The sequence below is a fragment of the Ranitomeya imitator genome, chromosome 1, assembly GCF_032444005.1.
Source record: "Ranitomeya imitator isolate aRanImi1 chromosome 1, aRanImi1.pri, whole genome shotgun sequence".
Classification (NCBI taxonomy): domain Eukaryota; kingdom Metazoa; phylum Chordata; class Amphibia; order Anura; family Dendrobatidae; genus Ranitomeya; species Ranitomeya imitator.
The window spans coordinates 711,152,264-711,396,056 of NC_091282.1; the positions used below are offsets into that span (position 1 = coordinate 711,152,264).

The 243,793-nt window shown below is 46.2% G+C and overlaps 1 protein-coding gene across 1 annotated transcript; it reads right to left on the reverse strand.

Annotated features, from left to right (window-relative positions):
- Positions 1-99,482: 99,482 nt before the first annotated feature.
- On the reverse strand, positions 99,483-243,301 carry BAZ1A (bromodomain adjacent to zinc finger domain 1A). The gene is made up of 27 exons (XM_069732125.1): positions 243,178-243,301; positions 239,576-239,854; positions 232,467-232,601; positions 221,089-221,190; positions 218,921-219,008; positions 218,416-218,541; positions 218,196-218,274; positions 197,497-197,654; positions 191,488-191,583; positions 190,156-190,294; positions 189,919-190,065; positions 189,619-189,714; positions 188,701-188,925; positions 188,447-188,612; positions 156,401-156,508; positions 153,850-153,965; positions 150,494-151,021; positions 141,784-141,944; positions 139,437-139,576; positions 138,965-139,113; positions 129,962-130,054; positions 129,624-129,871; positions 126,187-126,368; positions 125,180-125,676; positions 101,036-101,181; positions 100,853-100,940; positions 99,483-100,341 (listed from the first exon to the last, which is right to left on the reverse strand). Exons 1-27 carry the CDS (start codon positions 243,288-243,290, stop codon positions 100,151-100,153), a joined length of 4,596 nt encoding a protein of 1,531 aa, XP_069588226.1. The 5' UTR covers positions 243,291-243,301; the 3' UTR covers positions 99,483-100,150.
- Between the last annotated feature and the right edge of the window lie 492 nt (positions 243,302-243,793).

Consider the following 243,793-nt stretch of genomic DNA (forward strand, 5'->3'; position numbering starts at 1 on the left):
GAAAGCATACACCCAAAAACAGCAAACAACAATCTCCAGCAGCAACTATGAACTCCAACTTCAGCACACCAACTCCAGCAAGCCAACTTTCACAGGCAGGTATGATAATGTCTGGCCAGGTTTTATAGAGAGAGAAAATGAGCAGGTCAGGAGCATCTGTGAGAGGGAGGTGCATGTCTCCAACCACCATGCAAAGACTTGGTAACCTCTTTAGCGCCAATGGAAACGAAGTCCATTTAATATGAGGAACAAAACACACAGGCTAAATGGAAGACCTGTGGTTCAAAACACAAAGATTGCCTAACCCCAATTCTGCTGGTGTCTGATGGTCCCGACACTCATCCTGGTCTCAGATTTCACCAGAACCCATGCCACAGATGTGACTCAGGCCTCAGATAACAGAACAAAGCAGACGCCTATGCCGAATCTGAACAGAGAGTTTGTGCTTTAGAAATGACAAACCGCCCTCATACAGAAGTGTAAGCTACACCAGGTACAACGGGAGGCCGCCCAGTAGCTGAGCCATGTCCATCAGACAGCGAGCACAGTACGCAGCCCAAAGCTTACTCCGTAGTTATATACACACATAGGTGTATACATGCTAACAGGTATAAACTAACAGACATGCAGCTCTATACTGACTTATGTTACTGACTTTATAGCAGTTTCACCCTGCAGACACTAGATGGCGCTGTGGTTCCCGATGACGTCACGGCTCCTGCAGCCTCTAGTCAGTAATAGCAGCAATAGACATTGCCGGGTGCGGTGGCGTGCGCTTGTAATCCCAACTACCAGGGAGGCTGAGGCTGGTGGATCGCTTGAGTCCAGGAGTTCTGGGCTGCCCTGTGCTATGTCGATCGGGTGTCCGCACTAAGTTCGGCATCAATATGGTGACTCTGGGGGAGCTCGGAGCTACCAGGTTGTCCTAATGAGGGGTGAACCGGCCCAGGTCGGAAATGGAGCAGGTCAAAACCCCCGTGCCGATCAGTAGTGGGACCGCGCCTGTGAATAGCCAGTGTAGAGCAGCCTGGACAACACAGCGTGACACAGACTTTTATACACACAGAAAATATTCAATTTATAGCACAAAATCATCATTATATCATTACCCTCAGTCACATCTGAAACAATTATTATTGATTGGAAGCTCGAGATAATAAACTGTACAAAACTTTTACATTTTTCATAAAATACGTATCTATCCATGTATTTGTACTTTCTCACTATTTCTCCATATTCTGCTTTTCTGCCTCCTGATCTCTATGTGATGCCGTTAACCTGAGTGCTACTGACACCTACTGGTAGAACTTAGAAAATGCTTCTATCTGTGTGCAGTACTGGTTATTACCAGTAGAGACCACTCCGGTCCAAACCTTCAGGACAGAACAGTAATCACTGACACTGAGCAATGCCCATTATAATAAGGTTGCAGTGCGGCCATCATCAAGGAATAATGTATTGTCTAAATCAGGTGTTTTTGGTCAATCTTTTTCCCCATATAACAATCTGTGTTAAAAATAAAAAGTAGTAATATAATATTATTATAATTATCATTTATGCTTAGAGCACCATTGAGTCCATGTAAGGGGTTACATACAGTGTACAAATAAAAAAAAAACACGGTGAACAAACTAATAATGACAGACTGGTACAGAGAAGAGAGGGCCCTACCCTTGCAGGCCTACAGTCTCGAGGATAATGGGATGGAGACAGTAGGGTAGGGGGTCACGGCAGCTTAGGTGGTGGTGAGGTGGTAGTAGGGTCGTGTCAGGCTGTAGGCCTTCATGGAGAGGTAGGTTTTCAAGTTCCATCTGAAGGTTCCGACTGTGGCAGATAATCAAACGTGTCGAGGCACAGAGTTCCAGAGGATGGGGGACACTTATGAGTAGTCTTGGAGGCAATTGGGGGTGAAATTTATGAGTGTGCAGAATAGAAGGAGGTCTTGGGAAGACCGGAGGTTGCGTATTGGAAGATATCAGGAGATTAGTTCGGAGATATATGGAGGAGACAGATTATGGATGGCTTTGTGGGTCAGTGTTAGCAGATTTAACTATATTCGCTGGTGAATTGTCATGCTGTGGTGGTCCCATTTGTCATCCCTGGAAATGGGACCCTAACTGTCATGTCGGACGCTGTTCACACTAGGGCGTCCGACAGACAGCGATAATTCCACATTTGTCCACTATACGCTCAGTGGCGCCGGCTAGATTTTATCCAGGTTATCCAGGGTTAATCTGGCTGGTAATCTGGTTGGAGGCTGGGTCACGCCCGTGGCCTTTAAATAGTCATTCTGGACTTTGGGCGTCGCCGATTTTAGCTTGTGTCTTGTGCCTGGTGATCTCGGTCTGGAGTGGTGGTCTAGGAGTTGAAGTATCGTATCTGGTGGTGTATTATCCTTTGTCATATTTCTCCTTCCTATATTTGTGTTTATTTTTGCCCTGTGCACATTATAGTGTTTTCCTGTGTGTCTGCGGCGTGGTGCGTTTTTAGTTTTCCCTGTCTGTACTTTCTGTGTAGGTTGGTGTGTGGTCTTATCACTGGGTGGCGGGTGGAGGTTTCAGCATAGGGCTGAAACAGGAGTCAGGGTCAGGCCTGGCGGCCCAGACAAGCACACCATCAGTGTAAATTCTGGGAGAGGGACAGACAGGGTTTTCCCTAGTCTGAGGGATATCGCAGGGGCCCGGGAAATCAGCTGTAGTCTACCCAGTACCCCCGTGACACTAACTATCCCTGTCCTGGGCATACTCTAAAAGGCAGAAAAGCCCAAGTCTCTGACCTTACTATGCTCCTGTTAGTGGCCTAATCTGTCCCCTCCCCAGGAGGCCTGGGACAGATATGTTAGTCTATAAAGTTGTAAGACAAACAGGAATAACAAAAAGCAACTTACATACAAAAACTGTCACCATGGGTAGAGAGGAATAAAGGAAAGGATAGGAATGTACAAACCAAATGGGAATTGGATAAAGGAGAAAGCATACACCCAAAAACAGCAAACAACAATCTCCAGCAGCAACTACGAACTCCAACTTCAGCACACCAACTCCAGCAAGCCAACTGTCACAGGCAGGTATGATAATGTCTGGCCAGGTTTTATAGAGAGAGAAAATGAGCAGGTCAGGAGCATCTGTGAGAGGGAGGTGCATGTCTCCAACCACCATGCAAAGACTTGGTAACCTCTTCAGCGCCAATGGAAACGAAGTCCATTTAATATGAGGAACAAAACACACAGGCTAAATGGAAGACCTGTTGTTCAAAACACAAAGATTGCCTAACCCCAATTCTGCTGGTGTTTGATGGTCCCGACACTCATCCTGGTCTCAGATTTCACCAGAACCCATGCCACAGATGTGACTCAGGCCTCAGATAACAGAACAAAGCAGACGCCTATGCCGAGTCTGAACAGAGAGTTTGTTCTTTAGAAATGACAAACCGCCCTCATACAGAAGTGTAAGCTACACCAGGTACAACGGGAGGCCGCCCAGTAGCTGAGCCATGTCCATCAGACAGCGAGCACAGTACGCAGCCCAAAGCTTACTCCGTAGTTATATACACGCATAGGTGTATACATGCTAACAGGTATAAACTAACATACATGCAGCTCTATACTGACTTATGTTACTGACTTTATAGCAGTTTCACCCTGCAGACACTAGATGGCGCTGTGGTTCCCGATGACGTCACGGCTCCTGCAGCCTCTAGTCAGTAATAGCAGCAATAGACATTGCCGGGTGCGGTGGCGTGCGCCTGTAATCCCAACTACCAGGGAGGCTGCGGCTGGTGGATCGCTTGAGTCCAGGAGTTCTGGGCTTCCCTGTGCTATGTCGATCGGGTGTCCGCACTAAGTTCGGCATCAATATGGTGACTCTGGGGGAGCTCGGAGCTACCAGGTTGTCCTAATGAGGGGTGAACCGGCCCAGGTCGGAAACGGAGCAGGTCAAAACCCCCGTGCCGATCAGTAGTGGGACCGCGCCTGTGAATAGCCAGTGTAGAGCAGCCTGGACAACACAGCGTGACACAGACTTTTATACACACAGAAAATATTCAATTTATAGCACAAAATCATCATTATATCATTACCCTCAGTCACATCTGAAACAATTATTATTGACTAGATGGCAGCCCGATTCTAAAGAATCGGGAGTCTAGAATCCATATATACTTTATTTATTCAAATGTAAGAATAATACAATTAATAAATAATAGTAAGAAAGAACAAAAAATGGCTGCACTCACCAGCTCTTGACAATTCTTGTTATTTAAGGTACAGTTACACAGGATCCATGAACATGCTTATGAGGGGAGGGATGAAAGACATCAGACGACAACTTTGCGTGTTGTGGCAAATGCCACAACAACGGTTCTTTGCTTAAGAACAATAATGTAAATAATAAATAATATGTATCAATAACTATGTATATTGGTATGTTCTATGACATTTTAAAATATTTCATTATTATGTGGAAAGGCTCTTAGTACCCATACTGGCGCATACTTGTGTGCCCATCAGGTATTAAATAGGCAGTTTATATTGCAGAGAAATTGCTGGGCAATAATGAACAATGTCCTTATGTGGCAAATAATAGAGCAATATACCCAATGTGGCAAAGAAGAGGTTAATAAACGGCAGTCTCTCAGTATAACAGTCAGTGAATAATAGGCAGTATATGGAGAAAACACCAAACAAAAGTTCAAAATTGGTGTGAAAATGTCACTGAACCACTTCACAACTAAATATATATAGTTTTGGTAAATGGTATTATCATTTTTTTGACGAAATTCGGCAGGAGCTTGAAGAGCAACGTCACTGGGCCCGCCTCCACGCAGTAGAAACTTGCTGTGAGGTAAAAATTCAAAAATCACACCAAAATGGCGGGCGGAGTGTGTCACAGTACGGCACGTTTCTGATTGGTCGCTCGCAGCAGGCGGCAACCAATCAGACACTGGACACTGTTGACGTCACTTATCTCCGGACATTAGCTCCGGACATTAGCTCCGGACAGGAAGTAGTATTCTAGGCAATTATATATTAGATTGGAAGCTCGAGATAATAAACTGTACAAAACTTTTACATTTTTCATAAAATACGTATCTATCCATGTATTTACTTACCATGTATGTACTTTCTCACTATTTCTCCATATTCTGCTTTTCTGCCTCCTGATCTCTATGTGATGCCGTTACCCTGAGTGCTACTGACACCTACTGGTAGAACTTAGAAAATGCTTCTATCTGTGTGCAGTACTGGTTATTACCAGTAGAGACCACTCCGGTCCAAACCTTCAGGACAGAACAGTAATCACTGATACTGAGCAATTCCCATTATAATAAGGTTGCAGTGCGGCCATCATCAAGGAATAATGTATTGTCTAAATCAGGTGTTTTTGGTCAATCTTTTTCCCCATATAACAATCTGTGTTAAAAATAAAAAGTAGTAATATAATATTATTATAATTATCATTTATGCTTAGAGCACCATTGAGTCCATGTAAGGGGTTACATACAGTGTACAAATTAAAAAAAACACGGTGAACAAACTAATAATGACAGACTGGTACAGAAAAGAGAGGGCCCTACCCTTGCAGGCCTACAGTCTCGAGAATAATGGGATGGAGACAGTAGGGTAGGGGGTCACGGCAGCTTAGGTGGTGGTGAGGTGGTAGTAGGGTCGTGTCAGGCTGTAGGCCTTCATGGAGAGGTAGGTTTTCAAGTTCCATCTGAAGGTTCCGACTGTGGCAGATAATCAAACGTGTCGAGGCACAGAGTTCCAGAGGATGGGGGACACTTATGAGTAGTCTTGGAGGCAATTGGGGGTGAAATTTATGAGTGTGCAGAATAGAAGGAGGTCTTGGGAAGATCAGAGGTTGCGTATTGGAAGATATCAGGAGATTAGTTCGGAGATATATGGAGGAGACAGATTATGGATGGCTTTGTGGGTCAGTGTTAGCAGATTTAACTATATTCGCTGGTGAATTGTCATGCTGTGGTGGTCTTCGGTAAGGAAGGGGGGCCTCACACTATCCCTGGAAATGGGACCCTGTCATGTCGGACGTTGTTCACACTAGGACGTCCGACAGACAGCGATAATTCCACATTTGTCCACTATACGCTCAGTGGCGCCGGCTAGATTTTATCCAGGTTATCCAGGGTTAATCTGGCTGGTAATCTGGTTGGAGGCTGGGTCACGCCCGTGGCCTTTAAATAGTCATTCTGGACTTTGGGCGTCGACGATTATAGCTTGTGTCTTGTGCCTGGTGATCTCGGTCTGGAGTGGTGGTCTAGGAGTTGAAGTATCGTATCTGGTGGTGTATTATCCTTTGTCATATTTCTCCTTCCTATATTTGTGTTTATTTTTGCCCTGTGCACATTATAGTGTTTTCCTGTGTGTCTGCGGCGTGGTGCGTTTTTAGTTTTCCCTGTCTGTACTTTCTGTGTAGGTTGGTGTGTGGTCTTATCACTGGGTGGCGGGTGGAGGTTTCAGCATAGGGCTGAAACAGGGGTCAGGCCTGGCGGCCCAGACAAGCACACCATCAGTGTAAATTCTGGGAGAGGGACAGACAGGGTTTTCCCTAGTCTGAGGGATATCGCAGGGGCCCGGGTAATCAGCTGTAGTCTACCCAGTACCCCCGTGACACTAACTATCCCTGTCCTGGGCATACTCTAAAAGGCAGAAAAGCCCAAGTCTCTGACCTTACTATGCTCCTGTTAGTGGCCTAATCTGTCCCCTCCCCAGGAGGCCTGGGACAGATATGTTAGTCTATAAACTTGTAAGACAAACAGGAATAACAAAAAGCAACTTACATACAAAAACTGTCACCATGGGTAGAGAGGAATAAAGGAAAGGATAGGAATGTACAAACCAAATGGGAATTGGATAAAGGAGAAAGCATACACCCAAAAACAGCAAACAACAATCTCCAGCAGCAACTATGAACTCCAACTTCAGCACACCAACTCCAGCAAGCCAACTTTCACAGGCAGGTATGATAATGTCTGGCCAGGTTTTATAGAGAGAGAAAATGAGCAGGTCAGGAGCATCTGTGAGAGGGAGGTGCATGTCTCCAACCACCATGCAAAGACTTGGTAACCTCTTTAGCGCCAATGGAAACGAAGTCCATTTAATATGAGGAACAAAACACACAGGCTAAATGGAAGACCTGTGGTTCAAAACACAAAGATTGCCTAACCCCAATTCTGCTGGTGTCTGATGGTCCCGACACTCATCCTGGTCTCAGATTTCACCAGAACCCATGCCACAGATGTGACTCAGGCCTCAGATAACAGAACAAAGCAGACGCCTATGCCGAATCTGAACAGAGAGTTTGTGCTTTAGAAATGACAAACCGCCCTCATACAGAAGTGTAAGCTACACCAGGTACAACGGGAGGCCGCCCAGTAGCTGAGCCATGTCCATCAGACAGCGAGCACAGTACGCAGCCCAAAGCTTACTCCGTAGTTATATACACACATAGGTGTATACATGCTAACAGGTATAAACTAACAGACATGCAGCTCTATACTGACTTATGTTACTGACTTTATAGCAGTTTCACCCTGCAGACACTAGATGGCGCTGTGGTTCCCGATGACGTCACGGCTCCTGCAGCCTCTAGTCAGTAATAGCAGCAATAGACATTGCCGGGTGCGGTGGCGTGCGCTTGTAATCCCAACTACCAGGGAGGCTGAGGCTGGTGGATCGCTTGAGTCCAGGAGTTCTGGGCTGCCCTGTGCTATGTCGATCGGGTGTCCGCACTAAGTTCGGCATCAATATGGTGACTCTGGGGGAGCTCGGAGCTACCAGGTTGTCCTAATGAGGGGTGAACCGGCCCAGGTCGGAAATGGAGCAGGTCAAAACCCCCGTGCCGATCAGTAGTGGGACCGCGCCTGTGAATAGCCAGTGTAGAGCAGCCTGGACAACACAGCGTGACACAGACTTTTATACACACAGAAAATATTCAATTTATAGCACAAAATCATCATTATATCATTACCCTCAGTCACATCTGAAACAATTATTATTGATTGGAAGCTCGAGATAATAAACTGTACAAAACTTTTACATTTTTCATAAAATACGTATCTATCCATGTATTTGTACTTTCTCACTATTTCTCCATATTCTGCTTTTCTGCCTCCTGATCTCTATGTGATGCCGTTAACCTGAGTGCTACTGACACCTACTGGTAGAACTTAGAAAATGCTTCTATCTGTGTGCAGTACTGGTTATTACCAGTAGAGACCACTCCGGTCCAAACCTTCAGGACAGAACAGTAATCACTGACACTGAGCAATGCCCATTATAATAAGGTTGCAGTGCGGCCATCATCAAGGAATAATGTATTGTCTAAATCAGGTGTTTTTGGTCAATCTTTTTCCCCATATAACAATCTGTGTTAAAAATAAAAAGTAGTAATATAATATTATTATAATTATCATTTATGCTTAGAGCACCATTGAGTCCATGTAAGGGGTTACATACAGTGTACAAATAAAAAAAAAACACGGTGAACAAACTAATAATGACAGACTGGTACAGAGAAGAGAGGGCCCTACCCTTGCAGGCCTACAGTCTCGAGGATAATGGGATGGAGACAGTAGGGTAGGGGGTCACGGCAGCTTAGGTGGTGGTGAGGTGGTAGTAGGGTCGTGTCAGGCTGTAGGCCTTCATGGAGAGGTAGGTTTTCAAGTTCCATCTGAAGGTTCCGACTGTGGCAGATAATCAAACGTGTCGAGGCACAGAGTTCCAGAGGATGGGGGACACTTATGAGTAGTCTTGGAGGCAATTGGGGGTGAAATTTATGAGTGTGCAGAATAGAAGGAGGTCTTGGGAAGACCGGAGGTTGCGTATTGGAAGATATCAGGAGATTAGTTCGGAGATATATGGAGGAGACAGATTATGGATGGCTTTGTGGGTCAGTGTTAGCAGATTTAACTATATTCGCTGGTGAATTGTCATGCTGTGGTGGTCCCATTTGTCATCCCTGGAAATGGGACCCTAACTGTCATGTCGGACGCTGTTCACACTAGGGCGTCCGACAGACAGCGATAATTCCACATTTGTCCACTATACGCTCAGTGGCGCCGGCTAGATTTTATCCAGGTTATCCAGGGTTAATCTGGCTGGTAATCTGGTTGGAGGCTGGGTCACGCCCGTGGCCTTTAAATAGTCATTCTGGACTTTGGGCGTCGCCGATTTTAGCTTGTGTCTTGTGCCTGGTGATCTCGGTCTGGAGTGGTGGTCTAGGAGTTGAAGTATCGTATCTGGTGGTGTATTATCCTTTGTCATATTTCTCCTTCCTATATTTGTGTTTATTTTTGCCCTGTGCACATTATAGTGTTTTCCTGTGTGTCTGCGGCGTGGTGCGTTTTTAGTTTTCCCTGTCTGTACTTTCTGTGTAGGTTGGTGTGTGGTCTTATCACTGGGTGGCGGGTGGAGGTTTCAGCATAGGGCTGAAACAGGAGTCAGGGTCAGGCCTGGCGGCCCAGACAAGCACACCATCAGTGTAAATTCTGGGAGAGGGACAGACAGGGTTTTCCCTAGTCTGAGGGATATCGCAGGGGCCCGGGAAATCAGCTGTAGTCTACCCAGTACCCCCGTGACACTAACTATCCCTGTCCTGGGCATACTCTAAAAGGCAGAAAAGCCCAAGTCTCTGACCTTACTATGCTCCTGTTAGTGGCCTAATCTGTCCCCTCCCCAGGAGGCCTGGGACAGATATGTTAGTCTATAAAGTTGTAAGACAAACAGGAATAACAAAAAGCAACTTACATACAAAAACTGTCACCATGGGTAGAGAGGAATAAAGGAAAGGATAGGAATGTACAAACCAAATGGGAATTGGATAAAGGAGAAAGCATACACCCAAAAACAGCAAACAACAATCTCCAGCAGCAACTACGAACTCCAACTTCAGCACACCAACTCCAGCAAGCCAACTGTCACAGGCAGGTATGATAATGTCTGGCCAGGTTTTATAGAGAGAGAAAATGAGCAGGTCAGGAGCATCTGTGAGAGGGAGGTGCATGTCTCCAACCACCATGCAAAGACTTGGTAACCTCTTCAGCGCCAATGGAAACGAAGTCCATTTAATATGAGGAACAAAACACACAGGCTAAATGGAAGACCTGTTGTTCAAAACACAAAGATTGCCTAACCCCAATTCTGCTGGTGTTTGATGGTCCCGACACTCATCCTGGTCTCAGATTTCACCAGAACCCATGCCACAGATGTGACTCAGGCCTCAGATAACAGAACAAAGCAGACGCCTATGCCGAGTCTGAACAGAGAGTTTGTTCTTTAGAAATGACAAACCGCCCTCATACAGAAGTGTAAGCTACACCAGGTACAACGGGAGGCCGCCCAGTAGCTGAGCCATGTCCATCAGACAGCGAGCACAGTACGCAGCCCAAAGCTTACTCCGTAGTTATATACACGCATAGGTGTATACATGCTAACAGGTATAAACTAACATACATGCAGCTCTATACTGACTTATGTTACTGACTTTATAGCAGTTTCACCCTGCAGACACTAGATGGCGCTGTGGTTCCCGATGACGTCACGGCTCCTGCAGCCTCTAGTCAGTAATAGCAGCAATAGACATTGCCGGGTGCGGTGGCGTGCGCCTGTAATCCCAACTACCAGGGAGGCTGCGGCTGGTGGATCGCTTGAGTCCAGGAGTTCTGGGCTTCCCTGTGCTATGTCGATCGGGTGTCCGCACTAAGTTCGGCATCAATATGGTGACTCTGGGGGAGCTCGGAGCTACCAGGTTGTCCTAATGAGGGGTGAACCGGCCCAGGTCGGAAACGGAGCAGGTCAAAACCCCCGTGCCGATCAGTAGTGGGACCGCGCCTGTGAATAGCCAGTGTAGAGCAGCCTGGACAACACAGCGTGACACAGACTTTTATACACACAGAAAATATTCAATTTATAGCACAAAATCATCATTATATCATTACCCTCAGTCACATCTGAAACAATTATTATTGACTAGATGGCAGCCCGATTCTAAAGAATCGGGAGTCTAGAATCCATATATACTTTATTTATTCAAATGTAAGAATAATACAATTAATAAATAATAGTAAGAAAGAACAAAAAATGGCTGCACTCACCAGCTCTTGACAATTCTTGTTATTTAAGGTACAGTTACACAGGATCCATGAACATGCTTATGAGGGGAGGGATGAAAGACATCAGACGACAACTTTGCGTGTTGTGGCAAATGCCACAACAACGGTTCTTTGCTTAAGAACAATAATGTAAATAATAAATAATATGTATCAATAACTATGTATATTGGTATGTTCTATGACATTTTAAAATATTTCATTATTATGTGGAAAGGCTCTTAGTACCCATACTGGCGCATACTTGTGTGCCCATCAGGTATTAAATAGGCAGTTTATATTGCAGAGAAATTGCTGGGCAATAATGAACAATGTCCTTATGTGGCAAATAATAGAGCAATATACCCAATGTGGCAAAGAAGAGGTTAATAAACGGCAGTCTCTCAGTATAACAGTCAGTGAATAATAGGCAGTATATGGAGAAAACACCAAACAAAAGTTCAAAATTGGTGTGAAAATGTCACTGAACCACTTCACAACTAAATATATATAGTTTTGGTAAATGGTATTATCATTTTTTTGACGAAATTCGGCAGGAGCTTGAAGAGCAACGTCACTGGGCCCGCCTCCACGCAGTAGAAACTTGCTGTGAGGTAAAAATTCAAAAATCACACCAAAATGGCGGGCGGAGTGTGTCACAGTACGGCACGTTTCTGATTGGTCGCTCGCAGCAGGCGGCAACCAATCAGACACTGGACACTGTTGACGTCACTTATCTCCGGACATTAGCTCCGGACATTAGCTCCGGACAGGAAGTAGTATTCTAGGCAATTATATATTAGATTGGAAGCTCGAGATAATAAACTGTACAAAACTTTTACATTTTTCATAAAATACGTATCTATCCATGTATTTACTTACCATGTATGTACTTTCTCACTATTTCTCCATATTCTGCTTTTCTGCCTCCTGATCTCTATGTGATGCCGTTACCCTGAGTGCTACTGACACCTACTGGTAGAACTTAGAAAATGCTTCTATCTGTGTGCAGTACTGGTTATTACCAGTAGAGACCACTCCGGTCCAAACCTTCAGGACAGAACAGTAATCACTGATACTGAGCAATTCCCATTATAATAAGGTTGCAGTGCGGCCATCATCAAGGAATAATGTATTGTCTAAATCAGGTGTTTTTGGTCAATCTTTTTCCCCATATAACAATCTGTGTTAAAAATAAAAAGTAGTAATATAATATTATTATAATTATCATTTATGCTTAGAGCACCATTGAGTCCATGTAAGGGGTTACATACAGTGTACAAATTAAAAAAAACACGGTGAACAAACTAATAATGACAGACTGGTACAGAAAAGAGAGGGCCCTACCCTTGCAGGCCTACAGTCTCGAGAATAATGGGATGGAGACAGTAGGGTAGGGGGTCACGGCAGCTTAGGTGGTGGTGAGGTGGTAGTAGGGTCGTGTCAGGCTGTAGGCCTTCATGGAGAGGTAGGTTTTCAAGTTCCATCTGAAGGTTCCGACTGTGGCAGATAATCAAACGTGTCGAGGCACAGAGTTCCAGAGGATGGGGGACACTTATGAGTAGTCTTGGAGGCAATTGGGGGTGAAATTTATGAGTGTGCAGAATAGAAGGAGGTCTTGGGAAGATCAGAGGTTGCGTATTGGAAGATATCAGGAGATTAGTTCGGAGATATATGGAGGAGACAGATTATGGATGGCTTTGTGGGTCAGTGTTAGCAGATTTAACTATATTCGCTGGTGAATTGTCATGCTGTGGTGGTCTTCGGTAAGGAAGGGGGGCCTCACACTATCCCTGGAAATGGGACCCTGTCATGTCGGACGTTGTTCACACTAGGACGTCCGACAGACAGCGATAATTCCACATTTGTCCACTATACGCTCAGTGGCGCCGGCTAGATTTTATCCAGGTTATCCAGGGTTAATCTGGCTGGTAATCTGGTTGGAGGCTGGGTCACGCCCGTGGCCTTTAAATAGTCATTCTGGACTTTGGGCGTCGACGATTATAGCTTGTGTCTTGTGCCTGGTGATCTCGGTCTGGAGTGGTGGTCTAGGAGTTGAAGTATCGTATCTGGTGGTGTATTATCCTTTGTCATATTTCTCCTTCCTATATTTGTGTTTATTTTTGCCCTGTGCACATTATAGTGTTTTCCTGTGTGTCTGCGGCGTGGTGCGTTTTTAGTTTTCCCTGTCTGTACTTTCTGTGTAGGTTGGTGTGTGGTCTTATCACTGGGTGGCGGGTGGAGGTTTCAGCATAGGGCTGAAACAGGGGTCAGGCCTGGCGGCCCAGACAAGCACACCATCAGTGTAAATTCTGGGAGAGGGACAGACAGGGTTTTCCCTAGTCTGAGGGATATCGCAGGGGCCCGGGTAATCAGCTGTAGTCTACCCAGTACCCCCGTGACACTAACTATCCCTGTCCTGGGCATACTCTAAAAGGCAGAAAAGCCCAAGTCTCTGACCTTACTATGCTCCTGTTAGTGGCCTAATCTGTCCCCTCCCCAGGAGGCCTGGGACAGATATGTTAGTCTATAAACTTGTAAGACAAACAGGAATAACAAAAAGCAACTTACATACAAAAACTGTCACCATGGGTAGAGAGGAATAAAGGAAAGGATAGGAATGTACAAACCAAATGGGAATTGGATAAAGGAGAAAGCATACACCCAAAAACAGCAAACAACAATCTCCAGCAGCAACTACGAACTCCAACTTCAGCACACCAACTCCAGCAAGCCAACTTTCACAGGCAGGTATGATAATGTCTGGCCAGGTTTTATAGAGAGAGAAAATGAGCAGGTCAGGAGCATCTGTGAGAGGGAGGTGCATGTCTCCAACCACCATGCAAAGACTTGGTAACCTCTTTAGCGCCAATGGAAACGAAGTCCATTTAATATGAGGAACAAAACACACAGGCTAAATGGAAGACCTGTTGTTCAAAACACAAAGATTGCCTAACCCCAATTCTGCTGGTGTCTGATGGTCCCGACACTCATCCTGGTCTCAGATTTCACCAGAACCCATGCCACAGATGTGAGTCAGGCCTCAGATAACAGAACAAAGCAGACGCCTATGCCGAGTCTGAACAGAGAGTTTGTGCTTTAGAAATGACAAACCGCCCTCATACAGAAGTGTAAGCTACACCAGGTACAACGGGAGGCCGCCCAGTAGCTGAGCCATGTCCATCAGACAGCGAGCACAGTACGCAGCCCAAAGCTTACTCCGTAGTTATATACACACATAGGTGTATACATGCTAACAGGTATAAACTAACAGACATGCAGCTCTATACTGACTTATGTTACTGACTTTATAGCAGTTTCACCCTGCAGACACTAGATGGCGCTGTGGTTCCCGATGATGTCACGGCTCCTGCAGCCTCTAGTCAGTAATAGCAGCAATAGACATTGCCGGGTGCGGTGGTGTGCGCCTGTAATCCCAGCTACCAGGGAGGCTGCGGCTGGTGGATCGCTTGAGTACAGGAGTTCTGGGCTGCCCTGTGCTATGTCGATCGGGTGTCCGCACTAAGTTTGGCATCAATATGGTGACTCTGGGGGAGCTCGGCGCTACCAGGTTGTCCTAATGAGGGGTGAACCGGCCCAGGTCGGAAACGGAGCAGGTCAAAACCCCCGTGCCGATCAGTAGTGGGACCGCGCCTGTGAATAGCCAGTGTAGAGCAGCCTGGACAACACAGCGTGACACAGACTTTTATACACACAGAAAATATTTATTTTAGATCAGGAGATCATTATTAATGTAGAAAAATTTCTTAAAATTGTGATGTTTATTAGAAAATTCAATGCAAACATCCAAGACTGTCTATGTAAATACTATGCATTGAACTTTGTACTTAGTTTTCTAATAAACATCCCATAGACTGTAAGTCCGCAAGGGCAGGGTCCTCTCCCCTCTGTACCAGTCTGTCACTGTAAACTTGTTTACTGTTAACGATATCTATAACCCTGTATGTAACCCCTTTCTCATGTACAGCACCATGGAATTAACCCCTTAGTGACAGAGCCAATTTGGTACTTAATGACCAGGCCAATTTTTACAATTCTGACCACTGTCACTTTATGAGGTTATAACTCTGGAACGCTTCAACGGATCCCGCTGATTCTGAGATTGTTTTTTCGTGACATATTGTACTTCAATGTTAGTGGTAACATTTATTTGATATTACTTGCTTTTATTTATTAAAAAAACGGAAATATGGCGAAAATTTTGAAAATTTCGCAATTTTCAAAATTTGAATTTTTATTCCCTTACATCAAAGAGATATGTCACACAAAATGGTCAATAAATAACATTTCCCATATGTCTACTTTACATCAGCACAATTTTTGAAAAAAAAAAAATTATTATGGAGTTATAAGGGTTAAAATTTGACCAGCAATTTCTTATTTTTACAGCAAAATTTACAAAACCATTTTTTTTAGGGACCACCTCACATTTGAAGTCAGTTTGAGGGGTCTATGTAGCAGAAAATGCCCAAAATTGACACCATTCTAAAAACTGCACCCCTCAAGGTGCGCAAAACCACATTCAAGAAGTTTATTAACCCTTCAGTTGCTGCACAGGAACTGAAGCAATGTGGAAGGAAAAAATGAACATTTTACTTTTTTTCACAAATATTTTACTTCAGAACCAATTTTTTTTATTTTCACATGTGTAAAAAAAGAAAATGAACCACATAATTTGTTGTGCAATTTGTCCAGAGAATGCCGATACCTCATATGTGGGGAGGGACCACTGTTTGGGTGCACAGTAGAGCTCAGGAGGGAAGGAGCGCCATTTGGCTTTTTCAACATAGAATTCCCTGGAATTGAGATCGGACACCATGTCGCGTTTGGAGAGCCGCTGATGTGCCTAAACAGTGGAAACCCCCCACAAGTGACACCATTTTGGAAACTAGACCCCCTAAGGAACTTATATAGGTGTGTGGTCAACACTTTGAACCCCCAAGTGCTTCACACAAGTTTATAACGTAGAGCCGAAAAAATTAAAAATCATTTTTTTTTTCGCAAAAATGATCTTTTCACCCCCAATTTTTTATTTTCCCAAGGGTAGCAAGACAAAATGGACCCCAAAAGTTGTTGTGCAATTTGTCCTGAGTATGTCGATACCCCGTATGTGGGGGTAAACCTCTGTTTGGGTGCACAGTAGAGCTCAGAAGGGAAGGAGCGCCGTTTGACTTTTTCAACATAGAATTCTCTGGAATTGAGATCGGACACCATGTCGCGTTTGGAGAGCCCCTGATGTGCCTAAACAGTGGAAACCCCCCACAAGTGACACCATTTTGGAAACTAGACCCCCTAAGGAACTTATCTAGGTGTGTGGTCAACACTTTGAACCCCCAAGTGCTTCACACAAGTTTATAACGTAGAGCCGAAAAAATTAAAAATCATTTTTTTTTCACAAAAATGATCTTTTCACCCCCAATTTTTTTATTTTCCCAAGGGTAGCAAGACAAAATGGACCCCAAAAGTTGTTGTGCAATTTGTCCTGAGTATGTCGATACCCCGTATGTGGGGGTAAACCTCTGTTTGAGCGCACTGCGGAGCTTGGAAGGGAAGGCGCGCCGTTTGACTTTTTAATCTCTTAATTGTGAGAGCGGACGCCATTTTGGGTTTGTAGATGTGCCTAACAGCAGAAACCCCCCACAACTGACCCCGTTTTGGAAACTACACCCCTCAAAGATTTTAATCAGGTGTATATTGAGCAATTTGAACCCACATGTATGACACAGAGTTTGATAACATTAGGTCGTCATATTGAAAAAATTCATTTTTTTCCACGAGAATCTTGTTTTAGACCTGAATGTCTCACTTTTTCAGAAATAACATCAAAAAGTGGACCCCACAATTCGTTACCCACTTTATAATGAGTGCAGCGATATCCCATATGTAGTAAAAAAGTTCTGTTTGGACAAATGGCAGGGCTTGGACAGAAAGGGGCACAATGTGACAAATTTGGCTTTATTTGAAATTGAAGATCCAGGACCCATTCAAAGCTTCTAGAGACATTGAGCAAAAAAGAAAATCCTTCCAGGAATTATTACTCACAGAGGGAGGCATGCTCCTAAAACACAATGGCTGACTATAAAATTGGTCTTGCTAACAAAACAGTTGTCCCGCATTTGCGTATATTGTAGCAGGAAGAATAAACTGTACTGGAATGAAGGGCAAAATGTGTAGGAAAATGCAGCCAACTATGTGGCAAAGCGGAGTTTGTTCCAAAGATGAAAGAACACCATCAGGGCTAGAATGGCAGACACTTTCAGAGACTGGTCGTACAACATCCTTTTAGCTCCATCAATCCCTATATGAGAGACGAATGTGCCAATAGACGTGGTACACCATAGCAAGCTCCCACCCGCCAAGGTCAGAACCGCTATATGCACAAAACAACCAGTTCTCTATAGAAAGTATTGTCTGGTACCAGAGGTTCGGCAAGAACCATAAAGTAAAGCCCATAGTGTATAAGTACGGAACTTCCTCATTTTTTAGAAATCCTACAATAAAATGATCATGCCCGTATCATCAACATAAATATAAGTAATATAAATGGAAGCCAAAGTTTTGTGTAGCAAGACAGTTATAAAAACAGTCAAAGTTAGATAAATGGTCAAAAATGTTTGTGAGTAATCAAGTCCTAGAATTCATTTTCAGATAATCTCACTTTTCATGATCATTTCTGGGGTCCACATTCTAACGCTTATTGACATAGGTACGTGGACGAGAATTTGTTGGAATAGTAGTTTGGTATGGGATTGATCGAGTCGTAGAATTTTCAGATGACCTGACTTTGCAAGAACATTTGTGGGGTCCACACTCTAGAGCGTACAGACGTGGGTACGTGGATGAGAATTTGTTGGGATAGTAGTTTGGTATGGGATTGATCGAGTCGTAGAATTTTCAGATGACCTGACTTTGCAAGAACATTTGTGGGGTCCACACTCTAGAGCGTACAGACGTGGGTACGTGGATGAGAATTTGTTGGGATAGTAGTTTGGTATGGGATTGATCGAGTCGTAGAATTTTCAGATGACCTGACTTTGCAAGAACATTTGTGGGGTCCACACTCTAGAGCGTACAGACGTGGGTACGTGGACGAGAATTTGTTGGGATAGTAGTTTGGTATGGGATTGATCAAGTTCTGGAATTAATTGTGAAATGGGGTAAAATGGGATCTACTAATTAAAATATTATTTATCAATTGTTCCAAATTGTACTACTGGGGCCACTAAGCAGAAAATAAAAATTATTGAAAAAAAGCAAACTAATAATTGTAGGTGGTGTGGTAGGTCTCAAAACAGGGGGAGATACAAAGGCCTGGTTGGGATGGGCATGTGGGGCAATAGAATCGGGAATCACTCCGCCTGCCATGCTTTCTGCAAACTCGGCACCTTTTTTGAGGATACCTTTGGGTGGGAGTGACAGGGACAGGGTGAGGAAAATGGCGTTCTGACAGTCTCCGGGAATCCTCAGAGTCGAAGGCTTCCCCCGGTGCCATGGACTCAAATATGAGGCTCTCTACTACTTTCTCCTGAAAGTGCAGGAAAGTTAGCGGTCCTTGAGATTTTTTATATAGGACAAAGCTGTTGTAGGTGGCAGTCTGAATTAGATAGATTCCCACCTTTTTAAACCACGCCCTGGTCTTCCTCTTGACCAGGTATGGTTGCAGAACCTGGTCTGACAGGTCTACGCCACCCATATGGTTGTTATAGTCTGTGACGCAGACAGGTTTTTCTTTGTCCCTGGTGGCACCCCTCTCTCTGACCGTCACAGTGGTGTCCGTATGCAGTGTGGAAAGCATATAGACGTCCTTCCTGTCTTTCCACTTCACTGCAAGTAGTTGGTCGCTTGCAAGTGAAAATGACGCCCCCCTCTCCAAACGTCTGGACACCAACTGTGACGGAAACCCCACTCTGTTTTTCCTCACTGTCCCACAGGCCCCTGTATTTGCAGCATGGAGGGATTTGTATAGGGGGATGCTAGTGTAATAGTTATCTGTGTACACGTGGTACCCTTGATTGAGAAAGGGCGTCATTAGCTCCCAGACAATTTTGCCTGGGATACCAATTGTCTGGGGGCAGTTTGGGGGGGTTTATTTGGCGGTCCCTACCTTCATAAATTAGGAAGGTGGACGTGTACCCTGATGAGCTCTCGCAAGCTTTATATAATTTTACGCCATATTTGGCTCTCTTGGAGGGAATAAATTGGCGGAATGACAGACGGCCCTTGTAGCTCATCAAGGACTCGTCGACTGCCACATTTTGCTCTGGGGTATAGGAATTTAGAAAGGAAGTTTTTAGGAGGGAAATTAGGGGTCTTAATTTATTTAGCCGATCGTAGTTGGGGTCAGTTCTTGGGAGAGCTTGGGAATTGTTACTGAAGTGGAGGAATCTCATCAGGGCTTCGGAACGGGCTCGGGACATGATGGCTGCAAATACAGGGGTGCAGTGGACAGCTTTTGTTGCCCAGTAAGAGCGGAGAGTGGGTTTTTTTACTATACCCATATTCAGGGTGAGGCCTAAGAATTTTTTAATTTCGGGGACATTTGTGGGGATCCAGGAACGGGAATGAAAGGCAGTGGGTTTTTGGGAAATATATTGCCGGGCATATAGGTTAGTTTGGTGGACGATTAATTGCAGGACTTCGGGGCTAATGAAAATTTCAAAAAAATCAATGGGGGTAAAATTGGCGACATCTACTTTTATTCCAGGGACTGCAGAAAAAGGGGGAATTTGAGGGGAAAATGAGGTGTCATTATACCACAGCGGTGGGGGGACTGCGGTACTTGGTCCTGCCTCTGAAGCTTCAGCAGTGACGACCGACTCCGCTACCACCGGGCTGGGGGATCTCGTGGAGGAAGAGTCGTCATCACTGTCTGAAAGCTGCTCAGCTTCAGGGGCAGAATCTGTTTCGCTGCCGGAGCTGCCGGAGCAAAGCAGGCTGTAAGCTTGCTCCGCGCTAAAAGTTCTGCGAGCCATTTTATCTAATTCCTCCCCTAACCCTAACCCTAAAAAATTAAAAAAAAAAATATATATAAATTTTTTTTTCTTTTTTTTATAATCCTCTGCTGATGATGCAGGGATTACGGAGAACGGGGGTGGGTAAATGGGATGCTAGCGGAGGCAGATATGTTTTGTGAATAACTGACAGGGCAGCACTTGAACTGTAGTCTCTCTCTCTTCTCTCCTAGAACAACTACAAGGAGAGAAGAGAGAGGTACAGCCCAAGTGCTGCCATATTTATTAAATATTAGGGGTTTTGATCACTGTAATTGGACATGTTACAGTAATCAAAACCCAGCAGCCAATGAGAAAATTCTCATAGGTTGCTGGGTCTCTGCTGGCAGATCATGGCAGGCGCACTGCGCATGCGCCCGCCATTTTCTTCCAGCAGAGAAGGAGGGGGGCCAGGAGCAGTGGGCTGGGGACCGGGGACCAAGGGCTGTGGACCGGGGACAGGGGGACATCAGGAGGAGGTATGGTGGGGGGCTCGGGGGCTCTATTTCTCTCCCCTCTGATGTGCGATCACATCAGAGGGGAGAGAAATGCAAAGCATTTTTTTTTTTTTTTTTTACAAACTATTTGCAGCGATCGCAATCCCGGGGGTCTGTAAAGACCCCCGGGATTGCGATCGCTCCAGGGGGTCTGTAAAAACAGACCCCAATACACCGGGGGAAGCTAGGCTTTGGCGGGCGCATCTGCACATGCGCCCGCCATTTTGGAGCCCGGACAGGAAGGAGGAGGGTCGGGGACCGGGGGGGGCACCTTCTCCGGTACATAAGGTACCGTGGGGGGCTCGGGGGACCCTATTTCTCTCCCCTCTAATGTCCGATCACATTAGAGGGGAGAGAAACACAATACTAATGCGTTTTTTTTTTTTTTTTTTGCGATCGCCGGTAAACGGTTAATTACCGGCGATCGCAAAAGCGGGGTCGGTGAAAACCGACCCGAATCATGTTCTCTGGGGTCTCGGCTACCCCCGGCAGCCGAGACCCCGGAGAAAATCGGCCTCTGGGGGGCGCTATGTACTTTTTCCACAGCGCCGTTAATTAACGGCGCTGTGGCTTAAGTACCCTTAGCGGCCGCCGTTAAAAGGCGCATCGGCGGTCGCTAAGGGGTTAATGGTGCTATATAAATAAATAATAATAATAAAAATAAACATCGCAATTTTAAGATGCTGAATTTTTTCTACATTTGATCCCTTGGTTTCCGTGCTACAATGCACCTAGAGTCGCCAAGCTGTTTTTTCTTTTTTCACCAGATCATTATTAACCCTCAGTCTGCAATAATTATTATTCGATTGTTGCCTTGAAGGTAAAAATAATGAACTACGCAAAATATGAAAATGTAAATATCTACTATATAATTGTCTAAGGGTCACTTCCGTCTGTCCTTCTTTCTGTCACGGATATTCATTGGTCGCGGCCTCTCTCTGTCATGGAAATCCAAGTCACTGATTGGTCGCCGCAAAACAGCCACGACCAATCAGCGATGGGCACAGTCCGGAAGAAACTTACTCCCCACAGTCAGTGCCCGCTCCATACTCCCCTCCAGTCACCGCTCACACAGGGTTAATGCAGGCGGTAACGGACCGCGTTATGCCACGGGTAACGCACTCCGTAACCGCTGCTATTAACCCTGTGTGTCCCCAACCTTTTACTATTGATGCTGCCTATGTGGCATCAATAGTAAAAAAATTTAATGTTAAAAATAATAATAAAAAAAACCTGCTATTCTCACCCTCCGTAGTCGCGAGACCGCTAAGTCATCTGGGTAATTTCGCAATGCATCCTGGGAACGGAAGATGGCGGCAGCCACGCACGTATCGCCGGAGCTTCGGTGGATCCTAGGGGTGAGTATATATCTATTTTTTATTTTAATTATTTTTTTAACAGGGATATGGTGCCCACACTGCTGTATACTATGTGGGCTGTGTTAGATACCGTGTGGCTCTGTGCTGTATACTACTTAGGCAGTGTTATATACTGCGTGGGCTGTGTGATATACTCCGTGGGCTGTGCTATATACTGCATGGGCTGGGCTATATATTATGTGGCCACTGTTATATACTGCGTGGGCAGTGTTATATACTACGTGGCTGCTATATACTGCGTGGGCAGTGTTATATACTATGTGGCTGCTATATACTGCGTGTGCTGTGCTATATATTACGTGGCCAGTGTTATATACTGCGTGGCCTGTGTTATATACTGCGTCGCTGCTATATACTGCGTGGGCTGTGTTATATAGTACGTGGCTGTGTTATATACTGCGTGGCCACTGTTATATATTGCTTGGCCTGTATTAACGCATCAGGTATTCTACAATATGTAGTATTTGTCTGCTATATACTACATGACTCCTATATACTACGTGGCCTGTGCTATATACTTTGTGGCTGCTACATTAATACATAAATACATATTCTAGAATACCCGATGCGTTAGAATCAGGCCACCATCTAGTATATATATATATATATATTCCTCCTGTATTTGTATTTCTCACTATCTCCCCAGATTCTGATATTATGTCTCCTTATCTCTCTGTGATGCCATTACACTGAGCGCTACTGACACCTACTGGCAAAACCAATAAAATGCTTTCATCTGTTGTGCAGTACTAGGTGTTACCAGCAGAGGCCACTCCAGCTCTAAACCTTCAGGACGGAACATGAATCACCTGCGCAATTCACATTATAATGAGGTTATTACGCTGAAGGCCTCATGAGAAAATTACCTATTCTTTAAATCAGGTTTTATTGTTGAATGTATTTTTTTTCCATATAACAATCTGTATTAAAAATAAAGTAGTAATATAATATATACCAAAAATTATTAACACAAATAAATATATTCAAAAAATTACTAATAATAAATATAAAATAAACAGACTCCACAAGACAAAACAAATCAACCCCCTAAAAACACAAGAAGATCCTAAGACAAATACACTGATGAGTAAAAGAATAACAATGTTTTGACCTTTTGACTTTCAGGCTCCATATATCACCATCCACTACTGCTTCCAACGAGAGACTGCCATCATTTTATAGACATCTTGGCTGTCTTATACACAAATTTCAATGGCAACAATTTATAAAGGTAACTGGATTTGAAGTGTTTCTGCGCTCTCTGGAATCATGACACGAGTATATAAAGCCGAATATGTCATTGTTAGTTTGTTTATTGTATGTGATATTTGTAACTTGTATGTAACCCCTTCTCATGTACAGCACCATGGAATCAATGGTGCTATATAAATAAATAATAATAATAATAATAATATGTGTGTGTATGTATGTGTGGGATTGGCATCTGCACCGTCGCAGCTACAGCCACAAAATTTTGCACAGTCACACGTCTGGACCCCGAGAGCATCATAGGCTATGTTGTGAGGCGAAATTTTAACCCCGCGCGTTCCAATTCACCAAACAATTTTGCCCCTATCTACATAATGGGGAAAAAGTGAAAGGAAAAGTGTTGAAGGCAAATTGACAGCTGCCAGATGTGAACAAGGGGGACTTAAAGAGTGAGAGCGATGGCGCCAAAGAGTATATACTGTACAGTTGCTAAGGTGGGGCCCCGACATGGGATACTCACCACACATGGGGATATGAACACACACACAAAATGCGCCACACACTACCACGTGCTTGAACACATCCTCACTACACTTACACCAACCTCGCCACATAAAAGTCAAAACACAAAAGTCGCCGCTCAAAACTCGCCACGCGCAAAACTCACCACATGCAAAAACTCGCCACACGTGCAAAACTCACCCCATGGAAATCTCGCCACACGCAAAACTTGCACACGCGGAAAAATTGCCACATGCACAAAACTTGCAACACATGCAAAAGTTGCCTCACACAAAACTTGCACATACTCAAAACGCACCACACATATAACTCGTCACGCGCAAAACTCGCCATGCGCAAAACTTGCTGCACACAACTTGCTACACTAACCTGTCACATGCAACTCGACACACTAAAAGTTGCTACACGCATGTCGCCACACAAAACTCAACTCACAAAAGTCGCTACATGCATGTAGCCACATGCAACTCAACACACACAACATGAAACTCGCACTAAAACACACACAAGTCTGGTATTATCCTTCAAAAATAAAAATCTGATTAATAAGCAGACAAACTACAAAAGCAACAAATGTACCATATAGGAAATCCGGCAGCTGTCAGTCACATGACCTGTCTATTATGTGTATGTGTGAGCTAATATATACTGCCAGGGGGGAGGGCTTCCTGTTGGCTGGAGATTTATCAGGCTGCCAATTTAGCTTACAAATACTGAGGTAAAAATACTGACCAAATAACGTGTGAACGCGGTCTAATACAGGAGGAGATGACATACAGATATATATTACATACAGGGGAGATGACACACAGATATATACTATATACAGGAGAGATGATACACAGGTATATACTATATACAGGGGTAGATGACACACACATATATACTATATACAGGAGGAAATGACACACTGGTATATACTATATACAGGGGAGGTGACATACAGGTACATACTATATACAGGGGAGATGACACACAGGTATATACTATATAGAGGGGAGATGACACACAGGTATATACTATATACAGGGGAGATGACACACATGTATATACTATATACAGGAGGAGATGACACACAGGTATATATTATACACAGGAGGAGATGACACACAGGTATATTCTATATACAGGGGAGATGACACACACATATATACTATATACAGGGGAGATGACACACAGGTATATACTATATACAGGGGAGATGACACACACATATATACTATATACAGGGGATATGACACAGGTATATACTATATACAGGAGGAGATGACATACAGGTCTATACTATATGAGGAAAGAATGGTTGTAGATGACGAGGAAAAAGCTAACATATTAAACACCTTCTTCTCCACGGTATTCACGGTGGAAAATGAAATGCTAGGTGAAATCCCAAGAATCAATGAAAACCCTATATTAAGGGTCACCAATCTAACCCAAGAAGAGGTGCGAAACCGGCTAAATAAGATTAAAATAGATAAATCTCCGGGTCCGGATGGCATACACCCACGAGTACTAAGAGAACTAAGTAATGTAATAGATAAACCATTATTTCTTATTTTTAGTGACTCTATAGCGACAGGGTCTGTTCCGCAGGACTGGCGCATAGCAAATGTGGTGCCAATATTCAAAAAGGGCTCTAAAAGTGAACCTGGAAATTATAGGCCAGTAAGTCTAACCTCTATTGTTGGTAAAATATTTGAAGGGTTTCTGAGGGATGTTATTCTGGATTATCTCAATGAGAACTGTTTAACTCCATATCAGCATGGGTTTATGAGAAATCGCTCCTGTCAAACCAATCTAATCAGTTTTTATGAAGAGGTAAGCTATAGACTGGACCACGGTGAGTCATTGGACGTGGTATATCTCGATTTTTCCAAAGCGTTTGATACCGTGCCGCACAAGAGGTTGGTACAGAAAATGAGAATGCTTGGTCTGGGGGAAAATGTGTGTAAATGGGTTAGTAACTGGCTTAGTGATAGAAAGCAGAGGGTGGTTATAAATGGTATAGTCTCTAACTGGGTCGCTGTGACCAGTGGGGTACCGCAGGGGTCAGTATTGGGACCTGTTCTCTTCAACATATTCATTAATGATCTGGTAGAAGGTTTACACAATAAAATATCGATATTTGCAGATGATACAAAACTATGTAAAGCAGTTAATACAAGAGAAGATAGTATTCTGCTACAGATGGATCTGGATAAGTTGGAAACTTGGGCTGAAAGGTGGCAGATGAGGTTTAACAATGATAAATGTAAGGTTATACACATGGGAAGAGGGAATCAATATCACCATTACACACTGAACGGGAAACCACTGGGTAAATCTGACAGGGAGAAGGACTTGGGGATCCTAGTTAATGATAAACTTACCTGGAGCAGCCAGTGCCAGGCAGCAGCTGCCAAGGCAAACAGGATCATGGGGTGCATTAAAAGAGGTCTGGATACACATGATGAGAGCATTATACTGCCTCTGTACAAATCCCTAGTTAGACCGCACATGGAGTACTGTGTCCAGTTTTGGGCACCGGTGCTCAGGAAGGATATAATGGAACTAGAGAGAGTACAAAGGAGGGCAACAAAATTAATAAAGGGGATGGGAGAACTACAATACCCAGATAGATTAGCAAAATTAGGATTATTTAGTCTAGAAAAAAGTCGACTGAGGGGCGATCTAATAACCATGTATAAGTATATAAGGGGACAATACAAATATCTCGCTGAGGATCTGTTTATACCAAGGAAGGTGACGGGCACAAGGGGGCATTCTTTGCGTCTGGAGGAGAGAAGGTTTTTCCACCAACATAGAAGAGGATTCTTTACTGTTAGGGCAGTGAGAATCTGGAATTGCTTGCCTGAGGAGGTGGTGATGGCGAACTCAGTCGAGGGGTTCAAGAGAGGCCTGGATGTCTTCCTGGAGCAGAACAATATTGTATCATACAATTATTAGGTTCTGTAGAAGGACGTAGATCTGGGGATTTATTATGATGGAATATAGGCTGAACTGGATGGACAAATGTCTTTTTTCGGCCTTACTAACTATGTTACTATGTTACTATGTTACTATATACAGGAGGAGATGACACATACACACATATATACTATATACAGGGGAGATGACACACGAGTATATACTATATACAGTAGGAGATGACATACAGGTACATACTATATACAGGAGGAGATGACACACAGATATATACTATATACAGGAGGAGATCACACACAGGTATAAACTATATACAGGAGGAGATGACACACAGGTATATACTATATACAGGAGGAGATGACACACAGGTATATACTATATACAGGAAGAGATGACACACAGGTATATACTATATACAGGGGAGATGACACACAGGTATATACTATATACAGTAGGAGATGACATACAGGTACATACTATATACAGGAGGAGATGACACACAGATATATACTATATACAGGAGGAGATGACACACAGGTATAAACTATATACAGGAGGAGATGACACACAGATATATACTATATACAGGAGGAGATGACACACAGGTATAAACTATATACAGGAGGAGATGACACACAGATCATACACAGGTATATAGTATATACAGAAGAGATGACATACAGCAGGTATATACTAATTTCCGGGGAGATGACATACAGGTATATACTATATACAGGAGATTACATACAGGTGTATACTATATATAAGGGAGATGACAAACATGTATAAACTATATAGAGGAGGAGATGACACACAGGTATATACTATATACAGGGGAGATGACACACAGATATATACTATATACAGGAGCAGATGACACACAGGTATATACTATATACAGGAGGAGATGACACATAGGTATATACTATATACAGGAGGAGATGATATACAGGTACATACTATATACAGGAGGAGATGACACACAGGTATATACTATATACAGGAGCAGATGACACACCTGTATATACTATATACAGGAGGAGATGACTTACAGGTATATACTATATACAAGAGGAGATGACACAAGTATATACTATATACAGGAGGATATGACATACAGGTATATACTAAATAAAAGAGGAGATGACACATGGGTATATAGAGGAGGAGATTACATTCAGCAGGTATATACTATATACAGGGGAGATGACATACAGGTATATACTATATACAGGTGATGACATACAGGTATATACTATATATAGGAGGAGATGACATACAGGTATATAGTATATACAGAAGAGATGACATACAGCAGGTATATACTATTTTCCTGGGAGATGACATACAGGTATATACTATATACAGGAGATGACATACAGGTGTATACTATATATAAGGGATATGACAAACATGTATATACTGAGGGGAAAATGAGAGGTGTGAGGTGAACATGAGGGGTGTGAGGTGAAAATGAGGGGTGTGAGATGAAAATGAAAAGGTGTGAGTGCAAAATGAGAGGAGTGAGGGAAAATAGTGGAGTGATCGGAAAATGACAGATGTGAGGTCGAAATGACAAGTGTTAGGGGGGAATGAGAGGAGTGAGGGGGGAAATAAGAGGAGTGAGGGGAAAATGAGAGGTGTAAGAGAGAAAATGAGAGATGTGAGGGGGAAAATGAGAGGCATAATGGGAAAATAAGAGAAGTGAAGTGCTATAACTAACCACAGATATTTACTATGTCCAGGCAACGCTGGGCTCTTCAGCTAGTAGTAGATAAAATTGCAGGTTTATTGTTGACTAGCTGAAGAGCCCGGCGGTGCATGGGCATAGTAAATATCTGTGGTTAGATATAGCACCTCATTTCTCTTATTTTCCCATCACGCCTCTCATTTTCCCAATCACATCTTTCATTTTCCCCTCACATCTCTCATTTTCTCCCTCACACCTCTCATTTTCTCCCTCACTCCTCTCATTCCCCCCTAACACTTGTCATTTTGACCTCACATCTGTCATTTTCCGATCACTGCACTATTTTCCCTCACTCCTCTAATTTTGCACTTACACCTTTTCATTTTCACCTCACATCCCTCATTTTCACCTCACACCCCAAATGCCAAGTTTTGCGTGTGGCGAGTTTTATGTGTGGTGCCTTTTGAGTATGTGCAAGTTTTGTGTGAGGCAACTTTTGCATGTGTTGCAACTTTAGTGCATGTGGCAATTTTTCCACGTGTGCAAGTTTTGCGTGTGGCGAGTTTTCCATGAGGTGAGTTTTGCACTTGTGCCGAGTTTTGCGTGAGCCTAGTTTTTGCATGTGGCGAGTTTTGCGCGTGACGAGTTTTGAGCGGCGACATTTCTGTTTCGACTTTTATGTAGCGAGGTTGGTGTATGTGTGGTGAAATGTGTGCTGAGGGTAATATGTGTTTAAGCACGTGGTAGTGTGTGGCGCATTTTGTGTGTGTGTTCATATCCCCGTGTGTGGTGAGTATCCCATGTCGGGGCCCCACCTTAGCAACTGTACGGTATATACTCTTTGGCGCCATCGCTCTCATTCTTTAAGTCCCCCTTGTTCACATCTGGCAGCTGTCAATTTGCCTCCAACACTTTTCCTTTCACTTTTCCCCATTATGTAGATAGGGGCAAAATTGTTTGGTGAATTGGAACGCGCGGGGTTAAAATTTCACCTCACAACATAGCCTATGACGCTCTCGGGGTCCAGACGTGTGACTGTGCAAAATTTTGTGGCTGTAGCTGCGACGCCTCCAACACTTTTCATTCACTTTTTTCCCAATTATGTAGATAGGGGCAAAATTGTTTGGTGAATTGGAAAGCGCAGAGTTAAAATTTCACCTCACAACATAGCCTATGACGCTCTCGGGGTCCAGACGTGTGACTGTGCAAAATTTTGTGGCTGTAGCTGCGACGGTGCAGATGCCAATCCCAGACATACACACACACATACACACACACACATTCAGCTTTATATATTAGATGTGTTTCAGATTCCACCAACTCCTTCCTCAGGACAACCATACAAAAATCAATCAATTGTCCTGCATACATTACACAAGTCTGATAGCTTCAAATAAGGTGAGAGACTTCAACTTCAATATTGTCATAAGAAGCGTTGGCTTGAGTTTGCAAAAACATACAGTACAGACCAAAAGTTTGGACACACCTTCTCATTTAAAGATTTTTCTGTATTTTCATGACTATGAAAATTGTAAATTCACACTGAAGGCATCAAAACTCTGAATTAACACATGTGGAAATATATACTTATATGGCTCCTATATACATATATGGCTCCTGGATACAGATGGAACATTTTGTGACCTATGGGTAATTAACCCTTTATTTATCTACTGCTTTTCACAAGGTGCGATCCATTTATGTTTGATGTGTGGCGGTTGTATGGGCAATGTGAGTGCTATTGTGCACATGTAACGCCCACTCTATTTGCTATGCCTTTGGGCTATTAGCACCTATGTGTAAATAAGAACTGTGAATGCATTGTGATTATCTACCTTTTTCTGTGTCCCTATCTGGTGCACCTGGACTACTGTATCCACGGATGCAGTCACATTTTTCTACTTGTTGTTTTCTACTTTATATGATATGTATGATTTTCAGTGAAAATCTAATAAATATGTTTTGCTAGTAGTATTTTGGCAATTATTTGACTCGTGTATCTCCGGTGTAGTATTGTTATTGTTGAGTCGCCTGATATATATTACCAACTGACGTCTATGTTTATATATCTTTGGAAACGTGTAGAAGAGGCCTTGGATCAGATTTCGGTCAAGACATGCTTGAATGTGATCGAGAATATGCCCAGAAGGATTCACGCAGAGTTGAAATTCAAAGGTGGATTTACCAAAAAATATAAATTTAGATTTTTAGAAGCAAATTTTAGAGGTTTTTTTTTTTGTCTTGTGGGGTCTGTTTTGTCTATTTATTAATGGTAATTACTTGTATATATTTATTTGTTAGAACTGATTCACACGTCCATTTTTTGTCACTTATGAAAAACATGGACCGAATTTCATCAGCAATTTTCATCAAAGTTTCGTTAGAGTCTGGTCCGACTTACTTTTTCTAGCAGTCCGTGAAAATTGAACATCACTCAAATGACATCCGAGTTCTGTTCGATTTTTACATAGACCCATATATTTGCAGTGACAATTTTGATCTGACGTTTGGATCAATATTGAACATATCTCCATGATTTTGTATGGGCTACAAACAATCCCGGACATGTGAGCTGCCCCATTCACTATTTTAGGTACGAGTGTTATCTGTGAAAAACACGGATAGCACATTCTCCCCTATTTCCTTATAGATTGCAGCTTGCGAGTATGGCACCCCAGGGTCCTGGTCGTCACAGTGGCATTGCTTTCCTCACGGGGAGAGCGATGTCATGTTCGGGAGCGATGAAGGATATCTCTCTATCAGGTAATCACCATACACACAACATGTTCACACTCCAGGCCACAAGGGGAGCTTTTGATCCTTTTCCTAGGATATATATATATATATATATATATATATATATATATATATATATATATATATATATACAGTGCCTATAAGTAGTATTCAACCCCCTGCAGATTTAGCAGGTTTAATAAGATGCAAATAAGTTAGGGCCTTCAAACTTCAAACAAGAGCTGGATTTATTAACAGATGCATAAATCTTACAAACCAAAAAGTTTTGTTGCTCAGTTAAATTTTTATAAATTTTAAACATGAAAGTGTGGGTCAATTATTATTCAACCCCTAGGTTTAATATTTTGTGGAATAACCTTTGTTTGCAATTACAGCTAATAATCGTCTTTTATAAGACCTGATCAGGCCGGCACAGGTCTCTGGAGTTATCTTGGCCCACTCCTCCATGCAGATCTTCTCCAAGTTATCTAGGTTCTTTGGGTGTCTCATGTGGACTTTAATCTTGAGCTCCTTCCACAAGTTTTCAATTGGGTTAAGGTCAGGAGACTGACTAGGCCACTGCAACACCTTGGTTTTCTTGGCTGTGTGCTTTGGGTCGTTGTCTTGTTGGAAGATGAAATGACGACCCATCTTAAGATCCTTGATGGAGGAGCGGAGGTTCTTGGCCAAAATCTCCAGGTAGGCCGTGCTATCCATCTTCCCATGGATACGGACCAGATGGCCAGGCCCCTTGGCTGAGAAACAGCCCCACAGCATGATGCTGCCACCACCATGCTTGACTGTAGGGATGGTATTCTTGGGGTCGTATGCAGTGCCATCCAGTCCCCAAACGTCACGTGTGTGGTTGGCACCAAAGATCTTGATCTTGGTCTCATCAGACCAGAGAACCTTGAACCAGTCAGTCTCAGAGTCCTCCAAGTGATCATGAGCAAACTGTAGACGAGCCTTGACATGACGCTTTGAAAGTAAAGGTCCCTTACGGGCTCGTCTGGAACGGAGACCATTGCGGTGGAGTACGTTACTTATGGTATTGACTGAAACCAATGTCCCCACTGCCATGAGATCTTCCCGGAGCTCCTTCCTTGTTGTCCTTGGGTTAGCCTTGACTCTTCGGACAAGCCTGGCCTCAGCACGGGAGGAAACTTTCAAAGGCTGTCCAGGCCGTGGAAGGCTAACAGTAGTTCCATAAGCCTTCCACTTCCGGATGATGCTCCCAACAGTGGAGACAGGTAGGCCCAACTCCTTGGAAAGGGTTTTGTACCCTTTGCCAGCCTTGTGACCCTCCATGATCTTGTCTCTGATGGCCTTGGAATGCTCTTTTGTCTTTCCCATGTTGACCATGTATGAGTGCTGTTCACAAGTTTGGGGAGGGTCTTAAATAGTCAGAAAAGGCTGGAAAAAGAGATAATTAATCCAAACATGTGAAGCTCATTGTTCTTTGTGCCTGAACTACTTCTTAATACTTTAGGGGAACCAAACAGAATTCTGGTGGGTTGAGGGGTTGAATAATAAATGACCCTCTGAAAAGACTTTTCACAATTAAAAAAAAAAAATAAACAAAGAAATAACATTCTTTTTTGCTGCAGTGCATTTCACACTTCCAGGCTGATCTACAGTCCAAATGTCACAATGCCAAGTTAATTCCAAATGTGTAAACCTGCTAAATCTGCAGGGGTTTGAATACTACTTGTAGGCACTGTATATATATATATATATATATATATATATATATATATATATATATATATATATATATATATATATATATATATATAGTGGTTTGGAGGGAAAGTTAGATAGAAAGTGCCAGGAAGCAGATTGGAGCAGTCTGAGGCAGGAAGAAAGTATGAGGAGCCGTGCAGCCAAGAGAAAGTGCTGCAACTCCTGGACAGAGATACAGAAGGAAAGAACATCATTCAGTGAGCGTGAAGGAGAGGGAAGCACAGGAGAGTGATATCAGGGGAGACCAGCTGCGAACGAGCTGCCTCTCTCTGAAGCGCAGATAACCGGTAGCCGTAACACCGAGGTTGTAAGGGACTCTACAACTTACAGCAGAGACCGGCAGGACAGCTGAACTGCAAGTTACCTGTCCGCCACACACAGCTGAAGACACAGTAACACATAGAGCCCGAGGCATGATAGAGTTCCTGTAAAAAGGCTTGAGTTACCTGTCATACAGGTATTGTTCTCTCCTATATGGGGGACAGAGAAGACCTTTGAGGACCTTATCTGAAGCCATAGGCAGTAAGGGACTACAACACCACCGCACTAGAGGAAGGATTTAATCTCCACCTGGTAAAGGGGAACTCTGGAATCACTTCCAAGCCGGCCGGACCCTGCCTGTACCTGTGATCTGGTACCCTGAACTGTGGCTGCCTGAAGTCTTCAGTAAACCAGGTAAAGAGACTGCAAACCTGTGTCCTCGTTCTTTACTGCACCGTTCACCATCTTCCATCTACACACCGGGAGCCCTGGGGATATACTTCACCTGTGGGAAGTTGTACCATCTAGCTGCCATAACATCACCCCAGAGGACCCCTTAAAGCAGCTTCGGTCCTCACTGACCGAATACCACAGGTGGCGACGCGTCACGAATAGAGTTGAGCGACCTTGACCTTTTTAGAGTCGAGCCGGGTTTCGCGAAACCCGACTATCTCAAAAGTCGGGTCGAGTGAAATCGGCCGATTATGACGTAAAGTCGGGATCGACCGAAACACGAAACCCAATGCAAGTCAATGGGGCAGCATAGTCGGCAGTGAGTGGGGGCCAGGAAAACACCTAGAGTGCCCATTTTAATGTCAAAACCATCCATTCTTCTTAATGAAGCTTGTCAAGCGTAATTTACCTTATAATAATTGGAAGGCATTTGAAATTGGGGGTCATTTGGCTAAAGTTGTGGTGGGTAGGGCTGGTTCAAGTAATTAGTGGGCCCAGGAAATCTGGACCACGTCACGGCAGTGGAGCAGGGAGAGGTAAGTATTTCAACTTTGCAAGTGCTGTGAACCTGAGCAAGCAGGGGGGGCCCACTCGTTGGCATTGGCACTGGCACAGGGCCCCTCAAAGTACAGCGGTGTGTTTGCACGGCGGGGGCGCCTCCCACCGGCAGCAACACTTTTGCGTACCATGAGAGGCCCTGTGCCAGTGACGTCGCCAACTAGTATTCCTCCCCCCACCTGATGAAGGAACCTGCACTTTCATCTGCACCTTCCTGTTTGTCCCCGTGTAAGGTGGTATGGTATGCGGGAAGGGGGACCTGACTTTCAGCAGGGTCACAATCTTGCAGTGTAGCGTGCACGGGAAATGTTGCGTTATGGGTCAATGTACCAGCAGACTCATCTATCACTGGCTGGGCAATGGGCAGGATGAGGAGGAAACACAGATATAGGCCCAAAGAATAAAGTGGGCTAAATGCAGTTCAAAATTGGTAACACAGGACTAATCAGGGGGCATTGCAGTGGAGGACAACTGGAATGAGAGGCTGACACAGAGAGTAGGCCCAAATCAGTAAGTAGTCGAAATGCAGTTCAAAATTGGCAACAGTAGTAAACAGGCGGCACAGCTTTGTTCAGTGGAGGAGAACAGCAAGGAGTGGCAGACACCGATAGTAGGCCCCAACCCAACTAGTAGGCCAAATGCAGTGTAACATTAACAACTACTTAACGAGCGCCTGAAAACGGAATTTCAGGACAGGAAACCAGGAGAACAGCAAGGAGCGGCAGACACCGATAGTAGGCCCCAAACCAACTAGTACGCCAAATGCAGTTGTTCCGTTTAACCACAATTTAATGAGAGCCTGAAGATAGAAGTTCAGGAAAGGCAACCTGGAGAACACCTTGGAGTGGAACACACCATCTCTCTACACCCCATACCCAATTTGTAGGTCTAATGCAGCGTAGTTTCCAACAACTACTAAACGAGAGCATGATGATCGAAGCATTGGCGAGGAAACCTGGGGAACACCTTGGAGTGGAACACACCATCTCTCTACAGTGGAACACACCATCTCTCTACACCCCATACCCAATTTGTAGGCCTAATGCAGCGTAGTTTCCAACAACTACTAAACGAGAGCCGGAAGATCGAAGCAATGGAGAGGAAACCTGGGGAACACCTTGGAGTGTAACACACCATCTCTCTACACCCCATACCCAATTTGTAGGCCTAATGCAGCGTAGTTTCCAACAACTACTAAACGAGAGCCGGAAGATCGAAGCAATGGAGAGGAAACCTGGGGAACACCTTGGAGTGTAACACACCATCTCTCTACACCCCATACCCAATTTGTAGGCCTAATGCAGCGTAGTTTCCAACAACTACTAAACGAGAGCCGGAAGATCGAAGCAATGGAGAGGAAACCTGGGAAACACCTTGGAGTGTAACACACCATCTCTCTACACCCCATACCCAATTTGTAGGCCTAATGCAGCGTAGTTTCCAACAACTACTAAACGAGAGCCGGAAGATCGAAGCTCAGGAAAGGCAACCTGGAGAACACCTTGGAGTGGAACACACCATCTCTCTACACCCCATACCCAATTTGTAGGCCTAATGCAGCGTAGTTTCCAACAACTACTAAACGAGAGCCGGAAGATCGAAGCTCAGGAAAGGCAACCTGGAGAACACCTTGGAGTGGAACACACCATCTCTCTACACCCCATACCCAATTTGTAGGCCTAATGCAGCGTAGTTTCCAACAACTACTAAACGAGAGCCGGAAGATCGAAGCAATGGAGAGGAAACCTGGGGAACACCTTGGAGTGTAACACACCATCTCTCTACACCCCATACCCAATTTGTAGGCCTAATGCAGCGTAGTTTCCAACAACTACTAAACGAGAGCCGGAAGATCGAAGCTCAGGAAAGGCAACCTGGGGAACACCTTGGAGTGTAACAAACCCTCTCTCTACACCACGGAAGGGCTGATTCTTAGGAAGGAAGGCTGTCGGAAAGAAGCAGGGCGCGTCCGAGGGTGATTATATTCTTATTAGGTATATACTCACCCTCGGACGCGCCCTGCTTCTTTATTTGTAATGAATGTTTATTTGCAATGTGGTTTTGACTTACTCTATTTTTTTGGTAAATAATGATTTTATTATTTTCATTGTTTTGCATCTTCTTGGCAATAATATAAAGAAGACGCGACAGGACAACACTCGGTGGATGCCATATCTGTGTTTAAAATTGAAAAAACCTTTCAGTTAACTACTTGCAGGAGAAAGTTATTGTAGCTGGTGGCCATTTTTAGTACTGTACCAGATTTTTGTTGTATGTGTTTCTTTTTAATGTTAAAATGTCTGCATTTGATATCTCTCCAGTATTTTCTTTTTTATAAGCAAAATACTTATTTTTATATTTTCTGATGTTGGTTCCAGGGGTACACGGGCAGCAGTGGTGTGGTCAGTGGAGGCCTAGTGGAAGGAGTGACCGCAGACAGGCATCGAAGGCCTAAAATAATAACACATGGCTGTAGGCAATTTTAAATTGGTTCCAGGGGTACACGGGCAGCAGTGGTGTGGTCAGTGGAGGCCTAGTGGAAGGAGTGACCGCAGACAGGCATCGAAGGCCTAAAATAATAACACATGGCTGTAGGCAATTTTAAATTGGTTCCAGGGGTACACGGGCAGCAGTGGTGTGGTCAGTGGAGGCCTAGTGGAAGGAGTCACCGCAGACAGGCATCGAAGGCCTAAAATAATAACACATGGCTGTAGGCAATTTTAAATTGGTTACAGGGGTACACGGGCAGCAGTGGTGTGGTCAGTGGAGGCCTAGTGGAAGGAGTGACCGCAGACAGGCATCGAAGGCCTAAAATAATAACACATGGCTGTAGGCAATTTTAAATTGGTTCCAGGGGTACACGGGCAGCAGTGGTGTGGTCAGTGGAGGCCTAGTGGAAGGAGTGACCGCAGACAGGCATCGAAGGCCTAAAATAATAACACATGGCTGTAGGCAATTTTAAATTGGTTCCAGGGGTACACGGGCAGCAGTGGTGTGGTCAGTGGAGGCCTAGTGGAAGGAGTCACCGCAGACAGGCATCGAAGGCCTAAAATAATAACATATGGCTGTAGGCAATTTTAAATTGGTTACAGGGGTACACGGGCAGCAGTGGTGTGGTCAGTGGAGGCCTAGTGGAAGGAGTGACCGCAGACAGGCATCGAAGTCCTAAAATAATAACACATGGCTGTAGGCAATTTTAAATTGGTTCCAGGGGTACACGGGCAGCAGTGGTGTGGTCAGTGGAGGCCTAGTAGAAGGAGTGACCGCAGACAGGCATCGAAGGCCTAAAATAATAACATATGGCTGTAGGCAATTTTAAATTGGTTCCAGGGGTACACGGGCAGCAGTGGTGTGGTCAGTGGAGGCCTAGTGGAAGGAGTCACCGCAGACAGGCATCGAAGGCCTAAAATAATAACACATGGCTGTAGGCAATTTTAAATTGGTTACAGGGGTACACGGGCAGCAGTGGTGTGGTCAGTGGAGGCCTAGTGGAAGGAGTGACCGCAGACAGGCATCGAAGGCCTAAAATAATAACACATGGCTGTAGGCAATTTTAAATTGGTTCCAGGGGTACACGGGCAGCAGTGGTGTGGTCAGTGGAGGCCTAGTGGAAGGAGTGACCGCAGACAGGCATCGAAGGCCTAAAATAATAACACATGGCTGTAGGCAATTTTAAATTGGTTCCAGGGGTACACGGGCAGCAGTGGTGTGGTCAGTGGAGGCCTAGTGGAAGGAGTGACCGCAGACAGGCATCGAAGGCCTAAAATAATAACACATGGCTGTAGGCAATTTTAAATTGGTTCCAGGGGTACACGGGCAGCAGTGGTGTGGTCAGTGGAGGCCTAGTGGAAGGAGTGACCGCAGACAGGCATCGAAGGCCTAAAATAATAACACATGGCTGTAGGCAATTTTAAATTGGTTCCAGGGGTACACGGGCAGCAGTGGTGTGGTCAGTGGAGGCCTAGTGGAAGGAGTGACCGCAGACAGGCATCAAAGGCCTAAAATAATAACACATGGCTGTAGGCAATTTTAAATTGGTTACAGGGGTACACGGGCAGCAGTGGTGTGGTCAGTGGAGGCCTAGTGGAAGGAGTGACCGCAGACAGGCATCGAAGGCCTAAAATAATAACACATGGCTGTAGGCAATTTTAAATTGGTTACAGGGGTACACGGGCAGCAGTGGTGTGGTCAGTGGAGGCCTAGTGGAAGGAGTGACCACAGACAGGCATCGAAGGCCTAACATAACAAAAATGTCAATACAATGGTATTGTCAGTGGCAGGCATTGAAGGATGTCAGCGCATAGACTAAACATTGGTGGAGCTGTGAGATAATTTTGCAAGTGGTAGAGCACTGTTTGAGCTGGGGTGGGGGGAAACTGTCTTGTGGCCGGCGGTACAGGCCCAGGGCCCCTCATATTACAACGGTGTGTCTGACGTTGGGTGCGCACCACCACCGCCAGAGACACTTTATTGTACTAGGAGGGACCCAGTGGCAGTGCCGTCGACCAAAAGCGGGCTCACCCACCTCTTCAGACAAACTGCACTCTCACGGGTGCTGTCGCCAAGTGTCGATACCACGGCCCCGTGTGGGGAGTTTGGCCATTTAGTGAGGTGTAAACATGTCGTATGCTGGACAATCAGGTGCAGAAAATTACGAGATTGGAAAAGGCATTCAGAATAGTCCACAGGCAAGACCTTTTCATAGGAAAGCTAGGTGTCAGCCGGGCAAGGTGGGGCAAAAGATTTCGAAATCCAGTTGTGGTTCATTTTAATGAAGGTTAGATCATCTACATTTTGGGTAGCCAGACGAGTCCTTTTTTCTGTTAGTATTGAACCTGCAGCACTGAATACTCTTTCTGATAGGACACTAGCTGCCGGGCAAGCAAGCTCCTGCAATGCATATTCTGCCAATTCTGGCCAGGTGTCTAATTTTGATGCCCAGTAATCAAATGGGAATGACGGTTGAGGGAGAACATCGATAAGGGATGAAAAATAGTTTGTAACCATACTGGACAAATGTTGTCTCCTGTCACTTTGAATTGATGCTGCAGTACCTGTCCTGTCTGCGGTCATAGCAAAATCACTCCACAACCTGGTCAGAAAACCCCTCTGGCCAACGCCACTTCTGATTTCTGCCCCTCTAACTCCTCTGGTCTGCTGGCCCCTGCAGCTCATGTGAGAACGATCACGGGCGCTGTGTGCAGGGAATGCCAGAATCAAACGGTCAACAAGAGTTGATTGTTTGGTTGCTAATATTAGTTCCAAGTTCTCATGTGGCATTATATTTTGCAATTTGCCTTTATAGCGAGGATCAAGGAGGCAGGCCAACCAGTAATCGTCATCATTCATCATTTTAGTTATGCGTGTGTCCCTTTTGAGGATACGTAAGGCATAATCCGCCATGTGGGCCAAAGTTCCAGTTCTCAAATCTGCGGTTGTGCTTGGTTGAGGGGCAGTTTCAGGCAAATCCACGTCACTTGTGTCCCTCAAAAAACCAGAACCCGGCCTTGCTGCGCCACCAATTTCCAGTGGCCCCGGAAAAGCTTCCTCATTAAAAATATAATCATCCCCATCATCCTCCTCGTCCTCCTCCTCCTCTTCGCCTGCTACCTCGTCCTGTACACTGCCCTGGCCAGACAATGGCTGACTGTCATCAAGGCTTACCTCTTCCTCAGCTGCAGATGCCTGATCCTTTATGTGCGTCAAACTTTGCATCAGCAGACGCATTAGGGGGATGCTCATGCTTATTATGGCGTTGTCTGCACTAACCAGCCGTGTGCATTCCTCAAAACACTGAAGGACTTGCCACATGTCTTGAATCTTCGACCACTGCACACCTGACAACTCCATGTCTGCCATCCTACTGCCTGCCCGTGTATGTGTATCCTCCCACAAAAACATAACAGCCCGCCTCTGTTCACACAGTCTCTGAAGCATGTGCAGTGTTGAGTTCCACCTTGTTGCAACGTCTATGATTAGGCGATGCTGGGGAAGGTTCAAAGAACGCTGATAGGTCTGCATACGGCTGGAGTGTACGGGCGAACGGCGGATATGTGAGCAAAGTCCACGCACTTTGAGGAGCAGGTCGGATAACCCCGGATAACTTTTCAGGAAGCACTGCACCACCAGGTTTAAGGTGTGAGCCAGGCAAGGAATGTGTTTCAGTTGGGAAAGGGAGATGGCAGCCATGAAATTCCTTCCGTTATCACTCACTACCTTGCCTGCCTCAAGATCTACAGTGCCCAGCCACGACTGCGTTTCTTTCTGCAAGAACTCGGACAGAACTTCCGCGGTGTGTCTGTTGTCGCCCAAACACTTCATAGCCAATACAGCCTGCTGACGTTTGCCAGTAGCTGCCCCATAATGGGAGACCTGGTGTGCAACAGTGGCAGCTGCGGATGGAGTGGTTGTGCGACTGCGGTCTGTGGACGAGCTCTCGCTTCTGCAGGAGGACGAAGAGGTGGAGGAGGGGGTGCGAACGGCTACAGCCAATTGTTTCCTAGACCGTGGGCTAGGCAGAACTGTCCCAAACTTGCTGTCCCCTGTGGACCCTGCATCCACCACATTTACCCAGTGTGCCGTGATGGACACGTAACGTCCCTGGCCATGCCTACTGGTCCATGCATCTGTTGTCAGGTGCACCTTTGTGCTCACAGATTGCCTGAGTGCATGGACGATGCGCTCTTTAACATGCTGGTGGAGGGCTGGGATGGCTTTTCTGGAAAAAAAGTGTCGACTGGGTAGCTCGTAGCGTGGTACAGCGTAGTCCATCAGGGCTTTGAAAGCTTCGCTTTCAACTAACCGGTAGGGCATCATCTCTAACGAGATTAGTCTAGCTATGTGTGCGTTCAAACCCTGTGTACGCGGATGCGAGGCTAAGTACTTCCTTTTTCTAACCATAGTCTCATGTAGGGTGAGCTGGACTGGAGAGCTGGAGATCGTGGAACTAGCGGGGGTGCCGGTGGACATGGCAGACTGAGAGACGGTGGGAGATGGTATTGTTGCCACCGGTGCCCTAGATGCAGTGTTTCCTACTACGAAACTGGTGATTCCCTGACCCTGACTGCTTTGGCCTGGCAAAGAAACCTGCACAGATACTGCAGGTGGTGCGGAAAATGGTGGCCCTACACTGCCGGAAGGGATGTTGCGTTGCTGACTAGCTTCATTGGCCGAGGGTGCTACAACCTTAAGGGACGTTTGGTAGTTAGTCCAGGCTTGCAAATGCATGGTGGTTAAATGTCTATGCATGCAACTTGTATTGAGACTTTTCAGATTCTGTCCTCTGCTTAAGGTAGTTGAACATTTTTGACAGATGACTTTGCGCTGATCAATTGGATGTTGTTTAAAAAAATGCCAGACTGCACTCTTTCTAGCATCGGATACCTTTTCAGGCATTGCAGACTGAGCTTTAACCGGATGGCCACGCTGTCCCCCAACAGGTTTTGGCTTTGCCACGCGTTTTGGGCAAGATACGGGCCCGGCAGATGGAACCTGTTGCGATGTTGATGCCTGCTGCGGCCCCTCCTCCTCCGCTTCAGAACTGCTGCCGCCTGCACCCTGTTCCCCCAATGGCTGCCAATCGGGGTCAAGAACTGGGTCATCTATTACCTCTTCTTGTAGCTCGTGTGCAACTTCGTCTGTGTCACCGTGTCGGTCGGTGGTATAGCGTTCGTGATGGGGCAACATAGTCTCATCAGGGTCTGATTCTTGATCAGCACCCTGCGAGGGCAATGTTGTGGTCTGAGTCAAAGGACCAGCATAGTAGTCTGGCTGTGGCTGTGCATCAGTGCACTCCATGTCAGATTCAACTTGTAATGGGCATGGACTGTTAACTGCTTCACTTTCTAAGCCAGGGACGGTATGTGTAAAGAGCTCCATGGAGTAACCCGTTGTGTCGCCTGCTGCATTCTTCTCTGTTGTTGTTTTTGCTGAAGAGGACAAGGAAGCGACTTGTCCCTGACCGTGAACATCCACTAACGACGCGCTGCTTTGACATTTACCAGTTTCACGAGAGGAGGCAAAAGAGCTAGAGGCTGAGTCAGCAAGATAAGCCAAAACTTGCTCTTGCTGCTCCGGCTTTAAAAGCGGTTTTCCTACTCCCAGAAAAGGGAGCGTTCGAGGCCTTGTGTAGCCAGACGACGAACCTGGCTCCACAGCTCCAGACTTAGGTGCAATATTTTTTTTCCCACGACCAGCTGATGCTCCACCACTACCACTACCCTCATTATCAGCTGACAATGAACGCCCCCGGCCACGACCTCTTCCACCATACTTCCTCATTGTTTTAAAAACGTAAACAAACTAACGGTATTTGTTGCTGTCACACAAATTACACGGTGAGCTATAACTTCAGTATGATTTAGCTACCCCTTTACAGGTGAGTGAGACCACAACGAAAATCAGGCACAATGTTACACACTCTGTTGTTGGTGGCAACAAATGAGAGAGATGCCACACACGCAGGACTGTCACTGAAGCACAAATGTAAATATTAATCTCCCACTGATTTGATTTTTTTTTTTTTTTTAAGGGAGACTTTAGGAAAAAACAATAATAGAATAAAATGATTTTTTCAGGAAGAATTTAGAAACCAAATAAAATAAAATGATTTTTTCAGGGAGAATTTAGAAAACAAATAAAACAAAAAAAGGCTTTCTATGGCCCACTGAGTGAGAGATGACGCACACAGGAGTCAGGAGTGGCACACAAGCCCAGAGGCCAATATTTATCTCCCACTGATTGATGTAGTGATTTTTTCAGGTAGATTTTGGAACCCAAATCAAGCTAAAAAAAATAATAGGCTTTCTATGGCCCACAATTGGAGAGAGAGAGAGAGATGGCACACCCAGGAGTCAAGACTGGCACACAAGCAGAAAGGGCAATATTAATCTCCCACTGATTTGTTTTTTTCTTTTTTTTTTCAGGGAGACTTTAGGAAAAAAAAAATAGAATAAAATGATTTTTTCAGGAAGAATTTAGAAACCAAAGAAAATAAAATGATTTTTTCAGGGAGAATTTAGAAAACAAATAAAACAAAAAAAGGCTTTCTATGGCCCACTGAGTGAGAGATGATGCACACAGGAGTCAGGAGTGGCACACAAGCCCAGAGGCCAATATTTATCTCCCACTGATTGATGTAGTGATTTTTTCAGGTAGATTTTGGAACCCAAATCAAGCTAAAAAAATAATAGGCTTTCTATGGCCCACAATTGGAGAGAGAGAGATGGCACACCCAGGAGTCAAGACTGGCACGCAAGCAGAAAGGGCAATATTAATCTCCCACTGATTTGTTTTTTGTTTTTTGTTTTTTCAGGGAGACTTTAGGAAAAAAAAAATAGAATAAAATGATTTTTTCAGGAAGAATTTAGAAACCAAATAAAATAAAATGATTTTTTCAGGGAGAATTTAGAAAACAAATAAAACAAAAAAAGGCTTTCTATGGCCCACTGAGTGAGAGATGACGTACACAGGAGTCAGGAGTGGCACACAAGCCCAGAGGCCAATATTTATCTCCCACTGATTGATGTAGTGATTTTTTCAGGTAGATTTTGGAACCCAAATCAAGCTAAAAAAATAATAGGCTTTCTATGGCCCACAATTGGAGAGAGAGAGAGAGATGGCACACCCAGGAGTCAAGACTGGCACACAAGCAGAAAGGGCAATATTAATCTCCCACTGATTTGTTTTTTTTTTTTTTTTTTCAGGGAGACTTTAGGAAAAAAAAAATAGAATAAAATGATTTTTTCAGGAAGAATTTAGAAACCAAAGAAAATAAAATGATTTTTTCAGGGAGAATTTAGAAAACAAATAAAACAAAAAAAGGCTTTCTATGGCCCACTGAGTGAGAGATGACGCACACAGGAGTCAGGAGTGGCACACAAGCCCAGAGGCCAATATTTATCTCCCACTGATTGATGTAGTGATTTTTTCAGGTAGATTTTGGAACCCAAATCAAGCTAAAAAAATAATAGGCTTTCTATGGCCCACAATTGGAGAGAGAGAGAGAGATGGCACACCCAGGAGTCAAGACTGGCACACAAGCAGAAAGGGCAATATTAATTTCCCACTGATTTTTTTTTTTTGTTTTTTTTTCAGGGAGACTTTAGGAAAAAAAAAATAGAATAAAATGATTTTTTCAGGAAGAATTTAGAAACCAAATAAAATAAAATGATTTTTTCAGGGAGAATTTAGAAAACAAATAAAACAAAAAAAGGCTTTCTATGGCCCACTGAGTGAGAGATGACGCACACAGGAGTCAGGAGTGGCACACAAGCCCAGAGGCCAATATTTATCTCCCACTGATTGATGTAGTGATTTTTTCAGGTAGATTTTGGAACCCAAATCAAGCTAAAAAAATAATAGGCTTTCTATGGCCCACAATTGGAGAGAGAGAGAGAGATGGCACACCCAGGAGTCAAGACTGGCACACAAGCAGAAAGGGCAATATTAATCTCCCACTGATTTGTTTTTGTTTTTGTTTTTTTCAAGGAGACTTTAGGAAAAAAAAAAAAAGAATAAAATGATTTTTTCAGGAAGAATTTAGAAACCAAAGAAAATAAAATGATTTTTTCAGAGAGAATTTAGAAAAGAAATAAAACAAAAAAAGGCTTTCTATGGCCCACTGAGTGAGAGATGACGCACACAGGAGTCAGGAGTGGCACACAAGCCCAGAGGCCAATATTTATCTCCCACTGATTGATGTAGTGATTTTTTCAGGTAGATTTTGGAACCCAAATCAAGCTAAAAAAATAATAGGCTTTCTATGGCCCACAATTGGAGAGAGAGAGAGAGAGAGATGGCACACCCAGGAGTCAAGACTGGCACACAAGCAGAAAGGGCAATATTAATCTCCCACTGATTTGTTTTTTTTTTTGTTTTTTTTTTCAGGGAGACTTTAGGAAAAAAGAAAAATAGAATAAAATGATTTTTTCAGGAAGAATTTAGAAACCAAAGAAAATAAAATGATTTTTTCAGGGAGAATTTAGAAAACAAATAAAACAAAAAAAGGCTTTCTATGGCCCACTGAGTGAGAGATGACGCACACAGGAGTCAGGAGTGGCACACAAGCCCAGAGGCCAATATTTATCTCCCACTTTTTTTTTTTGTTCCAGGGAAAATTTATAAACCCAATAAAAAAAATAATAAATAGGCTTTCTATGGCCCACTATCTGAGAGACAGAGAGAGATGGCACGCTTAGGACTGGCACACAAGCCCAAAGGCCAATATTAATCTCCCTTTTTTTTTAAGGGAGAATTTATAAAACCAAAAAAAAAAAAAAATAGGCTTTCTATGGCCCACTATTTGTGAGAGAGATGGCACGCTCAGGACTGGCACACAAGCCCAGAGGCCAATATTAATCTCCTACTTTTTTTTTTTTTTCCAGGGAAAATTTATAAACCCATTAAAAAAAAATAAAAATAAATAGGCTTTCTATGGCCCACTATCTGAGAGAGAGAGATGGCACGCTTAGGACTGGCACACAAGCCCAAAGGCCAATATTAATCTCCCTTTTTTTTAAGGGAGAATTTATAAAACCCCAAAAAAATAAATAAATAGGCTTTCTATGGCCCACTATTTGTGAGAGAGATGGCACGCTCAGGACTGGCACACAAGCCCAGAGGCCAATATTAATCTCCCACTTTTTTTTTTTTTTTCCAGGGAAAATTTATAAACCCATTAAAAAAAAATAAAAATAAATAGGCTTTCTATGGCCCACTATCTGAGAGAGAGAGATGGCACGCTTAGGACTGGCACACAAGCCCAAAGGCCAATATTAATCTCCCACTGATTGATTTATTGATTTTTTCAGGTAGAATTTAGAACCCAAATAAAGCAAAAAAAAAAAAAAAAAGGGCTTTCTATGGCCCACTGAGTGAGTGATGATGCACACAGGAGTCAGGAGTGGCACACAAGCCCTGAGGCCAATATTTTTCTCCCACTGATTGATGTAGTGATTTTTTCAGGTAGATTTTAGAACCAAAATCAAGCAAAAAAAAATAAATAGGCTTTCTATGGCCCACTGAGTGAGAGATGGCACACACAGGAGTCAAGAGTGGCACACAAGCCCTGAGGCCAATATTTTTCTCCCACTGATTGATGTAGTGATTTTTTCAGGTAGATTTTATAACCCAAATCAAGCAAAAAAATAAATAGGCTTTCTATGGCCCACTGAGTGAGAGATGACACAGACAGGGATGGCACTCTAGCAGAAATGTCAATCTTAATCTCCCACAAAAAAAAAAAAAAAAAAACAGGGAGTGTCCTTCAATTACTTTCTCCCTGCAGTAATCTCAGCCAGGTATGGCAGGCAGCAATAAGGAGTGGACTGATGCACAAATTAAATAAAAAGTGTGTACAAACCAAAAAGATAGCTGTGCAGAAAGGAAGGAACAAGAGGATTTGTGCTTTGAAAAAAGCAGTTGGTTTGCACAGCGGCGTACACACAGCAATGCAGCTATCAGGGAGCCTTCTAGGGCAGCCCAATGAGCTACAGCGCTGAGGGGAAAAAAAAAAAAATGTAGCTTCCACTGTCCCTGCACACCGAAGGTGGTGTTGGGCAGTGGAAATCGCTACAGCACAAGCGGTTTGGTGGTTAATGGACCCTGCCTAACGCTATCCCTGCTTCTGACGAAGCGGCAGCAACCTCTCCCTAAGCTCAGATCAGCAGCAGTAACATGGCGGTCGGCGGGAACGCCCCTTTATAGCCCCTGTGACGCCGCAGACAGCAAGCCAATCACTGCAATGCCCTTCTCTAAGATGGTGGGGACCAGGACCTATGTCATCACGCTGCCCACACTCTGCGTTTACCTTCATTGGCTGAGAAATGGCGCTTTTCGCGTCATTGAAACGCGACTTTGGCGCGAAAGTCGCGTACTGCATGGCCGACCCCGCACAGGGGTCGGATCGGGTTTCATGAAACCCGACTTTGCCAAAAGTCGGCGTCTTTTGAAAATGAACGACCCGTTTCGCTCAACCCTAGTCACGAACATAAACTTTATTCAAAACCCCCTTTTACATGGGCACCCAGGGCCATGGAGCGGGTCGCCACTGTGACATTTCCCTGTGAACACCAGACCCGGTACCGAGTACCCCACGGTCCTGGCGGGCAACTCACGAGCAGGACCCTCACTCCTCCTGTAACTGCTCAACTGTGTTACTTTGTGATATATTTATTGTCTGTACATGTCCCTGCTTAATTGTAAAGTATTCGGAATATGTTAGCGCTATAAAAATAAAATTATCATCATCACTAGTACGAGAAAATATAACGTGTGAATGAGCCATTAATAATAATCGATTCTATCAATTGATTTAGTTCCAAGTTTATTAAAGGGAGCCTGTCACCCCCAAAATCGAAGGTGAGCTAAGCCCACCGGCATCAGGGGCTTATCTACAGCATTCTGTAATGCTGTAGATGAGCCCCTGATGTATTCTGAAAGATGAGAAAAAGAGGTTAGATTATACTCACCTGGGAGGGCGGTCCGATCCGATGGGCGTCGCGGCCCCGGACTGGACCGCTACACCCATCGGACCGGACAGCAGCGAGAACGCCCCTGGGTGAGTATAATTTCACCTCTTTTTCTCATCTTTCAGGAAACATCGGGGGCTTATCTACAGCATTACAGAATGCTGTAGATAAGCCCCTGATGCCGGTGGGCTTAAGGAAGCACCCCAAATGTATCACATAGGGAAGCAATGTGACGGGTTTGGCAGAGGTTTTAGGGCAGTAATATTATATCTGTCCAGTGTTCCAGCAGTTTACTGTGTGCTCGTCATGTAACGCTGTGTATGGAGCGGTAATGAGCACATGGCGGACACCAAGGGTGGGCTGGGTCGGCTGGCAAAGAGGAAAATGCCCCCCGGGCGGCTCTCCCAGTAGCTGTTCAGGGCCAGCCACATGATGGCTACAGCCGCACAGCAAATTGTGTGCGGCCGTGTCCGCTGTACTGTGATGCGGCCGGCAGCAGACACAGCCGCATCACAGTCAGCGCACACGTCTGCGCAAAGAGCTAGGCACCGCCAAAATGTATACTAAGCTGCTCCACCAATCGTCAAGGTATACCCATATAGAGCAGTCCTACCTAATGTATATAATCCCTATCTGATGTATTTAAAAACCTGATCATCTGTATAGTACCTGTATAAGCAGGGTTCAGAGACGGAAAATCCATGTGGACATGCTAGATGGAACAGCTTTGATGCAAATGACCCATAAGGAGTGGTGGACTCCCTAGTCTTGTAGAAACAAGGAGCAGCTTAGTATACATTTTTTTGCAAAAAAACGTATTAACTAAATACCCTGTTTTTTCCATCTTTTGACTAGCACTTGCTTATTAATGTGATTTTTTTTTTTTACAACAGAGTATTTTGGACCTCACTGTGCTCTTTTGTGTCTTCAAGTTTCTTGGTGGTGTGTGAACAGGTTCCTACAGACTTGTTCAATGTGCAAGTAGCCCATGTGTTTTTGGTTCTATAATTGTTCTCTTATTTCTACAAGACTAGGGAGTCCACCACTCCTTATGGGTCATTTGCATCAAAGCTGTTCTATCTAGCATGTCCACATGGATAGTCTGTCTCTGAACCCTGCTTATACAGGTACTATACAGATGAACAGGTTTTTAAATACATCAGATAGGGATTATATACATTAGGTAGGACTGCTCTATATGGGTATACCTTGACGATTGGTGGAGCAGCTTAGTATACATTTTTTTGCAAAAAAGTATCAACTAAATACCCTGTTTTTTCCATCTTTTGATTAGCACTTGCTTATTACCATGATTTTTTTTTTACAACAGAGTATTTTTGACCTCACTTTGCTCTTTTGTGTCTTCAAGTTTCTTGGTGGTGTGTGAACAGGTTCCTACAGACTTGTTCAATGTGCAAGTAGCCCATGTGTTTCTGGTTCTAGGTTCACTAAATGCTAAAACTGACCTGCCATTATGATTCTGCAGGCCATTACGAGTTTATAGACAGCCAATATGTTTAGGTTATTTTTTATCTAATTGGTACAAAAAAATTCCAAACTTTGCTAATTTTTTTTTTTTTTAAATTGCCAAAATTTTCCTAGACCCTTAGCGTCTCCATTTTTTGTGATCTTGGGTTGGGTGAGGGCTTATTTTTTGCGCACCGAGCTGATGTTTTTAATGATACCATGTCCGTGCAGATACATTCTTTTGAACGCCCGTTATTGCATTTTAATGCAATTTCGCCGTGACTATATAAAGTAATTCTGGCGTTTTTAATTTTTTTCTCACTACGCCGTTTAGCAATCAGGTTAATCCTTTTTTTATTGATAGATCGGACGATTCAGAACTCGGCGATACCAAATATGTGTAGGTTTCATTTTTTTTATTGTTTTATTTTGAATGGATCGAAAGGGGGGTAATTTGAACTTTTATATTTTTTTCATATTTTTAAAAACATATTTTTTTTACTTTTGCAATGATTCAATAGCCTCTAAGGGAAGCTAGAAGCTTGCATAGCCTTATCGGCTCTGCTACATAGGGGCGATGCTCAGATTGCCCCTATGTAGCTGAATTACAGCATTGCTATCAGCACCGACCACAAGGTGGTGCTCACAGCAATCTGGCATCAACAACCGTAGAGATCTCCATGAGAACTCTGGTTGTCATGCCGATGCACTGCTGACCCCCAATGACGTGACAGGGGTCAGTGGTGCGCGCATTTCCAGCCGGATGGCCGGAAGGACTTGTTAAATGCCGCTGTCAGAGTTTGACAGCGGCATTTAACTAGTTAATAGGCATGGGCGGATCACGATTCCACCCTTGCCTATTGTGGGCACATGTCAGCTGTTCAAAATAGCTGACATGTCCTGGCTTTGATGCGGGCTCACCACCGGAGCCCGCATCAAAGCAGTGGTTCTGCCATCTGACGTACTATTCTGTCCGATGGCAGAAAGGGAGACTGCACATGATGAAGTGAGGGGAGTGGGGCTGTGCATGATGGAGTGGGGCTTCACATGATGAAGGGGGAGTGGGGCTGCACATGATGGAGTTTGGGGATTAAAGGAGACTGCACATGATGGAATGAGGGGAGTGGGGCCGCATATCATGACGTGGGGGATAAGGGGGATTGCACATGATGGAGTGGGGGGGTAAGTGGGGCTGCACATGATGAAGGGGCAGTGGGGCTGCACATGATGGCATTTGGGGGTTAAAGGAGACTGCACATGATGAAGTGGAGGGAGTGGGGCTGTACATGATGGAGTGGGGCTGCACATGATGACGTGGGGGTAAGAGGGATTGCACATAATGAAGGGGGAGTGGGGCTGCACATGAAGTGCGGGTTAAGGGGGATTGCACATGATGAAGTGGGGGAGTAAGGGGGACTGCACATGATGAAGGGGGAGTGGGGCTGCACATGATGAAGTGGGGGGAGTGGGGCTGCACATGATGAAGTGGGGGGTAAGGGGAACTGCACATGATGAAGTGGGGGGTAAGGTGGACTGCAGATGAAGTGGAGTGTAAGGGGACTGCACATGATGAAGTGGGAGGTAAGGGGGACTGCACATGATGAATTTGTGGGTATGGGGGACTGCACATGATGAATTGGGGGTTAAGGGGGACTGCACATGATGAAGTGGGGGTAAGGGTGACTGCACATGAAGTGGGGGTAAGGGTGACTGCACATGATGAAGTGGAGGGTAAGGATGACTGCACATGATGAAGTGGGGGTAAGAGGTACTGCACATGATGAAGTGGGTAAGGGGAACTGCACATGATAAAGTGGTGGGTAAGGGGGACTGCACATGATGAAGTGGGGGGAAGGGGACTTCACATGATGAAATGTGTCTGAGGTGGGACTGCACATGAAGAGGAACACTGCAGATAAAGTGAGGGGGTGATAGGGGACTGCAATGGATGAAGTAAGGAGACTTCAAATTAGAGTTGGGGACTGATGATTCAGTGTGAGGGACAAGAGACAGCAATTTAACTGAAGGTGGGGTATGGGGAGAGCAAATGATCAATTGAAGAGGGGGTGGGGAGAGCAAATGATGATCTAGGGGAGAGCAAATAATTAATTTTGAGGGTGGGGGAGTAAATGATGTATTGAATGTTGGGTAGAGCAGTTGATAATGAATAGAGGGTGGGAGAGAAAGACATGACAATGAATTGGGGTGGGAGGGGCATGTAAATATAATGAATCGGGGTTAGAGCGGGAGGTACATAGTGGGGGCGTTGAGGATGAAGTGACTGGTAATGAATTGGGTGAAAGAGTACAGGTGCTAATTAATTTATATATCAAATGGGGAAAGTGGCTATTTGCAGTTAGAGGGTGCACAGTGGTGGTTAATAATTTATATTTGGAATGGTGGGTTAGTAGTAATAATAATAACAATAATAATTTTATTTATATGGCACCAACATATTCCACAAAACTTTACATTTTAGGGGGGACTTGTAGAGACAATGGACATTAAGCATAACAATAATCACATAGATCAACAAATACCAAAAGAAATGAGGTCCCTGCTCGCAAGCTTACAATCTGTGAGGTTGCATAATAACCAATTATATATTGATTGTGGGTGTACCTCTGTATTCAGATGTGTAGTGTAGAAGAAAGGGAAAAGTGGGGAATGTGCTCTGGAAGCCGTGCTCTAGGTAACTGTGTTATTTTATGCAGAGACGAGTCCTGGCTGGAAGAAGTGACAGCGGTCTGTGCTCGATGAAAAAGAAAAGCAAAGATGAAGGACTTCAGCTAGAGACGTCACTGGTAAGTCAGTGTTACCTGTACACTGACACTATACACTGTATACTATATACAGAGCTCCTATGTATAATGTCACTGGTAGTGGTGATCACTGTGTTACCTGTACACTGACACTTTATACAGAGCTCCTATGTATAATGTCACCAGTGATCACTGTATTACCTGTACACTGACAGTAAACACAGAGTTCCTGTATACAATGGCACTTAGTAATGTGTTTTTTTTTAAATTAATGATCGGTATTGTAGTATTCAGTCACTATGTGATGGTAATATGGGGTCTGGTCATGGTATGGTGGTATTTGTTCCTTGTATGTGGTACTATTCGGTCACTATGTGGTGGTAATATGTGGCTTGGTCATGGTGTGATGATATTTGTCCCTTTTATGTGGTATTAACGGTTGTTTAAAAAAAAATGTAAATGTATGTCACTCATTCCCTTAAAGAAAAATACATAAAAATTTATTTATTTTTACTAGCTTAGAGTTGAGTAGGGCCCGGCTGAAAGAGTCTACCGTGTTGTGGTGTCAGCTCAAAAATTATTTTGGCCAGAAGAAAAGCTGCTGGTTATGAATGTGATCTGGTGTTTGATGGGAACTGTTAATATTTAATCGGTGAGGATGTAGTGGAGAAGATGATGGTGGAGGCGGAAGTGTTGTGGAGCCTGGGTGGAGTCTCAAGGGATCCCGAAAATTTTGCCAGTATAAGGCCCAGAAAGTCCTAGTGGAAGCCCTGGTCTGTCTCATAAGCTGCAGACAGCAGCTTCCTGAGACTTCAGTATGTTCACACAGGCGGCGCGATTACATTATTGCCTCATACCACTTTACGGACTGGAAGAGAGAATGGAGGCTGCAGTGCCGGGAATCAGGATGAGGTGAGTATAAACTTCATTATTTTCATTATTTTTTAATATGGAGAACCTAGGCCATCATTATATATATATACAGTATATATATATATATATATATATACCGTATATACTCGAGTATAAGCCGAGATTTTCAGCCCAAATTTTTGGGCTGAAAGTGCCCCCCTCGGCTTATACTCGAGTCACGGTAGCGGTGGGGTCGGCAGGTGAGGGGCTGAGGGCGCTGGGGTATACTTACCTAGTCCCAGCGATCCTCGCGCTGTCCCTGCCGTCCCACGGTCTTCGGCGCTGCAGTTTCTTCCTCTCTTCAGCGGTCACGTGGGACTGCTCATTACAGAAATGAATAAGCGGCTCCACCTCCCATAGGGGTGGAGCCGCTTATTCATTTCTCTAATCGGCGGTGCCGGTGACCGCTGATAGAGAAAGAAGCTGCGGCACCGAAGACAGGAGGGGACAGCGCGAGGATCGCCAGGACTAGGTGAGTATGTTATATTCACCTGTCCTCGTTCCAGCCGCCGGGCGCCGATCCATCTTCCCGGCCGGCGCCTCCATCTTCCCGGCGTCTCTGCTCTCTGACTGTTCAGGCAGAGGGCGCGATGACGCATACAGTGTGCGCGGCGCCCTCTGCCTGATCAGTCAGAGCAGAGACGCCGGGAAGATGGAGGCGCCGGAACGAGACGCCGGGAGCTGCAATCAAGGGAGGTGAGTATGTGTTTTTTTTTCTTTATTGCGGCAGCGGCGGCACAAATTTATGTGGAACATCTATGGGGCACAGTGAACGGTGCAGAGCACCGTATATGGCACAGCACAGCTATGGGGCACAGTGAACGGTGCAGAGCACCGTATATGGCACAGCACAGCTATGGGGCACAGTGAACGGTGCAGAGCACCGTATATGGCACAGCACAGCTATGTATGGGGCACAGTGAACGGTGCAGAGCACCGTATATGGCACAGCACAGCTATAGGGCACAGTGAACGGTGCAGAGCACCGTATATGGCACAGCACAGCTATGTATGGGGCACAGTGAACGGTGCAGAGCACCGTATATGGCACAGCACAGCTATGGGGCACAGTGAACGGTGCAGAGCACCGTATATGGCACAGCACAGCTATGTATGGGGCACAGTGAACGGTGCAGAGCACCGTATATGGCACAGCACAGCTATGTATGGGGCACAGTGAACGGTGCAGAGCACCGTATATGGCACAGCACAGCTATGTATGGGGCACAGTGAACGGTGCAGAGCACCGTATATGGCACAGCACAGCTATGTATGGGGCACAGTGAACGGTGCAGAGCACCGTATATGGCACAGCACAGCTATGTATGGGGCACAGTGAACGGTGCAGAGCACCGTATATGGCACAGCACAGCTATGGGGCACAGTGAACGGTGCAGAGCACCGTATATGGCACAGCTATGGGGCACAGTGAACGGTGCAGAGCACCGTATATGGCACATCTATGGGGCACAATGAACGGTGCAGAGCACCGTATATGGCACAGCTAGGGGGCACAATGAACGGTGCAGAGCACTATATGGTTCACACCTATGGGGAAATATGAACGGTGCAGAGCACTATATGGCACAGCTATGGGGAAATAATGATCTATTTTTATTTTTGAAATTCACCGGTAAATGCTGCATTTCCACCCTAGGCTTATACTCGAGTCAATAAGTTTTCCCAGTTTTTTGTGGCAAAATTAGGGGGGTCGGCTTATACTCGGGTCGGCTTATACTCGAGTATATACGGTATATATATATATATATATATATATATATATATATATATATACTGCTCAAAAAAATAAAGAGAACACTAAAATCCCACATCCTAGATATTAGATATCTCTGAATGAAATATTCCAGTTGCGAATTTTTACTAATTGCATAGTGGAATGTGTTCAGAACAATAAAACACAACAATTGTCAATGTAAATCAAAATGAATATCCCATGAAGGTCTGGATTTGGAATGATACGCAAAATCAAAGTGGGAAATCAAATTACAGGCTGATCCAACTTCAATGGAAATGCCTCATGACAAGGAAAAGATGCTCAGTATTGTGTGTGGCCTCCACGTGCCTATATGACCTCCCTACTGTACAACGCCTGGATATGCTCCTGATGATGTGGAAGATGGTCTCCTGAGGGATCTCCTCCCAGACCTGGACTAAAGCATCCGCCTACTGCTCCTAATAGCCAGTTTCCTACTCCACACTGATGAGGGGCAAATACCCCAAAACAGCTGTCTGTGGATGGATACCATGTTTTGACATAGGTGGTTTTCCTTTTTGGATGCTGCCCTTCCCGTGGTTGTTCCTTCCCGGTGAAAGACCTGACTATTTATTGCTTGCGTTGAGAAACACGTGATGGTGTCTCCACGGCTTTCTACATGCATTTGCATATTTCCCATAAGGGATGGGGGCAGTGTTCTGGATCACTGCTTTGAGAAACACATGATGGTGTCTCCGCGGTGTTGGATGTTTTGATCTCCCCGAGGTCATTCATCCTTATGTTTATAGTCCTTTTACTAGGCACTGCTCCTAATAGCCAGTTTCATACTCCACACTGATGAGGGGCAAATACCCCAAAACAGCTGTCTGTGGATGGATACCATGTTTTGGCATAGGTGGTTTTCCTTTTTGGATGCTGCCCTTCCCGTGGTTGTTCTTTCCCGGTGAAAAACCTGGCTATTTATTGCTTGCGTTGAGAAACACGTGATGGTGTCTCCGCGGCTTTCTACATGCATTTGCAAATTTCCCTTAAGGGATGGGGGCAGTGTTCTGGATCACTGCGTTGAGAAACACGTGATGGTGTCTCCGCGGTGTTGGATGTTTTGATCTCCCCGAGGTCATTCATCCTTATGTTTATAGTCCTTTTACTAGGCACTGCTCCTAATAGCCAGTTTCCTACTCCACACTGATGAGGGGCAAATACCCCGAAAAAGCTGTCTGTGGATGGATACCATGTTTTGACATAGGTGGTTTTCCTTTTTGGACGCTGCTCTTCCCGTGGTTGTTCCTTCCCGGTGAAAAACCTGGCTATTTATTGCTTGCATTGAGAAACACGTGATGGTGTCTCCGCGGCTTTCTACATGCATTTGCATATTTCCCATAAGGGATGGGGGCAGTGTTCTGGATCACTGCGTTGAGAAACACGTGATGGTGTCTCCGCGGTTTTGGATGTTTTGATCTCCCCGAGGTCATTCATCCTTATGTTTATAGTCCTTTTACTAGGCACTGCTCCTAATAGCCAGTTTCCTACTCCACACTGATGAGGGGCAAATACCCCCAAAAAGCTGTCTGTAGATGGATACCATGTTTTGGCATAGGTGGTTTTCCTTTTTGGATGCTGCCCTTCCCGTGGTTGTTCCTTCCCGGTGAAAGACCTGGCTATTTATTGCTTGCGTTGAGAAACACGTGATGGTGTCTCCGCGGCTTTCTACACGCATTTGCATATTTCCCAAAGAAACTGGCTCACATGAAGACTGCCCCAGGAAAGGAAGACCAAGAGTCACTTCTGCTTCTGAGGATAAGTTTATCCGAGTCACCAGCCTCAGAAATTGCAGGTTAACAGCTGCTCAGATTAGATACCAGGTCAATGCCACACAGAGTTCTAGCAGCAGACACATCTCTACAACAACTGTTAAGAGGAGACTTTGTGCAACAGGCCTTCATGGTAAAATAGCTGCTAGGAAACCACTGCTAAGGACAGGCAACAAGCAGAAGAGACTTGTTTGGGCTAAAGAACACAAGGAATGGACATTAGACCAGTGGAAATCTGTGCTTTGGTCTGATGAGTCCAAATTTCAGATCTTTGGTTCCAACTACCATGTCTTTGTGCGACGCAGAAAAGGTGAACGGATGGACTCTACATGCCTGGTTCCCACCGTGAAGCATGGAGGAGGAGGTGTGATGGTGCTCTGCTGGTGACACTGTTGGGGATTTATTCAAAATTGAAGGCATACTGAACCAGCATGGCTACCACAGCATCTTGCAGCGGCATGCTATTCCATCCGGATTGCGTTTTGATGGACCATCATTTATTTTTCAACAGGACAATGACCCCAAACACACCTCCAGGCTGTGTAAGGGCTATTTCTTTTTATTTTAAATAGGTTTTTATTAAAGTTGAATATGAACAATACAATTTATGCATTTTTCCATTATTTTACAAAATTTTTAAATTTTCCAAATCCCCAACAATCCCAACAAAACCCAAACCTCCCCCTCCCCTGACAGCTCATACCCATTTATACTTTTGTTACCAGTATTGATGGTTCTTTGAGCCATTTGACTCACTTATGTCCGCTTGTTCCTTTAGCACTCTCTTCCTTTCAGAGGCCCTCATCCTCCCATTTCCCATAACTACTCATCCTAGCTCGAGCCACGGAGACCACATTTTGTCAAACGTTTCTATTTTCCCACGTCTTTTGTAGACCCCCTTTTCCAAATTGAGACCATGTTTAACATATTTCAGAAATTCACCCCTTGTAGGCGGTTCCTCCTTGATCCAGTTCCTTGCTATTACCTTCCTTGCCATATATAATAGCCTAGCTATTGCTATCTTCCAGGTGTTATCCACTCTAATTTCCTCTACATGTCCCAGTATACACACTATCGGATCTCTCGGCACTCTGCATTTATACGCCCCTTCCACACGGCTCATTACCACCAACCAGAAAGCAACCAGTCTTGGACATGTCCACATCATGTGATATATTCCTGCATTCTCAGTCCTACATCTCGGGCATTCAGAGTCAGCACGCAACCCCGCTCTGCACAACACTTCCGGTGATTTATAGACTCTGTGCAAGATGTATAGCTGCGATAGTCTATACGGCTCGCTCAGTGACACTCGTGGAACCCACTCCAACACCGACTCCCAGGTTTCATCCTCCATTGGGCCTAAATCTCTTTCCCATTTCGCTCTCGCTTTTAGGGGGAAGTCTAGCAAATATGCATGTAAAAGGTCCTTATAAAGGGTGGTAATGACTCCCCTTGTGGATCCTTCCCCACATACGTATTCCAGAACTATGTCCTCCTGGATCTCAATACCACCGCCCTTGTTTTGAGCTTTAAAAGCATGTTTCATCTGAGCATATTGATACTCCCCAGTCGGTCTCAATCCAAACTCCCCTTGCAGCTGCGAAAAGGACTTTAATCCTCGTTGTTGAACTATCTGAGCCACCAAGTGGATTCCTTTGGCCTGCCACTCCGCCAGCACTCCAAGGGCCGCAAACTCAACCAAATTATTATTAAGCCATATCGGTGTAAATTTAGTCAGCCCCGTAACCCCCCCGAATCTGTCGCAGTCTGGTCCATAATTTATGTATCAAAAACATAGTTGGGTATAATTTCCCCAATACTTTCAAGGAGCCATCCTCCAGACACTGCGCCACCGGTCGTCGGTCCGTCACCCTCTCCATCAAGTACTGTACCGCACTGGCAGACGCCCAACCCTTCAAATTCTGTCTCTGGGCTGCAAGAAAATACAACTCAGGATTGGGTAAAGCCAATCCTCCATCTTCCTTGGGTCTCTGAAGCGTCTCCAGGCGAATACGTGGGTACCGCCTCCCCCATATCAGACTTCTAAAAAGAGCACTAATCTGCCGGAATTTCCCACGTGGAATCCAAACTGGCGCATTATGTAGGACGTAAAGTAATTTGGGCATCAGAACCATTTTAATGAGATTAACCCTACCCACCACCGATAGGTGCAATTTATTCCACGCATCCACTTTTGCTTTAAGGGCGCCCATGAGAGGTGTCAAATTCCTATACAAAAACTCTGTAACTGGCATCGAGATCCATATTCCCAGGTATTTGAAAAGAGATGCCACCTTAAGCCGCCCCTCTCCCAATGGCTCACTTCTGCTCTCCTCCACCCCATCCACCTCAAAGAGGACCGATTTATCCCAATTTATCCTCAATCCCGACAAGTCTCCAAATTTCCCAATGATCTCGATAGCCCCATTCAGGGCTTCATCCGGGTCCGCCAGGAACAGTAAGATGTCATCTGCATATAGCGCGATCTTCTCCTCAATACTCCCATATCTGAACCCAGGGACCTCATCCGATTGTCGTATCTTGGCGGCCAGTGGCTCCACAGCTAAGGCAAACAGAAGGGGCGACAGTGGGCAACCCTGCCTCGTACCTCTGGCCAACTTTATAGGCTGAGAGAGTTCTCCATTCACTCTAATTCTAGCTGTTGGTAGTGAATATAACAGTTGAGTCCACGCCACAAATTGCGGACCAATACCCATACACTTCAACACCCGCCAGAGATATCCCCACTCCACACTGTCAAACGCCTTATGGGCATCCAAGGACGCAATAACCCTTCGGCCACAGTTGTCAGACTTCAGCTGCAGGTTCATATGCAGCCTCCGCAGATTAACCGCTGTAGATCTGTCAGGCATAAAACCAGACTGATCCGGGTGTACAAGGTTAGCAATGACGCTGGACAAACGGGTAGCTAACACCTTGGCCAAGAGCTTGACATCGATGGTTAACAGAGAGATTGGCCGATATGACTCAGGCTTCCCCAGATCCTTATCCTCCTTCGGAATAACCACTATAGTGGCCTCCCTCATAGATGCTGGGAGATACCCTTGGCGTCCAGCCTCCTCCAGTACTAACTTTAATCTAGGAATCAGCACTTCCTCCAAACTTTTATAGATTTCAGCTGGTAACCCATCAACCCCAGGTGCCTTCCCATTGGCCATAGACTTCAGCGCCCGACTCAGTTCCTCCTCGGTGATAGGGGCATCTAGGCTCACCCTATCCTCCTCACTCAATTTCGGAAGACCCAGACTCTCAAGGAAAGTCTCCGTATCTCCGGCTGACTCATTGACCCTGGAGGAATATAAGTCCGCGTAGAAGTCCGCAAAGACCTTTATAATTTCAGGTGTTTCAGATACCCTGCTCCCCCCATCTGAAACCAACGAGTGCACATACGAGGTACTACGCTGAGCCGCGACTACCACCGATAGCATGTGACCCACTGTTTCTCCCTCCTGAAAATACGTCACCCTCTGAAAATCCCGCTTCCTTTCAGCTTTTCCCAGCAGAATCTTTTCCACACAATTTTGCGCTGTTCTCAACCTTTTCTCTGCTTCGGAAGTCCCCAGCACTACCATCTCATCCTCTGCGGCTTTCAGCTCCTCCATCGCCACCCTCTCCGCCTCCCTTGTCCTCCTCTTACACCTACTAATGTCTCTAAATAGTAACCCTCTCAGGTACGCTTTCATTGCATCCCAAACAGTTAAAGCATCTGCACTCCCATCATTTAAAGCAAAGAATTCCGTCACCTCCTTCCCTATACCGTCCAAGTCAATACTCAGTAACCAGTTAGGATGGATCTTCCATTCTCTCCCACTTGCGGTCCGTGTCCCCAACAACCTAACCTCCACCTCAATTGGACTGTGATCCGAAAGGGCCCTCGACAGATAACGCACCTCTCCCACCATTGTATCCAACAGGCGGTTACCCAGCGCCATATCAATTCTGGATAGCGTAGCATGAGCCGGCGAATAGCACGAGTACCTTCTCTCCCCAACATGTCTAACTCTCCATAAATCAATCATGCCTATTTCACGCACATAGGTACCAAATGTTGTAGTGTGCCCCTCCGACCTGTTCTGGGTGTTCTTATTTTTATCCCAAAAGTCGTCACAGATATTGTTCAAATCCCCAATAATTAAGAGTGGTAGTGGTTCCCATCGTTCCACCTTCTCCAACACCTCCCTGATCTTCTTACTTATGGAGGTGGAATATACATTGCCGCAACACACAATCTCACTCCATACAATATACATTGTATCACCACATACTGACCCTCAGCATCCACGCATACTTTCACCTCTTCATACTGCACTCCCATCGGCACCAACACTGACACCCCTCTTGAGTACGTCGAAAAGGTAGAGTGATACCCCTTCTGTATCCATCGTCTATTCAGTACATCCACTTTCTCCTGTATCAAGTGCGTCTCTAACAAGCATATCATAGAAGCCCGCTGATCCTTCGCATACTGCAAGCTCGCAGCTCTTCTTGACTTATCCGCCAGACCTCTCACATTCCAACTCAATATCTTAAAGCGGTCCCCTATTATATGACTCATCATCTTTAATTATGTCATTACTCCCGGTTCTGAGCTGTCTAACTTCCCTCCCCACCCTTCCCCCACCCCCCCCCTCCCCCACCCCCCCCAATACTATACATTCTGCCTCTTTTCAAGAGTGGGGCACCATCACCCATTGCGAACACTCTTGTTAACATAACCTTCTCCTTCCGCCTCCCGCTACCATTTATAACAGAATTCGGCGCAAGTCTTAGAAGAACAATATAATTCAACCTGTATTACATTACAACTACAAGAAACTAAATAAACTTTTAGTATGTTGCACACCCTTCCTCCCTCGTACTTCTCCGCCGTATCAGCACTCCCAGTGCATTCCCTGAATAATACCCAGCTCCACCCTCCAACCTGCACATTTCAATTATCAATGGACTGTCAGTCAAACTCTTTTTCTCCTTTTTGAAAGAATTAAAATACCTCCCGACCATCCCACCCCACATTTTCAATCTCCTTTTCCTTTAAGCTTTTTAGCGTTAAGATCTATCCACTGGGTAGCGTCCTCCGGCGTCTGGAAAAAATGAATCTTATCCAATGCTACCACTCTCAGTCGTGCCGGAAACATCATGGAGTATTGCACTCCCAGTTCCCTCAGCCGTCTCTTGATACCCGTGAACATCATCCGTTGTTTCTGTACCAGGGCGGAATAGTCAGGGTAGATAGCGATTCTTTGACCTCCAACTGTCAGATCCGTCATGTCTCTAGCCTTCCTCAGGATAGTGTCTCTATCTCTGTAGTTTAGGATTTTGGCAAGCATGGTACGGGGACTTGCTCCAGGGACAGGTGGTTTCGGTGGGACCCTGTGGGCTCTTTCTACCGCAAATACTTTTGTCAGTGCTGCATCACCAAAAGTCTCAAGGAGCCAGCTTTCAATATACTCCGTGGGATTCCTCCCCTCAGCTTTTTCAGGGACACCCACTATACGAATGTTATTTCTTCTGGACCTATTCTCCAGATCCTCATTTTTTGCAGCCAGCTCCGATATTGCCTGAGTAAACTTCCTCTCCGCTTTCTGCAGCTGCACTATATGGTCTTCTGCAGTGCTCACTCTTTCCTGCACAGCCCCCACACGTTTGTCAATCTTCTGCAGGGCTGCATTTATCTGGGCTGTATCCCCCTTGACCTCCTGTATCTGCTGGGTCAGGGATTGTTTGCATGATGATACCAGTGCAAAGACATCTCTAAGGGTGGGCTCTGCTCCTGACTCCTTATCTTCAGATCCCCCTACTACCACCGCCATGTCACCATCCCTGCTCCCCTGTTGTACCTCCTGCTCCTCTGTTGGGCTTTCCTCCTCTCCTTCTGTGTCTGCTCCGGCGTCCTCCTCTGCTTTTCCTGAGTTCCCTGCGGCCTCCACTCTAGCAAACTGCTGGAGCTTTGCCGCCGCCGCCATTCTCTTCTGGCATGCCGCGTTGTCCTTCTCCGCCTTCTCTCTGGCATCGGCGCCATCTTGGTTGATCCCAGCCTCACCGGCTCCTGCATCTCTTTGCCTCCTCCTGGTCATACTCATTGACCTCGGGGCCGCCTCTATACACCGCCGCACTCCCGGGACTCTCCTGCAGCCGGTAAGCGCCTTGAATCGCCGCTCAGCTGCGGCTTATAAGGATAATGTCAGCGTTAGCAGCGGGAGCGCTCTATCACCCGTCCGCTCACATGGACGTTCAGGCCACGCCCCCGTGTAAGGGCTATTTCACCAAGAAGGAGAGTGATGGGGTGCTGCGTCAGATGACCTGGCCTCCACAGTCACCAGACCTGAACCCAATCGAGATGGTTTGGGATGAGCTGGACCGCAGAGTGAAGGCAAAAGGGCCAACAAGTGCTAAGCATCTCTGGGAACTCCTTCAAGATTGTTGGAAGACCATTCCCGGTGAACCTAGAATATAAGACATATTTTCAGTTGCTTCACACTTTTTTGTTAAGTATATAATTCCACATGTGTTAATTCATAGCTTTGATGTCTTCAGTGTGAATTTACAATTTTCATAGTCATGAAAATACAGAAAAGTCTTTAAATGAGGTGTGTCCAAACTTTTGGTCTGTACTGTATGTATGTGTATATATATATATATATATATATATATATATATATATATATATATATATATATACAGTATATATATATATATATTTACTATATAATTGTCTAAGGGTCACTTCCTTCTTCCTGTCTGTCTGTCCTTCTGTCTGTCACGGATATTCATTGGTCTCGGCCTCTGTCTGTCATGGAATCCAAGTCGCTGATTGGTCTCGCCAGCTGCCTGTCATGGCTGCCGCAACCAATCAGCGACGGCCACAGTCCGATTAGTCCCTCCCTACTCCCCTGCAGTCGGCGCCGGCTCCATACTACCCGCAGTCACCGCTCACACAGGGTTAATGCCAGTGGTAACGGACCACGTTATGCCGCGGGTAAGTCACTCTGTTACCGCCGCTATTAACCCTGTGTGACCAAGTTTTTACAATTGATGCTGCCTGTGCAGCGTCAATAGTAAAAACATCTAATGTTAAAAATAATAAAAAAAATAAAAAATCATTATATACTCACCTTCCGCCGCCTTTCCCCCTCCTCGCTACGCTCCGGTAACCGCTCCATGCAAGCGGCAAGTTCCGGCGGCAACGATAGTATGGGAGAAGGACCTGCCATGACGTCACGGTCATGTGACCGCGACGACATCACAGGCCCTGTGCGCCTGCGCGAGAAGGACCTGCCATGACGTCACGGTCATGTGACCGCAACATCATCACACCCTGGGACCGGAAGCTGTCGACGGATCTACAAGGGGCCCTCGGATTGGAAGGTGAGTATGTGGCTGGGCAATATACTACGTAGCTGGGCAATATACTACGTCGCTGTGCAATATACTACGTAACTGGGCAATATACTACGTGGCTGGGCAGTATGCTCTGTGCTGTATACTACATCGCTGGGCAATATACTACATGGCCCTGTGCTGTATACTACATCACTGGGCAATATACTACGTAACTGGGCAATATACTACGTGACTGGGCAATATGCTCTGTGCTGTATACTACGTCGCTGGGCAATATACTACGTGGGCTGGGCAATATACTACGTGACTGGGCAATATACTATGTGGGCTGTGCAATATACTACGTGACTGGGCAATATACTACGTGGCTCTGTGCTGTATACTTTGTTGCTGGGCAATATACTACGTGGCTCTGTGCTGTATACTACGTCACTGGGCAATATACTACGTAACTGGGCAATATACTACGTGGCTGGGCAGTATGCTCTGTGCTGTATACTACGTCGCTGGGCAATATACTACGTGGCCCTGTGCTGTATACTACATCACTGGGCAATATACTATGTGGCTGGGCAATATGCTCTGTGCTGTATACTACGTCGCTGGGCAATATACTACGTGGGCTGGGCAATATACTACGTGACTGGGCAATATACTATGTGGGCTGTGCAATATACTACGTGACTAGGCAATATACTACGTGGCTCTGTGCTGTATACTACGTTGCTGGGCAATATACTACGTGGCTCTGTGCTGTATACTACGTAACTGGGCAATATACTACGTGGCTGGGCAATATGCTCTGTGCTGTATACTACTTCGCTGGGCAATATACTACGTGGACATGCATATTCTAGAATACCCGATGCGTTAGAATCAGGCCACCATCTAGAAAAAGAACTTTAACCCCCAAAACACATTTCAACATCATTGCAGTCCTGCCTTAAAAGGAGCAGCTAACATCGTTTTAGTGATTGATCCATTAACACAGGTGTGGGTGTTGATGAGGACAGGGCTGGCGATCAATCGGTCATGATTAAGTAAGAATGACATGACTGGACACTTTAAAAGGAGGCTGGTGCTTGGTATCATTGTTTCTCTTCAGTTAACCATGGTTATCTCTAAAGAAACACGTGCAGCCATCATTGCACTGCACAAAAATGGCCTAACAGGGAAGAGTATCGCAGCTACAAAGATTGCACCTCAGTCACCAATCTATCGCATCATCAAGAACTTCAAGGAGAGAGCTTCCATTGTTGTAAAAAAGGCTCCAGGGCGCCCAAGAAAGACCAGCAAGCGCCAGGACCGTATCTTAAAACTGTTTCAGCTGTGGGATCGGACTACCAGCAGTGCCGAGCTTGCTCAGGAATGGCAGCAGGCTGGTATGAGTGCTTCTGCACGCACTGTGAGGCGGAGACTCTTTGAGCAAGGCCTGGTTTCAAGGAGGGCAGCAAAGAAGCCACTTCTCTCCAGAAAAAACATCAGGGACCGACTGATATTCTGCAAAAGGTACAGGGAGTGGACTGCTGAGGACTGGGGCAAAGTCATTTTCTCTGATGAATCCCCTTTTCGATTGTTTGGGACATCTGGAAAACAGCTTATTCGGAGAAGAAGAGGTGAGCGCTACCACCAGTCTTGTCTCATGCCAACTGTAAAGCATCGTGAAACCATTCATGTGTGGGGTTGCTTCTCAGCCAAGGGAATCGGCTCACTTACAGTCTTGCCTAAAAACACAGCCATGAATAAAGAATGGTACCAGAATGCCCTCCAAGAGCAACTTCTCCCAACCGTCCAAGAGCAGTTTGGCACCCGACAATGCCTTTTCCAGCATGATGGAGCACTTTGCCCTAAAGCAAAGGTGATAACTAAATGGCTCATGGAACAAAACATAGAGATTTTGGGTCCATGGCCTGGAAACTCCCCAGATCTTAATCCCATTGAGAACTTGTGGTCAATCATCAAGAGACGGGTGGACAAACAAAAACCAACAAATTCTGGCAAAATGCAAGCATTGATTATGCAAGAATGGACTGCTATCAGTCAGGATTTGGTCCAGAAGTTGATTGAGAGCATGCCAGGGAGAATTGCAGAGGTCTTGAAGAAGAAGGGTCAACACTGCAAATATTGACTTGCTGCATTAACTCATTCTAACTGTCAATATAACCTATTGGTACTCATAATATGATTGCAATTATATTTCTGTATGTGATATAAACATCAGACAAACACTAATAAAAACCAGAGGGCAGCAGGTCATGTGAAAATATAATTTTGGTGTCATTCTCAAAACTTTTGGCCATGACTGTACTACGTGACTGGGCAATATACTACGTGGCTGGGCAATATACTACGTGTCTCTGTGCTGTATACTACGTCACTGGGCAATATACTACGTGGCTGGGCAATATACTACGTGGCTCTGTGCTGTATACTACTTCACTGGGCAATATACTACGTCACTGGACAATATACTACGTGGCTGGGAAATATACTATGTGGCTCTGTGCTGTATATTACGTCACTGTGCAATATACTACGTAGCTGGGCAATATACTACGTCACTGGGCAATATACTACATCGCTGTGCAATATACGTCACTGGGCAATATATTACGTGGCTGGGCAATATACTACGTGGCTCTGTGTTGTATACTACGTCGCTGTGCAATATACTACGTCACTGGGCAATATACTACGTAGCTGGGCAATATACTATGTGGCTGGGCAATATACTACGCGGACATGCATATTCTAGAATACCCGATGCGTTAGAATCGGGCCACCATCTAGTATATATACAGTTAGGGCCAGAAATATTTGGACAGTGACACAAGTTTTGTTATTTTAGCTGTTTACAAAAACATGTTCAGAAATACAATTATATATATAATATGGGCTGAAAGTGCACACTCCCAGCTGCAATATGATAGTTTCCACATCCAAATCGGAGAAAGGGTTTAGGAATCATAGCTCTGTAATGCATAGCGTCCTCTTTTTCAAGGGACCAAAAGTAATTGGACAATGGACTCTAAGGGCTGCAATTAACTCTGAAGGCGTCTCCCTCGTTAACCTGTAATCAATGAAGTAGTTAAAAGGTCAGGGGTGGATTCCAGGTGTGTGGTTTTGCATTTGGAAGCTGTTGCTGTGAGCAGACAACATGCGGTCAAAGGAACTCTCAATTGAGGTGAAGCAGAACATCCTGAGGCTGAAAAAAAAAGAAAAAATCCATCAGAGAGATAGCAGACATGCTTGGAGTAGCTAAATCAACAGTTGGGTACATTCTGAGAAAAAAGGAATTGACTGGTGAGCTTGGGAACTCAAAAAGGCCTGGGCGTCCACGGATGACAACAGTGGTGGATGATCGCCGCATACTTAATTTGGTGAAGAAGAACCCGTTCACAACATCAACTGAAGTCCAGAACACTCTCAGTGAAGTAGGTGTATCTGTCTCTAAGTCAACAGTAAAGAGAAGACTCCATGACAGTAAATACAAAGGGTTCACATCTAGATGCAAACCATTCATCAATACCAAAAATAGACAGGCCAGAGTTAAATTTGCAGAAAAACACCTCAAGAAGCCAGCTCAGTTCTGGAAAAGTATTCTATGGACAGATGAGACAAAGATCAACCTGTACCAGAATGATGGGAAGAAAAAAGTTTGGAGAAGAAAGGGAACGGCACATGATCCAAGGCACACCACATCCTCTGTAAAACATGGTGGAGGCAATGTGATGGCATGGGCATGCATGGCTTTCAATGGCACTGGGTCACTTGTGTTTATTGATGACATAAGAGCAGACAAGAGTAGCCGGATGAATTCTGAAGTGTACCGGGATATACTTTCAGCCCAGATTCAGCCAAATGCTGCAAAGTTGATTGGACGGCGCTTCATAGTACAGATGGACAATGACCCCAAGCATACAGCCAAAGCTACCCAGGAGTTCATGAGTGCCAAAAAGTGGAACATTCTGCAATGGCCAAGTCAATCTCCAGATCTAAACCCAATTGAGCATGCATTTCACTTGCTGAAATCCAGACTTAAGACGGAAAGACCCACAAACAAGCAAGACCTGAAGGCTGCGGCTGTAAAGGCCTGGCAAAGCATTAAGAAGGAGGAAACCCAGCGTTTGGTGATGTCCATGGGTTCCAGACTTAAGGCAGTGATTGCCTCCAAAGGATTTGCAACAAAATATTGAAAATAAAAATATTTTGTTTGGGTTATGTTTATTTGTCCAATTACTTTTGACCTCCTAAAATGTGGAGTGTTTGTAAAGAAATGTGTACAATTCCTACATTTTCTATCAGATATTTTTGTTCAACCCTTCAAATTAAACGTTACAATCTGCACTTGAATTCTGTTGTAGAGGTTTCATTTCAAATCCAATGTGGTGGCATGCAGAGCCCAACTCGCGAAAATTGTGTCACTGTCCAAATATTTCTGGCCCTAACTGTATATATACATATGTCATACAGAGTTAGATAGCAAATAAGCCAGTAATTCAATTGTCGGCTTTTTCTAAATCATTACCGAACCCGACAGGATATGAGATATGGTTTACATACAGTAAACTATTGCATATCTGTTATCATTTTATATATCCCTCACTAATAATGTTAGTAGTGTGTGTGTGAAAAATTTGTGAGCTATAGGTGTTAAATTAAAAGGTAGGTGTAGGCTCCCGTGCAATTTTCTCCGCCAGAGAGGGAAAGCCAGTGACTGAGGGCAAATATTAATAGCCTAGAGAGGGACCATGGTTATTGCCCCCACCGGCTAAAAACATCTGCCCCCATATAAATATACATATGTGTCTCACTGATTTTTTCTAGAAAACATCTTGCATTGAATACGGATGACATACGGATGAACATTTCTGCGTATCTCGGCCGTAAAAAATGGACCGTATTTTTATACCTTAGGTGTGACGCTGGCCTAAGGCCAAATCACACAAGTGTATTGTAGAGGGTCAAATGACTCAAACGTAGAGCTTCATACAGGCTTGGACTGGCCCACAGGAGAGCAGGAGAATACTGTGGTGGGCCACTGTGCAAGAGTTTGCCACCACCTTCTTATATGAGCAGTACTTGGCACAATGCACTTGAATCTCTGTGTATTTAACAATCTACCCAGGTCATTGTTATAAATAAATTTGTGACTGAGGATAATGTCCCATTTGCAAGTAGCTGAGAAGTGGGGAGCTGGAGTTAGTTACTGGTGGGTCCTTGGCACCCCAGTTTGAAATATTTGTGTCTATAAGGCTGTAACTTCAGGTCAGCAGATCTATGGTTAGTCTGATCATTGCGGTCCTTACATGTGTGGCACCCCAGGAGTCCGGATGCCACAATGGTATTGTCTTCCTCACGGGGGAGGTGATGTCATGCCTGGAAACAAGGAGGGATCCCTTAATCAGGTAAGACTGGCATGCAACACCGTCCTGACTCCAGACCAGAAGGGGGCGCTCTAAACCCTGTTTCAGGGGAACTTCCCTATAAATTCTGGCCTTGGGGAGGGGTCAGTCAGTCTGTTAGGGACAGTGAGAGGAGAAGAGGCAAAGGAGATGAGCCTGGGGTCTGGATCTGTGAGAGGGCTCACTCAAGAGGAAAGCTGTTATGACCTGGTGGTTAGGAGCACCCGGAATGACCTGATAATTAAACCTCATACAGGACGAGCTCTGGGATGTGGGAGCTCTGCTGACCGCAAGCCCTAATCCTATCACACACACTAGAAATAGCCGTGGAGCGCTCCTGACCAGACCTAGGCGCCTCGTCACAGCTTAAGAACTATCTAGCCCTAGAGATAGAAAATAAAGCCTACCTTGCCTCAGAGAAATTCCCCAAAGGTAAAGGAAGCCCCCCACATATATTGACTGTGAGTAAGATGAAAGTCACAAACGCAGAAATGAAACAGGTTTCAGCAAAGGGAGGCCAGATTTACTAAATAGACAGAGGATAGGAAAGGTAACTTTGCGATCAGCACAAAAACCTACAAAGACCACGCAGAGTGTGCAAAAAAAGACCTCCGCACCGACTCACGGTGCGGAGGGGCCACTCTGCATCCCAGAGCTTCCAGCTAGCAAGACAAAATCATGAAAACCAGCTGGACAAGAAAATAAAGAATAAAATAAGACTATAAGGAACTTAGCTTCTGCAGGAGAAGGCAGGTCACGAGAGAGATCCAGGAGCGAACTGAACGAATGCAAAAACATTGACAGCTGGCATGGAGTAACGATCTGAGAGGAGTTAAATAGAGCAGCCCACCAAAGGATAAACCACGCCACCTGTGTAAGGAACCTCAGAAGCAGCAGGTTCACTCAAAGCCACCAGAGGGAGCCCATAGACAGAACTCGCCGAAGTACCATTCCCGACCACAGGAGGGAGTTCGACAACAGAATTCACAACAGAAAGCGCCAAGAGACCGGACGCCGGGTCCGTGGTGGTGTGGGTATTGCAGACCCAGCCACTGAACTCGGAGGGCAGGAGATTGCAAGTCTCCTGTCCCATCTAACACCTGCAAGTACCACAGCAAGTAAGGAGCCTGGGGCTGCCAGAGAGAGGACATGAAAGCATCAGGCTGTCAGCCATACTGGTTGAGAATACAGACACTGAGAGGACTCGTGCAGAGCTTCAGGCAGCAAGGGTCAGATATACAGCGCAGAAGGCCTCCGAACACACCTGGCTAAGTGGATCCCAAGCTGTTTCTAGGCTGTCCTGACCCCACCATCACCTGTTATCTGTACCCTGGATTGTACCTAAATTCTACCAGTAAAAGGTAAAGGAAACTGCTATCCCTGTGTCCTGCAATTATTTCCTGCACCCTCAGTCCCGCACCCCACCGTCAAACATCCCTCTAACCAACTACATCGGGAGCCCTCGGGACCAAGCTCTACCTGTGGGGAGCTATACTATCTAATCTGCAAAACCATCCGCCTGAGAGGACCCCTATAAGCAGCATCGGCCACCCCTGGCCGAATACCACAGGTGGCGTCATGAACCTTACTATATTAGACTTTATTTCCATTTTCATTAACCCCCTTTTACTGGACGTCCAGGGCTACGGACTGGGTCATTGCAACCGTGGCCACCCCTTTAAGAACAGAACCGGCCCGGTACCGAGTACCCCACAGTCCTAGCAGGCGCTACACTTGTATTTATCATATGCATTAATTTTTGCACTTTTTATCATATCATTTTTTGATTATTTGCAGGATGTGGCTAGGCCTCTTCTTGTTGGCTTGGTCTATTGGGGTGTCTGTCCCTGTGTGTTGCATATTATAGTGCTGGGCAGTCGGCCTGTTAGTACAAGAGCGTCATTAATAGGCTGCAAACCAGACACTTTGCATCACACTTACCTGTGTGACTGACGTCCTATACAAGCCATATCATTGTGCATTTTTTCTACTAGGCAAGCCAACCCCTCCAATGTCTGGTTAGTGTGGGGGTGGCTGTTTTATCAGTAGTTTGCACCTGTTCTGCCCCTTGCCTTTATTAGTGGAGGCCTGCTGCATCCTGCTAGATGTGCATTTGTCATCGGACAGGGTTTTGGGAAAGCCGTATCTTATGGTATGTGTTTTTTTTTTCACATTAATGACAGGCCAATTTTTACAATTCTGACCAGTATCACTTTGTGAGGTAATAACCACATTCAAGAAGTTTTTTTTTAACCCTTAAGGTGCTTCACAGGAATTTTTGGAATGTGTAAAAAAGAAATGAACATAACTTTTTCACAAAAATTTTATTTTAGACCCCAATTTTTTTTTATTCACAAGGGTAACATGAAAAAATAGGCCACAAAATTTGTTCTGCAATTTCTTCTGAGCATGCCAATACCCCATATGTGGGGCAAAACCACTGTTTGGGCGAATAACATAGCTCGGAAGGGAACGTGCGCCATTTGACTTTTTAAATGCAAAATTTTCTGGAATATATTTAGATGTGTGGTGAGCACCTTCTACCAAGTGCTTCACAAAAGTTTATAATGTTGAGCCGTGAAAGTAATAAAAAAAAATCACATTTTCAACAAAAAAAAATTATTTAGCCCCAAATTTTGCATTTTCTTAAGGGTAACAGGAGAAATTGCACTGTACAATTTGTTGTGCAATTTCTGTTGAGTTCGCCAATACCCCATATGTGGGAGAAAACTACTGTTTGGTCGCACGGCAGGGCTCGGAAAAGAAGGAGCATCATTTGACTTTTTGAATGTAAAATTTGCTGGAATCATTAGCGGAAGCCATGGCTCGTTTGGAGAGCCCCTGATGTACCTAAACAGTGGAAACCACCCACAATTGACCCCATTTTGGAAACTAGACCCCTCAAGGAATGTATTTAGATGTGTGGTGAGCATCTTGAAGCCCCTGGTGCTTCACAGAAGATTAGAATATTGAAGCGTGAAAATAAAAAAAATTACATTTTCCCCACAAAAATGTTATTTTAGCCCCAATTTTTTTTGTTTCACAAGGGTAACAGTAGAAATTGCACCATACAATTTGTTGTGCAAGTCTTCCTGAGTATGCGGATACCCCATATGTGGGAAAACTACTTTTGAGGCACAGTGCAAAGCTCATAAGGCAAGAAGCGCCATACTGGAGTACAGATTTTGCTGTATTGGTTCGAGAGTGCCATGTCACATTGGCAGAGCCCCTGAGGTAGCAGACCTCCCTATAAGAGACCCCATTTTAGAAATTACACTCCCCAATGAATTCATATAGGGGTGCAGTGATCATATTGATACCACATGTGCCTTACAGAATTTTATACCATCCAGCAGTGAAGAAAGACTTACCGTACATGTTTACCACTAAATTGTTGCTTTAGCCTTAAGTTTTTATTTTTTCTAAGGGCTAATAGGAGAAATTTACACGAAGTGGGTAAAAATGGCACCATAAATAGTCCCACAATTTCTACTGTACATGGAAATACCCCATATGTGGTTGTTCAGTACTGCTTAGCCATACGTAGACACTCGGGAAGGACGGAGCACTATTTGCCTCCTGGAGCGCAGATTTTCCTAGAATAGTTTGCAGACTCCATATACAGAGCCTCTGAGTGCTATAACAGCAGAATCCCTCAAGTGACCCCATTTTGGAAATCATACCCTTTTGGGAATTTATCTACAGATGTAATGACGATTTTGACTCCGTGGGTGTTTTCCAAAAGCAAACAGCAGTTGATGTTGCCGAGTGAAAATTGCAAACTGCCGTTGTAGTGACCAGTACGTTATGCCCAGCCCGTGCTACTACAGAAATGCACCTGTAAGTTAGGCGGTCTCTAATCACTTCAGAAATGCCAAACATGTGGATGCTATATGTGGATTAGGCACACTGTGGATCTCAGAAGGGAAGGTTAATTTGGATTTGGGAGCACAGAATTTGCTGAATTTCTTTTGGCGAGAAGCCAATTTGCTTTTCCAGAGCCTTTGTACTACCAGTAACGCGGAAGCCCCTACATTTCCGTTAGCAGATGATGGACCTTAGCACTTCCACATACCTCCCAACCGTCCCGGATCCAGCGGGACTGTCCTGATTTTGACAGTCAGCCCCGCGATCCCGGGCGGCACATTAGTTTTCCTGCACTGGTTGGGAGGTGTGTAATATCACCCGGTCAGCTCCCTGAGTTCCTGCACCCACAGAGCAGCACACCACATATTGGCTGCTCTGTGCGCACAGGACCTGTGATGAAGTCACAGGATGGGAGGAGTCAGGGGGTCACATGATCGGGAGGACCTCCGTGTACAGGACTCTGCTGGTTGTCATGGCGCCGGACGAGGGTAAGCGTATGTGTTAGGTCAGGAGGTGTTTACAGTGTGGATGTAGCAGAGCTGTGTGTGTACGAGGTGTATGGATCGGAGCAGCGTGTGAAAGGTGTATGGAGCGGAGTCGTGTGTGTAAGAGGTGGATGGAGCCATGTGTACGAGGTGTACGGAGCACAGCCACATGTGTACGAGGTGTACGGAGCGGAGCAGCGTGTGAAAGGTGTATGGAGCAGAGTCTTGTGTGTAAGAGGTGTACGGAACCTTACGAGGTGTACGGAGCACAGCCGCGTGTGTACGAGGTGTACGGAGGGGAGCAGCGTGTGAAAGGTGTATGGAGCAGAGTCGTGTGTGTACGAGGTGTACGGAGCGGAGCCACGTGTGTACGAGGTGTACAGAGCAGAGCCACGTGTGTAAGAGGTGTGTGGAGCAGAGCTGTGTGTGTACAAGGTATACGGAGCGGAGCAGCGTGTGCAATGTGTACGGAGCGGAGCCACGTGTGTATGAGGTGTACGGAGTGGTGCCGTGTGTGTACGAGATGTATGGAGCCGTGTGTGTATGAGGTGTACGGAGCGGAGCCGTATGTGTGTGCAATGTGTATGGAGCGGAGACGTGTGTGTACGAGGTGTACGGAGTGGAGGCGTGTGTGTACGAGGTGTACAGAGTGGAGCCATGTGTGTACGAGGCGTACGGAGTGGAGCCTTGTGTGTATGAGGTGTACGGAGTGGAGCCGTGTGTGTACGAGGTGTACAAAGCAGAGCCGCATGTGCAAGGTGTACAGAGCGCAGTTGTGTGTGTACGGGGTGTACGGAGTGGAGCCGTGTGTGTACGAGATGTATGGAGTGGAGCCGTGTGTGTAGGAGGTGTACGGAGCGGAGCCGTGTGTGTACGAGGTGTATGGAGCGGAGCCATGTGTGTACGAGGTGTACGGAGTGGAGGCGTGTGTGTACGAGGTGTACGGAGCTGTGTGCATGAGGTGTACGGAGCGCAGCTGCGTGTGTACGAGGTCTACGGATTGGAGCAGCGTGTGAAAGGTGTACGGAGTGGAGTCGTGTGTATAAGAGGTGTACAGAGCCGTGTGCATGAGGTGTACGGAGTGCAGCCGCGTGTGTACGAGGTCTACGGATTGGAGCAGCGTGTGAAAGGTGTACGGAGCGGAGTTGTGTGTGTAAGAGGTGTACAGAGCCGTGTGTTCGAGGTGTACGGAGCGGAGCAGCGTGTAAAAGGTGTATGGAGCAAAGTCGTGTGTGTAAGACGTGTACAGAGCGGAGCCATATGTGTAAGAGGTGTGCGGACCGGGCCAGAGTGTGAAAGGTGTATGGAGCAGAGTCGTGTGTGTACGAGGTGTACGGAGCGGAGCCACGTGTGTACGAGGTGTACAGAGCAGAGCTGTGTGTGTACAAGGTATACGGAGCAGTGTGTGCAATGTGTATGGAGCGGAGCCACGTGTTTACGGAATGGTGCAATGTGTTTACGAGATGTATGGAGAGGAGCCGTGTGTGTATGAGGTGTGCGGAGCGGAGCCGTATGTGTGTGCAAGGTATACGGAGCGGAGCAGCGTGTGCAATGTGTATGGAGCGGAGCCGTGTGTGTACGAGGTGTACGGAGTAGAGCCGTGTGTGTACGAGGTGTACGGAGTAGAGCCGTGTGTGTACGAGGTGTACGGAGTGGAGCCGTGTGTGTATGAGGTGTGCGGAGCAGTGTGTGTACGAGGTGTACGGAGCAGAGCCGCATGTGCAAGGTGTATGGAGCTCAGTCATGTGTGTATGAGGTGTATGGAGCAGAGCCGTGTGTGTACGAGGTGTACGGAGTGGAGCCGTGTGTGTACGAGATGTATGGAGTAGAGCCCTGTGTGTACGAGGTGTATGGAGCAGAGCCGTGTGTGTAGGAGGTGTACGGAGCGGAGCAGTGTGTGTACGAGGTGTACGGAGCGGAGCCGTGTATGTACGAGGTGTACGGAGCGGAGGCGTGTGTGTACGAGGTGTATGGAGTGGAGCCGTGTGTGTACGAGGTGTATGGGGAGGAGCCGTGTGTGTACGAGGTGTATGGAGTGGAGCCGTGTGTGTACGAGGTGTACGGATTGGAGCAGTATGTGTACGAGATGTATGGAGCGGAGCCGTGTGTACGAGGTGTACGGAGCGGAGCCGCATGTGCAAGGTGTATGGAGCGGAGTCGCATGTGTACGAGGTGTACGGAGCGGACGCTGGCTGTGTCAGATCGGAGCAGATATTGCTCCTCGCTCTGACACTGACTGGCGCAGGAGACACAGAGAGGTCTTTATCAGTGGCGTATCACAGCTGCAGCGACGTGAGCAGTCAGCGGCGCAGCTGGATGACACCATTCAGCGCCGTGGGAGTGGAAGCTGCCGGCCGCTGCGAGGGTGCGCAGTGAAAGGTGAGTGTTTGTAGTGATGGAGAAGGCAATGATGGGGGTGGGGTAACTATGTGTGGCCATTATACTGTACCCAGCATTGTGTGGGGCCATTATACTGTATGGAGCATCGTGTGGGGCCATTATACTGTACCCAGCATTATGTGTGGCCATTACACTGTACCCAGCATCATGTGGGGCCATTATACTGTACAAAGCATTATGTGGGACCATTATACTGTATGGACCATCACGTGGGGCAAGTATACTGCACGCAGCATCATGTGGGGTCATTATACAGTATGGAGCATAATGTGGCCATTATACAGTATGGAGCATTATGTGTGGCCATTATACAATATAGGGCACTGTGTGGCCATTATACAGTATGGAGCATCATGTGGAGCCATTATACAGTAAGGAGCATCATGTGTGGCCATTATACAGTACGCATCATGTGTGGCCATTATACAGTACGAAGCATCATGTGGGGCTATTATACAGTATGGAGCATAATGTGGCCATTATACAGTATGGAGCATCATGTGTGGCCATTATACAGTATGGAGCATCATGTGTAGCCATTATACAGTATGGAGCATCATGTAGCCATTATACAGTATGGAGCATCATGTGGCCATTATACAGTATGGAGCATCATGTGTGGCCATTATACAGTATGGAGCACTGTGTGGCCATTATACAGTATGGAGCACTATGTGGCCAATATACAGTATGGAGCATCATGTGGAGCCATTATACAGTATGGAGCATCATGTGTGGCCATTATACAGTATGCAGCATCATGTGGGCCCATTATACTGTATGGAGCATCACGTGGGGCCAGTACACTGTACACAGCCTCATTTGGGGCCATTATACAGTATGGAGCATCATGTGTGGCCATTTTACAGTACTAGATGGTGGCCCGATTCTAACGCATCGGGTATTCTAGAATATGCATGTCCATGTAGTATATTGCACAGCCCACATAGTATATTGCCCAGCCACGTAGTATATTGCCCAGTCACGTAGTATATTGCTCAACCACGTAGTATATTGCCCAGTCACGTAGTATATTGCCCAACCACGTAGTATATTGCCCAGCCACGCAGTATATTGCCCAACCACGTAGTATATTGCTCAGCCACGTAGTATATTGCCCAGTCACGTAGTATACAGCACAGAGCCACGTAGTATACAGCACAGACACGTAGTATATTGCCCAGCCACGTAGTATATTGCCCAGCCACGTAGTATATTGCCCAGCCACGTAGTATATTGCCCAGTCACGTAGTATACAGCACAGACACGTAGTATATTGCCCAGCCACGTAGTATATTGTCCAGCCACATAGTATATTGCCCAGCCACGTAGTATATTGCCCAGCCACGTAGTATATTGCCCCAGCCACGTAGTATGTTGCCCAGCCACATAGTATATTGTCCAGCCACGTAGTATCTTGCCCAGCCACGTAGTATATTGCTCAGCCACGTAGTATATTGCTCAGCCACGTAGTATATTGTCCAGCCACGTAGTATATTGCCCAGTCACGTAGTATACAGCACAGACACGTAGTATATTGCCCAGCCACGTAGTATATTGTCCAGCCACATAGTATATTGCCCAGCCACGTAGTATATTGCCCAGCCACGTAGTATATTGCCCCAGCCACGTAGTATGTTGCCCAGCCACATAGTATATTGTCCAGCCACGTAGTATCTTGCCCAGCCACGTAGTATATTGCTCAGCCACGTAGTATATTGCCCAGTCACGTAGTATACAGCACAGAGCCACGTAGTATACAGCACAGACACGTAGTATATTGCCCAGCCATGTAGTATATTGCCCAGCCACGTAGTATATTGCTCAGCCACGTAGTATATTGCTCAGCCACGTAGTATATTGCCCAGCCACGTAGTATATTGCCCAGCCACGTAGTATATTGCCCAGTCACGTAGTATACAGCACAGACACGTAGTATATTGCCCAGCCACGTAGTATATTGTCCAGCCACATAGTATATTGCCCAGCCACGTAGAATATTGCCCAGCGATGTAGTATATTGCTCAGCCACGTAGTATATTGCTCAGCCACGTAGTATATTGCCCAGTCACATAGTATATTGCCCAGTCACATAGTATGCACCATATCCCTGTTTAAAAAAAAAAGAATTAAAATAAAAAATAGTTACATACTCACCTTCTGGAGCGGATCGAAGCGGCCGGTTACCGATGCTCATCACGCATCGTCTTACCCGCTATCTCTCAGATAACTCTCTTCTCGACCCTCTTCAATCTGGCTTCCGCTCTTTACACTCTACTGAAACTGCCCTCACTAAAGTCTCTAATGACCTACTAACAGCTAAATCTAATGGTCACTACTCCATGCTAATTCTCTTGGATCTCTCTGCAGCATTCGATACTGTGGGTCATCAGCTCCTCCTCACTATGCTCCGCTCCATCGGCCTCAAGGACACCGTTCTCTCCTGGTTCTCCTCCTATCTCTCTGACCGATCCTTCACTGTATGTTTTGCTGGTTCCTCCTCCTCTCACCTTCCCCTTACTGTTGGGTTTCCTCAAGGATCAGTCCTAGGCCCCCTCCTCTTTTCGTTGTATACTGCCCCTATTGGACAATCAGTAGATTTGGTTTCCAGTACCATCTCTATGCTGATGACACCCAATTATACACTTCTCCTGATCTCACGCCTGCCTTATTAGAAAACACCAGTGATTGTCTTACCGCTGTCTCTAACATTATGTCCTCCCTCTATCTGAAACTAAACCTGTCAAAAACTGAACTCCTGGTGTTCTCTCCCTCTACTAACCTACCTTTGCCTGACATTGCCATCTCCGTGTGCGGTTCCACCATTACTCCAAAGCAACATGCCCGCTGCCTTGGGGGTCATCCTTGATTCTGACCTTTCATTCACCCCCCACATCCGATCACTGGCTCGCTCTTCTTACCTGCATCTCAAAAACATTTCTAGAATTCGCCCTTTTCTTACTTTCGACTCTGTAAAAACTCTTACTGTTTCACTTATTCATTCTCGTCTGGACTATTGTAACTCTCTACTAATCGGCCTCCCTCTTACCAAACTTTCCCCGCTCCAATCTGTCCTGAATGCTGCTGCCAGGATCATATTCCTCACCAACCGTTACACCGATGCCTCTACCTTGTGCCAGTCATTACACTGGCTACCCATCCACTCCAGAATCCAGTACAAAACTACTACCCTCATCCACAAAGCACTCCATGGCTCAGCACCACCCTACATCTCCTCTCTGGTCTCAGTCTACCACCCTACCCGTGCCCTCCGGTCCGCTAATGACCTCAGGTTAGCATCCTCAATAATCAGAACCTCCCACTCCCGTCTCCAAGACTTTACACGTGCTGCGCCGATTCTTTGGAATGCACTACCTAGGTTAATACGATTAATCCCTAATCCCCACAGTTTTAAGCGTGCCCTAAAAACTCATTTGTTCAGACTGGCCTACCGCCTCAATGCATTAACCTAACGATCCCTGTGTGGCTTATTTATAAAAAACAAACAAACAAACAAAAAAAAAACAGGTTCCTCGCATTATGTTCTCATTCACTTTATGCAGTTAATAGCCCCCTGTGTCTGTACTGCTACATACTTAGGCAGTTAACTGGTTCATGCAGCTTTACATGAACACCCGAGCCTTACACTATGGCTGGTCTGAATAACTATAGCAATTGTTACCATCCACCTCTCGTGTCTCCCCCTTTCCCCATAGTTTGTAAGCTTGCGAGCAGGGACCTCATTCCTCCTGGTATCTGTTTTGAACTGTATTTCTGTTATGCTGTAATGTCGATTGTCTGTACAAGTCCCCTCTATAATTTGTAAAGCGCTGCGGAATATGTTGGCGCTATATAAATAAAAATTATTATTATTATTATCACGCGCTCCGGTCTGAAGAGTGCATTGCGGTCTCGCGAGATGATGATGTAGTGGTCTCGCAAGACCGCACGTCATCTCGCGAGACCGCAATGCATGGATCGGTCACCGGGGCGTCGCGAGGAGCATCGGTAACCGGCCGCTTCGATCCGGGGGCTCCGGAAGGTGAGTATGTAACTATTTTTAATTTTTTTAATTATTTTTAACATTAGATCTTTTTACTATTCATGCTGCATAGGCAGCATGAATAGTAAAAAGTTGGTCACACAGGGTTAATAGCAGCGTTAACCGAGTGAGTTACACCGCGGTCAACGTTGCCATTAACCCTGTGCGAGCGCTGACTGGAGGGGAGTACGGAGCGGGCACTGACTACGGGGAGGAAGAAGCGGCCATTTTTCCGCCGGACTGTGCCCGTCGCTGATTGGTCGCGGCAGCCATGACTGGCAGCTGGCGAGAACATTCAGTGACTTGGATTCCATGACAGACAGAGGCCGCAACCAATGAATATCCGTGACAGACAGACAGGACAGAAAGACGGAAGTGACCCTTAGACAATTATATAGTAGATGGAGCATCACGTGGGGCCAGTACACTGTACGCAGCATCATTTGGGGCCATTATACAGTATGGAGCATCATGTGTGGCCATTATACAGTATGCAGCATCATGTGGGCCCATTACACTGTATGGAGCATCACGTAGGGCCAGTACACTGTACGCAGCATCATTTGGGGCCATTATACAGTATGGAGCATCATGTGTGGCCATTATACAGTATGCAGCATCATGTGGGCCCATTATACAGCATGCAGCATCATGTGGGCCCATTATACTGTATGGAGCACTGTGTGGCCATATTATTTTGTTTATAATTATTGTTTACGAAACATTGTGATCAGAAGTGCTAAATGGGTGTGGTTGGGGCGTGACTAGTTGTGAAATGGGTGTGGTCAGAGGTGTGGCCTAAAATTTGCCCTCTTTCCCTTTCTCGAAAGTTGGGAGGTATGACTTACATTGGTGTTTCCATCTAAATCTCCCAAGTGACAGCTTTCAGATAAAACCTCCGAGGGATCCATTCACGAAGTCCTCACTTGAATTTGTTGGCCAAAATATGGAAAAATTATAGTTCCCAAAATATAGTGATGCAAAACCTAGTTTTTGAAATAAAAAGCGTATTTTAGTATGTGACCACAGCCAAACCAGAATCTCAATTTGCAGAATGTGTCTCGTCAGTGCAAAGTGGAGATCTGGTTTGGCTGTGTGAGAGGCGTCCAAAACACGTGATTCAGACAGAACATACGGCGGAAGATTCCCTATAATAAGGCAGATGGAGGCACTGTGGATGCCGTCTGACCTGTGATCCAATGGTGCCTGTCTTATTAGGAGTGCATGAAAGTGCAGTTGGCCAGTTTTGTGCTCTTCTGAAAAGGACACCGCTGAACAGAGGCCAGACGAAGTGCAGAGTAACTCTGCTGCCTTATAGTGAATGGAAAAAAACTAGGTTTTGCATCACTATATTTTGGGAGCTATAATTTTTTTCCATATTTTGGCCTACAAAGTCAAGTGAGAGCTTCGTGAATGGATCCCTCGGAAGTTTTATCTGAAATCTGTCAATCACAAGTCACTCACAGATTTAGATGGAAACACTAATGCAAGTGCTCAGTTTAGAGTACGGGATAAAGGTGATCCCAGATGTTATGTAAAATGTGCCTAGCAAAAGCTTCAACTCAATCTACAAATAAAAGCAATTCTCTACTTAGGTCTGCTATCTGTTAACGGAAATATAGGGGTTTACACGTTACTGGTAGCACAAAAGCTCCTCGCCCCTCAAAAGAAATTCTGCACTCCCAAATCAAACTGCCCCCCTCCCTTCTGAGCCCCACAGTGTACCTAAACCACATATAGCGTCCACATGTTTGGCATTTCTGAAGCGATGAGAGCCCACCTAACTTAGGGGTGCATATCTCCAGAAGCATGAGCTGGGCATAATGTGCTGGTGACTGCAACATACTGGTCACTACAACTGCAGTTTGCAATTTTCACTCGTTCAAGCATTCATTGCTGCTTGTTTCTGGAAAACACCCATGTAGTCAAAATCATCACTACACCTGTAGATAATTCCAAAAGGGGTATAATTTCCAAAATGAGGTCACTTAAGGGGTATTCTGCTCTTCTGGCACTTAGGGGCTCTGTATATGGAGTCTGCAAACTATTCTAGGAAAATATGCACTCCAGGAGGCTAATAGGACTCCGTTCCTCCAGAGTGTCTTTGTATGGCTAAGCAGTAGTGTACAGCCACATATGGGGTATTGCTACATTCAGTAGAAATTGTGGGACAAATTATGGTGCCATTTTTGCCCACTTCTTGGTGAAAAACGGGGATTTTTGTGTACTCACCATGAAATCCTTTTCTCTGAGCCACTCATTGGGGGACATAAAACCATGGGTGTATGCTGCTGCCACTAGGAGGCTGACACTAAGTGAATACAAAAAAAGTTAGCTCCTCCTCTGCAGTATACACCTACCACTGGCTCCAGCCTGACCCAGTTCTATGACAAAGCAGTAGGAGATCATAACCATCAACTACGGATACATGTCAAACCAAAGAACAAACATAGCCATCAGGCCAACAGGGTGGGTGCGGTGTCCCCCCAATGTGTGGCTCGGAGAAAAGGATTTTACGGTGAGTACACAAAAATCCTTGTTTCTCCTTCGCCTCAATGGGGACACAGGACCATGGGACGTCCTAAAGCAGTCCCTGGGTGGGAAAAAATCGGCATAACAGATCAAACCCCACATACCAACTGACTAGAGGGGCACTACTGTCGGTTGCAGACACCATCTGCCCAGACCTGCATCCACAGAGGCCTGTGTGTGGATATTGAAGTGCTTTGAGAATGTATGCAGACTGGACTAAGTCGCAGCCTTGCAGACCTGTTCCGCCGATGCCTGGTGCCGAACGGCCCAAGAAACGTCCACCGACCGAGTGGAGTGTGTCTTAATCCCTGCTGGGATAGGCTTCTCTCACACGGCAGGATTCCTGAATAGCTGAGCAAAACTACCTGGCTATAGTGGACTTCGAGGTGGCTAAGCCCTTGCTGTGACCCTCAGGGAGTATGGAGAAGGTGTCCGACTTACAGAAGGATGCCGTCTGCGAGACAGGTGAGGCCCTATCTACAGTGCGAAGAGCTCTCTCAATACGATGTACCGGACAAAACAAGGACAGAACAATGACCTTGTTGAGGTAGAAAGAAGAGACCACCTTGGGCATGAAGGTCGGAGATGGCCTGAGAACCACATTGTCCTGGTGGAAGATCAGGAAAGGGGCTCGAAAGGACAGGGTGGCTATCTCCGAGATCTGCCTGATTGACGTCACCGTGAGAAGAAAAGCAACTTTCCAAGAAAGGAAGGTCAATGAGACATCCTGCAGCGGTTCAAAAAAGGGACTCCTGAAGAACACCCAGAACCAGGTTAAGGTCCCACGTATCCAACGGTATCCTATAGGGGGGTCCACATGAGAGACCCCCTGAATGAAAGACCTCACTTGCAGATTGGAAGTGACCCTGCGCTGGAATAAAACCGATAAAGCTGACAGCTGACCTTTGAGGGAGCTAAGCGCCAGGCCCGACTCCAAGCCGGCTTGGAGGAACTCCAAAATGGTAGGAATGGAGAAGACGAGGGGAGGACATCCGGTCTCCGCACCCTGCGTAAAAGGCTTTCCAGGTGTGGTGATAGATGCGCACTGATGCAGGCTTCCAGCGCTAATCATGATAGAAACCACCTGATGGGAGAGCCCAGCCTAGGTTAGGACCCAGGATTCGACGGCCAAGCTGGTAAACACAGGGCCCCTGAGTTCTGGTGACAAATTGAGCCCTGGAAGAGCAGATCTAGTTGATCCGGTAGTCGCCAGGGAACATCGGCGACAAGCTGCACTATCTTTGCGGACCTCACCTGGCGTGGCGAACCTGGAGTAGGATCACTGGAATCCCATCCGCTTTAATCTTCCTGATGACCTTCGTAAGTAACGGAAGCGAGGGAAACACCTATGAAGATGAAACTGATTCTATGGAAGAACCAGTGCATCTGCTCCAATGACTTCTGGATCCCAAGAACGAGCTATGTACTCGGGTACTTAGGCGTTTAATCGTGAAGTGATCAGATCCACGTCCGGGGTCCCCCAGCGATGAAAGATCTGTTGCAAGACCTCCAGATGAAGTGCCAACACTCCCGAGGAGAGACCGTGAAGGCTGAGGGAATCTGCCGCCCAGTTTTCCACGCCCGAAATGTGGTCTGCTAAAACGACAGAGTGGTTTCTCTCGGCCTAGTGGAGGATGTGAACCACCTCGCGCATTGCTGCCCTGCTGCGAGTGCCCCCTTGATGATTGATGTATGCTACAGCCGTGGCATTGTCCAATTGAATTCGGATGGGGTGGGGCGACCCACCAGGAGATGATGGAATTGTCGTAGGGATAACCAGATCGCCCGAATCTCCCGGCGTTGAAGGGGAGATGCGACACCCGGGCTGACCAGCGTCCCTGGACAATGTGGTGACAGAGGACAGCTCCCCAAGGAGACTGGCGTCAGTAGATACCACCAGCCATTGGGTTGGGAGAATGAAGTTTTCCCTCAACCAGGGGAAATCCTAAGTCCACCACCTGAGTGTCGGCTTGACCCGTGGGGGCAAGCGGCACAGCTGGTCGAGAAGGAATGGGCTTCTGTTCCAGGCTACCAGAAGTGCATGCTGCAGAGGATGGAGGTGTAGCTGGGTGAAGGGAACAGCTTCCATCGCTGCCACCATTTTCCCCACTACCCCCATATAGAATCGGATGGAATGAGGGGATGGACAACAAAGTGTCCGGGCTCCCTGTTAAAGGGCAAAGATCTTGTCTCAAGGGAGAATCACCGACCCTTGGGAGGTGTCCAGGATCATCCTAGATCAGCTTATCTCTGATGCCACAGAAGGGGAAAGTATATTCTTCCCCCAGCACAAAGTCAAGCAACTTTCATTTTCTCGGACGAGAAGGGAAAAAACCATGTCAGAGACCAGAAGACATCAGTTCCCAGATCCCTTCGTCGTACACGTCAGAAAGCCAGACCAGATGAAACAAAGGCAGGTGACCGCCTACTTAGCTCGAGTCATTGAGACGAAAATCAATGGGACCTGGATCTTTTAGATCTGGACTGTTTTGCCCGGTTCTCCACGGCTGGTTGGTCCAGTAGGAAACCTAGGAGTTGCTTGACTTTGTGCTGGGGGAAGAATATACTTTCCCCTTCTGTGGCATCAGAGATAAGCTGATCTAGCTTCTCCTCGAATAGGCGGCCACTTTTGGACGCAAGGTCCGCTCGCTGTTGCCTGAGCCACAGGGATTGCCTGATAGAAATATTGTTAGAGGCTGCCAGCGCGGAACAGTTAGCTGCGTCAAGAAAAGCGTGCACCAAATAATCCCTGGCCAAGGCAATCTGATTTGCCAGCTCCACTGCATCCAGGGGAAGATCACCGATCTGTATAGCTCTGCCAAGGTCATCTATCCAAGAGAGCATGGCTTTAATGGCTTTAGCTACCCACACCACTGCAAAAGAAGGCGAGAGTGCCGAACCCAAGGTTTCCAACCCCGAAAGTCAGGATTCTCCATCTGACGGTCTGTGGGGTCATTAATTGAAGATACATCTCGAAAGGATAGCGTTTTTCCGCTAGACGAGATACCGGTGGGTCAACTGGAGGGGATGCTGCCCACTCCTTAAGCACATCCAAGGAAAGGGATATCTCGCTTCAAGAGGTTTCTGACCTGTAAAGCGTTTATCCGGTTGCTCTCTATGCCGTCAAACTATATCCTGAAACTCAGGGTGGTTGCGAACACCCTATGAGGACGTATAGTTCCCTTAAAGGACACGGCATGATCGGAGGCAGAGATCGAGTCCTCGTCAACCCTTAAGGTCTGGTTGACGGCCTCAATGACACTATCCACCGTCGCCTGATACTCTGGCGATTCCAGCTCAAGGGGATCTGTCTGACTAACTCAGAGCCATGTTCGCTGCATACCCCTGGGAGGGGGAGCGAGAGACTGAGGTCACGGATGCTGAGGCGCAAGAAGGCCCAGGAGACGCGCTATGGACCCCTTTTTTAAGTGTCTGTGTATCTCGCAACTGAGAGGTCCCTGGAGGCCGACGGTTCCTGTGTGGAAGTGGAACCGTCTGAGACAGGTAGAATGGCCCGATCCATAGAAGGATCATGGAGGGACTCAATCGCTCTGACGAGAGAAGCCATACAACTGTGACGTGGCCCACTCAAGGAGATTAGATACCCCAGGTCGAGAACTGCGGATTGCTTCTGAGTGCCTTAGGGATCACAAAATCTGAAATCTGTCCCCGTGGTAACAGTGTGACAGGAAAAATGCTGTATGAGCCATACTAGGCTTTTTAGAAGTCTCAGGGAGAGATATTGCTCCCAGTGATTCTCTGCTATAAGGGACAGGGGGGTTACTGCAGAGAAGGCCAGCAGTGCTAAGGAGCCGTGAGGGACTCTGAAACCAAGGCGGGAAGGCAGTGAGGTCCTCCTATGCAGTCGCCTGAATAAGTGCATAGCATTGTTGGAGTCCATGGATTCTGGGACCATACACACAGTGTCAGGTGCCACAGTACACATATCTCACCTTCCACTCAAAAAACTTCCCCAGTCCCCAGATATGGCCACCGAGACTTGTTGGTAGGGAAGTCTTGCACTGCGAGAAGTGCCAAGGGAGGGAGCGAGGCCGCTGGGTGACGCACGCTCATGGGGTGGAGTTTTCAACCTGTGGCCTAGCAGAGGTCAAAGCCCAGGGACTACATTTCTGGCACCGGCCAAACGGACCGTTCGGAAGAATGCGGAGCCACTCAGGAACCCCCACCGTCAGTCCTGACCCAGGCACTTACCCCATGATCCGGAAAGGCCCGTGGGACGAGGTGCAGAGCCAGACTGCTCTGCCTGCAGGGCAGGTGCTGCAGAGGACGGTGCAGGAACCCTCTAGCCACCATTCCTTTGATAGGGGGGTAGAGAGGAATCGTCCGCCTCCTTCCATCGCCGCTGTTCAAACAGTGGTGATGCAGTGTTGGCTGCAGGGACGCAAGCAGTGCAGCTGTGTATCCTAGGGTTTCACTACCGTAGGATGGAACAGGGCTATGGTCCGGCAGAATTAGGCCTGGCTGCAGAAGAAAGTACATGAAGTCGACACTCCATGTTCCAGTCTGTTTATGGTGTGGGTAGAGCGGAACCCTAAAAGGACCAGTCGCCCCAAAACCAGCTCAGGCATATCTTCAGTTGGTGCAGGAGGGGGTACGTGGAGGCGAAACTCGACGTTCGAGCCTATTGTTGGTTTGGGGAGATCGGAACCCTGACGGCAACAGTCACCCCTGTAATCCTTGTTGAAGAAAATTCAAAGTAAAAGGTAAATATTAAAATAATAAATTATGGTCTGAAGACCAGACCTATGTGCCTCCTACAGACACTAAGCATGAACTGGTTCGGGCTAGAGTCAGCGGTAGGTGTATACTGCAGAGAAGGAGCCTATTTTTTTTTTGTATTCACTTACAGTGTTAGCCTCCTAGTGGCGGCAGCATACCCCCATGGTCCTGTGTCCCAAAATGAGGAGAAATGTAAAATCTGGGGCTAAAACAAAATATTGGTGGCAAGAATGTAATTATTTTTTCTTCGCTGCCCAGTGGTATACATTTTCATGGTATACATTGGGGTTAAAACATTTTAATGGTGAAAATGTAATTTATTCTTTCAATGGTATAAAATTCTGTGAGGCACATGTGGTGTCAATATGATCCTTGCACCCCTAGATGAATTAATTGGGAAGTGGTTCTGTTCTGACACCTTAGGGGCTCTGCTAATGTGACATGGCAACCTCAAACCATTCCATCAAAATCTGAACTCCAATTTGGTGCCTCAAATATGGGGTATCGACATACTCAGGAGAAATTGTACAACAAATTATAATGGTGCAATTTCTCCCTGTTACGCTTATGAAAATGACAACTTTGGGGCTTAAAAAAAAAAAAAAAATTGTTGTGAAAATGTGATTTTTTTTTTATATTTTCATGGCTCAATGTTATAAAACTTTTGTGAAGCACCTGGGGGACCAAGGTGCTCACCACAAAATAAATACCATTTTTTCACTGTTCAGGCACATCAGGGGCTCTGCAGACACGGTATGTTGCTAAATTTGCTGGAACAATTAGACAATCAAAAAGTCAAATAGCTCTCCTTCCCTTCCAAGCTCTGCCGTGCTCCCAAACCGTGGTTGTCCTCCACATATAGGGCAACGGCCTTATCAGGAGAAATTGGGCAACAAAGTTTGGGGTTCATTTGTTCCTGTTACCTCGGTGGAAATAAAAAAAAATTTGGATCTAAAATAATTTTTTCTTGAAAAAAGTAAAATGTTCATCATCTTTTACTTCCACGTTAATTCCTGTGAAGCACTTGAAGGGTTAATAAACTTCTTTAATGTGTTTTTGAGCACCTTGAGGGGTGAAGTTTAGAATGTTCTCAATTTTGGGTATTTTCTATCATACAGAACGAACACACACACACTTCAAATGTAATGTGGCACAGCCTTACTAAATGACTCGGTGGTGCGCTTCCAGGCTATATGGTCCCCGTGGGATTATTATGCAGCGGGATCAGACCTGTAGTGCGACTGAGTTCGGATTTGATTAATCGATTTAACTGAGGTTTTTCCCTTCCCCCCCCCCCCCCCTCTCTCTTTCCTCCCTTCCCTCTAACCCTTATTGTCTTGTCTTTGTCATTTACGTCTTTGTAGAATTAAGGTCATTGATGGCCTTATATCGTCTATATTGTTTATATCGTTTACTGTTCATGCATTCTATACAGAAACTAAATGCTTGTAAGACCCTGTTTTGTTCTAAAATGTTTAATAAAATAAAAATTTTATGGTTAAAAAAAAAATGTAATGTGGCAACTAAAAATAAAAATAATTTTGTTGGAAAAATGAGAAAATCGCTGGTAAACTTTTAACCCTTATAAACATCCTAAAAAAAAATATATTATGTTGTGCTAATGTAAAGTAGACATGTGGGAAATGTTTAACTAGTTTGTGTTACAGATCTCTCCAGGGCATAAGAATTCAAAGTTTGAAAATGAGCAAAGTTTGGCAAATTTTCTTTTTTCACAAATAAACGCAAGATATATAGAAGAAACGTTACCATTATCTTGAAGTACAATATGTTACGAAAAAACACTCAGTAGGATCTGTTGAAGCATTGCAGAGTTATTACTACATAAAGTGACACTGGACAGAATTGTAATAATTGGCCCGTCATTAACGTGCAAACCACCTTGTCTGAGTAGGTCAGTATTGGGACCTGTTCTCTTCAACATATTCATTAATGATCTGGTAGAAGGTTTACACAGTAAAATATCGATATTTGCAGATGATACAAAACTATGTAAAGCAGTTAATACAAGAGAAGATAGTATTCTGCTACAGATGGATCTGGATAAGTTGGAAACTTGGGCTGAAAGGTGGCAGATGAGGTTTAACAATGATAAATGTAAGGTTATACACATGGGAAGAAGGAATCAATATCACCATTACACACTGAACGGGAAACCACTGGGTAAATCTGACAGGGAGAAGGACTTGGGGATCCTAGTTAATGATAAACTTACCTGGAGCAGCCAGTGCCAGGCAGCAGCTGCCAAGGCAAACAGGATCATGGGGTGCATTAAAAGAGGTCTGGATACACATGATGAGAGCATTATACTGCCTCTGTACAAATCCCTAGTTAGACCGCACATGGAGTACTGTGTCCAGTTTTGGGCACCGGTGCTCAGGAAGGATATAATGGAACTAGAGAGAGTACAAAGGAGGGCAACAAAATTAATAAAGGGGATGGGAGAACTACAATACCCAGATAGATTAGCGAAATTAGGATTATTTAGTCTAGAAAAAAGACGACTGAGGGGCGATCTAATAACCATGTATAAGTATATAAGGGGACAATACAAATATCTCGCTGAGGATCTGTTTATACCAAGGAAGGTGACGGGCACAAGGGGGCATTCTTTGCGTCTGGAGGAGAGAAGGTTTTTCCACCAACATAGAAGAGGATTCTTTACTGTTAGGGCAGTGAGAATCTGGAATTGCTTGCCTGAGGAGGTGGTGATTGCGAACTCAGTCGAGGGGTTCAAGAGAGGCCTGGATGTCTTCCTGGAGCAGAACAATATTGTATCATACAATTATTAGGTTCTGTAGAAGGACGTAGATCTGGGTATTTATTATAATGGAATATAGGCTGAACTGGATGGACAAATGTCTTTTTTCGGCCTTACTAACTATGTTACTATGTTACTATGTTACCTTGGGGAGTAAAGAGTGACAGTCTTTTTAACAAAAAAAAAGAAAATTCATAAATCAAAAGTACACATAAAAATAAGAAACTTTGTCTATATCAGATACATATATGCTAGCCACCTTAGGGAGAGACTCAAGTTGGGCTAAATGTAGCGGGACGAAAGAGACCGAAAAGCCCTCCACTATGTATATATCAGAGAAATTTGCTTTTTCTCTTCCAGAACTGATCGATCATTCTCAATTCTGGAGTAAAATCTGTGTTCAGTAAAGACAACAAGATTCTCTCTCAGATTTTGACTTTACTATCAGTAGCAACTGCTATCTCCTATGTAGAGGGGATAGGACCAGCTACAGGCACGCTATTACCCCATCCCCTCTACACAGAATCTCATCAGTGACAAGTATCTTTTATCTCAGTAAAGTAGAAATCTGTCTTCAATGAATACAGATTTTACCCCAGAATTGAGAATTTTGAGAAGGAATGATCAGTCCAGGAGGAGAAAGAAGCAGATTTCTCTCTCATGATATATTAACCCCTTCATGAGCCCAGCTTTTTCAGTTTTTTCGCTTTCCTTCTCCCCAGACCCATAACTTTTTGATTTTTCCGTCAATATGGCCATGTGAGGGCTTATTTTTTGCGGGACGAGTTGTACTTTAGAACGACTTCATTCGTTTCAGCATGTGATGTACTATAAAAATGGGAAAAAAAATTCCAAGTGCGGTGAAATTGCAAAAAAAAAAGTGCAATCCCACACTTGTTTTTGTATTTGGCTTTTTTGCTAGGTTCACTAAATGCTAAATCTGACTTGCATTTTGATTCTCTAGGTCATTAAGAGTTCATAGACACCAAACATGTCTAGGTTCTTTTTTATCTAAGTGGTAAAAAAAAAATTCTAAACATTGCTACAAAAAAATAAAATAAAATTGCGCAGTGTTCCGATACCCATAGCGTCTCCATTTTTCGTGATCTGAGGTCGGGTTAAGGCTTATTTTTTGCGTGGCGAGCTGACGTTTTTAAGGATACCACATTTGTGCAGATACGTTCTTTTTAGCACCTGTTATTGCATTTTAATGCAATGTCGCGCCGACCAAAAAAACGTAATTCTGGCATTTCGAATTTTCTCGCTACGCCATTTAGCGATCAGCTTAAAGCTTTTCTTTTTTTATTGATAGATCGAGCAATTCTGAACGCGACGATACCAAATGAGTATATTTGATTTTTTTATTTTATTTTGAATGGGGCGAAAGGGGGGTGATTTAAACTTTTTTTTTTTTTTTCACTTTTGCCATGCTTCAATAGCCTCCATCGGAGAGTAGATGCTGCCATCACGCGATCGCCTCTGCTGCTTAGAGGTGATGCTCAGATCACTCCTATGTAGTAGATTTACAGCATTGCTATAAGCACCGACCACAGGGTGGCGCTCGTAGCAATCTGGCATCAACAACCATAGAGGTCTCAAAGAGATCTCTGGTTGTTATGCCGACGCATCCCTCACCCCCGATCACGTGACGGGGGTCAGCGATGCGCTCTTTTCCAGCCCGTTGGCCGGAAGCGCTAGTTAAATGCCACTGTCAGCGTTTGACAGCGGCATTTAACTAGTTAATAGCGGTGGGTAGATCGCGATTCCACCTGCCGCTATTGCGGGCACATGTCAGCTGTACAAAACAGCTGACATGTCCCGGCTTTGATGCGGGTTCACTGCCGAAGCCTGCATCAAAGCAGGGGTTCTGACCTCAGACGTACTATTCCGCCTGAGGTTAGAAAGGGGTTAAAGTATCTTATTTTCTTGTGTACTATTGATTTATAAAATAAAAATGTAGATGGCTATGGTTTAAGACTTGCATGCACCACACCAGTCTTAAAAGAATCATGACCATCATTCTTGGCAGCACATCACCCAGTGTAAACAAGAGATGTGCTGCCGTTAACATATGTATGAGGACAGAATGACCCATTAGTGATCATCCTAACCCCATCATTCATTGTTAGCCTGTGTGATGAGGCTGATACAAAAGCTCCAGACGACTTTAATATAGCCAATCACACTTGTTTAAAGGTTCAGCTCCTGTAAATGCAACTTAAAGGGACTGTCAGCACAGAATGACTCGGCGCGGCCTATCATTTATATACTCCTGCCCACAGTCTTGTTTTCCATCTATCTCCATGTTTCTATGGCCTTATGAAACCAGTGCTGTCAAAGAACAGGGGGATTGTGTAGATAGAGGGAAAAACAAGCAGGTGGGAAGGTGTATTTATACGATTGCCCCGCCGTGAAGCGATGAAATGTGGAACAGTCATTCTGTGCCGACAGAGTCCCTTTAAATGTTTCTGTGTGATGCTACAATATGTTAGCAGATGGGGCCCCACTTTGTAGAAAACCGGCACTGCCTGCACAATTCATTTTCTATGAGGCCGAGTGGCACTCGGCAGCTCTATATGGAATAAATGGCACAGTGGTTAACCTCTCCATTTTAGTAGGGGATAAAAAAACAGATTTTACGGTAAGCAACCAAAAATCCTGTTTCTTGGAGCCTCCATTGGGGGACACAGGAACCATGGGTGTATGCTGCTGCCACTAGGAGGCTGACACTATGCAAATAAAAAAGTTAGCTCCTCCTCTGCAGTGTACACCCCACCGACTGGCATTATACTCTCCAGTTAGTGAGAAAGCAGGAGATAAATAACAAGGTTGAAAACCCTAACCACAAACTTGAGAACTGTAAACGTGAGAACAGTCCTAGAACATAAAACAACAGAAACTGAGAAACATTGGGAGGGTGCTGTGTCCCCCAATGGAGGCTCCGAGAAACAGATTTTACGGTAAGCAATCAAAAATCCTGTTTTCTTTATCACCTCTCATTGGGAGACACAGGAACCATGGGACGTCCCAAAGCAGTCCCTAGGGCGGGAAAAACAGACTTCCATCAGGTCAGAGGACTCACCACTGCCGCCTGCAACATCCTTCTGCCTAGGCTGACGCCCGCCGAAGCGTAGGTATGGACTTTGTAAAATTTGGCGACCGTGTGGATGGAAGACCAAGTTGCCGCTTTGGTGCACCGCCCAGGAGGCAATGACTGCCCGGGTAGAGTGAGCCTTTATCCAAGGAGGGGGCACTCTGTTCTTGACCCGGTAAGTCTCCAGAATTGCCGTTCTGATCCAGCGAGCTATAGTCGCCTTAGAAGCCGGTAGGCCTCTGCACGTGCCATCAGGAATGACGTAAAGAGAATCCGTCTTCCGGAAAGTGGACGTTCTAGTTGGGTAGATCCTCACTGCCCTGACGAGGTCCAGCTTGTTCAACGATCGCTCCAGAGGATGAGTCAAAGCTGGACAAAAGGAAGGTAGAACGATGTCCTCATTGAGGTGGAAGGTGGAAACCACCTTAAGAAGGAAGGAAGGCGGAGGCCTGAGGACCACCTTGTCCTGGTGAATGACCATGAACGGAGGTCGGCAAGACAGGGCCGCCAACTCGAAAACGCGGCGGATATAAGTGATGGCCACAAGAAAGGCCACCTTCCAAGATAGAACTGACAGGGGAATCTCCCTGAATGGCTCAAAGGGGGAAACCCTCAGAACGTCCAGTACCAGGTTTAAATCCCATGAATCCACAGGGGCCCTGTACGGAGGGACAGCATGGGCCACTCCTTGAAGGAAGGTCTTAACCTGTGGCCGAGAAGCCAAAGTCTTCTGAAAAAGGATGGAAAGCGCAGAGACCGGGCCCTTCAGGGAACTAAGAGCCAGGCCCGAATCTAGTCCTGCCTGAAGGCCAAAATGGAAGGCAGGGAAAAGGACAGATGAAACGCGGTTGGACTCGCACCAACGGAAGTAAGCCTTCGAGGTAGATCCTAGAAGACGAAGGCTTCCGAGCCTGAATCATGGTGAGAATCACCCGGTCCGAAAGGCCGGACGCACTTAGAACTGCGATCTCAACAGCCACGCCGTTAAACTGAGCGACTGAGAATTCCGGTGGCAGATCGGACCCTGAGATAGCAGATCGGGCCTTTCTGGAAGGCACCAGGGAGCGTCCGCGAGAAGGTTGACAAGCTCCGCGAACCAAGCTCTCCTGGGCCAATCCAGGGCGATCAAAATGACCGGCACCCCTTCCGCTTTGATCTTTTTCAACAGTTTGGGAAGTAATGGAAGGGGTGGGAACAGGTAGGGTAGCATGAACTGTGACCAAGGAATGGCCAGAGTGTCGACGCCCACTGCAAGAGGATCGCGAGACCTGGAGACGAACTGTGGAACCCTTCCTGTTCATTCGAGACTCCGTGAGGTCCACGTCCGGAGTCCCCCATCGAAGACAAATCTGATGAAAGACCTCCGGATGCAAGGACCATTCCCATGCCGCGAGGCCCTCGCGGCTGAGGAAGTCGGCGGCCCAATTGTCCACACCGGGGATATGCACCGTGGATATCACCGGGACCGTTGCCTTTGCCCAGAGGAGGATCTTGGATACCTCGACCAGGCCCAAGGAGCTCCGAGTCCCCCCCTGATGGTTGACATATGCCACGGCTGTGGCATTGTCCATCTGGATTCGGATTGGTAGGCCTCTGAGAATCCTTTCCCAGTGGCGGAGGGACAGAAAGATGGCCCGAATCTCGAGGATATTGATCGGCAGAGTGTCAACTGACCAACGGCCCTGAACTCTCAGGTGGCGAAAAACCAAACCCCTGCCGAGCAGGCTGGTGTCCGTCGTCACCACCTGCCAGTGAACTGGAAGGACCTGCCCTGGGGAGATGAGAGGTGACGTCAGCCACCAGTTGAGAGACCGTTTGACCCGAGAAGAGTGTCGGATCGGACAATCCAGGGAGAAGACAGACCTGTCCCACTGAGACAGAATGGCTTGCTGAAGGGGTCACGAATGAAATTGGGCGAAGGGGATAGCTTCTAATGTTGCTACCATCCTCCCCAGAACCTTCATGGCCGATCGGAAGAAAGGAGGCCGAGGACCCTGGAGCGAGCGTATGTCCCGACGAAGGATGGATCTCTTGTTTTCGGTAAGGAAGACTCTGGTCTGACGAGTGTCGAAGAGCATGCCCAGAAAGATGATGCGCTGAGAAGGAATAAGGCAGGACTTCTTCCGGTTGACCAGCCACCCGAAACGGGCTAGGGTGTCGAGCACGATGTACAGGCTTTCATGAGCCTGAAAAAAGGACGGAGCCTTGATGAGGATGTCGTCGAGGTATGGAAACAGAACCAGGCCTCTGAGCCTCAAGATGGCCATCAGCGCCACCATGATCTTCGTGAAAACTCTTGGGGCGGTTGCAAGACCGAACGGCAAGGCGCCGAACTGAAAATGTTCCTGGAGCACCGCAAAGCGCAGGAATCAGTGATGTCCGGGGAATATCAGGACATGGAGGTAGGCGTCCTGAATATCTATGGAACACAGAAATTCTTGAGCCTCCATGGAAGCAATTACTGAACGAAGGGATTCCATCCTGAAGTGCTTCAGACGAGCTTTCTTGTTCAGTAATTTGAGGTCCAGAATGGGACGGACCTTGCCGTCTTTTTTCGGTACCACAAAAAGGTTTGAATAGAAACCTGTGAACCGTTCTCTCTCTGGGACGGGAACAATTACCCCGGCTTTGAGGAGAGAACCGATGGCTGTAAAGAAACCCGGAACTAGAGCGGGGTCTCTTGGAGGTCGTGATTCGAAGAAACGATCCCGGGGTCGTGAAGCGAACTCTATCTTGTATCCCCAGGATACAACTTCCCTGACCCATGTGTCCTCTACTGAGGAGATCCAGACTACCCTGAAGAAGAGGAGACGGCTGCCCAGCCTGGGAGGTGGGCTGCGGTCTTGCATAGTCATGCCGAGGTGGATCTTCCAGTCCTGGAAGATCTACCCTGGGAGAAGCGAGGACGCCAGGACGGAGTGGGCCCAAAGGATACCGCCTTTTGCTCTTGACGTGCCTGTGGCCTCTGTTGCTGCTGAGAAAAGAAATGTGATGCCGCGAAGCGGCGAAAAGGCCGAAATTGCCGTCTAGGAGGAGGGCGACGAGGTTTAGCCTGGGGGAGAAGAGAACTTGTACCCCCGGTGGCGTCCTTAACGATTTGGTCCAGCTTGGAACCAAAGAGACGTGAGCCTTGAAAGGGCAGACTAGTAAGGGACTTTTTGGAAGATAAGTCCGCCTGCCAGGCCTTGAGCAAAACAGTCTGGTAGATGGCAACAGCGTTGCTGGATGCCTGAGCCGCACAAGATGCATCATCCAGAGAGGCAGAGACCAGGTATTCACCCACGTGAGAAATCTGGATGGCAAGCTCCGCCAGCTGTCCGGGTGGCGCCCCGTCCAGGATACCTCGACAGTTCTTTGGCCCATTTGGATATGGATTTCGAAACCCAAGTGGAAGCAAAGGCTGGGCATAGAGCAGCTGCAGCCGCTTCAAAGGCTGACTTTGCAAAGGATTCTATAACTATCGTTAGAATCCTAGCCCGTCTAAACAAAACCGCCTGATCTGCGGGTTCCGTAGAGGGATCCTTGGTTTATAGCTCCAATGAGATTCTGGACCATATCCCTCATGGTGGCGATTTGGTTAGAATCCAGCTCCGAAATATCCTGCGAGGGTGCAACGCCTCGCCTGACTCAGGGGAGGAGGATCGGGAGGACGCCGACCGCAGAGGAGGACCGTGTGGCGAAATGGAGCGAGAAGAGGACTCAGACCGTTGTTCCTGCCTGGACCTTTTGTGGCTTATCAAGGAGGGTTCGGACGGAGGCTCCTGCGACCCGCTGGCTACTGCGGGGGTCTGCAGAGGTAATCGATCCAGCACGGACACCAGAGTTTGGGACACCTGTGTTAGATCGGCCACCGATTGTGACAGAGGAAGTCCAGCCTGGGATGGGGGTATCACGCTCGGGCGGATCGGCCGGGGGATCCTGAGCGGTGGGAACAATCGGGTTGCTGCAGGCCTGAGAGCGGAGAGGACTGACCTGAGGGAAGCTTGCAGTTACAGGACGAACATGCAAAGTACTTGACTAAGGCAGAAGAGGAAGAAGAAGTAGGAGGACGAGAGTGTCCCCCTTTAGAGGTAGACATTTTGAAGGGTCCCTGAAGAAAATGCCAGCGGGTTAGGGGACGGGAGCAGAGGGGGGTGTCATCTGCCGTGAGTAGCTCTGCACTGCAGACTGAGAAAACGGATACCAGGTGGAGGAAGCTGTCCAGCTTGCGGTGGATCTCCGGAGAGAAGTAGAGTTCCTGCTGCAATCCGCGCAGATGGTGACCGATGAAAGGGGTCAGGTTAGAAATGTGCGCTCTGGAAAGTGCGGAGCACAATGTGTGCGCCAAGCAGCAGCGTAGATGAAGGGGCGAAGTCAGCCGGGATGGCGCCGGTGGGCGGGGAGTGCAGGACAGAGATTGTCGGGCGGGAGAAAGCCCGCCCGATGAAAGCAGAAGTGGGCGGAGCGCGGTACCGGAAGTAGGCCCGGCCCGAAGCCGGGGCCTAAATTGGGAGCCGGCAGCCGGAGGAAAGAGCCGCGGCGCCGGAACAGCGGCGCAGCAGCCTGCCAAGGCTCACGCTGGAGAGCAGCCGCCGTGAAACCAGCGGTGCCAGAGCAGTGTGCCGCAGGGAGAAGCTGCGCGGCAGCCTGTCAGGGCTGTCGTGCTGGAGAAGGTAGTGCGGCCCCATTGAAACCGCGGCGCCGGAGCAGTGCACCGCAGGAAGAAGCGCCACGACAGCCTGTCAGGGCTGTATCACAGAAGGTGGTGTGGCCGCCGTGAGAACCGCGGCGCCGGGGATAGGAAGCGGCGTGGCAGCCTGTAAGGGCCTCGCGCCGGATAGAAGGCAGAAGGGCCGCAGCAAGAAGAAAACGCGCCTGCCTGCTGCGCAATTAAGGACCACCTTGTCCTGCAATCCCGGGCCGTGCTGCTGCAATCTGGGTGCAAGCGACGACCAGGTATTCTGGGAGCCCCTAGCAAGACCCCCCCTTGAAATATCTGGGATGGGGAAATACTTACCTCAAACCTCCAACGCCGATAATAACCTGAAGAGGAATGAGACGTCCAGGGAGCTGATGGACGTCCTCGTCTCCGCAACTGACAGGCTCTGGTGAGTGAGTGGGTGGGGGACTGAGCCAGGACCGGACTTCTAAGCACGCTTGTGTGCTAGGCTCTTGGTCCTGGAGAGGGATCTATGAGGATACGGGGTGGCAGTACACGCCGTACTCATAGTCCGTATTGTGGGACTACAGGTGTGACTGTTCACCCTGTATCCCTCCGGGAAACCTGAAAGAAAACGACGCACATTGAGGTAGATAAGGGTCTAATGAAAGACCCGTGTCCACCTCCTACTGACACTAAGCTAAACTGAAGAGTATAATGCCAGTTGGTGGGGTGTACACTGCAGAGGAGGAGCTAACTTTTTTATTTGCATGGTTTCAGCCTCCTAGTGTCAGCAGCATACACCCATGGTTCCTGTGTCCCCCAATGAGAGGCGATAAAGAAATTCCCCATTCTGAAAATTGGTGGGATCCCAGCAATGCAAGTTATCACCTATTCTCGTGGATAGGCAATAACTGTTTTCATTGGACAACCCCCTAGCTAAAACCTATCCCTGGCCCAGTAAACAAGAATGGTGGCTCAGTTTTTACTGGGCAGGATCAGTTTGGAGGAGGGTCAAGGCTACTTGAGGGTATGTCACAGGTCGTGTTTTACAAAGAAAAATGCTGCATTTTACTGTCCCAACAAAGTAAATAAAATTTCTGAAATCTTATGCACATGTTGCTCAGTTCTTCCTTGTAGAGTTGAAGCAGTTTCCATATCTGCAGCATGTCAATTTTTTCATCTGTTTTCAATGAATGGGAAAATAAATGCATAAAAACCCTGATAAAAAAACCCATATTTTATGCAGTGTTTTTCCTTCCAACACATCAGTATTTATGCCAAAATTTTGCACATACCCTACTTTAACTGCATCAGGCTTATGGTCAGTGTAATTACTATGATCACAAAGACTAGTTTAAAGATCTCAACACACTGCTGTAAAATCAATATGTCCTTGGGAAAAAATACGGCATGTATTTTCAGAACAGTCTGGCCATCCAACACTTCCTGTTTCACCATTTACAGTGTTTGAAGCATTTTCAGCTATTTAGAGGGCAGAATTAGGGATGTGAGTGACTGTGTGCTCATCTATTCCCAGGGAAAGGGGCAGGAGCTGCCTGCATTTACAGGCACTAGTTTGGGCCATAAAATGCACCAGGTTATATAGTGCAGTCTGAGATGCTTTTTCATATTAACAGTGAGTGAAAAATCTCCATTGTGCAGAGACATACCTATTATTGGATCAGTGTGCTGTCCTTTCAGACTGATCTACAGTTCAAGTGCTCAACCTAGCTAAAACCTCATGCACGCAGGTGGATTACAGTTTTATACTAAGCCATATTGGGGCTGCTATAGAAGCAGAAGGTCTCTACTATGCTCTTGTTTTGGGGGTTACAACCAGTGTACCATATACATAAAGTGATATCTTAAATAATACAACATTACAAAGGTGGAAAAAAACAAACGTTTATTGCTTTTAAGACACAGGCATCTGCATATGAAGATCTCACTGTGCTAGTAACCTGCTACAGCCCTCGGTTAGGTTGGTCACATAGGGAGAAGGGTAGACAGAGAATTTTTTTTTTTAAATATGGAAAAGTTTGTCATAACAAACAGTTTAACGTCAAATACAAAAAGATTCATAAATACAAAACAATTCAAAAACAGATTTTCAATGCTAAATAAATAGCTAAGATTTTCAAAATACTCTTAAGTGTGTATGGGCCACCTCGCAAAAAATATACCCCAGTCTATTCAACTTAAGTAGTGTTCAGATAGAAAATCTATAGTCACTCTTTACCTCTCCTGGCTATAAACAGTATGTTATAACAAGAAAATACAAAACCTACATCAACCAGTTATAAAAAAGGCATGGCAATTAGACAGTACACTGTAACTCCGATATACATATATACTTTTATAAACATACATGTATGTGTCTTGGACCCTATTGAGCAGTTGGTGCATTTGCCCTGAGTGCTGAAAGTTGAGGAGGAATCAGTGCTGGCCTGTGGTCTGGATGGCCAAGTGTACGACTTGGCAAGTGAGTTCAGCAGGACAACAGAACTATTAACAAAACAATAATGTCTCTCATAGAAACTGGTCTCACAAAATTCAGATGCGGGACTTTTTAACAGGAGGAGCTGTTGCACTTGGAGTGCTGCTGTTGAACTCCAAGCCCAATTTCTGAGCTTCATTCATGAAGAAAGACTGTAGCCGGACTCCTGCTTTAGCCTCATTGCTGTCAATGTTGTTATACTCAAAGCAATTGGAGAACATCAATTCAATGTCAGCTACAAACTCAGCTACAAGTGAGAAGAAAAGAAACATTAGAATCCTTAATATAAAGTAACAGGGGAGAAAGGTCATGGAGGGTTTTACAGTTGTGTGCAGGAAGTGAAGATTTTGCAAAGTAATAGTAGAAATACATGTTTAATGTAATCAGTGAGGACTAAAGAGGAGAATAAAAGAGGCCAACCCCTTTAATATTTGCCAAATGTGTTGGGAATATGACTGAGCAAGTTAAAGTTAAAAAAAATTTCCTTCTTTGCTAAGTGCATGCCTTCTACAGACTAAACAGCACAGCCATTGTCAAGATGGCTATTAAAGTGGTTGTCTCAGCTTAGGATATGGATGATCCAACAGTCTCCACTAGTGAAAAACACTTCACATTCAGAGTCTGGCCACGTACTCCTTCATCAGTAGCCATGTGGGGAATGGGAGCAATAAGAGGCAAGAATAGAAGGGTAATGACACTGATAATATCTGGGACTAATCAGAAGGACTACAAACTGGTGCATAATTCTCAGAACTTACATGCAGACTTATATTCACATTTGTTCACTTTTTCCCGGATGATATTTAAGGCAATGGGTGTCTTGATAATATCAAAGTAGTCTGGAACCTATGAAGATAATACATAACGACTAAGTATACTGACTGCATGGATATGACAAGCAGGAAATATATAATATTCATGCAACTTGAATATTACAATACCTGGATCTTAGACACCAGTCTCATGAAAGGCCAGCTATCATCATGCCTCACTAACTCCACCACCAGTTGCTCACAAGCTGAAAGCTCATGTACACCCTGGTTTCTCCCAGAACTCCTCCGGTTTCCGTGATTCCCTGAGGACATTTCTATAGGAATAAACAGGTACACATAACAGTGTCAACAATTAAATAACTGAAAATAAGTGCAACTACAATCTTTTCGGATTTCTGTAGAGTCAAATAAAATAAAAAAAACTACAAATGAAAAGCGCAGGTTTCCATCACTACATTTCAATAAATAGGAATTTCACTAATTCCAAGGAGTTGAGTAAAAGTTCACAAAGATTGTGCTGCAGTTGGGAGACTCAATATAATTGAATTATTGTACTTGCACATTAATGGAGTTAGCCCACCATTCCATATCACATTTTTAAAAAAAATTAGTAACACTAATTTTCAAGCTGTGTAGACCATTTCCCTTCAGTAATGCAGCACCTTCCTTTATATGTGTAGAGTGGTGACTGATCACAGCAGCTGCAGGAAGGATATAAATTTATTTTCCCTGCAGCCCATCACCATGTTAGACTGCAGAATAGGTTTTAAAGGGAACCCGTCAGCAGGACTGTGCGCATTAACCTACCCAGTATCAGGTCAGCACGGTTTTACTGATTACAATGATACCCTGGTTGATGAAATCTGTCTTGTGGTTGTTCTTTATTTTCAGTTTAGTGTTAATGATATGCTCGTGCTACAGGGAGGCCTGTGTGGGGGTCTTCATGTGATGCTCTGATCAGGAATCTATAATGCAGACTGCTGACAGGTCACTGATCCCTCACTGATCTGCCCCCTAGTTAACATAATGATTATCTGTACATACTGAAGGAAAAAAAAAAAAATCTTTGTGCAGGCAGGTTCCGTGCAGCATAATCGCATGTTCAATGTCCCAATAATAAATGTGGTTGATTTTAGGACAGGTTCACACTTGCATACGGGGGCTTTGCGGACGGCTGTGTACTTCCACTGTGAAGCCCCCGCCCACTTCCGCCATTTAGGTCTGCTTACTTCTGCATGAATCCTGTGTACCCATCTTTAACATTGGGTACACAGGTCATGTGGATGTATGTGGATGCATCTGCATGCGGCGATTTGAGGTGCAGCGACCACACGGGAACGCAAAATTTTGCGTTCCCGTGCGGTTGCCGCACACCTCAAATCGCCGCATGCGGACACATCTGCATACATCCGCATGTCCTGTGTACCCAATGTTAAACATAGGCACGCAGCACGCATGCAGAGTAGGCGGAGCAAAGGCAGGGTTTAAGGGAGGAAGTACGCTGCCATCCGCAGCCCTCCCGTACGCAAATGTGGACCTAGCCTTATTCAGGGGAAAAAAAACAAAACAAAAAAAAAACAGGGATTTTTTGTGTACTCACCGTAAAATCCTTTTCTCCCAGCCACTCATTGGGGGACACAGGACAATAATAATAATAAAAAAATAATTAACTCCTCCTCCGCTGCACCTACCACAGGCTCCAGTTCGAAACAGTTCAGTGACAAAGCAGTAGGAGAACCAAACTATCACATACTGGTACAACATATCAAACTGAAGAACAAATATAGCCGCCAGGCCAATAGGGTGGGTGCTGTGTCCAGTGTCCCCCAATGAGTGGCTCGGAGAAAAAGGATGTTATTGCGAGTACACAGAAATCCAGGTTTCCCCTTTGCCTCATTGGGGACACAGGACCATGGGATGTCCTAAAGCAGTCCCTGGGTGGGGAACCGACAACAGATCAAACCCCATGTACCAACTGTCTATAGATGCACTACTGCCGCCTGGAAGACTCACCTGCCCAGGCCCACATCTGCGGAAACCTGTGTGTCAATGTTGTAGTTCTTCGAGAACGTGTGCAGACTGCACCAAGTCGCAGCCTTGCAAACCTGTTTCGCAGATGCCTGGTGCAGAATGGCCCAAGAAGCACCCACCGACAGAGTGGAGTGCGCCTTAATTCCCTCTGGGATAGGCTTGCTCAGACGTTAAGACGATGGAAAAGCCGAGTGGATCCACCTGGCTATTGTGGATTTTGAAGCGGCAAGTCCCTTCCCGAGACCCTCAGGGGAAGGATGGAGAAAGCGCCCGACTTACGGAAGGACACTGTCCGTGAGACGTACCTCTTGAGAGCCCTCACCAAATCCAGAGAGTGAAGAGCCCTCTCCAACCCGAGTACCGGTGCTGGGCAAAACGAAGGCAGGACAATGTCCTCATGAAGGTGAAAAGATGAAACCACCTTGAGTAAGAAGGACGGCCACCTTATCCTGGTGGAAAATTAGATAAGACGCTTGACAGGACAGTGTGGCCAGCTCGGAAACCCACCTGATTGACGTCACTGTGACAAGGAAAGCGACTTTCCATGAAAAATGGGTTAGAGAAACATCCTGCAGTGGTTCAAAAGGAGACTCCTGTAAAACACCCAGGACCAAGTTAAGGTCCCAGGCATCGAAGGGCATTCTATAGGGAAACCCCCTGAATGAAAGTCTTCACCTGCGGCTTTGAAGCGATCCTGCGCTGGAACAAAACAGCTAAGGCAGAAACCTGACCTTTGAGGGAGCTAAGCGCTAGACCCGAGTCCAGACCGGACTGAAGAAACTCCAATATGGTGGGAATGGAGAAGACGAGAGGAGGATGACCGCGTTCTCTACACCATGCGAAAAAAGTTTTCCAGGTGCGGTGATAAATGTGCACCAAAACGGGCTTCTGAGCGCTAATCACGGTGGACACTACCACCTTGGAAAACCCCGCTTGGGTTAGGACCCAGGATTCAACAGCCAGGCTGTTAAACACAGGGCCCCTGAGTTCTGGTGGCAAATTCGTCCCTGGGAGAGCAAGTCTGGATGATCCGGTAATTTCCAGGGAACGTCGACCAGTTGCACCAACTCTGCGTACCACACCCGGCTTGGCCGGTCCGGAGCGACCATGATCACTGGGACCCCTTCCACCTTGATCTTCCGAATGACTCTTGGGAGTAATGGAAGAGGGGGAAACACGTACGGAAAACGAAACAGATGCCACGGAAGAACCAGAGCGTCTTCCCCGATGGCTTTTGGATCACGGGACTGAGCTATGAACTCTGACACCATGGTGTTTAGTCTTGATGGCAAATCCACGACCGGAGTCCCCCAGCGATGACAAATTTGTTGGAAGACCTCCAAATGAAGTGACCACTCTCCCAAGGCGAGACCCTGACGGCTGAGGAAGTCTGCCGCCCAGGTTTCCACACCCGGGAGGTGATCTGCCGAGATGACAGAGTGGTTTTTCTCTGCCCAGCGGAGGACGTGTTCCACCTCGCGCATTGCCGCCCTGCTGCATGTGCCCCCCTGATGGTTGATATATGCTACAGCCATGGCATTGTCCGATTGAACTCGGATGGGACGACCCGCTAGAAGATGATGGAAACGTCACAGGGACAACCAGATCACCCAAATCTCCAGGACGTTGATGTAAAGTTGCGATTCCCAAGGTGACCAATGCCCCTGGGCAGTGTGGTGACGAAAGACAGCTCCCCAGCCGAGGAGGCTGGCGTCTGTAGTGACTACCAGCCAATGATCCAGAAGAAAGGATTTCCCCAGGATGAGGTAGGACCATCGCGTTCACCACCGGATCGCACCGTCTGTTGAGGGAGAACGGGTTCCTGTCTCAGGCTGACAGAAGTACATGCTGCAGAGGGCGGAGGTGTAGCTGGGCAAAGAGATCAGCTTCCATTGCTGCCACCATCTTGCTCAGGACCCCCATGTCAAAGTGGATGGGGTGAGGATAAGGACGACAAAGTGCTCTGGCCCCCTGTTGAAGGGCTATGACCTTGTCTCGAGGGAGAATCACTAACCCTCAGGAAGTGTCCAGGGTCATAACTAAAAAGGGTATCTGCTGAGCTGGGACAGGGGAAGACGTGATTAAGTTTATCATCCAGCCCAGGTAGAAAAAAAAAAAAGTATCCATAGTGATATGCCATAGAAGCATGTACCAAATATTCTCCGGCCAAAGCAATCTAATTAGCCAAATCCGCTGCCTTTGGTGGAAAATCACTACCTTAAATGGTTCTGCATCTGCCAAGGAGACCATTGTATTGGCTACCCATGTCACAGCGAAAGAAGGAAACCCCTTAACCCCTTCATGACCCAGCCTATTTTGACCTTAATGACCGGCCGTTTTTTGCAATTCTGACCAGTGTCCCTTTATGAGGTAATAACTCAGGAACGCTTCAACGGATCCTAGCGGTTCTGAGATTGTTTTTTCGTGACATATTGGGCTTCATGTTCGTGGTAAATTTAGGTCAATAAATTCTGCGTTTATTTGTGATAAAAACGGAAATTTGGCGAAAATTTTGAAAATTTCACAATTTTCACATTTTGAATTTTTATTCTGTTAAACCAGAGAATTATGTGACACAAAATAGTTAAATAACATTACCCACATGTCTACTTTACATCAGCACAATTTTGGAAACAAAATTTTTTTTTGCTAGGAAGTTAAGGGTTAAAATTTGACCAGCTATTTCATTTTTACAACAAAATTTACAAAACCATTTTTTTTAGGGACCACCTCACATTTGAAGTCAGTTTGAGGGGTCTATATGGCTGAAAATACCCAAAAGTGACACCATTCTAAAAACTGCACCCCTCAAGGTGCACAAAACCACATTCAAGAAGTTTATTAACCCTTCAGGTGCTTCACAGCAGCAGAAGCAACATGAAAGGAAAAAATGAACATTTAACTTTTTAGTCACAAAAATGATCTTTTAGCAACAATTTTTTTATTTTCCCAAATGGTAAAAGGAGAAACTGAACCACGAAAGTTGTTGTCCAATTTGTCCTGAGTACGCTGATACCTCATATGTGGGGGTAAACCACTGTTTGGGCGCACGGCGGGGCTTGGAAGGGAAGGAGCGCCATTTGACTTTTTGAATGAAAAATTGGCTCCACTCTTTAGCGGACACCATGTCGCGTTTGGAGAGCCCCCGTGTGCCTAAAAATTGGAGCTCCCCCACAAGTGACCCCATTTTGGAAACTAGACACCCCAAGGAACTTACCTAGATGCATAGTGAGCACTTTAAACCCTCAGGTGCTTCACAAATTGATCCGTAAAAATGAAAAAGTACTATTTTTTCACAAAAAAATGCTTTTAGCCTCAATTTTTTCATTTTCACATGGGCAATAGGATAAAATGGATCGTAAAATTTGTTGGGCAATTTCTCCCGAGTACGCCGATACCTCACATGTGGGGGTAAACCACTGTTTGGGCACACGGCAGGGCTCGGAAGGGAAGGCGCACCATTTGACTTTTTGAATGAAAAATTGGCTCCACTCTTTAGCGGATACCATGTCGCGTTTGGAGAGCCCCCGTGTGCCTAAAAATTGGAGCTCCCCCACAAGTGACCCCATTTTGGAAACTAGACCCCCAAAGGAACTAATCTAGATGTGTGGTGAGCACTTTGAACCCCCAAGTGCTTCACAGAAGTTTATATTGCAGTACCAAAAATTTCTTTTCTCAAAAATGATTTTTTAGCACGCAATTTTTTATTTTCCCAAGGGTAACAGGAGAAATTTGACCCCAAAAGTTGTTGTCCAGTTTCTCCTGAGTACGCTGATACCCCATATGTGGGGGTAAACCACTGTTTGGGCACATGTCGGGGTTTGGAAGGGAAGTAGTGATGTTTTGAAATGCAGACTTTGATGGAACGCTCTGCGGGCGTCACGTTGCGTTTGCAGAGCCACTGATGGGCCTAAACAGTAGAAACTCCCCACAAGTGACCCCATTTTGGAAACAAGACCCCCAAAGGAACTTATCTAGATGTGTGGTGAGCACTTTGAACCCCCAAGTGCTTCACAGAAGTTTATAACGCAGAACAGTGAAAATAATAAATACGTTTTCTTTCCTCAAAAATAATTTTTTAGCCCAGAATTTTTAAATTTTCCCAAGGATAACAGGAGAAATTTGACCACAATAGTTGTTGTCCAGTTTCTTCTGAGTACGGTGATACCCCATATGTGGGGGTAAACCACTGTTTGGGCACATGCCGGGGCTCGGAAGTGAAGTAGTGACGTTTTGAAATGCAGACTTTGATGGAATGGTCTGCGGGCGTCACGTTGCGTTTGCAGAGCCCCTGGTGTGCCTAAACAGTAGAAACCCCCCACAAGTGACCCCATTTTGGAAACTAGACTCCCCAAGGAACTTATCTAGATATGTGGTGAGCACTTTGAACCCCCAAGTGCTTCAGAGACGTTTACAACGCAGAGCCGTGAAAATAAAAAAATCATTTTTCTTTCCTCAAAAATGATGTTTTAGCAAGCAATTTTTTATTTTCACAAGGGTAACAGGAGAAATTGGACCCCAATAATTGTTAAGCAGTTTATTTTGAGTATGCTGGTACCCCATATGTGGGGGTAAACCACTGTTTGGGCACACGTCGGGGCTGGGAAGTGAGGGAGCACCATTTGACTTTTTGAATACAAGATTGGATGGAATCAATGGTGGCGCCATGTTGCATTTGGAGACACCTGATGTGCCTAAACAGTGGAAACCCCCTCAATTCTACCTCCAACACTAACCCCAACACACCCCTAACCCTTATCCCAACTGTAGCCATAACCCTAATCACAACCCTAACCACAACCCTAATTCCAACCCTAACCCTAAGGCTATGTGCCCACGTTGCGGATTCGTGTGAGAATTTTCCACACCATTTTTGAAAAATCCGTGGGTAAAAGGCACTGCGTTTTACCTGTGGATTTACCGCGGATTTCCAGTGTTTTTTGTGCGGATTTCACCTGCGGATTCCTATTGAGGAAGAGGTGTAAAACGCTGCGAAATCCGCACAAAGAATTGACATGCTGCGGAAAATACAATGCAGCGTTTCGGCGCGGTATTTTCCGCACCATGGGCACAGCGGATTTGGTTTTCCATAGGTTTACTTGGTACTGTAAACCTGATGGAACTCTGCTGCGAATCCGCAGCGGCCAATCCGCTGCGGGTCCGCAGCCAAATCCGCACCGTGTGCACATAGCCTAATTCTAAAGGTATGTGCATACACTGCAGAAAACGCTGCGGATCCGCAGCAGTTTCCCATGAGTTTACAGTTCAATGTAAACCTATGGGAAACAAAAATCGCTGTACACAAGCTGCGGAAAAACTGCACGGAAACGCAGGGGATTACATTCCGCAGCATGTCACTTCTTTCTGCGGATTCCGCAGCGGTTTTACAACTGCTCCAATAGTAAACCGCAGTTGTAAAACCGCAGTGAAATGCGCAGAAAAACCGCAGTAAATCCGCAGCGGTTTAGCACTGCGGATTTATCAAATCCGCTGCGGAAAAATCCGCAGAGGACCAGAATACGTGTGCACATACCGAAACCCAACATTACTGGGGGGAAAAAAAAATTCTTTATTTTATTATTGTCCCTACCTATGGGGGTGACAAAGGGGGGGGGGGGGGGGGGGGGGGGTGTCATTTAGTATTTTTTTTATTTTGATCACTGTGAGGTTTTATCACAGTGATCAAAATGCACTTGAAACGGCAGATTCGGCGGGCGCACTGCGCATGCGCCCGCCATTTTGGAAGATGGCGGCGCCCAGGAAAGAAGACGGACGGACCCCGGGAGGCTCGGTAAGTATGATGGGGTGGGGGGGAGGGGGGGGGTGGGGGGGGAGCACGGGGGGGTGGATCGGAGCATGGGGAGGTGGATCGGAGCATGGGGAGGTGGATCGGAACACGAGAAGGGGGGGGGGGGGGAAGGGCGGTCGGTGGATCGGAGTGCAGGGGGGTGGATCGGAGTGCGGGGGGTTGGATCGGAGTGCGGGGGGTTGGATTGGAGCACGGGGGAGCGGAGCACAGATCGGAGGGCTGGGGGGGCGATCGGTGGGGTGGGGGCACATCAGTGTTTCCAGCCATGGCCGATGATATTGCAGCATCGGCCATGGCTGGATTGTAATATTTCACCAGTTTTTTGGTGAAATATTACAAATCGCTCTGATTGGCTGTTGAAAGTGAAACTGCCAATCAGAGCGATCGTAGCCAAGGGGGGGGGGGGGGGTGAAGCCACTACATCGAGTGTGTGAGGAGCCCTCAATACAATGGACAAGTGCTGGACAAAATGAAGGCAAGACAATGTCCTCGTTTAGGAGGAAGAGAATACCTTAGGCAGGAAGGACGAAGACGTACTCAAGGCTACCTTGTCTTGGTGGAAAATGAGGAATGGAGTCCGGCAGGACAGAGCCGCCAACTCCGAGACCAGTCTGATAGATGTTACCGCCACCAGAAAAGCTACTTTCCAAGAAAGCAAGGTTAGCGATATATCCGGTAGCGGTTTGAAAGGTGCCTCCTGAAGAACACCTAGGACCAAATTAAGATCCCATGATTCCAACGGCATTTTATAGAGAGGAACCATGTGGGCCACCCCTTGAATGAAGGTCTTAACCTGCAATCTGGTCGCTATCCTGCGTTGGAATAGGATGGATAAAGCAGATATCTGGTATTTCAGAAAACGAAGCGCTAGACCTGACTCGAGACCAGTCTGGAGAAATTTCAAAATGGAAGGGATTGAAAACACGAGGAGGGAACGTCCACGGTCCTTGCACCATGAGAAAAAATGTCTTCCAAACGCGATTATAAATGCGCATTGATGCTGGCTTCAGAGCGCTAATTATGGTGAAAACCATCTGTTGGGGAAAAAGCAGCTTGGGCTAGAACCTAGGATTCAACGGCCAAGTCATTAAAGAAAGAGCCCCTGAGTTCTGGTGGAAAATCGGGGCCCTAAGAAAGCAGGTCGGAACGATCTGGCAACCTCCAGGGAACATCTGCAAGGAGTTGTACCAGTTCCGCGTACCATGCTCGCCGGGGCCAATCTGGCATGACCAAAATCACTGGAATCCCCTCCGCTCTGATCTTCCTGATGACCTTTGGAAGTAATAAGAGCAGGGGAAACACATAAGGAAGGCGAAACTGATGCCATGGGAGAACCAGTGCACCCACCCCGATGGCTACCGGATCGCGAGAGCGGGCTATTAACTGTGCAACCTGTGCATTTTACGTTGAGGCCATCATCAGATCGACATCCAGCGTCCCCCAGGGTTGGCAAATCTGCTGAAAAACTTCCGGATGAAGAGCCCATTCTCCCGAGGAGAGACCCTGACTGCTGAGAAAATCTGCCGCCCAATTTTCTACTCCCAGGATGTGGATTGCTGAGATTACCGAGTGATTCCTCTCGGTTCATCGGAGAATGTGAGTTACTTCGAGCATCACAAGCTTGCTGCGGGTTTCCCCTTGACGGTTGATGCACACCATGGCCGTAGCGTTGCCAGATTGAATCCGGATGGGGCACCTGCTAGAAGATGATGAAACCGCTGAAGGGCCAACCTGATTGCTAGTCTTTCCAACAGATTGATCGAGAGACGTGATTCCAGAGCGGACCAGCTTCCCTGGGCCGTGTGATAACGGAAGATCGCTCCCCAACTTAGGAGACTGGCATCGGTGGTCACCACCAGCCAATGTACTGGGAGAAAGGATTTTCCCTGCTCCAGAGAAGACCTCACCGTCCACCATCTGAGGGTCTGTGACCCGCTGAGACAGCCGGACCCGACTGTCCAGAGAGAAAAGGTTCCTGTCCCAGGCTGTCAGAAGCGCATGTTGAGGGACAAAGGTGTAGCTGGGCGAATGGAACGGCCACCAGTGCAGCAGTCATCTTGCCTAGCACTGTCATTCCGAACCGAATGGAGTGAGACAGATCGGGAGAGCATCCGGGCTCCCTGTTGTAACGACACGACTTTTTCTGAAGGAAGGATCAGCAACCCCAGGGAAGAGTCTAGGATCTTGCCTAAGAAGGGTATCTGCTGAGCTGGTACTGGCGACGATTTGTCTAAGTTAATCACCCAACCCAGGCGAGAAAGAATATCCACCGTGATGCTTATGCAATCTGCGCAGGCCTAAAATAATATGACCTTTGATTAATAGGTCGTCTGGTATGGTAGAACCACCATGCCCCCAGAATGAACAATGGACATGAACACAGCCATGACCTTGGTGAACACCGTGGGGCGGTGGTGAGGCCGAAGGGCAAAGCCATGAACTGGAAGTGTTCGTTGTAAATTGTGAAACGTAGGAATCTTTGGTGAGGTGGAAAAATCGGGATATGTAGATAAGCATCCCGGATGTCAATGGATGCGAGAAACTGGCCCAGCGGAGGGACTCCATTCGGAAGTGACGAACTCTGACGAATGTGTTTAACAGTTTTAGATCCAGTATGGGGCGCACTGTTCCATCCTTTTTTGGAACCACGAACAGGTTCGAGTAAAACCCTTTGAACTATTCATCTTGGGGCACCGGAATGAGGGCTCCTTTTTTGCGGAGTGAGTCTATGGCATGGTAGAAAGCAGTCAACCGCGATTGTTTGCTTTTGTTTTTTTTGGGGGGAGGGAAAAAGGCTGGAAAAAACAAAAACATGTGGGCGGGGAAGAGGAGAACCATCTTGTATCCGGAACACACCAGGTCCCTGACCCACCTCTTGTGAATGACCAACAGCCAGGCCTGACGGAACAAAAGCAGACGGCCGCCTACTTTGGTGTCCATCGGATACCAGAAAAAGTAATTGCGCAGAAAATCTGTGGGATCTGGATCCCTTGGATCTAGACTGTTTTGGCCGGCTTTTCCATGAGAGATTGGGCCTATACGAGACCTGGGAGCCCCTGTCTTTACGCGGAGGATGCCCTGAGCCGGTAGAAGCCAGCTCGTGTTGCCGCGAAAAGTCCGGAACCGGGTCTGCCGTTGACTCCAAAAAGGCCGGCTGCGCTTTCGCGGGAGAAGGAATTTACTTTTCCCTCCAGTAGCATCGAAGATAAGTTGATCTACTTTCTCTCCAAATAAGATGACCGCTCTGGTAAGGCAGAGGTCAGAGACATTTTTGAAGCGGAATCCGTGCGCCACTCTCTAAGCCATAATGCCCTCCTCATGGTGATGGCATTTGCTGCTGCCAACGCAGCGCAATTGGCTGCGTCTAGTGAAGCGTGTACCACGTAATCGCTAGCCCGGGAAATCTGATTCGCTAGACTCGTTGCCTCAGGAGGGAGGTTACTTTCTTGAATGGATTTAGAAAGGTCCTCTGCCCAAGCAGCCATAGCTTGAGCCACCCATGTTGCAGCAAAGGATGGAGAAAGTGCAGAGCTGGAGGTTTCAAAGACTGACCGAGCAACATTTTCAATCTGTCAGTCAGTGGGATTTTTAATTGATGAGCCGTCAGAAAGGGATAAGAGTTTGAGGAGAGGCGCGATATGGCTGGATCTACTGACGGGGACACTATTCAGTTCTTCCTTAGATCAGGAGCAAAGGGATATCTTGTTTCAAGGGGCTTCTGCCCAGTGAAACGTTTGTCCGGCCGATTCCTAGGTCTCTGAACAATGTCCGTAAACTCGGGATGATTGACAAACACCCTATGGGGACGTTTAGTCCTTTTGAAGGACACGGCGTGATCTGGTATAGAGGAAGAGTCTTCCTCCACCGTCAGAGTCTTGTTGACTGTCTCGATGAGGGTATCTACCTTCTCCCGATACTCCCGTCCGACTCGTATTCTGAGTCGTGTTCGCTGCGAACCCCTTAGAGGGGGAGCTGCAAATGGGACTCACGAACCCCGAAGCACAAGAGTGCGCAGGGGACGTGGTATGGGTCCACTTCCTAGAATCTTGTGCAGATCTTTCTAGGGAATGACCTCTACTGGCTGACTGTTCCCGTACAGAAGAGGAGATTTCCATACCAGGTAAAAGGGCTCCCTGACTTGAGGAGAGGTCCCAGAGAGACTATTGCTTTGACCAGAGAAGACAGAATGTGCCAGAGACATAGCCCACTCAGGGAGACTAGGTCCACTAGGGTCAGCATTAGTGGAGGGCTCCTTGACGAATGCCGGGTCACAGGCTGCGCAGAAAGGGGTATTATGGCCCCGCTGTAATGAAGAATTTTAAGTGGTACATGAGGCAAAAACCACTTGTCAGCCTTCCTTACTTTAGGCTGTGACAGTGTACCCTTGATACCCCTCTATACTCAGGGAAGTGTACTGCAGAGAAGGGGTTAAGCTCAGTTTTGTAGCTTACCCAGGTCCTGTGTCTTGTGCCCCCAAGGATGATGTCCCTTGTCCCTGTTCTTTCTGCTGTTCCTGCCTGCTATGCCAGATACCGGAAAAAACAAAATCCAGCTCACCATACCGACATTCCCAAGAGCTCGGAGCACGGAACCGCTGTGTCAGGGCGTAGACGAACAGGAAAGAGAAGGAGATCCAGCTCAACGAAATAGTGAAAAATCCATAGTTTATTTCACTTAAAATATAGTGAAAGGACAAAACATCAGCATACAAAAAATTATTATAAAACCAAGGTCAACGCGTTTCCAGTGACTAAGCACCCTTAATCATGATACCTGGTACAAGACATGTCTATACTTTTATACTAGTATCCGGTTATCGCTCCGGTGCTGCAATTGGTGGAATTGTCTAATCAAGCAAAAATAGACACACATGATAATGGAAGCAAGACAAGCTTGATAGAAGCACAAAAACAAATGTTTAAGTTAAGCAAAAAAGCAGAGAAAACAGAAATAGCATAAGATACAAAAACTATATACAAAATGAAAAATGAAATAACATTACCATAATCATTGAATAAATCCAAAAATATAATGGTAAAATAATATGTACAGTGTCATATGTTGTGAACTCACATAACAATATAAAGCTTGAGTTGCTAGATATTATTTGTAAACCCTCGGAATACTAATAAAATGTCCTAGTACCTTTATACATAGCGGGTTCACAAACAACTATGAAAACAGCCAAAATAGGTTGGAGCAAGTAGGTAAAAGCACAGCTGCAGACGCCGTGACAATGTAACAGCAGTCGGCAAACAGGGGGAAACAAAAGAGCAGATTGATAACTATTAGCCTCACAAAAGAGTCGATAATTATGCGGGAAATATAAACTACAAATTTAGTAACTAGATGTCAAAAAAGCGACTTCATTGTTTGCAAACCCTCGGAATACTAATAAAATTCCCTGATACCTTTGAAAGTAGCAAGCTCACAGACAACCATGGATGGAAAAACAAATCAATCAATGGCAGGAATCTCCCAAACAGGGAGTTGAAACAGCTGAAATAGGTAGGAGCAAATGGGTAAAAACACAGCTGAAGACGCCGTAACAATGTAACAGCGGCCGGCAAACAGGAGGGAACGGAAGGGAAAATAGATAGCTATTAGCCTCACAAAAAAGTTATTGATTATGCAGAAAGTATAAACTACAAATTTGGTTACTAGATGTTAGAAAAACAACATCCTTATTTGTGAACCCTCAGAATACTAATAAAATTCCTTAATATCTTTGAAAGTAGCGGGCTCACAAGCAGCTATAGATAAAAAAGCAAAACTATCTATGGCAGAAATCTCTCAGAGAGCTGAAACAGCCAAAGTAGGTTGGAGCAAAATGGGTAGAAGCACAGCTGAAGACGCCGTGACAATGTAACAGCGGCCTGCAAACAAGGGAAAAAAAAAAAAAAAAAAAAAAAAAAGCGAGTAGATAGCCATTAGCCTCAAAAAAGAGTCATTTATTATACGGGAAATATAAACTACAAATTTAATTATTAGATGTCAGAATAGTAACTTCATTGTTTGTGAACCCTCAGAAAACTAATAAAAGAGCATGAGATCTTTCCTTTTATTTAGACCATGTGGAATTCTTGTACCAAGTTTAAAGATCCACCATGATTCCCTGTTTCTCAGGGTCACCTCAATGTCTCCTCCTCTAAATGGTTTATGAATTTTTTCTATCGCATAAATTTTAAGTGACTCAAGGTTAGAGTGATGATAATTAATAAAATGTTGTGAAACTTGTGAGGTGTTCCTATTAGCACTAATATTTTCAACATCATAAATATGTTCACGAATACGTGTTTTTAAAGACCGTATGGTACTCCCCACGTATTTAAGATGGCATGCCATGCACTCCATGATGTATACCACATTTTTGGTGTTACAGTTCATGAAAGTCTTAATGGGATAAACATTTTGATTACTGGCATCAGTGAAATTATGGCATTTACCCGAAAATTTGCAAGTTTTACATGCCATCGCACCACATTTAAAAAAGCCTTTCGTGCTGAGCCAATGAGAGGGTTGCGCAGAGTGGGCATGAAGAGAACTCGGAGATAAGCTCGAGCCTAAAGAGGGGGCTCTTCTGGACACAATTCTGTATCCATTACTCAAAATTTGTATTCCTTCGTGTCTCCGTGCTCGCCTGGACTCCCTATACATATATAATTTTGGCAAAAGGATCTATTTTATTCTAAACATCAGCATAATTGATTTTGATGTCACAAAATGGACATGTCAAAAAGACAAAATAAAGCAGAGAAACTGTTTGCATCGCTGGCTACGGAGGAAACTCCAACAACCAGTAATAAGGATGGACTACTTGACAACTTGTTAACTTCAATGCTCAAAGAAAATCGCCTTTGGTGGGATCTCAGCTCTTTGAAAAATTATAAAGAGAAAAATGTCATCCCAAGAGGGCTGAGAGTGAAGAAAATTCCTAATACTGTGTTTTCTAATACCTTTGTTCAAGAGTGGAATACAATTCTATCTGATTGTTCGTTGAAATTAATTGCCCTGATAGTGCAATATGAGGAAATTTCTCTGATCCAACTGCAACAAGATATTGAAACTATGACCAAGGAGGCAAAGGATAAAATGACATCGGCACAATTTGACGAGTTCATTAACACCAGCAACTCTAAAATTTCCAAAGCAGAAGAAACCATCATGGATATGAAGAAACGCAAGCTGGATCGGGACCTTTATGACTATGCCAATGATCAGGTTTATGAGTGGGGGAGGTGGGATAAAACGAATCAACCGTATAAATCTATTTTAAAACCCCACAGAAACCGCACCTACAGAAATCGCATGCGGAGACAGGTCACCTTCAGTTCGTCTGATCTGGACACTTCAACTGGAGTCACAGAAGACTCAGATTCTGAACCTGCACAGAGTGCAAAAAACTCCTATTTCAAGAAAAGCAAACCCCCATTTATCAACAGAAGAAGGTCTATCGAAGAAAAGGAAGGAAACATCGAAGTAAACAGAAATCCTCCGAGATATCATCTCAGACGTCAACGTTAGGACATTTTAATGTTGTTAACATGTCTTCCTTTTCCCTTACAGATGACCAATTAGAACTCTTATCACATGGTCTTAATTTTGTACCAAGCTGCAATTTTGATCTTTTTTCCACAATTTGTGATGTGAATAGATTTATGAGAAATATTGCTCTCAAATTGCATTTTAAGGATGATACAACAGAGAAAAAATGTAACATCAACCCCCAAAGTAATGATTTCAGGTCTCTCGATTTTTCAGATCAACTGTCACTCATGTGTCTATCAGATTTACAGGATGAAAGTTTAGAGGCTAATGCAGATTCATTTATTCCTAAAAATATAATTAAAGTGCCTAATCCGAATTATTATCCTGTTCAGGCACGTAAACCTGCCATGGACAGATTCCAAAATGTGATAGAGTCTCAGTTGAGGAGCCTTTCTGAAAGTGTGCGGAATAAACGCTTGCACAGTAGTAATCTCAAACCTAGGCTACAGAAGGCATTACAGGAACTACAAAATAATGATGACCTTGTCATAAAAAATTCTGACAAGGGTGGGTCAGTTGTTGTGATGGATAAGGCTAATTACATCACCTGGGTCAATGATATGCTTACAGATCCTACTGTGTATAAGCGCTTGTCCACTAACCCCACTGCACTAATACAGAATAGAATTTTCAATCTTATAGATGAAGGGTTCAGTATGGGTTTTTTCAACAAAAAAGAAAATGACTATCTCAGGGTGGCTAACCCAGTAACTCCAATTCTGTATGCCTTGCCTAAGACCCATAAAAACTTGTACCCACCTCCCATGAGGCCGATTGTGTCGGGTATTGGGTCTCTGGGTGAGAGGCTGGGAGAGTGGCTAGATCTGCTCCTTCAGCCTCTCGTCCAGAGAACACCTGGGCACCTTAGGGATAGTGCCGATGTCCTGAATTTCATGGAGGGGTTTATATGGCAGTCTAATTTTTCTTGGATCACTTCAGATGTCACCTCGTTATATACTTCTATACCACATGAAGTGGCTATATTTGCTCTTAAATTTCACATGCAAAAGTACAGTGATTTTTCCGTAGATTTACAGTCTTATGTCATAGAGGTCACTTCTTTTCTCATGACTACAAACTTCTTTTGCTTTAACCAAATATATTTCATGCAAACCAGTGGTGTCTCAATGGGTGCCAAATACTCACCTTCCATTGCCAATCTGGTTATGAGTTGGTGGGAAGAATCTTACATATATAATGATGAGAATCCATTTAAAGACTGTATACGTTGGTACGGTAGGTACATTGATGACCTGATATTTATCTGGAGTTCTGATGTATCTACCGTACAGGATTTAACAAAGTATCTCAATCACAATCCATTCAATCTTAAATCTATTTCACGCCAAGACCACACGTGTATAGAGTTTCTAGATTTAAAACTAAAGGGGATACCTAATACCCCAATTGTTACTTCTACTTTCCGGAAAAGACTTTCATGAACTGTAACACCAAAAATGTGGTATACATCATGGAGTGCATGGCATGCCATCTTAAATACGTGGGGAGTACCATACGGTCTTTAAAAACACGTATTCGTGAACATATTTATGATGTTGAAAATATTAGTGCTAATAGGAACACCTCACAAGTTTCACAACATTTTATTAATTATCATCACTCTAACCTTGAGTCACTTAAAATTTATGCGATAGAAAAAATTCATAAACCATTTAGAGGAGGAGACATTGAGGTGACCCTGAGAAACAGGGAATCATGGTGGATCTTTAAACTTGGTACAAGAATTCCACATGGTCTAAATAAAAGGAAAGATCTCATGCTCTTTTATTAGTTTTCTGAGGGTTCACAAACAATGAAGTTACTATTCTGACATCTAATAATTAAATTTGTAGTTTATATTTCCCGTATAATAAATGACTCTTTTTTGAGGCTAATGGCTATCTACTCGCCTTTTTTTTTTTTTCCCTTGTTTGCAGGCCGCTGTTACATTGTCACGGCGTCTTCAGCTGTGCTTCTACCCATTTTGCTCCAACCTACTTTGGCTGTTTCAGCTCTCTGTTTGAGAGATTTCTGCCATAGATTGTTTTGCTTTTTTATCTATAGCTGCTTGTGAGCCCGCTACTTTCAAAGATATTAAGGAATTTTATTAGTATTCTGAGGGTTCACAAATAAGGATGTTGTTTTTCTAACATCTAGTAACCAAATTTGTAGTTTATACTTTCTGCATAATCAATAACTTTTTTGTGAGGCTAATAGCTATCTATTTTCCCTTCCGTTCCCTCCTGTTTGCCGGCCGCTGTTACATTGTTACGGCGTCTTCAGCTGTGTTTTTACCCATTTGCTCCTACCTATTTCAGCTGTTTCAACTCCCTGTTTGGGAGATTCCTGCCATTGATTGATTTGTTTTTCCATCCATGGTTGTCTGTGAGCTTGCTACTTTCAAAGGTATCAGGGAATTTTATTAGTATTCCGAGGGTTTGCAAACAATGAAGTCGCTTTTTTGACATCTAGTTACTAAATTTGTAGTTTATATTTCCCGCATAATTATCGACTCTTTTGTGAGGCTAATAGTTATCAATCTGCCCTTTTGTTTCCCCCTGTTTGCCGACTGCTGTTACATTGTCACGGCGTCTGCAGCTGTGCTTTTACCTACTTGCTCCAACCTATTTTGGCTGTTTTCATAGTTGTTTGTGAACCCGCTATGTATAAAGGTACTAGGACATTTTATTAGTATTCCGAGGGTTTACAAATAATATCTAGCAACTCAAGCTTTATATTGTTATGTGGGTTCACAACATATGACACTGTACATATTATTTTACCATTATATTTTTGGATTTATTCAATGATTATGGTAATGTTATTTCATTTTTCATTTTGTATATAGTTTTTGTATCTTATGCCATTTCTGTTTTCTCTGCTTTTTTGCTTAACTTAAACATTTGTTTTTGTGCTTCTATCAAGCTTGTCTTGCTTCCATTATCATGTGTGCCTATTTTTGCTTGATTAGACAATTCCACCAATTGCAGCACCGGAGCGATAACCGGATACTAGTATAAAAAGTATAGACATGTCTTGTACCAGGTATCATGATTAAGGGTGCTTAGTCACCGGAAACGCGCTGACCTTGGTTTTATAATATTTTTTTGTATGCTGATGTTTTGTCCTTTCACTATATTTTAAGTGAAATAAACTATGGATTTTTCACTATTTCGTTGAGCTGGATCTCCTTCTCTTTCCTATGCCAGATACCGCACTAAAAATAACACAGCCACACGTGTGTCCAAGATGGCCGCCAAGTTTACAATGGTGCTTCTCGTTCGGTATGAGTAGAGCTTGAAGCACAGAGGGAACCGCCCCTGTGGGCAGAATTAAGGACAACGTCGGGCCAAGTCCTGGCAGAAGCCAGGGACTCAATTTTGGGCCATTGGCAGAGCCGCCCGGGTGGGCAGAGGAAGGAGAGAACCGCAGCCTAGTCCGGCCAGAAGCCAGGGACTAAATTTTCAGCACCAGCCAGTGCGTGATGAGAGGGGAGCGTTAAGCGGCAAGAATGCCGCCGGACATTGGGACCCCCCCTCACGGACCTTCTCTGCGCCTGAGGGGAGCCCTCCTGCAGCTGCACTTACTGTCAGGCGCTGTGCCGAAAATGTGCGTGCTTCTTAGGCCACTCAATCCACCATCCCTTTGAAAGGGAGGTGGAGAGGGACAGTGCCTCCTTCCATCATCCGCTTTCAGTCAGTGGTGATGCAGTGGGGGCTGCATGGACCCCTAATTGGAGGCCTCTGTACATCCCATGGGTTCAATCCCTAGGGATGGGTCAGGGCTATTGTCCGGCTGTAGCCTTGCTTCGGAAGGCGGTACATGGAGGCGACACTCCGTGTTCCAGTCCGTTGGTGGTGTGAGGAGATCAGGACCCTAAGGGAACAGTCGCCCCTAAAGCGAGCCCAGGCATGGCAAAGTGACGGTGCAGGAGGGGGTACAGGGAGGCGACACTCCGCATTCCCGCCTGTTGATGATTCACTGAGATCGGACCCCTGAAGAGGTCTGTCGCCCTTCCTTTCGTGAAGGATAAAAATATTAAAAATTAAATAACGTTGGGGTCTGAATCCCAGACCCAAGTGCCTCCTACACCAAGCAAGAACTGGTTCGATTACATCCAGCATGAGGGTGTATACTGCAGAGGAGGAGCTAATTTTGTTCAAGTTTTCTTAGTGTCCTCCTAGTGGCAGGCAGCATAACACCCGTGGTCCTGTGTCCCACAATGAGGCGAAGGAGAAGTGTATTCTTCGGGGAAAATTTTTTTTTCCCCCTTTATTTCGGGAAAAAAAATATAATTTTTTTCTTCTTATATTGTCCCAGTATGGGACATCGCTATATAACGTCAGATCCCTGATCTGACACTGCACTGCAGAATATCAGATAAGTGAAGTGACAGGCAGGGAAGGAAGGATGCATGCCGGTGCCTGCGCTTTGCAAGCCACTTTCTCTGCAGGACCCAGAAGGACCCCGCGCCCATCTTGGTGCCGGGTGTCTCCATGGAGACCATCTGGACATCGCCTCCTCCCTCCTTTTCTATGCTGCGGTCACTACTGACAGGGGCATCAGAGGGGTTAAGTGCCCACCCACGCTTGGTGAGCACACCGATCGTGGATGTTGCTGCAGGGTGTCAGCTGTCATATACAGCTGACACCCGCACACTATCACAGCGGCGCTCAGCGTGAGGCCAGGGCAGTCGCAGTGTCTTACTAGTACTGTTCTGGGCAGAAATGCATTTCCTGCAGAGCAGTACTAGTACTGCGAAGGTCGTGAATGGGATCAACAACCACAAGACAGATTTCATCATCCAAGTATTTTAATCAGTATAACGGCGCAGACCTGACACTGTGTGTAGGTTACTGTGTACAATCCTGCTGACAGGTTCCCTTTAAAATGGTATTTGCTGCAATTCAGAACTCTGGCTGCAGGTATTTTTTTTTCTCCAATGACCGGTTCCCATTAAGTATTTATTTGTATCAATTACATGTGAATTAAAATTAATACAGAACCTAACAAAATTTGTCATGTGATCGAAATAGTGAAAGTGTGGCTACTCTGATAGCAACACGCTAGATGGATTCCAATCTTCCAACTATGAGGCACTAACAGTTGGGTTTTCCAGGCTCTCTGGAGGAACAGTTAGGCTATGTGCACACTTTGCAGATTCCACTGCGGATTTTTCCGCAGCGGAATTGCAAAATCCGCAGTGAAAACCCATCGCGGTTTTTACTGCGGATTTATCGCGGTTTTTACTGCGTTTTCTTCTGCGGATTTTCAACTGCAGTTTTCTATTGGAGCAGCTGAAAATCCACAGAAAAGAAGTGACATGCTGCGGAATGTAATCCGCAGCGTTTCCGCGCGGATTTTTCTGCAGCATGTGCACAGCGTTTTTTGTTTCCCATAGGTTTACATTGAAATGTAAACTCATGGGAAACTGCTGCGGATCCGCAGCGGTCAAATCCGCTGCGGATCCGCAGCAAAATCCGCAAAGTGTGAATATAGCCATACTGTTAAGACAGCAGTAAGGGAGTCCGGTGTGGTTTGCATGAGATTGCAGGGGCAATTCTATGTATGCTGTGAATTGTGCTGGATCAGCTCATGAGCCTGCTCCACGTATGCACACTTGACAGCGCAGCCTTTCATATAGAGGGAATAGCAGATAACAGTTAAATACATTTGGAGAACTAGGTCTAAGCACCCCATCGCTTCCAGAGTTTCTCTCAAAATTGATATTTAATCAGATTGTGAGAAAACTTGGGGAAACTAGTCAGGCCTTTTTCCCATCAAGTAAGGCCTCTTTCACACTTCCGTCTTTCAGCTCCTGTCACAATCCGTCGATTTTTGAGAATGCAGGATCCTGCATTTTCTCATAGACTTGTATTAGGCCTCTTTCACACTTCCGTCTTTTTAGCTCCGTTGCAATGTGTCGTTTTGGGAAAAAAAACGGATCCTGCAAATCTGCCCGCAGGATCCGTTTTTTTCCATAGACTTGTATTCGCGACGGATGGCTACACGTCGCATCCGTCGTGCGACGGATCAGTCTTCTGGAAAAAAAAACGTTCAATGTAACGTTTGTCTGCGTCGGGAAAACGTGTCGCGACGGATCCTGCGGCATACGTCGTTGGCTAGAATGGAAGCCTATGGATGCAGGATCCGTCGTATGACTGAATCAAGCGCTGGAATCTTTTTTCACTGAGCATGCTTAGAATCAGGAATTTGCAGCAAATTGGCCAGACAGGCCCCAAATCTATATAAACCTGGCCTGGGGCGTCACCCCCAAATGTGCCAGCAAGACACAGCCAGCCAGTCAATATATTGGTTTCACTATTTTCAAGTAGCCAATCACATTTGGGAGACTCCCATTTTTAGGCATGGAAAACGGATCCGTCAAAAAAAACAAAAAAAAAAACAACGGATGAAACTGATGGTAAAAACGGATGCAACGAATCCAGTTTTTCGACAGAACAGTCTAGCGGATCCATCGAAATACTCGATGCGTTGCATCAGTTTTTCACTATTTTTGATGCATCCGTCGATATGTCGCATCGACGCATTGTGACGGATTAAAAAAAAACAAAAAACAGAAGTGTGAAAGTAGCCTTAGCGACGGATTGTGACGGATGGCCATCCGTTTCATCCATCATGCACCGGATCCTGCGTAAAATTAAAAAAAAAAGGTCCGCCGGGAAGAAAAACGTTCAGAGGAACGTTTTTTTCTGCACGTCAGAAAACCGGTCAGCGATGCATCCTGCGCTGCCCGTCACTGGCTACAATAGCAGCCTATGGGCGCAGGATGCGTCGCTGCCTGTGAAAAGCAGGAATCCAGCGACGGGTCCCGTCTTTTCAAACGTCTGGGAAATTCTCTCGCTCTCCTCTTTTTTACTATTCGCCGAGACCGCGACTTCCCGCGAGATTTCGCAATGTACAGTTAGGGCCAGAAATATTTGGACAGTGACACAATTTTCGCGAGTTGGGCTCTGCATGCCACCACATTGGATTTGAAATGAAACCTCTACAACAGAATTCAAGTGCAGATTGTAACGTTTAATTTGATGGGTTGAACAAAGATATCGGATAGCAAATGTAGGAATTGTACACATTTCTTTACAAACACTCCACATTTTAGGAGGTCAAAAGTAATTGGACAAAAACATAACCCAAACAAAATATTTTTATTTTCAATATTTTGTTGCAAATCCTTTGGAGGCAATCACTGCCTTAAGTCTGGAACCCATGGACATCACCAAACGCTGGGTTTCCTCCTTCTTAATGCTTTGCCAGGCCTTTACAGCCGCAGCCTTCAGGTCTTGCTTGTTTGTGGGTCTTTCCGTCTTAAGTCTGGATTTGAGCAAGTGAAATGCATGCTCAATTGGGTTTAGATCTGGAGATTGACTTGGCCATTGCAGAATGTTCCACTTTTTGGCACTCATGAACTCCTGGGTAGCTTTGGCTGTATGCTTGGGGTCATTGTCCATCTGTACTATGAAGCGCCGTCCAATCAACTTTGCAGCATTTGGCTGAATCTGGGCTTAAAGTATATCCTGGTACACTTCAGAATTCATCCGGCTACTCGTCTGCTCTTATGTCATCAATAAACACAAGTGACCCAGTGCCATTGAAAGCCATGCATGCCCATGCCATCACGTTGCCTCCACCATGTTTTACAGAGGATGTGGTGTGCCTTGGATCATGTGCCGTTCCCTTTCTTCTTCAAACTTTTTTCTTCCCATCATTCTGGTACAGGTTGATCTTTGTCTCATCTGTCCATAGAATACTTTTCCAGAACTGAGCTGGCTTCTTGAGGTGTTTTTCTGCAAATTTAACTCTGGCCTGTCTATTTTTGGTATTGATGAATGGTTTGCATCTAGATGTGAACCCTTTGTATTTACTGTCATGGAGTCTTCTCTTTACTGTTGACTTAGAGACAGATACACCTACTTCACTGAGAGTGTTCTGGACTTCAGTTGATGTTGTGAACGGGTTCTTCTTCACCAAATTAAGTATGCGGCGATCATCCACCACTGTTGTCATCCGTGGACGCCCAGGCCTTTTTGAGTTCCCAAGCTCACCAGTCAATTCCTTTTTTCTCAGAATGTACCCAACTGTTGATTTTGCTACTCCAAGCATGTCTGCTATCTCTCTGATGGATTTTTTCTTTTTTTTCAGCCTCAGGATGTTCTGCTTCACCTCAATTGAGAGTTCCTTTGACCGCATGTTGTCTGCTCACAGCAACAGCTTCCAAATGCAAAACCACACACCTGGAATCCACCCCTGACCTTTTAACTACTTCATTGATTACAGGTTAACGAGGGAGACGCCTTCAGAGTTAATTGCAGCCCTTAGAGTCCATTGTCCAATTACTTTTGGTCCCTTGAAAAAGAGGACGCTATGCATTACAGAGCTATGATTCCTAAACCCTTTCTCCGATTTGGATGTGGAAACTATCATATTGCAGCTGGGAGTGTGCACTTTCAGCCCATATTATATATATAATTGTATTTCTGAACATGTTTTTGTAAACAGCTAAAATAACAAAACTTGTGTCACTGTCCAAATATTTCTGGCCCTAACTGTATTACTAGGAACGCTAGCTGCCGGAAGCATTGCTGCGCGGGAACGCCGGTAGGGGAGAATACAGCGATTTTTTTCTTTTAACCTGGTTTGTGTTGTCTATGCGTTTTCGCAGCACAAGACTCATACACAACAGGTACACATAGCCTCGAAGGGTCTGTCAGAAAGACGGGCCCAGTGCACATGTTTTCCACAATCAGCACAGGATCCGTCATTTCAACGTCTTGACGGATCCTGTGCAGATTTGGAAGACGGAAGTGTGAAAGAAGCCTAACATGATGACTGAGCCATTACGATGAGCCACTACATACCTGGCAAAAAAGTCCAGAGTAGAAAGTAAATGTTAGGAAACTTACCAGCTGCTAGAAGTCTCTTGCCTCTTCCTTTGGCTTCAACATAGGTAGGTGTTGAATTCTGCGATTGTGCTTTTCTAGCTTTCGGTGTCGCCTCAACATTATCGAGGGTAAATGGACGGAAGGCAAACGGGTTTCCTACAGGAGTGCTGTCAACGGATTTCATTTTTTTACCTCTGCCTAGGCCCCTGCCCCGACCCCTGCCTTCTGAATGAACTGAAACCAGCTCTAGAAGAGATGTATCATGTGGTTCATTTTCTTGTGGACTGTGAATGGATAAATGGGAACCAGGTTTTTTTTCTAATGGGGGGGCAGAATTGGCCTTTTTCCCTCTACCTCTTCCTTTTGGAGACTGCAAATTGTTTTTGGGTGTGTCTGGTTGACTTTTCGGAGTCTTCCCCGACTCTTTCTTTGCTCCCTTTTTGGGTCCTGGTTTTCTACCAGGTTTTCCTTTAGTCTTTAAGGGCAATTTTAATTTGGCTTTCCCCTTCTTTGGAGGGCTGAAAAAAAAAAATGTACAGAAAAATAAACCTTCTGCAGATAAAAAAAGCAGCTAGAATTAAATCCATGGATCTTTTTCCTGGTGTTTACATTTTAACATGTCAACTAGAGGTTACCAATAGCTGATATGATACACAAAGGCGACATTATGGGACCTGCAATGTAATTTTTACGCTGATCTTTTCACTATTGCTTCCAAAGAGTTTTCCAAGCTTCGACAGATGCAACATATTTATCAAGAAGTCTGTCCCGCTTCTTTAATTTTCCACATCTTACTCCAGTGCACAACTGTCTTAAATATATGCACACTAAAGGTTTTTTTTTTTTTTTTTTTTTTTTATACTTTACTACTGTAGAACTCTGGACATTTTGGGGATCACTCCCATGAATAAGATCCATTTTCTCACCATTTTGTGTCGTTATAACATTAAAATGTATGATAAAATGAGGCACATTTATTAAAGTGGTCTGTCACACAAGAATACAATACGTATTTGTTTCTATCTGACCTCTCTTCTTCTGACATGGCAATCTCATAGTCTTCATCGTTCAACTGCTCTTGTATATCATCGTCTTCTAGCATATCTTCCTCCTCTTCATCACTATTCAGTGAAGTCCTCTTACGGTTCGGTCTGCGGGTCCTTTGTCTAGGTTTACACTCTGGGCAGAACCAGTCTCCTTCAGGAATAAACTGAACAGGAATCAAAATAACCTTATGCTTCTTTATGATTTTAAAGAATAAACAAATACATATTGTATTTCTCTCTATATATATATATATATATATATATATAAACCATTATATATTTTTTTTCATTTTATAACTAAAAATGGAATTTATAAGTGTATTGTAATAGGGTAAATTACTAGGGATGAGCGAATAGCTATAGTGCTTACCGAATAGCTGGGAGGTTTATAAAGCACACACAATATTATATATATAATTTATCGCACAGTGGCTTGCAAAAGTATTCACACCGTTGGCATTTTTATGCTTTGCTTCTTCACAACCTGGAATTTTCCTGTTTTAAAGAAAATGCCTACAACTGTGCTTCACAAAAAAAAAGAAAACCAAGTGATCACATCAGTGTGCATAACTATTCACACCTCCCTATAGTCAGAATTTTGTAGAGCCTCCTTTTGCAGCAGTTACAGCTTTGGATAAGTCTCAGCTTTCCACATCTTCCCACCAGAATTTCTACCCATTCCACAAGGAAAAACTGCTCCAGCTCCTACAAGTTAGATGGTTTCCTCTGGTGTACAGCAATCTTCAAGTCTGACGACAGATTCTCAGTTGGATTAAGGGCTGGGATTTGACTCTGCCACTCCAAAACATTTACACTTTTATCCTTAAGCCACTTGAGTGTGGCTTGGTCTTCATGGTGGTGTTTGGTTAGTGGTGCCCCTTGTTAATGGTGTTGCAAGCTCTGTGGCCTTTCAGGAAAAGTAAAGTGTATATACTGATCGACCTGTAACACTTAGATTGCACACATTGTACGTCCTGTCACTAAGCATGGGACTTATGAAGAGAATTGCTTGCACAAAATTTTTTTTTTAGGGACTTCATTGCAAAAGAGAGGAATACATGCGCACATGACAATTTTTAGTTCTTTGATCCCTTAAATTTAATGTCAATTTTTCTCACTTCAACTTAGACTATTTACTGCATCATACACAAATCGGATTGCAAAAATATTTAAACAGGTTGTAAGGTAACAAAGTAGGAAAAAAGCCAAGGGGGTGAATACTAACGCAAGAAACTGTAGGCCCCATAGTGAGGAGGAGTGACAGTGATGTCTGTACAGCTTCATTACATTCACAGTAAGTGCTGTTCAGACTCTGCTTTTTTCCTTCCTTTCACTGCACTTAAGAAATAGATCTATCGTGTTATAGGAACATGTTCACTCACCAATATCTCTCTATAGATATACATCTACAAAGGTCTGGTCTATCTCCGAGCAATGTACACTAAGGACTCAAAGGATAGTCCTTAGAGGATAGTACTGCAGTGCGGAGGCTCCGGGCCTAGGTCAGAGGCCCGGCGCCTGCGCACTGCAGTACTTTGTCTGCCCTCAACAGGGCAGAGCAAAGTACGCCTGCGCCGGAGCCGTGGCTGAAGATCAGAAGAGGACGTCTTATAATGAAGATGGGAGGCGCCGTAGCGGACCGGAGACGCCCATCCGACCTGACCAGCAGCGGGACCACCCCTGGGTGAGTATAATATAACGTCTTTTTCTCCTCTTTCAGGTAACATCGGGGGCTTATCTACAGCATTACAGAATGCTGTAGATAAGCCCCTGATGCCGGTGGGCTTACCTTACCCGCGATTTTCGGGGTGACAGGTTCCCTTGAACTAGTCAGTTCCATGCAAGCACAGAATGAAGATTTACCGTATATACTCGAGTACAAGCCAACCCCCCTAATTTTGCCACAAAAAACTGGGAAAACTTAATGACTCGAGTATAAGCCTAGGGTGGGAAATGCAGCAGCTACAGGTAAATTTCAAAAATAAAAATAGGTACCAATGAAAGTAAAATTAAATGAGACATCAGTAGGTTAAGTGTTTTTGAATATCCATATTGAATCAGGAGCCCCATATAATGCTCCATACAGTTCATGATGGCCCCATAAGATGCCCCATATACAAATACGCCCCCATAAGATGACCCATATACAAATATGCCCCATATAATGCTCCATGCAGTTCATTATGGCCCCTTTTAAGATGCTCCATATACAAATGTGCCACATGTAATGCTCCATGCAGTTCATTATGGCCCCATAGATGCTCCATATAACAATGTGCCCCATATAATGCTCCATACAGTTCAGTATGGCCCCATAGATGCTCCATATAACAACGTGCCACATGTAATGCTGCTGCAATTAAAAAAAAAAAAAAAATTACATACTCACCTCTCGTCGCTGCTCCTCAGCGTCCAGTCTCTCCGTAGTGACTGTTCAGGCAGAGGGCGGCGCGCACACCAATACGTCATCGCGCCCTCTGACCTGAACAGTCACTGCAAAGGACACGTGGACAACTGAGCGACGCCAATGCTGGAACGAGGGACAGGTGAATATGAAATACTCACCTGCTCCTGGCGCGGTCCCTGCTTCTCCTGGACAGATGGTCTCCAGGAGGCGTGGCAGCTTCTTCCTCTGTCAGAGGTCACTGGTACAGCTCATTACAGGAATGAATATGCGGCTCACCCCTATGGGAGTGGAGTCCATATTCATTACTGTAATGAGCGGTACCACGTGACCGTTGAACAGAGGAAGAAGGTGGCGGCGCCGGAGACCATGGGACACGCAGGGACCGCGGCAGGAGCAGGTATGTGACACTCGTTGCTCCCCCTCACCCGCTGACCCCCACGACTCGAGTATAAGCCGAGTGTGGCACTTTCAGCCCATTTTTTTTGGCTTAAAATCTCAGCTTATACTCCAGTATATACGGTAATTTTTTTGTCAAGTGTCTCAATGCCACAAACACATTAAAATGCAGAAATTGGGAGGCGTGATAGGGTGTCAGACATGGTGGTGGTCTAGTGGGGCTAGGGCAGCTGACAGGTTCCATATGAATGATATGAAATATGCCTTATTTATATGGGCGTTTTGAAAACTCAGTTGAGGCGGGTTCTTTTAAAATTGATAAGATTGCTGCTATCAAAAAAGTGCAAATAATGTAATTTAATTATTTCAATTGCATCAGCCTCTAAGGGAAACAGATGTCCCATTAGTAGTAAAATAAATTCTATAGGATTGCCCCTAGACCTGCTCAGCAAATATCAGCCCACAAGTATAGGGACTTTCTCAGCAAATATCAGCCCACCAGTATAGGGTCATCAAGTTTGTAGACGTAAATAAAGGGTTCAATAGCAGACATGTTTGGGGGCCTTGGGGAAGTTGACAGGGTCCCTTTAATTAAAATTATGACTGCTCAAATTACCTTCAGCTTGGGCCTCACACAGTAGATATGGTGCCCTCTTTCACACCCGTCACACAGGATCATGCTCTCATTATCTCCTTTCTTGCGGCAAACTTTGCACCTGGCGTTACGAATAGATCGAGACCACAAAATACTGCGTTCTAGTGTTGATAAGTGAAGGAAGATTTGAGACAAGCTGCCAGATGCTAGTAAAGATTCTCGCCAGCGGTCCAGCAAGGTTCTCTGAACACGGCCACTCTCGCTACCATCTACAATGAGACAAGACAAATCAGAATTGTTGCCGTGTTTTATTCAGTCTCCTGTGAGAAGATAGAAACCTTTAATGTTACCGTACTTACCATCTCTTTCACCAATTTGATCTTCATCTTTCTTATTTTTTTCGGCTTTCTTTTTATCAAACTTAGAGTTCTTCTTACCATCTTCTGCATCACCTGTCCAATTGATGACCACATTATTTCAGGCAAGATCTACCTCCTACTTTAACTAGCGCTGCTGTACTACTATGGCAATTTAGCTGCACAGATAACACTTATTCCCCCAATGACTGGTGTATGTGTATAAAACCTAGCAATAAGTCAATGCATGAAGGGATAATCTCCATTAACCTTTAACGACTAGGGGTAGTTTTGAATTTCTGTTTTTTGTTCCCCTTCTTGCCAGAGCTTTAAGTTTTTACGTCACCACTGGTTTAACATATCGTGTACAGAAAAAAAAAATCCAAGTGTGGTGAAATTGCAAAAAAAAAACAAAACAAAAAAAAAAAAAAAACAACTAATCACAGTATTTTTTTTTTTTTGTGTAACCATGTCCACTAACTGCTAAAACTGACCTGCCATTATGATTCTCCAGGTTGCAGACACCAAACATATCTAGGTTTTTTATTTGAGTGGTGAAAAAAAATTCCAAAATCTGTTAAAAAAAAAGTGCCCTATTTTTTAAGACCTGTAGCATCTATATTTTTCATGATCTGGGGCTGAGAGAGGGCTTATTTTTTGTGCAACGAGCTGACGTTTCCATTGATACCATATTGGTGCAGATACAATTTTTGATTGCCTGTTATTGCATTTTATTGCAATGTAGCGGTGACAAAACAAAAAGTACTTCTGGCGATTTTAATTTTCTCACTGCTTAGCGATCGGGTTAATTCTTCTTTCTCATGATGATTGATCATGCAATTTTGACTAGAAGCTGCAATACTTTGAGCGCTTCTGCTACACACAGGTGATCAGATCACAAGTATGTAGCTGAAATGCTCGCTTGCTATGAGCGCTCATAGCAATCTGGCAATGACAACCATAGAGGTCTGCTGCAGAATTCTGGCTGTCATGCCACCGACGATCATGTGACGGGGTTACCGATGGGCGGTATTAACTATGCGCTTCGGGTAAGCGTGAGATTGACAGCAGCATTTAACTCGTTAACAGTGGCGGGTGGATCGCGATTCCACCCACGACTGTTGTGGGCACATGTCAGCTGTATAGATCAGCTGTATAGATCAGCTGTCAAGTGCCCAGAAAGGTGTGGGCTCAGCGCCGAAGCCTGCACCAAACAGGGGGAGTCAGACTTGGGCGTATTATCACGCCCAAAGTTGGAAAGGGGTAAAAGTGGTTGTCCAGGACTAAACAATTGGTGACCTCTATAGGAATATAGGAATGTGGGAGATACAATTATGTGCAAAATAATAGCAGAGTGTTTAAAAGAGCTGAGAAAAAAAAAGCTCAATCCTCATAATAGCATTTATTTCCATATACACAAAAGGCACTGGGAGCTGTACATTCAATTTCAAATTAAACTTATCAATTTTTAAACTAGAAATTAAACAAGGGAATAATGGGCTGCTCAAAAACAATAGTGTCTGCATTTTCATTTACAAACTCGAATATTTATCAGTCAGCAATGCAATTGCCATCCGCAGAATCCTGTGGGTCAGGGCCTGGAACAGACACGGATTCCAAGAAGTCTCTCACCAGCCTTATTTTCCAGGTGTCTCTTCAGGAAACAAATTTGATCAATTCACCTCTGATGCCACTGAACGGAAGAGTACCTCTCCTCCCCAACCAAAGCCGACAGCTCCCGCCCCCTTATGAGATGCTTTCTTCAATTCCATTCCTTTTGTATATTTGGGGTCCTCTGCCAGACGGAAACGAGAGAGAGAGAGATCGAGAGAGAGAGATCGAGAGAGAGAGATCGAGAGAGAGAGATCGAGAGAGAGAGAGAGATCGAGAGAGAGAGAGAGATCGAGAGAGAGAGAGAGATCGAGAGAGAGAGAGAGATCGAGAGAGAGAGAGAGATCGAGAGAGAGAGAGAGAGATCGAGAGAGAGAGAGAGAGATCGAGAGAGAGAGAGAGAGATCGAGAGAGAGAGAGAGAGATCGAGAGAGAGAGAGAGAGATCGAGAGAGAGAGAGAGATCGAGAGAGAGATCGAGAGAGAGATCGAGAGAGAGAGAGATCGAGAGAGAGAGATCGAGATCGAGAGAGAGAGATCGAGAGAGAGATCGAGAGAGAGATCGAGAGAGAGAGAGAGATCGAGAGAGAGAGAGATCGAGAGAGAGAGAGAGATCGAGAGAGAGATCGAGAGAGAGATCGAGAGAGAGATCGAGAGAGAGATCGAGAGAGAGATCGAGAGAGAGATCGAGAGAGAGATCGAGAGAGAGATCGAGAGAGAGATCGAGAGAGAGATCGAGAGAGAGATCGAGAGAGAGATCGAGAGAGAGATCGAGAGAGAGATCGAGAGAGAGATCGAGAGAGAGATCGAGAGAGAGATCGAGAGAGAGATCGAGAGAGAGATCGAGAGAGAGAGATCGAGAGAGAGATCGAGAGAGAGAGATCGAGAGAGAGAGATCGAGAGAGAGAGAGAGATCGAGAGAGAGATCGAGAGAGAGAGAGAGAGATCGAGAGAGAGAGAGATCGAGAGAGAGAGAGATCGAGAGAGAGAGAGAGATCGAGAGAGAGAGATCGAGAGAGAGATCGAGAGAGAGAGAGAGATCGAGAGAGATCGAGAGAGAGATCGAGAGAGAGAGATCGAGAGAGAGAGAGATCGAGAGAGAGATCGAGAGAGAGAGATCGAGAGAGAGAGAGATCGAGAGAGAGATCGAGAGAGAGATCGAGAGAGATCGAGAGAGATCGAGAGAGAGAGAGAGAGAGAGAGAGAGAGAGAGAGAGAGAGAGAGAGAGAGAGAGAGAGAGAGAGAGAGAGAGAGAGAGAGAGAGAGAGAGAGAGAGAGAGAGAGAGAAAATAGAATTTTCTTCGGAATTACTCTGCTCAGTAGACATCCAATATGCCCATCTTCACATCCCAATATGAGCTTCCTCAGAGATTACTCAGATTCGCTGTCCAAGATTACCACTACCAATTCACAGTCCTTCCCTTTGGCTTAGCCTCTGTGTCCAGGGTAGTTACCAAGGTCATAGCAATTCTACGAGAGGGATTCTGGTCGTCCGATATCTAGATGGCATTCTGATCAATGCTCCTTCCTACCACCTGGAATGCTGCGAGAGTCTCCAGATCATTCTTGATACTTAATCACCTAGGCTAGCTCGTCCTAGTCTTCCTTTACATACAGTTTGACACCGCAAGAGTCTACCTTCCCAAAACAAAGGTCTCGGCTCTCCTGCTTAGAATTTTCTCCTTCAGGTGCCCCTCGCTCTCACACTTTCAGCTCCGAATGAGTGTCCTGGGCAAGACGATCGCCGCCATGAAAGCAGTTCTCTTTGCACAGTTCCATGTATGCTTTTTAGTTGCTCTAGTCCACCTGGGACAAGAGGATCCTCCCCCCGCTCCCTGAAATGGCCGATCCTCCTACCCTCGCGAGTAAAACAGTGTCCATGCTAGTGGTGCTCTCCTTCCATTTGGCGTGGATGACCATTCCTCCCACTACACTGGCAGATTGTTATGATGGGCGCCAGTCTTCTAGGATGGGGGCAGCATTCCACAACACAGTTCAAGGCTGATGGGACAATTAAAAAAAAAAAAAAGTCCTCTCTCCCCATCAACATTCTAGAACTCAAGAGCAATCTACTTCTCCTTCACTGGCAGGACCTGCTAGCAGGTCACCCATTATGCATTCATTCTAACAATGCCGTGGCATACATCAACCATTAGGTCAGAACGAGGCGCAAAGTGGTCCCAGTTCGACCTGTTGCATCCCACCTCTACCCTTGACACCCAGACTCGCCAAGAAGATTAAAGCAGAAGGAGTATGTCATCCTCGTCGCCCCTTCTGGGCCTGGTACACAAAAGGTGGTCAACCTCGCAGACACCCCATAGAAACTGACGAGTGGCCCAGAGCTTCTCGCTCAGGGACTTCACTTCCACCAGGATTCAGTGTCTCAATTTAATGGCATGGCTGTTCAAGCTGTAGTCCTGAGGAATGCAGTTCTCTCGACTCAGGTCATTCAGACCATGATCAAGGCAAGAAAACACTTTTCCTCCTCCATATACCATCTTACGTGGAAGACCTTCTTTCGCTGGTGCAAAACCAAACAGGTGGAGTCCATGTATTTTTCTTTTCAGTCTCCTGGTTTTTCTTCAGTCCGGCATGGAGTCAGGATTATCCCTCAGGGTTGCACAATCAGTTCTTCCCCATCATCCTCCCATGGACATGTGGAACCTTAACCTAGTCTTGATTGTTCTCCAGGGACCTCTCTTTGAACCCATTCAATATATCGCCATATCCTTTCTTTCCTGGAAGGTTTCCTTCCTTGTCATAATCTCTCAGGCAAGTCTCGGAACTGGTAGCTCTCTCGTGCCGCTCTTCCCTTGTTCATCAGGACAAGGTGGTCCTTAGACTGGTGCCATCCTTTCTTCCCAAGGTGGTGTCTCCCTTGCACCTTACTGAGGACACTTATTCTGTCCGTCTCCATCCCATTCTCTGGAACGGTTCCTTCACAAGTTGCAATCTATAAGGGCTCTGTGCCTATACTTGAAGAATAGCATCCTTCACGCGTTCTGACTCTTTGTTCATGATCTCTGATTGTGATTGCAGAGGACTAGCCTACAGGGCTACCATCGCTCGTTGGATTCACTCTGCCATAGTGAAGCCGTATCGAGTCAAGGATAGACTGTCCCCACCGGGAGTGAAGATTCACTCTATCCTCACTGTGAGGGCCTCCTGGGTCATTCGTCACCAGGCCTCTGCGACACAGCTATGCAAGACCACTACCTGGTCCTCAATCTATACCTTTTCCAAATTCTACATGGTGCATATCTATGCTGGCTGATGCAAGTTTGGGCAGGAAGGTTCTTGAGGCAAAATGTCCACCATCTGACCTGATCTGGGCAGGTTTCATTTTGTTTACAACCCTTAGGACTGCTTTGGGACATCTCATGTTTACCTGTGTCCCCCAATCAAGTGATAGAGAAAAGAGGATTTTGGATACTGACCGCAAAAGCTCATTCTCTGTGCCTTCATTGGGGGACATAGTTCACACCGTAGATTAATTTTTATGTGCTAGATTGTGTTATGTGTTGGTTTAAGTTTTAATTCTTATTGCTTCTTTTACTGCTTTCTCACTAACTGATTAGCTGCCTGACAATCGGTGGATGAACCCCTGAAAACTTTGTTCCAGGGAACGGGTACGATCACTCCTGTGCGTAGTAGGGAAGAGACGGCCTGAAGGACCCCTGGGGCCTGAGACAGAAGTTTTGGCGGGCGAGACAAAAATGTCTTCCTGGGGTGGGAGAAAGAAAAGTCGATTCTGTAACCGGATGAGACTCGCGCTCTGACCCAGGCGTCGACCACTGACAACCAGGCGTCCCGAAAGACAAGAAGACGGCCTCCCACCCTGAGATTCCTCGATCGGGGTGATCCGTCAATCTGAGGAGATCCTGTTGGTGTGGACCCTGAAGACTTGGATGAGTGGACCCTTTTGATCACTGGCGAGAGGTTGGCTTGAAAGACGGCCTCTTCCTTTCCCCTTGGACGGAAGAGCGGTCCTGCTGGGCGGAAGTTCCTGAAGCAGAAAAAGGCCGAAATGAATGAAATTGAAGTGACCTCCTCTTATTAAAAAGACGTTTAGGCTTGGACTGGGGAAGCGAGGTGCTTTTCCAGCCAGTCGCATCGGAAATTATTTAATCCAGTTCGGACCCAAAAAGTCTAGAGCCTTGGAAGGCAAGGCCAGTGAGGGACTTTGACGGTGGATCAGCATTCCATGCTTTCAACCAGAGATTGCGGCTAACAGCCACAATATTGCTGGTAGCCCTGGCAGAGCAACCAGTTGCATCCAAGGAAGGGATCAAAAGATATTTGCCATCATGAGCAATCTGGTTAGCCAACTCATCCGGAGGAGCTGCCGCTAGGATGCCCTGGTGAAGCATTCTTGCCCAGGCGGACATGGACTTTGCCACCCAAGTGGAGACAAAAATGGGACAGTCGCCAGCTGCTTCAAAAGCTGACTTAGCCAAGGATTCTGTCTGTGTAGAATCTTTCATGGAAGCACCGTCCAGCAGACTTTGGACTGTCTTAGAAGACAGGCGAGAAACTGGTGGATCCACATTAGGGGATTCTGCCCATCTACCAACAAGGTCTGGGCTAAAGGGATAGAAAATATCGAGATGCTTCCTTCCTGGGAAACGCTTCCCAGGGTGTTCCCAGTGTTTGGACATAATTGCCTCAAATTCCCTGTGATTAGGGAAACTCCGGGAAGGGCGTTTTACCCGTTTGAACCTCAAGGAGGACAAGGCACCTGCTCAGGAGCACTCCATCTCCTTCAGAGTTTGGGTAATAGCCAGGATAAGTCTATTGACCATATCCAGCATCTTTGGGGTCCATATCAGACTCAAACTCTGAATCCACATCTGTGCCAAAAGCCACCTCGGAGGAGGGGGCATGGGGGAGAGGAATGCATACAGGAGGATGCAGAGGGACCCGGAGAAATGGAAGAAGAACCGGAAAGAGCTCACTTCCTTAGCCTTGTGCCAGATTTGTCCTTGTGAAGGTCGCGGTCAGGTGCGAATCACCATGAGAGGCGTTCGGAGCATTGGTGGCATTGGACAAATGTGGAAGTCATTCCAGGGCCTGAACCAGGGACTGTGAAAGTTTTGTCAGATCAGAGACCGACTGACATGGCAACAGCCCATTCCGGAGGGAGGGGAGTGCTCTCATCCCGGGCGTTAGAGGGCTCCTGTGGGGCAGACATGGCGGGGGGAAAGGGGGATGGGCTGCAGAACAGGCAGAAAGGGGAGAACTGGCCTGAAGACCACTTTCTGTTACAAAGGGCACAGGTGTAGTGAATCACGGTGGGGTTAAAAAGGCAAGAAAAAGCCTCTCTAGGGTTGGGCATAAGTTGAGCCTTGGAGATACTGCTATGGAGGAGATATGACAAAAAAAAGCACAGAGCCTACCCGATGCTCACGTCGACCAGCAGAAAGAACTATGGAAGCTGTGTCTCCCTGTGTGCAGAGCGTCCACAGGTCTACAGAGAGCACAGGATTAAACGAAATATGGATCAATCAAGACCCCAAAAACGATCAGAAACCCAATATAACTGTGTAAACATCAACTTTATTATATAAAAAGAAAAATGTATACATATAAAACCAGAACAAATGTGGCTCAGTACCACAGGGTGCACAGGGACACCACTGAAAAGAGCATAAACGGAGCGCACGGAGCCGGGGTCAAAGTCCACTCATTACTAGTACCAGGTGGATTAAGAAGTCATTACCACTATGTTACAAAATATAAGTACCACCATCTGCGTACATAGCTACTAAAGAGGGCCCAATAATATAAGTATCATGATTATACCTTACCTAGAAAACAGGGCAAACGAGTAGACTAGATCCAGGGTCCGTGCGCCCTCCCCAACGCACGTTTCGGTGATAAACCTTAGTCCTTGTGGCATGGCACTTTCATTAATATCTCTTTGACTACATTATCTTGCTATGCATATTCTTGTCGTGTGCTTGTTTTCTCAGAGAGCACAGGATTGCAGAGCGCGCAGCAGTATACAGAGTCTCCTCGGCTTGCCCCACAGTGCTGCAATGTCCCGACTGGCAGAAGAGAAAGCAAGCGTCCTATTGGCTTACACGCCGGGAGCATGAACAGACAGAAGAATCTGCCAACCAGCGTAAACAAAGGTCCCCCTTCAATTGGGGGACACACCGGGAGCATGAACAGCCAGGAAGGTGAAGCTCCATGTTTGGTGTGGAAAAAAGCGCGCTGCAAGTGTCCGCAATTGCTGAGCCCCGCCATTGGAAAAATGGCCGCGGCTGCCCTCAACCACTAACGCCGCCCTGTCCCTAAAGGGACAGTACCTCGGGGATGACGCCTGCTGCTGCGGAGGGAGAAGAGGAAACATACCTGTGGTGAGTCCCAGTCCCTCAGCAGCTTTGAGGATCTTATCAGGAGCCCTCGGGTGGGAGAGAGTCGCTGGTATCCAGGATCCTCCTTCCCGCACAGTCTCCAGACGGTGCAGAAGATGGCATCAACCCATTACCAGAAGGGGGGAGGCCACGGTCTTCCTCCCAGCCCTCTCCGAAGAGAGGGGTGGGGAAAAGACAAAGGACCGGCCACAGGGCTTCACCCTGAAACACCCGTAAAGGTGACAGGGGATTAGGTCCTGCCTGTGGGCTTGAGAGTGGGCGATGTGGGTGACACCACACTGCTCTACTCAGTGGCATAAATACGGGAAAACAGGGTGAGAAATTACTCCCCGTTACCCTCAGAAGACCTGAAAGAAAGGGAAAAGGTTAATAAACACAAACAAGGAACCTGAAAAGGAAAATGCGGATCTGGTAGCAGACCCAGGTCCGCCTCCTACCGACACTAAGCTTAAACTGAGGTACTTGGTGCCTGTCGGTGGGTGTATACTGCGAGAGAGCAGCTATTTTCCCTTTTTGCTTAGTGTCAGCCTCCTAGCGACAGCAACATACACCCTTGGTTACCTATGTCCCCAATGAAGCGATAAAGAAAATGCCAGCACTCACCCGATCTGAAGGTAAATCAGTCCCCATTTATTCTCATTCCATCATGGACTATCACAAAGTGCGGTAGTGCTTTCAATGCAGGTGCAGGTATTTTACAAGAAAAAAAAAGACACGATAGACAACGACCGCTTTGCGCTTCACTTGCATGAACACAGACCTGTAGAAGTGCAAGTGAAGCACGAAACTGTTGTTGTCTGTCATGTCTATTTTTTTCTGGTAAAATCCCTGCACTGACAGCACTACTGCACTTTATGTCATAGTCCAAAATCGAATGAGAATAAAAATGGACTGATTTACCTTCAGATCGGGTGAGTGCTGGCATTTCTTTTCTCTCATTAAAAGTTAATGATTAGACTTTGCTCTATAAAAGAAGATACTTCACTAGACACAATAACAGTCTCTGCCAGCTTACCCAGGGGAGCCTTTAGGTATCTGCGTTCCACTCCTTGCTCTATCTGCAGTAATGCTTGCGCCAGATAATGTACAGAATTCATTGCTGGGTGAGGAGTGCTGGTACTAGAGGATGTGCCACTTTGGCTTTCGGTTTTCAAAGTTTGGAGCCTGCAGGAAAACATTAGACTTACTATTGCACCCATACACCGCTGTGTGCGCACACTCATGCATGAGGCCAATGCTCCTGCCTGCTTCTTAGTGGGGGAGTCCTCAGGTCCGAGTTGTTACACAAAATAGCATTTAAACTTTACAACATGCACATACATACAGTAACCTCTAATATTAGCCAAAGCAGAGTCACTGCCAAGAGGCGCTCTTTTTCTTGATTACTTGGTGCAAAGAGTGTCCAGCACCACTACAGCTTAATCCTAGCTATCAGCTCATCACCAACGCTAGATGCTAGCATTTAATTTCTCTAGAAGTCTCCAAACCTGTCCTTGTTGTTTTGATTCATGTCATTTTCAATTTCCATGTCTTCCAGTTTCATGTCCCCATTTTCTTTTGTTTCATTATTCAAAAAGTCATATGAGCAGTTCTCAAGAGCAGATCTCCATATCTGCCTGTCAGGTACCTGGATAAAGAGGTGAGGCGAGGGGAAAAAAAACAGATGGATGTAACAAACACCAGAAGAAACTGGCCAACTCAAAACTTGCTGAATTGACTAATATAGTCCGTGAGGGTTACAGTATCTTTTATGGCAAGAAGAGAAGTTTGATGCCTTCACCACTAGTGATGAGAGTGTACTCGTTGCTCTGGTTTTCCCGAGCACGCTCGGGTGATCGCCGAGTATTTGTAACTGCTCGGAGATTTACTTTATCGCTGCAGCTGAATGATTTACAGCTGCCACACAGCTTGAATACATGTGGGGATTCCATAGCAAAGAGGCAACCCCTACATGTACTCAGGCTGGCTAGCAGCCGTAAATCATGCAGCTGCGTGAACAAAAACTAAATCTCCGAGCAGTTACAAATACTTGGAGATCCCCCAGAGCTTGCTCGGGAAAACCCAAGCAACGAGTACACTCGCTCATCACTATTCACCACCTTTAGGGCCCCATTTTTTATTTTTTTTTTAAATACAAAAAACACTACACTTAGGATTTTCTGCCAAAACTGGATTGGCTTTTCCATACACACGATGTTGTACCTACCTACGAGTTCTGCTAACGAAACAAACGCACAATTACCTGGAGTTTGGATGGAGGAGTACCTACCGTATCCAGTATCTACTACAGTATAAGAGAATTTTAGCCCATTTTTTTAGGCTGAAATTGCCCCTCTCGGCTTATACTCGAGTCATTCCCAGGGGTTGGCAGGGGAGGGGGAGCAGCGCTGTGTAATACTCACCTGCTCCTGGCGCGGTCCCTGGTTCCCGGGCGCCGGCAGCTTCTTCCTGTAGTGAGCGGTCACATGGTACCGCTCATTACAGTAATGAATAAGGACCTGACTAAACTCCCATAGGGGTGGAGACGCACATTCATTACTGTAATGAGCAGTACCATGTGACCGCTCACTACTGTAAGAAGCTTCCGGCGAACAGACGTGCAGGGACAGCGCCAGGAGCAGGTGAGTATAACGCAGTGCGCTATATTCACCTGTCCCCCGTTCCACCGTCGGCGCCGCTCCGTCTTCTGCATCGCTCCTTCTTCTGCGTCCTCTGCACTGATGCTCAGGTTAGAGGGCACGATTAGTGTGCCCCGCCCTCTGCCTGAACAGTCAGTGCAGAGGACGGGGAAGACACAGCGGCGCCCATCGGTGGAACGGGAAAGGTGAGTATAGCAAGTGCCGGGGGCCTGAGAGGGGAGTATGTGATTTTTTTTTAATCGCAGCAACAGCATATGGGGCAAATGTCTGTATGGAGCATCTTATGGGGCATAATCAGTATTTGTGGAGCATTATACGGGGCAAATATCTCTATGGAGCATCTTATGGGGCCATAATCAGCATTTGTTGAGCATTATACGGGGCAAATGCATCTATGGAGCATCTTATGGGGCCATAATCAGCATTTGTGGAGCATTATATGGAGCAAATGTCTGTATGGAGCATCTTATAGGGCCATAATCAACATTTGTGCAGCATTATATGGGGCATATTTTAATATGGAGCATCTTATGGGGCCCATCATAAACTGTATGGAGAATTATATGGGGCGTATTTTGTATGGAGCATCTTATGGGGCTCATCATGAACTGTAAAGAGCATTATATGTCAATTTTTGTAATAAAGAAAGCTAAATGTTTTCCCAGCATTTGTCTTAAAGGGAACCTGTCAACCCCAAAATTCGCCTATAAGCTGCGGCCACCGGCATCAGGGGCTTATCTACAGCATTCTGTAATGCTGTAGATAAGCCCCCGATGTATCCTGAAAGATGAGAAAAAGAGGTTAAATTATACTCACCTGGAGGGTGGGGAGGGTGCGGGGGGTGGGTTGAGGTTCCGGTCCACAGTCGCGGTTCCGGTCCCTTCAATTGCATCTACTTAGAATGACGTCCTGCTTGTATTCACGCTGCGGCTCCGGCGTACTTTGTCTGCCCTGTTGAGGGCAGAGCAAAGTACTGCAGTGCGCAGGCGCCGGGAAAGGTCAGAGAGGTCCAGTGCAAAGTACGCCTGCGCCGGAGCGTGAAGACAAGAAGAGGACGTCATCCTATGAAGATAAGAGGCCCTGAACCGGACCGCGACGCCCATCGGACCGGACATAATGCTGTAGATAAGCCCTGATGCTGGTGGGCTTAGCTCATCTTCGATTTTGGGGGTGACAGGTTCCCTTTAAAGCATACCTTAATAGAGCCAAGTGTGCCCTGGTAAATCCGGTGTTCGATGTCTAGCAGGAGCTCACAGAGTCTGTGTTCTAGCTGCTTTTTTGCAGGGATCTGTGCAACATCTGGTGCTTTTCCCAGTCTCCCCCTGCCAGGTTTAGGATCTGTTGCAGGTGGAATGTCTACAAAAATAAATAAAATAAAAATACTTATCAAAACAATCTACCTTATAGCTGCATGCTACTATAAGAATACATCAGTTAACTACTGTATAGTGAAGCATTCTGTACAGTATATGAAGGATACACTATATATTAGAAAATTTGCAGAAACTGAAAATGGCTCAGCTCTCTGGGTGCATTATAAAATCTAGTGCTTATTTAATTCTATTAAAATAATAGCAAGTGCTGGAAAAGCCTCCACCAGTACGAGACTGTCACCTCCTGTTCTACCTGGTGCAAAAGTGTAGCTAATAGTGATGAATAAATGTGCTCGGATAAGGTGACATCTGAGCATGCTTTAGTGCTAACAGAGTGACTTCAGAGCGCTCGAATAATATTTTCAAGTCCCTGCGCATGCATGTCTCGCGGCTGTTGGACACCGGCAACACACGCACGGACTGACAGTTTAAGCAATCCCTGCATATATTGCAGCTGTCGAACAGCCACAAGACATGCAACCGTGGGGACTGACATTATTTGAGCATGCACCAGATCATGCACGGATAACGCCTTATCCCAGCACATTTGCTCACCGCTAGTGACGAGCGAATATATTCGTGATTTCCCGAGCACGCTCGGGTGTCCTCCGAGTATTTTTTAGTGCTCTGAGATTTAGTTTTCATCGCTGTAGCTGAATGATTTACATCTGTTAGCCAGCATAAGTACATGTGGGGGTTGCCTGGTTGCTAGGGAATCCCCACATGTAATCAAGCTGGCTAAGAGATGTAAATCATCCAGCAGCGGCTAAAAAAAAATAAATCTTCGAGCACTAAAAAATACTCGGAGGACACCCGAGCGTCCTCAGGAAATCTCGAGTAATGAGTATATTCGCTCATTACTACTCACAGCTAGTAACTAGCCGTCTGCACGGAGCAGTGGATGGGCATGTTCAGTGGTCCCACTAGGACCCTTCACTAGCAATTATAACAATTAGTGGAGGACACCGTTGTCAGAGCCCAGGAATCTAGCCCTATCCAGTACATCTACTATATAATTGTCTAAGGGTCACTTCCGTCTGTCTGTCTGTCTGTCACGGATATTCATTGGTCGCTGCCTCTGTCATGGAAATCAAGTCGCTGATTGGTAGTGGCAAAACTTCTATGAACATTGCCATGACCAATCAGCGACGGGCACAGTCCGGTGGCAAAATGGCCGCTCCTTCCTCCCAGCAGTCAGTGCCCGCTCCATACTCCCCTCCTGTCAACCCTCACACAGGGTTAATGGCAGCGTTAACGGACTGCGTTATGCCGCGGAGTAACGCACTCCGTTACACAGCTATTAACCCTGTATGACCAACTTTTTACTATTGATGCTGCTTATGCAGCATCAAGTCTTTTTACTATTGTGACAATGTGATCTAATGTGACAAATAATAATAATAATTTAAAAAAAAGGTTATTCTCACCCTCCGACGTGGCGCACTGTCCTCGGCAGGGCAAGCAGCAGGTTCCGGTGCTAAGGATGCTATGCGAGAAGGACCTGCCATGACGTCACGGTCATGTGACCGCGACGTCACCACAGGTCCTGCGCTCATACCAACCCTGGACCGGAAGCTGCCGTGTGCACCGCACACAGGCGCCAGGGTCTTCAAGGGGCCTTCGGAAGGTGAGTATATGTTTATTTTTTATTTTAAGTCTTTTTTAACCACGCATATAGTGCCCACAGTGCTATACACTATGGGGCTGTGCTATACACTACGGGGCTGTGCTACATACTATGTAGCTCTGTTACATACTACGTCGGTGGTGTTCTATACTATGTCACTGTGCAATATAGTACGTACCTACATATTCTAGAATACCCGATACGTTAGAATCGGGCCACAATCTAGTCAGTAATAATGCTTTAAGGTACCTTCACACTGAACAACTTAACAACGATAACGATAGCGATGGTGACGTTGCAGCGTCCTGGATAGCGATATCGTTGTGTTTGACACGCAACAGCGATCAGGATCCCGCTGTGCCATCACTGGTCGGAGCTAGAAGGCCAGAACTTTATTTAGTCGCTGGATCACCCGCTGACATCGCTGAATCGGCGTGTGACGCCGATCCAGCGATGTCTTCACTGGTAACCAGGGTAAACATCGGGTTACTAAGCGCAGGGCCGCGCTTAGTAACCCGATATTTACCCTGGTTACCACTGTAAATGTAAAAAAAAAAAAACAAACACTACATACTTACATTCTGGTGTCTGTCACGTCCCTCGCCGTCAGCTTCCCGCACTGACTGAGCGCTGGCCATAAAGCACAGCGGTGACATCACCGCTGTGCTCTGCTTTACGGCTGGCCGGCGCGCACAGTCAGTGCAGGAAGCACTGCGAACCAAGACCTTCTGGGCCAATCCGATGCGATCAGAATGACCGGCACCCCCTCCACCTTGATGATCTTCAGCAGCTTGGGAAGAAGGGGAGGGAACAGATCGGGAAGCACGAACTGCGGCCAAGGAATGGCCAACGCATCAGCGTCCACGGCGAGAGGATCGCGGGACCTGGAGACGAACAGAGGGACTTTCCTGTTCAGTCGGGACGCCATGAGGTCCACATCCGGAGTCCCCCGTCGAAGGAAAATTTGATGGAAGACCTCCTGATCCAGGGACCATTCCCATCCGCCCAAAGGAGGATCTTGGAGACCTCGGCCAACGTCAAGGAACTCAGAGTCCCTCAATGGTGGTTGACATTTGCCACTGCCGCGGCATTGTCCGTCTAAATTCGGATTGGCAGACCCCTGAGAAGTCTTTCCCAGTGAAGGAGGGACAAAAAAAATGGCCCGAATCTCGAGGACGTTGATCGGCAGAGTGGATTCCTGCGCCGACCAAAGTCCATGGACAGTCAAGTGACGAAACACCACCCCCCAGCCAAGAAGGCTGGCATCCGTCGTCACCACCTGCCAGTGAACGGGAAGGAAGGACCGACCGTGGAAGATGAGGGGTGACAACCACCAATTGAGAGACCGCTGACCCAGGACGAGAGTCGAATCAGGTGATCCAGAGAAAAGACACTTGTCCCACTGCCAAAGAATTGCTTGCTGAAGTGGTCTTAAGTGGAATTGAGTGAAGGGGATCGCCTCCGACATTGCCACCATCCTCCCCGGACCTTCAAGGCCGATCGGAAGGATGTAAGCCAAGGGCTCTGAAGCAAGCAAACTTCCCTGCAGAGAATTGCTCTTTTCTCCTCGGGAAGGAAAACCCTTGACAGACGGGTGTCGAACAGCATGCCTAGAAACATGAGGCGCTGAGATGGAACAAGACAGGACTTATTCCTGTTGACCAGCCACCCGAGTCGGGTCAGATTGTCGAGAATGATGGTCAGACTTTCGTGAGCCTGAGAAAAAGACGGAGCCTTGATGAGGAGGTCGTCGAGGTATGGAAGGAGCACCAGACCTCTGATCCTCAAAAAGGCCATCAACGCTGCCATGATCTTTGTGAAGACCCTGGGAGCGGTAGCGAGACCAAAAGGCAGGGAGACAAACTGGAAATGCTCCTGATGTACAGCAAAATGTAGGAATCTGATGTACCGGAAATATGTGAACATGAAGATGGGCGTCCTGAATGTCAATGGAGCACAGAAATTCCTGTGCCTCTATGGAAGCGATTACTGAACGAAGGGATTCCATCCTGAAATGTCGCAGACAAACCCCTTTTGTTCAGTAACTGGAGATTCAGAATGGGGCGAACCGCGTCGTCTTTCTTCGGCACCACAAACAGGTTTGCGTAGAAACCTGTGAACCTCTTTCTTTCTGGAACGGCAACAATTACCCCCGAGCGGAGGAGAGAGGCGATGGCTGCAAAGAAAGCCAGGACGAGAGCCGGGTCTCTTGGAGGGAGACATTCGAAGAAGCGATCCCGGGGCCGAGAAACTAATTCCATTTTGTATCTGGACGATACAACTTCCCTGACCCATGCATCCTCCACTGAGGTGAGCCAAACATCTCTGAAGAAAAGAAGACGGCCCCCTAGCTTAGGAGAAGCGCTGGGATCTTGTTGAGAGTCATGCCGAGGTAGACCTTCCGGATCTAGACCTTGTGGATCTTCCCTGGGAGTATCGAGAGCACCAGGAAGGGGTGGGTCTAAACGAAACCTTCTTCCTATCCTGGCGCGTTTGTGGCCTATGTTGGTGGGAAAAGGAATCTGTAAAAGCAAAGCACAACAAAAAAGGGACCGAAACTGCCGCTTCGTCAGAGGACAGCGAGGTTTTTGGAAAGCGGAAGAAGAGAACTTGTGCCACCAGTGGCGTCCTTAATTTGATCCAGCTTGGAACCGAATAGGCACGATCCCTGAAAAGGAAGGCTGGTAAGGGACTTTGATGACAAGTCCGCCTGCCAGGCCTTAAGCCAAACGGTCCGCCGGATGACAACATTGCTGGATGCCTGAGCTGTACAAGACGTGGCATCCAAGGAGGCAGAAACCAAAAACTCACCTGCGTGAGAAATCTGGTTGGCAAGCTCCGCCAGCTGTTCTGGTTGCGCCCCAGCCAGAATGCCTTGGCGGAGTTGTTTTGCCCATTTGGCTACAGACTTTGAAACCCAAGTGGAAGCAAAGGCCGGACACAGACACAGCCGCTTCGAAGGCTGACTTCGCAAAGTATTCTATAATTCTATTAGAATCCTTCAGATGCTCCACCAGAAAAAGGAAGGACCGTGTTGGTAGACCGTCTAGAAACTGGCGGGTCCACAGAGGGTGACATAGTCCAGTTGGCGGTGAGCTGTGGAGAAAAAGGATATAACACGCCAAGGCGCTTTCCTCTTTGAAAGCGTCTGGTCGGATTCTCTCTCTTTCCAGAAGCTCCTCGAATTCAGAATGAGTGAAGACCTTGGAAGGTGGTTTAGAACATCTAAACGAAACCGCCTGATCCGTGGGTTCCGTAGAGGAATCTTTGATGTCACAGGTCTGGTTGATTGACCCAATGAGGCTCTGAACCATATCCCTCATGTTAGCGATTTGGTCCGAATTCAGCTCCAAACCATCCTACAATGGTGCGTCCGAGAACGCCTCGCCTTACTCGGGAGAGGAGGACCGGGAAGAAACAGACCGCTGAGGCGGACCGTGGGGTGAGATGGAAGGGGGAAGAGGCCTGGGACAGGCACTCCTGTCTGGATCTTTTGAGGCAGGATCGGACGGGGCTTCCTGTGACCTGCTGGCAACCGCGGAAGGCTGCAGGGGCAACTTATCAAGAACAGACATCAGGGTCTGAGATACCCTGGTGAGATCCGCCACAGACTGAGATAGAGAGGAAGCCCACCCTGGGACAGGGGCCTCACTCTCACTTGGGACAGTAGGGGGCTCATGAGCGGTGGGTACAGTGGGGTTGCTGCAGTCCTGACAGAGGGGAGAGGACTGACCTGTGGGAAGTCTGCATTTACAAGAACACACAAAGTGTCTAACTAAAGCAGAGGAAGAGGAGGACGGGAACGTTCTCCCTTGGACATGATGAACAGAAGGTTAGGGGACAGGAGCAGAGGAAAGTGTCAGTCTGCAGTGCAGAGCTACTCACGACAGATGTCCTGTAGTTAGCTTCCTGCAGTAGAGGTTGGAAAGGTCGGTAGGGGAAGGCAGGTCCTATAGGAAAACCCCGCTAAGTCCACGCACCGAGACGATGCACTGCAAAAAAAGAGGAGGGCCGGAAGAGGGAGGGTGGAGTCCACCGCACGATCCAAGAGGAGAAAGATGGCCCTGATAGCAGCCCGCACTGAAGCCAGGAGTGGACGGAGCCAACCATGCAATCCGGGAGGACAAAGATGGCGCCGGTCTCAGTCTGTGCTGAAGCCGGGAGGAGTGGGCGGAGCTATGGAAAGCTGTGACCGCCAGAACCAAGAAAAAAAAAAAGCTGAGAACGGGGAAACTATGCAAAAGAGATCCAGGGTGAGGTAAGGGCCCTGGACCCCCAAACTGTAAGACAGTGCCTTCCCGGTACAAAAAAAACCCTGAGTCCTACTCTTAGGAGAAGGATTTATGAGGATACTAGCTGAAACGGGGGCAAATACTCACCTTTCTTCATCTGTATACTTACCTCATCATCCAAGGAATGTAAGGGACATCCTGCAAAAAAACCTGTTGATGGACGTCCTCGTCTCCTCAAACCGACAGGCTCTGGTGGGCGAGTGGGTCGGAGACGGGGCTAGGACCGGTCGGTATCTCCTAAACACGCTTCTGTGTTAGGGGTCTTGATCCTGCCGGCCAGACATGTGAGGATACAGTTCTAGGACCCCTACTCTTCTCAATCTATACACTTGGCTTGGGACAACTCAAAGTCCCATGGATTCCAGTACCACCTCTATGCTGACGAAACTCAGATCTACCTCTCTGGCCCAGACGTCACCACTCTGCTGTCCAGAATCCCAGAGTGCCTATCAGCCATCTCCTCCTCCTTCTCCTCCTCTCGCTTCCTCAAACTCAATGTAGACAAATCTGAACTCATCATCTTTCCTCCATCCCACAAATCTTCCTTACCTGACCTATCTATCGCAGTCAATGACATCATGCTTGCCCCTGTACCCGAAGTCCGCTGCCTCGGAGTAACCTTCGACTCTGCCCTGTCCTTCAAACCACACATCCAAGCTCTTTCCACCTCCTGTCGCCTCCAGCTCAAAAATATCTCCAGGATCCGTCCCTTCCTCAACCCCCAATCTACTAAAATGCTTGTGCACGCCCTCATCATTTCCCGCCTTGACTACTGCAACATCCTTTTCTGTGGCCTCCCTGCTAACACCCTTGCACCTCTCCAGTCCATCATTAACTCTGCTGCCCGACTAATCCATCTCTCTCCTCGCTACTCCTCCGCTTCCCCCCTCTGCAAATCTCTTCACTGGCTCCCATTCCCTCAGCGTATCCAGTTCAAATTACTAATACTGACCTACAAAGCCATCCACAACCTGTCTCCTTCATATATCTCTGAACTAATCTCTCGATATCTTCCCTCATGTGATCTCCGGTCCTCCCAAGACCTCCTTCTCTCCTCCACACTTATTCGCTCCTCATCCAATCGCCTCCAAGACTTCTCCCGAATATCCCCCATCCTCTGGAACTCTCTGCCCCAACACGTCCGACCCTTCAGACGGAACCTGAAAACTCATCTCTTCAGGAAAGCCTACAGCCTGCACTGACACCGCTGCTGCCTCATCACTATCGAAGCTACCGCCTCACCAACACCGGAGCTACCGCCTCTCCAACACCGGAGCTCCTGCAACCCTCAACCTACTGTCTCCTTCCCCATAATCCTGTAGAATGTAAGCCCGCAAGGGCAGGGTCCTCGCCCCTCTGTATCAGTCCGTCATTGTTAGTTTGTTTACTGTATGTGATATTTGTAACTTGTATGTAACCCCTTCTCATGTACAGCACCATGGAATCAATGGTGCTATATAAATAAATAATAATAATAATAATACAGGGTGGCAGTACACGCCGTACTGAGTCTCTTTGTGGGAGTACAGCAGTGACTGTTAACACTTTATCCCTCCAGATACCTGAAAAGGAACAAGGCACACTGAGGTAGATATGGGTCTAATGAAAGACCTGGGTCCACCTCCTACTGACATTAAGCTAAACTGAATATCAGAATGCCAGTCGGTGTGGTGTATACTGCATAGGAGGAGCTAACTTTTTTTGTGCATAATGTCAGCTTCGTAGTGGCAGCAGCATACACCCATGGTTCCTGTGTCGCCAATGAAGCGATAGAGAAATGTATTTTTTTAGGGACTTATCCATATTTGAAGTGCCTTTAAGGGTCCCATATGTTGGGAAACCCCAAAAAGATATAACATTTTAAAAACAGCACCCCCTGACATATTGGAAACAGCTGTCAGGTAGTTTATTAACGGTTCATGTAAGTGGCATAACAGAAATGAAAAAGTGTATTTTTACCACCTAAATCCCTCTAACTTCTAAACTGATTACTACAGCCGACAGACTCTAAGGCCGCTATTTGGTCATAAATTGCCATGGCAAACATCAGGACCACCCGATCCCCCACACTCTGTTAACCAATTATAATGATGTAGTCACTATTGACAGCAGCATCTAAGGGGTTAAACAGATCTGGACGGTGCAAACACCGATTGTGGCTGATACAGCAAGTTAGTAACATAGTTAGAAAGGTTGAAGGAAGACTAAGTCCATCTACTTCAACCCAAGTTGTCAGCTATAGTGTACAGCTGACAGCTGCTGGATTGTCACCTGTATGGGGATGCTATTCCCTTATATCTCAGGTTAGTTAAAAGACGTATTGGCTGTCATTAAGGGGTTTAAGAGCCCCATTCTGGTGATCAGTGCGGGTCACAGTGGTCGGACCACCACCAATCAAGCTATACACCTATCCTCTGGATATGCGACAATTGTTTCTACCAAACAACTCCCCTTAATATATTCGATCTCTTGCTGTATTTGTTCCCAGCCAAATCTTTCCAAACCAACCTGTACAAGAGGTTAACTGACTGTTGCACAGTTATTGTGACAAACTAGGTAAGAAATTGCACTTTCATTGATACCATGTTGGATATCACAATACTAAAGCAATACCTGAGATATGGAAACGATTGGTGGGGAAATTACTCAATCTTTGGCAGATCCTCGTCTTTTCTTGTACGAGCATGTCTTTAAGATTACTTTCTCTATACCCGCGTGTGTTCAAGGACTCGATCAGTTCATCCAGCTGATCTACTGTGCTATAGTAGCTCCAGCAGTTTGGCTTGCCTACAGGCTTAGGAAGCTGTACTTTCTCCTCTGCATCTCTCACAGGCGAATCATGACCGTTCACTGTAGGATTACTTTCAATTTCTCTTTCAGAAAGAGGTTGAGGTTGTAACATATCCTCCGTTATACCGGTATAATCCTCCTCCACAAAAAGCCCTGGTATAGAGAAGAATGTCCAAAATCGCCTGTACCATCGGTCTCGGCCCAGAGGGATGATGTTGGTGCAGGCAGTGACATGCTGCATCTTCTTCAACAATTCCTGCTCTTTCTTCTCCTGTTTCTGCCTTAGTAGTTCTTCATAAACTGCAGTGGGCTCTTTCTTTTCTACTGTATCAGTATTTTTCCCCTTCAGACCTGAGATGCAAGCAAAGAATATACAGTTGGTAATTCCAATATGAGGAAAGCAAAGAATAATTACATTTCTCTCCAAATTGATCCTCGGTTAGCTTTAATAATCTTTATTTTTATATAATCTTTATTTTTATATAGTGCTAACATATTCCGCAGCGCTTTACAGGTTGCACACATTATCATCACTGTCCCAGATGGGGCTCACAATCTAGAATAGCTTTAGCTGTTCACCATCTTTACAGAACAATGCTGATGTATAGGGTTGGCTGCAAACATTACATGCCTAGAACAGATATGAAGAGCTTTGTTTGGAGGTACATTTTAATAAGATTTGGGGGCAGACTCATCAAGACAGGCATGTGTAAGCTCCTGCTACATCAGTCTTGACAAGTACATGATGTCAGATTCATTAAGTGCACTTAGGCTACGTTCAGACTAGCGTTGTGCGCCGCTGCATAGGCGACGCAACGCACAACGCACGCAAAAACGCGGCAAAACGCACGCAAAAACGCTGCGTTTTGCGACGCGTGCGTCTTTTTTGCCGAAAATCGGACGCAAGAAAAATGCAACTTGTTGCGTTTTCTTGGTCCGACGCTTGCGGCAAAACGCAACAAACAAAAACGCATGCGTCCCCCATGTTAAACATAGGGGCGCATGACGCGTGCGTCGCCGCTGCGTCGCCCGACGCAAACTAGCATAACGCTAGTCTGAACGTAGCCTTAATTTGACGTCTCCAGCGCATCCTGTTTATTCTGAGTCTGGATTAAGTATGGGCATAGATAGAAGCGTAAAATGGATATGAATATTGAATGCTCACACTGCATAGATATGCAAATTGCCTCTTCTGAGAAAAAGAGGACTTAAACTCTATAGCGCCACCTGTTGGAAGTAGCGATCCTACAAGTCACAATCATCCCTTTAACGAGTCGTGCAATATGACTTAGGCTAGGTTCAGATTGCGTTAGGGCAATCCATTTAGCGCTAAGCGCTAGCGGATTGCGCTAACGCAATGTCTTTTTCGGGGTCGCGTTTAACGTCCCTGCTAGCGCAGATCCCCGATCTGCGAGAGCGGGGAACGGACCTCGGGCGCGCCTCAGATGCTGCAGGCAGCGTCCGAGGCGCGTCACAAAACACCGGCACATCGCTAGCGCGTGCCGAAAATGGCACGCGCTAGTGATGCGCGTTCCCGCTGCCAATGGGCGCGCTAACGGACGCGTTGCACGGCGTTAATTTCGCCGTGCAACGCTGTCCGTTAGCGCGGTCCCATTAACGCAATGGGAACCTAGCCTTAGGATAAAAGCCAAATGAGTATCTCAATTCGCAGACACGGTGTTTTGGGCTGTTGGCCCTCGTCCGTGCGAAGCATGAGAACTAATTTGGCTAGGTTAGAGGCTCTGGACTGGGATCTAAGGGGTAACGTTTCTCCTTATGGAGAGTGACATACCATCTCTGGCTTGTCAAGGTAAGGAGGCTTAGGCTACTTTCACACTAGTGTCGGCCCGTCGCAGTGCGTCGGGCCGACGTACCGACGCATCCTGTGACAACGCAGCACAACGGGGGCAGCGGATGCAGTTTTACAACGCATCCGCTGCCCCATTGTGAGTTGTGGGGAGGAGGGGGAGGAGTTCCTGCCGCGCATGCACGGCCGGAAATGGCGGACACGACACACAAAAAAACGTTACATATAACTTTTTTTGTTCCGACGGTCCGCCACAACATGGCGCAACCGTCGCACGACGGTTGCGACGTGTGGCAATGTGTTGCTAATGTTAGTCTATGGGGAAAAAATGCATCCTGCAGAAAACTTTGCAGGATGCGTTTTTTCCTCCAAGACGACGCATTGCGACGCGCATCGTACGACGCTAGTGTGAAAGTAGCCTTATTCGCCGTGCAATGCGCCTCTGGGAAATATAATATGCAAATTGCCTCTTCTGAGACAAAGAGGACTTAAACTCTATAGCGCCACCTGTTGGAAGTAACGATCCTACAAGTCACAATCAACCCTTTAACGAGCCGTGTAATATGACTTAGGATAAAAGCCAAATCAGTATCTCAATTCGCAGACATGGTGTTTTGGGCGGTTGGCCCTCTTTCTCAGAAGAGGCAATTTGCATTTTATATTTCCCAGAGGAGCATTGCACGACGAATAAGCCTCCTTACCTTGACAAGCCAGAGATGGTATGTCACTCTCCATAAGGAGAAACGTTATCCCTTAGATCCCAGTCCAGAGCCTCTCACCTAGCCAAATTAGTTCTCATGCTTCGCACTGACAAGGGCCAACAGCCCGAAACACCGTGTCTGCGAATTGAGATACTGATTTGGCTTTTATCCCAAGTCATATTGCACGACTCGTTTAAGGGTTGATTGTGTGACTTGTATGATCGCTACTTACAACAGGTGGCGCTATAGAGTTTAAGTCCTCTTTTTCTCAGAAGAGGCAATTCGCATATTATATTTCCCAGAGGAGCATTGCACGGCGAATAAGCCTCCTTACCTTGACAAGCCAGAGATGGTATGTCACTCTCCATAAGGAGAAACGTTACCCCTTAGATCCCACACTGCATAGAAACATACTTCCTGTATAGGAATATTTATTTATTTTACTCCCTTATATAGCACCATTAATTCCACAGCACTTTACATACATTATCATCGCTGTCCCCATTGGGGATCACAATCTAGATTCCCTATCAGTATGGTCTTTGGCGTGTGGGAGGAAACCCGAGAACTCAGAGGAAACCCATGCAAACATGAGAACATAAACACCTTGCAGATGTTGTCCTTGGTGGGATTTGAACCCAAGACCCCAGCGCTGCGTTGAGTCCATTTACCTTTTCTTCTCTTGCTGCCAGGTGCCAGCCCTTCATCTTCAGCGGCCAGATCATGGTCTCCCTGCTCTGCATCTTTATTTTCAGTACTTGTGTCGAAATCATCTTGTTCTTCATTTCTATGATTCAAGTGAAAGGACCGTAGTGTTAGAAACTTCATGTGATACAAAGAAAACATCAACTACAACATTAGGTGGAACTTCACTACAAGCAACTGGATGTGTTTATTAAATTTGGTTGTGCAATGTTATAAAAAAAATTAAATAAATTATGAAAAAAAACAAAACTTTGGCAATAAAGTGTACTGAAAGTTTGAGAGTTGGGTAAATGTATCTAATATATAATTGCCTAGAATACTACTTCCTGCTAATGTCCGGAGCTAATGTCCGGAGCTAATGTCCGGAGATAAGTGACGTCAACAGTGTCTGATTGGTTGCCGCCTGCTGCGAGCGACCAATCAGAAACGTGCCGTACTGTGACACACTCCGCCCGCCATTTTGGTGTGATTTTTGAATTTTTACCTCACAGCAAGTTTCTACTGCGTGGAGGCGGGCCCAGTGACGTTGCTCTTCAAGCTCCTGCCGAATTTCGTCAAAAAAATGATAATACCATTTACCAAAACTATATATATTTAGTTGTGAAGTGGTTCAGTGACATTTTCACACCAATTTTGAACTTTTGTTTGGTGTTTTCTCCATATACTGCCTATTATTCACTGACTGTTATACTGAGAGACTGCCGTTTATTAACCTCTTCTTTGCCACATTGGGTATATTGCTCTATTATTTGCCACATAAGGACATTGTCCATTATTGCCCAGCAATTTCTCTGCAATATAAACTGCCTATTTATTAATATCTGCATTCCTGCAAAGAACTATTGCCTATTAACTGGCTATTTTCCTACTACCTGACACAGCCTCTTATTAACCTGTTTGCCACCACCACGCTTAAAGCTGTTTAGCTTAGCCAACATGAGCTCTAATAGTAAGGATACTAATGACACAGAGCCCAAAGCTGCTGATGGCGCACGTAAGATTAGGTCTGATAGAAAGTATACTAATAATGCAGAGCAAAAAGACGCCGATGCCGCACGTAAGCGCAAACAGCGTGCTAACAAGAGTACAGAGGATAGATGCAAGCGCATGGACACTGTTAAGTATACTAATGACACAGAGTCCAAAGCTTATGATGGCGCACGCAAGATCAGGTCTGATATAAAGTATGGTAATGATGCAGAGCGAAAAGCCGCCGATGCCGCACGTAAGCGCAAACAGCGTGCTAAGTCTGATGTCTTTCATCCCTCCCCTCATAAGCATGTTCATGGATCCTGTGTAACTGTACCTTAAATAACAAGAATTGTCAAGAGCTGGTGAGTGCAGCCATTTTTTGTTCTTTCTTACTATATTTATTCAAATGTAAGAATAATACAATTAATAAATAAAAGTATATATGGATTCTAGACTCCCGATTCTTTAGAATCGGGCTGCCATCTAGTTAATATGTAATAGACTTGTATGAGATTTTAATAACACCTCAGTTTCCAGGTCTGCAAACACAATGTCAGCATAACCAGTAACACCGATCACATGCTCTAATGACTATAGTCCAGGATTAGAAAAAATATGGTTTGTTTATTTAAAAGTCAGCACCACACCTGTGCGCAGGTTGCATGTGGTATTGCAACTCAGTCACAGTCCCCTAATGAGATCTGAGCTGCAATAAACAATTCATGGACAGGTCTATGTTTTCTTACTGCTGAACCACCCATTTCAAGCTCTGGATTTCTTGGTTTAGTCTAACCTAACTCACTCTATTTTTAAAGAGGGCTTTCCTGCAACAAACAGTTATTAACCAAAATGATAGGTGACATTTTATTTTTGGAAAGACATCCCTTTAAAATGTCCCTCAAATCTCCTACACAGCCCTGTGAGAAGGATAAATGGTATACAAAGGTACGGCCAAACCGAGCAGGCATGACACAGCTGAAAACCACAGTGGCAATAATCAAGTACTGATTTTTGATAGTTCAACAAGAAATCACTTGATTTTATGAGAAACAGCTATTTTAGCTGCAACATTGAAGAGGAGATAAAACTCAGCCACGTGGTCGTGGCTCAGTGGTTAGCACTGTAGCCTTGTAGTACTAGGGAGCCTTTGTTCAAAGCCCACTGAGGACAACATTGAAGATCCTGCAAAAATGGATCACCTGAAAACAGCCGTAGGCTGTGTACACATGATCAGGGTTTGCAGTTGAAAATTTTGAAATGTTGGAGCAAAAAAAAAAAAAAAAAAAAAGTGTAAAATACTCCTTTTATTGCATATTTTCCCCCACTCAGAGTGAGTGAAATACAGTGCAAAAATTGACATGCTGCGTATCTGAATCTGATGGATGCAAATCTTCAAGGATAAAAAATAAGCAACATGTGCATAAGATTTCATACATTTGTAAATACATTGTGGATTTCCCCACACTGAATCAGTGTATAAAAAAATGTGCACATAGCCTAACAACTTTCGGTGAACTGAACTGATTAAGCATTAATGTTACTTACCCTGCACTCTTAGTTGAAGTGTTGTTCTCATCTTCTCTCAGTTTATCTTCTTTGTCCTTCATCTTCAGCTCTTGCTCCTTCAGTTTCTCCTCTTTCCGCTTTCGAATTCTAAAAGAAGTTGATGTTTCATTAGTTTATACTTAAGCTTTCCATACAAATCAATAATAATAATAAAATAAAAAAAAACAAAACCTTAAATTATTGAAATTTTACCTAATACCAAACCCTATGCAGCAGTAAGAAACCGGTTATTCCAGGAGACCACCTAGGGCAACTTTATCAGGACCCAAATAAGCAAACAACGCACTAGGGATTGCAAGAGTGAAAAACAAAAACACCTGTCTTCTGATGATCTAAAATATCTTGAGGTCCAACAAACCGCCTTCGTCCGAACGTATTTTTGGATTAACAGGAATTCTGTGAGATTGCAGAAAATTCTCAATAAATAGTCATTGGTAAGCAAACCCCAGACGATTGATTCTATCACAACAATGAAGATCCGATTGAGGACCTTATTGAGGTCCCCATCAATCAACAGCATCTGAGTTTTCTCCTTAACCCCTTTACCCCCAAGGGAGGTTTGCACGTTAATGACCGGGCCATTTTTTACAATTCTGACCACTGTCCCTTTATGAGGTTATAACTCTGAAACGCTTCAACGGATCTTGGCGATTCTGACACTGTTTTCTCGTGATATATTGTACTTCATGATAGTGGTAAAATTTCTTTGATATTACCTGCGTTTATTTGTGGAAAAAATTGGAAATTTAGCGAAAATTTTGCAATTTTTCAACTTTGAATTTTTATGCAATTCAATCACAGAGATATGTCACACAAAATACTTAATAAGTAACATTTCCCACATGTCTACTTTACATCAGCACAATTTTGGAACCAAAGTGTTTTTTGTTAGGGAGTTCTAAGGGTTAAAAGTTGACCAGCAATTCCTCATTTTTTCAATACCATTTTTTTTTTTAGGGACCACATCTCATTTGAAGTCATTTTCAAGGGTCTATATGATAGAATGGTGTCACACTTGGGTATTTTCTAAAAACTGCACCCCTCAAGGTGCTCAAAACCACATTCAAGAAGTTTATTAACCCTTCAGGTGTTTCACAGGATTTTTTGAATGTTTAAATAAAAATGAACATTTAACTTTTTTCACAAAAAAATTACTTCAGCTCCAATTTGGTTTATTTTACCTAGGGTAACAGGAGAATATGGACCCCAAAAGTTGTTGTACAATTTGTCCTGAGTACGCTGATACCCCATATGTGGGGGTAAATCACTGTTTGGGCGCATGGGAGAGCTCGGAAGGGAAGGAGCGCCGTTTTACTTTTCAATGCAAAATTGTCAGGAATTGAGATGGGACGCCATGTTGCGTTTGGAGCGCCACTGATGTGCCTAAATATTGAAACCCTCCACAAGTGACACCATTTTGGAAAGTAGACCCCCTAAGGAACTTATCTAGATGTGTGGTGAGCACTTTGACCCACCTAGGGCTTCACAGAAGTTTATAATGCAGAGCCGTAAAGATAAAAAATTTAAAATTTTCCCACAATTTTTTTAGCCCCCAGTTTTGTATTTTCCCAAGGTTAACAGGAGAAATTCGACCCCAAAAGTTGTTGTCCAATTTGTCCTGAGTACGCTGATATCCCATATGTGGTGGGGAACCACCGTTTGGGTGCATGGGAGGGCTCGGAAGGGAAGGAGCGCCATTTGGAATGCAGACTTAGATGGAATGGTCTGCAGGCGTCATATTGCGTTTGCAGAGCCTCTGATGTACCTAAACAGTAGAAACCCCCCACAAGTAACACCATTTTGGAAAGTAGACCCCCTAAGGAACTCATCTACAGGTCCTTCTCAAAAAATTAGCATATAGTGTTAAATTTCATTATTTACCATAATATAATGATTACAATTAAACTTTCATATATTATATATTCATTATCCACCAACTGAAATTTGTCAGGTCTTTTATTGTTTTAATACTGATGATTTTGACATACAACTCCCGATAACCCAAAAAACCTGTCTCAATAAATTAGCATATCAAGAAAAGGTTCTCTAAACGACCTATTACCCTAATCTTCTGAATCAACTAATTAACTCTAAACACATGCAAAAGATACCTGAGGCTTTTATAAACTCCCTGCCTGGTTCATTACTCAAAACCCCCATCATGGGTAAGACTAGCAACCTGACAGATGTCAAGAAGGCCATCATTGACACCCTCAAGCAAGAGGGTAAGACCCAGAAAGAAATTTCTCAACAAATAGGCTGTTCCCAGAGTGCTGTATCAAGGCACCTCAATGGTAAGTCTGTTGGAAGGAAACAATGTGGCAGAAAACGCTGTACAACGAGAAGAGGAGACCGGACCCTGAGGAAGATTGTGGAGAAGGACCGATTCCAGACCTTGGGGAACCTGAGGAAGCAGTGGACTGAGTCTGGTGTGGAAACATCCAGAGCCACCGTGCACAGGCGTGTGCAGGAAATGGGCTACAGGTGCCGCATTCCCCAGGTAAAGCCACTTTTGAACCATAAACAGCGGCAGAGGCGCCTGACCTGGGCTACAGAGAAGCAGCACTGGACTGTTGCTAAGTGGTCCCAAGTACTTTTTTCTGATGAAAGCAAATTTTGCATGTCATTCGGAAATCAAGGTGCCAGAGTCTGGAGGAAGACTGGGGAGAAGGAAATGCCAAAATGCCTGAAGTCCAGTGTCAAGTACCCACAGTCAGTGATGGTGTGGGGTGCCATGTCAGCTGCTGGTGTTGGTCCACTGTGTTTCATCAAGGGCAGGGTCAATGCAGCTAGCTATCAGGAGATTTTGGAGCACTTCATGCTTCCATCGGCTGAAATGCTTTATGGAGATGAAGATTTCATTTTTCAGCACGACCTGGCACCTGCTCACAGTGCCAAAACCACTGGTAAATGGTTTACTGACCATGGTATTACTGTGCTCAATTGGCCTTGAGAGACGCAAGACCCAACACTCTGGATGAGCTTAAGGCCGCTATTGAAGCATCCTGGGCCTCCATAACATCTCAGCAGTGTCACAGGCTGATTGCCTCCATGCCACGCCGCATTGAAGCAGTCATTTCTGCCAAAGGATTCCCGACCAAGTATTGAGTGCATAACTGAACATTATTATTTGATGGTTTTTTTGTTTGTTGTTAAAAAACAGTTTTATTTGATTGGATGGGTGAAATATGCTAATTTATTGAGACAGGTTTTTTGGGTTATCAGGAGTTGTATGCCAAAATCATCAGTATTAAAACAATAAAAGACCTGACAAATTTCAGTTGGTGGATAATGAATCTATAATATATGAAAGTTTAATTGTAATCATTACATTATGGTCAATAATGAAAATTAACACTATGTGCTAATTTTTTGAGAAGGACCTGTAGATGTGTTGTGAGAGCTTTGAACCCCCAAGTGTTTCACTACAGTTTATAACGCAGAGCTGTGAAAATAAAAAAAAAAAAAATTTCCCACAAAAATTATTTTTAGCCCCCAGTTTTGTATTTTCCCAAGGGTGACAGGAGAAACTGGACCCCAAAAGTTGTCCAATTTGTCCTGAGTACGCCGATACCCCATATGTTGGGGTAAACCCGTTTGGGCACAAGGGAGAGCTCGGAAGGGAAGGAGCACTTTTACTTTTTCAACGCAGAATTGGCTGGAATGGAGATCGGACGCCATGTCGAGTTTGGAGAGCCCCTGATGTGCCTAAACAGTGGAAACCCCCAATTCTAACTGAAACCCTAATCTAAACACACCCCTAACCCTAATCCCAATGGTAACCCTAACCACACCTCTAACCCCGACACACCCCTAACCCTAATCCCAACCGTAAATGTAGCCCCAACCCTAACTTTAGCCCCAACCCTAACTGAAGCCTTAACCATAGCGGGAAAATGGAAATAAATACATTTTTTTAATTTTTCCCTAACCAAGGGGGTGATGAAGGGGGTATTTGATTTACTATTTATAGCGGGTTTTTTAGCGGATTTTTAGGATTGCCAGCCGTCACACACTGAAAGACGCTTTTTATTGCAAAAAATATTTTTTGTGTTACCACATTTTGAGAGCTATAATTTTTCCATATTTGGGTCCACAGAGTCATGTGAGGTCTTGTTTTTTGCGGGACGAGTTGACCTTGTTATTTTCGGGCACGTGACATTTTTTGATCGCTTTTTATTCCAATTTTTGTGAGGCAGAACGACCAAAAACCAGCTATTCATGAATTTCTTTTGGGGGGAGGCGTTTATACCGTTCCGCGTTTGGTAAAATTGATAAAGCAGTTTTATTCTTCGGGTCAGTACGATTACAGCGATACCTCATTTATATCATTTTTTTATGTTTTTGGCGCTTTTATACGCTAAAAACTATTTTATAGAAAAAATAATTATTTTTGCATCGCTTTATTCTGAGGACTAACTTATTTTTTCGCTGATGGTGCTGTATGGCGGCTCATTTTTTGCGGGACAAGATGACGTTTTCAGCGGTACTATGGTTATTTATATCAGTCTTTTTGATCGTGTGTTATTCCACTTTTTGTTTGGCGGGATGAGAATAAAGCATTGTTTCTTGCCTCTTTTTTTACGGTGTTCATTGAAGGGGTTAACTAGTAATATAGTTTTATAGGTGGGGTCGTTACGGACGCGGCGATACTAAATAGGTGTACTTTTATTGTTTTTTTATTTAGATAAATAAATGTATTAATAGGAATTTTTATTTTTTTATTGGATACTTTTATTGTGTAAGATCACTGATCTGACACTTTGCTGTGCACGGTGTCAGATCAGCGATCGGACGTGCACTTCTCCTAGCTTCCCGGCGCCTGCTCTGAGCAGGCGCAGTGAAGCCACCTCCCTGCAGGACCCGGATGCCGCGGCAATCTTGGATCCGGGCCTGCAAGGAGGAGGAGGAGGTAAGAGACCCTCGCAGCAACGCGATCACATCGCGTTGCTCCGGGGGTCTCATGGAAGCCCACAGGGAGCCCCCTCCCTGCGCGATGCTTCCCTATACCGCCGGGACGCCGCGATCATGTTTGATCGCAGTGTGTCGGGGGTTAATGTGCCAGGGGCGGTCCGTGACCGCTCCTGGCACATACTGCCGGATGTCAGCTGCGACAGTCAGACACCCGGCCGCGATCCTCCGTGAGCGCGGCCGATCGCTATGACGTACTATCCCGTTGGTGGTCATAAGGGCCCACCCCACCTCAACGGGATAGTACGTCATGTCAGAAAGGGGTTATATTACAAACTGCTATCCATTCCCTCAAAAAGAAAGATTTAGTCCCTTAGTGACCACCATTCAGGCCATGTTCACACGTTCAGTATTTGAGGAGTATTTTACCTCAGTATCTGAAAGCCAAAACAAGGAGTGGGTGATAAATACAGAAGTGGTGAGGTGTTTCTATTATACTTTTCCTCTGATTGAATCTCTCCCGATTTTGGTTTGCAAATAATGTGGTAAAACACTGAACATGTGCATGGGGCCTAAGACGTACGACTAACCTAAGATATAAAGGTAGAAAATGCAGCAGCTGTAGGCTGTACACTACAGCTGACACCCTGCTGCATCAGCCAAGATTTATGTTTAACCACTTGTATGATGCTGTCAATAGTGACCAGGGCATCTAGATGGTCAACAAAGTGGGGGCTCCCTCTTTAGCCCCTTCACTCCAATCCGGTTTTCACTTTCATGACCAAATGTTGCAATTCTGACCAGTGTCACTTCATAAAGTGGTAATAACTGGAACACCAACGGATCCCAATGATTCTGAGATTTTTTTTGTTGTAACATTGTACTTCATCATAGTCATAAATTTATTTGATCTGACTTGCATCTGGGGAAAAAAAATGGAAATTTGGCGAAAATTTGGAAATTTTTAATTGTTAAATCAGAGTTATGTCACAAAATAGTTAGCATTTCCTACATGTCTACATTACATCAGCATCATTTTTTAAACTATTTTTTGTTAAGAAGTTGAGGGTTAAAAGTTGACCAGCGATTTTTTTCGGGGGGCACCACATGACATTTTAAGGGGGGGCTATAGAACAGAAAATACCCCAAAGTGACAACATTCTAAAATCTGCACCTCTCACGGTACTCAAAACCACATTCAAGAGGAAAAAAGGAAGAAAAAAAAACAGGGAGTTTTGCGTACTTACCGTAAAATCCTTTTCTCCGAGCCAATCATTGGGGGACACAGGACCATGGGTGTTATGCTACTGCCACTAGGAGGACACTAAGTAATACAGAAAGAATAACTCCTCCCCTGCAGTATACACCCTCCTGCTGGCTCCAAGAGAACCAGTTCGGTAACAAAGCAGTAGGAGCTTAAAATTTAGCCAGGATGAACTATGTCAAAACCAAGGCAACACAGAAAACCAAAGCCGCTAGGCTAACAGGGTGGGTGTTGTGTCCCCCAATGATTGGCTCGGAGAAAAGGATTTTACGGTGAGTACACAAAAATCCCTGTTTCTCCTACGCCTCATTGGGGGACACAGGACCATGGGATGTCCTAAAGCAGTCCCTGGGTGGGGAACAAATCAACTGTAATTGCTCCTTATATCAACAGGTTACAGGTGCGGCACAGCCGCCTGCAAAATTAGTCTGCCGACGGTCACATCTGCCGAGGCCTGAGAATGAATATGGCAAGGTTTTGTAAATGTATGCAGACTGGACTAGGTTGCAGCTTTGCAAACTTGTGCTCCCGAAGCTTGGTGCCGGATAGTCCAAGACGCACCCACTGACCGAGTGGAATGAGCCTTAATCCCTGCTGGGACAGAATGACCTCTGACTCGGTAGGACTCCTGAACAGCTGAACGAATCCATTTGGCTATTGTCACTTTGGAAGCGGGAAACCCCTTCCTTGGCCCTTCCTGGAGCACAAACTGGGCATCTGACCTGCGGAAGGACACCGTCCGCGAGACGTATCTCTTGAGAGCTCTCACTAAATCCAGTGTGTGGAGGGACTTCTCGATGCGATGTACTGGTGCAGAACAGAGAGACGGTAAGACAATCTCCTGATTGAGATGAAAGGATGAGACAACTTTTGGCAAAAAAGGACGGGGATGTTCTCAAAACCACCTTATCCAGATGGAAATTCAGGAACGGAAACTTGACAAGACAGAGCCGCCAGCTCTGAGACTCGTCTTATGGATGTGACCGCAACCAGGAAGGCAACCTTCCTTGAAAGAAAAGACAAGTTCGAGGATCAGATTAAGGTCCCATGGTTCCAACGGCATATAGGGCGGAACCCTATGGGAGACTCCCTGAATGAACGTCTTCACTTGTAATCTGTTAACAATCCTGCGTTGGAACAGAACGAACAGGGCTGCAAACTGCCCCTTGAGAACTAAGGGCGAGACCTAAGTCCAAACCCGTTTGTAAAAATTTGAGGATGAAAGAAATGGAAAATTCAAAAGGAGAACGTCCCTGGTCGTTATACCATGAAAAGAAGGTTTTCCAAATGCGATGATAAATGCGCATAGACGTAGGCTTTCTAGCGCTGATCATGGTAGAGATGACTTCCGGAGAGAAATGTGCCTGGGTTGGAACCCAGGACTCAACGGCCATGCCGTCAAACACAGGGCCTCGGAGTACTGGTGATAAATGGGGCCCTGTGAAAGGAGGTCTGCGCTATTCGGTAATTGCCAGGGAACATCGGCGACTAGTTCAACTAGCTCCGCGTACCACGCCCGACGCGTTAATCTGGCGCAATCAGGATTACCGGTACTCCCTCCGCTCTGATCTTCCTGATGACTCTCGGCAGTAAGGGGAGCGGGGGAAATATGTACAGAAGCCGAAAATAACGCCACGGGAGTACGAGTGCATCTGCCCCGATTGCTGCTGGATCGTGGGACCGAGATATAAAGTCGGGAATCTTGGAATTTAGCCGTGAGGCCATCAGATCCACGTCAGGGGAGCCCCACGACAGCAGATCTGGTGGAAAATCTCAGGATGGAGAGACCACTCCCCGGAGTCGAGGCCTTGACGACTGAGGTAATCTGCCTCCCAATTGTCCACTCCCGGGATGTGAACCGCAGAAATCATTGAGCGGTTTTCCTCGGCCCAACGGAGAATGTAGCCTACCTCGTTCATGGCTGCCATGCTGCAGGTTCCACCTTGTTGGTTGATGTATGCCACTGCAGTGGCATTGTATGACTGCATCCTGATGGGACGACCCGCCAGGAAGGGATAGAATTGGAGAAGAGCTAACCCGATCGCCCAAATTTCTAAGATGTTGGTCAGAAGGCGTGATTCCTGAAGTGACCGGTGGCCCTGAGCAGTGTGATGTAAGAACAGCGCTCCCCAGCCTAGAAGACTGGCATCTGTTGTCACAACTAGCCAATGTACTGGAAGAAAAAAGACTTCCCTTGATTCAGGGAGGACTTTAATGTCCAGCACCTGAGAGACTGTCTGACTCGCTGGGGAAAGAAGAACAGACGGTCGAGGGAGAACGGGTTCCTGTCCTAAATGGCCAGGCGGGCATGCTGTAAGGGACCGAGGTGTATTTGGGCAAATGGAACCGCCTCCAAGGCTGGTACCATCCTGCCGAGGACTCTCATACTGAAACGCAGAGAGTGAGTATGCGATTGGTAGAGCTTCCCGCTGTAAGGCTGAGATCTTTTCCGGGGGAAGAAGCACCAACCACTGGAACAAGTCCAGTATCATTCCTAGAAAGGAAATTCGCTGAGCCAGTATTGGGGAAGATTTTTTGAAGTTTATCTTCCAACCCAGGCGAGAGAGAGTATCTATTATGATGTTCACAGCTTCCTTGCAGGTGCGGAAAGAGGGGCCTTTGATCAGGATATTGTCAATATACTGTAGCACCACCACTCCTCGGGAGTGGAGTATGGCCACGGCAGCCGCCATGACCTTTGTAAGTACCCTGGGGGCGATGGCGAGGCATAAGGGCAGAGCTGTTGTTCCTGAACTGCGAAGCAAAGAAACCTTTAGTGGGAAGGTAAAATAGGAATGTGGAAGTACGCGTCCTGGATGTCTATAGACCCCAGGAACTCGCCTTTTCCCATGGAGGCGATGACAGAACGAAGCGATTCCATCTGGAACCGTCGCACCCTGACGAACATGTTCAGCAGTTTTAGGTCCAGTATGGGCGGTACTGTAGCGTTCTTCTTTGGAACCATGAAGAGGTTTGAATAAAAAAAAACCTTGAAACCGTTCCCTTTGAGGGACCGGAATAATAAGTCCGTCTTTACTCAGAGAGCATATAGCTTGGAAGAACTCAAGCTTTTGCCCTGGGAGGACGACAAAAGTCTATATTGTATCCAGAGAACACCAAGTCGCGGATCCACACGTCGTGAACGACAGAGCCACGCCGCACTGAAGGAAAGCAGGCGGCCGCCTACTTTGAGGGTGTCTCCTGGATACCACAGGGAGTCTGTGTTGAAGATCTGCCCGTTCTGGAGCCTCTGGATCCCAACTGCCTAGGCCTGACCCTCCATCAAGGGAAGGGTGTATAAGAGGCCTGGAAACCTCCGTCTGCATGTTGTGACCGGCCGGAAACGGGAGATGTGTAAGTAGAGGACCAGTTTGAGTTGTAATGGGGGAAAAAACAAAAAACAAAAAAAACCCGGGACCGAGCCTGTGGTTGTGGAAGAAATATACTCTTCCTTCCAGTGGCTTCGGAAATCAATTGGTCGAGCTTTTTGCCAAAAAAGGGGACCGTTCTGATCCGGTAGAGAAGTCTACTTTTTTTGGGGGGGAAACAGAATCTGCACGCCAATCCCTGAGCCATAAGGACCTCTGGATGGTGATGGCGTTTGCTGCTGCTTGAGAAGCGCGGTTAGCGGCATCCAGGGACGGGGTTACTACAAAATCTCCAACTCTGGCTGAGTAGCGAGGTCTGCTATCCCGAGGGAAAGATTGGCATCCAGCACCGCTGACAAGACCGCAGCCCAGTGGGTCATAGCCTTAGCCACCCACCTAGCAGCAAAAGATGGGAAGAGTGCGGCTGCTGAGGCTTCAAAGGCTGAACGCGCTATAGTGTCGATCTGACGATCATTTGGGTCTTTTAATAGAGGCGCCCTCTGAGGAAGATAAAACAGATTTAGTAGCCAGGCGCGATCGGGGAAGACTGTGACCAATCTTTTCTTGGATCCTGGGCAAAGGAATATTTTGACTCCATGGGTTTCTGCCCTGTGAATCGTTTATCTGGACGGATCTTGGGAGAATCAACAATTTCCTTAAATTCGCCACTCTCCCGAACACTGAGCTCGTTTGGTCCTCTTAAAGGACATGGCATGATCCGTTTTAGATAAAGGTTCCTCCTCAAGCTTCAAAGCCTTATTCATTGACAAAGAGAGTCTCCTGATCATGATGAAATTCCTGATCTAGGGACGTATCAGAGTTGTCCTCAAACAGGTTCTCTACTAGCCCCAATGGAAGGGGAGCGAGAAAAGGAGCTCTCAGAACCCGAATCCCGGTGATGGTCTGAGGATATGGCATGAGTCCTGTTCCTGGAAGAGCGAGAGCTCCTTGGCAAGGTTTGACCCCTGGAGTACAAGGGGTTCTGATCATCGGAAGAGTCATCCGAAATAGTGCCCTGGTTAGAGGAGAGGTCTCGGAAACGATTCTAACGCTTTCGCCAGGGATGCCATAGACCGGGAAAGGGAGGTAGCCCACTCAGGAGGACTAGGCTCACTGGGTTCGGTATCAGTAACAGGTGGTTCCTGAGCAGTCACCGGTTCACAAGCTGTGCATAATGCAGTATTGTGACCCCGGGGTAATGACACCTTACGAGCGGTACATGCCGCAAAAAACAATGTGGGTTTTCCCAGACTTTCTGAGGCTTTGATTAAGGCATAGCATAGCCTTGAGGAGAGCGCTTACTAACAGGGGAAGGGTTAAGCTATGTTTTTGGAGCTTACCCATGGTCCTGTGTCTTGAGTCCCCAGGGTAGGTCCGCAGTGTGATGCCATGGAAGTTATGCACAGGAATTGCTAGTCCTGAAGGCTGTGATTGAAAAGGCTGGAGTAGCGCTGCAGCATCAGCCCTGTGGGTGTACCAAGATGGCCGCAGAGATCAGGAAGTGATCAGGGAATGAGAAGTGCCAGGGCAGCGGTAACTGCAGGTGGGCGCGGCCAAAACTCCGGCCTGTATGAAGGGGAAAAGTCGGGGGCTAAATTTTAAACCTGCAGTCGCGGCCTGCAACGTGACGACCGCTATTGGCGCCATTCTAAAGCCACACTCCCTGAATGAATTGCCGCACTGCGGACCACCCACGGACCCGGGCTTTAAGGTGCGGACCTTCCGTACCCCGGGGACCAGGACCCCCCAGCGCCTCGGCCCCCGCAGTGTACTCGTGGTAGATGCGATGGGCCGGTGCTCAATCCACCGTCGCCATAATCAGGGAGGGGGTGGAGAGCTTCTGCCGCCTTGCGTCATCCGCTATATCAGTGGTGATACAGTGGGGGACTGCACGGACGCCATACATATTCATGTCCGGCTATGCACCTGGCTCCAGGAGAGGTAGATTGAGGGCTACTCTATGTGGTCGCCTGCTATGGAGGGGGGAGTTTGGAACGCGAAGGAACCGTCGCCCGCAAGGTCAGCTCAGGGCTGGCATCAAATGGTGCAGGAAAGGATGCGGGAGGAACGCTCCACGTACTTGCCTGTTGATGATTCGGGGGAGATTGGAACCTAGAAAGGATCCGTCGACCCCATTCGCTCCGTTAAAGAAAAATAGAATAAAAAGTAAAAAATTAAAATAAAAACGGTGGGGTCTGAAAGCAGACCCAAGTGCCTCCTACAGACACTAAGCAAGAAATGGTTCACTTGGAGCCAGCAGGAGGGTGCATACTGCAGGGGAGGAGCTATTCTTTCTGTATTACTTAGTGTCCTCCTAGTGGCAGCAGCATAACTCCTGTGTCCCCCAATGAGGAGTAGGAGAAAGTTTAACATTTAACTTTGTCAGACAAATGTTACTTTAGACCCATTTGTTTTTGTTTTTTTGTTTTTCTTATTTACAAGAGTACCATGAGAAAATGAACCCCAAAATCGGTTGTGCAATTTCTTTTGAGTACACAGATTCCCCATAAGTGGGGGAAAAACTACTGTTTGGGCAGACGGCAGGCTAAAAAAAAAGGACAGAGTGACGTTCTGGAATGCAGACTGATGGAATGGTCTGCGGGCGTCATGTTTCGTTTGGACAGCCCTTGCTGTGCCTAAACTGTGGACCCCAGTACGAGAAGTGACCATATTTTGGAAACTAGATCCATGCAGGAGTTTATCTAATGTAAACGTGTGGGGAGCACCTTGAACCCACAGGTGCTTTACATAACCTTTCGCTGATCTGCGAATATAAAAAAAAAAAAAAAAAAAAGTTGTTGTAGCTCTATTTTCATAAGGATCGCAGGAGAAAATGGACCCCAAAATTTGTTGTGCCATTTCTCCTGAGTACACAAATACAGCATAATGGTCGATAACTACTTTTGAGGCACAGTGCAAGCTCACAAGAGAAGCAGCGCAATACTGGAGTTCAGATTTTGCTATTATGGTGTGCAGGTGCCATATCACATTGGCAGAGCCCTTGAGGTGCCAGAACAACAGAATCCCACATAAGTGACCCCATTTTACAAACTGCACCTCTCAATGAATTCATCTAGGGGTGCAGTGATCATATTTAGAGTGGAGTGAACATGTTCTGATTCGGTTGCCGAATATGAACTTGACACATTGCTACCCTATTCGTGCCAAATTTATGTTTGAGATCGGTTTCGAACATATTAGTTCATTTCTACTCCCATTGTCTCCAATGACGTTCTGCAAATATTGCAAAATACGTACGCTACTCACCTGGTAGCAGTGTTTTTTCAGGAGCCATGACAGCACAACGAGAGAGGGGATCCGCCCTTCAGGGACAGGAAACCTACAGACATAAAAAGGGCGGCACCTCTCTCCCACGTCAGTTGTTTCCAGAGCATGAGAGGACCACCTTGGTTAATAACACAGATGCAGTATATACATGAATACTTTTTATTATGCAAGTGAACATAAACTTTAACTCAAGATTAACAGGGTGTTGCATCATCCAAAAATATAGGGTAGGGAATCTAAGGGTGCTGTCATGGCTCCTGAAAAAACACTGCTACCAGGTGAGTAGCGTACGTATTTATTCAGTCGCCATGACAGCACAACGAGAGACTTTCAGAGACGAAAGATTTAGGGGGGGATAATAGCTTCTAGCACTCTTCTCCCAAACGTAAGGTCTGAGGAACTACCCAGATCTAATCTGTAATGTCTAAGAAAGGTAGAAGGGGAAGACCATGTGGCCGCCTTACATATGTCTTCGATTGACACTTCTGACCTCTCCGCCCAGGAAGATGCCATGGCTCGCGTGGAGTGTGCCTTTATACCATCTGGAACTTCGTTGCCACCTGCGGTATAAGCGAGAGAGATTGCCTCCCTAATCCATCTGGCTAGAGTGTTTTTAGATACTCTAAGACCTTTCCTTACCCCTTGATAGGCTACAAATAAAGAGTTATCTTTTTTCCAGGAATCTGAAACTGTAATATATCTAAGGAGGCATCTCCTCACATCTAAGCAATGGAATTTACGTTCTTTATCGTTAGTAGGATTGGAGCAAAAGGAGGGAAGGACTACCTCCTGAACCCTGTGAAATTTAGACGCAACTTTAGGCAGATATAGGGGATCGGGTTTTAATATGACCCTATCCTCCCTAACTTGCATGTATGGTGGATGTCTGGAGAGTGCCTGCAGATCACTAACCCTCCTAGCAGATGTGAGAGCAACTAACAGGGCTGTTTTGATTGACAGGATCTTCACAGGAATAGTATCAATGGGCTCGAATGGGGCTTGCGTCAGGGCTGAGAGTACCAAATTTAGGTCCCATGGGACTAACCTTTGTTTAATAATTGGTCTAGACCTGGTGACTGCTTTAAAGAATCTAGCAATCCAGTGATTACTGGCTAAATTAAGATTATATAACGCTCCCAGCGCTGACACCTGAACTCTAAGAGTACTTGTGGCCAAGCCCATTTCCAGGCCTTTTTGTAAAAATTCAAGAACCTGGTTAATACATGGTTCTTGGTCAATTTGAGCCCCTGAAAAAGATAAAAATTTTCTCCATACTCTCACATAAATGCCCGTTGTAGATGGTTTTCTACTTTTAAGGAGAGTATTAACCAGATTCTGAGAGAATCCTTTCCCCCTCAGTAAGGACCTCTCAAGTTCCATGCCGCTAGGTGTAAGTTGGCTACTTGAGGATGGAGGATTGGTCCCTGGGAGAGCAGATCTGGTAGCTCTGGAAGAATCCATGGTTGGCAGACAGACATCTTTCTCAGCCAAGGAAACCAAGCCCTCTTGGGCCAAAATGGAGCTACCAAGATTACCCGGGCCTTGTCCTCCCGAATCTTCCTCAGGACTAGGGGAATTAGATTTAGAGGGGGAAAAGCATACGCGAGCCTGAAGTGCCAAGATATCAGCAGAGCGTCCACAGCGTATGGGTTGTCTTTTGGATTTAGGGAGCAGAATTGATGTAATTTTTTGTTCCCTCTGTTGGCAAAAAGGTCTATCTCCGGACAACCCCATAACTGGATGATCTGACTGAAAATGGCTGGATTTAACGACCACTCCCCCTGTCTGAGCATGTTGCGGCTTAGATAGTCGGCTTTGGTGTTGATACTTCCTTTTATATGAAGCGCCGTCAGGGAGAGAAGATGTACTTCGGCCACCTGAAAGATATGATTTGCGACCTCCATCAATGTACTGGATCGCGTGCCACCTTGACGATTAATGTAGGCCACAGTTACCCGATTGTCTGACAAAAGCCTGACGTGTCGACCCTGTAGGGGTACAAGGAATCTATTTAAGGCATGTTTTACTGACAACAGTTCTTTCAAGTTGGAGGAAGAGTCCTGTTCAGACAGAGACCATAGTCCCTGAATCCAATCCTCCCCTAAGTGAGCCCCCCACCCTTTGGGGCTAGCGTCCGTAGTCAGCACCCTAGATATGTGATTTATCCAAGGGACCCCCCTGTGTAAATTCGAAGTGTGAGTCCACCAACCAAGCGAATGTACAGTCTCCGCAGAAAGTGTGAATTTACTGTCGAGGTGAGCATTTAGGCGACGGGAATTGTGTAACACGTCCCACTGTAAAGCCCTCGTGTGGAACTGTGCCCAGAGAACTGCCGGGATGCAGGACGTAAGAGAGCCCAAGATTGACATCGCACCCCTGACTGATACTAAGGGATTATTTATTGCCCTGGTGACCAAATGCTTAATCTTCGCAACCTTTGTGTCCGGCAGGCGACATTCCTGCTGACTAGAGTCTATAACATATCCCAGGAATTCTTGTACTTTTAGGGGCTGAAGGCGCGATTTTTTTATATTGATCATCCAGCCCAATTTGTGTAACGCATCCATAACTTTCTGTAGTTGGTCTGAGCAATGCGACTCAGAATGACCCACAATTAGCAAATCATCCAGGTACGGGACTATTAATATATCCTGTTCATGCAAGTGCGCCATAACCTCCACCATGATTTTTGTGAACACCCTGGGTGCAACTGCGACTCCGAACGGAAGTGCCTGATATTGAAAGTGTTCTACTGTGCCAGCTAGTGAGACCGCCACCCTAAGAAATCTCTGATGATCAATATGAATTGGTACATGGTAATAGGCGTCTTTGAGATCTAAGACAACCATAAAACAGTGGTGAAAGAGTAATTTTATTGCTGTCTTGACCGACTCCATTTTGAAGGAGGGTATGAACAGAAAATTATTCAGGCCTTTTAAATTAATAATGGTGCGATATGAACCATCAGGTTTTTTGACCAGGAACAGAGGGGAATAAAACCCCCTACCTTCCTCGCCTGCAGGGACTCTGACTAGAACATTCTTCTGTTGGAGCTCCCGGACCTCAGACTCTAGTGCCAACTGCTCTGTAGAGGAGGAACGAACAGGTGTTAACATAAATTTGTCCCGAGGAGTATGGTGGAAGTCTAAGGTTAGGCCTTTCTCCACAATGCCTAGAATCCATGGATTGTTTGTAATCTGCACCCAGGCTGGGTAGAAGGCCGAAAGCCTACCCCCCACCTGGTCCGCTAGTCATTGTGGTTTCTTAACCTCTCGTGAAGGATTAAACATAAATCCTCTACCCCTTCTTCTGCTGTTGTCATATCTAGTAGATTCTCTGTTGGAGTCTCTATATGGTCTTCTGCGGTTGTACCATCCTCTATTATAGTCCCGTCTGTAGAAGGGTCTTCCTAGGAAGGGAAAGCGTTTTTTACTATCCCCTGCTTTTTCCAATAGCTCGTCTAGGACTGGTCCGAACAAGTGAGCCCCTTCACAAGGAATGCTACATAATTTTGTTCTAGCTTGTAAGTCCCCTGGCCAGCATTTTATCCATAGTGCTCTCCTGGCTGCATTGGATAATGCCGAGGACCTGGCGGCCAACCTGACCGAATCTGCTGAAGCATCTGAGAGGAAGGCTGCGGCATCCTGGATTGTGGACATAGAGGACAATATTTCCGACCTAGGGACTTTATCTCTGAGCTGATCTTCGAGGTGACCCAACCAAACCATCAAGGATCGAGCGGTACAAGTGGCTGCAATGGCTGGCCTCAGAGACCCTGCTGAAGTCTCCCAAGCTCCCTTAAGGAAGATGTCGGCTTTCCTATCTAACGGGTCTTTCAAATTTCCCAAGTCGTCGAAGGGGAGAGACTACTTTTTGCATGCCTTAGCGACTGCCGCATCCAACTTCGGGACTTTATCCCATGAGGACGAAGCCGCTTCTTCAAAGGGATACCGTCTTTTAAAGGCTGGCGGAAGCGACCCCTTCCTTTCTGGTTTCTTCCATTCTTTTGAGATTAACGATTTGATCTTGTCAATCACTGGAAAGGCTCTTCGGGATTTTCGCTCAATACCCCTGAACATAACATCCTGAATGGAACATTCCGATTGGGTATCTTCTATCCCCATTGTGCTGTTAACTGCTTTGACCAGATGGTTAACCCTTTCTAGGGACAAACAGGCTCGAGCAGACTCCTGATCCTCAGAGGAGGAAGTGGACGGAAGAGACCCTGAGCTCAGCTCACCCGAATCCGAATCTACCTCAGATAAAGGGGATGACCTTTTAGCTTCTGCCCCCCGAGATTTGGATCTCTCGGCACCTTTAATTTCCTGTCTCACCATCTCTCTTATTGTAGAGGTTAGATCAGGCGCCTCCTCCTCCAGAAAACGTTGAATACATATTTTACATAACTTCCTCAAATGTCCATCTGGAAGCGGCTCTGCACATTCGGCACACTGCCTATGTTTGGCTTTGGACAAACTTTTCCTCCCCTGATAGAGGAAAAAAGACAAGGGGAACACAACCATCACTAAGTGGACTTTCACGAAGCTCACTTACCCCGTCCAGTAATGAGTGGTACCGTAGATGGGGGATCCTTCGAAGCCGGCAAATCTTTACGGGCTGAGGATTTTGGTATAGAGATCCGTGCCTCCTTAGCTCCACCAGCGCGGCTACTGCCACTAGACCGACGCTGGGAGCTTCTACGAGGCTTATCTGACAGCTGCTGCGGCTCCTGCTGCTGCTGGCTGGTAGTTCCTTCTGGCGACTCCATTATGGAATGGGTGAGGAACTCTGATTATCCCAGCTTGCCGCATTAAATACCCCCAAGGTACCGCCCCCGGATGGGGGCCAGCAGGGAATCCCAGGTGGCCATTAAACCGTCTGCCGCTGTGCTGCGCTACCCCTCCCTGAAGCCCAGACTGATCCCGCAGCTGGGCGCCGCCATTAGCCGGAGATGACGCTACTGCGCATGCCCAGCCGCGTCATCCGGCCGCGCCGCCCGCCGCGTCATCCGGACACGCCCCCTTCAGGACGCAGCGGCGGCGCCAAGCCGACACGCGGACCAGGACGCCAGCAATCCCCCCGGACCAATGCCGCGTCCCCGCCCGGACCAGCCATGACTCCCGGGACCCTGAGCAGCCAAGCACCTCCATAGGTATGTGCGGTTGCCTGAGAAGCTAGCCTATCAGAGGCTGCTTCCTCCTGCTGTCACCTACACCGCGCAGTGCCCCTGCCGTGTGGTGCTTCCTGCCCCCTGGACGGGCCGAGGTAGGGGACCCCCGCTACCTGTACCGGGCCGCCAGGAGTGGGGAGTCTTCTTACTTCGACCCTCTTGTCAGGGCCTGTCTGCAAGAGGTTCCGCTGTCAGGGACAGGAAACCAAACTGACGTGGGAGAGAGGTGCCGCCCTTTTTATGTCTGTAGGTTTCCTGTCCCTGAAGGGCGGATCCCCTCTCTTGTTGTGCTGTCATGGCGACTGAATAAAACAATATTCGTTGCCAGTCATAATAGGAACCGAATTTTGAAACATTTGCTCAACTCTAAATCATATTGACAACATAGGCGTGTCCCAGAATTTTGTAACATAGTAACATAGTTAGTAAGGCCGAAAAAAGACATTTGTCCATCCAGTTCAGCCTATATTCCATCATAATAAATCCCCAGATCTACGTCCTTCTACAGAACCTAATTGTATGATACAATATTGTTCTGCTCCAGGAAGACATCCAGGCCTCTCTTGAACCCCTCGACTGAGTTCGCCATCACCACCTCCTCAGGCAAGCAATTCCAGATTCTCACTGCCCTAACAGTAAAGAATCCTCTTCTATGTTGGTGGAAAAACCTTCTCTCCTCCAGACGCAAAGAATGCCCCCTTGTGCCCGTCACCTTCCTTGGTATAAACAGATCCTCAGCGAGATATTTGTATTGTCCCCTTATATACTTATACATGGTTATTAGATCGCCCCTCAGTCTTTTTTCTAGACTAAATAATCCTAATTTCGCTAATCTATCTGGGTATTGTAGTTCTCCCATCCCCTTTATTAATTTTGTTGCCCTCCTTTGTACTCTCTCTAGTTCCATTATATCCTTCCTGAGCACCGGTGCCCAAAACTGGACACAGTACTCCATGTGCGGTCTAACTAGGGATTTGTACAGAGGCAGTATAATGCTCTCATCATGTGTATCCAGACCTCTTTTAATGCACCCCATGATCCTGTTTGCCTTGGCAGCTGCTGCCTGGCACTGGCTGCTCCAGGTAAGTTTATCATTAACTAGGATCCCCAAGTCCTTCTCCCTGTCAGATTTACCCAGTGGTTTCCCATTCAGTGTGTAATGGTGACATTGATTCCTTCTTCCCATGTGTATAACCTTACATTTATCATTGTTAAACCTCATCTGCCACCTTTCAGCCCAAGTTTCCAACTTATCCAGATCCATCTGTAGCAGAATACTATCTTCTCTTGTATTAACTGCTTTACATAGTTTTGTATCATTTGCAAATATCGATATTTTACTGTGTAAACCTTCACTACCATTGGGCAGTGAAGAATAAAGAATTACATTTTTACCACAAAAATTATGTTTTAGCACCAGATTTTACATTTTTACACTAGGAAATTGGTAAAAATGCACCAAAAATTGTCCCACAATTTCTACTGAACGCAGAAATACCCCATATGGGTTTGTACAGTACTGCTTAGCCATACGAAAAGACTTGGGCGAAACGAAGCGCAGATTTTCCCAGAATAATTTGTGGACTCCATGCTTGAAGAGCAGATTACCCCTTAAAGTGACCCAGTTTTGGAAATTACCGTATACCTCTTTGGGAATTAATCTACAGGGGTAGTGACAATTATGATTTGGTGTATGTTTTCCAGACACAAGATGCAGTGGATGTTGCCGGGTGAAAATTGCAAACTACCGTTGTAGCGACCAGTTCAATGTAGTACTTAGCTCCCACTTCTGGAGACATGCACCATAAATTAAGCAAGCTCCCATTGCTACAGAAATGATAAACATGTGAATGCTAAATGTTATTTAGGTACACTGTGGGGCTCAGAAGGCATGAGCGCATTTGGATTTGGGAGTGAAGGATTAACTGGATTTCTTTTGGGGGGTGAGGAGCCATTTCACTTTTCCAGAGTCTTTGTACTACCAGTAACGTGGAAGCCCCCTGTCTTTCCGTTGACAGAAGTGGAGTGGGGGCTTGCTTTTTTGTGGATTGATTTTAAACTTTCGTTGTGAACATTTTACATAACGTTTGGGATCACATTTATCTGGCGCTCTACACTGAACACTTATTTTGTGGTTTCAATCTAAATGCCCAAGTGACGTAATCCAGAGGAAACCACCAAGAGATCCCATCACTATAATGAAACAGCAGAGTTACTCTTGACTACGTCCAGCCTCTGTTCAGCTGTGTTCTTTTCAGAATACACAACTGTAAATCGACCGCACTTTTATGAACACAAAAAGATGGACACAGACGGATCAAAGGTGACCAGATGGCAACCACAGTGCCTCCCTCTGCCTCATTATAGGGAATTTAAGTTGTGCTGCTGTGATACTATAATTTCCCACGGGATCAATAAAGTGTATCGCATCGTAATCCTCCTTTGGGGATTACGTCTGAATCACTTATTTCAGAGATTTACACAGAAACCCCGCTGTAAGCGCTCAGCACAGGATAAATATGAGCTGAGCATTATTTACTGTGATCTTTGAACAAATCAATAGCAGGTGGAGAATTAGTTTTATGTTTAACGCCGTTCCTCATGCGGTATAAGTGATTAGATGACTTTATTCTTTGGGTTACCGCGATACTTATATTGTATTTTTATGTTTGACTGCAGTCACACACACGAAGATGCTTTTTTTGCATTGCCATATTTTGATTGCTATTATTTTTCCATATTTCTGTGGACAGTCATGTGAGGCCTTGTTTTTCTGTGGGACAAGTTCATGTTTTTATTGGTACCAGTTTTGGTCACATGACATTTCTTGATCGCTTTCTATTGAGATTTTTAAGAGGCACAATGAACAAAAATCAGGAATTCAGGATTTTTTTTAAATTTTTTAAGATTATGTTGATACCACATTTGAGGAGTTTTTTGTATTTTGGCGCTTTTACACAATATAAACTACTTTATAGAAAAAAAAAAAAAATATTCATCGCTTTATTCTGACAGCGATACCTTATTTTTCCACTGATGGAGCTGTATGGCAGCTTGATTTTTGCGGGACAAAAACAGGATTTTTGGTTGCTTACCGTAAAATCTGTTTCTCGGAGCCTTCATTGGGGGACACAGGAACCATGGGTGTATGCTGCTGCCACTAGGAGGCTGACACTATGCAAATAAAAAAGTTAGCTCCTCCTCTGTAGTGTACACCCCACCGACAGGAAGATAGATATTCAGTTAGTGAGAAAGCAGTAGGAGAAGCAACGTGTAAAAGAGAAAGAATAATAATATAATAAACTTTATATAGCGCCAACAAAATCCACGGCGCTTCACAGATTAACAGCTTCAAACACTCAGAGTGTTCAAAGAACTCAAACGTAGACAGTAAACAGAGCTGTTCAACTTGGGAGGGTGCTGTGTCCCCCAATGAAGGCTCCGAGAAACAGATTTTACGGTAAGCAACCAAAAATCCTGTTTTCTCTATCACCTTTCATTGGGGGACACAGGAACCATGGGACGTCCCAAAGCAGTCCCTGGGGTGGGAAAAACAGACTTCCATCAGGTCCGAGGACTCACCACTGCCGCCTGCAGGATCCTTCTGCCCAGGCTGGAGTCCGCCGTAGTTCGGCGAAACGTGTGGATGGAAGACCAGGTTGCCGCTTTGCAAAGCCGTCGGCGAAAGCCCTGTGACGTACCGCACTGGAAGCGCCGACTGCCCGGGTAGAGAGCCTTATCTCAGGAGGGGGCACTCTTGTTCTTGACCCGGTAAGCTTCCAAAATTGCCGTTCTGATCGAGCAGGCAATCGTCGCCTTGGAAGCCGGCAGGCCTCTACGCACGCCATCAAGGATGGCGAAAAGAGAATCCATCTTTCGGAAAGCGGCCGTGCTAGCCAGAGAGATCGTCACTGCCCTGACGAGGTCCAGCCTGTTCAACAATCACTCCAGAGGATGAGTCGGAGCTGGACAAAAGGAAGGTAGAACGAAGTCCTCGTTGAGGTGGAAAGATGAAAACCACCTCGAGAAAGGAAGGAAGGCGGAGGCCTGGGACCACCTTATCCTGGTGGAAAATCAAGAAAGGAGGTCGGCAGGAAATGGCCGTCAACTCAAAAATGCGGCGGATCGAAGAGATGGACCTGAGAAAAGCCACCTTCCGAGAAAGAACTGACAGGGAAAACTCCCTGAGAGGCTCAAAAGGGGGGAACCCCTAAGAACAACCAACACAACCTTTAAATCCCATGAATCCACAGAGGCCCTGAACGGAGGGACAGCATGGACTACTCCTTGAAAGAAGGTCTTAACCTGTGGCTGAGAAGATAAAGTCTTCTTAAAGGGAAGAAGAGCGCAGGAACCTGGCCCTTTAGGGAACAGAGCGAAGCCCGAATCCAGTCCTGCCTGAAGGAAAACCAAATGGAAGGCAGGGAAAAAGGACATAGGTGAAAAGCGGTAGGACTCGCATCAACGAAAGTAAGCCTTCCAGGTACGATAGTAGATCCTGGAAGAAGACGAAGGCTTCCTAGCCTGGATTATAGTGTGACTCATCCGGGCCGAAAGGCCGGACGCTCTTAAAACTGGAGTCCACAGCCACGCCGTTAAACTGAGCGACCGATAATTCGGGTGGCAGATCGGACCCTGAGACAGCAGATCGGGTCTGTTTGGAAGGCACCAGGGGTGTCCGCGAGAAGATTGACTTTGTCTGCAAATGAAGACCTCCTGGGCCAATCCGGGACGATCAGAATGACCGGCACCCATCCCGCCTTGATCTTTTTCGACAGCTTGGAAAGCAAGGAAAGGGGTGGGAACCGATAGGGGAGCAGGAACTGCGACCAAGGAATGGCCAAAATGTCAACACCACTGGGAGAGAATCGCGGGACCTTGGGACGACCCGAGGGACCTTCCTGCTCAATCGGGACGTCGTGAGGACCACCTCTGGAGTCCCCCAACGAAGAGAAATCCGATAAGAGACCTCCTGAAGGACCATTCTCCTGCCGCGAGGTCCTCGCGGCCGAGGAAGACGGCAGCCAAAATGTACACGCCGGGGACCTGCACTGAGGATCTCACCAGGACCGTTGCCTCTGTCTAAAAGAGGATCCTGGAATCTCGGCCAGGGCCAGAGAACTCTGCGTCCACCCCTGGTGGTTGACATATGCGACTGCTGTGTCATTGTCTGTCTGGATTCGAATTGGCAGGCTGCTGAGAATCCTTACCCAGTGAAGGAAAGACAGAAGGAAGATCCGGAACTCGAGGACATTGATCGGCAGAGGGGACTCCTGTGCCGACCAACAACCATGAAAAGAACAGGTGACAAAGCCCCACGCCTCCGCCGAGAAGGCTGGTGACCGTCGTCACCACCTGCCAGGAAACTGGAAGGAAGGATATGCTGTGAAGGATCTGCTCTGGGACAAGAGCAGAGACCTCGGCCACCAGTGGAGGAACAGTTTGATCCCGGTAGAAAGACGGATCGGACGATGCAGGGAGAAGACGGACCTGTCCTCTTGTGATAGAATAGCCTGCTGAAGAAGTCTTGAATGAAATGGGCGAAGGGAAAATTTGCTTCCGATGTTGCAACCAACCTCCTTAGGACCTTTATGGTCCATCATAAAGGAGGGGAGCCGAGAACCCTGGAGCAACAAGACGGAACTTCTTCCTGTTGACGAGCCACCGCAACGGCTAGAGTGTCGGGGAAGAGGGATAGACTTTCGGGGGCCTGAAACCGAAATTCCTGAGCCTCCATGGAAGTGATTACTGAACGAGGGAATATCATCCTGAAGAGTCTTAGACGAAACTTCCTGTTCAGCAATTTGAGATCCGGACTGGGACGAACCTTGTCGTCCTCTTTCAGTACAAATAGGTTCGAAGAGAAGCCTGTGAACCGTTCCTGTTCAGGGACGGGAATGTTACCCCGGATTTAAGGAGGGAAATAATGGCTGTAAAGAAACCCAGGACTAGAACGGGGTCTCTTGGAGGTTGGGATTAGCGAAAACGATCCCAGGACCGTGAAATTAATCTTTTTTGTCTTTAGAGGATACAAGTTTCCTGGCCCATGCGTTCTTTGTTGAGGAGACAGACGTCCCTGGCGAACAGGAGAACGGCTGCCCAGCCTAGGAAACGGGCTGGGGCCTAGTCGTGGGTCCTGCCTAGGTGGAATTTCCAGTCCTGGACCTGCCTAGGTGGAATTTCCAGTCCTGGACCTGGAGAATCCACCTTAGGAGTAGCAGGAACGCCAGGAAGGAGTGAGTCGAAGAATACCTTCTCTTAACGCGCCTGTGGCCTCTGCTGTTGCGAAAAAGGGTTCAGATGCTGGGAAAACGACGAAAAAGAGGGCCGAAAGGACCGAAGTTGCCGCCTAAGAAGAGAACTGGTGCCACCAGTGGCGTCTTTGATAATTTAGTCCAGCTTGGAACCGAAAAGACGTGATCCTTGAAAAAGGCAGGCTCGTAAGGGACTTCTTGATGACCCTTGAGCCAAACAGAGCGAGTAATCTGGGTGGCAACTTTCGCCAGCCAGTCTGGTGGAGCTCCGGCTTGAATGCCCCAACGGAGTTGTTTAGCCCCTTCGGATAGACTTCGAAACCCAAATGGAAGCGAAAGCCGGGCATAGAGATGATGCGGCAGCTTCGAAAACCGAATTCGCAAAGGATTCCATGATCTTATCGATGGAATCTGTCAGATTCGCCCCACCGGACAGCGTGAGGACTGTGTTGGTGGCAAGTCTAGCAGTCGGCAGATCCACAGAGGGAGAGGTCGTTCTCTATCGCCTCTCGTTCCGGTTGGCGATGAGATCCGGAGGAAGGAAATAGGAGACTCCAAGACGCTTGCCTCTTTGAGAACGTCTGGTCGAATTCTCTCTTTCTCAGGCCAGACGCTCCTCGAGTCAGGATGAGGAGCGAATCCCTTGGGAGGTAGTTTAGACCGTCTAAACGAAACCGCCTGATCTGCAGGTTCCGTAGAGGGATCTTTGATGCCACAGGCCAGATTGGACGCTCCAATGAAGCTTTGAACCATATCCCTCATGCTATTATTTGGTTCAACTTCGGCCCCAAATTATCTTCCGAGGCCTCGCCTGACTCCGGGGAGGGTATCAGGGGGAAGTCGACCACAGAGAAGGACCGTGGGGCGAGATGGACCGAGAAGAGAACTCAGACCGGCGTTCCCGTCTGGATCTTTCGCGACCTGAATGGAAGACTGACGGAGCTTCTAGCGACCCGCTGGCTACTACGGAAGTCTGCAGGGGCAACTGATCGAGCACGGACACAAGGGTCTGGGACACCCGTGTGAGATCCGCTACTGATAGAGACAGAGGGAAGGCCCAGCCTGGGGAGGGGACTTCGCTCTGAGGCGGAGCAGCAGGGGAGTCTTAGGCGGTGAACATAATGTGGGTTGCTGCGGGCCTGCCTGAGGGAAGCTTGGGGTTACAAGACGAACCCTGAAAGGGTTTCAGTAAGGCGCAGGAAAAAGTAGGAGGCCGGGAGAGACCACCTTTAACCCCCTTCATGACCGTGGGATTTTTCGTTTTTCCGTGTTCGTTTTTCGCTCCCCTCCTTCCCAGAGCCATAACTTTTTTATTTTTCCGTCAATTTGGCCATGTGAGGGCTTATTTTTTGCGGGACGAGTTGTACTTTTGAACGACATCATTGGTTTTAGCATGTCGTGTACTAGAAAACGGGAAAAAAATTCCAAGTGCGGTGAAATTGCAAAAAAAGTGCAATCCCACATTGGTTTTTTGTTTGGCTTTTTTGCTAGGTTCACTAAATGCTAAAACTGACCGGCCATTATGATTCTCCAGGTCAGTACGAGTTCATAGACACCTAACATGACTAGGTTATTTTTTATCTAAGTGGTGAAAAAAAATTCCAAACTGCTTAAAAAAAAAAAAAAATTGCGCCATTTTCAGATACTCGTAGCGTCTCCATTTTTCATGATCTGGGGTCGATTGAGGGCTTATTTTTTGTGTGCCGAGATGACGTTTTTAATGATAGCATTTCGGTGCAGATACGTTCTTTTGATCGCCCGTTATTGCATTTTAATGCAATGTCGCGGCGACCAAAAAACGTAATTCTGCCGTTTCGAATTTTTTTCCCGCTAAGCTGTTTAGCGATCAGGTTAATACTTTTTTTTAATTGATAGATCGGGCTATTCTGAGCGCGGCGATACCAAATATGCGTAGATTTGATATTTTTTTTATTGATTTATTTTGATTGGGGCGAAAGGGGGGTGATTTAAACTTTAATGTTTTTTTAATTTTTTTCACATTTTTTTAAACTTTTTTTTTTTTTTTTTTTAACTTTTGCCATGCTTCAATAGCCTCAATGGGAGGCGAGAAGCAGGCACAACTCGATCGCCTCTGCTACATAGCAGCGATCTGCTGATCGCTGCTATGTAGCAGAAATTGAGGTGTGCTGTGAGCGCCGACCACAGGGTGGCGCTCACAGCCACCGGCGATCAGTAACCATAGAGATCTCTGGGACCTCTATGGTTACAATATACAAGCATCGCCGACCCCCGACCATGTGACGGGGGTCGGCGATGACGTCATTTCCGGCCGCCCGGCTGGAAGCGGTAGTTAAATGCCGCTGTCTGCGTTTGACAGCGGCATTTAACTAGTTAATAGGTGCAGGCAGATCGCGATTCTGCCCGCGCCTATTACGGGCACATGTCAGCTGTTCAAAACAGCTGACATGTCCCGGCTTTGATGCGGGCTCACCGCGGAGCCCTGCATCAAAGCAGGGGAGCCGGCATCGGACGGTATAGTACGTCCGATGCCGGTAAGGGGTTAAAATTAACCCGAAGGGGCCCCTGAGGGAAATGTCTGGAGAGTAGGGGACGGGGGTAGGGGGGAGGGAAGAGTCTGGCGGGGGATTGAGTCAAACTGCGGTGCAGAGGTACTCACAGCAGACGCTGCGGTTTCCGGATGGAAGGCTGAACGACTTGGAAGGTGCTCCTCAGGAACGATAGCCCCTAGGAGAACAGGCAGACACATCTGATGCACTCTCTTGTCCGATGTAGCTTGCCTGCAGGCCAGAGGGGAGATGTGAAAACGCCAGAAATTTGCGCTCTTAAGATGGGCGAAGAAAAACGTTTCTGGCGCAGAAATAAGTATCTGTGGCTGCCTGGGAGTGGTGGGCAAAATTAACCGCCAGGCCAGGAGCACCAAGATGGCGGCGGTGGGCGGAAGAAAAGCCCGCCCGAGAGAGAGGAAGTGGGAGGGGACGCGGCGCCAGAAGGAGGCCCCGGAGAAGCCGGGGCCTAAATTTGAGGCCGGTGGCCGCCAGGAAGGGCCGCGGCGGCGGGAACAGTGCAGACGCCGGGAAAAGCGGCGCGGTTGCCTGCAAAGCTGCCGCGCCAAAAGGGCACGGTGTGGCCGGAGGAGGAAGCCGGAAGTAGGCCCCGGTAGAAGCCGGGGCCTAAATTTGAGGCCGGTGGCCGCCGGGAAGGGCCGCAGCGGCGGGTAAAGTGCCGATGCCGGGAAAAGCGGCACGGTTGCCTGCAAGGCCGAGGCAAAAGGGCACAGTGTGGCCAGAGAGGAAGCGGCGCGGTGCCAGCAAAGCCGCCGCACCAGAAGAAACGGTGCCGCCGTAGAAAGCGGCGCGGCTGCCAGCGAGCAGAATAATGCGGTCGTAAGAGGGAATCGGCGCGGCTACCTAAGGCCGCCGCGCCGGGGCAGAAAACCGTGCGGCCACAGGGGAAAAGAGGCAGCGGCTGCCACACGGCCGCCGCACCAGGCCAGAGCACAATGCGGCCGGGGAAAAAGGGCAGCGCGGCCGCCTGTAAGACCAAGAACAGCGCGGCCGCCATGCGAATGGGGCGAAGACCCCCGCCCCATGTGAAAGTGAAACACCAAGTCAAGGCAGCCTGGAAAAATATCCCAAGGGACCCCTAAATGATTGCCCTGGAACTGAGGAAGGACTCAGAGGTACTTTGGAATACTCACCTAAACATCTCACGCAGTTACTAACCTGAAGGGATTGAGACGTCCACGGAGCTGTGATGGACGTCCTCGTCTCCTCCAACCGACAGGCTCTGGTGGGCGAGTGGCTGGGGGACTTCTAAGCACGCCTGTGTGCTAGGATCTTGGTCCTGGTGAGGGATCTATGAGGATACGGGGTGGCAGTACACGCCGTACTCAGTCCGTATTGTGGGAATACAGGTGTGACTGTTCACCCTGTATCCCTCCGGAAAAACCTGAAAGGAAACGACGCACATTGAGGTAGATAAGGGTCTAATGAAAGACCCGTGTCCACCTCCTACTGACACTAAGCTAAACTGAATATCTTTCTTCCTGTCGGTGGGGTGTACACTACAGAGGAGGAGCTAACTTTTTTATTTGCATAGTGTCAGCCTCCTAGTGGCAGCAGCATACACCCATGGTTCCTGTGTCCCCCAATGAAAGGCGATAGAGAAATGAAGTTTTCAGAATATAATTTTTATTTACATTAGTCTTTTTGATCAACGGCGTGCTAAAGCATTGTTTTTGCGGTGTTCACTGAAGGGGTTAACTAGTATAGGTTAGGTCGTTCCAGACGATATATCGATTTATATATATATTATAATTTTGTGTTTTTATAATGTTTTTACAATTACTTTATATATATTTTTCTTAGTTTTTCTATAGGACTTTCACTTTAACAGTCTGATCGCTTATAAATAGTGATGAGCGAGTATACTCGTTGCTCGGGTTTTCTGGAGCATGCTCGGGTGACCTCCGAGTATTTGTAAGTGCTCAGAGATTTAGTTTTCAGTGCAGCAGCTGAATGATTTATATTTGTTAGCCAGCTTGATTACATGTGGGGATTCCCTAACAACCAGGCAACCCCCACATGTACTCAGGATGGCTAACAGATGTAAATCATTCAGCGGCGGCGCTGAAAACTTAATCTCCGAGCACTAAAAAATACTCGGAGGTCACCCGAGCGTGCTCGGGAAAACTCGAGTACCGAGTGTATTCGCTCATCACTACTTATAAAGCATAAACTTATAACGCATAGCAATGCATGAGCATTGCTACACTTTATAAATTTTCAGTAATGCACTGACATACAATCTAGATATAACATGCTCTGAAATTTCTAGCTCTGGTGACCCGGATGTCATCATGACGACATCGGGTCACCATGGTAACAATCGGCTCGTCGGGAAGTACTTCCTAACCATGACGTATATATACACTTTAAATGTCAGGTTGACCCCCATTGGCACACAGAAATTAGGATTGTGTGGTCCTGATGTTTGCCATGGCAATTCATGACATGAGTCTGCCAGATATAGTGACCTGTTCAAACGTTAGCAAAACTTAGGTGGTAAAAAATAAAATTTCTCTCTCTCTCGCTTCAATGGGAGACACCGGAAACCATGGGTGTATGCTGCTGCCACTAGGAGGTTGACACTATGCAAAAAAGTGATTTAGCTCATTCCCAGCAGTATATACCCACCAACTGGCAGAAAGCTAATCGGTTTTAGCGTTGTGTCAGTAGGATTTGGACACGAGCTGCTCTCAGCCCCGTATCTACCTTTAGGTTTTGTTGTGATTTTTTTAATGATCTCTCTGTTTCAGATACAGCTTTTTATCTGGGTGACGGAGTTTAATTGGTCACTTCGCTCTCCTACCTAAAGACCAGGAGCGCAGTGTGGGGATCCATCTCAGGAGGTCTTTCCTACCCATTCGTTGGACAGTAGTCACAATGGACGCCAGTCTTCTGGACTGGGGAGCGGTGCTCCAAGATTTGACGGTCCAGGTTCGATTGTCAGCTCAGGAGTCATCCCTCCTGATCAACATCCTGGAACTTCGAGTGATATTCCTCACCCTGCTACACTGGCAGGAACTTCTTCACGGATGTCCGATTCGAGTCCAGTCCGACAACGCCACGGCGGTAGCATATGTAAACCATCAATGGGAAACTTGAAGTCGGGCAGTGATGTCAGAGGTCGCGCAGATACTGTCTTGGGCCGAGCAGAATGTTCCAGCAATTTCCGCAGTGCAGATACCAGGAGTCGAAAACTGGTGGCAGACTATCAGCTGAGAGGGTCTTGCCACAGGCGAATGGTCACTGAATCCGTCAGTCTTTCACAGGATCAGTCTCAGATGGGGGACTCCGGACGTCAAGCTCATGGCGTCCAGACTCAACCACAAGATTCCTCACTTTGTGTCCAGATCTCGCGACCCGTTAGCGATTGGATCCGATGCACTAGCAACGCCCTGGGAACAGTTCTCCCTTACATACCTATTTCCACCTCTACCGCTGATCCCCAGGGTAATAAATAAAAGCGGAGGGAATTCCAGTCATCCTCACTGCCCCTGTTTGGGCACGAAGACCCTGGTGCGCAGAGATGGTAAACCTCCTAGCGGACACGCCATAGAAACTTCCGGATCTCCCAGATTTTTTGTCACAGGGGCCCCCTCTTCCACCAGAATTCTCAGTCGCTCAATTTAACGGCATGGCTGTTGAAGCCGCAGTTTTGAAGTCGGTAGGGTTCTCAGATCAGGTCGTCCAGACCATGATTAAAGCTAGGCGTCTGCCTCGCAGCTCTGCAGAGCTGCAACTTGGGCTTCCATTCATACTTTCACCAAGTTCTACAGGGTTCACACCCTTGCGAACCTTGATAGAAAGGTCCTGCAAGCGGCAGTGGCCTGAGCTCTGACCTGAAGATATTATACTTATTCCCACCCTTGGGACTGCTTTGGGATGTCTCATGGTTTCCTGTGTCCCCCAATGAAGCGAGAGAGAAACCAAAATTTTGGGTACTCACCGTAAAATCCTTTTCTCGGAGCCTTCATTGTGGGACATAGCACCCGCCCTTGTTTATTGTTGTATCAGGTTCTGTTATCTGTTACATTCGTTCTGTTCTCTGCTTCACCTACTGCTTTTCTCACTAACGGATTAGCTTTCTGCCATTTGGTGGGTGTATACTGCTGGGGAGGAGCTAACTTTTTTTTTTTTTGCATAGTGTCAACCTCCTAGCGGCAGCAGTATACACCCATGGTTTCCTGTGTCCCCCAATGAAGGCTCCGAGAAAGATTTTACGGTGAGTACCAAAAATCTTGTTTTTTTTCTTTCTTCTAATGCCACTTTGCATTAATGCCTGAAAAGCAACTGAATGTTTAAACCTGCCAGCAGTTTTGATTATGTTGAGGGGGTGCAGTTTTTAAAATGGTATCACTCTGGGGTGATTTCCCAATATATAGGACCCCCAAAGTCACTTCAAAACTGAATAGGTCCCTAAGAAAATAAGTTTTGTAAATTTCTTTGAAAAATTACTGCTACATTTTAAACCTTCTAACAAAAAAAGCAAACATTTTACAAATGGTGCCAATATAAAGAAGACATGAGGGAAATGTTCTTTAGTAACTATTTTGTGTGCTATGACTATCTGCATTAAAGGGAAAAATCACAGTTTGAGGTTTGCTAAATTTTTGGACTAAGTCAAACCTGTGATTTTTTTTTTTTTTAAAAACAAAGCAAAACACAAACCTACATTTACCATTATCATAAAATAATGTGTCAGGGAAAAAAAAAAAAAAAAAAAAACTCAGAATCCCTGGGATATATTGAAACATTCCAGGGTTATTGCCGCATAAAATGACATGTCGGATTTGAAATATTTGGCTTGGTCACTAAGGGGAAAATGATAAAACCCGCTTACAAGGAGTGATTATTTTGGCCATGGATCGTCACAATTACCTCAACGAGATCCAACACTCAGCCAGTGACTCAAAGAAATTTCACAGGACCTACCCATATCAGAAATAAAATGCAACAACCTCTGGTCTCATGCACACACAGTAGCAGCCATCAAAAAATTGTCACCTTTCTGTCCAATTCACACCCGTTACTTCAGTCTTACATTCTACCCAAAATTCAAAATCTCCAAGACCTCATATAGTCGCTTCCAGTTACTCGGTTTAATCAGCATTATCATTCTCTCTTAAGAAAATCCTCAACCCCACTGGTAAAAAAGCAACCAAAAACTAACAAATCCTTCTTGCTAGACATATGCATTTTTAATTTTATTTATTTTTAAACCAACCTGGCAGCAGCTTCTTCCCGTTCTCTCCGGTTCTGTTCGGCTTTTAGTTCTCTGAATTCTTGCTTCATCTGTCGCAGCTCTTCAATGCAATCCTCAATATAGTCTCTGGTGGAAACTAATGTAAGCAACTTCCCACACAGGGCATGAAGAATTTTCAACTTTTCATCTAAAACATAGATTTACCAATATATGGCTAAATATCCTCAATTTCTTTCTCAATGAGTAAAACAAGCATCAGAACAGCGATTTCTCACCAGGTAACAGGTCATACACAGATGTACTGGAAAGCTTCTTTAAGATTGCAGGATGATTGATCCGAAGCTCAAGACAGGCATCATCTGTTGCTAGAAAACCACCCTGTTTCTGGTACCGATATTTAGCATTGGCAGAGTTTGATTCAGCTCCAGAAGCCAAAATATGGAGACGGAGAATCTCAGAAAGAGTGCAGCTATCTAAATCCAGCTCTTTTAGACTGCAGCCTAAGAGAGAAAAAAAAAAGAAAATCCAATTTAATCAGCATTTTTATAAATTCCAAAATAATTTCCCATCTGTAATGAAACATCTTTCAAAATACAGTGAAATCTATAGGACTATTAACTAAAAGAACTGGAAGTGGCCTTTGAAAAGCAAGGGACGGTGAGGGTGTCCTCCAAAAGATGGACAAAAGGCATAATATATGCAAGAACACTTGCATTACACGGCAGAGTATAAAAAAAAAAAAAACTTCTAGACCACAGCAGCTAACTATATAACAAGCAAAAGGCCTAATTTAGACACATGCATTACACACATTATAGATGTGTGCTCAATAAATCACAATTCATTCTGGATCTAATTTTCTAGTATCGCACCAACTCATGCTAAGATTTACGTGAGAATTGTAGGAGAAAACGCTCATTCGTTGGGTGAAATTATCTTTTGGCTGGCTCAAGAGATCATCATTCTCAGCAGCACATCATCCTGTGTAAACAGAACCTGTGCTGCTGACAGCAAATGTAGCCTATGAGCACTGAATGATTACTGATCATACAGTGCACATCTGAAGAGCGGTCGGCCTGTGTGAAACAGGCTTTCAGATGACCGCCAACTACTTACAGATTAATGGTCGGTAAATGATGCATAACAGTGTAAAACGCATATTTAGCTAACAGTTACTATACAGCCAAACATACCATGATTCAATTGGGGCCACGCTGCTGCCAAAGATGCTACTGCGAACAGAGCAGACTTCGTGGTGTCAGCATCCTCACCGAGAGCTTCTGTTAGGCCTGCAGTATAATTATAGTAATAATAAAACGGATTAATCCTCGTTAGAGTAAGTTCAAACTTATTTCAAATGTCATATAGAAAACATAAAACCCGCTACAATTGCGTATATAGAAGCACAAAATACCAGGTTATCCTCACAATCATTCTTAGCTGCCCTTTTAAAAGGCTTTTTTTTTACTCATAAGAATGTATTATACGTTTACCTTTTGCTTCTTTGTCTGTTATTTGGTCGTTCGCCACATCCTCCTCTTCTTCTGCTAATGCCTGGAAAATGGCACTCAGGAAAAAGAAAAGAAGCTCGCAAAGTGGACCTTCCGGATCATTGCCCACTAAGGCCTCCTCAAGAATTTCTGGCAATAGAAAGACAAAAATCAATCATGGGGGGGGAATTATAGCTAGAACCAGAAAGATTGACTAATTGCCAAATGACAACTACCTACCAAATGTCATTCCTTCTGGAAACTCTTCGTTAAGGTCAAACAGATCACCAAATGCATGAAGGAATTCTAAAACCATGACAGCATCCCCAAAACAATCAGGAGGGAGTCTTGTTTTTACTGGAAGTGGAGAAGGAAGATCCTATGTAGACAAGAAAGATGAAAGTTATAAGTAAGCAGCTAGTTTAAGCGTTGGAAGACAAGCTTCTGAAATGGATCAGAAACTTATGTGACTTCATAGTTACTGGATGGCAATAAGAGTATATTGTTTGGGATATGGTCGAGGAACAGTGAAAATGATAGTGAACATGTGCAAGTTAATTGAGAGCCATGTGGGAAGGTACTGTAGACCCGAAATGTTACTCTTTATATGGTGCTCCGAAAAAACTTTGGCCTCCTGCAAATTAGAAATTTTAATTATCACGTAATGCATTAATATTTATCTGTTCTCTCATGCTGTATACACGTGTGCCCTTCCCTTCAGAGTTATCAGAATTGTGTGTAACTGTTAAGGTACCTTCACACTAAACGATATCGCTAGCAATCCGTGACGTTGCAGCGTCCTCGCTAGCGATATCGTTTAGTTTGACACGCAGCAGCGATCAGAATCCTGCTGTGATGTCGTTGGTCGGGGCTAGAAGGCCAGACCTTTCTTTGGTCGCTGGCTCTCCCGCTGACATCGCTGAATCGGCGTGTGACACCGATTCAGCGGTGTCTTCGCTGGTAACCAGGGAAAACATAGGGTTACTAAGCGCAGGGCCGCGCTTAGTAACCCGATGTTTACCCTGGTTACCATCCTAAAAGTAAAAAAAAAAAAACAAACGCTACATACTTACCTACCGCTGTCTGTCCTCGGCGCTTTGCTTCTCTGCTCTGGCTGTGAGCACAGCGGCCGGAAAGCAGAGCGGTGACGTCACCGCTCTGCTTTCCGGCTGCCCGGCGCTCACAGCCAGAGCAGAGAAGCAAAGCGCCGAGGACAGACAGAGGTAGGTAAGTATGTAGCGTTTGTTTTTTTTACTTTTAGGATGGTAACCAGGGTAAACATCGGGTAACTAAGCGTGGCCCTGCGCTTAGTAACCCGATGTTTACCCTGGTTACCGGCATCGTTGGTCGCTGGAGAGCGGTCTGTGTGACAGCTCTCCAGCGACCAAACAGCGACGCTGCAGCGATCCGGATCGTTGTCTGGATCGCTGCAGCGTCGTTTAGTGTGAAGGTACCTTTACTTGTCTTTTAGCAGATGGTCTTTTAAAGCCTTGATGTTTTTAGGGCCACGGTTCAGGAAGCAAAAAAAAAAAAAATGGATTACACAACAGATCACACACCCCAACAACCTACCTTCGAGTCATCGCACTCTATGTCATCCCGTCTTTGATTAAACAGTTTTAAGCGTTCTACATACATACGCTTCTCTGCACGGATTTTCTCTCTCTCCTGAAACAAGAAGAGTATACATTAATACATGTGGAGCAATAAATATCTATATCTGATCCATTTCCGCTGATTTCAAACCATCCAAGTCAAGGAATCTTAGTTATAGTTTCTGACCTCTGAAAGCTGTAGTATACAGCGCAGCCACTTAGTAAAGGTACCGTCACACTGAACGATATCACTAGCGATCCGTGACGTTGCAGCGTCCTGGCTAGAGATATCGTTGAGTTTGACAGGCAGCAGCGATCAGGACCCTGCTGTGCCATCGTTGGTTGGAGCAGAAAGTCCAGAACTTAATTTCGTCGCTGGACTCCCGCAGACATCACTGAATCGGCGTGTGTGACGCCGATTCAGCGATGTCTTCACTGGCAACCAGGGTAAACATCGGGTTACTAAGCGCAGGGCCGCGCTTAGTAACCCGATGTTTACCCTGGTTACCAGCGTAAACGTAAAAAAAAAGAAACACTTCATAATTACATTCCGGTGTCTGTCCCCAGGCGCTGTGCTTCTCTGCACTGGCTGTGAGCGCCGGCCAGCCAGAAAGCAGAGCACAGCGGTGACGTCACCGCTGTGCTTTCCGGCTGGCGCTCAGTCAGTGTAGAGAAGCACAGCGCCGGGGGACAGACACCGGAATGTAAGTATGAAGTGTTTTTGGTTTTTTTACGTTTACGCTGGTAACCAGGGTAAACATCGGGTAACTAAGCGCGGCCCTGCGCTTAGTAACCCGATGTTTACCCTGGTTACCCGGGGACTTCGGGATCGTTGGAGAGCTGTCTGTGTGACAGCTCTCCAGCGACCACAAAGCGACGCTGCAGTGATCGGGATCGTTGTCTAGATCGCTGCAGCGTCGCTAAATGTGACGGTACCTTTACAGTGCATGTCACTAATCCCATTAAACTACAAGTTTCTGCAAGATATCTAGTGTTAACATGGTAATTAAATTAAAGAAACAGACAATACCCTTTATGAATACGCCCCAGATTTTTTAGAGAGGGGAAGCGGAGATAATGGTTCTCACCCATTCACTGGGAATCAGAAGATGAAGTATATACAGGCATCATGGAAACATTTAATCAATGTTACTAATTACTTTGACTTGTGTAATTATTCTAGAAGATTAAATCAAAACTAGATGGGCATTTCCTGAAGGAAAACCATGGTGCTTGAACAGCGCTGCCAGCTTTACAGCAGTGTATCAGGTGTTGACTAAGAAAGTCAAGTTAGATTAGAAGGTGACTAGCAGATTAAGAAGAACAGGCCTCACACAGTGGAAACTGCCTGACAGACAGCTAAAGTTGCCCTGACAACCAATCAAAGGTCAGCTTTCAATTTAACCTCAGCAGTTTTAAATATGAAAGCTGACCTCTGGCTGCTATGGACAACCAAAATTGTTTTAGTCTGAGGCAATTTTCATTGATCAGGCCACTAATATTTGATATACATTTCTTATAGCAGTGGTCCCTATTTACTCAATAAAATTGTACAATTAGTGGACTAGCAAGTCCTTATGGTCCCTTCACACTGAATGATACCGCTGACGATTGCGATGCTAGAGGGTTCAAGCAACCCCCCCCCCCCCCCCAAAAAAAAAACAAAGAGAGAGAGAGTCGGGTGTCGTCAGTCAAATTATTCTGATGTTTGACTTTGATAAATGATCATGTCCTAAAATGGACACCGTACATTTGCATAGCTGCCATCTTTGTAAGGTCCGTGCACCTGTGCTCTGACTTCGGTTAAGAGAGAACAGGTTTCTGTCACTGGCATTTTATGGCCTTGAACTCCGTTCCGTTTTGACAGAAACATTGGGCATTTGGCTACAATTGCAGGGTTTTTTTTTTTTTAGGACACGTCAATAAATTTTCTTGTCTACTTCAGCTGCAAAATTTTGAGTGCTATGGTCATTTTCTCAATTGGCTACCAAGTCTGGTATCCCTACTGCTGTGCACCTACATGGATATTCAGCATTAAAACCTTATCTATTACTTTACAGGCTAATGGCACAGTCCCTGTACCAGGTATATTCATACACCTTGATGGTTCTGGGCGCTCCTTTTATGGTTGGTCCTTTAGGATAACAAAAATACCATATAGTACACAAGTGACATTTCAGAGCTTTTTCACAAAGGTGGTGAGGCTTTTCTTAGCTTTAAGTCGGGGTCACACTTGCAAGTTCAATGCGAGAAACTCGCAAGAGTCTCTCACATCAAGTCCCAGCACTGCCGATGGCACTAGGGAACGGAGCGTGGGGCTGCATGTATTTCTATGCAGCCGCACACTCAGGTCCCGAGTGCCGGGCATCGATGCGTGAGCTTCTTGCATTGCACTCGCAAGTGTGACCCTGGCCTTAAGGTAAGGCCTCTTTCACACTTCCGTCTTTCAGCTCCCGTCACAATCCGTCTTTTTTGAGAATGCAGGATCCTGCATTTTCTCAGACTTGTATTAGCGACGGATTGTGACGGATGGCCATCAGTCTTTCACTGGATCATGCATAAAAAAAAACGGTCCGTCGGGCAGAGAAAGCAGAGGAACGGTTTTTCTGCACGTCGGAAAATGTCAGCGACGCATCCTGCGCTGCCCGTCACTGGCCACAATAGTAGCCTATGGGCGCAGGATGAATTGCTGCCTGTGAAAAGCAAAAATCCAGCGACGGGTCCCGCCTTTTCAAACAGCATGCGTGGAAGAATTTCCCGTCAGGGAAATTCTCTCTTGCGCACTCTCCTCTTTTTACTATTGATGCTGCCTATGCAGCAACAATAGTAACAAGATATGTTAGAGAAGAAAATAAATAAATAAATAAATTAAAAAAAAACAAAAAAAAAACAAAAAACACAGTATTCTCACATATCAGCGTTCCTGTGCAGCGTCACCGATGTTCCAGATATTGTGAATTCAGCTTTTGGGCTCCCTCCGGTGGTTGTAGAGGGTTTTTATCGTCGTTTCATTGCCAACTTCTCCAGTGTGGTTAAACCTCTAACTGATTTGACCAAGAAAGGCGCTGATTTGACGAATTGGTCCTCCGTGGCTGTTACTGCCTTTCAGGAGCTTAAATGCCGATTTACTTCTGCCCGTGTTGTGTCAGCCAGATGCTTCTCTTCCATTTCAGGTTGAGGTTGACGCGTCTGAGATTGGGGCAGGGGCCATTTTGTCTCAGAGGAATTCTGATGGTTCCTTGATGAAACCGTGTGCCTTCTTTTCTCGGAAGTTTTTGCCTGCGGAACGCAATTATGATGTCGGCAATCGGGAGTTATTGGCTATGAAGTGGGCATTTGAGGAGTGGCGACATTGGCTTGACGGGGCCAAGCACCGTATTGTGGTCCTGACCGATCATAAGAATCTGATTTACCTCGAGTCTGCCAAACGGCTGAATCCTAGACAGGCTCGATGGTCTCTGTTTTTCTCCCGTTTTGATTTTGTGGTCTCGTACATTCCTGGTACTAAGAATGTTAAGGCGGATGCCCTCTAGGAGTTTTTTTCCTGATTCCCCTGGGGTTCTTGAGCCGGTCGGCATTTTGAAGGAAGGGGTGATTCTTTCTGCCATCTCCCTTGATTTACGACGGGTTCTTCAGGAATTTTAGGCTGATAAGCCTAACCGCTGTCCTGTGGGGAAACTGTTTGTTCCTGATAGATGGACTAGTAAAGTGATTTCTGAAGTTCATTGTTCTGTGTTGGCTGGCCATCCTGGGATTTTTGGTACCAGAGATTTGGTTGGTAGGTCCTTTTGGTGGCCGTCTGTCACGGGATGTGCGTTCTTTTGTGCAGTCCTGGGGGATTTGTGCGCGGGCTAAGCCTTGCTGTTCCCGCGCTAGTGGGTTGCTTTTGCCATTGCCGGTCCCCGAGAGACCTTGGACGCATATTTCTATGGATTTTATTTCCGATTTTGGCGGGCCTTTTGTGCTAGGATGGGCATTGATTTGTCTTTTTCCTCTGCATTTCATCCTCAGACAAATGGCCAGACTGAGCAAACTAATCAGACCTTGGAGACCTATTTGAGATGCTTTGTGTCTGCTGATCAGGATGATTGGGTGGCTTTTTTGCCATTGGCCAAGTTTGCCCTTAATAATCGGGCTAGTTCGGCTACTTTGGTTTCGCTTTTTTTTGTAATTTTGGTTTTCATCCTCGTTTTTCTTCTGGGCAGGTTGAGCCTTCTGACCTTCCTGGTGTGGATTCTGTGGTCGACAGGTTGCAGCAGATTTGGGCTTATGTGGTGGACAATTTGGTGCTGTCTCAGGAGGAGTCTCAGCGATTTGCTAACCGTCGTCGGTGTGTTGGTTCCCGGCTTCGGGTTGGTGATCTGGTTTGGTTATCTTCCCGTCATGTTCCTATGAAGGTTTCTTCCCCTAAGTTTAAGCCTCGATTTATTGGTCCTTATAGGATTTCTGAGATTATTAATCCGGTGTCCTTTCGCCTGGCGCTTCCGGCCTCTTTTGCTATCCATAATTTCTTCCATAGATCTTTGTTGCGGAAATATGTGGAGCCCGTTGTTCCCTCTGTTGATCCTCCGGCCCCTGTATTGGTCGATGGGGAGTTGGAATATGTTGAGAAGATTTTGGATTCTCGTTTTTCGAGGCGGAAGCTTCAGTACCTTGTCAAGTGGAAGGGTTATGGCCAGGAGGATAATTCTTGGGTTTCTGCCTCTGATGTCCATGCCGTTGATTTGGTTCGTGCCTTTCATCGGGCTCATCCTGATCGGCCTGGGGGCTCTGGTGAGGGTTCGGTGACCCTTCCTCAAGGGGGGGCACTGTTGTGAATTCAGCTTTTGGGCTCCCTCCGGTGGTTGTAGAGGGTAATGCAGTTGTGCCTGGACTGAAGGAGTGGACAGGTGTATCTACTAATTGCAAAACTGACTGGGGTATATAGCTTTGCTGGATCCTTTAGTCAGTGCCAGTTGTCCATTGTTCTTGAAGGATTCACATCCCTGCTGGTCTCTCCAGTTGGCTGTGTTTTTCTACAAAGATAAGTCCTGGCTTTGTTTTTGCTGTCCACCTGCAGTGGACCTTATAGTTCTGTGCATTTTCATGTTTTTGTTTTGTCCAGCTTGGTCTGTGAAGGATTTTTTGCAGCCTAGCTATTTCTCTGGAGATGCAGATATACCCCCCATGTCTTTAGTCAGATGTGGTGATCCGTATTTTCTGCGGTGGATATTTTCTAGTGTTTTTATACTGACCGCATAGTACTCTGTTCTATTCTTTCTTTTTAGCTAGTATGGCCTCCTATGCTAAAATCTGATTTCATATCCGTGTATGTTATTTCCCTCTCCTCTCACAGTCAATATTTGTGGGGGGCTATCTATCCTTTGGGGATTTTCTCTGAGGCAAGATAGGTTTCCTGTTTCTGTCTTTAGGGGTAGTTAGTTCTTAGGCTGTGCCGAGGGGTCTAGAGAGTGTTAGGTACCCCCCACGGCTGCTTTTAGTTGCGCTGCTAGGTTCAGGATTTGCGGTCAGTACAGGGACCACCTTCTCCAGAGTACGTCTCATGCTGCTCCAAGGCCACCAGATCATAACATCCCGGCAGCTAGCGTTACTTCCTAGTAATACATTGCGAAATCTCGCGAGAAGTCGCAATGTATTACTAGGAACGCTAGCTGCCGGAAGCATCGCTGCGTGGGAACGCTGGTAGGTGAGAATACTGTGATTTTTTATTTTTTTAACCTGGTTTGTGTTGTGTATGCGTTTTCGCAGCGGAAAACCACTGCGAAGACTCATACACAACAGGTGCACATAGGCTCGACGGGTCCGTCAGAAAGACGGGCCCAGTGCACACGTTTTCCACAATCTGTACAGGATCCGTCATTTCAATGTCTCGACAGATCCTGTGCAGATTTGGAAGACGGAAGTGTGAAAGAAGCCTAAGACTGTCATGGATGCCAATCTGAGGAGGCAGACTACACCAGGTACATGAAAGCAAAGACTGCGTTACCTTTTCCCTTTCAAGTTTGATCATCTTTTGTTCCTCTTGTTTCTTCAGTCGTTCTCCCTGAACGGTCTTTTTAAATTCTTCTTTTTGTAGTACTGTATCTCTGCTCCTGGACTCCATACGTTCAGCACGTTCTTTTCGCAATCTCTCTTTTTCAATTTCTAAAAAAAGAAAAAAAAAAATGAATACAGGAGTTAAACAATTACAGTCCTAAACTCCAACCTAGTATGAACTATGATCTTGGTTTTTAGGAAATGAGTGCAACTCCTGAAGGAATCCCAGAAAGACAGAATGTGAACAAGTTTGGAAATATTTGAACCCTTTCCCCCCCTTTTCTATTGGCAGATGTACAAGAAAGGGCCTACTTTCTCCGCTTTATTTGCATTTTGTAATCAAGCCCTTAGCATTGATGAATTATCAAATACAAATTACCCGTATATACTCGAGTATAAGCCGACCCGAGTATAAGCCGACCCGAGTATAAGCCGACCCCCCTAATTTTGCCACAAAAAACTGGGAAAACTTATTGACGAGTATAAGCCTAGGGTAGGAAATGCAGCAGCTACCGGTGAATTTCAAAAATAAAAATAGATGCTCCATACTGTTCATTATTGCACCATAGATGTGCCATATAAAGCTGTGCCATATAGTGTTCTGCACCGTTCATTATTGCCCCATAGCTGCCATAGTGCTCTGCACCGTTCATTATTGCCCCATAGCTGTGCCATATAGTGCTCTGCGCCGTTCATTATTGCCCCATAGCTGTGCCATAGAAAGCTGTGCCATTGCTGCTGCTGCAATAAAAAAAAAAAAAAAATGCCATACTCGCCTCTCTTGCTTGCAGCTCCCCAGCGTCCGGTCCCGACGTCTCTCCACACTGACTGATCAGGCAGAGGGCGCCGCGCACACTATACGCGTCATCGCGCCCTCTGACCTGCAGTCAGAGCGGAGAGACGCCGGGAAGATGGAGCGGCGCCCGGCGGGTGGATCGTGGACAGGTAAATATGAGATACTCACCTAGTCCCGGCGCTCTTTCTGCCTGTCACACGGTCTTCGGTGGCGCAGCCTCTTCCTCTATCAGCGGTCACCAGCACCGCTGATTAGAGAAATGAATATGCAGCTCCACCTCTATGGGAGGTGGAGCCGCGTATTCATTTCTCTAATGAGCGGTCCCACGTGACCGGTGAAGAGGAGAAGAACTGCAGCACCGAAGACCGTGTGACGGGCAGGGGGAGCGCCAGGATCGCCGGGACTAGGTGAGTATGCCTCAGCGCCCTCTCCCCCTCACCCGCCGAAGCTGCCGCCCACCGTGACTCGAGTATAAGCCGAGAGGGGCACTTTCAGCCCAAAATTTTGGGCTGAAAATCTCGGCTTATACTCGAGTACATACGGTATCACAGGTGTATTCCCAGCTCAGACATTTATGTGATCTCCAGGAGACGCTGCAAACATCTGCAATAAAATGGATCACAGCTCTGGGACCTGCACTTATCTTCAGACTCGCAGCCCTGACTCACTGTAGTGAACGGAGAATTGGCAAAGCATGCATGGCTCCCTGCATTCACTTCTATGGGTGCAGACACCTCAAACACTGAAGCACAAGCTGGGGCCTAGGCATGATCTAAAATTTAGGAAGGAGGGTCATACAAGATTAGGAGGATAGGGTTTTTTTTAAACTAGTTTTCTCCATCGCTTCATGGGGGGGGGGGGGGGGGGGTAGGGAGGGCACAGGAAACCATGGTTTGTATGACACTAGGAGGCTGACACTAGGCAATAAAAAGTTACCTCCTCCTCAGTAGTATACACCCATCGTTTGGAGCCAAGTGTCAATAGGAGGCAGACGTGTCTTTCACGAGACTCAAATCTACCTCGGTTTACGGCAACAATTTCCCTTATCTTTTACAAAAGGTTCTTTTCTACCTCTGGAAGAATACAGTGTGAGCAAGTAGAGACGTAGTGAATGGTCACCTCGTATCCTCACCGGTCTGGCAGGACCCTAGCCCCCAAGACATCAAGAATGTTCAGGTGGTCCTGGCCCACCAGTCCTGCCCACTCGCCCACTAGAGCCAGACTGCATCTGGGAGGGACAGATGTCCTGCCATCCGGCTACAGAGGTTTGGACGTCAGCTTCGGGTTTTTTTTGACAAGACATATGAGGAATCAGCTGCAAGGATGGAGATGTAATTTTTTCCCTCCCACAGGTCCTCTCTCTCTTGCCCCTGTTCAGACAGCAATAAACATATTACAGGGGGCTTATTAGTCAGCTTCACTGCGTGTCCAGGGAGGGTTTTTTTTTTTGCGCACGTTTCATCAGGAAAAATGGGAGTTTCAGGAAACAGTTTTGTTTCTCTGTTAAACTTACCATAAATGTCTTCACATCCTGTTCCGTCCAGATTCCAGAATTCCAAGCGGCGGAGGTTCACTGGCCGCCATATTGGGACACCCAAGTGATGGGTGTCTCAATATGAAAACTGCTGGTGGTACCAGCCTCTTAAGCGGTACCACCAGCGAACCACAGTCGCACCACACAAAGATACTGGATAGGCAACACTATGCACTGTACGCAGCCTCTTGCGCCGTACCACCAGCGGAACACCATCGCGAACACGCCGCCGGGTATGAAGGATGGCCACGGTGGCCGCCATGACCTTGGTGAATACCCTGGGAGTGGTGGCGAGGCCGAAGTGCAGAGCAGCAAACTGAAAATGATCTTCCTGAACTGCGAAGCGAAGAAACCTTTGGTGAGAAGGTAAAATGGGAATGTGGAGGTACGCGTCCTGGATGTCTATGGACGCCAAGACCTCGCTTTTCTCCATGGAGGTGATGACAGTTCCATCTGGAACCGTCGCACCCTGACAAATTTGTTCAGCAGTTTTAAGACCAGTATGGGCCGTACTGTACCATCCTTCTTTGGAACAATGAACAGGTTTGAATAAAAACCTTGAAACCTTTCGCTTTGAGGAACCGGGATAATAACCCCGTCTTCTTTTAGAGAGCTTATGGCCTGGAAGAACTCTGATGCCTTTGCCCTGGGAGGAGAAGACGGGAAAAAGCGATTTGGTGGAAGAGCGGAAAATGCCATCTTGTATCTGGAGGACACTGTCGCGGACCCATTCGTTGTGAACGACCGAGAGCCACACGTTGCTGAAGGAAAGCAGGCGGCCGCCTACTTTGAGGGTGTCCTCCGGATACCGCAGGGAGTTATTGTGTGGGAGACCTGCCCGGTCTGGACCCTTTGGACCCTGACTGCCTAGGCCTGCCTCTATAAGAGGGAGAAGGTTTGTAAGAGGTTTGAGGACCTCTATCCCTACGTTGTGCCTGGCCAGGTCCAGAGGATGTGGAAGAAGAGGACCAGTTTGAGATGAAGCGCAAAAAAAAAAAAAAAAAAAAAAAAAAAAAAAAAAAAAAAAAAAAAAAAAATCAGGATCGGGCCTGTTGTTGCTGGTTCCGAAAGGGTCTCTGTTGTGGAAGAAATTTACTCTTCCCTCCAGTGGCGTCGGAAATTAATTGGTCGAGCTTTTCGCCAAAAAGGCGACCGCCCTCATATGGAAGAGAAGTCGATGACTTTTTGGAAGTCGAATCCGCATGCCAGTCCCTGAGCCATAAGATCTCCGGATGGTGATGGCGTTTGCTACTGCTTGAGAAGCACAGTTAGCAGCGTCCAGGGACGCGGTAACTACAAAATCTTCAACTCTGGCTATCTTTGTCGCGAGGTCTGCCATCTGGGGGGGGGGGGGGGGATGAGTATCCAGCACCGCTGCAGACAAGGCCTCAGCCCAGTGGGTAATAGCCTTAGCCACCCACCTAGCAGCAAAAGATGGGAAGAGTGCGGCTGCTGAGGCTTCAAAGGCTGAACGCGCCATATTGTCGATCTGACAATCGGTTGGATTTTTAATAGAGGCGCCTTCTAAAGAGGATAAAATAGATTTAGTAGCCAGGCGTGATACCGGAGGTTCTACCGGGGGAGATTGAGACCAATCTATTCTTAGATCCTGGGCAAAGGGATATTTTGATTCCATGGGCTTCTGCCCTGTGAATCGTTTATCGGGACGGATCCTGTGAGATTCAACAATTTCCTTAAATTCTGGATGAGTATTGAATACCTTGTGAGCTCGCTTGGTCCTCTTAAAGGACACGGCATGATCCGTTTTAGATAAAGGTTCCTCCTCAAGTTTCAAAGCCTTATTCACTGACTCAGGCTAGTTTCACACTAGCGTTTTGAGGAGCTGCGGACTTCCTCCGTGAAACCCCGCCCTTGGCCGCCAGCTCCGCCTACTTCTGCATGCGGCCTGCGTACCCATCTTTAAACATTAGGTACGCAGGTCATGCCGCTGTATGCGGATGCTTCCGCAAGCGTCATTTTGACGATGCGGAGAAAAAAAAAATTGCTACAAGCTGCGTCCTACGCTGGTCGCCGCATCGTCAAAACGATGCATGCGGAAACATCCGCATACAGCGGCATGACCTGCATACCTAATGTTAAAGATAGGTACGCAGGCCACATGCAGAAGTAGGCGGAGCAAGCGGTGGAGGTGCTGCCGAAGGTGGGGCTTCTTGGAGGAAGTCCACAGCTCCTCAAAACGCTAATGTGAAACTGGCCTCAGAGTCGCGAGTCTCCTGATCGTGATGAAATTCCTGATCTAGGGACGTGTCAGAATCGTCCTCTGAAACAGGTGCTCTGCTAGCCCCAATGGAAGGGGAGCGAGAAATTGAGCTCTCAGAACCAGAATCCCGGTGATGGTCTGGGGATATGGCATGAGTCCTTTTTCCAGAAGGGTATGAGCCCCTTGGCAAGGTACGACCCCTAGAGTACGAGGGGTTTTGAGGATCGGAAGCGTTGTCCATAAGAGTGCCCTGGTTAGAGAAGGGGTCTCGGAACGATTCTAACGCTTTTGCCCGGGATGCCATAGACCGGCTAAGGGAGGTAGCCCACTCAGGGGGGCCAGGCTCACTAGGTTCGGTGTCAGTAACAGGTGGTTCCTGAACAGTCGCCGGTTCACAAGCTGTGCACAATGCAGTATTGTGACCCTGGGGTAATGAGACCTTACAAGAGGTACATGCAGCAAAAAATACCATGTGGGTTTTCCCAGACTTTTCGTGAGGCCTTGATTGAGACATAGTAACCTTGAGGAGAGCGCTTACTAGCAGGGGAAGGGTTAAGCTATATATCTGCAGCTTACCCAGGTCCTGTGTCTTGAGTCCCCAGGGGAGGTCCGCAATGTATGTGAAGGCTGTATATCGATTGGGACCCCGGATCCAGAGATTAGGAAGGCTAGAGCAGCGCTGCAGGATCAGCGCTGGGTGTCCCAAGATGGCCGCCGAGATCTGTGAGCGCTTCTCATGGAATGAGAAGCACTGGAAAAGATGGGCGGTGGTAGTTGCCGATGGGCGTGGCCAAGGACTCGGGCCTCTATGAGAAGAAAAGCAGAGGACTAAATTTAAAAAAAAAAAACTTGTGGTTGCGGCATGAGTCTGTGACCGCTATTAGTGCATCCTGAGGTGCACTCGTACATCACAAATGGGCGCTGCGGACCACCCACGGACACGGGCTTTAGCCCTTTAGAGGTGCGGACCTTCCATACCCCAGGGACCAGGACCCCCCCAGCGCCTCGGCCCCCGCAGTGTACTCACGGTAGATGCGGTGGGCCGGTCGTCATAGTCAGGGAGGGGGTGGAGAGCTTCTGCCGCCTTGCGTCATCCGCTATATCAGTGGTGATGCAGTGGGGGGCTGCACGGACGCCATACACATTTATGTCCGGCTATGCACCTGGCTCCAGGAGAGGTAGATGGAGGGCTACTCCATGTGGTCGCCTGCTATGGAGGGGTGAGATCGGAACACGAAGGAACAGTCGCCCGGAAGGTGAGCTCAGGGCTGGCATCCAACGTTGAAGAAAAGGATACGGGAGGAAAGCTCCACATACTTGCCTGTTGATGGTTCGGGGAAGACCGGATCCTAGAAAGGGTCCGTCGCCCCCATTCGCTCCGTTAAAGAAAAAATAGAATAAAAAATTTAAATTTAAAACGGTGGGGTCTGAAACAGACCCAAGTGCCTCCTACAGACACTAAGCAAGAACTGGTTCACTTAGAGCCAGCAGGAGGGTGTATACTGCAGGGGAGGAGTTATTCTTTATGTGTTAACTTAGTGTCCTCCTAGTCAGGGCCGGCTCCAGGTTTTCGAGGGCCCCGGGCGAAAGAGTCTCAGTGGGCCCCCCCCCCCCCCCTTTAACACATACCCCGATTTATGATGCCCAGATACGGCAGAGAAATGTATAGTACAACGCCAGATTTCACTTCTTACATGAGTGACAGCTATTGTAAATTCTGCAGTGTATATATGCAGGAGAGGTGCTGTGCAGTGTATATATACACAGGAGGAAAGGTGCTGTGCAGTGTATATATACAGGAGGAAAGGTGCTGTGCAGTGTATATATACAGGAGGAAAGGTGCTGTGCAGTGTATATATACAGGAGAGGTGCTTTTCTGTTTTGAGTTTTTCTATGAAACAAAGACTTTTCTACATAAACAACGTTGTTTGGTTTTGCGGCCCCAACAAATCTGTGCTACAAAGTAGCAGGCGGCTCGGGCATTAATGAGGGACCTGATACTAAATCCTTTCCACAAACCCTAATGACCCAATTAGTGCCCTGTCATTAGAAGCTCATTGAACGCCTCCCTGTCCCGAGCAGTCATGTACAGTATGGGGGGATCCTGCAGCCCACCCCGACTGCTCCATACCATACACTGCCCTCTGTCGCGCTCACTATTATCCTGTGCATTTCTCCGTCATCGTTAACCCATGTTACACTTGTAACCCCCACTACAGAGTAGCAGGGCAGCCAATGTCACCCCCTCCCGGACCCTAATGGCAGCAGGAAATGTCTGCTCCTCTATTGGGCTGGAACCTGATTTAATCAAGGAATAATGTGGATTTGTTGCCGGTGGCCGCAGGGGAAGGGTTAAGTGATGCCATGTCCTTGGTGGGAACAGTGGCAGCTGCTGGGACCTGGACAGAGACAACCAATGTTGCTGTGACTGCACAGTGTGATGTGGAGGAGAGAAGCTGAGACGCAGAAATCACCCACATGCCAGCACTGGGCAGAGTCTCTCCAGTCACCAGCCTGGGGCCACAGGGCCCCAACATACAGCCCACAGCTCAGTTTTATCCATGGCAGCAGCTCCCCTTCCTCCTGGCATCTGGTTAACAATCCGACCCGCATAAATGGGGTTATCTTTAAGGTTCAGCAATAAACTTCATAGAGATGGGAAGGGGTTAAGCTTCTTCCTACCCCACTGGTGCAGGTTGGTGAGGAATGCATGTATTCTGGGGTTCTGGGTGAGCTGGGCGGCTGCAGGTTGCAGGCTGCTCTCCACCATCTCCTCCTCCAGACATCACCCACATTTTTAGGCAGCGGAGACAGACAGCAGCAGACTGAGCCACAAGTCCAACCACTGCTGGATACTTTAGTTTGCACTCACTCAGGCACTGGTAGGATGGAGCTCCTCTGGAATCTGCCTGATAATAACTTCAGCACTGCAGCCAGCCAGGGGCTCTCTCCGCCCACAAACAGTCACACTGGCTGCCTTCTCTTAACCCCTATGTGTGCCTGCCTGGCTGCACTGACTGAGTGAGAAGATGCTTGTGTCAGAGCTGGCACATAGGGGTTAAGAGAATGCAGCCAGCAGTGACTTTGTGGGCGGAGAGAACATGTTCTCCTGCTCTGCTCTCCCAGCTGTATCTATGATAGCATGAGTGGGCCCCCCTCTCTCTCTAGGGCCCCGGCACTTGCCCAGGTGCACCGGGTACTGACGCCGGCCCTGGGTAACCGCTTCGCTTGGATCCGGGGGCTCCGGAAAGTGAGTATATAACTTTTTATTTTTATTTATTTTTTTTAAACAGGGATATGATGCCCACATTGCAATATACTATGTGGGCTTTGGAACGTGGCTGGGCAATATACTACGTGGGCTGGGCAATATACTACATACTACGTGGTTGGGCAATATACTAAGTGACTGGGCAATATACTACGTGGACATGCATATTCTAGAATACCCGACGCGTTAGAATTGGGCCACCATCTAGTATATTAAGATATCTCTATCTCGCAACCCATCTCTCTTCCACTATCAGAAAACAGAACATTGAAAATTCATCAGCTCAGATCTATCAAAGTATAAGGCTATGCGCCCACGTTGCGATTTTATAAGCGTTTTTCCACTGCAGAAAGGCTTAAAAAAAACGCTAACAAACCGCATCCCATTTTTAATGGCAGTCCGCAATTTTTGTGCTTATGCTGTGTTTTTTTCTGCAGTGGAAATGCATCGTGGAAAAATATGCAGGACGTTCATTATTTTTGCGGAATTGCGGCGATTTTGCTGCTATAGAATTGTATTGGGACGTATGAAAAACATGACAAATATGCAAGAAAATTGCAAAAGAAAGCCAAAAAAAAAAAAAAAAACCAACACGCAAGCAGATGCCCCGGCAAGGGTGTCCGGTTTTGATGAGGAAAATTATGCTTAGATTCTGCAACGTGGGCACATAGCCTTAGAGGTACAAGGAGACACACCATCCGTCCCACATTTTAGTGAATTTTTAAGGGTATAATCTATTTTTATATACCAAACTTTCATAAGGAATTACTATGTTATCCATTTTCTTCCATTGAGAAATAGGAGTTCAGTCCCCCATCCGTCTCAGAGCCAGCATTCTAGTCAGCAAGAATGTGCGGGAAAAAAAAAAAAAAAAAAAGTCTGATTATGTCGACACAAGGACTTCTCTAGGATAACCAGTGCACAGCCCTCTGGCGAGTATGGGTTGGAAATTCCTAAGGGTATGTGCACACATTGCGGTTTTTGCTGCAGATCCGCAGCGGATTTGACGCTGCGGATCCGCAGCAGTTTTCCATGCGGTGTACAGTACAATGTTAACCTATGGAAAACAAAAACCGCTGTGCACATGCTGCGGAAAAAAACACGCGGAAACGCTGCGGTTTATTTTCCGCAGCATGTCAATTCTTTGTGCGGAATCCGCAGCGGTTTGGCACCTGCTCCATGTTAAAAATCTGCAGGTGTCTAAAACCCCAGTGGAAACCGCGCAAAAAACCGCGATAAATCCGCAGTGGAACATTCCGCAACGGAATCCGCAGCATGTGCACATGGCCTTACAGTGTTCTCGTAAAAACGAAAACCTCTTCCCAGAGCGAACAAATGTGAGGGCATCCCCATGCCATGTGTCAAAAGTCCACACCAGACATTCAGCAACAATGAGAGTTCGAACTAGACACCCTATCCATTTTCTGAAGCCATGTAGGGAATATATAAGATAGGTGAAAGAAGTATAAAGTTGCAGGGTTTTTTATGGAATGCAAAACACACATTCAGCGGAGACTCCAGTGCCTCCTCCTAATCCTCAGCATGCAGAATGCAGAATCTTAGGTCTCCACCCATCTTCAACATAGAGCTGTTTTAAGGCCACTTTTGCACTTGATAGGTTTGTGTGTAAGGCCCCTAGGTCATAAGAATGTTTATTATAAAAACAGCTTGAGATGGGGATGCCAGTTATGGAGATTGGACTCTAAAGCGTATCCAAATTGCAGATATTTAGGCTAAGTTCACATTAGGCATTTTTGCTCTTTTTTTTCCTGCAACAAAACCTCCACTCTTGGCAGAAAAGAGTCAGCGTCAAAAACGCATGTTTAGGTGCAGTTTTTGCAGCGTTATCAATATCCCAAAGTTCAGCTTTGCTTCCACCACAGAAGCACGAACACAGGTCACAATAGAAGACATTTTTCATGAACATAATACACCTATATATGTAACAGCAGAGGGAGGTGAATTGGTCTGGAATAATTTACCTATGTGTACCGTCACACTAAGCGACGCTGCAGCGATATCGACAACGATGTCGATCGCTGCAGTGTCGCTGTTTCGTCGCTGGAGAGCTGTCACACAGACAGCTCTCCAGCGACCAACGATCCCGAGGTCCCCGGTAACCAGGGTAAACATCGGGTTACTAAGCGCAGGGCTGCGCTTAGTAACCCGATGTTTACCCTGGTTACCAGCGTAAATGTTAAAAAAAACAAACACTACATACTTACGTTCAGCTGTCTGTCCTCCGGCGCTCTGCTTTCCTCTGCACTGTCAGCGCCGGTCAGCCGGAAAGCAGAGCGGTGACGTCACCGCTGTGCTTTCCTGCTGGCCAGCGCTGACACAGGATGCAGGAGGAGTGCAGAGAAGCACAGCGCCGGGGACAGAAAGCTGAAGGTAAGTATGTAGTGTTTGTTTTTTTAACGTTTACGCTGGTAACCAGGGTAAACATCGGGTTACTAAGCGCTGCCCTGCGCTTAGTAACCCGATGTTTACCCTGGTTACCAGTGAAGACATCGCTGGATCGGTGTCACACACGCCGATCCAGCGATGTCAGCGGGAGATCCAGCGACGAAATAAAGTGCTGGACTTTCCTCAGCGACCAACGATCTCCCAGCAGGGGCCTGATCGTTGGTCGCTGTCACACAACGATTTCCTTAACGATATCGTTGCTACGTCACAAAAAGCAACGATATCGTTATGTGTGACGGTACCTTTAAGGTACCGTCACACTAGACGATATCGCTAGCGATCCGTGACGTTGCAGCGTCCTCGCTAGCGATATCGTCCAGTGTGACAGGCAGCAGCGATCAGGCCCCTGCTGTGCTGTCGCTGGTCGGGGAAGAAAGTCCAGAACTTTATTTGGTCGCTGGACTCCCCGCAGACATCGCTGAATCGGCGTGTGTGACACCGATCCAGCGATGTCTTCGCTGGTAACCAGGGTAAACATCGGGTAACTAAGCGCAGGGCCGCGCTTAGTAACCCGATGTTTACCCTGGTTACCATCCTAAAAGTAAAAAAACAAACACTACATACTTACCTAACGCTGTCTGTCCTCGGCGCTCTGCTCTGCACTCCTCCTGCTCTGGCTGTGAGCGTCGGTCAACCAGAAAGCAGAGCGGTGACGTCACCGCTCTGCTTTCCGGCTGCCCGGCGCTCACAGCCAGACCAGAGAAGCAGAGCGCCGAGGACAGACAGCGGTAGGTAAGTATGTAGCGTTTGTTTTTTTACTTTTTAGGATGGTAACCAGGGTAAACATCGGGTTACTAAGCGCGGCCCTGCGCTTAGTAACCCGATGTTTACCCTGGTTACCGGGGACCTCGGGATCGTTGGTCGCTGGAGAGCTGTCTGTGTGACAGCTCTCCAGCGACCAAACAGCGACGCTGCAGCGATCCGGATCGTTGTCGGTATCGCTGCAGCGTCGCTTAGTGTGACGGTACCTTAAGACACAGACAGTGCATTGAATTTGTAGGACACAGTTTAACTTTCACACTTTGCTTAGCCATTGACTTGCTCAGGGCATTGTCCTACCTCACACCTAGGTCAGCCACAGGCATTGCTAATTTAATTTAAATATACTAATCCCAAATGCCATCTCAGGAGACCAAGACAAAATGGTAAACCTGGGGGGAGGGGGGGGGGGACACAAAAATCAATGGGATTTACATTACTGTTGTACTTGCTTTTTTCATTACCCATTGCTTTCAGTGAGTGCAAAACACTGAAAGGAGCGACATGCTCCATGTCCAAAAAAAACCATGCAAAGCACAAAATCCTGATGAAAAACAAATGTGTGTGAATTAGCTTTTGCTGATATTGTAAAAAAGCAACTGAAAATTTGTATAAAAAAAGGCAGCAAAAACGAGCAGCACAAAAGGCCCAGTGTGAACTTTGCCTTAAGAATTTTTTTTTTTTTTTTACAAGAGCCCTTATGCTCTTCTTACATTTGGGAAAGTTACTTAATGACATTCTCTATATAGATGTCTTAGGGTGAGAACGTATTATAGAATACATAGGAGACAAAACATAGGGTTCTCTCAATGGGTTGTTACACAGGAGGCCTTGTGACTACCTAAGCTTTTAGTTGCATGCCACAAGTGTATTACCAGATTATAAAGTTACAAGGATAGGTATTTGATTTGTTGTACGAAAGATCATTATGGCATTGACGTTCACAGATTTTTCTGCGATATTATGCTGGATAGAACCAAAGTACAATATACTGTACAAGAACCAATTTCAGCTATGCAGTTTCTGTACACCCCCATTGACTTCTATGGAGTGCTGCCAACACAGCTTTTTTTTCTAATCTGAACTATAATTTTATTTTCCTAAAAAGAAAAAAAACAAAAAAACTAGTATGTAGACCAAAGGGTACTTAACTTTTTCAAGTAATACGATTGCATTTCTTCCTGAAAGTATAGCGCCGTCCACATATACAGTGGCATGTAAAAGTTTGGGCACTCCTGGTTAAAATTACTGTTATTGTGAACAGTTAAAGGGAACCTGTCACCCCGTTTTTTGAGATTGAGCTATAAATACTGTTAAATAGGGCCTGCGCTGTGTGTTCCTATAGTGTATGTAGTGTACCCCGATTCCCCACCTATGCTGAGAAATAACTTACCAAAGTCGCCGTTTTCGCCTGTCAATCAGGCTGGTCAGGTCGGGAGGGCGTGGTGACATCGCTGGTTCTTCCTCAGCTTTACGTTGGTGGCGTAGTGGTGAACAAGCAGCGCGCGATCTGCGCTGTCATCCCTTTCGTCGGTGGGGGCGGCCATCTTTCTGGGGCCGCGCGTGCGCAGATCGAGTGCTCTGCTGCACGGGGCTTCAGGAAAATGGCCGCGGGATGCCGCGCGTGCGCATTAGAGATCGCGGCGGCCATTTTCCCAAAGCCGAGTTTGCATCTCGGCTTTGGGAAAATGGCCGCCGCGATCTCTAATGCGCACGCGCGGCATCCCGCGGCCATTTTCCTGAAGCCCCGTGCAGCAGAGCACTCGATCTGCGCACGCGCGGCCCCAGGAAGATGGCCGCCCCCACCGACGAAAGGGATGACAGCGCAGATCGCGCGCTGCTTGTTCACCACTACACCACCAACGTAAAGCTGAGGAAGAACCAGCGATGTCACCACGCCCTCCCGACCTGACCAGCCTGATTGACAGGTGAAAACGGCGACTTTGGTAAGTTATTTCTCAGCATAGGTGGGGAATCGGGGTACACTACATACACTATAGGAACACACAGCGCAGGCCCTATTTAACAGTATTTATAGCTCAATCTCAAAAAACGGGGTGACAGGTTCCCTTTAAGCAGGTTGAAGATTAAATAATTTCTAAAATGACTAAAGTTAATTTCCTTTGTATTTTAGGCCCCCCCAAAAAATCTATATCTATCTTGTTAATGCTTTTCTCCTTCCCCTCATTGAGGGACACAGGGCCATGGGTGTATGCTGCTGCCACTAGGAGGCTGTCACCAAGTTAATACAAAGAAAGTTAGCTCCTCCTATGCAGTATACACCTCCTGCTGGCTCCTAGAGAACCAGTTCTTGCTGTGTGTCTGTAGGAGGCACATGAGTCTGCTATTCAGACCAAAAACTCATTTTTGGTTAGCACAGCAGCCTTGCAGCGCTGGGGTCCTGGGTTCTAATCCCACTCAGGACAATATCTGCAAAGAGTTTGTATGTTCTCTCCGTGTTTGCGTGGGTTTCCTCCGGGCACTCCGGTTTCCTCCCACATTCCAAAGACATACTGATGGGGATTCTAGATTGTGAGCACCATCGGGGACAGTGATGATAATGTGTGCAAAACTGTAAAGCGCTGCGGAATATGTTAGCGCTATATAAAAATAAAGATTATTATTATTATATTCTTAAGATTTTTTTACCCGAACGAAGGGGCAATGGATCCTTTCAAGACTCCGATCTCCCCAAACCAACAACAGCCGAGCACGTGGAGTGTCGCCTCAACATATCCTCTCCTGTGACGTGGGATGCCATGCCTGAGCTGATTTTTAGGGGCGACTGGTTCCTTAAAGGGCACAGATTTCCCTATTTCCCTGCACCATCAACAGACAAGCACATGGAGAGTCGCCTCTATGTACCCTCTTCAGCAGCCAGGCCTAATGCCGGACAACCGCCCTGTTCACTAGGATTGATCCCCTTGGATGCACAGAGGCACCCTCTGTTTTGGCGACCGCGCAGCTCCCACTGCTCCACCACTTTCTAGCGGATGAAGCAAGGAGGCGGACAGTTCCTCTCCATCTCCCTATGAAAGGGGAGAGTGGATGGAGGGTTTTTAACCTTATCCCTGTACCGTTAAAAAAAAAAAAAAAAAAAAAAAAAAAAAAATCACCAGCAACAGCAGCTGCACAACAGAAGTACCTACTACAGTGAAAGTACCTGCAGCATCATCCGAAGGACATCTCCAGCCTCTCCCGGTAAGCGCTGAGAAGGGGGAGCGCTGTGCAGTCCGGGCACAGGCAGCAGACTTTTCCTGGCAGCGGGGATGTTTTTCGGGCCTGGGTAAAAATTTAGTCCCTGGCTTTGGCATTGTATAGGCTGAGGCTCCACCCCCGCTATGAAGTGATCCGGTGGCTCCACCCACTTTTCTGGTGCTCATCGTTCAGAATTAGAGTTGCTCATGAAATCTCGGCCATCTTTCTACACCCTGTCACAAGCTGACAGGGCCTCCGAATGCTCAGGAAGCCTCCTGCTTGCTCGGATAGCGATGTGGAGTGTGATTCTCGTGGCTGGGACACAGGACCTGGGTAGGAGCGCTGCCATTAGCTCTCTCTCACTTTCTGTATCCTATCCTCTGAGGACCCTGATAAGGGTGCAAAAGGAGTACATCATGTCCCAGCCTCAGGCACCTAAAAAGTCCCATAGACTTACAGTCTTTCAATTCATGTAACTCCTGCCAGTCTGCGTTCGTTTCCAAAAGCTCAGAGTTCGCCGCTCTGCAAAGCCTGTGACCCCAAATGCGCTCAGGAACGCCCCCGCTGACACTGAGCCCAGTGTCCTTAGTCCCCCTGAGTGGGTCTTGTCTTTGTCGCAATCTATGACTTCTCTGGCCAAAGTGCTTGAATCCTTCAGTTTTCCTTCTGGGGATCGTGGAGATCGCACGTCTGACGCAGAGGAACCCTACCCTACATGGGAACAGTCGGCTAGCAGGGGCCGCACACTATCTAGAAAAGTACAAGCGTCCAGGAAACAGATACGTAGTACATCTCCCTTCACAATCACGTACCATGGCCTCCATGAGCTCCATTTCTCTTTCTCCCGCTCCAGACGTTGGTAGAGAACTCTATTCTGGATCCGGATTCGCCAGACTTTCAAAATACGGTTGATTTTCTGAGGCACTCAACCAAACTCTGAAGGTTGATGAAGACTCCGGCTCTGTGCTGGACCACGATGTGTGCTTCAAAAAAGCTAAGCGTCATCATAGAACATTGGCCATTCTGGAGTTTCGGAATATAGTTAATCGGCACAGGTAGCGATCGGATAAGTGCTTTACAGGACAAAAAACACTTGAGGAGAAGTACCCCTTCTCAGCTGATCTGAGAAAAGATTGGGCTGAGTCCCCTGTAGTAGACCAGCCAGTCTCTCGACTGGCATCTAAAACCCTTCTATCCCTGCTGGACGGATCATCTATTAAAAATCCCACAGGCCGCCATATAGAAAAATTTGGCTCAATCTATCCTTGAGGCCTCAGGTGCGGCTCTATATCCTTCCTTCGCTGCAGCGTGGGTAGCTAAAAGGAATGGTTGCTGGTCAGAGACCTTGGCTAATTCCATTCAGAGCAGTTATCTTTCTCCAGAGGAAGTGCAGCTGTCTAGCCAGCCAAATTTCTCAGGCAGAAGATTACCTGGTACACGCTTCTTTGGATGCGGCCAACTGTGCGGCTCTATCAGCGGCAAATGCAATCACGATCAGAGGATCTTTATGGCTCAGAGAATGGAAGGTGGATTCGGAGTGAAAAAAGTCTCTGACATCTCTTGCTTACCAGAGAGGGCGTTTGTTTGGAGAGAAGCTCGATCAGCTTATCTCGGATGCTACGGGAGGAAAGAGCAAATTTCTTCCCCAGCAGAGGCTTAAGCATCCTTGTCGGCAACAACAAATCCGTTTCCGATCCTTTGGCGCTAGTGAGGGTTGGTCCACTACCAATTCAGGATCAGGACGCTCTACTCCCACGAACAGAGGACCCCAGGAATCCTTTAGGTCCAATCAGCGATGGAAGGGCCACCCCAAACGGTCTGTATCTAAGGGATCTTGGTCCCACAGATTTTCCACCCAATGACTCATGAGGTTATCCGGTCGACACCAGCAGGGTAAGAGGTCGCCTACTTCTGTTTTACCAGGTCTGACTCTCAGTCGTTCACGACGAATGGGTCAGAGACCTGGTGTCTTCCGGATACAAAAATCGATTTTTCTTTGCGTCCCCGATTAGTTTCTTTCCTTCCCGACTTCCAGTATCAAGGGCAAAGGCTCTTTCCTGAGCCATAGACTCCTTGCGCTGCGACAATGGCGTCATTGTCCCGGTTCCAGAAAACAAAAGGTTCGAGGGATTCAACTCCAACCTATTTGTCGTCCCCCTCCACCCAAAAAAAAAGAAGGATGGAAAAGTGAGATCCATACTAGACTTCAAACTTCTAAACAAGTTTGTCAAGGTTGTCATTTCCGCATGGAGTCTCTGCGTTCGGTCATCACCTCAAATGGAAAAAGGGGAGTTTCTAGCATCCATCGATATTCGAGATGCTTACCTGCACATCCCGATTCCCCCCCCCCCACCAAAAGTTCCTGTGTTTCGCCATTCACGAACAGCATTTTCAGTTCACGGCCTTACTACCGCCCCCAGGGTCTTCACAAAGGTTATGGAGGCTGTCATGTCCATCCTACAGTCTCGGGGCGTGGTCGTACTACCCTATCTGGATGACCTCCTGTCAAGGGTCCGTCTTCCCATGACTGCGCGGAGTCCGATCGTATCACTTGCGATAAACTTAGCCAAGTCTTCCCCCGTTCTAGCTCAGCAGATATCCTTTTTAGGCATGACCCTGGACACCTCTCGATGGTTGGTGATTCTCCGTCAAGACAAGGGCCTAGTCCTTCAGCAAGGAGCCCACGCACTCAGTCATACGCTCATTCCATCCGCTTTGCGATGAGGGTACTGAGCAAAATGGTGGCAGCAATGGAAGCGCTTCCTTTCGCACAGATGCATCTCCGTCCCCTACAGGATGATCTTTTAGCGGCTTGGGACAGGAACCCGTTCTCCCTCGACTGCCGATGCCGCCTACCCCTGCGGGTCAGGCAGACTCTCAGATGGTTGACATTGAGTTCTTCCCTCAACCAAGGAAAGTTCTTTCTCCCAGTTCAATGGCTAGTTGTGACTACCGATGACAGTCTTCTAAGCTGGAGAGCAGTTTTCGTCACCACACTGCTCAGGGCCGCTGGTCATCTCAGGAATCTAAACTTCCAATCAATGTCTTTGAAATCCGAGCAATATGGCTAGCGCTACTGCAGTTTCATTATCTCTTAGCGGGTAACCGCTTCAGAATTCAAATCTAACAACACCACAGCTGTGGTATAATCAACCATCAATGGGGTACCCGCAGCAGGGCAGCCATGTGCGAGGTATCTCGCATTCTTCGCTGGGCAGAGAGGAACCACTCGGTAATCTCAGCAGTACACATAGCAGGCATGGAAACCTGGGTGGCAGACTTCATCAGCCGCCAGGGTCTTGCTTCGGGGAGTGGGAACGTCATTCGAATGTTTTCAAACAAATCTGTCTTCGTTGGGGGACCCCGGATGTGGATCTGATGGCCTGCGTCAGTATGCATTTATCACCATACCTGGAACAAATTTTTTGCTTAGTACAAAGCTCGTGGACGTCTCCCCCTCGTCTTCTCTATTCCCACCATTTTAGAATTTAGGCCTGGCGCTCAGCTCGCTCAAGTGCCAGATATCGGCCTTATTCCAACGTAGGATTGCGACAAAACCTCACGTGAAGACGTTCATTCAGGGGATTACTCATATGCTTCCCCCCCTGTAGCAGGCCTTTAGACCCTTGGGACCTTAACTTGGTCTTGGGAGTCTTACAGGAAGATCCTTTTAAACAGATTCAGGACTTTTTGCTCACCTTTCTGTCTGGAAAGTTGCTTTTCTCGTGGCAATCCCATCCATCAGGCGGGTTTTGGAGCTGGCTGCTCTGTCCTGTCGGGCGCCTTTCCTTATGTTCCATCAGGACAAGGTTGTCCTCAGGCCGTCCCCATCCTTTTTGCCCAAGGTTGTCTCATCCTTCCACCTTAACGAGACATTGTTCTTCCTTCATTTTGTCCAACTCCAGTCCACAGGGTGGAAAGGGCTCTCCATACTCTGGACGTAGTCAGAGCTCTGATAAGGTACGTATCGAGGACGGCGTCCTTCCGAAGGTCAGATTCTTTGATCGTGCTTCCTGAGGGGCACAGGAAGGGCCTAGCCGCTTCAAAGGCCACAATAGCTAGGTGGATTCGTTCCACCATTCAGGAGTCCTACAGCATCAGAGATAAGCCTATCTCAGTAGGGATCAGAGCGCACTCCACTCGGTCAGTGGGTGCTTCCTGGGCCATTTGGCATCAGGCGTCAGCGGAGCAGGTCTGTAAAGCCATGACTTGGTCCAGCTTACATACTCTCGAAGCACTATAATGTTCATACCCAAGCTTTGGCTGATGCGGGGCTGGGCAAAAGAATTCTGCAGGCTGCTGTGGCACACATCTAGGCAGTTGTTACGTGAAGCCTGATGTTTTCTGTTTTCCCACCCAGGGACTGCTTTGGGACGCCCCATGGTCCTGTGTCCCACAATGAGTGGATCGGAGAAAAGGATTTTACGGCGAGTACACAAAAATCCCTATTTTGTAGCCAGCCAAGAGTCAATTATTGTTTGAGGGATTTCCATTAACTCTTCCTTGGAAAGGTCTTCCAGTTGTGCGAGTGGTCTATCTAGCCACAGATGTTCAGGTCATGGGACTGAGTGCCATTGCAAAACCTTCAGCTTGTGGATTGTAGGGCAGTCTACTGTGGATTTTGACATGTGTTTAGGATCATTATTGATTATTAGAAACCATCCTCTTCATTTTCAGCTTTTTTTTTTATAGATGTTATCTTTGCATAAAAAAAATGTATTGAAATTTCATTGAATCCATTCTTTCCTCAAAGCATGAAATGTTCCCCTTGCCATAGGCTGCCACACAACCCTAAAGCATGATTGATCCATCCCCATGCTTAATTGGTTGGCGAAATGTTCTTTTCCTGCAATTCTGCACCGTTTTTCTCCATGCATGCCTTTGAACATTGTGGCCAAAGAGTTCTATTTTATCCTCATCGGTCAACAGGACTTGTTCCCAAAATGCATCAGGCTAGTTTAGAGGCTCTTTTGCATACCTTTGATGCTGAATTAGGGTGAGGACGCAGGAGAGATTTTCTTCTGATGACTGTTCCATAAAGGTCATATTTGTGCAGGTGTCTCTGAACAGTAGAACAATGTACCATAACTGCAGTCTGCTAAATATTTCTGAAGGTCTTTTGCAGTGAAGCAGGGGTTCTGATTTGCCTCTCTAAGGCTAGGTTCACATTTGCAGTTGAGTCCACAGCATTTCATATGCAACCGCATGGGAAGACGCATGCAAACGCATGATAACGCTGTGGTTTTTTATCCGAATCATCTTACGCATGATGGATAAAAAAACGCAACATTTGCACACGTTTTTGCATGCGTTCGCGTTTATAAGTATGTGTTTGCTATGAAAACATTTTCAAGGAGAATTTCCTTGACGAGCCACGCCCAATGGGCATGGCTCATGGGATTTCTGTATGTAGACTCTTGTGCAAACGCAAGCGAATGCATGTCCGTGCGTTCCCATAGACTGTAATGCGTTGTTTTGACGCACTCCTTCCGCAAGAGTCCGCATGCATATGGTGGTGGAAATTTGTCGCCCAAAAATTTTTAAAATGGTGCGTCATCCACGCCCAGCCGCACACCGCGAAAAAACGCATGCGTAAGCAAATTTGGGCAAACGCATGCAACTGCGTCTACAATGTTAAAGATAGGAAATCAAGATGCATGCAGAAGTATGCGTTAGAAATGCTGCGGACACAACTGCAAATATGATACCAGCCTAACAAAAATACCAGCAGCTGTCACTGAAATGTTGCTTGGTCTTCCAGACATTATTTTGAGCTCCAGTGTTCCTTTTAACTGCCATTTCTTAATTACATTTTTAAAGGAGGAAAGGACAACTTGAAAACGCTTTGCTATCTTCTTTTATAGCCTTCTCCTGCTTTGTGGGCCTCCATCATTTTGAGAGTGCTCGGCTGCTGGTTTTTTTTAGCACAATGTTAGAGGCAGCTGAGTTTTTATAATGCTGGGAAATTTGCATCACCTGGCCTTTCCCAACAATAATAGTGAACAAGGATAATTAACAGGATAATTAAAGTTATCTGAGCACACAAATCTCCCAAAGGTGCCCAAACTTTTGCATAGTCCTATTTTCCTTTAAGCAATTTTTAAAATGTAAAAAATTATATTTTTTGCCTAAAATATTGAGAAAATGCATCATATCTTTCGCTCTTTTAGAGATCATTTCATCTTCAACTTGCTTAACTGTTCACAACAGTAATTTTGACCATGGGTGCTTAAATTTTTACAAGCCACTGTATTTGGTCATCGTCATTTTGGTATTAACGTATTGCAATGGAGATGTGCTTTTGTTTGAAAACCAAAAGGTTAAACCAGAATGGTGAATCTAATGTAAAAAGTGAAGATTAAGAGGCATAGATCAGTCCAAAAATCGGAAGGCAGACCACTTACCCATTGCTCTCATTTCTTTCCTTTGCTGTCGGATTTTCTCTTTCTCCCTTGCGGCGACAGCTTCCTTAGTTGCATGATCCTAAAGAAACATGATTTAAAAAAAAAAAAAAAAAAACACTTTAGAGATGTCAAGTTAAAATTCCCAATAATATCACGGAACACCCTTTTAGGCAAGGGAAACCGGTTCCCCAAAACAGCAGCAGCTTCCTTTACCACTTACCCTTCTTAGGTGCCTTCTGGCTGCAGCCGCTTTCTTTTCTGCAGATAATACAAATCTTGGAGGCTCATCAGGAAAATAATTAAAGAAGTTTTTCCCTAAGATTTGATACTTTGCAATACTGCTTGCCTGCAAAACAAAAAATGGAATAATGCAACACAAAGTAGGAATAAGTCTGCACACGTGCCTCAAATATCAAGTACAGGAATTTCTTATTCATACATTTTCAGACAATGAAGAAACAGCTTTGTTCCTGTTGCAAAAACACATTGATATAATCAAGGTGGTCGCCAGTCATAGCCTGTGAGGTGGTCTATTCAAGTCAGGAATGCAAAAGTTTTAGGATGGTGTAAAAAGTTAATACACCCCTACCTCCACTAAGTGTCAATAACAGAAACCACAGACTGAGTTTTTATTAAGAGCGTAGATACCCTAAATATCTCATGACTGCTGTGCTTCAAAAATAAGAACTGCTAAAATCTATAAAAAAATAAATAAATAAGATTACCTTGGGCTTCACTATCCCATTTTGTATTTCACAGTGAAGTTTCAAGAAGTGTTTCAGTCTCTCATATGAAAAGAGCGAGGATTTCCGACTAGAAGAAATACAGAAAAGCAAAAACAGTGATCCCATGACATCCAAGAGGGTAACAATAGGCTATGAAGATCACGTTCTGCGGCATTACACAAGCAACGTCACCATATACCGTATCTGACCCTATAGGTTTCCAAAAAGGAAACCCCTTCCATTACCAGCAGCACAGTTGTGCATTTCCACTAGTAAGAAGAGCAAGATGTGCAAGTCATCCCTTCACATCCCTGGGCCACAGGAGCTTCCAGAGCTGCTGGTGTCTCGCACGGGGTCAAGACTGAAAAGTGCATAGAAACAAAGGTTTTGGCTAGAAAGAAATAAGGTGAGCCTATATGTCTGTTAGCAAAGACAAGCCATTTAGTAGGAAGCTATAAAATGACACTTTCTCTGTTTGCAGCATATATTGTGAACAGAACACGTAAACTCCAAACTAAATGTGATATCAGGCCTTAGAAATGTGGATGCTTTGGGGGGATACTACAGCAATGTGGACGCCAACTGCACATTTAATGAACCGGACATTATAGTATTGATTGGAAAATTTCTGAAAAGAACAGCCATTGCAACTGTATTATGGAAACTAAAAATATCCTACCAAATAATATCCACTAGAGAACCAAGTCAGTAGCATCAGTAAAAGTAATTGCTCTCTCTACAGCGGAAATGAGGAGGTTGTAGATCAAAATAACTGATACTATGAAAAGCAGAAGGTGACTTATTTATTTTTATTTTTTTTTAGCAAATATTGCTTTTTAGTTCCATTAAAGGGGTTGTCCAGGTTTATCACGAAAGTCTGCAGTCATCATGTGACTACAAACTTAGGAATTCTCACATAACGCACTGAGAATTCTCCAGTATCAGTGTTGAGACTGAGCGGTCATAAGACCGCAAGTATGTAATACGCATACTCCTGGCCAAATTCCAACTAGACGAGCATGCTCTCGCTCTATTTACTTGTATTCACGTCTAGTCGGAATGTGGCTAGGAGTATGCACATCATATGCTTGCGATCTGTGACTGCAGACTTTCATGAGAAACCTGGACAACCTCTTTAAAAAAGAGGTGTATATTGACATTGAGGCAAAAAGTTGTCCTCAGGAACCTGGGAGTTTTAAACTTGGTAACTGAACTTTCTACAGTCTTTAGGAAACTTTTGAACATAACGTGAGTTTAGCAGACTCGTATCCCTATTGCCTGCAGGTACCTGTAACCCACGCAGGTGCCGAACCTGCACAGACTGTCAGCAGAGGTTTATAGCAACCTTGGGAAGCTACACTATATACCGTATTTTCCAGACTATAAGACGCACTCTCCCCCCCCCCCCAAAAAAAAGGGGGGAAAATGGGGGGGGTGCATCTTATAGTCGTAATGCAGGCTTACCGGCAGTGGTGTAGCGGTGTCAGAGGTGTGGCGGCGGCAGAGATGCGGGGATGAGGAGGCGGTATGGCGTGAGCGGGGTCCCTTCCACAGGTGAGGTGATGCAGCAGCCCGGTAAGCAGCAGAGGCGGGTTAATTACCGGTTTATCGGTGGCGGCGGCCATCTTCCTGAGGCCGCGGCGGTTATTTTCCTGAAGCAGAGTTCGCAGATTTAGATCTCGGCTTCAGGAAAATGGCCGCCGATCTCCATCTGCGCACGCGCGGCCTCAGGAAGATGGCCGCCGCCACCGATAATTAACACGGCTGGAAGGGAGCCTGCTCACGCCATACCGCTCATTATCCCCGCACCTCTGCCGTCGCCACACCACTGCTGCAAACCCCCCATGGACACCAGGCCGTGGCGTCGCCCACCTAAGCAGGAAGGGACCCTGCTCAGGTGCACGCCGTACCGCATCACTCCACCTCTGCTGACACCATGCCTCCTGTGACCCTGCTCTGCCACCGCCAGCCCTCAGGTAAGATACTGTAAATTCGGACAATAAGACGGACCCCCATCTTATAAAAAAAATCTTTTTTTCTGCAATTTTCACCCCAAATTTGGGGTGCGTCTTATAGTCTGAAAAATACGGTATACTGTAAGGTCATTCATGGTGATCATGTCAGCAAACGCCAGGACTACACTACAAGGAGCATAGATATATACATACCTGACTTGGCATTGCTTCACAGTAACATATTCATACATTGCTTGTACAATGGGTTTAACCTTGTATTTGATTAACGTCGAGTCAATTGGTTCTTTTTTATGCCTAAATGGGAAGAGGAGAAGCCATTATTCTGTAGTACATTGTGATAACCTATAGTGTGCGACTATTCTGACTTTACAATAATGCATTTTAAAGTTATAGGTACTTTATTATTTCAGGACCACTTAATATTGGTCCATCCAGAACTTAATCCACATTTTATAGAGGTACAAAGAACAGGATGTCTACTCCCTTTAATAAAGGGGCATTTCTTATTATAATAAATCAGTGTTGTCCTACTTAGCATTTATGTATGTCTGCATTTTTTTTTCTTAGCTTTTTACAAACTTAAAGGCCAAATATCTCGCTGAGGATCTGTTTATACCAAGGAAGGTGACGGGCACAAGGGGGCAGGGAGAGAGGGAGAGAGGGAGAGAGGGAGAGAGGGAGAGAGGGAGAGAGGGAGAGAGGGAGAGAGGGAGAGAGGGAGAGAGGGAGAGAGGGAGAGAGGGAGAGAGGGAGAGAGGGAGAGAGGGAGAGAGGGAGAGAGGGAGAGAGGGAGAGAGGGAGAGAGGGAGAGAGGGAGAGAGGGAGAGAGGGAGAGAGGGAGAGAGGGAGAGAGGGAGAGAGGGAGAGAGGGAGAGAGGGAGAGAGGGAGAGAGGGAGAGAGGGAGAGAGGGAGAGAGGGAGAGAGGGAGAGAGGGAGAGAGGGAGAGAGGGAGAGAGGGAGAGAGGGAGAGAGGGCCGAGATTTTCAGCCCATTTTTGGAGGTTGAAAGTCCCCCTCTCGGCTTATACTCGAGTTATACCCAGGGGTCGGCAGGGGAGGGGGAGCAGGGGCTGTAATTATACTCACCTGCTCCTGGGGCGGTCCCTGCTTCCCTGGCGCCACAGCTTCTTCCTGTAGTGAGCGGTCACATGGTATCGCTCATTACAGTAATGAATATGCGGCTCCACCTCCCATAGGGGTGGAGCCACATATTCATTACTGTAATGAGCGGTAACTGAGCGGTAACGGTGACCGCTCACTACAGGAAGAAGCTGCGGTGCCGGGGAAGCAGGGACTGCACAGCGCCAGGAGCAGGGGAGTATAACGGGGAGGGGAGCGCTGCGTGTTATTCACCTGCTCCTTGTTCCAGCGCGGCTCCATCTTCAGCGTCTTTTGCAGTGACGCTCAGGTCAGAGGGCGCGATGACGTGGTTAGTGCGCGCCCTCTGCTTGAACGTCCGTGCAGAAGACACTGAAGATGGAGCGGTGCCAGAACGAAGTCAGGTGAATATTGAAAGTGCCGGGGGCCTGAGCGACGAGAAGGGAGTATGTGATTTTTTTTTTTTTTTTTTTATCGCAGCAACAGCATATGGGGCAAGTGTCTGTATGGAGCATCTTATGGGGCATAATCAACATTTGTGCAGCACTATATGGCGCAAATATCTTTATGGAGCATGTTATGGGGCCATAATCAACATTTGTGCAGCATTATATTGGGCAAATGTGTCTATGGAGCATTTTATAGGGCCATTATTAACCTTTATGCAGCATTATATTGGGCATATTTTAATATGGAGCATCTTATGGGGCCCATCATGAACTATATGGAGCATTATTTGGGGTTCCTGATTCAATATGGATATTTAAAAACACTTACCGTATATACTCGAGTATAAGCCGAGATTTTCAGCCCAAATTTTTGGGCTGAAAGTGCCCCTCTCGGCTTATACTCGAGTCACGGTAGCGATGTGGTCGGCGGGTGAGGGGGAGAGGGCGCTGAGGAATACTTACCTAGTCCCAGCGATCCTCGCGCTGTCCCTGCCGTCCCACGGGCTTCTGTGCTGCAGCTTCTTCCCCTCTTCAGCGGTCACGTGGGACCGCTCATTAGAGATATGAATAGGCGGCTCCACCTCCCATAGGGGCGGAGCCGCCTATTCATTTCTCTAATCAGCGGTGCCGGTGACCGCTGATAAGAGAAAGAATCTGCGGCACCGAATACCAGCTGTGACAGGAGGGGACAGCGCGAGGATCGCCAGGACTAGGTGAGTATGTTATATTCACCTGTCCACGTTGCAGCCGCCGGGCGCCGATCCATCTTCCCGGCGTCTGCGCTCTGACTGTTCAGGTCAGAGGGTGCGATGACGCATATAGTGTGCGCGGCGCCCTCTGCCTGATCAGTCAGAGCGGAGAGACGCCGGGACCGGACGCTGGGAGCTGCAATCAAGAGAGGTGAATATGTGTGTTTTTTTTTTTATTGCAGCAGCAGCGGCCATGGCACAGATTTATGTGGAGCTCTATGGGGAGACATGAACGGTGCAGAGCACAGTATGGGGCAGAGCTATGGGAGACATGAACGCTGCAGAGCACAGTATGGCACAGCTATGGGGCAATATGAACAGTGCAGAGAACTATATGGCACAGCTATGGGGAAATAATTATCTATTTTTGTTTTTGAAATTCACCGGTAAATGCTGCATTTCCACCCTAGGCTTATACTCGAGTCAATAGGTTTTCCCAGTTTTTCGTGGCAAAATTAGGGGGGGGGGGGGTGGGTCGGCTTATACTCGGGTCGGCTTATACTCGAGTATATACGGTAACCTACTGATGTCTCAGTGAATATCACTTTTATTGGTATCCATTTTTACTTTTGACATTTACCGGCAGCTGCTGCATTTTCCACCCCAGGCTTATACTCGAGTCAATAAGTTTTCCCAGTTTTTTGTGGCAAAATCAGGGGGGGGGGGGGGGGGGTCGGCTTATACGGTATATCACATTGCGATTACCTAATAAAACAGAAAACTGTAATTAGACCTACCGTTAACTGTATTTCCATGAATCCATCTTGATAGCACACTGGAGGACATCCTTCTTATCCATCATGGGACAAGAAACATGAGAGTTTAAAAGAACCCTCCCCCTACCACCCTTCAGTGCTTTTCAAAGTAACACATCTGGATGGATGCAAAAAAATAAGGCTTATTCCAACAAAATATCAATCGTACAAATGTTACATCACATGAGTATAAAGATCATACAATAGAGAGGGAACTAATAATGCTGTCAGGATGGATTCCTGGAAATTCAATTACCATTTACCGGTAGGTCTAATTACCGTTTTCCAGGTCACCACCTGACAGCACACTGGAGAGATACCAAAGGGGAATGGTATTTAGGGTGGGACCACTGCTTGAAGTACCTTTCTACCAAAAGCCAACAGAGGTGACACTACATCCAGCTTATAATGTTTAGAAAAGGTACTAAGGCTGGACCAGGATGAAGCCCTGCAGATCTGATCTGCAGTAGCCCCTCCTTTCTATGCCCATGACGTGGCCATGGCCCTAGATGAATGGGCTCTAAGGTTAACCGGGGAAATCTCCCCTTTAGCTTCATAAGCCAAATTGATTGTGGACTTTATCCATCATGCAATAGTTGCTTTAGACACTTTTTCCCCCTATTGGGGCCTCTGAACTGGACAAACAGGTTGTTATCCTGTCTCCAGGGCCTAGATAAATCAAGGTACTTGAGTACCGTCTCTCTTACGGTAAAACCTTTCTTTTTGATTTTTAGGGAACTGACAAAACGATGGCAAGACAATTTCCTGGTTCATATTAGCATGTGAGACGACTTTTGGGAGAAATGCTGGATCGAGTCTTAGTACTAGTTTATCATCAAAGATTTGCAAATACGGGTTCTGCACTTAGAGCCTGTAGCTCCCCCAACCTTTTTGCCGATGTAATCGCTACTAAGAACGCGGTTTAAGGGAAAGTTTACTGATCTCCATGTTCCCCGTTATGTCCCACAGCTGTTCACATAGAAAATTCAGGACCAGGTTAAGATCCCACGGCGGAACCGATCTCCTAATTAAAGGTTTTAGCCTCTGGATTGCTCTAGAGCGACTAATCCAGGGGTGGGTAGAGGAAAGTCGAAAAACACACTCAGGGCCGCTATTTGGACCCTCAATGTATAGGTCTAAAGCCTTTTTGGAATCCTGACTGCAGGAAGTCAAGGATCTTAGGGATATTAGGATGGTCAGTATCAACTGTCATCTCACAAAAACTACAAAATAGTTTCCATATTTTTGCATAGATAGCTGATGTCATTGTTTCCTGCTGGCTTGGAGAGTAGAGATAACGTCATCTGGAAGGCCCTTTACTTTTAAAGACCTGCCGTTCAGGATCCAGGCCACCTATCGAAGAGCTCCTGGGTTCTGGGGTAGAACTGGACCCTGCTGAAGAATATTATTATTATACATTTTTATAGCGCCATTTATTCCATGGCGCTTTACATGTGAATACGGGGCAAATATAGACAAATACATTAAACATGAGCAGATAAGGCACACGAGTACATAAGGAGGGAGGACCCTGCCCGCGAGGGCTCACAGTCTGCAGGAATATCCTTTCTTTCTGGTAACAGGAGGGGTTCCTCTACTGACAGCTATTTTTAGCAAGGGGAACCAACTCCGTTTCGGTCAATGAGGTGCTATGAGAATGACTTTGGCCTTGTCCTCACAGATTTTCCTGAGTGTCCTTGGAATCATCGTCAGAGGAGGAAAAGCATACAGGAGACTAAGGTTCCAGGGATGTGAGAAAGCATCGATCGCTGCCGGGCTTTCCCAGGAATTTAGGGAGTAAAAGGTTCTGATCTTCGCGTTCCGCTTGACAGCGAACAAATCCACATCCGGCTCCCCCCCCCCCTCCAACACTGACAAAGACTTTTGAAAACCTCATTGTTCAGTTCCCACTCTGTTGGGGACACCCTTTTCCTGCTGAGGAAATCCGCCAACTGGTTCTTGGATCCTTCCAATTGTACTGCCGAGATTGACAGTACCGACTTTTCCGCCTATCTGCTCTGCCAGACCCTGCAATGCCATATGTCTTGAGCTGCCTTGATGACGAAGGAAGGCTACAGTCGTTGTGTTGTCTGAAAAGACTTTCACATGCTTGCTTCTTAGTAAGGACTGAGCGGCTGATAAGACCTTCCAAACTGCGTGTAGCTCCCTGTAGTTTGATCATCTCTTGCTGTCCTTCCTTTCCCAACGACCTTGGAAATATCTTCTTTGGACATGACCTCCCCAACATCGCTGACTTGCGTCTGTCGTGACTGACACTCGAGGTTTGAAGCCATGGTACCCCAATTTGAAGGTTCCAGGGAAGAGTCCACCATTCCAAGGATCTCAACCGGAAGAGAGAGTCTCAGCTTCTGGTTTAGTGAGTTCTGTTTCCTGTTCCAACCCGTCAGAACTCCCTGCTGAAGCTGCCGAGAATGAAACTGGTTCCAGTTTACGCAAGGGATGCAGGCTGTCATTAAGCCTAAGACTTATGGACTTTTTCTATTATGCCCCTTAGCCTGTCTTCTGGTAGGTAGGACATTTTTGTCTCCGAATCTAGCATGACTCCTAAGAACTTTATTTTGGACTAGGGTATCAGATCCGACTTTGTCCAGTTTATGATCCACCCTAGACTCTCCAGTGTGGAAATGAGGGATTGACAGTTGATCCTGAGCTGGTTTACAGAGTCAGCCGCTATTAGAAAGTCGTCTAAGTAAGAAATCACCATTATGTCCTGATTTCTCAGATATGGTAGAGGTGGTGGCCTAAGTTTTGTAAAATCTCTGGGAGCTCATGCCAGGCCGAAGGGGAGGCAGCAAAACTGAAAATGGTAAATTTTGCCTTCCGTATTTACCGCAAACCTCAGAAACTTTTGGTGACTTAGATGAATAGGTACATGGTAATATGCACTCATTAGATCCAGAGTACACATTACCATGCCTCTTCCTAACAGGGGAATGTTTGACCGAATTGACTCCATTTTGAATCTCTTGTACGTCACCCATTTGTTTAAATGTTTCAGATTTATTATTGTTCTTGACTCTCCGGACGGTTTTATTATTGAGAAGAAATTCGAGTAATTATCTCTGTACTCTTCCTGAGGGGCTACCGGAAGAATTGCCGCCGTGCTTAGGAGGTCCTGTATATCTGACCAAACGGGGGATGCCGATTTTAGATGGGAGCGGGAAACCAGGAATCTTTCAGGAGGGGGAGATTATAAACTCTATTTTGTATCCCTGGGACACCACCTGTAAGACCCAAGGACTTGTAGTCAGTTCCCGCCATCCTCCCAGGAATTCGGCTAGACGACCCCCCACTATGATGGCGTCAGTTCCTTCGGTAACTAGACCCTGAACCTGAGTAGCTCGAGTCTTTGCTTTTGAGCCTGTTCTCCCCGCCTTTTTGATAACTCCATCTACCCTGCTTTCCTTTCCCCTTGTAATCTGGCTTCTGATCATAGCGGGGTCTACAAAAGGGCTGGAATTTTTTAGGCTTTTTTTCAGGAAACCCTTTATTTACATCTGAGGCCTTCTCTAAAATATCGAGGACCGGTCCGAAGACCCTGCTCCCGGAAAAGGGTATAGGACACAGCTTATTCTTAGAATGCATATCTCCCAACCAGCTCTTGAGCCAGATAGCTCTTCAGGCTGCATTAGATAGGGATTGACCCCTAGCTGCAAACCTAACTGATTCTGCAGAGGCGTCTGCCAAAAAGGTGGTTGCCAATTTTAACAGAGGCAGGGATTTCAGGATAGTTTCCCTAAGAGTCTTGGCTGTTAACTGATCCTGAAGATCATCTATCCATAGGTGCATGGAGCGAGCAACTGATGTTGCCGCTATATTAGCTCCAATAGCTGCTGCTGAACTCTCCCAAGCCCTTTTTAAAAGGTCGTCAGCCTTTCTTTCCATGGGCTCTTTTAGGTTGGAAGAGTCCTCAAAAGGAATTGCAGTTCTTTTGGACACTTTAGCCAGCGGGATGTCTATTTTAGGAATGTCCACCCATTCTTTGACCTCTTCTGGATCAAACGGCAAGCAGAGTCTGAAGTCCTTAGAAATCGTCAGTCTTTTCTCTGCTTCCTCCCACTCCTCTAGAATCATGGACCGGATATGGGAGTTCACCGGAAAGACCTTAGAGGTTTGGGAGCGTAAACCCCCAAACATCTCATTCTGTACCGAACACGTTGTTTGAGGCTCTTCAATCTGCATAGTATGCCTTACAGCATCTAAAAGTTCTCCCCTGTCTGCAGCAGAAAACAAATATCTTCTCCCTTTTTCCGGAAGCTCTCTACTTTCTTCCTCCTCATCTAGATCTGACACGGAAGAGGATGAGTCTCCCGAGGAAAACTCTTCCCTTGGCCTCTTCCTAGATTTCTCTGGAAGTGAGGCCTAAGGGAGTACCAGGCCTGAAACAGAAGCCTGAACCTCCTCTCTTATGATGGCCCTCATATTTGACATAAGAAAAGCCTGCTCTTTTCCTATAATCCTGCAGGTGCACGCTTCACACAGGGGTTTCTGCCAGGTATCCTTCATTTTAGCCGCACAGATAGGACACTTTTAACCTATCGTGTTTCCTGTCCCATGATGGATAAGAGGGACGTCCTCCAGTGTACTGTCAGGTTGTGACCTGGAAAGAATACTAAGAATTACTGGGCATCATTGTATCCGTCACTACTTGCTATACATATATCCTATTGGATGGGGTAGACCATGGCCCTATTATTGTTAGAGCCAGTGGGACATGTTAACTTCAATGTTTTTGGCTTGTTTATATATCTAATCAAACATTTGGTTATTTTTTAGCGATTCCTGTTTCGGCATACTTTTTCTTTTCACGGTTTATGTCACACATGTATTCCCTTAAGTAAATAAGGCAGCACACTGCAGCGCTAAAACATGCAAACTTGAAAACACGAAATTTGAACTGCATTACTGCACTAGAAATATGAAAAATGAGAGCTTTTAGCGCATAAAAATGGCCAATTTTATGTGTACCTGGTAGCCCCTTTACGGCATCTCTCTTATACCAGGTCCTACGCTTGCCTTACCTCGCTGAGAATAAACGTCTCCATCTGAATGGGTACATGTGAAACCTCTTCTTAGACTAAAATTCTCTCTCTATGTGGAGGGGTATTGGACCTGCTGCAATTAAAACACCTGAAGCTAGGAGGCGGAGTGCACGATCAGAAGGCTAGAGAATACATTGCTGCCTTATTTACTTAACTATATACGAGTTGGCGACTCTAGGTTCAGCACCTGTTCACACTGAGTCTATGTTTGGATGTGCAGGTCAGGTTTTTGAAACACATGTATTCCCATCTTAACTGTGAATTATATGAATAAGATGTTAAACTTAATAGCAAATTATATACCGTAATTATTATAAAGTCTAAATGTGCAAGGATTGTTTTTTGCCATTTGTGGCATCAATGGCTTTATCAGAACAAAGCTACTTCTTGGCATTATTTCCCAATCTTGCTTTTTTTGGGTGGGGAGGGCTTGTTTTTCAATTGGCTTCTCTGTACTATTTTGAAAAAGCGGGGAAAAAATAAACAAAAAGCAATTTCTTAATTACTACACAATACTGGAGGTGTTGCCTTAAAGAGGATTCATCACTGGAATTTTGCCATGTAATAACAGCTGCATAATTCCCGTGATGTATCACGTTTACTAGGTGCAGTAGTTGTGATAATATCAGTTCTCTGCTGCAGATCTAACAGAGCTCTGAATGCGGTGCATAACCCCGCCCATACTGATGATTCAGTCGTGGGGGCAGGGTTACACAGCTGTTGACTAGGAGCCACGAAACACCTACCGTATATACTCGAGTATAAGCCGACCCCCCTAATTTTGCCACAAAAACCTGGGAAAACTTATTGACTCGAGTATAAGCCTAGGGTGGAAAAATGCAGCAGCTACCAGTGAATTTCAAAAATAAAGATAGATGCTCCATACCGTTCATTATGGCCCCATAGCTGTGCCATATAGTGCTCTGCAACGTTCATTATGGCCCCATAGCTGTGCCATATAGTGCTCTGCACCGTTCATTATGGCCCCATAGCTGTGCCATATAGTGCTCTGCACCGTTCATTATGGCCCCATAGCTGTGCCATATAGTGCTCTGCACCGTTCATTATGGCCCCATAGCTGTGCCATATAGTGCTCTGCACCATTTATTATGGCCCCATAGCTGTGCCATAGTGCTCTGCACCGTTCATTATTGCCCCATAGATGTACCATATAGTGCTCTGCACCGCTCATTATTGACCCCATAGCTGTGCCATATAGTGCTCTGCACCGTTCATTATTGCCCCATAGATGCTCCGTATAAAGCTGTGCCATTGCTGCTGCTGCAATAATAAAAAAAAAAAAAAAAAGCCATACTCGCCTCTCTTGCTTGCAGCTCCCGGCGTCTCCCCGCACTGACTGATCAGGCAGAGGGCGGCGCACACTATATGAGTCATCGCGCCCTCTGACCTGCACAGTCACTGCAAGAGGACGCGAAGACAGAGCGGCGCCCGGCATGTGGAACGCGGACAGGTGAATATAAAATACTCACCTAGTCCCGGCGCTCCTGACGCTGCCCCTGCCTGTCACACTGTCTTCGGGTGCCGCAGCTCTTCCTGTCAGCGGTCACTGGCACCGCTCAGAGGAATGAATATGTGGCTCCACCCCTATGGGAGTGGAGTCCATATTTATTTCTCTAATGAGCGGTCCCATGTGACCGCTGTACAGGGGAAGAGCTGCGGCACCCGGAGACAGTGTGACAGGCAGGGGCAGCGTCAGGAGCGCCGGGACTAGGTGAGTATGCCTCAGCGCCCTCTCCCGCCGACCACCTTGACTCGAGTATAAGCCGAGAGGGGCACTTTCAACCCAAAAATTTGGGCTGAAAATCTCGGCTTATACTCGAGTATATACGGTAATCTTGGCATGATAATGTACTGCTGATAAAACACTGATTTTTTATGAAAACAGCAACAGTCTACTAACTGACATCACTGAAGTCAGAGTCTCAGCCCCTACATCATACTGTGCTCAGATTCCCATTAATGGAAAAACCATAAAGTACCGTATATACTAGAGTATAAGCCGACCAGCGTATAAACCGAGACCCCTAATTTTGCCACAAAAAAAATAAAAACTGGGGAAACTTAATGACTCGAGTATAAGCCTAGGGTGGAAAATGTAGCAACTACCAGTAAATGTCAAAAAAAAAAAAAAAAGTAAAATTAATTGAGACATCAGTAGGTTAAGTGTTTTTGAATATCCATATTGAATCAGGAGCCCCAAATAATGCTCCATAAAATTCATGATGGGCTCCATAAGATGCCCCATACAAAATATGCCCCATACAAAATATGCCCCATACAGTTTGTGATGGGCCCCATACAAAATATGCCCCATATAATGCTGCACAAATGTTGATTATGACCCCATAAGATGCTCCATACAGACATTTGCCCCATATAATACTGGACAAATGCTGATTATGGCCCCATAAGATGCTCCATACAGACATTTGCCCCATATAATGCTCCACAAATGCTGATTAGGGCCCCATAAGATGCTCCAGACACATTTGCCCCATAAGCTATTGCTGATATAAAAAAAAAAAAAAAAAAAAAAAAACATACCTCTCGTCGCGCAGGCCCCCGAACTTGCTATAGTCCACCGCTGGCCGCTGCTCTGTCTTCCTCTGCACTGACGTTCAGGCACACTAATCGTGTTATCATGCCCTCTGACCTGAGCGTCACTGCAGAGGAAGACGGAGCGGCGCCCAGCGGTGGAACACGGGCAGGTGAATATCGCCCAATGCCCCCATACTCACCTGCTCCCGATGTGGCCCCTGCACGTCCCTGGTTCTCCGGGCGCCGGCAGCTTCTTCCTGTGTTGAGCGGTCACATAGTACCGCTCATTACAGTAATGAATATGCGGCTCCACCCCTATGGGAGTGGAGTCGGGTCCATATTCATTACTGTAATGAGCGGTACCATGTGACCGCTTAACGCTGGAGGAAGCTGCCGGCGCCCGTAGAACCAGGGACGTGCAGGGACCACGCCAGGAGTAGGTGAGTATTATTAAGACAGCTGCCGCTCCCCCTCCCCTGCTGACCCCCGGGAATGACTCGAGTATAAGCAGAGAGTGGCAATTTCAGCCTAAAAAAAAATTGGCTGAAATACTCGGCTTATACTCGAGTATATACGGTATCTCAGCCATAAAGTGCAGATCAGTTGTTGCCTTAAAGCAAAGACTCCTCAACTGACCACTAAAACTTAGGAATTTAAAGAATGTCTGAAAGCCCATCTTCAGTCTCGGAACGAAAAAAAAAAAAATAATCACACTGACCACTTCAGTCTTTTATTAGCAACTGGTGGGGTCTCGGCACCTACATCCCACCTGTCAAAACTAATGACGTGCCAAAAATGTTCTGCAAGTGTAACTAGACTTTGCAGTTTCACACTGACCATTTATATTTCAATCTCGGCATACGATTAATAGTGCTACATTGATATTTATATCCTTACCAGGTAACGGGAACCTCCTGAACAGAATCATCATCGCTGTCACTGATCACAATGGTGTCACTGGGGGTGTTGTGTCCGTTTGTCATCCCGTTCTCCTGCGGTGGAACTTTTATTTCCAAAACTGTACACTCCAACCTGCCAGAAAAGAGAGCGAGTTAGTAATGAGCACAATGGAGGGCGAGTTATAACAAGTTGTCACTGCATGAGGAACACTCATAATACTACATAGGCCTCACAAGGTAACATCCTTTGTTCTCCACCACGTAAAATATGAAGGAAAAAACAATGAAGGCCTTCATGATAGACAAATTGGTACCATATAAAGCAGACATGGCACCAAGTATATCCAATAGCTAGGCACAGATGACCCTTGGATGTCAAAAATTTAGTAAGCAAATTATAAATTAAAAGAAATTTAAAGCTTCAAAAGTTTATTCATCAATATGTTTTTTTGGAGGTTTAACATCACTAGGCTAAACTGATACATTGTATCAAACTGTAGGTCTTCATAAAAAAAATTAAAAAAATAATCCTATTCACTGACAGCAAGCAGAGATCTTGGAAACTGAAATTACTTAAAATCAAAAATGTAGTACAAAGTAATATAAATTGCTGCTATACAATGATCGACCCTTTTAAATGAGAATAATTTATAGAAACAAACATTATGCATCCATGTCAGTAGATGGTTTGGGGTATTTAGTGTATAGGGCTGGTAACATTATGAGGGTCACCATGAAAGGTGGGGGAATCTGACATCCGGAAACTTGCAAGGCACTGAAGGGAAATCCTGGTTAGGAATAGTGTGCTACACCACCACAAATACCCCTCCCAAGTTTTCCCTTCTCGGTCATCCTCTGTACAGAGGAACCATTCACTTGAATGTGGCTTCGCTATTGAGCGTTGAAATAACAGCAAAGGCGATATTGCCAAATTGGAATTACAGCCCTTTCCTTCTGAGAATTAGGCCATGTGCACACGTTCAGTATTTTTCGCGTTTTTCCGCGAAAAAAACACTTACATATGCCTCCTATTATTTAAAGTGTATTCCGCATTTCTTGTGCAAATGTTGCTTTTTTTCTGCGGGAAAAGAAAAAAAAAAAAAAAAATCAAATCGCATTGCGGAAAAAAAAAGCAACATGTTCATTAAATTTGCGGAATTGCGGGGATTCCGCACACCTAGGAATGCATTGATCTGCTTACTTTCCGCATGGGGCTGTGCACACCATGCGGGAAGTAAGCAGATTATGTGTGATTGGTACCCAGGGTGGAGGAGAGGAGACTCTCCTCCACGGACTGGGCACCATATAATTTGTAAAAAAAGAATTAAAATAAAAAAAATAGTGATATACTCACCTTCTGATGGCCCCGGAGTCCTCCTGCCTCTCATCGGTGCATGCTCTCTCTTCCACTCCTATAGATGCTCTGTGTGAAGGACCTGCGATGACGTCGCAGTCTTGTGATTGACGTCACGTGAGCGGTCACATGACGTCATCGAAGGTCCTGCACACACACCATCTATAGGAACGGACGATGCTGAGGAGATCGGCTGTCTGCAGGTAAGTATAACCTTTTTTTTTATTTTTAAACATTCTATCTGCAGGGGTGCATTCGTGCACTGTTATCGTGTATTTTTTATTCAAAGTACTTTTTTTCTAAGTACTCGGCAGTTATAACATGGCAGTTAGACAGGGCAGGAGACAGGTAAGTGTTGTGGATTCGGTTTTTGGGCTCCCTCTGGTGGTTACAGATGGTACTGGGTGACTTGTGTTCTCTGTGGTCTCTGGTGTCCACCTGTTCTATCAGGATATGGGAGTTTCCTATTTAACCTGGCTTTCTTGTCATTTCCTCGCCGGCTATCAATGTAATCAGTGTGTCTTGTTACCTCTGCTTTCCGCTTCTGTAATCATCAGGACAAGCTAAGTTTTTGATTTTCCTGTTCCACGTTTTGCTTTATTTTTGTTTTAGTCCAGCTTGCAGTTATGTGATTCCTTGTTGCTGGTTGCTCTAGTGGGCTGATATTACTCCTCATGTTCCATGAGTTGGCACATGAGTTCAGGTAATTTCAGGATGGTTTTTTGTAGGGTTTTTCGCTGATCGCGCAGTTCACTTTTGTATCCTCTGCTATCTAGTTTTAGCGCGCCTCATTTTGCTGAATCTGTTTTCATTACTACGTATGTGCTTTCCTCTCATTTCACCGTCATTACATGTGGGGGGCTGCTATTTCTGTGGGGTGTTTCTCTGGAGGCAAGAGAGGTCTTTGTTTCTTCTAATAGGGGAAGCTAGTCCTTCGGCTGGCGCGAGACGTCTAGAATCATCGTAGGCACGTTCCCCGGCTACTGCTAGTGTTGTGAATTAGGTTCAGGATCGCGGTCAGCTCAGTTTCCATCACCCTAGAGCTTGTTCTGTTTTTTGTGTGCTTGTCCTTTTGTGATCCCCTGCCATTGGGATCATGACAGGTAAGACAATCTAAATCTAATCCATATTCACTTGAAACAGCACAAATACTCACCATATTTATTTGTATAATCTATATTCTGGCTGCTGCATTCACTCACATTCACCGCCCTCACATTAACTCTCTACACTCCATCCATATCGGCCCCTCTATCCTTGCCTCTCCTATGTATAGCACTCATGCTCTATTCACATTGCTTAACAGCACAGATCCATTCAGTCCCACCATCCAACACAAGAGACGCTCTCACAAATCACTTAACCATCTGCTCACTCTTTCGATCCTGCTTCTCCTAGTCGCTGGAGACATATCTCCAAACCCCGACCCCCCATGTTATAGCCAGTCAAACCTCCCAATTGCTACACCCAGAAACCCCTCTAACCTTATTAATATTCCCTGCATGCCTTCTGTCTCTTTCAATTGTGCCCTTTGGAATTCTCACTCAGTGTGTAATAAACTCTCCTTCATTCATGACTACTTCCTTTCTAATTCTCTTAATCTCCTGGCTCTTACTGAAACCTAGATCCAGCAGTCAGACACCACTGCTGCTGCTGCTCTTTCATATGGTGGACTACACTTTTCTCATACCCCAAGATCAGACAACAGAGCAGGTGGAGGCGTTGGCCTGCTCCTTTCACCCAAATGTACTTTCCAAGTTATCCCCCAAGTACCCTCACTTGTCTTCCCTTCCTTTGAGGTCCATGTGGTCAGACTCTACGTCCCCTTCTCCATGCGAGTGGCGGTGGTGTATCGTCCTCCCGGCCCCTCTCATCAGTTCCTGGATCACTTTGCCACCTGGCTTCCACACTTTCTCTCCTGTGACACCCCCACCCTTATCATGGGTGATTTCAACATCCCCATTGCCTCTCCCCTCTCCCCATCTGCTTCTCACCTTTTATCTCTATCCTCCTCTTTTGGCCTCTCGCAGCATACTAACTCTCCAACACATGAAGATGGAAACTCCCTTGACTTGGTCTTCTCCCGACTTTGCTCAGTGGATGATTTCACAAACTCCCCTCTCCCGCTCTCTGACCACAACCTTCTTTCATTCTCTATCAAGAACTGCCATCCCGCTCAGGTCACCCCCACTTTCCACACTTATAGAAACATACAGGCCATTAACACCCAGAAACTTATGAAGAACTTGCAGTCCTCATTGGCCCCTATCTCCTCCATCTCATGTCCTGATTCTGCATTGAAGTATTACAATGAAACCCTGCAAAGTGCTCTGGATGAAGCTGCTCCTCCTATACATAAAACAACTCGGCACAGACGGCAACAACCGTGGCACACGCTGCAAACACGTTTCCTGCAGCGGTGCTCCAGGTGCGCAGAACGTCTGTGGAGAAAATCTAATCTACCCGAAGATTTCATCCATTATAAGTTCATGCTAAAGACATACAATTCTGCCCTTCACCTCTCCAAACAAACCTATTTCAACACCCTCATCACCTCCCTGTCCAATAACCCTAAACGTCTCTTTGACACGTTCCAGTCCCTACTCAACCCAAGAGAGCAGGCCCCAACCACGGATCTCCGTGCTGACGATCTGGCCAATTACTTCAAAGAAAAAATTGACCACATTCGACAGGAAATCATCTCCCAATCTCTTCATACCATGCACTGTCCTCCCTCCCCCACTGCATCTAGTTCACTCTCTGACTTTGAAGCAGTTACAGAAGAAGAAGTAAGCAGGCTCCTTGCATCTTCTCGCCCGACCACTTGCACCAGTGACCCCATTCCATCACATCTCCTCCAGTCCCTTTCCCCGGCTGTCACCTCTCACCTAACAAAAATATTCAACCTTTCCCTCACTTCCGGTATTTTTCCCTCCGCATTTAAGCATGCCATCATACATCCATTACTTAAAAAACCATCCCTCAATCAAAACTGTGCCGCTAATTATAGACCTGTCTCTAATCTTCCCTTCATCTCTAAGCTCCTCGAATGCCTGGTCCACTCCCGTCTTACCCGCTATCTTTCAGATAACTCTTCTCGACCCTCTTCAATCTGGCTTCCGCTCTTTACACTCTACTGAAACTGCCCTCACTAAAGTCTCTAATGACCTACTAACAGCTAAATCTAATGGTCACTACTCCATGCTAATTCTCTTGGATCTCTCTGCAGCATTCGACACTGTGGATCATCAGCTCCTCCTCACTATGCTCCGCTCCATCGGCCTCAAGGACACCGTTCTCTCCTGGTTCTCCTCCTATCTCTCTGACCGATCCTTCACTGTATGTTTTGCTGGTTCCTCCTCCTCTCACCTTCCCCTTACTGTTGGGGTTCCTCAAGGATCAGTCCTAGGCCCCCTCCTCTTTTCGTTGTATACTGCCCCTATTGGACAAACAATCAGATTTGGTTTCCAGTACCATCTTTATGCTGACGACACCCAATTATACACTTCTGCTCCTGATCTCACACCGACCTTTTTAGAAAACACCAGTGATTGTCTTACCGCTGTCTCTAACATCATGTCCTCCCTCTATCTGAAACTAAACCTGTCAAAAACTGAACTCCTCGTGTTCTCTCCCTCTACTAACCTACCTTTGCCTGACATTGCCATCTCCGTGTGCGGTTCCACCATTACTCCAAAGCAACATGCCCGCTGCCTTGGGGTCATCCTTGATTCTGACCTTTCATTCACCCCCCACATCCGATCACTGGCTCGCTCTTCTTACCTGCATCTCAAAAACATTTCTAGAATTCGCCATTTTCTTACTTTCGACTCTGCAAAAACTCTTACTGTTTCACTTATTCATTCTCGTCTGGACTATTGTAACTCTCTACTAATCGGCCTCCCTCTTGCAAAACTCTCCCCGCTCCAATCTGTCCTGAATGCTGCAGCCAGGATCATATTCCTCACCAACCGTTACACCGATGCCTCTACCCTGTGCCAGTCATTACACTGGCTACCCATCCACTCCAGAATCCAGTACAAAACTACTACCCTCATCCACAAAGCACTCCATGGCTCAGCACCACCCTACATCTCCTCCCTGGTATCAGTCTACCACCCTACCCGTGCCCTCCGCTCCGCTAATGACCTCAGGTTAGCAATCTCAATAATCAGAACCTCCCACTCCCGTCTCCAAGACTTTACACGTGCTGCGCCGATTCTTTGGAATGCACTACCTAGGTTAATACGATTAATCCCCACAGTTTTAAGCGTGCCCTAAAAACTCATTTGTTCAGACTGGCCTACCGCCTCAATGCATTAACCTAACGATCCTTGTGTGGCCTATTTATAATAATAAAAAAAAAAAAAAAGGTTCCTCGCATCATGTTCTCATACACTTTATGCAGTATTAGCCCTCTGTGTCTGTACTGCTACATACTTAGGCAGTTAACTGGTTTATGCAGCTTTACATGAACACCTGAGCCTTACACTATAGCTGGTCCGAATAACTAAAGCAATTGTTACCATCCACCTCTCGTGTCTCCCCTTTTCCTCATAGTTTGTAAGCTTGCGAGCAGGGCCCTCACTCCTCCTGGTATCTGTTTTGAACTGTATTTCTGTTATGCTGTAATGTCTATTGTCTGTACAAGTCCCCTCTATAATTTGTAAAGCGCTGCGGAATATGTTGGCGCTATATAAATAAAAATTATTATTAATTATTATCTTTTACTATAGATGCGGCATAGGCTGAATCTATAGTAAAAAGTTGATCACACTTGTCAAACACTATGTTTGACAAGTGTGACCAACCTGTCAGTCAGTTTTCCAAGCGATGCTACAGATCGCTTGGAAAACTAGCATTCTGCAAGCCAATTTCGCTTCCAAAATGCTAAAAAAAAAAAAAAAAAAACGGGGAAAAAAAGAGGCAAAAAAAAAATAATGCAGATTTCTTGCAGAAAATTTCTGGTTTTCTTCAGGAAATTTCTGCAAGAAATCCTGACGTGTGCACATACCCTTAGTGAGGGTCCGTGAGGTTGGACCTCCAATGAGCAAACAGAAATCGCATATTTTAGTGAGAATTCACTGCTCTATCAAAAAACTTAGCTCTCTAACATTCCTTCCCTACAGAGAAAACTTCAGATAAGAACTGGTGAAAATCAGTGAGCCTGTTCACATATTAGACGAGTACAGGAGCAGCCTGCTACTTACATGTACTAGTCTGGTCCGTAAATAAGGCCAGACTAAAACATGCCACACTGTTAGCCCTGTGCGATCATAGTGAATGCTAGCCCATGTGAACTGGCACATATGCCAACATTGGGTCCGTGTTCTTCTTGTCTTACACAATGAACAAAAATATATTCATCTAGACATACCCTAAGAGCGAGTTCACACATTGTATATCTAGTGACGGGTATTCTGCAGCAAGATTTGCGCTCGTTACATGCAGATTCCTTTTTAGATAAAGATGTCACCCTTTCCTTTACAAAGGGTTAAATTTGTACTGAATTCTGCAGATTTTCAGATTCACAGCACAGAGCAATATCAAAGTGGAAAATTTCAACAACATGTAGACTAGATTTGTTATAATCTCATTTACATGCAGATGCTCCTGTATTACACTGCCGAAAAATCCACAAGGAGTCAACGTACCATTAAACATAATATTCAAAGCAGAAGGTGAAGATGTATTGTAAATTACCCCCCTTATTTAGTGAATCAGGCCCCCAAGTATTCCTAGAACCACATTACCTGGCACCACTGTTCCTCACGACAGTCACGGTTTCATCAATGAAGAATCGGGTCTTCACGTAGTCATAGATGTCATCACATAGATCCGATACCCTCTGATGATTGGCAAGTGTGGCTAGGTATAATATAGGCACCACTATGGGCTCAGGGAAATTCAGCAAGCTTTTCTTTACTTTTTTCTCAGAATCTAGTGCCTCTTGATATGTAAGACCAGATTTCCCAGTGAAGGAGCAGCTCCACACAAGACTATTACACAGGATCGTACGTTCAAAGAACTCACTAGAATAAAGTAAGAGAAGGAAGATAAATGCAATCGCTTACATCAGATTACTATACAGACGTTACCCATAGAACTTCATACCTTAAAATTCTTATCTAGAATTACCAGGGGCTCAAACTGGATTGGAGACATCGGATGAGCGCTCCGGTGTTCTCTAGGAGAGAGCTGCTCTGGGATCAGACTAAATCACCTAAACAGCAGCTTACAATGGTAGCATCTAAAAAGTGTCCCAACTTTACACAATCCAAAGAGCAACTTAGTTCTTTCAACTTAATGCAGCTGCAAAGAAAAACGTTCTTAAAGTAGATTTTATGGCATTAATGAAAAATGAGGCCTTCACGCGAAACTGTGAGAATCAAAAAAAGGTTATGGGAAAACGGACTCCTGTCTTTTTTTTAAACCTGTGTAATGGTGCAGTCAGATGACCTTAACATTGACGATGATCACATTGCAATGCTTGGATTTGCTGAGGGCTCTCCTGACCTGAGCGGGACAGCTGCATAGAAATACATGAAACGGTCATGCTCTGGTCAGGAGAGCTGCCGGCCAGTCCGAACATTGCAATGTGATCGTCGTCCATGTTATACAGCCGTCTGACTGCGCCATAATGTTCATGTACTCACCAATCACCCCAGTACTCAGCGCCACTCCACTCCTAAGTCTTATAACAGCAATTCAGACTCTGAATCACACTGCGTTCTGTGTGACTGCAAGTGGCTTTTACATTGTAAGCTTAGGTTACTTTCACACATCAGTTTTTTTACCTTCAGGCATAATCCGGCTATTTTTAGAGAGAAAAAAAAAAAAAAACACAGATTGGAGAGGGGGAGAACAAACTCCGTGATTTCAGGATGTAATCTTTCATTGCATGCCCTTCAGTGTTCAGTAGTGAACACGTGTGTGCTAGCAGAGCAAGAGGAAATGTATGAGCTGGTTGTAATCAAAATACACCTCCCTGCCCAAGAATGCAGTCCCTGAGAATATGCTCAGGGGGCTCGATAAAAGGTCAAGGGCAGTAAATGGCCCTGGGGCTCCCCACCCCTGATCTAGACCCACAAATGCTTTAATCTGCAGTAATGCCCAATTCCATTATTAATCTTCAAATAGCAAAAAAGAAACAGCAGCGTGAACTAACTTCTGACAGTACAATAATCTCCAATTACACAGGCTTTGTGCATTCAGCCACTTTTCTCCCCACGCCTAAGCTGTTATGTGCCCGACATGTCTGTCCGTCTACAAGGAACCAGCAGACAGTTGTGAAGCTCTTTCCGTCTTACACAAAGGCAGCTCAAAGCAAAAGAGCAAGAACATGGCCAGATGGAAAACACAAGAGACTAATGTACGTACAAGAGCATCAGAAAGTGCAAGAGACAGCAGACACAAGACGGGGGGTGCGCACTGAACGGAAGTTTTAGAGACAAGAAAAGACATCACCAGACGTCACTAATGTCAGTGGCCTGGTATTATAGGTGGTCTGTAAGAAGTGTATAATGGCTTAGCTGTCTAACATGGCCGTGGTCCAACGTCTGGAATCATCACTGGTACGGAGCAGGATGGGGAAACGTTGCGGGTTTATAGCTAAATCTCTCACTAGATTTCCATTGCAGAGTAGTCCAACACAGCTCCAATAAAGGGGCCCAGCAGTACAACAGCGCAGTGGCCCCTTCATTCTCAGGATCTGTGAGAATCCTGAAAGCTGTAGCTCCACTGATCACAAAGTGATGGCATATCCTAGTCACAGGATTCACTTCACAACATCGAAAACCCCATTAAATCATTCCAAACAGAGCAGCATCAACGTGATCAGCACCAATCCCCGGTAACAGCACAACACATAGGAGGTTAGGTAATGCCTTAGTGTCTAACACATGAAGCACTTTGTTCCAGAAGACAGGTTTATAAGTGTCATACATTTTTATGTGAGCTCCGCCACTTTATTTGAGCATATGTGGCACTAGGCAAGTGTGTGACTGGCATCTATGTGGCACTAGAAACACACACAGGTATAGCATGAACTTAAAGAAGTTGTCCACTGCTTTCATATCCCACACTTGGCCCTGATAAAATAATAACGCCTATACTGGCCTCCCGTGCTGGCGCCGTTGGCACTCACTCTCCCCGGGGCTCCCGTGTTGTTGTTGTTGTGACACGTGACCCCTAGCGCCCCATCAGCGCTGGCATCTCTGCCTCCGCCTTCGTACGCATTGAACATGAAGTCCTAGACCAGCTGCAGCCCAGACTACTTCATGTTTAAAACGTGCGGAGACAGTGACGCCAGCGCTGATTGGGTGCCAGGGTCACATGTCACAACAAAAACACAGGAGACCTGGGGAGAGCGAGTGCCGACACCATGAAAACAGCGCCAGTATGGGAGGAGAGTATAGGCTTTTTTTTAATTATTATTTATTATTCGAGGTCAAACATTTAGATCAGTAAGGGGTTGCCCGAGTAGTGGAACTTGTTGAAAGTATCTCTCACTATACACACACACACGCACCATTATGTTCCATCAGCATGAAAACTGTATGGCATCACTGGAAACTTTATTTAAAAGTTTCCACATGGCTGATGTCTTAACATGATGAAACTTTATTGATCAGGAAACATGTCTTTTTTGTATTTTCTGCATATCTGTGGTTGCTCCTACTGGCAGCGCCCCTCTTATTCCTGGCACATTTGGCTGCCCAGCCTCACGCGGTGTGCCTGACCTATAGAGCTGTACGGGGTGAGTATCTGCCCGCTCTTTGGTTTTACACTATGGAGCGCGGCTTTTGATACTACATGTATAGCTGTCACCATGTATGGGACAGGGGCCCGGTTAGACTTTTTCCATAGGGGGCCCCTTAACTGTCGGCTTCAGACCCTGCGCTGTCCATCTGCCAATCGCATAGATTGCAGCGTGTGAGCAATGTCTGTAAGGCATCCATCTCTATTCTGGAAACAATGGTCCATCAGGATTTCTAGGAGCCGGGGCAGACCTGTGTGTGCAGCCTGCGACCCTCTACTGTGTCATGACACCCCCACATATCAGGACATGACAGGCGACACCAGCGAAGCCTTCAAAATGACAAGAAACTTTCCAGTGACGACATAAAGTTCCTGAACATCAGACACCCAGACAGGACAACCGCCAGCAGCTGCTGTGTGACGGGCGCCTATGCCCAGCACTACAAGTGACACAATGCCGCCAGCACTCATCACTTCTGAACAGAATAACCGTCTGTGTCACACCAGCATGGAGCGCGGCCCACCCTCACACGGCAGTATGGCGGCGCCCAGCACCGGGGACGGATGTGCGGCCATAACAAAGGCGCAGTCTTACTCGTAGTCCCGGAACACCTCGTTGGTGGTCCGGCAGTAGAAGAGGCGCTCCTCGGGCTGCAGGTCGGCGGGCGGCGGCCTCCGGGAGAACGGCTTGCGGTGCAGCTGCGGCATGTCTCCGCTATGGTAACACTGTGGAAACAGACAGGTCAGCGCCTGCGCGATGCTTTATTCCGACCCGAGCGCGGGGCTACAGCGGTACTGTCACTAATACCCGGGCACTACACCGGGGCGAGCCGGGCCCGGAGCCCTCACATAACAGGTATTACGGTAACGAAAAAGGAAACCAGCCCCGGGCGCCTGTAGAAGGAGGCCACCACGTGACTGCAGCCAGAAGAAAGGAGCAGGAGGCCGGTACCCATGTGAGGAGCCGCGGTGTCCGGGACTGTCCAAGTGGCGCGCTGATTGTCCCGCCGGCTACTTCCGGCTGTGAGGAGCTGGAGGAGGGCCGGTGGGCGGGAAGAAGACGAGGTGGCGGGCTGATCCCTTGTGTCTGTGCAGCAGCTGGCGGGAGAGTTTCGCTTTTGTGTCTATTCTGTGTGACAGCGCCGCTGTGGTGGTGCGCGGTACTGCAGGAGCAGCAGTTCTGTCAGCTCGCCTGCTGCCAGTGCCTAGGA

Bases quoted from the DNA above. Each gene is read 5' to 3' on its own strand.
- BAZ1A (XM_069732125.1), bottom strand. From the start codon at position 243,290: ATGCCGCAGCTGCACCGCAAGCCGTTCTCCCGGAGGCCGCCGCCCGCC. The intron at 239,855-243,177 runs GTAAGACTGCGC...ACTTTATTCTAG, and splicing joins GAGGTGTTCCGGGACTACGA to TGAGTTCTTTGAACGTACGA. The intron at 218,275-218,415 runs GTAAGTGGTAAA...ATGTTTCTTTAG, and splicing joins CCAGAAGGCACCTAAGAAGG to GATCATGCAACTAAGGAAGC.